Source organism: Denticeps clupeoides, chromosome 3 (assembly GCF_900700375.1).
Source record: "Denticeps clupeoides chromosome 3, fDenClu1.1, whole genome shotgun sequence".
Lineage (NCBI taxonomy): Eukaryota > Metazoa > Chordata > Actinopteri > Clupeiformes > Denticipitidae > Denticeps > Denticeps clupeoides.
The window spans coordinates 13,259,883-13,531,202 of NC_041709.1; the positions used below are offsets into that span (position 1 = coordinate 13,259,883).

General features: G+C 42.5%; 9 protein-coding genes, 1 long non-coding RNA gene and 1 other non-coding gene across 22 annotated transcripts; 6 read left to right on the plus strand and 5 right to left on the minus strand.

Annotated features, from left to right (window-relative positions):
• Positions 1-613: 613 nt before the first annotated feature.
• LOC114786882 (uncharacterized) lies at positions 614-5,435 on the plus strand. Its single transcript, XR_003749261.1, has 3 exons — positions 614-763; positions 845-1,095; positions 4,471-5,435. It is a non-coding gene; the product is annotated as an uncharacterized LOC114786882 (long non-coding RNA).
• A 24,133-nt stretch (positions 5,436-29,568) lies between these two features.
• Positions 29,569-155,312, minus strand: wdr7 (WD repeat domain 7). 5 transcript variants are annotated; one of them, XM_028972907.1, is made up of 30 exons: positions 155,158-155,312; positions 151,655-151,821; positions 151,463-151,569; positions 151,250-151,328; positions 150,926-151,100; positions 150,419-150,495; positions 150,094-150,213; positions 149,575-149,720; positions 149,275-149,377; positions 148,753-148,863; positions 146,426-146,573; positions 145,682-145,930; positions 145,145-145,365; positions 141,660-141,855; positions 136,183-136,397; positions 129,967-130,200; positions 129,223-129,725; positions 126,637-126,728; positions 123,411-123,497; positions 121,883-122,001; positions 121,664-121,787; positions 109,241-109,351; positions 76,200-76,424; positions 59,229-59,415; positions 51,996-52,113; positions 49,777-49,929; positions 49,177-49,259; positions 48,311-48,410; positions 34,216-34,320; positions 29,569-32,567 (listed from the first exon to the last, which is right to left on the minus strand). In XM_028972907.1, the coding sequence occupies exons 2-30, from the start codon at positions 151,811-151,813 to the stop codon at positions 32,364-32,366; spliced, it is 4,551 nt and encodes a 1,516-aa protein (XP_028828740.1). In that variant the 5' UTR covers positions 151,814-151,821; positions 155,158-155,312; the 3' UTR covers positions 29,569-32,363. The 5 variants fall into 5 exon arrangements, with proteins under 5 accessions (XP_028828740.1, XP_028828739.1, XP_028828742.1 ...); XM_028972906.1 differs by having other exon boundaries at positions 151,655-151,826; XM_028972909.1 differs by lacking the exon at positions 148,753-148,863 and having other exon boundaries at positions 151,655-151,826.
• A 2,011-nt stretch (positions 155,313-157,323) lies between these two features.
• Positions 157,324-173,061, minus strand: atp8b1 (ATPase phospholipid transporting 8B1). Of its 2 annotated transcripts, none has more exons than XM_028972706.1 (28): positions 172,809-173,061; positions 167,460-167,624; positions 167,237-167,334; positions 166,069-166,182; positions 165,880-165,978; positions 165,642-165,703; positions 165,265-165,337; positions 165,039-165,109; positions 164,411-164,493; positions 164,102-164,260; positions 163,832-163,920; positions 163,562-163,752; positions 163,185-163,393; positions 162,482-162,528; positions 162,243-162,399; positions 161,925-162,113; positions 161,673-161,785; positions 161,335-161,499; positions 160,984-161,095; positions 160,805-160,880; positions 160,552-160,675; positions 160,182-160,467; positions 159,627-159,850; positions 159,450-159,533; positions 159,064-159,309; positions 158,829-158,967; positions 158,567-158,697; positions 157,324-158,477 (listed from the first exon to the last, which is right to left on the minus strand). In XM_028972706.1, exons 2-28 carry the CDS (start codon positions 167,602-167,604, stop codon positions 158,253-158,255), a joined length of 3,711 nt encoding a protein of 1,236 aa, XP_028828539.1. In that variant the 5' UTR covers positions 167,605-167,624; positions 172,809-173,061; the 3' UTR covers positions 157,324-158,252. The 2 variants fall into 2 exon arrangements, with proteins under 2 accessions (XP_028828539.1, XP_028828540.1); XM_028972707.1 differs by lacking the exon at positions 172,809-173,061 and adding an exon at positions 172,629-172,773.
• A 1,059-nt stretch (positions 173,062-174,120) lies between these two features.
• taf1c (TATA-box binding protein associated factor, RNA polymerase I subunit C) lies at positions 174,121-185,586 on the plus strand. The gene is made up of 15 exons (XM_028973791.1): positions 174,121-174,517; positions 175,006-175,120; positions 175,543-175,592; positions 175,684-175,782; positions 175,889-175,953; positions 176,225-176,472; positions 176,611-176,739; positions 176,838-176,955; positions 177,563-177,634; positions 177,742-177,877; positions 177,954-178,082; positions 178,241-178,418; positions 178,493-178,630; positions 178,717-180,056; positions 184,986-185,586. Exons 1-14 carry the CDS (start codon positions 174,380-174,382, stop codon positions 180,036-180,038), a joined length of 2,937 nt encoding a protein of 978 aa, XP_028829624.1. The 5' UTR covers positions 174,121-174,379; the 3' UTR covers positions 180,039-180,056; positions 184,986-185,586.
• ccng2 (cyclin G2) lies at positions 182,518-186,759 on the minus strand. The gene is made up of 8 exons (XM_028973793.1): positions 186,577-186,759; positions 185,638-185,786; positions 185,406-185,543; positions 185,003-185,253; positions 184,677-184,755; positions 184,480-184,578; positions 183,985-184,184; positions 182,518-183,350 (listed from the first exon to the last, which is right to left on the minus strand). Exons 2-8 carry the CDS (start codon positions 185,740-185,742, stop codon positions 183,224-183,226), a joined length of 999 nt encoding a protein of 332 aa, XP_028829626.1. The 5' UTR covers positions 185,743-185,786; positions 186,577-186,759; the 3' UTR covers positions 182,518-183,223.
• Positions 186,760-187,528: 769 nt separating this feature from the next.
• On the plus strand, positions 187,529-192,751 carry ccni (cyclin I). 2 transcript variants are annotated; one of them, XM_028974702.1, is made up of 7 exons: positions 187,529-187,973; positions 188,402-188,558; positions 189,414-189,548; positions 189,894-189,968; positions 190,560-190,700; positions 190,847-191,077; positions 191,347-192,751. In XM_028974702.1, the coding sequence occupies exons 2-7, from the start codon at positions 188,445-188,447 to the stop codon at positions 191,869-191,871; spliced, it is 1,221 nt and encodes a 406-aa protein (XP_028830535.1). In that variant the 5' UTR covers positions 187,529-187,973; positions 188,402-188,444; the 3' UTR covers positions 191,872-192,751. The 2 variants fall into 2 exon arrangements, with proteins under 2 accessions (XP_028830535.1, XP_028830534.1); XM_028974701.1 differs by having other exon boundaries at positions 187,532-187,885.
• Positions 192,752-194,356: 1,605 nt separating this feature from the next.
• sowahb (sosondowah ankyrin repeat domain family member B) lies at positions 194,357-196,282 on the plus strand. The gene has a single exon (XM_028974938.1). It carries the CDS (start codon positions 194,357-194,359, stop codon positions 196,280-196,282), a length of 1,926 nt encoding a protein of 641 aa, XP_028830771.1.
• Positions 196,283-198,139: 1,857 nt separating this feature from the next.
• Positions 198,140-239,409, minus strand: shroom3 (shroom family member 3). 5 transcript variants are annotated; one of them, XM_028973759.1, is made up of 11 exons: positions 239,224-239,409; positions 235,903-236,057; positions 222,373-222,489; positions 216,492-216,623; positions 211,752-214,800; positions 210,691-210,767; positions 209,450-210,262; positions 208,908-209,261; positions 207,215-207,317; positions 205,684-205,968; positions 198,140-199,722 (listed from the first exon to the last, which is right to left on the minus strand). In XM_028973759.1, the coding sequence occupies exons 1-11, from the start codon at positions 239,365-239,367 to the stop codon at positions 199,384-199,386; spliced, it is 5,568 nt and encodes a 1,855-aa protein (XP_028829592.1). In that variant the 5' UTR covers positions 239,368-239,409; the 3' UTR covers positions 198,140-199,383. The 5 variants fall into 5 exon arrangements, with proteins under 5 accessions (XP_028829592.1, XP_028829595.1, XP_028829593.1 ...); XM_028973762.1 differs by lacking the exons at positions 235,903-236,057; positions 239,224-239,409 and adding an exon at positions 233,960-234,650 and having other exon boundaries at positions 198,141-199,722; XM_028973760.1 differs by lacking the exons at positions 235,903-236,057; positions 239,224-239,409 and adding an exon at positions 231,163-231,230 and having other exon boundaries at positions 198,141-199,722.
• A 6,212-nt stretch (positions 239,410-245,621) lies between these two features.
• Positions 245,622-248,512, minus strand: stbd1 (starch binding domain 1). Its single transcript, XM_028974003.1, has 2 exons — positions 248,200-248,512; positions 245,622-247,024 (listed from the first exon to the last, which is right to left on the minus strand). Exons 1-2 carry the CDS (start codon positions 248,444-248,446, stop codon positions 245,805-245,807), a joined length of 1,467 nt encoding a protein of 488 aa, XP_028829836.1. The 5' UTR covers positions 248,447-248,512; the 3' UTR covers positions 245,622-245,804.
• A 1,670-nt stretch (positions 248,513-250,182) lies between these two features.
• LOC114787249 (U1 spliceosomal RNA) lies at positions 250,183-250,347 on the plus strand. Its single transcript, XR_003749379.1, has one exon. It is a non-coding gene; the product is annotated as a U1 spliceosomal RNA (small nuclear RNA).
• A 1,619-nt stretch (positions 250,348-251,966) lies between these two features.
• On the plus strand, positions 251,967-267,261 carry scarb2c (scavenger receptor class B, member 2c). Of its 2 annotated transcripts, none has more exons than XM_028971551.1 (12): positions 251,967-252,098; positions 252,587-252,744; positions 252,830-252,974; positions 253,142-253,330; positions 253,946-254,037; positions 254,147-254,266; positions 254,929-255,107; positions 256,020-256,138; positions 258,028-258,101; positions 264,793-264,844; positions 265,573-265,725; positions 266,248-267,261. In XM_028971551.1, the coding sequence occupies exons 2-12, from the start codon at positions 252,653-252,655 to the stop codon at positions 266,284-266,286; spliced, it is 1,254 nt and encodes a 417-aa protein (XP_028827384.1). In that variant the 5' UTR covers positions 251,967-252,098; positions 252,587-252,652; the 3' UTR covers positions 266,287-267,261. The 2 variants fall into 2 exon arrangements, with proteins under 2 accessions (XP_028827384.1, XP_028827383.1); XM_028971550.1 differs by having other exon boundaries at positions 251,971-252,285.
• The last annotated feature ends 4,059 nt before the right edge of the window (positions 267,262-271,320 follow it).

A 271,320-nucleotide genomic window follows, 5' to 3' on the forward strand; every position in this document is an offset into this window, starting at 1 on the left:
CTGTGAAAACTGTCTTGTGTAGACAGTCTTTGCTCCTTACACACAAGCTATTAAAAACTCCTTAATGCCAAATGGCGTTTTGCATTAAAGAAATAAAATATATAATATTATATATCAGTAGTTACAGGGACAGTCCCCCTGGAGACACTCAAGGTTAAGTGTCTTGCTCAGGAACACAATGGTAGTATGAGGAGTTTGAACCTGTGACTTTGTGGCCGTCTGGTTCATAGTGTGTTACCTGCCAGACTACCACCGCAGTGATGTCAGAGTGGTTATTATAAAGAGCAGGGGTGGTGAAGTTGATTCCTTGTAAAATATCACACTTCTGATCGTTTGCGTTTTGATGGTGGTCTTTGAAAAACACACTAAATGATATCAAATATCTGATATCCCAGCCCACCGGTGCCTGTTCTTCAAAATGCATTTCTATTGGCTAAACATTTAACAGCGATTCAATTAATCAATGTCTAAAGTGAACCAACTGTTCTACCAATAATACAATAGCTGACTGCTGGAGAAACCTACAGACAGGGGGGCAACTCTGTTTTGCTTCTCTGTAGGTATCTGCTGCTTTTCACAATTCAAATCATTCATGCTTCAGGGACCCCACTACCGGTGTCACAGATGTCCCCAAAACTCCTAAAGATCTTGGAGGGATGAAAGTTCTGGAGGCATTTCATCTGGTTTCTGCCGCCATGGGGAGAGCGGAGGCAGAGGGAGTGACAGCTGTCTCCTGCTTTATGACACGGCTTAGCATTTGAAAGTGAGGAATTAAAGACTTTTTTTTTGGTGTGGGTGCCGGGTGCTTATCTTGCTGTGTAAATATTGTAACTTTTTTGTTAAGATGTCTGCTGTAATCCTCATCGCTCAAAGGCGCCGGTGTGGAGCTGGCCTCCGAAGCTCGGGGGGTCAGAGTGGGCGCTTTCCACCACCTCGCCATCTGAGCCCGGGGGGAAATGTCACACACCCGGCCCTGCCTCTGAAACCTCTGAGGCTGAGCAGATGAGCCACGTCAGCCGAGATTGCGATCGTAGAGATAAAGAAAAAATTGGCCTTTGCAGATTTTTTCTCCCTTTCATCAGTTCTGGATTTCAGGTACGATGAAAATTGTATTTTTTTAAGCAGCCTTGCACACACATCACACATTAGTGTTGGTAAAACATCTCCGGCTGTAATTTAATATTGAACTGTGCTTCTGCTGCAACCCTGCCAGATCTGAACAACCATAAATGCAATTTTTATGGACATCTGGGACTATTATGTGCTGCATATAATGTGCAGGACTTAAAAAACAACCAAGAGGTTGCATCTGCAGAGCGCTAGATCACATTACTTTAATTTACCACACACACACACACACACACACACATGTCCCCTGAAGATATGGTGAGAGTCTTCACACCCAAAACCCAAATCCCTCGCTCATTGCCTCAGTGTTTGCAGGCCCCAGAAGTGTTGGGAAGTGCACCTGTTCTGGCCACTCAGGGCCTGGAAGCTTCCAGAGATGAGATTTCATTAATAAATGATTGTGTTTGCAGCTTCTCTGAAAGGAGATTAATAAGTGGAGAGCACTAATAAGGCATGGAGGAAGAGCTTCCGCCCCACCAGGGTTGTATGTTAACGGAAATTAAAGGACTGCCTGTGTTCTCTAAGTCAGCCAAAAAATAAATAAATAAAGATCATACAAAATAATTATTAATGCTTTAAGCCGCCATGAGCGCATTAATAAATGATGCTGGACATTTTGCTGAAGGATTCCACCCCAGTGAATTTACACACAGAACACTTGTACTGATTTATCTGAACTAATGGATCAGCAGCAACTTTTTTTCAGGTTGATATTGTTGTTGTGGGTTTGATGTGAGTTTTTTAATTATTTCTGTCCAATAAATTATTTAACTCATTAACAGGGATATGACATCAGATGGAACACGTGGATGTGTAACTGGGACTGTTTCTGAATGTGGGTTTTGGAATTACATTTGTTGATTGAAAAGAAACACGGCATAATGCGGCACAGAAAAGACACCTAAATCAATTTGACAAATTCTTCTCAGATTGCATTTTCAGAAGGCTGCAGTCTTTACACGTTGTTACAGGGAACTACAGGCTCTCTGACTTTCGCGTCATAAATCTCTTCCCCTTCAAATTACAATTTAAATTTCATTTTTTTATCTGAATTTTTAAAAAGACATTTCTTTGGCGTGAGGACCTGGCCTGTGAATTGAGACACACCCTTAGATTCTCAAACAACTCACAACAACTTATATAACCACTAATTCGCTGTCCAGTTTTGGACCCTGATATTTGTAAAAACCTAGCAGAGGGCTTGTGTCACTAAATTTGTTTGTGCTGAATCCCACACTGAGACCAAGGCAACAGAGACAGAGACAAATTGCAAATGACTGCGATCACTGTAATCATCAGCATCATTATCCTCGGCACCAGTTTATACCAAGATATGAAACACTGACATTATTTTTTTTAGCTCACTGTTACTTCCATTCTCCACTTTTAGAAAAGCCAACACTGCTTTGTCTTTACCTGGGGTCCCATGAGGGTGGGGGTCTCAGAGGAGCCCTTGGCAGCAGGGGAGTGAGAGCTAGTGCTGATGGGTGATGGGGGGTTTTGGGGGGAGGCATGGATAGTTAACCCCCATGTTCAGCAGCTGTCCAGCACACGGTGCTGTTCATTAACCTCTGGCTGGGGGAACCGTCCATCTCTCCATTACCGGCAATAACAGAGGCGCATCCGGCCCGGACCCGGCCCCCTCCACCCCCTTCTCCATCTCCTTTTCAATTAAAAAAGAGGCACCTCTCTATTAACCCCATACTCCATCCGGACATTTTTCCACCCACCCTGCTGTTTGGGGTTGATGCTGGGACAGTCCCTCCACCAGGACATTTATCAATGCGAACTATCTCTAAGTTTGCTGCTGTGACAGGGACGCGGTGAAACGCCTCTGAAATATCACGCCTCATTCATGGGTGCAAATCATATTTTTTAACCACGGTCCTGGTGACTAATGCACAGGTCCACTTACAGGCAAAATGAGGTGCCAACGAAGCCCCATCCGTAAAGATGCATTTGTAGGGGTGAGTTGAGACGGTCCTGTCTGCATCTGAGGGATCTCTGCTTGGTTTTGCTCTGACTGCAATTCCTCACAGCAGCAGTAGTGCAGGAGGCACAGAGTCAAGGCTGCGGTACAGGCCTCTAACTAAGACAATGTCCTGTGGGACAACAGTGATTTGTTCACACCTCATGCTAACCTTTAAAAAAAATTGTGCACGCAGCATGGTATCACACTAGGCTTATCTACATGCTAATTAATTTTTTTTTTTTTTAAAGCAAATAGAATTATAATCACAAGCCTGACCCTGTGCAAACTGGGAAATGGCATTTAACAAAATATTGTGAAATGCATTAGGTCAGACTTTGTACCTGTCTTTGTATAACTAATACAACTAATACAAAATGCAGCAGCACGACTTATCTTCAACCTTCCCAAATTCTCCCACACCACCCCTCTGCTACGGTCCCTCCACTGGCTCCCAGTAGCTGCACGCATCAGGTTCAAAATACTGATGCTGGCCTACAAAGCCAGACATGGAGTAGCACCATCCTACCTCACAGCCCTTATTACACCTCGCACTGCACCTCGTATACTCCGAGCCTCCAGTACTGCTCGCCTGGTCCCTCAATCTGAAGGTAAAAGGAAAACATTCATCTAGACTCTTCTCCGTCTTGGACCCTCGGTGGTGGAATGAACTTCCCCTCGAGGTCAGAACAGCTCAGTCACTGAGCACCTTCAAACGACAGCTCAAGACCTTCATCTTTAAAGAATATTTAGATTAAATTGTAATTTTCTTGTTGTCGAACTTTGTGCACAGAATCTACAACAGAGTGAATTAAATAGATGTATTCATAGTTGGGGGTCCTAGTGAACCGGAATTGATCTCTTCATCGATGGTAACTTGAAAGCACGTTGTAAGTCGCTCTGGATAAGGGCGTCTGCCAAATGCCGTAAATGTAAATGTATAATGGCCTATCTTCATTTGTGGTGTGTGTGTATGTGTATGTGTGTGTGTGTGTGTGTGTGAAGAGGTCCTGATTGCTATGGCATTATGGCATGGACATGTCTTCATGATTTACAGAAAGCAGAGAAGAAACTCTCTTTGATGGTGTGCAAATCCTTACATTAGATCTTTCTTAGATTAAAATGAGAGAAGCCCACAAGAATGATTGACACCTTTCACACACCCTTCTTCCCCATTCTAGGGGCTCCTGTCAGTCACAGGAAGTCCCGCCTCCCATTCCCTGTTTTTCTTTCCTTGTAATACACCAGACAGACAGTGCTTTAATTCAAGCATTCTGACAGGTGAATATAATTTGCACGAACACTCCCAATGTGCTTCTATGAAAAATCCACCTTTTTATCATTTATTTGATCCGGGTTATTTGTTTTCTCAGGGAAATTCACTTCAGAAACTTTCATTTTGGACAGAAGAACTGCAGACACATCCCATAGTGAGTAGCCATTTCCAAATGCAGAGTAACTGTACTCAAGACAACATTGGCCATTTTTGTGAGTGGCACATAAACAAGCCTTTTGCATGAAGTACATTATCTTTTCATAAGCACGTTGGACCCTTAGACCACTCTCAATACAGACAACTCAAAAGTCTCCACCCGGCAGCCCCATGTCCCACCATTAAAAAAACAATCTCCCCAACAATCAGAGAGAGCGAATGAGGCACCCGTAATTTTCCCAAGTCCTGTTGACATTGCTGAATGGCACTCGAACACCAGAGGCCCGTGCGGATTGGTGGGATGGTCTCTATTGATCTGGAAATCAGTTTTAAGAGTAATTTCTACTTTGCCGTGAGGAAGGCGGGAGGTATCCGTCATGTGTCCCTGCTGTTGTAAGCACCATAAAAATGTCTGCTTTGATTCAGTGTGGAGCACGTTGGCAGAAAAGGCTCAAAAACAAACTGTCCCTGCGAAGGTCGACAGACACAATGGACCTTCGGTGAGGCGACCTTTACATGGGATGTGTGTGTGAGTGTCTGTGACAGTGGGCTGTTCTGGGCTAATCAATGCATTATGAATAAAGCTTGTATTTTTAGCATGGCATCATTTAACACTGAGGGTCACAGGTTGTCTTGCGAGAGTTTGTGTGTGTGTGTGGTGGTGTGCACGTGTGAAAAGGAAATGGCGAAAAGGAGCGGAAATGAGACAGGAAGACATCCGTGCTCCATGGGAAACAGTTCTGTCGTTAAATGAGATGGGATGAGTCCAGAATTGACCCCCTCCATACCACCTCACACACAAACACGCTCACATTCTCCCCTCCAGGCCCACCGCCCTCATTCACCTTCTCCTTAATGTGGCAAAAAAGTTGCGGTCGATGCGCGGCCATGCTGAGCGCTGTTGTGATGGCGGTTCTCGTGGCCGTGCTCTTAATTGCTCGGCTCTACCGGGGAGATGGATGTGTACTCGGCTGGTCGCGCGCCACGCAGGAAGGGGGGGGTACAAAGTGTGTGTGTGTGTGTGTGTGTGTGTGAGAAAGAGAAAGACAGAGAAAGTGGAGCAGCATCAGAGCCAATCAATAGGACTCCCATATCTGTTTGTGCGCTGCCCCTGATAATGACAGGGACGTGTTGCAGCACATGCACTGAAGCTGATACCCCGCAATTAGCCCCACAGAGCTGCACCATGCTACAGGCCACATTTAACCCCACACCTATTCACCGTTACAACCTCAAGTGATGTGTAAGAGGTAAGTGGGCAGTCAAAAAGGTTGATTTCAAAGAGCAGCTTGATTAGGGGGTAGCATTTAGCATACAGGCAATTAACATGTTGTGTATGGCCGAGATTGGGACATACACAAAGGTGGCACAAACCAACACAGGACTTCGGAGTCAGCATTGAGGAATTTCATGCCATGCACTTTAACATTCTTCTATTGCTCATGGCATAAAGGTGACAAAGCATCACTAAATAGCTGACTGCTGCATCATGTTGCTTAGCAACCCAACAACCAGCTGTTGTCCTCATAGAAACCAAACGTGGCTCAACACATTATCTCAGATAATAATATTTTAAAGCGATCAGATCATCCCAACCAGCAACTAGATTTCTCCATGGCCCGATAACCCTTGTCTCTGTATGCAATCAGCCACAAAATGTTCAGGTCAATGATAAAAGCTAATTTAAAATCTGAGATATTATAGGCATAAAAGTGCTGGGTGTAATATTACAATTAATTAAATTTTTATTAAAAAAAATTTTGTTGTCTTTTTATCCACACAAACATAATTCAAACTGGGGTATAATTTAAATAAAAATTGGTGCTGATAGCGAATGGCAGAGTGCAGGCCCTGTTATTGTTCACACGCTTTAAATGTCAGAGAGCAGAAAGAACAGTTCGTTTATTGTGTTGTAACTATTTATAAGAATAGTCCAATGTGATATGAGAAGTAATGCTCACACCTTATTTTAATTTCTAAGTACATGATATGGTATTTGTATGGTAAAAGAAAAAACATTTACAACTAAACTGTGTCCAGTTGTTCATGTTGCCAGAGGCGCAGTGTTAACACCTCTTCTCTCTTTTAAGGGCTGATTGCATCTCCCTTTTTCAGTCTGGATGCTGTGACACGGTGGCTTTTTGTGCAGCGGGGGGTGTGGGACGGGGGGAGGGTCTCGATCCCGATCCCAATCAGGGCATGGGAACATTCAGATCAACCCACAGCAAATGGAGCGTGGGGAGCCTCGCATGGGCTGATGGGAAGAGCTGCGGAGCGCTTCCAGGGCATGAGCTGGAGCCAGAGAGGAAAGAGGGGAGTAAACACATTCACACACACATGCTAACATACGCACACACACACACACACACACACACATATACACACAATCCTATACAGTAATGGGCTGTCTGTGTGTGAGGTGGGAATTGCCTGGTTCGCAGGAGCTCCGAGCTCATTGTGCCATGTAGAGATGGGGTGAGCTGCGGATCAATAGGTTTACTATGGCCCCTGGCCAGTGGCTCTTTTACTGGCTTGATGTTGCCTCCAAGCCCTCGCTCCGCTCATCAATACTTTCATTCCAGCTGCCTCCGGGCCCCTCGGCAGCAACAGTAATCAGATTTATTTTTAGAGGTCTAACACTCTCCCTGGCAAGGTTACAGTGCTCGCCTCGCCTCGCCTCTCCTGCCTGGACCAACCAGTCAGGGTCCTGTTATGGAAGGGTGCTTCTGTGGTCACTCTTAACAATGTGGAGGTCAGAGCTTCTCACAATCACGCGGTGCTGAACGTACCGTATTGAAATGGGGGCGCACACGGAGCGTCTACATTTCTAATTACACACATTCAGCACATTCAGAAAGTATTCGGAGCAAAAAAATTAATTTTGCAACATAACTGTAATGTCATATTTCAGGTTTCCATTACAAACCAAATATTTAAATGCCTGCTAATGTTTATGTATACATTGTTGAGGGAAAATAATTTTAATCAATTTAAAATTGGGTATAGCAGATTCAATTACTGATACAAACACTATAGAGTACTACAGCACACTATACAGTAGTGTGCAAAAAAGTTTTAATCGGTAGTCATGAACTTAATTAAAGGCTTGTTATCGTCCCAGTAATAACTTTGAAACTGTTCAGGGATCTAAAAGTGTAAAACACACAAATAATAAATGATTAAAAGTGGCAATAATTTCATTTGATATTAAGTTGGTGTTGAGAGAACAATTGGATAACTGGGTCTCTTTTCTATAAACATAATGTTATTAGTAAATCAATATTTGATCATTGATCATAGGGGGGTTTGTTACATTAACAAAACTGCTTGCTGTGAGTAAAGTGATTTGAGAGAACATTTAATTGACTTCCATTATGTATTTTTATGTACATAATACAGGAGTTTGTCAGTATATAGTTATATAGTGACAATGAGCATGCATTTTTATTTTTAAATGTTGGTTTATTTATTTTATATATTTAAATACGTCCAAGATGGCGGCGCGTGCACACGCAGCGGCTTCTCTCTCTCCCGACTTGATATTTTGAGTGGACCTGGAGGTGGGGGGTGTTGCTGTTGGCAATTGTATTAAGGAAAAAAAAGACATTTCTGTTCAAATAAGTGATGTCTATGTTTCCTGTGATATTTCTAAATAAAAACATTTATTAAAAAAATTGCAGCTTTGTTTTCACTGGTTTGTACTTTGCACAGTACTGTACATAATGGCACTTTCACCAGTATACAGACAAGGTGCATCATGACTAAAGGAAAAGTACCGAGCAAAGTGGAGTGAGTTATCAGCTGATCAACAACATCTCTGTAGAGAATAAACGCACCCCCTCCCCCAACCATGTGTACTCATAAAACCCAGGGATCCACAGACAAAATCTTTAATGCACAAAAACATGATGGTGCCAAAGGAACATCCTCAGGGGCTCTAACTAATATGGAGCTTACACAGCGCCTTTCTCACCTCAATCAATGGGAAAAACGCAGCGGCCAGGATATCAGGTGTTAACCCAGGCGTGATTAACTCGCCGCTAATAGAACAGTGCAGGACAGACAGTCATGGGAACACACCCAGGAGGCCTTTAGACCAGAAACAGGACGCCCATGTCCCCCAGCGAGAAGCGCAGACGTGGCGTGTACAAATTAAACTCTGCGTGCCCCCCCCCCACCCCCCACCCCACAACCGCTGGGGACTTACACACATGCTGTACATGGTCTTTACATGTGGATGTGTACCTACATGTTAATACACTGGCTTTAAATGAGAGCTGCAAATGTCTGAGAGAGATTGAAAAGTTATACTCTGGAGATACATGGGAGAACGGCCTGCTGCCAACATCACACTGAGGACATACCTTCCTCACTTGCATGCTCGGAGGTACGCTGGCAAAAATGAACCATGTGGCAAGTAGTGCGGGTTTTAGAGGTGAAGGTCGTTTATCACTCAGAATCAGGTTCAGTGGCCATGCATGTTAATACACAAGGGATTTGATTCAGGCCAACGGTGTCCCTCAGGCAGCAGAATGTAATACATAATGTACAATACACTACCAGCCAAGTTTAGATGTAGCTATCCTGTGTTAGTTATGGAGGATAAGATGGTGGCATTTTGACAAATCTAATGCAAGAGGCAAATTTATTTATTTATTTTTATATTTATTGTTTTTGCAGGATGAGAAGGTGAAGTATGTTTGATTAATCAGTTTCTCGCGTCTCTTTTCCATCATGACTGCTTTGTTTACTATTGTCATCATCAAAAGACGCCTCATTATCATGATCATTAACAAGAGTGAATGATAAGAAAGTGTTCATCAGAAACCTTTAGGACTGTTGGAAACCATTCTCTTTGTAGTCGAGGTAGTCGAGAGAAGCCAAGAGTGTGAAATTATGGCATCACAGCAAAAGCTCAATGCAAATGCAAATGCTCCACTTATTGCGTTGTTTGCTGTTTTTTTATCATAACCTCACATGTGTTATTTCATAGCCGTGTCTTCAGTTCAATCTTCAGTTTCATTTTATAATGAAGGAAATGCAAGAACCATACATGAGTAGGTACATAATATTATTATTGTATTATTCTAATATTATTATCGTTATTAAAACCAGTGTGCTCTGACCCATGTGAAACAACCAGCTTCAGGGAATTGTCTATTCCCACAAAGCAATTCATACCATTCTAATAACACACCACCTGACAGGGGCGGCCACGATGGCGGCACAGTGTCAGACCCAGAAACATCTACGAATCAATGCACGGCCCATATGTAACACTAGTGGAACCGCTCCGCCATTGTTTCCCATTTCATCTGTCTCCTGCTTTCATTAACCACAAAGAGGGAGCTGCTTTAAATAGTCTGGACTGTCAGCTGAGGATCAATTATGCTGGAGAAATGCACATGTTGGTACCATCAGGCGGCTCACCGTTTTAAATACCCATCCGGGCGAGTACACACCACATCTGATCTAGAGCATGCACGGTACATGTCATATTTTCTGCAGCCTTTTCCATTAGAACCATAACATATCAAAGGCATGGAGACACTATTAATACATGGTGACAAAATGTCATCGCCACTGAACTGATGACTGGAGTAGGGATCAATAGGGACAGTCTATAAAACTGGCTGTGGAGGGAAGTCACGGATATGGAGCTGCAGTCTGAGAGAAGAAGGAGATGAGACTTCTGTACGAATGTGTGTGTGTGTGTGTGTGTGTGTGTGTGTGTGTGTGTGTGTGTGTGTGTTAGTGCCCTCACACCTATGAGGATTCAGGATTTTGTGATGTTTTGATACTATGGCAAAATATGTGCTTTTGGTTACATAGTAGTAATTACACATTTATAATACATTTGACACTTATATAAACAATGGAGAAAATGTAATTGGTGTTTTGGTAATTTTTTATTTGGGTAGTTGGTAATATGTCATTTTACATTTTTTTCATTGGTAATTTTTAATTTGTAATTGTGCAAAAGACAACCTGAGTGAGTTGTCATTTTTGTAATTTGTGTCTCTTAAATCACAGTACAAAGATAAAGAAATTTACACTGTAAAATAGTAATTGGTCCTCAAGATGATGTGAAAACAAGTTGTGTGTGTTTCTGCATGTGTGTTCTCTCTTCAACCAGCTCAAATTGCCCCTTTCATTATAGATCACTTCCCTGCTCTAAATGAATATTAATCCGTTTTACAGGCCTGACGCTGCCTCATCTCTGCCCATTTACTGTACGCCCTGCATTAGACAACAGGAAAGAGAGAAGAAGAGGAGGATGGAGGAGCAAGAGGTGGAGAGGAGGCACGTGGGAGAGAGTGGCAGCAATAGAGACAAGTAGATAACATGAGATAGAGAGGACCATAGAAATAGACAGAGAGAGCGGGAGAGAAATCCCAAGAACATATTCTTCATAATTAATAAATGAAAAATGTTACTGCTGCTAATCAATAGAGTTGTTAGAAGACATTGATTGGTCTAGGAATCTATATTTTGCGGGCACAATTTTTCACCCATTCATAACAAAAGACTCTCTAGAGTACCATCTGACTGATAGACACTTAGTAGCATGACCCCCCCTCTTGCCAAAAAAGAGGGGGAGGTTAAAGAGAGCAAAGAGAGAGGGAAGGAGAATAGGAGAAGTAATTAATTATCATCAGCACTCAACTGATCTGTTCAACAGACCCCATTAGAGGCCAGTCAACATTTATGCTCCCCTCCTTCCCTCCCTCTCTCTCTCACTCTCTATCCCTCTCTCGCTCGCTCTGTAGGAACACGTTTTAATGGGCATTTCGGTGTGAATCTCTGCAGTCTGGAGCAGCCTTGACTTCAGACGTCCACATGGCCATTACACACACTGCTCTGTAACATTCACACGCAGCGCCGCCGATGCCACAGAGCAGTACATAACCATCTCTGAGAGACATATTCGGTGTGTGTGTGTGTGCGTGTGTGTGCGTGTGTGTGCGCGCGACTGTCTGTGGCTAAAGGACCAGGCACTGCCATGATATGATGTGGAATGACAGGAAGCACTTGATCCCTAGCTGCTTCTTTTTTTATGGGTGGACCATTTCCCCTTGTGGAAAGTGTGTGTGTGGGTGTGTGGGTGTGTGGGTGTGTGTGTGTGCGTGTGCCAGAGAGAGAGCGAGAGAGAGAATATTTTGGACTATGTGTGAATAAACTGCCAAGGATGTGACCCTCTCTAACTCTGAGATGCATCCTCATGCATCAGTGGGTCCCACTGATTCACTCATTCAGATTATTCTGTCACTAACACACACACACATGACACACACAAACAGAAAGAGAGAGACATACCCATATACCCTTATGGTCCAGAAAAAGGCCAAAAAATAGACCTGGTTAAACGTGGTGTGAGAGACACATTTTCTAATTTCACCATTTGCATCAATGGGCTACAAATGGCAGACATGCAAATAAATGCAAAATAGGTTTACAATATACAATAGGCATTATTAATTGGAAACATGCTATTGGAAGATAATTACAACTAAAGCACAATATGGTTTGTGATATAATTGTGAGACTGACCTCAAGACTGAACTCATCTGCTCATCTGTTAAGGGAGTGGCCCCGTAAACAAAAGGTTGCCAGTTCGAATCCTGGTCTGCCTCATTACATTTTATTTCACATAGACCATTAATAACTGCAAATCGATCTTTTTCTTTTATATATTTTTTTAAATCACTTTAGCACCTAACTACTAGGGGACATTGAATAGATTAATGATTGCAAAAGAACAGAAGAAATACATTGAATTATTTTGAATTAAATATTAATCTGCAAATATATTAAGCATATTTGTTGTTGAATAAACTGAGGTGCCACTCAGCAAAGCACCGTCCCCACACACTGCTCCCCAGGCGCCTGTCATGGCTGGCCACTGCTTACCAAGGGTGATGGTTAAAAGCAGAGGACACATTTCGTTGTGTCACCGTGTGCTGTGCTGCGGTGTTTCACAATCATTTTCACTTGCCTGTAATCATTACTACCTGTTGCTGCAGTGATGTAAATGTAGGCTAAGCAGATGAAGTATGATTTGAGTTGCAAAGTGATTGCACGGATAGGTGTCTATGGAATGATTGCATTCATCTCTTCTAAAATTTAGCTTGGAGTTAGAAGTGTCGGGTTGTACAATGCCTTGATGGCTGCTGGTACTGCCGCTTCCTACAAGTGAAAAGTTTTCTTTCAGAGAAAGAGGCTGTTATGCATTAACAAGGAGATGTTTTTCAAGTCATAAACTCCTAGTGAAAAGCTCTTCTTTATGTAAAAATCTGTCTTCACTGACTTAAAGTATTGAGGAAATTTAAAGGAAAAGGAGGTATTTGTTTAACTTCTGACCAGTTGTTTGCGGTTCTGTTATTATAGGATGAGTACAAAACTGATCTCTGTACAGACACACATACTGTGAGTATTTGAAGAGCTGGAGAAGAGCAATCGCAGCGTTAGCCAGGCCCGACAGCAATTATAAATACAACAGAGTCACAGTCAGGCAGAATGCAGGCATCTGTCTGTCAACCATAGGACCTGGCGCTTACTTCTGACAGAGCAGTTGGAAGCCTTGAGGCGATAATGAATAATATATGAGCAAACTACATCTAAAAATTTGCCACGACACGATTTCAGACCAGCTCTGTGCTTGCATAAAAAAACGAACAGCTCACACATTATCACACCCCCTATATCACACTCACACACATGTGCATGTATGCAAACAGCAATAAATGAGCCCTTCCCCCACGGCAGCATCGGAGGAAGCCACCTCCTCTGTCAGCAGTCTCTCCATTAGTAGTAATGCGGGAGCCGTCAGGTCTGTACAGCCATTAGTACTAATGGAGATCCCACTGTCTAGCCCAGGGCAGCTCAGCACCACTGTCTGTCTCACAATTAATTTGCACTCATCCCAACGTGCAAATTACCCATGCAGCAATAAAGCCAGCTCTCCAAATGGCTAGTCGGACAGGAAACGGTTGAGGGAGAAATGCTCTCTCTCTCGTGCTCACTCTCTTTTTCTGTGCTTCATCACCACTTCCAAGGTGTCCAGATGCGGAAGTTGGGAATGTCTCCTGAGATGGGAGAGCAGACAGGGAAGGTGTGGCTGGGGGAGTTCAGAGTGCTGAGGGGAACACGCTAATCTACTTCCTCTCCTTTCCCCTCCATCCCTGCTTTTATTCATTCACTGTGCCTCTCCTTTTGTTAGGGCTGGTATCTGTGAGTGCATGTAATACAGCCAAAGCATGTGTGCGCTCTGGCTGAACATGACAAGATTATATATGAGCTACAAGGCCCATTCTGTGTGTGTGTGTGTGTGTGTGCACGCACATGCTCAGTTTTAATTTATGACCAGAGGAATGGCACATTATCAAATGGTATTGTTCCTCTCGCTACATGCCTGCTCTGCCAGAATGCCATGTAGCTATTGGCAAATCAATAAACACTTCATCAACCACTTCAAATCTACACTATTTCTCTCACAAGTGATAATGTAGTTTAATATAAATCTTTATGTCAGAATACAGAAGCCATTTATTAATCCCACTTTAAATACTGTACACACTGCAAGGCAGAGCTTGGGAGCCAACCAGCTTCTCAAAAAAAAAAAAAAAAAGAATACGAACACAATACTTTATTTTCATTGCAACACAGTGTACAGTGCAATGACATGAGATTTGCAGCTCTGTAGATGCTTATCACTGTTAATTCATACAGTACATACATATGTTAAATATAACATTGTTATTATTATTATGCAGTAACTAACGGTATGGATATAAAAACAAATAAATGCAAATCTGTAAAGTTCATATAAATTGTCTTCTATGTATGGGCTCTTCAAGTAGATTATTTTGGCAGCTAAAGACCTCAAAAGATGGAGAGATTTAAATGATAATTCATAATTCAAATTCAGCATAACAAGGAGCTCAGGGTTCGAATGTAAAGGCATGTTTTTATGTGTTCCCTCCTAAAATGTAAACCAAAGCCAGAGCATGGGAGTCAACTATTTCCAAAAAAAATAGAATTCAAATAAAAAAATATTTGAAATAGAAAAGAAGAGAATATTTTATTATCATTGCAACGCAATGACATAAGATAGATGTTTATCACTGTTAAACATACATTACATGTATATGCTAAATATATAAAACAAACAATAAATAAACTAGCAGCATGGATATATATTTTATTATTATATAGGTACAATAGAAGCAAGAAGGTATTAAAAATGAGTAATTTAAGAGCAGTAAGTAATATAGAATTGTACAGGTATTTCACTGAAGGACATCCATATCAGTGTAATTGCTGAGTTAAGTTTCTTCAGCTCTGGGGATGAAGAGAGTTCTTTCAGTCTAGTTGTGTGTGTCTGGAGGGCTCTGTGATGTCTGCCTGATGGCCGTGTTTCAAAGAATGGATGGCAATGGATGGGCCTTTGCAGGTGCTAAATGCAAAACCAGTGTACAGAGAGCAGTATGTTAGAATGCTCTCTATAGAGCAACAATACAAGGTTAAGCATCTCTTGTGGCAGTCCAGCTTTTTTCGTGATGTTCTTCACCTTTGCTCCATATAAAATTTATACTCCCAGATGTGCACTCCCAAGAAAGTGAAGCTCCTCAAGTTGGTCTTTGCAAAATCCAGTATTAGGTTGTTCTCCAAGAATATGTAAAATGAAGGAACACAGTCAAATGAAGGAACACATCCTTTTGTGAGGATGGAATACAAGACGCCTTTTTTCCTAAAAAAGCTCCACAATCACACTGAGCCCACCTTCTCAATTGCTCCTGTCAATATGTATAATCAATAAATAAACTTTTCAATCATGACACACCATCTCAGCACTTCCAGCAATAAATATGCAATAATTAGCTCAATTGTTCAGTAATTTTGTAGAAATAATGTAGAAATAAATGTTTTGAATGAGGCTAATCTTCTGTGTACAGTAGAGGTCAAAGTACAGGCCAAAACTGAAGGCATCAAAACTATGAATGAACACATGTGGAGTTATGTACTTAACAAAAAAGGTGAAATAACTGAAAACATGTTTTATATTCTAGTTTCTTCAAAATAGACACCCTTTGCTCTGATTACTGCTTTGCTTTCGCTCTTGGCATCTTGAGCTTCAAGAGCTCGGTGGTAGTAGCCTAGTGGGTAACACACTCGCCTATGAACCAGAAGACCCGGGTTCAAATCCCACCTACTACCATTGTGTCCCTGAGCAAGACACTTAACCCTAAGTTTCTCCAGGGAGACTGTCCCTGTAATTACTGATTGTAAGTCGCTCTGGATAAGGGCGTCTGATAAATGCTGTAAATGTAAATGTAATGTTCAACAGGTTGTCACCTGAAATGGTTTTCCAACAGTCTTGAAGGAGTTCCCAGAGGTGTTTAGCACTTGTTGGTCCAGCTCACCCCAAACCATCTTGATTGGGTTCAGGTCCGGTGACTGTGGAGGCCAGGTCTCCACTTTTTGTTAAGTACATAACTCCACATGTGTTCATTCATAGTTTTGATGCCTTCAGTGAGAATGTACCAATGTACATGGTCATGAAAATAAAGAAAACACATTGAATGAGAAGGTGTGTCCAATCTTTTGACCTGTACTGTACAATCAGAGAGAGAAATACATTAATTTGGTTCTTTATCTACCTACATGAACAGTATGTGACACAACAATGGCACTTCAGGACATGCACTTTAAAAGCTCTAAATGTGTGTTGACTCTGGCGTGGGATGGAGAGGTGCTTGATTTGCAGCGCATGCTGTCCCACAATCCTCATCTCTCATTAACCAGCTCAATCCACCTCAGTGTCACACCCCACTCAGGCCCCGCCAAACCCACTCCGCCTCCCAACCTAAAACCCATCACAGGAGCCATCCACACAGGTCTGCCACCCCCAAGTAAAGTCCCCGGGGTGCGCTCTCTTTAGAGCTCTAATCCTCAGTGCTTACCGGGGATCCATGAGAGCGCAGCTAGACAGATGCTAACGCTAGCCGCCGCCGACTCTTCCTCCCCCTCGTCAATTGATTCAGAGCGGCGCTCCATCCTTCAGCTAAATGGCAGATGCTGTGCCCAGTCACAACCAGTGGCAGAGTGAAGGAAATCAAATCCCAGTGAAGGTGCGGGTCTTTTAATGGACTCAAAGAATGCGAGCGAGCCGCATCTATCACGGACAAACTCACACACACACACACACACACAGGCCGACACGACAGAACGGGGAGCCGTCCCTCTCCAATCCCCTCTGATATCATTAGCCCACCTTTGACATGAGGATGTGTTACGCTCAATTCATTTGGCATTGCTTTTTCAGAGCTGTCCATCGATGGCGTTCACCCGATACGAGATCTCTCCCCCAGTGCCACTCCAGTTCAAAAGGCAGAGTAATTCGCTGATATATCAGATATCAAATATTTATCAAACAACTTTGCTCTGTTTTAGCATTTGATGAATCCATTCTCACAGGAGCGCCGAGGGTGCTCTGCTGGAAATCACTCAGCAGAATGTTTTTACGAGTGCGTGTTAGAGCTGAGTATCATGAACTGGGCTTGTACCACTGGACCTGGCTTTGATACAGAGAAGACAAAAGTTCAAATAAAACATTTTAAACGTTTAAAAAAACATTTCATGCTTTTGTGTGTGTGTGTGTGTGTGTGTATATATATATATAAACTTAAGTGCATCTTATTTATATATATTTATATATATAAAACCACAAGTGGATCTTTTGTGCTGAGTTATTTATTTGCTGTTCATCGGAAGTTTTCAATTCAGTCTTTGATCTGAAACTGTGGTCCCCCTACGGGTACACCAGGAGTCTCTAGAAATATCTGAATGAAAGGTGACATATTCAATGAAGTAAATGTATAGGATTATAATCCTGTAATCACTCAAGTACAATTGTAGGTGTGGCAACTTTCAATAGTAAACAGTTCAGATGTAGTTAAATAGTCCTGTGCTACTCTATTTCAATGCTAAAAATGTCCATAATGGTGGTACTTGGAGGTGGAGAAAAAATGGGTGGCCTTACAGTTAATGCATATTATACAATAAAATCAATAGCTGTAATCACGGCTTTATAAAATCCTGAGGGTAGCTGGTTGTCTCCTCATTATGGTCAACGTCTCACACAGTGATGTCACAGCGAGAGTGACCAGTCAGAAGGGGACACTCAGCCTGCTTGGTAGCAGGTGCAAAATATCATGTACTGTATGAGTGTTTTTGAATGTATGTATATGTGTGACGTGTGTGTGTGTGAGTGTGTGTGTGTGCGGCCCTGAAACGACACACTCATGTGTGGCTGCTGTTCGGTCTCTGCCTCCCTAGGTTCCTTGTGGAGACTCAGCATGACGAGAATCTCCCATCGATCCGACAGGAGCAGCCAACCGAGGGCCCTCCATCTTTCTCTCCCTCCCTCCCGCCCTCCCCTCTCTCTCTGTTTCTTTCACCCCCTCAGTCACTCACTCTATTCCTCTTTCTTTTTCTCTCTCTGTTCGGCTGCTTGTGTTCATTTGTATCCTGTCTCCCCCTCACCTCCTGTCCTCTGCATCCCAATAACCCCCCTCCACCCTGGCCAGAGAATCACTCAATAGCACTTTGGGCACAATATTCCAGCCATTTATTGAGAAACCATTCTTTACCATGGTTTGGACAAACTGCGTTTTTATGATCTTTTATTATGCTGGACTGCTTTAGATTTTGTGCAGTCTATGTCTCTGCAATTTCTCTTTCTTTATATGTGTGTGTGTGTGTGTGTGTGTGTGCGTGTGTGCGTTGGCGGGTGATGGGGGTGATGTCTTATGCATGGGTGAGTGAGCCATTGGACCAGATCTAAAGGAGGAGGAGTAAGAACTCACCTGGAACCCATGTGCACATTTGACAATGTCCAAAACCCTTTTTTTAAATAAATCAGCGTCCAATGCAAAGCACCAGGCCTGTGACTGCTCCGTAATTTCTGACACACAGAATCTTCACACCTTGACAGTGGAGCCGTCTCCGAACTGTGGGCATGTTCCCAGCAGGTGGCCATCGGGACCAGCCTGAGGGGATCCAGATTCCGGACTCTTTTCTAACGTTCGAATTGTGAAGGGAACCAATGGGCCACAAAAAAGAACACATTTGAAAAAGTATTTGTTAATTTAATAAAATGGAATTTGGTTAGGTCTCGAGTGAATAGTAGTACGGGGAGGGGGTCTGGGCTCCATGGACACAGTAGGGGGGGTTGAGTTTCCCACGTGGCCTGTGGAAGCAGTGCGGCATGAATCGCGCACGCAGACTTTTTTCCCCTTTCTTTTTTTTAATTATAAATTCTGTTTGAGCAGAATTAAAGCTCAGCGCGGGCTTAGGCTTACTAAAAGATGTTAAGACGGGGCTTTTGGAGAATTGAATTAAGAAGGGAGTGGTGGAAAACGAGGCGAGCCCGCTGAGGAGAATTGAAACAGAGAACTTTCCTGAAAAGAAATGTAAATGTTCGAATGATTGATCTCGCGGAAATCCCCACAGCAACTGTTGTCTTTTCCCCGCTCTCACGAACCTATTTCTCGCAGTGAGAACGCGTGCAGAGTAAAAGTTCTTGGAGCTGCAGAGCGACTCCAGAGTTGCTCTTATTGATTAAATTAATAAGCAGAATGAGAATTGTGGCCTGGGAAAACATGTAATGGCATGTAAGCATGGTATTCGTAAAGAGGAGTTTTAATAATATTAAAAGCCATTTTTGTATAGCGCTGCAGAGATATTTATGGAGTTAGCATGCACCAATCCACTCTCTTTAATATTCTGTTCTTTTATTCCTATAGACGTTGACACGTGGAAATATTATATAGGTGGAAAAGCAACACCTTTGGTAAAGTCGCCAAGAATCGGCATAAACAGAGGTGTAGAGGATTAAATTTACTACATGACATTCAAAAATACAAAAATTAAGCAGCTGTATTCAATGTAGTATTTCGAAAATATACTTACATCGGTCTTAAAATGCAATTTCTTCTGCGTTTCAAAAAATGTGTGAGGGAAAGGGCTTGGGGCACATGAGCAGATGTGATGGGAGTGGCTGGAGAACCTGGGGGACCGGGGACCGAAGGTCATGGGCGCTCGGGTTGACTTGAGCAGGAAGGAGACAGGGAAGGGCTGGACCGCATGGCGGAGGTGGAATTAACAGAGCAGTCTTTACCGTGGCTTGTGAATGAGAGCAGGCCGCTGGCAAAAGAGTAATCTTCAAGCAGCAGGCAAGAAATGAATCCTCGGTCAGCGAGAGGCATAGTCAAAAAGGCAAGCACCAACAAAGCAGCATCAAGCACAATCAAAATCACAATGATTAGAGGGCAAGGACCCAAGATGGCCACCACATATTTAGAGGAGGATGACCTCTTTCTCGTCTTTTTCAGGGTGGTCGGCCTTGTGCGCGTCCCCGCATCCCCTGCCGGCGGGGAGGTTGAACGAGAACCATGACAAAATGAAATGCTAAACACAGATGTAAATGAAGAATAATATTCATGTTGATCATTAAATGGCCATCGCCAGCTATGAGGTATGAGGTATTTGACTTGTCGAGTCATTTGATGAGTTTTGTTGAGTAATGTTTTTTGAACAGTGACAGTCAGTGATAAATAATGCAAACATGATGCTGTTATGAAAAAAAAAATCCAATTTAAAAGAAGAATATAGAAATAAGGATATTGTTTTACACATGCATTCCAAAAAACATTCCTCAATACATTTATGGCAATGTATACAGTATTCATCAGTACTTTTTCAAATAGTTTTGCCCAACCCTGGGTACAGCCATATAAAGCATGACTCTTGATGATTTAATGAGTGCATTAACGCAAGATATTTCATGTTTTGTTCCTGTTCATGAGCCATGAACTAATGATGAAGTCACTGTGGCTACTTGTGGTTTTATGTGATTGCATCATACTAGGTCATCGGTAAAGAAAGTCCACTGGCAGCAGACTTCAGATGTTCTAGCCGTAGCGTTCTACACTAGCATTCGTGGATTTTTAGCCCCCCTGCTCGCACCCCCAAGGCTGTGACCTCCTGCATAGAAGCTGTGCTTGTTACGTCCACAAATTCACATTTATTGATAAGTCAGCGTGAGTATTCTCAAACACTGAAACTGACCCGCGATGGGAAACAGAAGTTTACCTACACTTGTAACTTTGTTTATTCGTGAAATTTTCCATTTTTTGTGGCTTTTATTATGTGCAGTCACATGTGCAGCTACTCATTTCATTAGGAATCAATCACAGTCAGTTTAATCCTTTTGATCACACCATTGTGGCCATTGTAGCGCTGTTACACTGAGTTATTTACAGAGAGAAATGGAAAGCATGAGCAGAAGCTGAAGTGCTGAGAACTGGCACACATGGTGAGTCACAACGGCCAGATTCTCCCACTGACGTGGACAAATGACCACGGTCCATATCCAGCCCGGCACTGCCGTGTCAGCACTACTCGTGTACCTTCCCCCATCTGTCTCCAGCAGCCGAGAGTCCTAGTGATGTTGGAAAAAAATTGGGATCATAACATTAAGTTCATTCTTAAATTCATGTGCAATGTGTAGAATTTTTATATATGTTTTATATGTTTCTTTTGTGTGTGTGTGTGGGGGGGGTCTGTGTGAAACACATTTCAAGACTCTGTGATCAGTGTATACGGTTGTATTGACAATAAACCTCTCTTGAATCTTTATTTTAAGCTCTTATAATTATGCTCATGTAGTGATTAACAGGATCCTTGGTTAATGGGTGTGAAAGAAATGTCTCAACCGGGAAGCACAATGCCACTGTTCATCATTGGTAAGATAAGCCTACAAATACGAATATACAAATGAGCAAATTAATATTTCCAGTTTCTCTGTGCATCACTTCCCTGGCTGAAAACGTGCAGCATTGCTATTTGCTATTTTGTGAGCTCTATAGCTGGAACATTCCAAGAAAATGCCAACAAACCATTTTGCACAGAAGGAACAGTATGGTTCCTCAGGTTATTAAAGTGATGCCACATGTGCTATCCTGGTGGTATAGTGTGCGTGCATACACACACACACACACACACTGTTAGAGAGGGGAAATTTTCATTAAATGCAAAGTAACGCAGATTCTGTCACTCACAAAGAAATTTCTCAATTCTACCAAGAACTCTCCCATACACTTGTGTGCACACACCCCTCCCTCCATATTCACACAACTGTCTGGGTGCTTTAAAGACGTGGCTTTAACACTGAGAAGGTTTAATTGTGCTGAGGTGTCCCTTGCCCCATCCCTTTATCCATTACCCAGTAGCCACAGAGGGAAAATAACAACACTTCTCACAGCGCGATGAGAGCCGCTGCTCTAAAATGCAGATATGGACTTTGTAGACACGTACGGGGGGCTTAACGAGTGGAGCTGGTGGATGGGAGATGGGCTCTAATTGTGATCCCAGCGGCCGTGCTCTCATTCTGTGCTCCAAAGGGTGCCAGGCCAAGCCCCAGGCCCACAGAGCACATAACACTTAGGTTCCAGCCGTCCATTAGAAAGCAGAAGACACGGCGGGAAAGGGGGGGGGGGCAATTAAGCGGCACATTGTACATCACATCCTGCCCGGATGGTCCAGTGCAGCGGACATTCGTTTGATTCCTTGATAAATAATTTAGTGCCAGAGTAACTAAACTGACAGGCTCTGAGCTGGGCGCTGCTGCCGTCCAACAGCATTTGAGCCGGCATGCCCGGGATCATCAGCAGGGTTGCGGCAGGATTATTAATGTGAGAAAATGCAAAAAAAAACAAAAACTGAACTGCTGATTGCTTTGGGTCTCTTCCCAAAAGGCTGGTTTTGCGAAAGCCACAGCATATGCGATGAGCGCTCGGCTTCTTGCTGCTGGTGGAAAGCTTATGCTTTGAAACTTTGCAGCCCGCTCCTTCTAACAGTGTCATTTCAATCCATCTACACTAGAACATGGTGCAACACAAGTCATCAGAAGTGCTCACACGATGAATACAGAATAACAGAATGAAGTGTAACAGCCTAGCAGGATAGTAGCAGGATAAAACATATATTATGAGAATTATATGAATTATTGAACTGACAATCTGTGTATGTGTGTGTTTATTACATGACAAATGTTACAGGCAGGATGATCAAAGATCTTATACAATTTGATTATAAATGTGCCATTATTTTTTAACATTTATTTTATTTTATCACAGCCTGAATGAACAAATAAACCTTTTCAAATGAGTAAAATAAGCAACTCTTTACTAAAGCTGTGTGTATAAATGTGGACATCTTGAATTATTTGTTCAGATGCAGAATTTGGATGGTGCCGGGCATAGTGCTGCTGCGTCACACCCGGGAGTCGCCCCTCTTTGGGCTGGGCTTTGCTGGAAGTGGGCTGCCCATTCCTGACTGAAGACCAGGACCAGACCAGACGGCACCACTGTCCACAGGCCCAGATACTCTGGTGCCTCCTGACCACAATGTCAAATACGCAGACAGGCCATCCTCCCACATCAAAACATCCTCCCGCTGCGGACATTAAAGATTTAAACGTTCACCAAGCTACAGATCAGGCATTTTTTGCGTTTTTGCTCTTCATTTCTGCTATGAATAATACATTTGTGATGCATAGTGCAGAGCGGCAATGATTATAAACGTGAGTAAGTAGCACCCATTTGGATGCACAGCGATTATTAATATTTTAAGAATTAATTTAATATCATTAATATATTAATATTTTCAGCATAAAGGTGATTGATAAGTTATGTGTTCAGATGCAATGGCATCTGAAACCTGGACCATTGACAGCTGCTGCAAAAATTCACACACTTGTCAGCGTGAGTGACTTACACCACATAGCTCTGTATTCTGGCCTCTCAGGAATTATGGGATTTGTAGGATAAGTTCATTTAGAGGTTAAGATGGATAGAGCAGAGGCACAGGGGACACTGAGGGAGAGAGAAAGGGACACAAAAGCAGCAAGTGGCACCTGCTCCTGGATGAAGGCTAATGTCCTTATTTCCCTACTAACGTCAATGACTCTTCAACTTTCACCTTTGCCCTCTGAAAGGTTCTTCTCTGGTTGGTAGCTTGGCGAGACATGTCTTAAATAAACATTTATATTTGCATTCATGGAAGAAAATAAGCCTAAAAAGTTTTTTTATAAAGGTGTGTGTATAAATTACAAACTACACATCTGTGCCTGTCCTTATTAGTGTGAGTATGAGGGGCTCTCCTGATTTAGGGGGTTGGTGGGGGGAGCTCCTATGCTAATTTCACACGACCCGGCACGTGGAGGTCACTTCCTCTGGAACAATACAAACACAGGGTCAGGGCATACAGAGGAGGTCATCCTTCTATGAATTCATTTCCCTCCCTGCTACTAAACAAAAATAGCAACGTACATTAAATTATTAAATGCAAAAGGATTATCAAGAAATTTATGCTATTTGTGTTTTATTTGTAATATGCACTGCACACAGATAATTTTCTAATGCAGTATAAGCAGCAAAAAAAAAAACAGTAAAAGTGAAATGATTGTTACACACTGTAGCACAGCACACGGTGACACAACAAAATGTGTCCTCTGCTTTTTACCATCACCCTTGGTGAGCAGTGGCGGCCCAGGATTTGAACCAGCAATCTTCTGATTAAGGGGCCGCTTCCTTAACCGCTAGGCCACCACTGGCCCAGAAGAAGGCTTTCCAGCATTGTGGAATAATAAAGGGGTAGAGGCGCGAGGTGGGCCAAGCTAGGCAGAGGATGGATGCTGTGGGCAGGGCAAGGGAGAATGTGTGTGGGTTTGAATGGTCAGTGATGGGTCCAGTTGGTCAGTGAAGGGAAGAGGCGAGGCGTTAATTTTAATCATCCAGAAAGCCCAGTGTTTACAAAGAGAAGGCACTAAAGCAGTGACCACTCCACCTCTGGCCACAGAAGCTGACCTTTGGGGTCAGGACCTATGACCCTTTCTCTCTACCACTGTAGTCAGTCATAAATCTTGGGAAGGGGGCGGCATTGCTGGTTAATGACCAGTCCAAAACATTCAGCGCTATTGATCAGTCGCCATTTTATTCTGCAGATTTTCCAAATTAATTTGTTTCCTTAAACATGCTGTGTCACAGAAACATGACATGGGGAACGACTGGAAAGTCGTTAGTAATTTGTCCTCAGGAGGATTCTCAGGAGCTCAGGATACATCTCAAGATGCATTAATAATAAAAAATATTTTTATTATTTTATTTTTATTGTTATTTGTATTATTATTTAAATATCAAATGGCTGTTATTTGACAGTGTTTTTCATTCTAAAATTCAAAAGAAATAAATGACAAACACCTATACAGTATATATTGTATTCCCCATTAAAATAATAATAAATCGAAATATATGTAATCTGCGACATCTACATAAAAAATCTCCATGTTTACATCTACATAAAATAAATGTGTCATTTTCATAACAGATTAAAAGTAATTGTGGTCTCAATTGCTTGATATAATAATCAGATTGGAAAAATTATTAAATGTTAAACTACACTGCCCGTGTTTGGTTCATGTGTTTCAAGTCCATGTGATCATATGAATATAATAATAATTAAAATGCATTGTGTTCTCTGTTATTACACAAATAGTCATTCTAAAGTTTATAACATGCCGGATATAAATATTGACCTGTTGCTTCAGCAAGCAACCAAGTAAACTGGAAAGACGAAGGACTAAATGGACTGATGGAAGAGTATGAACTCAGTATGTCCCTAATAAAGTGTCTGTAACAGTGATGTAAAAGCGGCAAGCTGTCGCTCCTCCGACTTTTACTGTTTTCGCGTGATGACTCCAGCTCGTTAAACATCTTTTCATTTTTTTAAAATTTTTTTGTGGGGGGGCAACATCTGTCAGGCTAAAACCTGTCCAAGGCCCCCTAAAACAGCAACTTCACCCAAAATAAAATGATGCCGTCTCAGGCCTTAAAAAAATAAATCTCTTCTACTTTCTGACAGTAAGGATGCATTATGCTTACACACATATGTATATTCTAAAATATAATTAAGCACATTTATATATAGCTCTGATGAACATATGTAGTGGTGTAGTCCTTTTATTGTCTTTTGTTGTGCCCGCAGCAAGCTCAGTGAAGCGCATGTGTGTGTGTTTTCAACGTGTGTAAACAGCGGAGCTGCATTCTGCGCTGTGCCTGTTAGGTGGCAGTAATTCATTTTAGTTTAAAGCCTCATGCAAACCATCCAGCAGCCATCTTCCCTCCTCTGTGTCAGAGCTCCACATGCAAACGTTGTTTCACACTTTTGTGTGACGTTTTGTGTGACATTGTTTCACAGACATTGGTGGGTTGCTGCAGTCTGGAGGGGGCAGGTTGGCAGAGTTTGCATCTTCTGACATCAAAGCAATTGTCCGCCATGGTGACAGGAGCATCTTCTGCCACAAAAAGACTCCTCACCTCTTCTGACACACTGTGCCATGATGAAATGTTCTCTGCAGGAACCAGCCTAAAGCAACTTTTGACCTATGACACTGCAGTTAGCCGCCATTTTTGACTCTTCATGCTGATGTTGTGGACAGATGCATGAAAGTCGGTGTTATGGGGGATGAGAAGGTGAGCGGAGAGCAAAGTGGAGGTGGAGAACGAGAGGAGAACAGTGCCATGTGTTTTCACAGCAGATTGCAAAACCTAGTCGATAAAATCAATAGCTAATGTTTGGTGACTTCGGAGCGCCTAAGGAGGCGATGCAGAGCGTGTATGATGAATGGCTGACAGGCACCAGGACTCTGCTGCGGGTCAAAGGTCATTCTCACCTTGAGATATGATCTAAAGCCATCCCCCCAGCTACCGATTACTGATTGCTGCCGTAAATAGCAGCTTATGCCGACCTTCTGGACACAGGGCGGCGCTTTGCCGGACATGGCAAGGGGTGGACTTTGTCCGGTAAAAAAAAAAGAGATCATTGATTGTGGGACGGACCCAATCACACACAGAGGACAGAGGTTTCGGGAGCCGATTCAACAGCTTCCCTCGCAGGTCTCTAATGCTCGTCTACAGCAGGCCGAGGAAAGGAGGTGGGGGCGGTGTGGGGAGGAGACCTATTGCCCTATAGATTAACAGGGATGTTGTAATTAATTTGGGGCGGATCAATACAGCTACCAATAGGTAAAGGCAAAAGTTAAATGGCCAAATTCACTTTGCACTAATTGATACTTCCACATTATATCAGCCTGGCTTTGTTTTGGGGTACGGATGTGGTGAATGTTGGTGTGGTGAGTGGCCCAGCTGTCGGTCATCCAATAAACAAAATAAACAGTGTTTCACACTGTGTTTAACGCGGCACATGTTCAGAATACAGAAATGAAGTATCTGCATTCATTTATTTTAAATATGACAGTGCCAGTTTGACCAGTGCACTTTATAGGGAAAACCCACGGTTTAAAAATTTTAATGAGGTACAGTGATTGATGGCATTCCTAGTGTATAGGCACTCATATAGTATACACACACACACACACACACACAAAACCCTTTCACCTGAGACGTAGGCACAGAGGAAATGGGTCCATTATGTTTAAAGCTTGGCCTCTACAAACCTTGCGCACAGCTGTCTCTCGCTCACTCGCTTTCTCTCTCTCTCTCTCTCTCTCTCTCCACACACACACACACACACACACACACACAAACACACAGTCCTGCGGACCTCTTCTTCACTGCTGGCCTCCATCTGTCCTCCCTCTCTGAGCAGTAATGGGTGCTGGTCCAGCAGGGCTGTGGGGTGATGGATCCTCCCAGGTCACATCTTGACTGGGACCTGTTCAGGTCATCATCTGACTGATCGAGTCCGTAATCAAAAACATGGTGCACTTTTCCAACCGGTGATGCTGGGTCCAGTGTGATGGACTCCAGGCTCCCTGTAACCCTGATCTGGCAAGTGGGTTAAGAAGACAGATGGACAGGCACCATGAGAAGCCCGTGGTTAGTAACATGGTCAGTACTGTAGTTCAGGTATTCAGAGAGGGTTCCGCACGCGCACGTCACTGTGCTCCTCTCGTCTCTTCTCTGCTATTGACCTTTCAGCATTTGTGCCTATTGAGCAGCTCTTCCATCTCCTCCCGGCCCATTATGCCGCGAGACACCTTAAAGTGGCCGTCTTTTTACGGACGCCCTGCCTCCATCCCTCTCTCTCCCGCGTTCCTTTGTTGTGCGTCTGGGCTTGGCCTTGTCGGAGCACATCCTCTAGTTAGGGCACAGGAAATATGTCCCTCCTGACTGGCCCATATTGATTTTCCCCTACAGCACCAGCGGCACTGAGCGAGAGTGAGAGAGCAAGAGGGAGGGAGGGATGAAGAAAGAGAGAAAGCGAGGGCCTGGGGGTGAGAGGTCAAAGTTCATCCCTGCCCTGTCCGGCTTCAGCTGCATATTAGTGTCAGGTCTTCCCTCTCACAGCTCCGCTCTGCTGGGGACGGGGAGAGGGAGTGAGAAACACGCCTCTCGTCTGTGGGTCAGGTATTAAATGACACCGCCTCTGGGCTCAGAACTGCAACAGCATGCAGGACTCCATCCTGTCTCGCTCCGTCTCGCTGCTCTCTGGTGAGAGGCGCCATTGTGAGGGTCTGAGCCGCGAGCACTGCTGAAGAACATGGCCGCCTAACGAACATTAGGTCCTGTGGATCAAATTAAAGCCAAAGCGCAACATTAAACTAAGTATTTTTGCCATTTCAGAATTCAGGACAGAATTCAATCAGCTTAATCTTCAATTCTCCTTGTCACCCATGGAGAGAATTCTTCCCAAAGATCTTCCCTCATGAGTCTTTATGAAAGTCTCTTTGGCCCCTCTGACCTTTCCAGTATGTCTTGTTCAAGCTTCAATCACATCTCAGGTTGACTAGGACACTGAAGGTTTATAATTTTACAAATGTTATAAATAAAATTGACTGGCACCTGATTATGTTAATGCATTACACATCCCCCACACCCCACAATACGGCTCAAAATGTTTATTTATTTTTGTCATTTCATTTGCATGGTTGGTTTTTATGTCACATCACTACTGTCCTGTGGTTGGGGCAATCACAATGAAAGGCTGTGGGCAATAAATCGACCTCAGAAATAAATCAATGTTGTTTTCTAATCTAAAATATACACAAGCTAAATCACTTGTCTGATGAGTCCGACTTCACCAACCAGTAAAATGTACACTGCTCTTTTTCAGTCTCTTATTTTCTTGTGAGGGGAATTTTGATTCTACAAAATGAAGATGGCATTATTATCATGACAGAAAGAGTTCATCGTAGCATAAACATGCACTTCGTATTGATCTGCAGAGATCCCAGATAAAAAAAAAAAAAAAAAAACATCTGTAGAAGTCAAGTCTTCCTTTTTTTTTTTCTTTTTTGCTCTTTTACAAATTGTGTCAGAGTAACACACCCCTGGAACTCACCTCACCGCTGAGCACGTGGAATCTCTTTGTACTGTTCATTGCTGAAGTTTGCATTACTACCATTCATCATTATTCATGAGCCCACTACAGAACATCACAATCCATGACAACATTAAAATTTAAAATGATTTATGAATAAAACATTCTGAATAGGCATACTAGTCATGTGTCTAATGAGTGATAACGTTAATTGGCAAACAAATCTGTAAAACATTTCCATGATATTGACTTAATTTCTCGAGTGAACAGTAATTACAGATTCGGCACTCGTTTCTTGAAGGCTGGTTAAGCAGAAACATAAAAGCTGGCCTCATTAAGTTTCATCTCTTTTGACATCTTTGATCTAATTAGGTTTTTAGAAGCAAGGAGGTTTAAACCCAATCATTTCAATGTTAGAGGGCAGCCTGACGTCTTCTCACCTTTCATCTTTGGAAAAAAAAAAAAAACACTTGTAAAATGATAGGAGTTCAAATATAAAGTTCTGAATGAAACATAATTAAAACCCATCTATAAAAACTTCAAGGACTGGTGTATGTATGAAACTTGTGTGTGAAGGTGTGTGTGTGTGTGTGTGTGTGTGTGTTCATATCTTTAATAAAACTCTGACACCGTGTCACATCTCGTTTTTTATTTGAACACAGAGCCGTCCACAACAGATTTACCTTTAAACACCAGCTATACATTACAGTACATACTGCAAATAATCAGTGTGTGGAAGCACAGACACGCAGTCACACACACACACACACACACACACACACACACACAACCACACACTCGCACACACAGGGATGTAACGCTACAGCACTGGGCACTGGTCACAGTCACAAGAATCACTGGCGACACGCTAGATAATGTTGAGCCTCATACAAATAAATTGACGACTTCTCTTATGAATCTACAGTTACAGCAGCTCCAAACACAGGGAACAGGGGATCGATGTGATACTAAGAGTGTGAAAGAAAGAGAGAGAGAGAGGATATAGAGACATTGAGTAAACTAACAAAAAAAGGGAAATAAAAAAGAAGCTATTGATGATGAAAGTTCAAATCCAGCTCAGCTGAAAAAAACACACACACACAAAAAAAAACACATTCTGATATACACCTTAAAATCCAGATTTAAAAAGAACTAAATACACACATATACAAATATACATGCATCCTCAGGCGAAATACAGTAGCAGCCAGGGCTGTGAAGTGTGTGTGCAGAAGAAATAATTTCACACAAGGATATGTGGCGAAAGCAGTGAGACTGGAAGGTATCCCATAATGCATGACGACACCTAGCTGGATATGACTCATTCATTGACAGCAGGACTGGGCAGATGCTGTAGGAACCTGCGGAACCAGGAACTGGCCTGACTCAGCAGCAGTGGAGGACATGTCTCCCCAACGTGCTGGAGATGTGCTGATTATCCCTCTCTCCACATTACCACCACACCACACCAGCACGCTGATTAAATAAAAGACAAAGCAGTAATGGGAACCTAATGACTGAAGCACAGCTGCCAAATGAGAGCAGGAGCGGGAAGAACACCTCAACTCAGCAACACACACACACACAGTCTCAAAATAAAACATATACGCTCGTACACACACACAATCCACATTCAAATTTAGAGTCATGCACACACACACACACACACACACAGACAGAAAGACGGGTATTCACGCACGCGCCGATTCACTCACACATGCACGCGGAAACACCATCTCGTTCACTGGAGCACAGACACACCCCCATACAGACTCAGACGTACACAGAGGAAAAACAAGTACACACACATCTACACGCGCACACTGTCACACACAGACACACCACCAATCAACCACTAGAAAAACACTGAGGTGAGGCGTGTTCGCACCAGTGTTGCTGTTAGCGTGAAGCCGCTTTTGGGTGAAATGACAGTCAGTCACCCCCATATACAGTAATCCCCTGCAGCAGGGGGTCATATGGAGGGAGCGTCTGTGGGAATAACCTTTAAAAGTAATAAAGGTTCAAGCATTGACTTACAGTCCTCATACATCCCTTTTTCTGGCAATCACTTGGTACCTAAGAATAAGTAGCAATTAGTATCAAACCACCACTGCCACTTTTTCATTTTTCCATATATCCATATCTTTATTTGGAAAGGTTCCCCCAAAAAATGAAATAGCAAAAAAAAATTTTTTTTGGAAGCCATTACGGCGTGCAATGGGAAAGACGGATTAAGATCCTACAGGCTCCTGCCCTGGGAAGTCAGAGGCCTTCCAAAGCTGTCAAGCTGATTGTTGGGAGAAAAGTAGTTTTTCGGGGTGGTGAGGTGAACCTGTGAAAAGCTTTGACACGCTCGACTTTGCAGGTGTGCGGTGGTGTTAGACGCTTTTACGGCGCTAATGAAAGCTGCTGTGCTGCCCGGCGCATTACAGCGTGAAGTGCAGGTCCGAGAACGGCCGCTGCCTGACCCGAAATGCTCCTTGCACGATAAATACACAACCGTCGTGATTAACCTGCCCAGGGAATGACAATTATACATATTACTAAATATACATCTCTCTAAAATAGAATATCTCCATCATTTTTGTACTTCCCTCTGGTCCAATATCTACAAAACATTGACAGCGCTGGGCTGAACAAGAGATAAGCTTACGCCCACATTTGTACAAGTACATTTTGGGGGTGGGGGTGTGTAGTGACCACATATTCTCTAATTCATCATGTATCACACAACTCTACAGAAAATGAACCCAAAAACAGACAGATAGATAGGTCGTCATACAGACAGACAGTACAAGTCGACAACTACAAGGGATTCCCGGTGATACAGCAAGATATGAGTTTCAGCACAAACACGTGATGCATGTGGCCTGTTTTTCCCCCCTGGAGAGGTGAACTCCTCTCCTCCAGCTCTTCGTGTGAGAGGGGTTTCCCCACTTCCAGTGCAGCAAAGCGCATGAAGACGTCTACTTTACGCTCACAAGAAGCCCCGTAGAGATCAACTGTGTCCCACAACACGTTTTTATTATTAAGGACTCATGCAGATTTAAATTAAAAATAAATACTTTACACACTTACGTCCACACACACACACACACACACACGCACGCCCGTAAGTCTGTTTAAGCTCATGGGACGTGGACACACTCATCATGCAACTCATACCAAACATCAGAGGCCAGTCGCCACCGGCAGGAGAAACCTGCTCCCTCTGAGAATCCAGCCTGCTGATGTCCCTTTGCATTCAACAGAAGAAAGACGTAAAATCAGCTTTGAAATAAAAACAGACAAAATGGGGGACGGGACACGACGTAAACAACTGAAAAGTCCAGTGTAAATGATACACCGCTTTCCGCTGGTTGCTGGGATACAGCCGCTGGCCTTCTTGGGTGGGGGTGGTCCTTCGTGGACGCTGGACATTGGAGTTACTCAGACCATGAAGCGGTGCTCCTTGCCGTCGTGAGCCATGAGAATCACGTTGCGGTTTGAGGTCCAGATGAGGCGGGCCAGCTTCAGGGAGTTCTGGGATCCGGGCGAGGCGGGCTGCACCGGGGGCACCTGGTAGGTCTTGATGCAGCGGAGCTGAGGGGCGGAGTTGAGCATCCCGATACTGCCCAGCAGAGACGTGTTCATCTGCAGGGAGACAGCGGTGATTTGCAGTTAGCATTAGCATCACTTTCAGGGAGATTATGGTAACACAATTAGAATAGAATACACTTTAAAAATGCACCGTGTGCGTTGCTGCAAGGCATTTAAGAAAAATTTCAATATAAATACATACACATACATACAAAATCTTGAAAGAAAATGGGTAAAACATTAAAAAATGGCAATTAAATTAATTTTTAAATCATGTATTTCTGAGGGAAATTTTCTGAAATTGTAGAAACTATATTTTTGTTCAGTTTGTGTTCTGTTTTCTTTCACTTTGATGGTACAAATTTAACAGAAATGGCTAAATTTGTACATGGAATTAAATGTTTTTGAATTTCTTAAACAATTTGAAATGACATTAATTACAATCAAACCGTGTATTGGATGATATAATAAGTATCAAAACAGTGGGGTTACAGGAGCAAGTTGATTTCTCAACATGTTTGGTAAATCTTTCAAAGAATCACCCTTACAAGGAAAAACAAGTCGATGATAAAATGCGCAGAACGGAGCAGCTGCTGCTCACAACGTAGGGATGGAAAAGGAAAAGAGGAAGTGGGTTTCTGAGCTGAAATCACTCGTCTGACACACCGGACTGTCCAGAGCTTCCAACAGCACAGACAGGAGAGATGAACATTGATCTGAACATGAGGAGGACGTTTGTGAATGTTGAAATGGACACACCGGTCCAGACAGGGGCAACCTTATCCGTGCTCCAGACAGTCTGGGAAAAACACACACACACACACACACACACACACACACACACACACACACACACACACACAAGGAGACACATGCAGATGCAAGCACAGTCTCTTTCATCCTCTTTATGTCTGTCTCTTTTTCTCTCTCACTCACACACACACACACACACACACACACACACACGCGCACGCACACCAAGTGAAGAGGGTTACGGCAGCCAGGCAGCAGGCCCCATCTCTCTCGCTCGCTCCTGGTGGGCCAGACTCGAGTCGGCAGCGCCTGGAAGCCGGCCGGACAGCTCCAGACCGTCTGAGAGCTCATTAACCGTCGGCGGTTTACACTTACAGCCAAGCCATTAGCCCCGAGGCCCAGACATGCAGACACCCACAGGGAGCACCGGAGCCAGAGCAGGACTCTCACCGAGCCCCTGATGCCCCGGCCCCGGCCCGGCTTGCCACTGATCCCGGACCTGGGAGTCTCAGCACAGAGCCCACACTGCCACCACTGCTGCTGTATCACTGCTTTTAATGCGGTTATACTGGGGCTGTCAACAACTCACAAGATTAACTGCAATTAATTACAAAATAAGTAAAAACATTAAAACACAGCAATGCTGCTAATGCAGCTGTGTTGTGTTAATTATATGCAGAATGCTGGTGGGTGGGTCTAATAGATTTAAGCAAGAATTTAATTACAGCAAGCTTTAATCTTAACAGTTGTGGTTTATTTCAATTAATTTCCAGCCAAACGTGCAATTAATTAGATAAAAAAAAAATTTACCACTTATTGACATAATATAAAAACCTACAGCACAGTGACCCTCAACTGCAGCAGGCCAAATAAAGAGAGTGAGCGAGAAGATGATGAAAGAACCAGGAGGAGGTAAGGCGGACAGAAGGCGAGATGAGAGGCTTCTTACCTGCCAGAAGGAGATGTGGCTGTCCGCGTTGGAATAGGTGGCCAGGTAGCGCCCATCTGGAGCGAAGGACACTGCAGTTATGGGCCCTTTGTGTCCATGAATGTTCTGCAGGAGGGGAAGGACAAGAGAACAATAATCACAGAGTGAACACAGGCTAAAAGAGGGTCTAAAGAGGGTCGTATGACCCCCAGAGCATCTTTATCTGCACTGTGGGCTTTACAGTGGGTCGCCTTTAATCAAAAATCATGCCTACATGTTTCTGTGCATCTCAATAATCAAAGGAACAGCGTCAATGCAAAGCTTCTAATCCACCATAAAAAAAAAAAAAATCCACTCTTGGATCAGTTTCACACTGCTTGAGATGTAAGTGTTTAAGATTATATTGGTTGAATAATTTTAAAGAAAAGCAATGAGTGGTCCTGAAGCCTTTGCAATCATGCGACCTGTATGCACAATTTAGTCTGCACCATGTGACCTCAAAATCACATAGAAACATGGGACAATATATAACAAAAGAAACACTTGTTTAGAGGTTTACATTAAAATCATAATCAGCTAGTAATAAGGAGGACAGTTTTGCTTTTCCAGTTCCACAGACGATTTGGTACTTTCTTATTTGGATATTTAGCCGGTGGTCATTTCAAATAAAATGAACACATTGGACAAAATGTCATCTAAAGGTTAATAATAATATAATGATAATGCTAAAGTGAATTTTTGTGGGGTTTGTTTAGGGTCCCTCACCTACAGGTACAGAACAACTCAACATGAACACACTTCTTAATTTTCTTTTTCAGAAACGAGAAGCTGGCTTTTAAAAAAGATGAATAGATTTTTTTTAAACTAGCAGTCACTTTCAGTTTTTTTTTTTTTATTAGATATATATACTGATGTTAATACACTCTGCAACTGTAGATGGAGTTAATGAGCAAAATGAGAAAACCCTACAAAGTGCTGAAATACAAAAATTTGGTTTTAAAAATGCTACAGTATCTCTGTTTGCACTTTACAAATGATTTCTTCAAATAAGCATTCAGTCAGTTCAACAAGGTAAAAACAAATGTCAATCGAAACACAGAGACGAGGACTCAATAGTTCGTCAATGTGGCAGGACAGGCACACCGAGAAGAAACCCATGCTGCTAGTGACCTTGAGAGAAATACATTCATCACTAAAACTGCGTGTCAATATCTGCCGCTCGTTTGTGAAGCTGTCTGCAGCTGTGACTCCCCGACCGCCGCCTCAGCCCTCGGTCCTAACAGACGTCCCCTGTCCCGCAGCCAGACGCTCCCCACCACTACGGCTGAATCCCACCCTCAGATTAGGCAGCCATTTTGTGGACACGGCCTGAAATCCGGGCAGCTGCTTTTGGACCCTTTGTTAAGAGAAGGGGAGGCAGGGGGGTCAGCAGCGTCTCCCCTCCTCTCCTTAACTGCTGGCTTCGGTCCTCTGTCCGAAATCAATTCAGTGTCTTCAGCTTCATTAGCTCCAGACTCTTAATTTAGCATTAGCCCAAAAACAAAACAGCACTACGGCAATCCAAACTGTGATGCGTGGATATGGGATGTAATGCTGCAAGAAATCAATCGGGACAGAGAGAGGGACGATGGTTGACTGGAAGAGATTTACACCCCAAATCACTGGGATTCTGGTCACAGCCAAAAAGCCATGTTTAGCATTGCAACATAATGGCCAGACCCCACAAAATTACCATCCCTCCTGCACACTGACACATTTACACCCGCTGACTTAAATAAGAGAAATTTGTAGTTGAATTGCTGATTGGAAACTTTAATCAAACGTAATCATGAAGCTTGGAGTTTCCTAAGAAAAGTTCATCTGTAAATGCCATTTTCTCAATATCAGATTGGATTATTATTGGTGGAAAATGGTGATTCCTCATGGATTCGGCACAAAAAGGCAGTAAGAACGGCCTATATTCTAAATGACACCTTCATATAAAGAAGTAGTTTCTTAAAAAATTAAATATTACACACAGAGCATAGGTACTGTAGATATTTGAAATGAGATTAAGGTACATCACTTCACAAACCACCATACAACTTGACTCATTTCATACCGTTTTTCTGTCCATTCATGCACATTTAAAGAAACGTTTCCACAAACAGATCCATACAGTCCAGTGACATTAGTGACAATGTACGTTGCACTGCTTCAAAAAAAATGTTATTACAGGAAAACATTAGAAACACTTGAACTGGTTGCTGAACCGTAATGTAACAACCTACACTGTAGGTGCAATTTAACAGAAGTGAAAGTTTGTGTGAAAGTTTCATCAAAATAACCCCACTTCATAACAGCAGCGCAGAAACACTGCATCCTTTCCAACAAGATACCTGATATGTCTTGTTCAAAATCAATAGTTTGAGCCTTTGTGGCCAAATAATGTGTTACTACAGACTATAAAGTATTAAGAGCCAGTCAGATTTGTTTTTAGAATTTAATGTTCTCAAACGAGGCGATATAGTTATTCGTTTTACTTATTTAATTTATTTAATACAAGGGTGGGCCCGACCTTCTGAGGATGAACCCTTACTGCTCCTGCAGGTATTTTCTGGAAATTATCATTTACTAGAAAATGGGGCCAATGAAATTGATCACTGGATGTGAATCACTGAATAAAAATTAGTAAGGTGGTGAATTTCCCACACACTGACAGGGGTGTGTGTCGGATCACTGGCGAGTGAGAACTGTAGCTCAGAATCACTGAACTGAAGAGAAACGCGAATTAAGAACATGCACAAGCTCACATATCACATCTCATAGATGTGACGAACCAGCCAAACACAGGAGAAGTGGGAGGAAAAAAAAAAACAACAACTGAGAATGGAAATTCAGCAGACACGCTCGTGTCCCCGCTATTGATTTTCCTCCCCTCAAAAACAGCTTTTGGGGAAATCTGCCATATCCATCTGCCTGTCTGCAGCCTCCTCAGCCTCATCTAGGTCCACTATTTTCCTGCTCAATTATTTAGTTCCTTTTTACTCTGCCTCCAAGCATATTGACTTTCTGTAAAGCGCTGTGTCATTCTCAGAATATGGGGAGCAGGTGTTCTCTGAAAGACGTGCAGATTCAGATTTGTGCAAGCCGAGCGAGCATCTTCCACTATTCTCTCTGTGTCGAAACACCGTGGTCCGTTTCCTTGGTTCAGGGAGGGGTGGGTGCAGCTGAGGTTCTGATAGGTGGGTCAGAGGGCCAGCGAGTCACCGCCGCGGCCACGAGGCCAGAGACACTGGCGAGGGCGAATGCCGGGGCTTCTGCGGATCACGGTGTCCATTACTCAGTACAAAGCTTGCTGTGGGCAAGCAAACCCTTAAATGTGGGCCCTGCCACTGAGATGACTGTTTGCACTGCGATCGATTTCAGCACAGAGAGTCGGGTTATGTGCTGACCAATCACAGACTCTCCAACGGACAGCTATTATCAGCGTAAAAAAATAAAAGTAAGCAGGTTGAGATTTGCTGGGTTCTGCTATAAGTGGGAAAGGGAATAAAGAGAAGAGAAGAGGACGGATATGGCGTTCACCGCTGCTCTCAGGTTTACTGCATCTTGGATGCTGTGACTCGCAGGACAGATTCTTTACACACCAGGAGACAAACGCTCAAGGTCGCGGGGTGGGGGAGGGGAAAAAAAAAAACATTACGTGAGGGATGTAAAGAATGTGCGGAATGTGAGGAATGAGAGGAAAGTGAAATCTCAGCATTAGTGTCGGGCCGAGCAGCTGGGCCTGCACTGCTCACCAGAGAAACACACGCCGACACAAGAATGGGATTCATGCGCAGGGGCTCCATAAATCAACACAAACACACACAGGCTCATGATTCCTGAACAACCCTTACAACACCACAACACAATAGAAGGCAGATCCTCTTCAGTCATTTATTTCCGTCATTTTAATAAACCAGAAATTCAGAGCCAGTAGCTATAAGAAATTAGATATAATACAAATATGCATGGCTCCACATGGACACAAAACACAGACCTAAAAATACAACAACTTATTCCTATATAGAGATTTTCATTCACACTTATTTAAAAGAACGTTTCTGCCAAAAGCCCATGCGCTGATTTTATAAATTTATTACAAGAAATCAAACTGGCAGGTGTTGATAATTTTGTTTATTTAGGTTATTGTCCTGCGCTCAATAAAACTGAGATCATCTTTGTAACATCTGCTGACAAAGAAGTATGAATAGAGTGTGTGTGTGTGTGTGTGTGTGTGTGTGTAATTTATTTTTACGAGAGAGTGAATTTAAATTGTGTAGATTTTTCAACGTATGAGAGATGTCAATTCCTAGGAGCTCATCTATTAACAATATAGACAGTGAACAATATAAGTAAGAACACTAAATAAGATCGCTCTGGATAAGGGATATATATATATATATACACACACACACACACACACACACACACACACACACACACACACACACACACACACACACACACACACACACATATATATATCTCCCTTATCCAGAGCGATCTTATTTAGTGTTCTTATATTGTTAATTGTTCTTACTTATATTGTTCACTGTCTATATTGTTAATTGTTATCATCTTTAAAACTGAAAAGTTACATGCAGTCAAAGACACTTTTTTTTTTGTCCAAAAAAAAAAAAAAAAAAAAAAAAGTTCCAAAGTAAGTCCTGTTGCACAAACCTAAATCTGCACTCTGCAATGCGATGCTGCTCTATGCTGACAGCAGGTAATAAAGATGTCAAATTAGCATTACTCCTCCTTCCCAGCAGCGATCATAATTGAGAGTAAATCTCGACATTTGATCAAATACTACTGCAGGTGAACCCCCCATACCTCCCACAAGCCACCTGACCCCCCCATCTCACCAGCTCAGGGGACGATGGTAACGCAATCAACTTCACTACCTGTCACCCTAAAATTTTTTCAAGTGGCTTCATAATGAGGGGATGAGATTATATGGCAGGGTGGGGGGTGGAAAATAATAAAATTCTTCTTCTTCACCACTTCTCAGGTCTCTGAGAAATCAGATTTTATCACAGGTAAGGTTGAGAGTGGAAAACCATCCAAATCAAACACGAGGAACAAGACGTGATGGAAGGAAAATACAGAAAATTGAAGCACATTGTTACTGCAGTTTTACACTTGTCATAAATAAATGTGTTGTGTTAGACACACTGACACCTTCAACTGTGTATAATTTCTCAAGCTTTAAAAAAATTATGACCAATGACAGGGAACAAAGGAAGATGGTGAACAAATTAACTGACAATAAAAAAGGCTGTAGTTTCCCAAGGCTAGGTCTCCTGAAATAAATATGACTTCTGAGCATGCAGATTATCAGCACTTACACTGATGAATTACATTTCAACAGCATGATTCATGATTTCCAAAAGATTTTACCCCAACAAAACACTTTAAATAACTAAAAAATAAAATACAGAAGGCATTAGTTAAAACTCTATTACCAACTCCTTCCACATAAACAAGGATGCGACTACAGGATTAAAGTGGATGAAATGAGCATAGATGTTATCTGTGCATATCTGAAGTGAGATCTGCACATATTCAGCCGTGCGTGTGCGTGTGTGTGTGTGTGTGTGTGTGTGTGTGTGTGTGTGTGTAGACAGATTGAGGGATCTCAGCAGTGATGGACTGCTGGCTGGTGAGGTGAGGACAGGGTGAGGACACAGAGGGCCTCACCACACCAGTAATTGGGCTGTGTGAAGTTGTGGGCTGTGTGGAGAGAGGAAGAGGGGTACAGGTGTTCAGACCTGCGAAGCAGCGCACATGCTTAATGTTCAGACTGGTTTATCTATCAGCTTCAACAGCAAACAGAGTGAGTGAGTGAACCAAACACACTTCAACTGAGGTTTAATGGCAACAATGTTATAATGCAATGCTCAATAATTATACATATAATCTATATTGCCGACTTATTGGGTACAAATATTACAAATAATGAAAATATGCTAATTAATCTTAAAATATATTGCAACTGGTCATATGAATGTCCTTATCACTGTACCAATGCTGCTTATCTAGTTCCATTGACCTGTCTATTATATTATATCCAACACAGATCCAACAGTTGCATCTCAACAACCAATCAGAACAGCTCTCATTTTAGATGGACTAAGGTGACTAAATCGCTACCATACAAATCAATAACAAATCACCACATAGAGACCCTGAGCCTGCGAGCAGGAGGAGGCTGACTGAGGCCAAGGCTCAAGGTTGACCTTTCCCACCAAGCAACACAGACAACAGGAGCTTCCTCTAAACTGCAGAGACTCTAAATAACAATTGCATTTCTAACTACCCACACACTTTATGGAACAATTATATTTATGTATTAAAAAAACTCAAACTCAAAAAATCAAACGCACAAAAGTCAAACAAGGGTGAACTGGGTGAACTGTAGTCTATGGTATGAAAAACACAAGAAACTCCCTTAAATGAGATTTGTTCTGTGCTTTAAAATTCAGGCACTTAGTAAATACATGACACCGTGAAGCAAAATCAGATTTTGTATTTGCTAAAAAGCCTATGACTTATAGTATCATCTCAACTATACTTGGCAGGACACAAAACTGCACTTACATGATCTTAGCTTTCTACTAAATTCTCAGATACTAATCGATTTAGTATAGCACTGGTATCGATACTTTCATTCCAATTCACCGAAATCACCAGCATTGCAGCGGGCAGCCCCTCCCTCCAGCTATCCAGAGAATACCATGTTTATGTGAGCAACACACACAATGAAAGCAGCTCCATTCTGCAGGCCCAAGCTTGCTAGAAAATGTAAAAAGTAAGTGGACTGTCTGGAAGTGCTTCAAAGTTGTCACTATCAAAGCGAGCAGCAGGACAGGTTTAGCAAAGTATGGTGTTCTGATTGTATTAAAAATATTTATAAAAGTTATTTAAAAAGTTCCAACGTTTATTTTCTCTCCCCCTGTAACATGGAAAATTGTATAGACTACCATCCTTAATATCGGTAAATATCCTACATCCTACAGTATCAATCCTACTTTCTACTACTTGCATTTATCAGATGCCCTTATCAGGCCGCCTTATTACAATCAGTAGTTACAGGGACAGTCCCCCCCTGGAGCAACTTAGGGTTAAGTGTCTTGCTCAGGGACACAATGGTAGTAAGTGGGATTTGAACCTGGGTCTTCTGATTCACAGGCGAGTATCTGACCCACTAGGCTACTACCACCATAATATTTCATGCTACTTGGTGCTAAAATCACTCTTAAAACATCCTTAAGCCTAAATCTCTGTTTGATCAGGCCAGTTAGGCTGGTCTGCACTAGTGCCTCCACCCCCATCATGAGATGTTGTCCTTTGGATAATATTTTGTAGATAGTAACCAATGCACACCAGCAACCCCCTACAAGACCTGCTGGTTTGGAGATGCTGTGACCCAGTTGTTCAGCATCACAATTTGGTCCTTGCCCAAGTCTCTCAGATCCTTGCTACTGCTTCAAACATATTAACTTCAAGAACGTACTTGCTGCATAGGTACTTCACAGGTACTACAATACTGTTGCAGCAGATTAGCAAAAAGTTTTGACCTGGTCTTCTGTTTGGATACTAAGAGTCCTATAAGCATCTGTGCATGTATGCATCCAGTATGGATTTTGGTACGATGTATGATATTGGTGACGGTGGTACAGCTATGGTTAAATGCCAGGTGTCGTGCATGACTGCTAACATTTTGTTAACACACAAACGTGTGAATGCACACACACAAACACACACGAACTCGGTGACTGGTTAACAGGAGGGCTGTGACGGAGCGCTTTAGTCTTTAATTAGTGAGTGCGGTTGAGTGTTAAAGACGGTGGCAGCAGAGCAGCTGACTCTGAGCTTCACAGCAGCAGATCAAAGTTACAACAGATGGCTGTGCAGCCTGGAGCAGCATCCCTGGGCCTCCTGATTGGTCGCGCTGCTGAAGAGATGACACACACACACACACACACACACACCAACACACGCATGCATCCACGCTCTCAGGGACTTGGGCGATTACTTTTCACACACACCCTCCACACACAAAGGGATCATTTGCTGACCACATTTAGTACTTCAAAAGACGGTGAGTCCATTCAGGGAGAAGATTTGGGACCACAGTGTCAGATTTACAAAAGAAGAGGGAGAGGAACAGCGAGAGAAGGAAAAAATGGCCACTTCTGGCACAATTGTGACAATATTGGAATATTGTCTGTTGTGCATGAAAAATTTTAGCAGAAATCTTCGCTGGTGTGTGAATGAGTGTGTGTGAAACGTTTGTGATATAGATGCTCTAGTCTATGCACAGTGCAGCTTCAGGAAATGAGGGGTTAAAGATTTTGCACCAATCAATGCCGGGCCGGATTGACTGGCCGACAGCAGAAGGAGTGGGCGAGTGTTTTGTGTTCAATTATCATGGTGTGGCCTTCAGTCAGGCCTGAACACACTCAGAGAACCGGGGAAATCTGTGTGATGAGTCGTTCTCTCCAGGTCCGGCCGCTACGATGGTCTTAGAAAATTAGGAGATGTGAACCCGACTGCAGGACTTTTGAATCCCCAGCTGGTGATTGGAGGCTGATTTGATCTTTAAGAACTGTAAATAACCCAAAATCAATCAGTCAGCCAATGTCTGGGCCGCTCTGGCTGTCTGTCTGCTGTCTCAACGCTCAGGCCGGCAGCAGACAGATGGACACTTTCCTGTGAACAGGAAGGACGGACACAGCTGCTCTCTGGGAGTGTAAATTAGCACAGTGTCAGCACTCTCAAACTGTATTTTCACACACACACACACACACACACACACACACACACACACACACACACACACACACACACACACACACACACATACACACATACACACACACACACACACACACACACACACACACACACCTTAGTAAGGGGGCAGTGGTGGCCTAGTGGTTAAGGAAGCAGCTCCGTAATCAGAAGGTTGCCGGTTCGAATCCCGATCCGCCAAGGTTGCCACTGAGGTGCCCACACATGCTCCCCGGGCACGTGTCATGGCTGCCCACTGCTCACTCAGGGTGATGGGTTAAATGCAGAGGGCAAATTCCACTGTGTGCATTGTGTGCTGTGCTGCTGTGTATCACATGTGAAAATCACTTCACTTTAAAAAAAAAAAAAAAAAAAAAAAAAAAAAAAAAAAAAGGACTACAGTAACCAACAAATATATTATAAGGAACACATTACAAGTCTTGGGCAAGACATTGTAAACCAAATAATACCTTCACATCTTGGAACAAAATCTTTCTCTATTCTAGTTCCTACTAAATAATTTGTGCAAACTGTGTGAAATTTTCAAACACACAAAGAAAGCTTTGTGTACTGATTTACTCACAAATCATTAGTCACTCAAAAAGTACACCAGTACAGAAACAGCAGCTATGTGGATCTACATATATGTAGATCAATGACTAAAATACTACACAAATGAAAGAGAACATCTGTTCTCGACATAGGTCAGCATGGGCACCCCGAACGGCCTGCAGTTACGCAGGTCAATACACAACACTGGGTGTTCTGACACCTTAAATTCTGAACCAGCATTGACTTACAACAACTTAAGCCAGATGAGCTCTTCTATTGGACCAGACTACATGGACATGCCTGCACTCCCCACAAGCTTCAACGAGCCTTAGCTTCGCATGAGCCCATTCTGGTTTACTTCCTGGTTTTGACCCATGCTGACCAAAACGAGAGCTTAAGGATACGGATATGAAGGACAAAATGTTCAATGTCTAATATATCCTGATCCACAAGACGATCAATGATATTCACTTCACATCATACACAGGTGAAAACACCTGAAAACTGAGCAAAACTACAGATTACACAAATCATCACAATCCCACACTAATCTAATGACTCTACACACTGCTCCTGACTTAAGATGTGAGGCACAGGTGTACTGAGCAGAGAGGAGATCGGACCCTCAGTCACTGGTCAGACGGCACACGATGCAGTTACCTGTGGAAACAGCTCAGTGGACGGGAGAGAGAGATTAGAATAAGAAAAGAGGCTCGCGGTGTGCAAGGCACACACCCCACAGCTGGCTGCATGGCAATACACAGTCAAGACTGGGAATACATGCACATTTTTTTTTACTTCTGTGTGAATAACTAAAACATATTCACTACAATTCAAATGTTCATTTTTCTGTGGAAAATATAAAAAAAAACATTAAAATGGGTTGGAAAAGACAATTACAAAAAGAATAATAAACGATCACTGACAAACTTTGAAATAGTGAATGAATCTTCTGATGCACGAGATACTATACTAGTTTTATAGCATGTTTAACCAGTCCAATCACAGTTTTCCAATAATCAATTAAGCTTTTAAAGGTCTCCTGACATGAATTTTTTTTTTTTGCTTTTATATAGGTCTTAGTGGTCCCCTAATACTGAATCTGAAGTATCTTTCCTTTGAGCAAGTCACACAATGAGAATTCCCCAGAACGCTCCATTTTGGTGTGTGTCACTTTAAATACTAACGAGGAAGCAGGACGAGGAGGAGAGCAGCCTATAAACATGAGTGTGCATTCGCGGAAATTATGTCACCAAACACAATGTTTGGCGCAAACAGGAAGTCGTGTCTGCGTTTTTCCAGAATTCTCTGAACGGTGTAGCAGAATGACCAAAGCATTCTTTAAACCTATCGCCATTTCTAGACACTGCAGGACCATAGACAGGCTAGGGCAACTTGTCTTAATGTTACATAATCTCACAAAATGTCAGGGGACCTTTAAAGTTACAGACATATTAAAGAACACAGATTCCATTAAAACTCAAAACCAATTCTTGCTGTAGTTCCTCTTTACATGTATGCTGATATTCCAATATCTGGACATTTCCAGATACATTTATAACAATGTCTGGACAGGAGTTTTGACCAGCTTTTTGACACACCAAACAACTGTTTCTAAATGACCCCAAAATTTCGAAAGGTAGGTATGTATGTATTCATTTTAGTGGGGTTTTTTTGTGAACACGCATTTTTTCCACTGTTGAAAAGCTGCATCTTATTCTCTACTCTTGAAACCTGATCTTCCTTGTAAATATAAATGCAAAATAACCAGGCAAAAAGACGGTATAAATAAGCATGTAGAAGAACAATCAAAAATTCAGTTTATAATATGACCACACATATAATATGGTCACACATTATGAAAGAATTGTTATTGTAACGGAAAATGTATATAAATGTAAATGCAAATATGCTCTTACGATCTAGTTTAAGCTTTGCTCTTAAATGGTAGAAGACTGAGCCTGTGTGCCGGCTGAAGGAATTTGGGAAAACCTCGAGCCGAGGTGATATGAATTATCAGCACAGCCCGCGAAGAGACTGGAGGCTCATGACACATATGCACACACACAAACCCTGCTGTGTAAAATAATGCTCTTTGTCATAATGTAAAGTCATGTTATGTCCTGTACTTCAGGTCACAGAGCAAGATGACCTGATGCTCAATATGATAAATGTGTTTGCGTGAGATTAGGCAGGCATGTTCGTAATTGGAAAATTTCTGATTCATTCCTGATTGTCCACACAGTTGGCTGAGATGTCCTTCCCACAACTCTCCATGCGCGCTTGCAAGACTTCTCAAATAAAACCTTTTTTTTCCCCTGTGTGCTGTGCTGCACTCACTTCTCAAGTCATTCATTCATCACTCAGTCCTCGTTCATTTCTGACAAATGCTGCGATCTATCAGATGCACAACCGAGAAGCAGCCGAGGGGGTGGGGGGTGATGAGAAGGATAAAGAAAAGAGGCAGTAGAAACAGAAAATAGAACTAGAGATGAGCACGAAAGGAATAAAAGAAGAATGCAGGAAGAGGCGCTGAAGTTGGCTCTTAGTACAGGTTCTAGTGTGATGCTCGTGGTGGCGGGGTGAGAAATGGAGAGCCACGGGCTGTAGCTGCAGCAGAGTCAATATCGCCGCTACGGACACCGTGTGGATTAACAACAACAGAGGTCCAGTGCCGCGCCTCGCAGCCAAAATCTGAAGGCCTGATCAATACTGCCACGGGAGGGACAGTGACCCTGCACCTTTTACCACAATAACACCATCCATATTACCCAAAAAGGAACAAGGGACACATCACTCTTCAGAAAGGACCCCAGTTTATTATTTTTTAAGCCTCTGCACCGCGTCTGGGTCTCTGGAGTGCAATGCTAAGCTCTGGTGTTACTGTCGTGCTTTTAATTGTGAATTTGAAACAAAAACAGGCAGAGCTTTTGTACATTACGATGAAAGGGTGTAGAGGAAAAGTTGCTGTGCCCTCTGTAGCCGAAATCCATTTGACTGTGGTTAGAGCGTACGTGTGTGTGTGTGTGTGTGTGTGTGTGTAGGTGAGGTATCTGGGGTTGGTGTTGTCAGATGTCTACAAATAACAAGCCTGTGTTTTTCTACTGTTCAATAACACTGTGCACACAAACACACACAGACGCTCCATTTTCCCAGGTAAACATTTTGTTTGTTTAAAATCAAATTTGGCCGACCCCCTCCATCAGAACAGAAAGGGCTGCTGGGGAGAATGTGAGATTTGGAGGGGGGAGAGATACTGGCTGATGAGCGAGAGAGAGAGAGAGAGAGAGAGAGAGAGAGAAGCCCATTACTGTGTGTGAAATTAATAACTGGAATGAAATCACACATGTGGGAGGGATTACAGGAGGCCAAAGGAGCCAAATTGCTTTGCGTAATTCATCAGCCATGACACATGGAGTCTATAGATCCCCCTCCCTTTCTCACACACACACACACACACACACACACACACAGCCAGCCTAAGTTGAGGTGAGCAGGCTGTGCCATTGTTATTAAAAATAAATTGCCTCCTCCATTGAGCTCTGGCCGTACCCGTCTCCAGTGTATTTGTGCGGATCAATGAAACACTAACTACTACAAAAACGCTGTTTACGTCACCTTAGTCAAATTACCCACAGTGACACAGCACGCGGCTTCACAGCTTCACAAGGCAGGGTGACCGCTGACCAGCTTTGTGGTTAAAAATGGTTTTATCTTTCCTTCCTCTTTATGGAAAAAATGTCCCTTTTTTAGATGAAGGTTAAATCAGTGACATTCAGTAAGGATCAAAACATCAACATTAGCCAATGCTGAAAACTACAATATATAATACAATTTTTACATTAGTGTATAAATGCATTGTTGAGTGGTAACATTTTATTTCTGTAATTAACATTATATTTTGTTTATATGTAATGTTTATATTATACTTTGGTCCTTCATAAATCTATACAAAAATGCCACTGCTTTGTGATATAAAACACTTGATTTAAACATTTTCAACACACATGTCTATGGGCCTGTTATACCAGTGTTACAATGTGATAAAAGTTAAATATAACAGAACAAAAAAATATATTTTTTTTTATCATGTGTACCCTAAGGTCTGGAGATAAAGGGAATGAACAGACAGAAAAAGATAAGAGGCTCCAGATTTCTAGCTGCAGCAAGGACAGAGATGACCAGAGGGGAAAGCCATTGCTAATGTGGGAATGTACAGCTTCAGGAGCCTGTGTGTGTGTGTGTGTGTGTGTGTTTGAATGGTTAGTTCATCTTCCTGTAGTGAGTGTCTTTGTGCAGGTATGATATCTAATGTATAGCATCTGAACGGGAATGAACTGCACTTCAGCACTTCATGACTATGTAGGATAGTAATCTGGGACTGCATGGTAGAGAGGCGGCACTAAATCAGGGGAAAAGTACAGTCACACATCAGAGAAGCTGTGGAAAAGCAGTTCAGTCCACACACACATACACACACACACACACACACACACCCACACTAATCCGCCATGGAGGACTGGATCCTTCCCTAATCGATTTGACCAGCCCATGCCTCTCATCCCTGATCCCCATCTCCACCTCTGGCCACTGTCCCCTGCAGACCCACTGTGCCCTCATCAGTCCCACCTCACAAACTGCTGCCCATCACTCAGTTCCACAACACATCCTCAAGTCTTACTGGTCCAGAGAGCGACTGACCAACAGAGTGTCTGAACGTAGGGGGTCTGTGGACTCTTACCTGGCACTTGCCGGTGCGAACGTCGTAAAGCGCCACAGAACCCTGGCGAGCGCCCACTGCAATACGATGACTGCGATCACAGTACCCCACCATGTAGAACCTACATACAGAAAGAGAGAGAGATGCTCATCGATTAAGAAAATGCCAATCACTGTCACCTGTGACCTGACCCTTCAAAGGTCAACATGCCACAGGCGCATTCAACCCCCCACACTCTCACACATCAACCTTATAAGTAAATGAGGGCAAAGACTCTCCAGGCTTATTAGCATCATATGAGAAAGGCATCAATAGACACCATTCCACTAGAGAGTCACTCTGCTCAAAATGGCCCCACACCCGCAGAGCTAAAATGGCCGCGTTTACTACTACAGTAAGACAGCATATTATAAGGCCTTAATAAGGCCTTAATGAAATCAGTGATAAAGGATAAAGATATTATCTGAGGAGTTAATAATAATAATTAAAATCACTTTTTTAAAATCATCTGCAACTGCATGTGGTCTTTGTTTACTACTAAAAAAACACAATACTAAAAATTACAATTCTGCTGACTACAGGTACTATAATATATAATAAAAAATGTGTGTCTGTTAATATTGATCACATGGAGTCACGGCATGTTCCCCCTTTTCGCTCACAAATTAGTACTGATATAATTGAGGGAAAACCACACAATAAAAGTGCATTAAAATATTACACCAAATCTCATTCCAACTTCAGAAGCCCACAATATCTTTTTGTTCATTGTAAAAAAAATTGTATTTATGTGTATTAATGATAAATATTTTGGAATTCTCGCATGATGTCAGAGATTGACTGATTTGTATGCAATGAGTTAATGTAGTCCTGAGGCAAACACTCACTTGCAGATAGCAGGAAAACACTCCTGCAGACCCTTCTTCTTCACCAGAGAGCCTTCGATGCAGTACATGATGATATCCATCACCTTCAGTTATGGGAGTGACAGAGAGGCATCAGTCAAGGGCTCTACACGGAAAGAGCCCTATAGCAGCCCTCAGACCTGGAGTAGCACCTAAGCTCATATTAAGGGCTCTACATATTTCTACTTATTGTTCAGGAAGGCACTTGAGTTTCCCTCTCTATTCAAAGACAATATCATCTATAGACTAAAAATGACAGAATAATAATAATAAAAAAAAAAAAACATTCACCAGTTAAAATCACTTTTAAAAGGCAGATCTTAAACCAGAGACTGTCTACTATGACAAGTTGTCTCAAGCAGTAAAATAGCTATATTAATAGTAAACTAATTGACAACCATTTAAAAATAAAATTTGTCTGAGTTGAACACTTGGGCCATGTTATCAATACTTATGCAGAATAATTTGAAAGGAGTGGCCTGACTCTTAGGAACCAATGCAAATCTAGGTTTCATTCAACAACTATAGTGTAAATTAATGTAGATATGTGTCTAGAGGATCATGTTGGGAGGGTGCGTGTACCTCCACCAGCAGATCTACCACGTCTGTAGGCATCTTCTCAATGAGGATCTCAATGACTCGCAGGATCTCCGTCTTGGCGCGGGCCAGTGTGGTGGTGTGGACGTTCTGCTGGGACTGGGAGCCCTGAGACTGCATGGCTGTGTGCCTGTGCACCTGAGGACAGTCAAAACAAAACACAGTTTTAATGGAAATACTACACATACCCTACATGCAACCTCAGGTAGTAACAGAAACCACCCTGAACATTGTGTGTGTGCGTGTGTTCGGTGGGGGTGTTGAGTTGTGCTTAGTGGTCACTAAGTGGGAGGGCACAGGTCTGCCATCCATCTCAGCATGAGGCCCCTCTGACAGGGACAAGAATGAGGCCAGAGAGGGCAGGGTACTTGTGAGTGGGTGTGCGAGTGTGATTGTAAGTGGATGGCTGTAGATGGAGGGCGGGGCACCAACAAGCCTGCTAATCTGAAAGAGAGAGTCAAATGGGTGGACACAGTGCAGATGTGTGTTTTATTAAAAGTGTGTTAGTGTGAGTTGAGTGTGTGTTGCTTATAAACTCTTTGAAAACACATCAGACCTTAATTATCAAACACAAATGTTACACATTCATACAATATGGAATGGGTCATTTTCATCATTTGATTAAAAGGATAAACCTACAGAGAGCTTAATTTGAAAGTCACTAAGAAATATAAACTAAAAGACTGATGTGGCAGGCTAGTCCAATTTGCTGAAATGTCATTGCATTATCATGCACCATGACAAACCGCACCAGTCAAGGGTCTAACAATGGCTCTAAGGATTTAATCCCAGTACTTAATGGCAGTCAGGGTGCCATTGGTCTATCCTGTAGAGCTCTGTGTGTCCCTCCATGACATGCTTCCTCAGACCAACACTGACCCACCCCCCCAAACCGATCATGCCAAATAACGCTGCAGGCAGCATAATGTTCACTGCGGACTCTCCAGACTTTTTCAAGTGACACCAGTCACTTGAGCTCAGAGTCAACCTGCTCTCATCTGTGAAAAGCACAGGGCGCCAATGCCAAACATGGCAATTCTGGTGTTCTCCGCCATATGCCAGTTGAGCTCCATGGTGCTGGGCACTGACGTTGGGCCCTTAAGGCCACCCTCATGAAGTCTGTTTCTAATGGTTTGGTCAGAACCATTCACACCACTGGCCTGCTGGAGGTCACGTTGTAAAGCTCTAGCAGAACTCATCCTGTTCCTCCTTGCACAAAGGAGCAGATGCTGGTCCTGCTGACGGGTTAAAGACCCGATGGCCCTGTCCAGCACTTCTAAAGTAACTGCCTGTTCTCTGGCAGTTACTCCTCCATGCTTTTGAGAGTGTGCTGGAAGACACAGCAAACCTTCAGGAAATGGCACATATTGATGTAGGGTCCATGTATCACTTCATGCTGATCTTAGTCAAATGCAAAACTTCCGAAAAGAAGTAGATGAGGATGAGGAGGGGAAAAGGTCTGTGTCCTCCACCATTTCTGTTTTTGGTGTTGTCTCACTGTTGCCCCTTTAGTGAACATGTTGTTGATCAATACTTGTTTCTATTCTCTGATTAAAAAGTGTTCATTTAATTTTTTGAGCAGAGTATAACTATGCATCATCAAGTGTTTGTTTTTTTATATATAAAACTATTAAGAAAGGGCAGTGAAAGTGAAAACACTTCACACTGTGCACACAACGAAATGTGTCCTCTACTTTTAACTTAGTGAGCAGTGGGCGCCTGGGGAGCAGTGTGTGGGTGGCACCTCAGTGGCACCTTGGCGTTTTGGGATTAGAACCAGCAACCTTCTGATTATGAGTCTGTTTCCTTACTTGATAGGCCACCAAGCCCTAAGTTATAATATCGTATACAATGAAGGGACAATGGTTGACTATATTATATAAAGTAGGGTGGTAGTAGCCTAGTGGATAACACACTCGCCTATGAACCAGAAGACCCGGGTTCAAATCCCACTTACTACCATTGTGTCCCTGAGCAAGACACTTAACCCTAAGTTCCTACAGTTGGGGACTGTCCCTGTAACTACTGATTGTAAGTCACTCTGGATAAGGTCATCTGATAAATGCTGTAAATGTAAAGTTGAGTTTGTGCCATGTATATAACACTGTGTGTGTGTTTATATTATGTGTATAAGGACTTACAACAATCATTATCTTAAGTGTAGTAGCAAGATAAAGTGTATGTGTTTAGTTGCTGTTTCTCACCTCTCGGGCAATAGTAGTGATGAAGGCAGGCGGCCGGGCCGTGGCGATGAGGGACAGAGCGTGTCGAGCGGAGCGGGCCGAGTCTGCGGCAGGACTCAGGGGCAGCCCCATTGTGATGCTAACCAGTCAGCAGGACAAAAGAGAGAGAGACACAGAGAGATGGAGAGAGCTTTAGAAATATAGAGTGGCCAGATTAGACACAGTTTATAATGTCAACACAAGGTCAATGGGCCCACTCATTCGGGTCGGTTGTAATGGACTCCCACAATGCCCTGTAATTAGGGCTATGGGTGTTCGCTAGGCCTCGCCCCCGAGCGTGGAAATTGGAAATAGTTTTGCGCATCTGTGTGAGAGGCACCGTGGCCTCTTGTTAACAAATCATCCGGTGTGTGTGTGTGTGTGTGTGTGTGTGTATGTATACAATGTCCATGCTGTGAGGAGAGTGGTGTCAGGCTGTACTAAATACACATAGAACTATCCAGAGCGGCAAGCGTGCTAATGTGTGCACACACACTGCAAAGTTCAAGGTTAACCTTAACCGAATGTTTACAATACACACCAACCAAATTCAAACATAAAAAAAACACCAGGAACCGTTCCATAATCCAGCTCAGTCCTCCTAAACGTTTAAGCACAGGCTGGTGTAGCACATAGGAGATAAGCTGTTAATCATTAGGTGGCCTAAAGCAAATGACAGCAACAGGAAGTAAAGACAAAGCTGGATCAATGAGTATAATATTTTGACTTAGGTCTTGAGTAATAAAATAAGCGGGCTGAATGATAACGTGCACAGACGTTTCCAGAAAAAGGGACAATGGCGGTAAACGGTCTGTTTGAATATGAAGATGAAGCACGCTGAAGACATCGACCTGGTGTGCAACAGGATTACAGTGATGTGTGGCAGTTGGGGTAAAAAGTGCTCATTTTCAAATGTAATAAACAGTACATTAACCCAGTGATGAATATAAGACACAAGTGATATTGAACATACTTCAGATTCACTTTTAAAAAAAAGGGAGACATGGAGTATGGCCAATGGTTTGTATAGCTCTGCAAGGTGTAAAGACACACAGTTGCACAGACACCCACAGCAGTGCAATTAGACAATGTTTTTTACCAGCAGACAGATGCATGCAAGTCCAGGAATCCACACACAATCAACTTTATATATGTGTAGACCAAGGGTAATAAATATCTAACCAACAAATTTTTTTTTATTCTCACAGACTCAGAACCACTAGAGGGAGGCTCAGTACCAAGCCTACAACAGTTTCAGAATGCCCCAAAAAAAGGAATAAACTGAGTGCAAATTAAACAGGAATCAGTCACATGACTGATTATATTAAAAAAAAACTGTAAATAGTGGATTTGTGCCTTCATCTGCTTAAAAGCCACTGTATCTGAGGCAACTGGCTAAACAGTTCCAATGTCCACTGACAGCACTCAGTCACAAGGTACCATAGTACAACTACACATGGTGTGTTTAAGGAATCATAATTTCGCAAAACATTGGCCAAAACTTCGGGCATCGGTGCATCCATACATGCAACCTATCCAGTATAAATTTGTAACTACTTCTGTGTAATCAAACTTGTGTGTAACAACTACCCCATAACTAAATACAGCCCAAATGTACAGCCCAATGACTACAAAAATGTCCTTTTCTCTGAAATGTCTTTTTTAATACTTTCTTTGTGAGGACCTTTAAACACACAAAAAACACACATACACTGCCTTCCTTTCTAAAATCTCTGATTTTATCAGGTCAGATTGCAAAAACCTCAAGCTAGTCGCCTTCACACACACACAGTGTATCCATAAGAAATGTCATGGACCGTCCCTCACTTACATCAGCACTAAGCCTTGATTATGTAACTAATGTGTATTAATGCTTAACGAACTATTAATAATTTCTAACCCTAAACATTAACCCAATTGTTTTATATATATATATATATATTAAAAAAAATGTTACATGCATATATGTCTGTGAGGACATTTCATGTACACACACCTCTCTATTCTCACTCACTTTCACAATTTTTTCCCCCACATCCCTCATTTCCATTCCATCCATCTTTCTCTCTTTCCCTATTTGTCTTGAATGTCACGCTGAATATATGCACTCCTCTAGTCTCTCTTTCTTTCCCTCCCTCTCTACCCCTCTGTCCATTTTCGGGGCAGTGATGGATAGTGCAGCTCCGTATCCACAGCTTTAAAATGATACGCGGCAGCGGGCTCAGGAGCAGATTCCGTGACTATTGATTTTTGGGGAAAGAACGGGAGCGGTGATGATCTCCCGAATGATCACCAGCGTGTGATTGGCTAAGCCCCTATCGACAGGCACTCAGGGCCAGGCTGCACGCCCTGCCTGTGCCAACGGGGTACTGATAGCCTCCAAACCTGGGGGCTCCTGAGAGTTTTTCGGAAGGGGGCAGGGAGGAGGGGCAGGAGAAGCTTTGTGTCCAGGCTACATGGAGGGATGGAGGGGTTTTGGCACCAGATGAGAGCAGGGAGACATATCGGTGGTGGGGCTGGCGGGGAATGAAAGGGACTGAAGTCTGGCTGCAGTGGGCAGAGGGGAAAGGGGGCAAGGGTGACTCCCCGTGGTCCACGGCTGCAGGCTGGCCGCTGAGCTGTAGCTGGGGGTTTGGGCAGTGTTGGAAGCTCGTGGGTACCAGGCTACGGGTTTGAGGTCGAGGGGTTAGAACAAGAGGGTTATACCCGAGTCAGAAGGAGACTCGCTGCATCTTGGCAAGAACCTTGAAAGAGACACACAGCTCAGAATTTTGAGAATAAACAAAAGGCAGTATTCACATCCCTGCAAAACTTCTGCAACAAGACCAACTAATGTTACAAGTTAAACTTTCTGAAAACCAATCCGAACCAGAAGTAATAAATGAAAAGAAACAATACTTTTACACAATTTAATATTAATTTGGGCTCCCTGTACTCTGTGTTTCACTATCCAACATACATTCAGAACACACAGGGCTTCACCTGACCTTCCATTCACATCCGACAAAACAATGCGATGAAGTCCATGGCTGTGTGAGTGTGAGAGACTTGTTGGAAATTAGAGGCTTAAAACTTCAATAACCTTGAAATAAACTAAAAAAAAACAAAAAAAAAAAAACACACACACACACACACACACACACACAGGAAATTTCTTTTTTTTTCCAAATTAATTTTGCATACAAAACCCAAATATTATTTTGGAAATGGAGTTAGTGATGGAATTTAATAAATGAGGGGGTGGTGTTGGAACCCTCATAGCATGCAAATGAAAAATATTGACACATATCAGCAATCATATGTTCACATATGTTCAGCAAGTTGCGGTTATCCTCTCACTTATTAAACTGACATTTCTGATTCTTATCCTCTCACTTATTCAACACAGGCACCATGCCAGGGTCCTGACTTCAGATTCCTAATGGTGTTATACTGCATATACTGCATTATATGCTGGTTTAAATTTTGGGGAAAATGTATCTTTTGTCCAGAAATGCTCAGTGAAACATGTGAGCGAGCATTGTAATAAATGAGTGTGCCCGTGTACTCCACCATCGTGAGAAAGTGCTCAGACTTGCTCTCATTGGAAAAGGATTATTTCAGATCTCCCTTCATTTGCATGAGCAGGACTTCCCGCAACCCTTTGTGTTATAACCATCCAGCGATTTGTCAATAAACTCAGTTCAAAGACTCAGACAGGCAAGTGTGCTTCAGATACCGCTCCGTTAGCCTTTTCTCATTCTGCCTTTGCGCTCATGAATAAAAGCACATGCAGAGCCCCGGGAACGCAGGGCTGAGCTGCGTTTAGCAGCGCACTTTATTCACTTTGTCCAGATAAAGCCTGCCCCTCACTCCCCATTTACTTGAAGCAAATTGACTGTGGCTGGCTGTTAGCATGAATAATGCGGAGCATGTTTTCACATGCTCACGTTTCACGTCTCATGTCAGCTGGTGAGGGCTTCATGAACTTTTCTTTTCTTTCTTTCCTTCCACCATCCCTCAGGTTCTCATGTCTCGATATGATAAGTCTTTGCAAATCTTTCCAACCCTGTTCAGTAGTTGACTTCACAGAACACAATGCTCCATGTTCTGTTTGGTTTGAACATTCGACTCCTGATCATTATAGTTAATTGACTGTTTAGTCACTGGTTTTTATGGGAAGGCAGCAGTACAAAACAACAATGTAGGTTGTAGGTATTAAATTTCCTGTTCAATTTATGATCACTGAAAGGATTTGTTCATTTGTGAATAAGGAACTTCAATACCTGTTTTCATAGATGTTTATATCTCTGAAGAAAAGCACAAGGACCACCCAACCAAATTGCAATGTGTAGGATGTATGTTTAATATGTAATTTGTATATATTTAATTACATAAACATACATTTTACTATTGTGCCCACCTGAAAGGGAGTCCAGTTGCAATAATGTGCAATTAAATAATAAAAACCTTGTTCCCAACACCTTAGCAGAGGATCCACTCCCCAATAAACTTCACCAGTCTAAAGGCTGAATGATGCTCCCTGTGTGTGTGTGTGTGTGTGTGTGTGTGTGTGTGTGTGTGTACCACAGTGCCACCTACACTTGTGGTGTGAAATAAGGAAGGAGCCAGCAGAACAAGTGACACTGCATTATTAAGAGTGAGAGACAAACAGACAGGGAGTAAAAGAAAGAAAGAGAAAGATAGATAGATAGAGAGAGAGAGAGAGAGAAAGAGAGAGACCCTAGGGTATCTGAGTGATTTGAGACAGCAGGTCCCAGGTTCCGTCTGTGATAAGGGCCATACACAAACCATTCAGAAGTAATTTTTTTATTAATTATTTATTATGAAGGTTACTAAATAAATATTAGGACCGGAAATAAAGCATGACTGTACATAGTCTGATGACACCAGCTGGACAGACACAAGGAGGGGGCTGTGTGAGTGTGTGTCTGTGTGTGATGTTTCAGTGAATAAACACCATGGGTGCAAATCCTCTGTCTGTCCGCATTAGTTACAACTCCCTGTCAATAGCTGGTCAATGCATTTGATTCAACACACAGATTATTTCACCTCAGGAGAACCTGAAACTGTCTTGACCAGATGGCCTTGTAGGTAGGCATGTGTGTGTGAACACACATGCGCGCACACACACACACACACACACACACACACACACACACACACACAAACACACACTCTGTGTGTGGTTATGCTGAGAATGGGAGGTCTGCCCTGCAGACAGCCTAAGACAGACAAAAGCGATAGAGAGATCGAGAGAGAGGCCTGTGTTTGTGTGTGAAGTGTAGCCCACACCCACCCTCTGTGTAAATTTTTTTTACATGTGTGTGTGAGAGAGAGAGAGAGAGAGAGAGAGAGAGAGAGAGAGAGAGAGAGAGGAGAGAGAGAGAGAGAGGAGAGAGAGAGAGAGAGAGAGAGAGAGAGAGGGGGGGGGGGGGGGGGCACCTCTCCATATAAATGATTCTCACCCTAAAGAGCAAAGCACAAAAACAAGCAATTCCCACCATACAGCTGCAGCTCGACCATCTTCTATAGCGAGTGTGACACTACCTTTCACCTCCCGCCGTTCCCTTTCTCCCAGTCCTTCTCTTTCCCCCTTCTTTTCCTTTTGTCCCCTCTCTCCTTGGCGCTTTAATGTGTGACAGGAATGCACAAAGCAACCTTGAGCTGTGTGTGGTAACAGCAGTGATCTTTAGCGCACTGATAAGGCACTGAGATTTGTGCGGCCCGAACTGGTTTGTCGTGGTGCAGACAAAGACGCTCTTTCAGCTGCTGGGCCTTTGCTGAAAGAGCTTCCACCTTTTCAGCACTGTTCGGGAGCAGCGAGTGCCAGCAACACAAGCAAAACACAAGCCTGGTCATTCATCCTCACTGCATTACATTTTTAATTTTTTTTTTTTAAAGAAAGGCAAGGAGAGAGAATGGATTAAAAAAAAGAAAATCAATAGATACATTTATGAAAAATACATTAGAAAACATGCAGATTGACGGCTTTGAAAGATTTCAAAATGGCATTCCGCACAAGCCGTTAAGCCAATTTGCTGTTGGGGGGTCAAGCAAGACTGACATGGTCATCGGGCCAAACGAATCGCTGGTAGCGCAAAGCTACAGATATGTCAACAAATCATTTCCCCCCCATGTCTGGAGCACTTGTCATGTTCATATTTAGAGTTGGGCTAAGTGCACGGGGTCGACTTGCATCACGGCCGCTTTTTTGCGCTAATAAAGGCTGAAAAATGACTGCCATTTTGTGCTAACCACATTAGCACGCACTACACGAAAAAAGCAGACATATTTATACTCATAATAAATTTGTTAAGATAGGGTTTCATCCTAATTGCATAATCAGATGTTGGCAGTATTTTTCATGCGGTGTCTCGGCAGGGCTGGGTAACCTCGTTTGCGGGGGTTGCCTCATGAAGGTTAGCCAGCAGACGGATGGGCCGCCCCGCCACGGAGAAAAGGTCTCCGGCTCGCAAAAACGCAGACATCATTACATCATATTAATGCCCTCCAATCACATTAGAGCCTGGCTTTAATCTGTCAGCGTGTCAGATTGAGAGCATCCCCTCACTATGGAAACCGGACCGGATGTGTAAAGAGGGATGGCACAGGTCAGAGTCCCTCTGTCCACTCAACATGGCTGAGAGGCTGGAGCTGTGGGATTCTGTGGAGCTACTTTATAGCAGCTCCTATGTTTTCAAACTTTTCCTAAACTTTTCTAAATTAATTGCATTTTTAACTTTGGAGGGAATGAACTCGCCTTCTGAACATGCATGCATATTAAAATTCTTCTGTTTCACAAGCTAGAAGGGAGAGTTTGTGGAGTTAAGGTTATGTTTTGGACATGTGAGGAGTGCATATTGATTAGGCGGAGCACATATTTACATCTATTAGTGCTATGTTCAGATTATGGGCTGGATATGGTCTTTATGCATGTGTTAAACTGAAGCTGCGGTTGAGAAGAGGTGTACCATGCATGCCAATCTCTTGTAGTTATAGCTGTAAAGCTGGCTAACCTTCATGAGGCAACCCCCGCAAACGAGGTTACCCAGCCCTGCCGAGACACCGCACGAAAAATACTGCCAAGCTGAATACAGATGTAGTGATGAAGTCAGGTTATTGTGCTGGTGTTCTGAAGACTGAAGTCGGAGTTACTAGTGGAATTTCAGACTGTAGATATCATCATGAAGGTGATGGTTGGTTGACACTTACTTGGACAGCTGCTTCTCGGCATCAGCACACAGCTCCAGAAGACCCATGAGAACGGCAGACACGTCCATGTATGGCTCCCACACAGTGAAGCCGCGGCCAATCAGATCAATGGCGGTGCGACGGATGGTACTGTGAGGGGGCAGCTTTGGGCTTGGAGGCTGCAGCAGCAGGAATGTCAGAGCCTTGCCTAAGACGACAGAAACGCTGAGCATGAGATACAAGAATCAAGGTTTTGTAAGGTAAGGTGAAGCACAGACGAGTTTGTATTAGAGAAAAAAAACACAATCATTTTAAGAATGTTTTTGTGGGGGGCAATATGGGGGCAGTGGTGGCCTAGCAGTTAAGGAAATGGACCCGTAATCAGAAATCCCGAACTGCCAAGATGCCACTGAGCAGAGCACCGTCCCCACACACTGCTCCCCGGGCGCCTGTCATGGCTGCCCACTGCTCACTAAGGGTGATGGTTAAATGCAGAGGACACATTTCCTTGTGTGCAGTGTTTCAAAATGACAATCAATTCACTTTCACTTGTGTTCACCAAGCACCATCTAGGCTTTCTTTTTGATGCCCTGCTTTTGATATGTGGGTGGGCCCAAAACGTTCAAATAAGTACAACAATTTATTCCCCATCTTTCTCTTCTGGACAGTTATCGTAACCACATGTAAACAGCAGTCTGTTGGGTAAAACAACAGCATTACACTGAACAGGTCCACTGTGCTCACTGCACCCAGTGCTACATACAGAGGTCCAGCACAGATGATTAAATACACAGTCTTACAGAAAACAAGCCTACGAACACAGATACAATACACAAAATACAGACAGAGACCTTCTAAGACACACAGAGCCACAGAAAAAAAACACACACGCCAACACATGGGCACACACGTGTGTGCACAGTGGGACCACAGCAGACACATTGATGCAGTGCTGAGGGTTCCTGGCTGTGCTTCCTGGGACCGTGAACAATGGCAGCGCTGTCTCGCCCCCAGTCCCATAATCCATTAGCGCCCAGCCTTCATCCTCATCATCTCCTCTTATTAATTACACAGGCAGGCAGACCCCCCTAATCACATCAGTCTGCTGGAACGCGGCGCATAGCGTCCCACTTCCATCATCCTCCACACGTCTCTCCTCTTTGTTCCTGCAGTCACCTCTCTCTCTTTCCTCAGCTTCTGTCTGTTGCTCTTTCACTTCCTCCAATTATCTCTTCCTCCTCATTGTCCATCCTGCAACACCTCCGCTCCCTCGGCTACTCCCCGTTCCCCGCCCTCCCTCAAATCACTGCGGTCGCATTGTCACAGCAGACAGGGTCATTCAGCGCTCAGGCCATTTCAGCTGTAGAGCAGACAGAGGAATGAAATCACACACCTAAACGTGCATACACAGCCCCTCAACACCCTCTCTCGGTCTCGCTCACACACTCACAGAGCAGCAGAAAAATAAGTGCTGAACAACAGCTCTTCTGTACAAAAATAGTAATCATGGGTCACAGAAATTACAACAGAGCCATCACTCATGCACACACACACGCACAGTTCCCTGGTAGAGACTGCTGCTTCCGCTATTGTGCTGCACACCTGCCGAGCTTTGCGGCTCGACACACTTTTCTGCAGTAAAATGCTCTCAATTATACTGGCAGGGATGCTCCCTCGGAGCTGCTACGTTCATGGCCAAATCATTATGTCTCAGTAATCAGCCTGTCAGCAGCAACCCTGTCTTATTTTCTCTCTCTCTCTCTCTCTCTATCTCTCTCTCTCTCACACACACACACACACACTCTTTTTTCAAATGTTTTAGATTACAGCAAACTCACTAAATCTTGTACCTGCTTACTTGATCTGATTGTTTACTGTGTGTATGTGTGTCCTCACTGAGAATGTTATCAGGCTGCAGGTCCTCAGAGGTGGACATGTACTAAATGTTCAGCTACCGAGAGAGGGACAGACAAGAACCATGGGCCAGGAAAATATCCTGAACACAAATAGGAACATATGAGACTGGACTTCATCTAGTTCATGCTCACGTGCAGCACTGTCACAGAACCTCACATCTGGGCCGGATTCAACCCTACTTTCAATGGAAAGTTTATTAATACCGCCTGGTGTTGCAGGACCACAGCAAAGAAGAGGATATGAAGAGAGTAACAGAAAGCTAATAATCACTTAATGCTTCACTTGTAATTCTAAATAAATCCTTCATTTAAATAAATAGATGAACAAATGAACACAAAAAATATAGAATTAACTAGCTTGTTGGGTTGAGCTTTCAGCAGACCATTAGGAACGCTGGCCATGGTGCTGACCAACCGCAGTGTCCGTGGCAACGGTGGCCATATTGGATTTAGAGGAGCCATGACCCTTTCAGAGGTCGGCAAACACATGACCATTTTAACCACACACACAGTCATACACACAAAGAAAATGACTGAAAAATGATCTCTCACACATTCAGACACAACCATTCCAACACAAATCCTCCTGCTAAAGGGCAAATAGTCATGAAGTGGCAGTCCAGACATGGCTTGGAATTTCTCAACAGGGCAAGGTTACACAGCATTAACCTGGTTACTCATCCGCCCATCTTGGACACCACTGCACACTGCAGAGGACACACACACACCATGGGGTGGGTGGGAGAGAAGTGGCTGGACATGAGGCTCATATTGAAGCACTTTTACTAATCAATCAGTCTACAGACCATCTATCAGACGGGGGTGATATAATTACAGAGAGGTAATGAAAAGGTGATGGAGGGAGAGACTTTGAAGTGTCTGGCTGGGTGTGTGTGTGTATACATGAGAGTTTATCATGTGAGAATATCATCTACCCACACAGAGGTTGACAATGTTGGCTTTTCTGTTTTTTTTTTCTTCCCCCTACAGAGTGTTAAATCTCCAGCAGCATGGCAGCGACAGCAAAAGGCGTTTGGGGGACAACAGACAGCCGGGGTCTGCAGTGGTCAGTCTGCTGAGGGGGAGGGGTCTCTGTGTGTATGTATATGTGTGTGTGTGAGATGGAGAGAGAGAGAGAGGGAGAGAGGGAGAAAGAGAGAGAGAGAGAGAGAGAGAGAGAGAGAGAGAGAGAGAGAGAGAGAGAAAGCCTCCTGAACAAAAATAAAGAGAAATACCCTCACACGTGAGTCAGCTTCAACACCGGGAATCACAAATCCTGGCACACGCTGGTTCAAAACTCAAGAGCGGAATGCTGAGACACCCATTAAATAGCAGACACAGACGGGAGGGAAAAACACACACTCCACAACACACAAGCATAACACAATACACACAGAAATGTGTATTGATGGGGCTTTTCAGGCAGGCAGGGGCTCACACAGAGATGAGAGCAGAGTGGGGAGATCTGGAAGTCCCAGAGTGAATGTAATGACAGACCCGCGCTGATCTGAACCACAGAGAGAAGCATCAATCACAGCAGACACTACAGATCACCTGCTCCTACACACTCACACACACAAAAACGCGCCGTGCTGTTACGATTTGAGTGGTCATACCACTGCTTGAAGCTGGACGTGAATGCCTGGCCTTGGATGTGAGCCGCTGAGTGTTCGCACGCGTTACTGCTGTTACCATTTCAGGTACAGGGTGTGTGTGTGTGTGTGTGTGTGTGTGTGTGTGTGTGTGTGTGTACACATGTTGTTGCGCGAGTCACCGCAGAGACGACACAGCATGTGAGTGCCTGTGCGTCAGTGAACCCCAAAATCAATTTTTATGTTGTTTTATAGATCAACTGCTAAATAATCATGGCAACAATTATCTGAGGTGAGCAAGGATTTATCAACACGGCTGTCCGGCAGCGGCCACGGCAACAGGTCTGCTGGGTAAAAAGAGTCCACCAGAGCGTTAATTACCTCACACACACACACACACACACACACACAAGGAAACATCCAGATGTACTAATGGTTTCAGACAGAAGGGAGAGTCTGCTGATATGCTTCAGCAAGGACCACGCTGGACAGCAGACATCTTCATCCCCCGCCTTCTGCTCTCTGTTTTTCTCGCCCTTGTTTCAGTGAGGATGTGACACAACTGTACCTGCAACTGACACTGCAAAGGCTTCTTCCCCCCAGGCTGTCCTGTTCTCATCAGATTCTACTACAATACCACAAGCTTGAATTAGAGTTTTTACTATTTTTTTATTTGCACCAATTTGTGTCTTGTAGTAACCTGCAATAAAGAATCAGAAAACTTTATTAAACCCAAAGGAAATAGCTTAAAATTCCATTTGAATATAATTATGTCTTAGTCATTATGTTTTTTTTTTTTTATTTAGATCTTTTAGATAACATTTTTTCTCTAGCTATTGTGTATTAGATTACTATATGCAGAGATAAATCTTAAAAAGATTTTAAGATTTATTTTATTTCCTTTATGCCTTGGTGAAGTGTTATTTCAATACACTAAATTCTACTGGTATGTGTTTGCACTGACAAAACTCAAGTCTTGAAACTCAAACCACAAACTCTGAATGATTAAATCTCAGCGAAGGTGAGAGCATTTATTTAAACCAAAAAAAAAAAAAAAACTCAAATGGTCCTCATTTAACAATTAATGACATGAACTCGAAAAATTACGTAAATCTCAACTCAAAATCTCATTAATAAAATTTAATTTACATGCACAGCCCAAAGCAAACTGTACTTAGGTTACAGTGATGGGTAGAGTTATTCTAGGAGCACTGATCTGTCGCTATGATTTGGCTTGGATTAAAAAAAAAAAAGATCACAGATCAATTTCTCATCACACCAAAACGCAGCCCTAAAGCAATTGTGTATAACTGTCTAGTTTAAAAAATGAATTATACTCTTTATTAAATAAACATGCCTCAATTTAAGTCACAATTCTGGCAGTTTAATATAAACAACATTAATTTATAAATAATATAAATAATCTATATCGAAAGGCACATTTTTATTTATTTATTTATTTATTTTTAAGACAAAATAAGTTCAAGCAGAGCTGTATTTACTGGAGGTTGTGCTCCAGTGACATTAATTGAAAGTTTCTGCACATCATAAACTCTGCAGGTTTCATCTGTAGCTCCAGACTCGCTGAAGGTCAAACAGAAATTTTCCTCCCAATAAAGTTTTATTGAGACCACCGGCTGGCCATGGCTCACATTTTGATGCATGCTTACTGTTCATTCAGTGTGTTTTTATATATATCATATATCTATATCTATATATCTAGAGAGGAGATAGAGGAGCGAGAGGCAGAGAGAGAGAGAGAGATCCTAGAGCTCTTCGAGAGGAGAGAGAGAGCTGCTCTGATCTCTAACTCGCCTCCTCCCCTGCAATGGGTCCTCAAAAAGAAATCGGTAAATTCCTGTGAATACATCAATCCGGCTGCAGCGAGACACCGTTACTGCTGAGTGTCTCCAGCTGTTACTGCTGTCCTTCAAGCCATCGACTTGCTCAAAATGTCAAACAAAGGAGAACCTTTACTTAAGTTTGCTGTGAAACAAATTACAGGAGACACAATTTGTGTGATATTAATGGGTAATTTTTTAAAGTTTTAAAGATAAATAAGGGTGGTAGTATCATACTCGCCTATGCAAAAAACAAAACCACAAATTAATTGGAACTGTCCCTGTAACTTGTTATTGTAAGTCTTACTGGCGCCTGTTAAATGCTGCAAATGTAAAAGTAAATGCAAAAATGACTACCATGTTCATAAGACAATTTTTTTCCTGATGTCAATTATACTGCAGAAATGAGGTTAAACGTCCAGATTTCACCTCATATGTTCTGTCTGTACTTTTCCTTGCAATTGGTCCTATAGAGAGCTAATTCTGGACTCTATAGTATCTACAGAGTAACTAGGGTTAAGTGTCTTGCTCAGGAACCCCATCTAATTTTTTTTCAACCAGACGATTACTATATTAAATTCTGCTAGCCATGTCAGACAGACACAAAACAAAACTCCCAAAAGGTACTACAAAAACCTGCGACTGAACCAGGAATCTCCAAATAAGCTCTTTCAGCCACCCACCTTGATTCAAATATGCCATGCAAGCAAAAATACCAAAATATGCTTTGTGTTTGAAGGATTAAGCCCAAAGGACCGTGAAATTGGAGCCATTCTGATATCAGCATGATATCTGAAAACAAACTAACTCATCTGATGACTCAACTGTTTTTTGTTTTTTTGAGGTCATTTGATCTCTGGTCATTGGGATTATTTATATTGTTCTCCAAATGTCTTTTAAATGTGCACAAAAAAAAACCAAAACGTCATGTTTTACTGCCACATGTTCCAGATTATAACCACCATGTAAATACTGTCACCTCAGCAGAATTCTAACTGTAGCTGGCAGTAAACTGTGTCCAAACACGATGGCGTGTGTGGGGTCACACCCTGGATTAACTGTGTTTCTGGACCCCCTACCCTCTGAAGTGAGGGGCTCAGAGGCAGACAACGTGATCAATGCCCTCTTGCAGGGGATTCCTGTGAACACTCGCACATATAGCCATGGTCACACCTCCACCTTCTAATAGGATCACCACCTTCTGGGAGGGTGATCAATGCCATGCTACACCAGGGCACACTGAAAAACGTGTGTTCCTACTTCAAGAAACGACATCTTAGCACACCAAGCTCAGTAAATCCTCCATGGGCCATAATGACACACTGGACACACACACACAAAACTTTATTTAATTCTCTCTCACAGTCCACGTTGGGTTGTGAACACACACCAGCCTATCCGCACACCCAAACTGCACTCTTTACTCTGTGCAACCCAGGCCAAATTTATCGGCCCCTCACAGCCAACTAAACTGTGGCCCAGTCCATCCGGCAGCCCGGACATCTTTGTTTAAGCGTTGACTTGGCTTAAATGAATGAATTAATATTGACAAAACATCAGCTAAGCTAATGAGTTGGTAGTTAAGGTAATAAACATGTCACATTAACAGTCGTGCCGGTAAAGAGCTAATTAGAGCCGGGCAAGGAGAGCCTTGCGGATGGAGGAGTACGGAGCACAACTCTTAACCTTTAAAGCCATTAGTGAGCAAAAGGAGAATGCAACAGCAGCAGTTCAGATACCCTCTCAGGCATGTGTGCACACACACAAACCACCAATGCAGGCCATGATGCCCATGTTGATAACTGATCAGATTTTCATTGGATCACCATAACATATTACCAGGGCAAAACATGCAATCATGACATTTGCAAAAAGAAACATAAAAGGTGATTCGTTTAAATCCAAGTTTTCACACTGAGCAAATCTCTGCCCATTAAAACTAGTTAGTAGCTAGTAGCATGCTGTCCTGACTCATAATACGACTAAGCACCTCATGGCATCATTACTGCTGAATTAACTGTAACAGTGGGTAACAGTGGCCTGATGGCATAATCTAATCAGCTCCCTGACTATTCTGCAAAAAAACACAGCTAGTACAGATCAGGTACTGCTGAATGCTTGAAGTTAATGATTATTTCAGTGCTTCTGGTTCTGATTGGTTAATTATTGTGAGAATCGTGCAAGGAAGGAAGGACCTGTCAGCGGCTTCAGCAGGAGTTGTGGTGTCTGTTCTCACACGGCAATTACCCACACTTCAAAGTGCAAACACTGTCTTCACTACACCAGCCCTGAACTGCCATCAGTAGACAGCAGTACTGTACTTCAACCAACCACTAAGGCCAGCTGTGCTCTTCATTCTTTCTGGGGATAAAAAAGGAGGCAGGTTTCTGAAGGGAGGAGGAGCAGGAGGAGGAAAGAAGGAAACAGAGAGAAAGGCCTTCGCTGGGTTAAGTGTGGTGGCTGGTTTGTGAGGTTCTGTGGTCGTCTCCCAGTTCCAGAGCCCCCACAGCGCTCAGGTAGGAGTGAAGGCAGAATCAATGCAGCACTAGCAGCACAGTAAAGATGTGCAGTACAGAGTCTAGCAGAAAGCTGGAGCCACACACACACACACACACACACACAGAGAATCTTGCTGGTAAGTGGGATATGCCAGCAGAGCTCCTATCATGTGCTGTGTGTCTGCATAGTGTGGTGTAGTGTAAGGAAAGGTTTCTGGCCAGCTGCCTTGTGAAACAACTCACAGCTCAGAGCATCAATACTTCTGCTGCAGACATTAATCATGGGAACCTCTCTGTACTGCTCTCTCTCTCTGCACTGCCCCCCACCAACACACACACACACACACACACACACACACTCCATTAGTCTTTCTGTTCCTTTCAGGATCTCTCCATCAAACACTCTCTGCTCGCACATCTACTCCCTCCTACTTTAGTCCTCCATGACGGGATGTTTGAGCATTTATGAAGAGTGAACACATTTAAGGTGAGCTCTTCACTGTGGGATCAATTATAGGTCTTGCTGACCTTTACTCTCCTCTCACGACCCGACAGGATTGGTGCTCAAAACACAAATCGTGGTTTATGCATTTTTGCGCGTGTGTGTGCGAGATTGAGAAAAGTACTGTGTCCTGAATTAGCCAACCCCTTTTTATTTTTCTCTCTCTAAAACATCCACAGACTAACGCACACACAGAGTGGATAAATAATAGATGATCTGAAATAATTGAAGATGTGAGGAGCCAGCCTGCACCTTGTTGTCCTTGTCCATCTTAAAGGGGCCAGGCTGGGCTGCTGAGACTGGTGGAGCCCTCGGCACAGGCTGGAAGCCTGCAGGAGGGAGGTCCCTCCCCTGACACAGCCTTTGGCTATTCACCACCGAGGGGCCGCTTCAAACGAACAGGGGCCCACGCATCTCAAACAGCCTGACAGCTCCCCCTCCAGGGCAGGCCGACCGGCCGCAGGGCTTGGAGGTGTTGGGGGCTCCCTTAAGACCACCAGCAACACACTACAAAGACACACAGGGGGTTCTGTGTGTGTGGACACATATCAATCAGACAGCCTCAGACCCCATGTGTGAAGAAAGCAGGGGAGCTGGGGTCAGACCCAGACCACTGGGTGCAGAACGTTCTGACAACAAGTGCCAACTATCGCCTCTCAGTGGTGTGCTCACAATGGAGTTTTTCTCTGACATGTTAATCTTGTTTTTCTGATACTGATGCACAATAATTTTTACTAAAACTGCAGAAACTACATAGAAACAGAGACAAATCCCTTTCAGTTCCATAGCCTGTTCATAGTCTTGAGTAGTCCTGAAGCAGGAGTTATTCTGAGTTAAATATTCAAGCTGCAACATATAATGTTTTTTAACTCTTAACTGTGAGTGATAGTTACACTGACCGTAAGTCGTCCTTTTAGCTTGTGCTAACAGGGTCTGAAGCCATGTTTAAACCCTAAACAGGGCTAGTAATGCACCACTGCTGTTCCCACAGGCGCCCTCTGTGAATGCCAGTATTAAAACCCTGTGCTCTGACTCTCATTTGTAGAATATAGTGTGCCAAAGGTGAGGAAGGGTGGTGTGGAGGTTTAAGCGCCGCTGGTCCCACAGTAATTGAAAGGACTTGGTGGGGTATTTCAGGTCCAGGGGAGAGGAAAGCACCTGACACACACTAAAAAATGTATGCAAAAAGGAGGTTTTAGGGTGCACACTGCTCTGCATAAGACCTCTCTTGATGCTGCGGGTAAAAAAGAAGAATTTAATTATGTTACATTAAATCACAACTGCAGTTCTTACAGCGTTCATTGTCTAGCCCCAGTCAGACTAAGCCAAACCAGTCCTGGCAGCAGCACATACAAACACCGCCTTGACCTCGGCTTCCTCTTTGAGGACTTTACCCAGGATGCCGATGGCCAGGGGGCAGAATATTTTGTGATCTGAGGAGGAGCTGCGTGAGTCTGCACCTTTATCCGGGGCATTTGGACTAGAGAACAGACCTTGAGCAGCATTTGTTAAGCTATAACACTAACGCCTCTGACAGCGGCTGGGGAATCCAGGAGCTGTTTGTATGCCGGAGCTGTTGGAGCACGATAAGAAGGGATGATGCTTGTATGGAGGAAGGGCTCAATTAATTCTAAAGTTTCAAAAAGCCATCAGGTCCTTTGGCTGAGCAGTCAAAAAAATCAACAACAACAAAAAAAAAATCCTGCTTACAGGACAAGACCCAAAATACATCTTCCAAGGATAATTAAGTCTGCGGCGTCAACAAGTGCTCACTGCAATTTGCTCATTCATTAGAAAAGGTGTCGAGGCCAGCAGTGCAGCTCTGGTGGCGTCCACGCCTCAGCTCGTTCACCACTTACTGCCACGATGTCCCCAAAGCCCCGCCGCTGTAACCCGGAGTAAAAGCAATCACGCTCAGATTAAAGGACTTGTGCACGTCGGCAACTAATTATAGCCCCCAAAGAAGAGCGAAATACTACCAGGTGGGTTTGCTTAAGCCACAGTTTTAGTGCGGCTTAAGGGCTTGAGGACTGGGCTCCAGAAGTGCAGACTCGATTTTCAGAAATCTCAATTTTTGTACTCGGTAAAGAAAACATGTACACCAGCAGAAAAGGGGGATTAAAAAATGCAACACATTCAATTCTCTAATTCTTTAATTTCATAAATTCATCATTAATTTGGAATGTCCTTAATAAGATGCAAGTAACCATTTCACTGTAACAAGACCAAAACTGATTAGCTACAGTACAGGCCAAAAGTTTGGACACACCTTCTCATTCAATGTGTTTTCTTTATTTTCATGACCATTTACGTTGGTAGATTCTCACTGAAACATTTGGCCTTTACTGTACATAATGTTCAATAAATATACAGTAAATATACAGTGCCCTGTAGATCTGACTTGTTTCTCTAGCACATTCCACAAAGCTCAATTAGATTGAGAGCTTGGGAATTTCAGAAATCTTGCCAAAAACATTAATGCTCTTCACCTCACCTGTCAGTGGTTTTAAATGTTGACTGGTGTATACTGATTGGTGTGAACTCCCTATGCCATGATGACCTGTGGCAGAAGGAGGAATATTTATGGGGAGAAACTGGTGGCCCTGAGCCCCTCACCATCCTTGTTAGCCTACAAAATAACTCATACCCTCAGGCACATAAGCAGCAATTAACCCTGGCAGTTTCTCATAGTAGCAGAGAAGGGGTGTGTGTGTGAGTGTGTGTGTGTGTATGCATTTCCACTCATTATGGATTACTGTCAACCCTAATCAAAACATCCTTGGAGACAACCAAAATAAGAAATCTACCAAAAACAGCAATCATTTACAGCACCACAAGTCGCTGGTAAGACAATTGCCAGTTACCTCATCATCCCAACCACCCCCCCCCCTCAAAAAAAACAAAAAACACTATCATATCATACCAATCATAAAAGCGAGCAGTCCAATTTAGGATAACATTTACATTTCATCAATGTGGACATCCTTGAGAGCGACCCTTGTAGGCAGGGGGATTACGCTTTAAAAGGCTAACTCCTCTGGCATTGGGAGGAGGCTGGAAAACTAACAAGGTGATGGCATTTAGCATGCACAAAATCATTCATTAGGCTAAGATTTCTGCACAAGGGACACACAAAACACACACAGACACACACAGACATACACAGAGTGACGGCCAGCAGACCTTTGTGGTTTAGCGCAGTCTTGTACACCTTCATAACCCAGAGAGATATTACCTTACACACTTGATAAAGGCAGGTCCCCGAGGAGCAGAAATATATAGAGGCGCTGGGATTGTTTTATTGGCTGTGAGGGCCACACATTGCGCTCAGAGAAGATCACCCTGTAAGCCCTGATGAAAACACATACGGCCAATCACATTGATTATCTATGGCCAGCAAATAACGCGCCACGCTCACGCACGCACGAGCCCAGCCAATCACATTGATTATCTATGGTAGACAGTGAGCGCGGTGGCGGGAGAGTTGATCACTGAGATGGGCATCTGAAACGAGGCATTTCTCCACGGAAGGAGTCACACAGAGCTGTGCGACCACCTACTGTTAGATAAACACACAAACACACACAAATGGTAAATGAAAAATTTGTTCAGAGAACAGCACAAAATTAGATCCCAGTGAAGTCTATAAAAGCTGTTACTGGCTTGTCATGCATTCACTTTTGACTGTGGTCAAACCCTATAGGCACTCATGCAGCGGCAGCCAGAAAAGTCTGGGTACAGCTCTGTGTATCTCATTGCAGCTCTGTGAATTTTTTTTCTTTTTTTTTTTCATTAAACCCTCATAACGGCAGCCGCAGCGCAAGGCTAACCACAAGTGGGTTAATATTTCAATGGATTTCACATCTTGCATGTAAATACAAGCTCCCGAGTGCTCTTCATTATAATGTGGTGGGGAGCTGGCATACTGATGAAAGCATTACACAAAACTCAAGTTTACGGCTTATTTTTTCTTATAAGCCTCTGTTCAAAAATTTAATTTGATGAAAACATTTTCTGTATGGTTTGATAAAGGGATTATAGCAATTCATAACCTGTACACAGACACATTTGTGTCCTTCTCTCAATTGTCACACATCTATAATTTACCCAAAAATAATAATAATAATTTGATTAGCCAAAGATAAGGTGTTTTGAACAAAGGACATTTATCACCTTTCCAATTAAAACACATATTGATTAGATTTAAAAATTAAAGTCAGACTGTAAAAGACTAATACCACAGATTTAGAAACAAATTTAAAACATCAACCATCATTCCACTCAAAATTCAAAGGATTTGAAGATATCTTGGAGCTCACAACTTGGACTAGTTTTGTCAGAAGACCAATGGGATTTGGTTTTAGGAAAAAATTCATCTTCCTCTCCTAATACAGCTGAAAGTTGCACACAGTACCCACCTGACTAATGCCAAACTCACAAGGATTTATTCGAACGTTGATCAATTGGTGTCGTGGCCAACCATAAAATTTAATACATATGTTTTGGCTGTGCCATTCTGGTTAGGTATTTTAAAAGTTTTGGGAGACATGTGTGGAACCCATCTTGATACTGATTCAGATTGTGGCATATTTGGTTTAGTGTCCAAAAAAAATGTGCTCACTTACCAAGCAGCTCATTTATAGTCATTGCATTCACTTAGGGCTACAACTATCGAATATTTTTGGAATCGAGTAATGTCGATTTTATTTCATCGAATTAATCGAGTAATCAGATAACTCATATTTTTGTGTTTTTAAACAACTCTATCAATAGTGTGTTATGCAACATGAAAATCATCTTAAAATGAGCAAGCAATTGGCTGTTATTCCTCACAAAAAATATATTCAAACTCAATACTTTTATTAGATCAAAGCTTAAAACCTTTGGGTTACTGGCTCCAGAACTAAGCCCATTTAATCAATCTTTCTGTGAAACATTCATGATGTACATGAAAAAAACTATGAAACATAGGTTAGCCTATTTGTCCTTAGTTTTATTTTAGTTAAAAAAAAAAGGAAAAAGGGGTGTACCCCCTGCTATAGCCCATCAGAGAATAAAGAGGAAAAAGTATAAAGGTACAAAATAGTAAAAAGAAAATATAATTCAACAATTCAAGTATTACTAATAATCCAACTTAAACAATACAGTTCAGTTTACAGTTGTATCCAGATGAGGTAGGTAGGTAGAATGTTTGTCTTTGTGCAATGTTATGTGCAAAATAGAGAGAGAGAATTTGTCTTAGCGCATGCGTGTGCAATGCATGTGCAAACCTGCGCTGTGATGTACAACAAATGCTATAAACTTGTCCAAAAGTAAACCTATATGCTAATGAATGTAGATTTGTCCATATGTTGAATTTATAAATTACTACCTTCTGTATGGGGAAGGCGTGTTTTGAGCTGTAACCTATCAGTGTGTGTTTGGCGCGCGGGAGGGAGAGATGGGGAGGGATGAATTACATGAGTGAGATCTCATGCCTTATCATACCTAGTCACTATCGACTCATAACACAAATAATTACAAATAATGTACGTTCTAAGAAGCGCTAATGTTAGTTAGCAATCATAAAAATACAATACCTTGAAGAAGCTCCGAGTTTGCTTGGAGATTGTTTCGGTTCAGGTGCTGTAGTTTTGACGAAGTACTTTTATGGTAAGCCAGGTCCGTTATACACTACACTATGTTGTCCGTGCAGCATAATGCCTTTTATGCACACCGGTATCTTCATTTTCTGCCAATAAATCGCAGCTCCTTAAATCTTTGAAATGCGCTTCAGTCTGTGTAGAGCAATGATTCCGGTGCTGCGCAGCTGCGCACTTCGTAGCTCCGCGGGAGCGATACGATAATAGATTGACTTTGGTGACTAATTAAACGAAGCCTCGAGGCAAAGAATTTTCCTCTAATATTTTTTGTAATCGAATCATTCGAGTTATTCGTATAATCGTTTCAGCCCTACATTAACTCTTCTTGCAATGATGCATGATTCTGTTAAAATGGAAGCAATGTAGTTCTCCATCCTTCTCTCAATGGATTAGAGATGTTATGTATTTTTTACAGTTAGAAAACTGTAAAAACTTTGAAGGCCCCTTTTCAAATTCTGACTCCTCTTGATAATCCATAATATTTATTTTCATGTTATTTTCTCTCTGTGGGTGGGATATTTACATTTACAGCATTTATCAGACGCCCTTATCCAGAGCAACTTACAATCAGTAGTTACAGGGACAGTCCCCCCCTGGAGCAACTTAGGGTTAAGTTACTACAATGGTAGTAAGTGGGATTTGAACCTGGGTCTTCTAGTTCATAGGTGAGTGTGTTACCCACTAGGCTACTACCACCCATGTATGTACTGGATACGTACTGTTTTTTTGTAAAATGCTTCAATGTTTAGATTACCTGTGTATTACAGTAACTGTGCAGATCTGCTAAAATGTACATTTTGTACATTGGGGAAAATGTTGGAAAAATATTTTAAAAATCAGTAAAACAAAATTTGATGAAAACAAAATAAACTAAATAATTAAAAAAATATTCACAATCCACCGTGATGCTATGAACCATGTGTCACTATATTGCAAATATTTTTTTGCAAATATTGTTGGGTGGTAGTAGCCTAGTGGGTAACACACTCGCCTATGAACCAGAAGACCCAGGTTCGAATCCCACTTACTACCATTGTGTCCCTGAGCAAGACACTTAACCCTAAGTTGCTCCGGGGAGACTGTCCCTGTAACTACTGATTGTAAGTCGCTCTGGATAAGGGCGTCTGATAAATGCTGTAAATGTAAATGTAAATTTTCATCTGGTCATGAGCAAACACCATGAATGAGTCATCTAAATTGGCCTTAAAACATGTTACTAATTATAAATCAAAAGTACTGCTATTTTAAATTAATGAATTAAATATTGAGACCCAAAAGCAAAAAAAAAATTAAATTAGTATTAATCAGAAACAGTCCAAAAGCACTCCCTAAAAGCAGTACTGTTCTGACTGCCATATAATGGGCTTGTCAGCTGTGCTGTAAATTCTGTAGAGGGAAGGGCATATTGCATTTCAGTGTGTAAGTGTGTATGGTATGCGTAAGCTGTGCTTTGGGCTGTGTGTGTGTTTAGCCATGTTTGGTCAGCGTTTTGTGGACAGCCGAGAGCTCAGCTTCACACCACTGGCCTATCAGTGCCTGCAGGTCATCTCCAGCTCTCCAGCTATGGCCAATCCCCTGCTCACAGATAGCCAGCCTCAGAGCACTTTACTGGGCATGAAATCAGCAGATTTTCCCCTCTTCCCTGCTGAAGCATGGAGCACTAAGCATGAAATCAGCAGACCGTGCCTGGACAGACTGGACAGAGTACAGGTTTCTACACTCACCCTCACAGGCCACAACTTCCTCTCGTACATCAGAACAGCTTTTTACTAAAAAAGATAAGATTCAGTACCTGGCTGAAGAGGTGAGAAAAAGAACCAAAACCATTCACAATATTCTACTTCACCAACAAACAAAGCACATGGATGTTACACGTGTCATTTTACTTAGTCAATAAAAAAATATCCCTGCCACACCACTGACTTTAAGTGAGTTGCTGTTTCTGGTCAAAACATGGTTATCATTTTTCTATGATGAGGCCACCCTCATCTAGCCTGTGCCCAGCCCAAAACCCAATCATACTCCCAAATCTCTAGACATTTAAGGATTTTTACTGACAGTCTGTTTAGCTACTGAGAAGAGTAAATAATTCAATACCAATGACCATTTTTACACAGTGCAAAATGGTGCAACTTACATACACATGATTCAGGTGAAAACACAGCATTGCCCAACACATGAAAGGGTTCTGCAGCCAAGCAGTTGCAGCTCCACTTGTTCCGATGTTAAAAATGGATGAGTATCACCAACAGCACTTGGCTCTTTATTGAGGAGTTTGTGTGTGTGTGTTTGTGTGTGCACACAGTCAGCCAAGCAGCCTTGAGCAGAGTTTTTACTTGACCACCCCCCCTCATGTAATGTCATATTTCAGAACCAAGAGGGCCAAGAGCTCACAGGGTGAGAGGGGAATGGCGTCCAATCCAAGGACTATTCAGCAGCTCAGCATCACTAAGGTCTGCGCTCAGGCCATCGATTGCATCAGCTGTTTCCTCTCTGGATGCCCTGTGTGTCTGAGTTACTGTGTGTGTGTGTGTGTGTGTGTGTGTGTGCGCAGTAGTAGTAGTGGTAGTAGTAGTAGAAGTAGCAGTGGAAGGCAGAGTGAAAAAGGATTGCATTTGGAATATCAGCAGTGCAGACCCCAGGCCATATGGGTGCAGCCAGCGCAGCATGGAGGCTACACCTCCGGGAGCCAAAACACAGCCTCAATTATTCATGTGGCCTTCCTGCTAAGACAGCTGCTCTGTGAGGGCGCGTGCGTGCGTGTGTGTGTGTGTGTGTGTGTGTGTGTGTGTCTGTAATATTTTGTGCTGAACAGATTTAATGTTTGGTGGCCATGTCTGTTGGATTATGTCAACTGTAATAATCTCATCCGTTATAATAAAATTTAGTGTCAAGAAGAGGATTGGGAAAACAGAAGATCCATGAGCAGAAATTATTACGTTCTGTCTGAAATTTCACGTTAAACTCTTAGCCAAAAAAAAATAACAATACTCGTACTTACAGGTATGTCGTGCAAGGGAGTAGTTGGACCCTCCAGTGGTCAATCCAAAGCCCTCAGGGGCCTGGCCAGTGGTTCGAGAGCGTGAGGGCAGCCGGGGTGGCTCTATCTCCGCCCCAAACTCGGCACCAATCACTCCCAGCAGCACAATGGCTGTGGCCTGCTTACGGCGCTCCTCGTATGAGTTGGGCATCTTCTTAGCGTTTGGGGGCAGGTTGGATAGGCAGCCTGTGAGAAGAAAAAGCAAGAGGATATTATACATTTATACAAGGCGAAAGTGGCGAGTGAGAGAAAGGTAGGTTGTAAAGTTAGTTTAAGGCCTCCCGGATGTAGTGCTGGAAGAACTCAATACGGTTTAAGAGCAGTTGGGCCCCACTGGAGGATACCATGTCCTTTTATGAGGCTGGTTTGCCTTTATGTTGTTGGAAAGGATTTCTGCCAAAGAATCCATTGAGATGTAATTGTATGTAATTTGTGTGGGTCCCTTATAGTCATCTTAAATAATCCAATAATGTAATGGTCTCCATGCTTGTTGCTTTTTTCTTACAAACAATGTCACCTGCCAAAAATTATGTATTTGACTGTATGATACTAAACACTGACATATAGAGATCATAGAGTATCTTATACATATTTTACAACATTCCCATACCATGGACAAAAGAGAAAAATTGAATAGAATAAGTGGTGCAAATCAAGCTCTGGATGACAAACAGCTGACTTAATCTGATAATCGTGTGTGTGGGAGAGAGAGAGAGAGAGAGAGAGAGAGAGAGAGAGAGAGAGAGAGAGAGAGAGAGATCCAATGACTGAGTGTGGCTGCTTGGGGGGAGGTTGTGGCAGATAAGGAGGTGGAGGAAATGCTGATTGGGAGGTGTCTGCACCCAGAGACAGCAGCGCCGAGACAACCTGTCAGATTGACGGTCAGATGTCCGCCAGCCGCAGGGAAGGAGGGAGGGAGCAAGAGTGAAAGAGGGAAAAATAGAGGTGAGGGTAATTCCCCCCATAGAATAGAAAGAATCCCCAGAATAAAGACATTAAAAAATGCATTTGGTATCATACTAAAAATACACACACACACACACACATCTGACAGACAGCAACTTAATGAGAACACTGTCAGCCCTAGCCATTACATTAAAAATGTTCAGAATTACTCCAGCATCAATTTTTTATCTTTGCTAATTCATAATTTTGTTTGGGCTGGTTTGCAGCCAAACAGAAGCCAACAGTAAAACAGCAGATACAGCAAATTAAATTATTAGACTCTTGGTATTCAGCTCAGTCCTCTGTGGGCCACCGTGTCACAGGCTTTTAGTTCAAAGCCAATCTGGCCTCTGTTAAAAATGTGACGCTACACAACTGCCCCTAATAATGGACTACATCATTTCACTACATCACAAGGTCCACACATTCTACACAGGAATTTACTGAAGGAGGACAGAAGAAAAAACTACAGATGAGGTTTCGATCATTTCATTTATAAAGATTTTTCATTAGCCAAATAATCCCTAATTAACATGGGAAGCATAGAGGCTTTTTCCTTTAAATATCACTGTGCAAATTGCGAAACTGTGCTTCTTTAAGTAATAAAAAAAATCAGAGGGTGTGTGTGGCACGTGCTGTATTGTTGTGCTGAGGCCCTGTAGTGGCTGCTGGCTGGTCAGTAGGGTGTGTACAATTGGACAACTGAAGGGACACGTGCAGGCTGCCCCGCCAACCAACAAAACCGCCTGGGCGGGGTAGAGCGCTGGGAAGGGGCCTCAGTTTGGGAAGTGAGGGGAGTGCCGGCCTATTGTCATTTTGGCGTGTGTGTAGTGTGTGTGTGTGGACCCCGGCAGTCTGTATTACAGCACAGTGGGACTCCCTCATTACTCCAGTCAGACAAAAGTACTCACAGTTTCTCTCTCTCTCCCTCTCGCACACACACAGATTGCGAGAAAGGAAATATGTAAGAATGACCACTATGTGTGTAATTTCTGATGAACGAATGTTTTCAAATACGATAAAATGCAGCTGGTATTACAAAAAAAACTCCCTCTGTCCGTTTTCCAGGAACAAAGACACAGCACCACACTGCTCAGGGGTCACCTGACCTCTTAAAACAGTAGCCACTACACCCCCCGCCTTTTCCCCCAGGGGGGGAGGCAGCAGCAAGAGAAAAATAGAGCAGAGATAGAGGGAAAATGGAGACATATAGGAAGATAGAGGGAACCGCCAGGAGACACTGAAATTCTGCTGCTCTGCAGACAAAGATGAAGGAACAGAAATGAACGGAGGAAAAAAAAAGGAACAGAATGCAGCATGACACCGGCGGCTGGTGGCAGTGTCTGCAGCAGTGGAGCCGGTGTCGGGCCGTGTGATTGGCTGCACTGGGCTGCTTGGCTGAGCACAGCCTGGCGTATGGATTTCTGTTATAATGTGGCGGGGCAGGTGCTGAGGGGAACCAATGAGGCGTCGGCAGAAGTGAGGACGTGCCGTGCGGAGGGGGCCTAATCGATACTGCCGGGCACAGCCGCGTCCCTGGGCTAGCCCTTCAGCCTCTCTCATTCGCTCAGCAACTCCAACACCGAGAGAGAGAGAGAGAGAGAGAGAGAGAGTTTCAGCTAAACACAGAAATACAAAGAACAAAATCACACCCAGTCAGATACTCAAATCGAAGTGGCGCAGGCCCAGTCAGCTATCACAGCCACACACCCACGCTATCTGCAGGCCGATCGAGCTGCTAATCCCAGATATTCAAAAACTCCAGACCACCCCGACTCCCAGCCAACCTCAAAACCTTGCCCGACGGTTAACTTTCTAGTAGTCAAATGGCTCTCCAGTCTGATGCGTGCTATGAGTCCAATCATTCTTCCCTACCTTAAGCTTCACGTGGTGCCTGACATCTTATGACATGATGCCAGGTTGCAAAATGTGAGTAAAGTAGGTCTGAAAAAAAAAAAATCTATAGACATCATGGTTCAGTCAACAGCTAAAAGTGAAACTAAAACTATTGCATGTTGGATCATTGGCATTTGATAAGAGAAAAAAATATAAAGATATATTAAAAGAGAAATAACTCTCCTTCCGAGGGATGGTCTCCGGGGATTGGCTGTTGTGCATCGGCCCCTTCATGCCTCTGCAAGGCGGATTTTATTTCTGTTTCCTCAATCAGTTTTCATTGGCGTCTTCATGACCTCTGACCCCAAGGGCCATGGACATCTTTGTGAGAAAATGGCCGACCTCTCGCTCAGAGGTTTTCTAATAGCTGTGTGGGGGGTGGGGAGTTGTGGTGACCAGGGGCATGAACGTACACCAGCACCGTGGTGCAGCAGCACAGTCTGCACATGAAGCCAACCAATCAGGAGCCAGAATTCATCTCAGTGCTAAGCTGTGACTTAATGAAACTGTAGAACAGAAAGGGGCCACTGTCTGAGCTCATGCTCCAGCTCCAATTCTATACAACTTCATTACCACATTATCATAACATGTTATGAAAGTTGTGATTATTATGAAATGTTAATCCCTAATAGTTAATTGAGAATTAGATAAATAGTAATGAAAATCATGTCAACATGATTTGTCACCAAAAACAATTACTTGTAATGTCAATAATTTTTATGAAATCACATATGCATGTACTACATGATGCTGTAGATGTATGTGCATTATGCTTTTAAAAACACAAAACTGCAGTGTACTTTAAATTAATTACACAATGTTTCTCAGCAGCTTACTCCCATAAAGCTGAGATACTCTGAGGTGTTTGTCCACCACTTTAATAGTGATGACAATCCAATAGAACTGTCAATAAGGACAAAGGCCTTCAATTTACCTCATAGAGCCCCTCTCACTCTCTGAATGCATGTGTGCGAGAGTGAGAGAGACGACGAGGAAGAAGATGTGATGCATGTGCGTACGAGCGATAAGAAAATACCAGCCAGATTTCACACTCCTGATGACATCAAAACGGGTGTGGTACTTTGTGACCTGTGCAGAGGTGTAATGAATAGATGCTGTATTGTTTTGGCTTTGTTAAGCATTGATTTCCAATGACATATTGAGAGTCTTGCCGTTATTTAATATCAGGGCCGCCCTGCCCCGTGATCGTTTTTATCACTGAGCACTTTAACACAGACTACAAGACAGGTCTGGATTATTCATAAATAAAAGTAAAACCACCCCAACCAATGGGGTATTTCCCCATTGGTGCAGGGATTCTCATAGCATGGAAAACAAACAGAAAACTGACAATCTGACAAAACTGGTACCAATACAAAATTAATGGAACTGCCTGTGCTTTGTAAAATTTAGATAGTCATCCAATCAGAATTAACCTTTAAACTGTGGAGCAATAAAGAATAAAAAAAAAGACAATTTATTTATGCTTCAACAGCAAAATTGAAAAACAGCTTTAAAAATAATAATAATAAAAAATCTCCCGCTCCCCCCACTGGTGTTTGCTAATTCGTGCAGGCTGACAGAAGGCAGGTCTCCTGAAAAACCATAGCTGATCGCCCAATCAGAGCAGCTAAATGAATAACCTCAAATAACTCCAAAAAGGATGAAGACGATGGGAGGGCAAGATGGAGGGAGGGCAGAGAGATAGAGAGAAAGAAGGAGAAGGACATGGCCCTGAAAGGGCCGTTAGGTAGCCAGAAGTGAGCTGCTTTGGGCTGAAGCTGCCACAGCGCCTGCTTACAGTTAAAGACAGAATTTGAGGGCCAGATGCAGCAGCACTGTCAGACCCGACAGTTGAGGTTAGCTGATGAATACAGTGGGTCTAGAAGGTCAAAGAGTTTTGTTTTTTTTGCAATTTGCCTTTTTTGCAGTCTGCAATAGGTACAATGAAAACCAGTGGACAAACATGTTTGTAAATCAATCGTTCTTTTCATTACTATGAATAAAGGACTAAAATGAAAGAATATAAATTGCTGGAAAGCTACACAAGCATGTATAGACATTATTAAACAACATTCCACCTCCCCACTGTTTCAATAACTCACATTATGGTTCCCCATGCTATTGAGTGTGTAGTACTGAACTTTTCTGTGGTTAGGTGTGTGTTTCTAGTCACAAAACACACAACAGTACGTTTTGAGGTCATGGATGAATAATGCAGCTAGCGCTTAACGAAACAGGCCCAACTAAATCATTCAGGGTGAGGTTGAATTGAATAAAAGGAAGAACATCTGAAATCTAGCACTGTGATTGCCTCATTCATATTAAGGAGAGCATGTGAAAGAGCCACAGAACACCAAAAACAAAAAAAATAATAGGCAGTGCACTGATTCTGACACTCTGATTCAGTTTATCTTATTTCCCATAAGTTCATGTTTAATTGGATTTTCACAAAGGAGACAGGAGGTGTTTGATTATTCGCCTGGTCCTCCATTTTTTTTTAGCCGTGACTCAGACTAATCTGGGAGTGATATAATGGTGTTCTCCAGTAAAAATGACCGGATTTGAACTCCCACTAGACCTAAACCTGATATCACAATATTATACTATTATTTTCACAATGAATAGAATGTATCTCTCCACTATATTATTAAATGAATCTGAAGGCATTGAACAGCTGGAATATAACCTGATAATTAATCTATTAGTATAACTTGATAGGTTTAATAATGGGCAAATAAAACTGTAGGAACTACAAAAAATGCAGGCATATATTTTTAGTGAATATAAAAATTCCTCTGAATTTTTGCATTTTCAAAAGGAATTTTCCAATTTACTGCTTCATGCGTCATGATTGTATCACAGACAATTGTCCTTTTATACCACTCAGTATATCTGAATAAAGTAGGAATGTGATGTCATAACAATCATATAATAATAGTATAGTGTCATGGATCATTCTGTAATTAATGTAATTTAGCCAAAGCACTTTAAATTTATAACCTACCAAAATCCAATTTAAATTATACCACATAAGAATTAATGAAATTAAAGTAGAGACATATTAAGTTATATGAAGTTTTGTGTAAAAAAAATAGGTGGAGAAAAACTTGGTGATTGAGTTGGGGTGGTTTTCATCACTGAGATGAGCTCACATGCCTGTTCCTTTCATAGTTCTAGCCTCTTTCACTTCCTTCCTGTCCTCCTCTTCCTCATTCTCACTCTTCCTCCATCTCAGAGCCAGCAGTGTGTTAAACTCTGGGCCGCCCGGATCAATACTGTGCCGTTCCATTCAAGGTGAAGCCAAATAAAGCTGTCTTGAAGCTATGAAAAATAGGCTGAGCAGTACAGAACAAGCAATAAGTACCGTTCAGTCTCAGGCTTGTCATTAAACAATCATTAAGCAGCCTTCAGCACTGCACACACGCAGCCGAGCGACTCCAACACATACACACACACCACCTGTACTGCACCAAGCACTAGAACTACAACACTGTACACACAGCAAATACAGCTTCTCGCATATTCACACATGCAGGCACCCTCACCAATCAACAAATCAATACTTGAATCAAATATATTAACAAAACAACATATGCCGGAAATGTTCAGCCATTTTGAAAATTTTGGTTTTCCTGATCCATTGACTTTCATAGGAAAAACTCACATCACACGTTGGCAGAAATCCACTTTGATTTATTTGTGATTTTTGCTCTCTCAGTTACTAGGGATATAATAATATTATAACATGTTTTAAAGAGTGCTGCACACACTACTTTTAAAAGACATAACATAATATCCACTTTTATCTGGTCCATGCTTCTGCAAAAACTGGAATGATTGAAATAAATCATCAATCAGAAATCTACTAATTATTCACCCACATACAGCCTCAGCAGTAAGACTCTTGTCTGACCTAACAAAGCCATGGAGAGGCATTAGGCAATTTTATTTGAGCCTCTTCTTCAACCTCACCTCCTGTCAAACTGCCTCCATTTTCCTGCTTCCCCTCGAACAATGAAAGGCAATTATCAGCAGCGCATCCCTCAGTCAGTCAGGGCCGCAGCTGAGCTGCCCCTCGGACGGCACATCTGCATTTTTCCTCTGCACTGGTGGCTGTGGCAGGTTAGCCCTCCCGGACTCTCTGTAATCTTTAAGCCCATTACCTGCAGGCTGCCCATCTTCGCAGCCTCAGTATTCTGAGTGCATTCACTTAAGAGAAACACACACACACACACACACACACACACACTTTCTCGGCAGCTAAACCCAATTTCACTTCATAAGCCTGTTACAGTGTGGCAGAGCCTAACAGCAAAAGAAGGTGTGTGTGTGCCCACCTTTAACTAAGATCCTGAGATGAAAAAAAAATGTTTTTTGTTCTGTACAAAAAGTTCAGAAATTTATATTTTTTCCTGCCTATGGCCAAAGGCTCAAATTATTCAAGGCACACGAGAGAGAAAAAATAGTGCAATAGTGAAAAGACCAAAAAGTTTCAAGTATTTGTTTAGAAGCCCAGCACAGAGCAACTGGTTTTTACTCCCACAAAAGTCATACATGTACCAATAGGTTTATTACGAGTCCTGATCCTAGACTGAAAACATTAATGGAATTAGAGACTCCAGGACTCAAGACAGAGAATAAAAGAATTATGTTAAATATAGAGAAACACATTTTAATATGCAGCTTTTACGTCCTGGTTGGGTTGGTGCTCAGACATTTGAAAGAATAAAAAAGCGATTTTGTTTAATCTGCACAGCGCATTTTATAGATAATAAAAATTAATGTTAAAAATGCATTTTAACCTAAGTATTTTAAATAAAATTTAGTTTAGCAATTTGTGTTTACCTATATCAATGATTCACATTTACCTATATAGATGATTAGAATATTAAAATTATACTATTTAATAAATACTTTCTAGTATTTTGTAAAAAAATATATTTATATACACACACACACAAAAGACATGATTTAATACTATTAATAATTACTCTAATAAAAAGGTATTACAATTTATATTAAAAAATATTCTCCAAATTGCTATTGTTGCTGAGGGGTTAAAAATATCTAAAATTTCATGAAAATGCCAGGACAGTGAAGGATGCTTGAGTGTATTTTCCCAGCATTGTCTCTGCAGTCCCCTCTACAGAAGTCAGCCACTGCAGAATGTATTGAACCATATTGATCTCATCCCTTTAATATGGCCGGATCCATTTTAATGACATTGTAAATAAATCCTATTTGCCATTGCGGCCTGGTTTCAAACATAACATAATAAACTAAAAAGGCTGGAAAACCCGCCTCTCTTTCTTTCCACATCTTCTCCACTTTTTTTAATCTTTCAGTGGTGGGGTGGGGGGTGGGGGGGTCTTCTTGGCAAGCCCAATTCAGGTTCAAATAAAATAAACCTTGGGCACTTCATTTCACATTTGCATGTCAACCTGTGGAGCTCCAGTACCTTGTAGCATTCAGGATAAGTGTTTGTAGTATATCCCACATCCCATAAATATTTTTTAAGAATATAAGATGCACATTAACAAAATCAGTGAGCCATACGATTGATCTGAACAGCCAAGAAACCAAGACAGATCGTCCTGGAGTCTGAATGGATATTTTGATCACTCAAAACGCTTGAATAATGGCCCATCTTAATGTGAGTGACAAAGGAGGAGGAGGAAGAAGATGAGATACTGAACGAGAGGAGAAAGGGGAAGAAAATCAGGCTGGGATCTGGGAGTCCCTGTTCAGCGTGGGGTGAGGCCAGCCTTTGGGGAAGGCGAGAGGACAGAGGACAATAAAAGGAAGCAGGAGCAGGTCTTTTGTGTTGGACCCCCCCCGATCAATACCAGTGAGCACACCCTTTCAAACGTGTCCCACGTGCAGCGGAGACAAAGGCCTCTCCAGGAGAGTCCCCCGACTGAGACATATGCAGCACATTCCACATGCACAATAACATTCCCACAACAATTAAACCACATCTGGGGACTCTGTGGCCTTGATGACAGAGGCACCGCGCATGCTCGGATTTATCCCACTGTCATTCTCCAAGGATACGGCCATTAATATTAATACACAGAGTCATTAATATCGATGGATATGACCCACTAAATCAGAACCAGAGAGGAGCCATTTCATTCAAAGAAATTAAAAGGGTTAACACAGAACAATGTTAATATATATGACAAAATTAAATTAGGTCTGAAATGTCAGGTGTTTTAAACCTTTTAGCCGAATGTGTTGAGCAAAATTATACAGCTCTGAGCGGAAAGGCTACTGGTTTTCTAATTCTGTGTCAGCCATTCCAGGTCCAGTATTTTTTATAGTTCAACACCACCAAACCTACTTCAACATGTTGAACTGCTGATTAAATGAACACCACAAAGCAGTGAACGTAACCCTACCATTTGATCCTGTTCTGACTGCTGCAACCTTCAATAGATCGAATCTTTATTATTATTGTATTAATTTATCCTAAAAATGTATCCTCGTTTTTGGTTATATGAATATATTTTGTAAGTAATGATTATACATTGTCACATTATATATTATATAATGCAGCATACATTATACTTTTACAGCAAGATATAAATGAAACTGCTAAGATAAGCATATTTACAGGTCTATCAAATTAGAAACCAGTTGCAATATGTGCATAGAGCAGATGCCAGATCTTGCTGATATCTTCACCTAAAAAGATGATCGGTCATCATTCAGGGCACAAACAGAAAATGTCAACAGCACAAACACAACATAATTGAAAACCCAATTTGGAAGGAGAAAGGTTAAACGCACCCAACCCTCCTGCCAGCCCCGGGTTTGAAGGTCATCTTCATTTTAATATTTTTGAGTGCAGTGAATGCATCCTCATATGGAATGACCAAGAGAGAGAAGGAATACACACATAGGCGCACACACACACACACACACACACACACACACACACACACACACACACACACACACACACACAGAGAGAGAGAGAACTGGAGAATCTCAGGACTTTCTCTCTCTCAAAACTCAAACTATCAGCCCATCACCCATTTCAAGGACACAAACCTTCTGCACTCAACCGGTAAAAACTCTTTAAAGTATTTTTACCGCACATGGGACCATGGGCTGAAGTGTGTATCAGATAAGCACACCACAGCATTCATTTTATAGTAAAAAAAATAATCATTCAAGAGAAAGATGTGGGCCCTATTTTATGAAAACAGTTTAAACAAAACGATTGAAGGGGACGTTTAACACTTGATAATATGCACAGACAGCTTCTGTACCTGGAGGACTACAGTTTAACCATAATCAAAGGTTTAATATTCTCACAAATACAGTCAAGAGCTCAAAATCCAATTATGCTTCTTAGCATTGGTTGTATGGCATATATAATGTCAAATCACTGTATTATTACATTGTTTTTGAGAACAATTTCTTTTAAGTGGGTTTGAAAGTTCCTCTAATGGCTAAAAGCTAGAGAACATATATAACCACACACACACACACACACGCACACACACACGCACACACACACACACACACACACACACACACATATTTCAAAAGCACAGGTTTTTACCTAATGTTACTTAATACACTACATAAAATATATGTTACAATATAGCTAAAAACCTCACACGAAACCCTAGAACAAATAGTCATCCCTATGCCAATATAATTTTAGATTTCATCTTTATTTGTTCCCAACTGGGTTTTGTAACAAGATATCAATAAAAAAATACAGCTGAGAAAATAGAACGGCCAAAAGTGCTGAATTTTAGGGCATTTCAGGACATCCGTTTTCAGATTAGTTTGTCACGTGTACAGAATATAGAAGCAACATGGGAATTTACATTCATTTAAATATCCTTCTACAGACAGCATGAAATAATCACAATTGGGAACAGTTGGAGTAGCAGGACTGTGGAATTTGCCACAATCATCCTCACCTTTATCATGAACAACTCAAGTCAGTACCTCTCCTCTTCGGAAGACAACCAGTGGTGGGAATAAATGGCTCCCTGTATCTATTACTCTTTATAAAGGAAAATCTGAGCCGGGAGAGAACGTGCAGGATCTGAAACTCATACTGTAGTGGGTGGGCGCTGACTGCAGAACCTGTCTGTGGTACAGGTCAGTGAGGTACCTTTTACTGCTGACCTCGACCGTTTCGGAGAGAGCAGCCTGATACCCTTCTACTGAGAGTGCCACACCAGCAGATTACAGAAAATGTTCAAATACAGACATTATGTAGGATCTAAAATTAATCATTAGGTTCTGTAAACCGTGGAGCAGGCACAAAGTGTATGAAAACCAGTCGACACAAAGATGTATTCCAGATGATGCTACACCTATCTGTCACACCTACCAACTGTTCCCATGATGGTAGTCCTCTGAAGGGACTTCACCTAAAATGTCCTTCATGTTATCTACCACATGAATGAAACAGATAATAATGGATTTCTTAACACCTACATATAAATAGCAGAGATTATCAGTATTAATATTGAAAATCCTGTGGAGAACCTGTGGACCAATCACCCTTACCTTGTGCCAGTTAAAATCTTAAACATTTAAAGTGCTTTGTCTACTTAAATGTGGTCCTGATTAAAGCAGCATTTATAACCTCTTTAGCAGACACATCTAATACCCACTGCATTATACTTCAAGAAAATAGTAAAAATTTCTGTTTTATTTTTATTATTATTCTTCAAAGTAGGTAAATGCTACTGTTCTGTCAACACTGCAGGCAGGACACACACAGGCAAGATTTTTTTTGTGTGAAGGTCCTATTGTATGAGGTTCACACACAAAACAATAACACACACTGAAAGAAAGAACTCCGCCACTTCCACTGACTCAAAAATGAACCAAATGTAATCATAATTAACATTTAATGCCATTGACTCCACCACTCGATGCACTTTTTCCCCCTTTTTTCCGACATCAAACGCGCAGGCCTTTTCTCCGATTCAAACAAACAGATGAATATTTCAAAAAGTGAATATTTCACAAACTTTCCTTCTTCCTCCAAGAGTCGGGCATGCTGTGGTAATCAATATACCCCCCCGACTCCCTCTCACACACACACACACACACACACACACACACACGGCAGTGAATACTGTGTCTGTGTGGCTGTTAGATAGTCAGAGGGTAGGGTATGGACGGGATGGGAGGGGAGGGACAGGGGTGCGTGGGTTATGTAGTAATTAGTCCCGTAAACTTTGACGTCTCCAGACTGCCGGAGTGTCTGCAGCTCATTAGTACTTGAGAAGATGGGAGAATAGACAAAGCCCTCGTTCCTCAGGTCTCGCACTCATCCCACCCCAGTATCGAATCCCTTCTGCATCCGCCACCCAGACGAGAGCAGCAGGCAAACCGATATTTACTGATCCTCCAAACGCTTCTTCTAATGAGGTCAAGCAGTTCTGAGGACAGATTGAGAGTGAAAGAGAGAGCGTGGCAAGTGACGTTCATAAACGGATAGGTGGACCGGTCATCTTTCACAAAAAAAAAAAAAACACATCTGTAGAAATCCTGAATCCACCCCCTTATTTTTTTAAATGCTATTTCAAAGAGCTGAGAACAAGGGGCCAGAGTTACCAATCAATGTGTTGTGTAGAGGCTGTGGAGCCGGTGCGGATTAAGAGCGCCGCTGCTGTTTTCTTACATGATTTCTATCAGACTTTGTTCTGCTGCCTGGTAATCCAAACTAATTACAGCTGGAAGCTTTCTGCAGCGTTAGCTATGCTACGCGGAGAGGCCAAAGCCAATTGGACTCGGCACCACCTTCAGCATCAAGGTGCACAAGGCACTGAATTGATTGTTTTGGGGGTTTTTTTGTAAGAAAACCTAGATGCACCAGAAACTTCATTAATAATAGACCATTGATAAGTATGAATGCATGCATTTTATTTTATACTGTTGACAAATACAATTGTGCTGACCAACCATGACCTCAAAAGTTAAATGTAAAATAAAGTGGTGACCATTTTTATATAATCAATGTACATGCAATACATGTACTTCAATACAGTGAAATTTAATTATTTAATTATTTGTGAAGTTCAATATTGTTATACTTTCAATTTGAACGAATGGATGTAGCTGAAACACTGTGAAGCTGTGTGATGTCTTGTTTTGGTAGTGTTAGTAGGAAGTAATCTGCACTGCAGTGTTCGGTAAGGCGGGCAGAAAAGACAGGCAGCTGAGTGGCAGTGTGTCCTGCTGGAGTCATGGCGAGGCGAGGCAAGTCCAGCACCACTGATGAAAGACTCCACAAAGCGTATGTGACGGCGGCAGGCTGCCACGCTGGATCCTGAATGCTAGAATAAACCCACCCCTCCCCACCACGACCGACTGCCCCTGCCCCCCTCTGCACTCTTTCAACACTGCCCATTTGCACATGGCTTTATCAATAGCCCCCATCTCTGAATACCCAACACACTCTATTTGGCTTGCAGTCAATTAAGCTTTAAGCTGTCAGCAAACAGGACTTTTAAGTTAATTTTGATCAGTGCAAAGCTGGTTGAAGGTTGTGAAAGGGCGGGATTCTGAATGGAGAGAGAGGAAAAATAAAGGAGGGGGAATAAATAAATCAATTTAATTGCTATTGGAGAACCAATAGGCATTTGAATAGGCCTAACTGAGTATTGCCTGCAGAAAATAAAATGTATTTATTTTTTTAAAAGTCCAGGCCATTAGTATCATGGTATCTAGATATGGTATTAATATATTTGTTTTATATTTTTATTAAAATACAATTCATAAACATGTGTTTGAACAATTTCTATTAACCTGTAACCTGTTGTGCATGAACTAATATATACGCAGGCTTCCCTAACAATACACACACATTTTAAAGGATTGTCAGCCTGCTATCTAGTATCACAATTTGTCTTGTCTTTTCTAATGTTTCACTGTAAGAATTAGGTAATGCCTTGCTTCCCCAGTGCATTGATTCAGGGCAGTCATACTCCAAATACTCCAAATAACTGAAAAATCCAGTTTTATGCAGCACACCTTCTGAATAAATTCCACCACTCTGTGAAAATCTTGACATGAACATTGCACAGTTCTATGAATGGCCACATATTTACACACACACACACACACACACACACACACACACACACACACACACACACACACACACACACACCTTTAACGTTATCAATAACAGCCTATGTGATCAGAACATGGCCATAGATCTAACGTCTTTCTACTGTATAGGGTGGTAGTAGCCTCGTGGGTAACACACTCGTCTATGAACCAGAAGACCCAGGTTCGAATCCCACTTACTACCATTGTGTCCCTGAGCAAGACACTTAACCCTAAGTTGCTCCAGGGAGACTGTCCCTGTAATACTGATTGTAAGTCGCTCTGGATAATGTAATGTATTTACAATGTAAATGTAAATGTAAATGTATATTGTCTTATGAGTCACAAACATCAAAACTACAATCAAGTCATAAATATGGCAGGGAATCCCACAATACGATACAATATTGGGCAACAATGTCTGTAACTGATGCAGAAAATTTCAGTTAAAAGCAGAAATTTATAATAAAATCCATTTGAACCACAGAAGGAAAAATGTACAATATAAGTATTCTGGTATATTACTGTATGATGTCCCCCATACCCCATTGTCATAAATAAATAAATGACTTATAACAGTTTGTAAAAATATCCCTGATGGATACTAGTTGCAAGGATGTTCTGTGTTCATTATACAGATGAAAGGGTGCCAATTTCAGAGGTTCCGAACTTTATTTTGAGGGCTCTGCTGGGTGAGTAGTTACACATGTCAAATTAATTCTTCCTCCCAGTTGTAGCTACACCAATATACTGCAACATGGGTAAAATCAACACTCTGGGTCAGTGCAATCATGTTATTTCTCAGCAAAAATTATATTGCTGTGTGATCCATTTCACAGAAAAAAATTCTCAAATAGAAAAATGGCTTTAACTACCAAAATGCACAAAAAAAAACAACATAATAATTAAACTAAATTCTCATGAGGTCTACATGCGAAGCAAACATCAGTCTCATCATATCAAATGAAAATACTTGTCTGGTACCACCAGGAAGGAACTGAGCCCAGGCCTGCTCCAGGGGTCTCTCTCTTGGGAGAGTTTGTGGGATTGTTTCTGGTAGAAGGACACTGGAGTGGATGTCTGGTTGTTCATCCCTCTCTCTCGAACTCCTGGAAGGTGAGCGGCATGAGGCTGTGGTCCGGATCAATATGGCGGTTTAAAGAGCTTGAAGCAAAGCAGACCAGCAGAATGCTGGGCCTTCTCCCAATGACTGGAGACAAATCCACTCGCCACAGAGGATGTGGTCAATACCAGCAAGACACCTAGTCTAGGGTTAGTCTTAAATAACAAGTGCCATCTGCACACTCAGCAACATGACCAAAATAAATAAATAAATCCATTCACCCTACAGCATACAGAGTCTTGAAATGTGCAATCAGTGCCAACATAGTTTTACTAATCTCGATAATATGAGAGAGATACTCAAATCTTTACAGAGATTATAAGATTTTAGGATGTGTCGTGGGATGATGAGAAGCAGGCTAAACGAAACCTTGAAATATAGAACCCAGTTAAATCATGAGTAATTCTGACCTGCAGCGCCAGTTTTTAACATTTATCATTTAAGAGGATTAAAATGAATCAAAAATGCAAAACAAGCATGATTACTCACGGATTTGTGTGGATTTGGGAAACTGAGCTTATGAAAACTACATGAAAAAATATTTTAAAAAGGACTATTATTAAGTACAAAATAAAGGAACAGTACAAACACTTAGAGGATTGTTCCTAAGAGGCACTGAGAAGCTTCTGATTGATTTTGCAAAAGGTTTTGGCATATTCTTTTTTTTTTTTTTTTCCATAAAAATAAAATTAATAAAGATACTTCTTTGAGGTAAACATCTTATTGTTTTGTGAAGTCCACAAGATCTTGCATGTACAGGAGCAGCCCCTGGTGGCCATTCATAGAACTGTGGAATGTTCATGTCAAGATTTTTACAGAGTGGTGGAATTTATTCAGAAGGTGTGCTGCATAAAACTGGATTTTTCAGTTATTTGGAGTATTTGGAGTATGACTGCCCTGAATCAATGCACTGGGGAAGCAAGGCATTACCTAATTCTTACAGTGAAACATTAGAAAAGACAAGACAAATTGTGATGCCAGATAGCAGGCTGACAATCCTTTAAAATGTGTGTGTATTGTCAGGGAAGCCTGTGTGTCGGGGAGAAAGACTGATAAGGTGAAGAAGCTTCTGTGAATTGCCACCAAGGTTTCATTTAATCTGTCCCTCTCCCTTCCTGTGTGGTAAGCTGTACATCCCCTCTTTAGTAAATGAGGAGAGCGCCACACATGCTCTTAAGTGCATGAACCCCCCCCAACCCCCCATTGATGCTGCTTCTCTGGCACCCGATGCGGGCAGACACAAAAGCAGCGGTAAATGAATTGTTACTGCATCCCTCACTCGTAGCTACACTCCACTTCTTTAATCAATTTTTCAATCTAATTTAAACTCTTCGTCATGCTTGTTTTTATTATTTTTTTTTTTTTTGGGAGGGGGGGCTTCCTGAAGCAATTCTGGAGCGCAGAGAATAGAAAGACATTCCGTAATTCAATACAAAGCTAATCAATAAACAACTTGTTTCTACTACTCACTTGGCTATTTCTCCCCTCCCCTGTTTACACGGGTCAAATGTCAGCCGACTGATGCAGAGAGAATTTCGCTGAGTCAGAGCAGATCAAAAAACAAGAACACCCCCCCCTTCAAAAATTGTGAACCCTAAAATCACTGTAGCAACGTCTCTTTAAAGCAATGAAAGGCCAGAGCAAATTGGTAATCATTAAATCTGAACCACTGAAAGCCACCATAGACAAAACATGACACCATTTGCAAAATCATTGTCTATATAGTAATAAAGTACAATAATTATTATATAATCTTAATATATATAATAATAGATCATTAATTTATAAATGAAAAAAAGTCATAAGCATAAATATTCATAAGCAGAACTGGTACATAAAAAATGGAAGAGAAAATATATAAAAACATTCTATGTACACATACCCTAATACACATACATGTGGACATATGTACATATGTGTACATGTATATATGAACTCGCACACACACACACACAAACTTATCCATCCATCTATACACGCGCACATGCAATGCACGTTTTCCAGCACACATACACCAAAATGATACTGAGTAATATATTTAAACAAGGGACTATATAATTATATAGAATAAATTATACAAGCCTATATCACAGGTGAAAGACTCCATCAATTAAACTGTTTAATTCCATTTCAGGGTCCTATTTTGATCCTTGAGGGACCCCATTTCAAGCTGAACACTTGAATTCAAGCACAGAGGAAACGGCTACAAACAACCTTTTAAAAGGGACAACATGCACACCCCTCTCCACAGGCAATGCTTGAGAGGTACAGGGTGGACTTTGGAGCAAGACAGATTTCCAGAGGGGTTACTGGAGAGAAAGGGCCCTTGAGTAGAGGGCAATTAAGGCCTAATTAGTTCACTGGGAGGGTGTGTTGCTATGACATGTGCCCTGAGTGGACGCCACAGTCACGCTCCTTCAGCGCACACGCTTAGCACAATGCGAGTGTGTATTGTAAGCATGCTGTGGCTCTCCAGCACAGCCAGGCCGGTGTGATGACAGAAGCAGGTGCTCCGGCCTTAAAAAGCGTGGATCTCTGGGCCTGCTGAGCGCGGCGTGATGGGCGCCCCCATTGTTCCACTGAGGGTTTTTCATCTCGGGCCCTCGGCCCCCCAACCCCCTCTATGTTTTCAGCTGGACACACTTTTGTTAACCCTCCATCCTAAACCCCAACACCCCACCCCCAACTGACCCTCCACCTACTCCCCTCGCTGCCCTCCGTAACGGCTGCTGCCTGAACCAGCACTCTGCCCTGCAGGAGCCTTCCTGCTCTGGAGGCGGCAGGTGCTCCCAGGCATCCACGCGTCCCGGCAGGCAGGCAGGCAGAGACCAAGCCTACAGGCTCCCTGGTCATAAGTCTGTATGGGCCTGGGGAGCGCACCCCAGAGGGGACCATCTGTTAACCTCATCCCACCCCCACAATTTTATCACAGGAGGGGAAGCCAAAAAAAAAAAAAATGTAAAATACAGTGGAACAGAGGGGCCCCTCCATGGCAGGAAAAGTCAACCACCCAACAAAAACCCCGCTGGGATCCGTTTAAGGGGCTTAGACAGGGCCGAGCCGGGCGAACGCACCACTGTCAGCTCGCATCCACATCGCAAGCGGCAGGCTGGACCCCCCCGATCAAAGCGCCTTTTAATTTGGCTTTAATTAGACAGCGACTGGAGCCCGGTGCATCCTCGGCCCCATTGTTACGCCGCTTGCCCCTCCTTGTTGGGCACATCAAACACCCCCCCACCCCAAATTATACTTTTTGCCCCCCAAACCTCCATACTTTTTTTTTTTTCCTCCTCGACCCTCAGAGCTGAAAAGCTGTGCACGCTCACAGCGGGTTTCTTTGTGTTAAATAATTAATTCATCTGATTTCTGATCTCAGTTCTCCTTCTCGTCTGCCAAACAATGGCCTATTATCTTCAGCTGAATTACCCCCAATTACAAAACATCACTCCAGGACACTGTGAACTAAGAAATAGGAAAGGAAGAAATAGCAATAACTAATGGAATTACAGATTAAATGTAACTGAATACTTAAATGGACAAATTAATATTTTTCTGGAAGAGAACAGGCAAAAATAAATAAATAAATAAACATTGCATGCTGGTACTGGAAGCCTCTATAATGCTAATTAAACCAACACAATACTTGTACCTCCACTGATTTCCAATCTCTTCAAAAAGTTAAGTCCATTTTATTTGGCCATCCAAAGTTCTAATTACAAGTCAAATCAATAAATCAATACCTCTGATTTGATCTGGTGCTAATTTGATCCGTATTTTCTGAAGCCTTTTGGGGAAAGGGAGGGAATGACTCTAAAGATGAAAGAGAATCACAGACACACGCCCATACACAACCCCCCCCAGAGACTGAGTCATGTTTGTAATCAACTGCTCACTACAAGCCTCTTGAGTAACGAGGGAGGAAGAAAGGAACAGACAGAGAAAAGGATGAGTTCAACTACAAGGCTTACCATACTCCTGTCCACACCTCCCTACTAGGTTTGTTGTAGTCAGCCAAATCTATGACAAAATATGAAGTGAACTAAAGTGATTGTCATTGTGAAACACTGCACAGCACACGGTGCGCACAACAATTTAACCCTCACCCTTAGTGAGCAGTAGGTAGCCATGAAAGGCGCCCGGGGAGAAGTGTGTGGGGACGGTGCTTTGTTCAGTGGCACCTCAGTGGTACCTTGGTGGTTCGGGGATTTGAACAGGCAACCTTCCAATTACAGGGAGGTTTCCTTACATGCTAGGCCACCACTGCCCCTCATATCTTCGTCATCAAACCTTTTTGACATGAAGGGACAAGAAGTAAATTCTGGTTATCATGTAATATTGAGGACGGGATGTTATTTCTCGTTTAATCTGGTTGTTATATCACTGTTTCTGTTTCCTATATATCCCATACAGTCAAACATATGACATAAAAAAAGAGCCACAAAACACAAATCACAGGATTAATTAGATTTCAGGATACTTCTAATGGGTGAGCAGATGGCTGGGAGAAAAAGACAAAGTGATCTTTGGACGCATTTTCTTTTCCGATTAATTGGGAAAAGAAACAGAATGTGTGGTTGGGGGGGAAAAAAAAAAAAAAAAAACACGGAAGATAAGAGCATATTCCATGTATGGAATGGATGTAATGTTTACTTATGTCTATGAGGTGACAATAATATGATAATAAGACTTTTAATTATGAAATGGGTTTGACTAAAAGAAAATGTGTTTGTGTCTGCTTTGACAGGTACTTCTGGTTATTGACTTGTTTACTATATTGACAGTTTACTCGCTGTCCCCAGTGTACGCAAAATCCAGGCTAAAAACCTACTTAATACAGTCTAGCCTTTAACAACACTCCCCTTACCATTAGTAACGCTGCAGTAGTTAGTGCTGCCGGAAATGTCTAGTTCTCTGTCATTTGTTGCTAACTCATCACTAACTCACTCTTCTCGTTTCTCTATACTTCACCATCCACACCACTGTGGATGGTTTTTCCTGCCTGGGGAGTGTCCTGGTTTGGAGTGATCACGTGACATGGTCGACCTCCATGGACTGTCCTACTTGGCCCTCTGCTGACCCCATCTGATAGTCTAACACACTACCTGAATGCTACATCATTACACACAAGTGGACTGCAATAACCTTCATATGCCATCATTTTTTTTATGTATTTCATTGTAATCCAATGCTGACCAGATGAGAACGGGTTCCTCTTGCTGAGTTTGGGTTCCTTTCAAGGTTTTCTTCCTGATAGAGGAAGTTTTTTTTCCTTGTCCCTGTTGCCTCTGGCTTCCTCACCTGGGGTTTTGAGCACAGTTCTATTTGCTATACGTTTTGTGACAATGTACACTGTAAAAAGCAACATATAAATAGATTGATTTGTTGATTGAAATAGAATTTCATTACTACAAAAAGAGAATAACATACAAATTTCATTGCCTAAAATTAGACTAAAATGTCATCAGTTTTCTTTGACTAACTAGTCCAAAATATTAATGGATAATTCTGACTAAAATATGAAAAAAATGTAAAAAAAAAAAGTTTAGTCAACAGAAACTTGACTAGACTAAAATTAGTATAGATGTGACGAAGACTAATAAAGACAAAAATGTCAGCTTGATGCCAAGATTATAGTAAAACTAAAATTAAGACAGACTGCCAAAAAAATAAAATATGTATACTCCCTATAGGCAAACCTGAAAAGGACCGTTCACAGGCAACACGTAAACTACACTACCACTCAAAAGTTTGGACACACCAACATTTTTTACATTATAGAACAAAACTGAAGACACAGGACTATGAAATACCATATATGAGGATATATAAAAGAAAAATGGCAGCAATTCACAAGCTTCTCTCATACACCTTAAGTAAGAAAATCGGGATGTTTCAAACACTCCTTTTATGCTGAACACTTTCTTAACATTCACTCATGTTAATGAGCATCCATTTTTAATGATTACAATAGTGAACAAAGTCATGAAAGTTAAAAAGTGGCAACTCTGGAGAAAAAAAAAAAAAAGTTTCCTCTTACAAAAAAACTAAAAATGTTTCTTGCATTAGATTATTCAAAATGCCTATACCTTAGTCTCCACCACAGAGTAGGTGAGCTCACACTTTTGATTGGTAGTGTAAAATTCTTAAATGCTAATGTTAATCACTGAGAATGTTAAAATCACTTTCTAAATGACGAAACGCCACAACTCTCCACAACACCTGAACTCTCACACTTTCTCACATCTAGTATAGTGTATGGTGATGGACTATGATTTTACCTGGACTGTCAATTTTACCTGTAACATCTGTACTATAATAACACTGCTTTTAAAATGACTATTTTACATACAATTTCTGAGACCATAAAATGACTTGGGGAAATGTGCCTGTGACTGACATTATTGTTTGCAAACAATAGACAGCTAGAATAAAATATAAGGTAGACAGTTCCTATGTCCCATGCTGATGGCTGCAGCATGTTTGCTCATATTAATGATAAATGCAAATAAAACAAAAAAATAAATTAAAACAAAAAAATGTGCCCTTAGCTACCCTTAATTTCAAGTTTCTGTTTGTTATTTTTGAGGTCATAATAATCATTGCCAAAAAATATACAAGGATGGAAGTAGGGAACATTTTAAAATGAAACAAGACGTAGCACATTGTGAAACACAGAACAGACAACCTACACTGGAACCTACACTGTTGAAAGAACAAACACTCGCTCAATCAGTCTGGTCTCTCCACTCACAAACAGCTAAGACAAGAAGTTCTTCAGAGAAAACAAGGTAACGTTTACCCTTATCAATAACGCGATCAATCTATGGCTTTTTTTGGGATTGATTCCTGATAGAGCGAGAGGTGCAGACAGCACCGCTTAAACTAATGAGCTAAATGCCTACAATGAGCACACAGAGAGCCTCTCACAGCAGTCACACACCCACTTCTGTCTCACTGGGCACATGTGAGCTGACCATGGTGCTCATTGCTACGATTCCTTTCAAGCAGCACTTTTAGGATGACTAAACAATTAAACAGACCTAAGTGATTGAGCTTTTTTATTTTGTATTTATTTATTTTATTTTTTTTGCAGATTTAGAGAAAGCAATCCATTTGTAGGAAACATACTGATGACATTACGGGGCATCAATTAATTAATGCATCTTTGCTCATCATCCAGTACTTTACCGCTTGGTCATTAGTGTATAATGCAGGTTCTTGTAAATGAACAGGTACATTTTAGGAACCACAAATTGTAATTAGTTTAAATCCATACCATCCCACAAGAAGTAGTCATTGTTTATTTCGACTGCTGTTGTTACAAGTAACTGGATTTGATCAACCTTGAAGTCTACAGTTGGCAAAGTTTTGGTGATCTTGTGGAAATGCAACAGACATCCTAAAGACACAAACTAAAGCTAAATTAACTTGGGAATGGCACAAGTTTTTTCAACAAATGCCCAAACCCCTAATTAAAGTTCCATGAAGACACATATAGAAGTTTCTGATGGTAAACCAACAAACAAATCAACTGGATTAGTGAAGATGTGCTAAAAATTTATGTAAACTTAAATTAACATAAATTAATCCCTACCACCAAGACCAATGGCAAAATAACTCTCTCCCCCACACACAGACTACACAACTACGGTAATAAAGTAACAAAGACAAAACACAATCCTCTCACAGCAACCCCTCATTTAACAGACCCAATTCTGCCTCTCTACCACTTCCAGAGATCTAGAGTTGAATCGGCTGTGGTAGAACATGGAAACAGTGATGCACACAGCCAGACAGGGAGGGCCAAACTAAGTGCTCTTCATCTGTCTGGATTAGGACACCATTTAGCTATACGGCACTCATTTCCTGCACAGTGGCACTGGCGGCAGCCGGCCTGAGCGTGTTTATTACTGCTGCTCCGCCTGCATTAGCCACCCCATCCATCTGCTGCACCGGAGATGGAGATCTTTGCATGGCACAACTCACTCTAACATGCAACGCTTGAAATTGGTGGGTTGTTCAAAAACACAACAGTTAATATTAACTTGCCGGGATAGGGTGAGGTGATCATATTGATATATGAACACACATGTTCACATTTCTCAGCACGCAACTTTTAAATGACTAGCAGCCGTCCCAGAATGAAGTTCACAAAATAAAAAACAAAAGTAAAGCGACTGTCTCCAGGCAAACAGAGTCTAGAGGAACATTTAGAAGGCTCTGCCCTGCCTGTTTTGCTCACCAGCCAGGCAGAAGGTCTCCAAAAGGTGGAGGCGCCGTGGGACTTCAAAGTGTGTTTATTCCGCTTTTATTCTTGACTTTTACTGTGCCGCTCAACAGATTTACAAGGGCCCCTGCCAAGCCCCAAGGGCAGTGCTTTGTCTTTGTGACGAGTGCTCATAAACTCACTGCCAAACACACCCGTCTTCACATCATGCGATTCTCTTGACCTTCGGCTGCCCTGCTCCAACCACACGATGTGTGGACAACCAGCCCAGCAGGTCACAGGTAGGGAAGACTGGCAGAAACTGGAGGGGAAGCTCAGCATAGGAGTGTCCTTGAGGATGTCGACCCCCAGCAACACCACTTTTACAGAAAAGGCAGATAAGTTTTAGTAGTGCTGCATGTTCTGATCAGTTTTAAAAAAAAAATCATCAGGTAATTCTGTGGCTAATCAACTACACCAGCAAACACTCTGAGACAGACCCAGTGGTATGAAGCCAAGAGCTGCCTGCCATGAAAGTCTACAGAAAGAAAAAAAAAAAAAAAAAGAACAGGAGCCCTCCAGCAGTCACCGCCTCTCAGGCTCGTATTTGACATCGGTACAGCCGGTTGGTGAGTCAGTCAGGGGTCTTTGTGTGCTTGTCACCCAATCGGCTGAGGAGGTAAGGAACCAGCAGGGCAGGGCATGTGGACGAGGCCAAAGGTCAAATCTCCTTCTGACCTCCACCGATGGGAGGAAGGAAGGGGGGGAAGAGAGGGAGAGCACAAGAGCGAGAAGGACAGCCAGCTGATAAATTGCCCTCTTCTGCCCCCATGCATCTCTTTACCCCTCTGTCATTCTCTCGCTCCCTGAAGATTACACCCTCTCTCCTCAATTCACTGCCGATCTGAGTGCAATTACAGTGACAAGAGAAAGCAAAGAGGAAAGGGGGGGACAAAAAAAAAAAAAAAAAAGGGAACAGAAACGGACCATGTGACTGACAGGGTGGAAAAAGTAAACAATAAAAAGTGGTGTGAATAATTATTCAAAGTGAGTGGCATCCATGTTTTGTGGCATGTATTTATCGAGCAGAGATAACTGCTCAAAGCCTCCGCCAAACAATATTCCTACTCGGCTAGGTTACTCAATCAATGGCGCAAGAAAACATAACCGTAAACAAATAGAGGAGGAATTCCACACACAACAGCGGCAAAATGTGAGAAAATATCAGCAGGAGATGAACAGATACATAAAGGGCAATGCTGAATAGATGACAGTGGGAGAGGTGAGGTGGAGGTGAGCCGTATCCAAGCAGAGGAGGAGAGTAGGGGGGGGGGGGGGGGGGGGGCACGAGTCGAGATAAAGAGCAGATGAGAGAGAGTGAGAGAGAAAGAGCTGGAGAGCCCTGATGGACGGAGGGTGGGAGGAGAGTGAAAGAAGAGAAGTGAAGGAAAGGTCCTTGGGGGGGAGCAAACGGACAGGACAGGACGGGTGTCGTGACCTCTGACTTGTGACATCACTGCCCTCTGCAGCAGGAGCACATCCTACAGAGACAAAGAGAGACACTAGCCTCCGTCTCTCATTCACGCATTTCTTTCACTTTAGCTCCTCTTCAAGAGGTAGCTTCAGTCATCCACGCCGCATCTCTTCACATCATTTTCTCAACAAAAATAAAACCAGATCATCTTTTAACGAACAACACACACAATTGGAGAAGAATAGGGCTAATGGGATTGACTCATCTGACACAGTCACCCTATTTCGGGAACTTCATCCATTTTAGGAAAATTACCTTAAATGACTTGGCTGTGGTTCCCTTGGCTGGCAGGATTGGATTAGTGAAAGTGGCTAGCGTTTCAGAAAACCCAATCACTTGCTCTTAACAGCATCAGAGGGGACGGCAAATTCACCTCTGATCTTTGACCCACGTAGCATGGTAGAGCACAGGACCCTGACAAGACAAGTTCTCCATCAGACTCCACCGGTGTATCCACATTCGAATCCACTGAAGACCACTGGTTCCAGACTATGGTCTGCCTAAACTCTTAATAGAGCTTCAGGTAAAGAAAGTTACTGAGTAGAAAAGCTGGCAAGATCATCAAAATGGCGGCTATTTGGGAGCAGCAGAGCAGCTCCTAGAGGACTTGCTCTGGAGTGGCAACCTCCTGGCTCTTGAAGTCAAAGGTCACTAAGTCACACTATAAAATAGCTTCCCCCTTAATCTAATGGCTCCTCCAGGTTCCACCTCCCTCAAGACAATCATAACATTTTATAGCAATTAATTTATGATGTACGGTATTATACCTGTATTACAGACGAGTGGAAAATTTAAGCATAACCCTCAATCAGTAACGAAGATCCAAATTTCCACATGCAACCCAATGGGACCACCTTCATCAAAAGGCCGAATTAGCATTCAGAACAATGGAGTCCATCAAACTGGAAATGAAGACTGGTGCAAACTTAGAATAATTAATTAAAGTTGCATTAATTAAAAGCTTTTTTCCCCACTTTTTCCTTTGCTAGCTAAAGAATGTGTCGAAATGCACCTTGTGAGGATTGCATGAGGAATTACAGGGCTTTTCTGATCAACTGTGCAAGAGCCGAGACAGACAGCTGTGGGCTCGAGCTGTTTGTAACCATCACAGAAGGGTATACCCAAGTGCAGGTGCATTTCCTCCGGCTGCATTAACTAGTCCTGTAAAAGAAAAACCCACACCTCGACAGCAAAATGATGAGATTCTCTCCTTCACGTTTATCTCCCACGGAGAGCGGCTTTGTGAGGCTCTCCATGTAGTCATGCCAGGCTGTGAGAGGCGCTTTGCGAGGGGTGGCAGGACTGTGGGAATGTGAGCTAAATAAATAAATAAGGCAGGGCTTTAAGGATTAGAGATAAAAGCGGGGCTGAGACGCGGGGAGGCACAGGCCAGCTTTAGGGGGCCGAGGCGGCCTACCGTCGCTGGGAGACAGCCAGTGACCTTTCTCTACTGGAACCCTGCCCGCAAACACACAGCCCCAACACTGGCGTTAATCCTCTGCACGGATTTAAAGCTCCTCTCTCACTTTCGCTCTTTCTCCCATCACTCGCTCTTCCTCCCAAATGTCAGATCCACAGGAGAGACAAGAACCACTCGGCTACCTGCAGGCACACAGAAGAGGCGCTGGGGGGGGCTAGGTCCCTGGCCCATTGACACCTGGCTGCCATTTCTAGGGTGCTAATTTTGAGCGGCCCTGTGGGTTGGGCTCCTCACAGTGAAACTAAACGTATGGGAGCCCTTGGGAGGGCATCATGGACTTTGAGTAAACACAGTCAGTCTTCTTAGAGAATACTTTCGAAGTGCCCAAAAAACTGAACTTCGGGTTCAATACTTCAGCAGACTCGTATTTTAAGAATCAATTATTTACTAGCACCATGGTTGATGCTGTAGTATCAATCCAACAAGATGATTGAAGATTTAGGGCTGTATTTTTCCAGCACTTGGTATAGTGTATGGGGAAGTGTTCGCTAATGTCACATTAAATATGTTTTTTTATTTCACAGAAATGAACAGATACAAAACAAGAAAGTACTGTTCGTTCCATCTTGGAGAGAAAGAACTAAGGACCAAGCCGGTCCTTTTGTTTGGATTTAATTATATCTGACATTCATCCTCCTAACAGCCCTTGGCCACAGGGTATGTCATTAGCAAACGCAACTTTAACAAACACGCCCCAAGCGCAGCATCTTATAATGCACCAGGGATATATGGTTCTTAGAGTTTGGATGTTCTCTCAGCATTCATGTCCATGAAACATAAGTAACATGAAAGCACGTTGTAAGTTGCTCTGGATAAGGGCGTCTACCAAATATATTTACATTTAAGGCAAGTAGTTAGTTCACTTTCCTCCTTTTCTTGCAATACATTGGCATGCATTTTGGGTCAAATAGGTGATGCTAAACTAGCCATAGTGTGTTTGTTTTAAAGGCCTGTACAACAGAGCAAATATTTTAAAGTATAATTTAAAATAAAGACTATTCTGGGCAAGGATGTAATATAAAAAAAAAGGTAAATTAATTAACTTGATTAGACATTATCCGCGATATGGCTACCATGAAATCCTTTTCCTCATTGTTTCCAACTACCTCCAGCGGCTGCTGTGAATTTGTTCATTTGATTTTCCCTCCCCTGCCCACAGAGCCTCCAACTCAGCCATCCAAATCTCTTCACAGTCATACTGTAATGACAGAATTAAAGGCACCACATTGATCTATGAGCTGGAGATGAAAGGCCATTCTGCAGAAGGATTAGAGTGAGGAGAGGAGATATATTACCTTAAAATCTGCTAATGATTTATTTTGTAAATGAATCCTGCTTCATTATTTAATATACATTACATGTACATGTATGTGTATACACACTGTTTAAATATTTGATATATATTAGAATTCCTTTTAGTAAAATATCAAAGTGACAATTTAGCAAACGCTAAATCACATAAACCAGGAATGATCATGATAATCCATATAAAGGCATGGAAATATTTAAAGTGTTGGAATACTGCTGCTGCACCTCTCCGTGGTTTCATATTCTGGATGGTTGTAGGACCTTGCGTCTCCTGTGAGTTTAGTGGAATGTTCAAGGTTCTCCTGACACCTGTGCTGTATATTGTGGGCCCAGTCCTCAGCCTCCTGTCCAGCTCGCTGAATTAGTCCCCCACCCTAATTTTCTCTTCAGGACTGATAGCCACTCATAAAACACCCTGTGCCACCCTGTCATAGTCTTACCACACCCTATGTGCAAGGTTAAAGTGCTGGTAGCGGTGGATGGTAAGCAAGAGAGCTCTATTTATAGGGGAGGGAGGCAGGAGGGGCGGAGAAAAAAAAAAAAAATCTTCCGCTGAGCGCCCGCGCTATTACCTCCTGTTTAGCTGCTGACGAGACAAGCAGGTAATGTTTAGCAGCCTTTTTGGTGGGAGGCAGAGCGGTCTGTTTCAGCGGGATTAAGAAAAGACACTTAACCACATTAGGTGCTGGAGACAGATTTTTCTCGATCAATGAGTGAGGGAGCAGCCCCTGGAGATGACGCCACCCTCCTCCCCCTACCCCAACCTAGTCTTTTTTTTTCTTTTCTTTCCCCTCTCTTCTCTCATTCCACGGCTCTGGACCACTAAGCTCTCATCCTTCCATCTCCATGTCAGGTTTGGTAAAAAAAAAAAAAACAATAAATTAATAAATTAATTAATTACTTAATTAATTAATTAATCATGAAAGGCTGTATATGACTAACACTTGAGGCCGAATTATACTGACTTGGGTGTAACCTAAGGGGAGTTGCTTTTTACTAAAATTGCACCTGGCCCTACATGGTTGTGGACAGACAGCAGATAACAGAGAACCACATCTTTGTATAAATAAGACGGTCTGACTACTATAGGTCAGATAACTCTTTGCGAATGCACTGCCTCAAGCTAATAAAAATCTTTGCTTTGGATCCAGCAACTCTGCGTCTCCATTGGATATTAATTCTCATGCCCAGACATGCACATTGGAAACAATTTATAGAAACTGCAGACAAAGAGGAGAAAAAAAAAAAAAAAAAAAAAAAAAAAAAAAAAAAACACTGCAGTTTACCAGCTACAGGCATTAAGATGAAATCCACAGCATTTAGCTATAAAATGTGTCTTAACGTAACGATTGCTTACAGATCTGCACAGGCGTGTAAACCGCGCAGAAAGAGTGGTGCAGAGGCTCCGAGGCAATCAGCACCTCGTCGACGTGCCTGAAAACAAAAATATTCTCTCTGGCCGGCCAGCCAGCCGCCTGCTGCAGCCAGTCAATACCACAGACGCTCTTGACTATTTATCATTTTTCAACTCTCATTTTTCACATATTGACAACGTGTTTTTCCATTTATTTCTTACGCGGTATTAAATCTGTTAGCTGAGCTAACTAAAACACAGACAGCTCGCCAGTTTCGTTGGGTCTCAGATAAGACTCCATGGGATTAGAGACACCAGATACCTTCTAGAGACTTATTCCATGCCTACAGTGGCCAAATGGAATCATATTGTAACATCACGCCATGCCACTAGACAACCCATTACTCAAACACTATAGTCTCAGACAGAGGGGAAAAAAAGGGTATTTTAAGGAAAGCCTGAAGCTCTTTTGATCAACACCAGTAGTCAGTGAGAAAAGTTTTTTTTTTTTTTTTTTTTTTCTTTCTTCTCTTCTCCTCAGTCCAGGTCTGGCAAGGATCACATTACAGTCTACTCAAGCTTGCCAGCTATCAATAAAGCGACAGTACAGTGCCTTGCCAAGACAAGCACCTAAGGAATAAAGTAATGGATCAGAAACCACAGTGGGGTCCAGGCTGAGACATGCAATACTGATTTTAATTAGACGGTTATGGCTCCGCTGGCCCCCTGGTAGGAAGTTTCTCAAATTTTAGAACCTCAGGATTACGGAAAAAGTTTAAAACACTTTTCAAAGACAAAAAAAATGGTTTGGGAAATGGGACTTAAGTATTATCTGAAGATGAACTAGCTTCTCTTGGTTCATTAGGGACCTTTGTGTGGAGTCATTCATGAGATCAAGTATGCTAATCTACTAATGAAATGACCCGTCTCGATGTCTGTGATACAGAAAAGTGCCTGGGCAGCAAGTTCAGCAATAGCAAATTCCTTACACAGACACTGATGATTATATTGTTATTAGTGGTTTTACTAGGATTAAATCTAGAATGGAAGGTGCCAAGTTGAACACATCGATCCAGGGATCCACATGGACAAATCTGCCTTGATAATAAGATGGACACAAACCCACAAATGAAGGAATTGCTATGTAATTAAAGCATTATAAAAAACAAATAAATATCACAACATTTTCTGTACCAAAACTGAACACTATGGCATACTAGTTGTTTATGATAATCTCACATAGCTAATATGTACACTACCAGTCAGATGTTTGTTTGCACCTAGTCTGTGGCTTATGGATGCCATTCTGAAGAATCTAATGCAAGAAACATTTAGTATTTTTTGAAGCAGGGTTTCAATTTGGTTCTATAATGTAAATAATGCAAGACACGTAAATGAGTATGTGCATACAAACCTTTGACTGGTACTGTAGTTATTACAGTTAAATGACTACAGTAACTTGTCATCAGATGGAAAACAAGGAGGCAGGCAGATAATCAGATGGTACGTAGATGAGCTAATTCCAAAGAGATGGTAATGTCTGATGGTGGTCTGTAAAATCTGCCGCATAACGGAATTTGCAAATTTTTGCAAATTTCCCTGACAAATGGTCATGATTATCCGGTCTCTGAAATGTGTGTATAAAGAAAGGTGTAAAGAAGAAAATCACAAAAAAAGTAAAATTTACCAAAATATTGTTAAACTAAACTTACGACAATTCTGACTTAAAATGACAGTGTTTCTAACGTGACAAGTTTAGACACGGCTGCTGGAGGTGCTGGAATAAAGAAGCAATGTGTGCAGCATCGCCCTTATCCTGAGCGACTTACAATGTGCTTTCATGTTACCATCAACTAAGTAATCTGGTTCACTAAAACTCAAAACATAAATACAATCATTTTACTCACTCTGTTGCTTAAGTCAGACTATGTCATTCGTTATACAGTTATGTATAATGAATGTATAATCATGTATCAAAGACTTTTCTATGACTTATATATGTTTATTTTGTATTCAAAAATGTTTCAAGGTTTTCTTTTAAAAAATTCCACAACTTTTCCAGGTATTTAATGACCACAGGAACCCTGTATATATTCTTTACATTTACATTTAATTTATGATATTTATCAGACTCCCTTATTCTGAGCAACTTACAATCAGTAGTTACAGGGCCAGTCCCCATTGAGCAACTTAGGGTTAAGTGTCTTGCTCAGGTACACAATGGTAAGTGAGATGACTGAAGTGAGATTTGAACCTGTGTCTTATGGTTTAAAAATAAATAAATAACTAAAAAATTTGTGGCAAAAAAAAAATTGTCATTGTGATACACTGCAGCACAGCGCACTGTACACACAATGAAATGTGTCCTCTGCTTTTAACCCATCGCCCTTGGTGAGCAGTAGGCAGCCCGGGGAGCAGTGTGTGGGGATGGTGCTTTGCTCAGTGGCACCTTGGCGGATCGGGCTTCGAACCGGCAACCTTATGATTACGGGGTCGCTTCCACTGCCCTGCACTGCCTCACTGGTTTATAGGCAAGTGCGTTACCCACTAGGCTACTACCACTCTATCACCCATTGAATCTTAACACTAAAATGGCTGATTAAGTGATGTCGAAATTATTTATAGTAATAAAGCAGTATTAAAAATGAAGGGAATTTTTCCAACACTGTTCAACTATTTGAAAACATTTCACCTGATTTTTAAAAAAAATGTCTCTACATCAGTGTCTGAACTATATGCTGAACTATAACATGGGCATAGGCAATGTTACTGAAATCTGTCAAAGTGGGTTTAGTTACATGATAGTGGATCTGTAACAATACTTTTGAACAAAACGTTTTGAGAATTATGTGGATTTAAGAATTCTAGTGACCCTCTCTCTCTTTCTCATACACACACAGCAGTAAAATGGTCTGTATTTGTCTGAGGCTGACAGAGAGAGACCCTGTAGAGGGGGGATTGGCATCAATCACAGCTCAAGGTGACACATAGTGCGGCCATGTTTCCACCAGCAAGACAGACTTCTCACCTTAACACTCCTCTTCTCACCTCCTTCTGTGTCTCTCTCTCTCTCTCTCTCTCTCTCTCTCTCTCTCACACACACACACACACACACACACACACACACACACACACACACAATAATGAGTGATGGCTGTGGGGTTGACATCAGGCAACACCACAGGCTATCACAGCAGCAGCTTGGAGGAGGGAAGTGTCATTACTTTCACAATAATAACAGAGTATTGGGCTGTCATAGACACCAGTGGAGATACTCACCACACACACTTCTCAGCTTAACATGGAGAACACAGAAACCTTAACAAATTTAGCCTTCCATCACATTCAATAAATCCCAGGTTCCTGGTTCAGACCATGTGACTCTCAATCCATTCTCAAATCAATGATTACTTTTTCCAATAACAGCTTAGATTCTGCTGTTGCTTACCTTGTTTTCGACCAGGTGAAACTTCAAAACTCACAAAAAAGCTAAACACCTTACATTCGATAGCCTCCCTGAGTGCTATTCGGCCATTCTGTATATCACTCTGTTCTTACTACAAAATGTTCTGAAAGTCTTTGCCTTATTTGCCTTTCCTCCCTGTAGATGGGGGCAAGGTGGTTTGGAGGGTGTGATAGGAGATCATTTCACCCAAATAGCCCTATGGCTTTCCCTGGGGCCTGCAAACCCACTACCCAAAACCACAATCTGCTAAAAGGCAAAGTGAGCAAAAAACAGGCTAATGGGAATTTGCTCCAAGTAATACTTTCTGGGTCATAAACAGGCCCAAGACTCTGATGAAATTGTTTAAATATGTATTTGCTTTTCAATAGACACAAGGCATAGACTGAGCCTAGATGGAGACACACACCACTGATTCACAACTCTGTAAACCACCCAAAGCCAACTGTGTGAATGAGTATGGCAGCTGTTTGTATAGTCACATTCAGTTTCAGTCCAACATCTTCTTTGCTGTTCCTTTTTTGTCCCGTTTGCTGACAGGTGACATTACCTACGCCTGTCAGCAACATAAAGGAAAGCGAAGGGCAGCTTACCAGCAGTGATGTCATCATCTGTGATGTCAATTTCCTCTTCCGGCACTTTGGTCTCGACCGGTTGGGGTTCAGGAGGGGGCGGGATGGGCTGTGGGGCTTCAGTAGCAGTGGCTATAAAAATAGAGAAGGAGCCAAAGACCAGTGTTAGCCATCTTGTTTTTCGGTTCTCATTGCATAGTCTCATCAATTTCCACTAAATCACAATAGAACTCCCCTCCACCCACGTAGCACTTTGCATATTTGGATAACATATCCTCACGTGTGTTATTTCACTTGTCCTGTATCTTCAGATTTGTTCTATAATGTAAAGAATGCAAGACCTATAAATGAGTAGGTGCATCTCAACTTTTGACTAGTAATGTAATTATTAGAGTTAAATGACTACATGTAACTTAAAATACACACATCAGGTGGCAAACAATGAGACAGGAAGATAAATCAGGTGGTACGTAGAGGATTCTAAAGAGGTTGGAATTTCTGATATGCAAAATTCATGAATGTTTGCAGAAAGGTGATCGTAAGATTTGCTGATCGTAAGTCGCTCTGGATAAGGGCGTCTGAAAAATGCTGTAAATGTAAGTTGAAAACTTTCAGTAAATTTTAGCCTTTATCCTTAAACATTCACAGTAAAACGGCTGATTGAATACTGTGAAAATTTAGTTTAAGTCTCGACCATTCCAGCTAAATTACAAAAGGACAACGACTCCCCTCTGCCCACCTAGCACTCCGCACAGTTAATGTCACCAATTTTTCCTTGTTTCCACGTGTCACACCTAAGCAGCTCATTAAGGTTTATAGGTAATTGGTAGTTTGCATTATTGGTGTTTTTTTTGTTTTTTTTTATTAGACCGTAACCAAATGCGATTGCAGCCATTTTTATTCTTCCTGGCTAATTTAGCCCTTATCCTGGAATTACCAATTAAAATAAGCTTTTCATTAGGTCAGCCAAATGAATCAATGTTCCTTAAAGGTGAGAACGAGCTAATCTGTGCTTTATGCTAATTAATGAACAGGTCTCCCACTGAGGGGAGAGTCTGTGTGCTAACAGCTAACCTACAGGAGGTTTAAAGAGAGCACACCAAGATGGAGCATATTTATCCTTTTTGTGCCTTTATTGAAGCAATTATTGAGAATTATTGTAATACTTGCAACAATTCAAAACAAACATCCACACACTAATAAGCTCCATTCCTAACTTTGAAACCTCTGTATTGTGATGCTGTATGTGTAAGTCCATTTACTCGAACGCACACAACAGCAAACACAGGAGCAACAATCACATGATGCACAAACATGACTAGGTGTTATTAATTTCAAACAAACAGAGAACCAGTATGATTGCAGTTCTCACGAATTTCCGGGTTCCCAGCACTGAAATGCCTGAGAACTGTAGTGACAAAAATAAAATAAAAAAAAAAAAAAAACAGAGGAGGCCCATAACTTACCATCCCAGCACTGAATGAATAGAGGAGGGCCTCATGCAAGGTCAAACGGCCCATGTCATCCATGACACACTACCGTGCCCCAGCCTTGTTAACCCCAGTCCCAAAGCGTGCCGCAGCGCCCCTCCTCCTCATCCTTCTCCTCCCCATCCCTCTGCCTCTCCACGCAACCCCCAGTTAAAATTCCGCCCAGTTGCAGGGAGGGAGCTACACATCTGACATCTCCTTAACAAGCTGGCCACAGGCAGCCCACACCCAGCAGAGAGCATGAGCTTAAATGGTGATGCTGAATTCAGCAGCAATAGCATCACTTATCCAAACATAAAACTTGTGAGTCTGGACATGTGATCCCTGAACAGCTTTTTCCATTATACCGCTGATAATAATGTTCTCCAAAATGTGAGATGTTAATATCAATTTCCTTTTCAAAATGAACTAAACACATGAATATGATTATTTAGCTATAAATCACAGCAACTGAATACATTCATCTTAATATATTGAAATCTCAAAATGATTGTTCTATGACTTGTATATTTAAGTAGCTGAAAATGTCTTGAGACTCAAGAGGGAATTCGGTCCCCATTAAAAACTCACACTCATAACCAAACTCAAACCTGGTGTGCTTCCTATAATGCTCATTATGAACGTAATGGACCACAACGTACTGGCAGGTCTCAGCACTTTCCAAGCCACTGAAATCTACAGTTGTACTGTTAACTTGGATACAGGGGGTCTCTTCCCAGAGAGGAGACATGTGCAAAGCGCTTCTTTTTACAATAACGTTCAGAGTGCAACCCTTACATGCCATGTTAGCAACAGTTCACAAGAGCAGTGCTTCAGTATCACATAAGTCATGAGTCCTGAGTGGGTTTGCTGTTAGTTGGCACTATCTAAGACCACTCGGTGTTAAGTGCATTCTTAAAGGAGCTCCACGAGACTTTTCTTTCTGTTGCAGTAGCAGCTCCCGTTGTTCAGGAGAGCGAAGGAGACCCATCCTCAAAGGACCATCCCCGCAGCGGATTTTAATCACCTGACCATTCAACCATCCGTCCACTCACCCATCCTCCACTCAGGGAGGCTGGCCTGACCCTCCAGCCACCTGGGATCCTGTAATCACAGTTTCAGCACCCACAGTGAGAGCAGCCACGCTTGAGGGAAAAAAGGGCGGCAGTGGGGCAGCTCCACTGTATCAGAGGAGGAATTAAAAAGTGTGTGTGGGGGGGTACATTAAGCCTGTAAAGCCTACACATCAGCAGATCTGCCGCAATATGCACTGTAAATCCCTAAAATTAGATCTATTTAACCCGCTACTTAACAGATTACAGTGGCAAGCCTTGGAACAAGGATTCAATACATATATGTTTCAATATTAATAAGAAACTAAGGCCCTGAAAGATATTGGCTCCAAGGCACAATGGTCCAGGGTCCAGTGGAGTGTGAGATAGAGACAGGGAGAATAAGTGGGGAAAAAATAAGGTGGGGGCTGCAAAGAGAGGGGTGGAGTGCTTATCGCACAGGTCTCACTCTGCTGGTGCGAAGCGCCGTTTTTGTTGTTGGCCAGCGGGGGAATGAGAGCCGACATGTTCCAATTCCCCGGCCTTTCAGCAGAGCAGTGTGGGGGTCAGCAGGCACACGGCCACTCAGGTGCGGCCGGAATGAGCCACGATGTGCAGGAGAATGGCCAATCAGCAGGGAGAAGTCTGGCCGGGGATGGGGGCAGAGCCGTGTGGAGTCACGGGGGAACATGAGGGGTGTTGGAAAGAGGGGCCAAACGCCACAGGAAGTGCGCTTCAGTCCAGATCATCTCCAGAAGCTGAGCGCTGAAGCAAGACTGCACCAGCAAGAGACCATGGTCACCATTACAGAAAAAAGAGCTTAGGATTTAAAAGGAGATGGAGACAGATGAATACCTGCTGCATTTTACTTTCCATCGTTATAGCGATCCCTCCCCTCCACTCAGGAACAGTGAATGAAGACATAGTCTTTTGTTTGAGACGGTTGCACTATTCCCCCTAGTCACTCAACAATAAGGTCATTTTTAGATGAAAAACACTGCTGTTGAACATTAAGCCAACGTGTAGCAAATAGGACTCTGGTAGATGAAGGAAAATGAAACAAAATCAAAGGACGATTGAAGAAATCGGCAGCGAGCTTAAATAAATGTGCCTCCCGACGTTTCTTCATTGTGCTCCCAATGGCATGACTGAGCACTGCATTCTGCACGCCACATATAGATTTCACTTTATTTTTCATCTGTGGACTCATTTTTCATGAATACAACAATTATTTGTTAATTTATTTTCCATTACAACTTTGCCCCTCCTCATCCAGCTACGCAGGGACGGAGGAAAGGGAGGCAGGGAGGGAGGAGGGAAAATGACGATGCCCCAGTCAGCATTTATTGGACCAGAAAGCAATGGTGGGATGGGTGGGAGAGGAGGGGGTGCGAAATGCTGTTCAGTCAAACCAACTTTGTGCTTTATCTTCAGCCGTTTGAAGGCAATAACACGGATTGCACTAGTCTCATGGGAGCAAGGGAACTCTGTAAAATAATAATTCTACCCATCACTGCCTTCACAACAGACGACCATGCAACACAGACATTTCCTTCGGCTTAAACCTTAGTCCTTGTCCAAGCAAACTGCTGCTCCGGCACTCAAATTTTAATACATGGAGGCAGTGCAACTGTTTGGCCCAGTTTTCTCCTTTCTCTCTTTAATAAACACACACACACACACACACACACTCCGCCTCCTTGGCCTGCCTCCCTCTCAGTCCCTCTCTATGATAGACAGACTGCCTGCCTCCCATTAATTCCCCTCGCGCCATGCTTATCGATCCACGGCCTGCTCCCCAATTGCATTACACACACAGGCTGTCTGCTTTTCTCACACCCCCAACAACACACACCGGCACACAATATCAAGAAAATAAAAAAGAAAGAAAGGAGAGACGGGGTGGGGGGGGATGGGTAGAATATGGAGGAAAAGACAAAAGAATTTCTTTTGAAAAATTCACGTTTATGAAAAGAAGGGGTAAATATTTGGCATGGGAGTCTTCCTCTCTCTCTCCCTCTCTCTCTCTTTAAATTCCGTACATGCTGTGTGTGTACATGCGTAAGCCAGGTCTCCAAATGTGAGGGAGAAATCCAAATCTCATTCTCTCCTGGTTTCTCAGCTAATTGACAGCTTCCTTTACTGGCCCGCTGCCGCGTTCCCCGCCGCTCTCGCTAAGACAATAATACGCCTGCAGGAAGCTGTCGAGCGCTGATGACCGGGCTAAGCGCAAAATGCTACAATTACATTAGCGGCACATTTATTACACATCCTGCTTGGTTTATTTATTTCCTTGGACAAATCTGTAAGAAGCTCGGCATTAGCGCCTGGGTCTTGGCAGGAGTCATTTCCCAGAGTATTAAAGAGCAGAGCTGTCCGCGAACGGCTTGCAACAAAACTGCGCTTCCACACAGATTAACAAACTCCAACTGAACCCAGGACGGGCACAATCAAGATGAGAAAGGGATGGATGGATGGAGCTAAAGAAATAAAGGGAAATGAAAAGCTGTCCATTGAACAAGATCAAAGATGCAGCAGCTGCAGTCATGGCGGAGACTTTATTCCTGACAGCGCAGGGGGTTAAGCAGTCGACGATGGTGAGGTGTTGTGCTCTACAGCTGGGATCACAGGTCCGAATGCCAGCTGTGCTTCTGTAGTCGGCCACCTCTGATCTGGCCAAACTCCCATCATCGGGACAGCAAGTCTTTCTAAGGGGCTTTGTGTGAAGCTGACGCGCTACATTCCCACACTGATGCACAGGACATGTAGGTTCAAAGGAATCAACTGGCTCATCACATGTATTGCAGAAGTGTTGTACTAGCTTGAGACCTAACAATACTAACAAAAGCAAAACAATGGAAGTTTGTGAGTTCATGGGGATAAACAAATGTCATAGGGACAGCAAAAACACAAATTTAACAACAATGCAGCCAACATAGCTAGGCAATATGACTACATAGCAAATGATAAAATAAATGTCTGTTTCATATTTTGCTCACGATTTGCAGAAATATAGAATGGACTAGTCACGTTTACCATGTTTTGGGATGTGAAATATGGACTTTTGAGGCAGTGCTAATTGTTTTAGGCCTTCAAATGTCAGTATATTAATTCAGAAATAACTCACACACACATATGCAATATTGATGACCATCATTATTATAAAGACTTACATCTTGGTCATTATTGTTTTCATAACACCCAGTCCTAAGAGCCACCATACAAACAACCACCATTGAAATAGTTCCAATGCAATGGTACCTTATTGGTACCATTAATGGTACCATATGTAAGATACATTAACCCAAAAGGTAAAAGTTACTGGTCAGGGTTTTCTTTTTTAACTAACTGCAATTGGTCGAAATGTCAGCTGAGATTCCATTTCAGTCCTTGAGGATAAAGGACCAATGGTTTCCTGCCAGGCCATCCTGGACACTGCACTCCCAATTTACTCAGGTGTACCTTCTTAGGGGGCAGTGGTGGCCTAGCGGTTCAGGATGTGTCCCCATAATCAGAAGGTTACCGGTTCAAATCCCGATCCGCCAAGGTGCCACTGAGCACTGCTCCCTGGGTGCCTGTTATGGCTGCCACTGCTCACTAAGGGTGATGGTTAAAAGCAGTGGACACATTTTGTTGTGTGCACCATGTGCTGTGCTGCAGTGTATCATAATGACAATCACTTCAGACATTAGGCAAATGTCTAAAAGGATGCTGCTCTCAAGGAAGGGGACAATTTAGATTGGCACTGACAATGAGGAGTTGCAGGAAGCTCTATTACACTCTGATTGCTACTCCTACATTTTCTGTACAATCACTTCTGCCTGTTCTAACTAACCTTTCCATGTTGATGGACTTCTGGAGCAAGGATTGTTTAATTGTACGAATGTTTTAATCCCATCATACTTGTATCTCTGCAGTGAAGATCCAACATGTTTGGTCAGCATCCCCAAGATGGAACTTCTCAAACTCCACACTGATCCACTCTTCAGTAGACTTGCATGGGAAGGAAATTTCCACTGTACTTTTAATGGTAGTTTTGTGGTGGTCAGACATGGTCACTTGGCTTGGAGGACAAGAGCCCTCCCACCCCTCCGTTTGCTTTGAAAAGACTTTGAGATCAGCATGGAGAAGAGCACACAGCTGAGTAATTTCAGTTAAGGAGAATAAAAGGTAAACAGACTTGGATCATTCATTCATTCTTACAGAACAGAACATTGGGATGCAGACTTATGTTTTGTGTTTATTCATGTCTGTTGGGTCTGATAGCATCATGAATAATGGTTTTGCCACCCTGGCACATATTAATGTGTCGGTTTCTGTGCTGGATGTTGTTGCACGACCTGAACATCATCTACATCAAATTCCATTGCTGTAGGCTAGCATGACAGCATTATCGCTGTGGAAGTACACTCAACTACTGAGCCAGCAGTCTCAAACAGGCCATGTTTTATTTTACTAAGTGGCATCCACAGACGCCTTCCTAACATGACGGCAAGGGACCTGTAGATCCTGCCTCTGAACATACACTCCACATAAATATAAAGCTGCTGGCTGTCTGGATGGTTTTACTACAGTTCCTCACTTTCCTGGAGGGCTGTGACAAGAGTAGTCCATGACGTAAACAGCAGAGGTGGTCCCCACCCCCTCTCCATCTTAAACCTCACACACTGTAGCCTCCTGTGTACAGTCTGTCATTCCTGAAAGTGAACCACGTTCCAGGTCACCTGAACTCAAATGCAGATCTCCTCTACAGAGAGAACACTCCAGCACACTCTTCAAAGCAGACGCTCTGGTGCACACATGGCTAAAGATTCTTGGATATGCATTTCTGGTCATGAAGAGGGTCTGTCCCTAACTTTTGGTGGCTGATTGCCACCCCTGTAAGTTGAATCTCAGCAGGGATTGCTGTCTCAGGCATGCAGGAAGAGTGCTCTGTTTGCTAGGGCAATGATACCTTCCTGCCTTCCAGTTAAAAGGTCCAATCTAGCAGCAACTGGTCTGTTCCCTCATGTTGTCACCCACTACTGAAATTGCAAAGGCCTCTTCAACAGGAAACCTTTGCACCTATGAGGGGCAAACTTTTGTTTAGCAGGTTCTTTCATTGCAACCTCACGCTCGTGCTGTACGAAGGGGTGTGTTTGATCCCATACAGACTTGTGATGGATGCTTTATGCTGCTAAGTCACGTTGCTTACCATCACATGTGTTTTCAGTGTGGTGGGGCCCACTGAAGGCCACCACTGCCCCACCACTTAATATCATTCTCTCTCAGATTCACTATCATAGTTCTTGTTAGAGTGGTATGGTCTGTGAAAGAGAGCATAATACTAAATTAAGGGTATGGTAGTATTTGTGAAAGAGTATAGTAGGGTGGTAGTAGCCTGGTGGGTAACAGAAGACCCATGTTCAAATCCCACTTACTACCATTGTGTCCCTGAGACACTTAAGTTGCTCTGTTTACAGGGACAGGGGGACTGTAAATGTAATGTGTATGCGAGTATATTGTGTGTGTGAGACAAAGTATGGATAATGTCCTATAGTGCCTGTCATACACATACAGTCTATGGCTATTTCATATAATGCATGGTTTCTCTCCCTGTCTCACAATCACACCCAAGCAATGTGACTGCGCTGATTATTAATGGCCATTAGACATATTTAAAATGAAAACTGCAGGGTTAAGTGCAATGAGGACATTCTCAAGGTTAAGCAGTCTCTGTACCCACCACCCTCCTTCGCCCCAATCACTCTTTCAGTCCCTTTCTGTTATTGAGTTAGGTCAATAATAGGCTTCCTTCAGCCACTCACATGCAGGTTTGAAGCAGCACCAAAATACAACCAAACATATCCACGTATAGTGCCACAGGAAGCTGAACTCCCTTTAAGGTACTTCTTTAACTCCATTATTTAAATAAATAAATAAATAAATAAATAAATTCACGACCAGCCAATGCTGAACTCCCGAGATCCTATTCAAAGTCGTGTTTATGCACCACACTCTGCAGACAGCAAAAGGTCAGTCATTCATCGCCTTGGACTGCAACCCGCAGCAGGGTTTTACAGTAGGGGTGGGTAAGAATGACCTTTTCCCTCTAATGTGTTATGCTGAGGAGCGCCTGGTCTGCACCTTCTGCATTCACTTAAACACATGCTCTAAAGGGCTGCAGAGACCTGTGGGCAGATATACTCTGAGCTGATGGGAGTCCAGGACTGCACCCTGATTGGGGATATCATCATGCAGCAGAAGAAGTGTGGGTGCTCCACTAAAGAAGAGCTGAAGTCAAACCATCTTGAGCAAAAGCTAACTGCAAGGGACACAGCTGGATCTGCAGAATTGTTTACTACTGTAATTTATGTTAATTAACAAATTACAAGAAAGACAAACTAAGTGTTTCTAAAAAAAAAAAAAATGTATGATCTTTGATTTTCAGAGGCCAAGGGCAACTTGTGCACTCATTTCTAATTTTAAGCTAAAATTAACAATCAGACAATTACTGTCAAAACAAGAAAACTAGGTATCGATTAGGGCCACAAATCATAAATGTGTGCTTGCCTCTGTCCAAACATGTGATTTAAGAAGAGCATTGGTCCTTTAAATCTGTTACTTAAACACAAAAGCACAACTAAATTAAAGAAATATTTTGGAGAGCAGAGGAGAAAACCCATGGATGGAGCAGGAAGATGCCTGAAAATGAGGATACACGGACTGAGAGAAAAGCCAAACAAAGAGATATGGGATTCAGTGACCCTGCACCCCTGCTGAGGTCACTACCCCCCACCCCTCTTCCCCACAAGCACCCTCCATCAGTGCTTCCACGGTAACACAACACTGACCAGTGCTGGTTTCCATGGCAGCCATTCCCAAGAGCCACCGCCTGCCTCCCGCCACCGTCGACAAGGCTCCACCGGCTGACTGAAACTGAGATAGAACGGTAGCATTTCCAGAAATAATACACTTGCACCCATACACACACACACAGACCTGATATACACCAAATACCAAAAGACGTAAGCTGCAACTAAAAGTAAGCTTTATTAATGGAACGTCCTGCTAAACACACATTTGCTCTCTCTCTCTCTCTCTCAAACTCAGACACTCCCTCACTCACACTCTTTCTTTCTTTCTCTCTCTCACACACAGAGGTTGAAAGGTTCAGCAACAGTCATGTCGGCTGTGGCGGAAGGACGCCGCTTTTGCTTCCTGTCTCTCCAGGGAGCTCGCTGCTCCTGCATGAATAATTCAGCCACACACTTGAGATAAAAGCCAGAAGTAAACTTCAGCTCTCCCTCCGCGCTCTATTTTTGGTGCTCGTCCTCTCAGGTAATGAACAGAAGGCCAGTCATGGTGAGCAGCGGCAAGCGGGAAACGGTGAGGCTCACCTCACTTCGTGTGTACTGTGGCTTCTGGGAAAGAGGCTGCAGCTTCCTCTATTCCCAACAGCCTATCTATAGGCAAGCACATAGTCAGGTCAGGGTCTCTCTCTCTGTCTGTCTCACTCACACATACACTCACACACAAAGACAGACTTGTTTTGAAGTCTTTCTGGGAATTATAGCACTAACTATGCAACATATGTAATTAAAAAAAAAAGTGAATCTACCAATCTATTTTGGCTACACCTAACCCAAACCACAAACCTCAGTACACAAAAGCACATCAGGGCTCTTTAAAGTCAATCTTATGCCCATAAGAATTTCGTAATGTCTTCAGCTTTGATGGCTATTCATAATTTCCTTATTGACTGATGAATGCATGTACAGACGGTCCATGTAAATGCGACAGAAACGGCATTGATTTGACCTGCTGCATTGTTCGACTTTGCAGAAAAGTTGTCATGCAGCTAGCAATTCTTGCAGTGTTCAGCCATCCTGGCCTGCGTCACACTGACTTGGAACCATGCCAACCAGGCTATATGGAAACTCTGAACATTTATGGTAAAAATAATAATGATTACAACAAAACATCATTAGCATGTGGCAACTAAAAGTAAATAAAGCACTAAGGCCTGTTAATTGAGTGTTCACGAAGCACACATGCACATTTCAATATGTACACGTGTGGAAGTGCGTTGGAGAGGAAAGGAGCGTGTCTGCTGGCATGACTGCTCATTATGCAGTCTTAATTAGTTTAGTCAGTAAATAAAAGTGGTTGTGCCAGCCGGCCATGCAGCTGGGATGGAGCTAATTGGTAAATGCTCTATGAGTCGTGCTGCCAAGGGGAAACACCAACTGGGCCACTGGGGAGACGAGCTGTAGATTGTGCACCTCTCCTAGGGACTGTTGTGTCCTTGTTGGGCACCAGCCACTTCTGTTTCACTAGCCTGTATCAACACCACTTCCTGACTCTTAATCTGCTGCATCAGTTTCAGCCATCAGTGTATCTGCAGGTGAAGCAGGCAGATCTGTTTTTTTTTTACCAGTTTGCAACTGGTAAAATGAAATAGATTTTTTTTTTAAATCCCCTTCAGTCCATGAGCTCCTTTTTGTAGATTTGAAGTGATGAAAGAACATTTTACATGGTCCTTTTTGAGTCATTATTGTATGCAGGTGCATTATTTATAAGATTTTGCATCACCTCACCTAGGGGTCAATTTGGCAACCACTGATAATAATTTTATTCAAGAATGGTCTTTTAAAAAGACTCGCAAAAGAAAGCTATGCCCCCATAACAGTGGAGAAATGTAGGTATGTAGGTAGGTAGGTAGGTAGGTAGATTTTTGATGAGCATCCAAAGGTTGATTTTGTTGTGATTGTATACATTCCATAAAACGATTTGTTCATTTACAGTTTTTGTTCTCTGAACACTTCCTCTGGATTTAGAAAACATAGCGCACCAGCGATGACCTCATCATGGCAGAAAGACCGCATCTACAGACCAAGGCCAAACTGCTCAGCACGGGTGTGAGAAAGTCTGCACTGTTGATGTGTATTGGTATGTTTAGCCCCAAGTCTTACTGGATCTGCCTTCTCCCACACAGCCGTTGCTCTGACAGACAGATGCATGCACCCACACACTTGTACGCAGACAGGCCGTGGCAGGCAGAGTGCCGGGGGAAAAAAGGCCTGTCACATATCCAGCAGTTGGGCTATCTGAACCACTGCACTCTGAGACGAAAGCACAGATGTCTAAAGCGTACATGGGCGACGAGGCACCGGCAGGCATGGCACTGTTTTCACAGGGTTTTGACTTCTGTCTCAGTCAATATCCTTCAGCTTCTGTGATATTACTGAGCAGATCAAATAACAGTGCAGTGGAGACATTTTCGCTTTGGAGAAGTCGGACTCCTGCGAGTGAGAATCTCCCCCAAGCTCCTGGGTGACAAGGGTTTGTGTGAGGTTGACAGGATTTGGACAGTATTGCTAAAACTATATGTTTGTGATATGGTAGAGCATGCACATTGTGTGTGTGTTTTTTTAAGCATTTTGATAAGGATAAATGTTTATAGGCTATATTCAGGGTCAACTTGCTGAAGAGTTTCTAAATACAGGTTGTAATCCAGAAAATTAAGATACGTGGTAGAAACCAGTCCCCCCCAGCATGGATGCAGCATGTAATTGTATGAGGTTTCTGGATCTCATTTTAGGATTCTACACAGTGTAAACACATAGCACTTAAAAAAAGGCAATCAAGGCTGTTCAAATATTGATCTAAACACCGATCCAAAAAACAAATCTTTGCAAATCTGTGACTTCAGTGCTGTTCAGTAGATTATCTTAAATTGCTTATTGTTATTAAGTGCATGTGTTATGATGTACAGTGGCAGTTAACATTCAACCTTTTTCGGTTGGTTTATTTTTTTTGGTCAAGTAAAATCAATTGACAGACATGCCATTAAATCAAATTTTCAGAATCCTGTACTATCAATCAGCACTCGCTGAAACTGTTGGACTTTAGCAGATACACACCGAATAGGCACAACTTACGTGAGCTGACTGTGTCCACATACTGTGGCAGGTATGGGGCCCACATGTCGATGGTGTCCTTCCTGCCAGACTGACCAATCCTGCGCAGCTCTGCCAGAAGAAGAGCCTGTGCAGCCTCCCTCACCTACAGACATAGACAAAAGCAGCACATTTTATCCAAAGGTTCTCTGTGTCTGTGGGTGTGTGTGTGTGTGTGTGTGTGTATACGGTCTGGCTCACCTCCAGACATCGGTCCTGCCAGCGGCGGGCAAGCATTTCCAGCAGGGGTGGACGAAATTTCTCCAGGCCCAGCAGGTCCGGCAGCATCACACAGTGCATGGCAGCCAGTTGACTCCAGCCTGGCAGAGCACAGAGCCACACACACACTCAGTTCAACACACAAAACACACAGAAATAGTGCCTCCATACAGTCACACACAAATGCACACAGCTCACAAAACAGATCATACGCAGCACTGTTTCCCATTGAAATCTAAATTCCAGATAAAAACAAACACACACGTTACGACAGGAGCCAAACCCAACTCTGATTATTGATAGGAAACAGAGGGCACCGGTCACAGTGGGGTTCCACATATATTGGAAATATATGGCTCAGTTACGCAATGCTTCAAATGTTACAAGGTATGGACTGAAGATGCACATGGAACTGGCTGAGTGCTGTATACGTGAACATTGAAATAACATTTAAAACGTCAAAGAAATGAAATTTCTTTGCGGGTCAAAAATTGAGAATACTTACCTTCTAACCATGTGGAAAAGATTTATTTTATATAGTTAAAAAGATGCAAAACAATTTAGAAGCTTTTGTCAATTGTTGCATGTGAGCATTTTTACAGTCAATACCTACTGAATGCATTAAATATTTATTATAAAGGATAACCATAAGCATTTCATTTTCCTGCAGTAATACCTCTCTAAATTCAATAAAAGCAAAACGCTATTTTTGATTGGATCAACTAATCTAATTTGTACTAATGATATTTTCCATTCTACACATGGCAGAAGGGACAGAAGCAGACTGCAGCTACAGGATCAAACAGAAAAGAACAGTAAACATGCTTGCTTTAAGTCAAAACTTCAACAAACAAAAGGTATTTTAGTGTCATTTAAGTACATTAATAATAATTAATGCCACTTGACATTCATAATCATGACTTTTGTCCATTCATGAAACATTATCAATTTATTGTTTAAAGAGAAAACATTCAAACTAAGAAAAAAATAACTATCTGCATAGACCAGACGTCCTAATCCAGCTGGAAAAAACAGGATGTTTAGTTCAGACAGAAGGAAAAACACACAGTATACTAGGAAAAGACTGAACTTCTCTTTGCAGAAAATGTCCACCAAAATGCTCCACAAGGGGAAAAAAAAGAGAGGTCAGCAAGTATCGAAAAGGAGGTAAGTGGCCTGTGAGTGCATTTGTGTGAAATTGAGTGTGTGTGAGTGTGTTTGTTGGTTAATACAACCTCTGAGGTGAAAACAGCAAGCATGCAAACTGTGTGAGACTCATAAGGACAGACAGACAGACAGACAGACAGACAGACAGACAGACAGGGAACAGAAGGACAACCTGAGAACACGACTCAAGAAACAAACACAACAAGATGGGACGGGTACACAGACCTCTCCGCAGGCTCACAGGACACCCAAAAGACCCCATGAGTGCGGAGCACGGTGGATGGAAGCACAGAGAAAAAGAGGAAAAACAGACAGAGAGGGAGGGGCTACTGAGGACGAGTACCTTCGTTGATAGAGGGACAGGAATTGAAAGGTGGGCCTGAGTTACTGAGCCCTTTGCCAGATGTGGGAGCCGCCACAGCAGCAGCAGCTTGCAGAGGAAAGGGAAGACAAGAATTTAAAATATATACATTAAAAGAAAAGAAAGAGGAAGAAAAGAGAGATGTGGATTCCAGTGGTTTCAGGTACAGGAAAACAGCCATTAGTAAGACAGACAGATACATGTATAGAGAATAGACACTTAAGACGCAATAAATAAATAAATGAATAAATAAATAAATAGAAGTCACCACCTCCCTAAATTCTTTTCTAAAAAAATTTTAGTTAGCTATGGCCTAAATTACAAGGAAACATTTTTAATATTCAGTCGATTAAAAATTTTCAATTGCACATCAGCTCCTAATATTGCCTTATACTCAGACTATAAAACAACCTATAAATACTATCGAGTTAAAAAATGGCCGATGCTTAAGAATATGCACTGTTGAGTACCACCCACAAATAAAAGCTGAATAAATAAATAAATAAAATATGCTACACATAACTAAATCCCTCTCAGACTTATTTGCAACTTATTTGGGGATTGTGGTGGCAGAAAAGAGCAACCTTTCCTTAAAAAAAATGTAATGTCAAAATTTTGAAAAAAAAAAAAATAAATGTCCCTTTCAAAAATGTTTTATTTGACTATTGCTTTTCAGCTGTGGCTGATTTCTGGATTTCTTTTCAGTTACCATCATACAAAAAAACATGCACCAGCAGGTCACCAGTTAATATCGTCACCAGTTGATCTGTAACATCGGCATCTTCAATCAGAAACAAGTGGGTTTGGGCAATTAAAACTGGTAATATTTGCAAGGCCGTGCAGAATTGGTCCAATTTGTGTTAATCTGGGAGGGACTGATCAACAAGTAAAAAGACATACAGCAGACATATCAGTGAGACATTAACACCAGTGGGAGAATTCGGTGGACAAGACATTATTTTCTCATGCCTAATCGTCTCTAATCATGTAAGCATCTCTGAGCATGCTTCTTGAACCAGTGTAACAGCTGTGGCTCAGACAAGCTCTGGACTCCCATAAGCACTCCCATGAGTGCAGGACTCAGTCCCAACTGAACTCCTCCCACCGGAGAAGAGAAGCCGGTGAACCTTGTGTGAGCAGGCCACAGCTCAAGCCATGCAGACGATGAACGAGAAGAGAGAAAAGGAAACAGAAAGAGAGAGGGGAGAAGATGGAAAGGGAAACCAAGTTAGATGTATGTTAGTGAAAGAGCAAGAGATCAAGAATGAGTGTTCGTGAACAGAGCTGTGATGTTGCTATGGTGATTTTCCAAACCAAATAGGTTATGGGCTGTTTGGCCATGATAATTATACACCTGCTTCCATTTCACCTCGCAGCCAATCCTCCTACATCAGCTCAAATCGCACAGTAGCTGGATGCCAGAGTGTCACACATCTGTCTGACGATGCGCTTCTCTTCTCACGCTTGTAAAAGCATGTTTTCATTGAATGGGGCAATCTTCCATTCTGACGGCCTCCTCTTCTTTAAGCCCTTTCCATTTCCCTTAATGGCTGTGTGACAGCCTGGGAATCTCCACAAGAAAGAGAAGCATTTGTTTCTCCAAATCCCCCCTGCCTTAACAAGGGTGCTACACGCTTCCACTTTAGGTTGGCACGCGATTTAAAAGAAGGACTCCATTAAAAACACTTAATAATACAACTTGAGAGCAGTTTTTCCACAAACTGATTCGGATCAATATGACAGGAAACGAGTAAAGAGAAAATGAAAGAAAATAAAAGGAAGGGGGGGGGGGACCTCCACATGCCTTGAATAACTTTCATTATCTCTTCAAACCTAAAGAAGTGGTTGGGAATCAATACGCTCTGTGCATCGCAACAGCCAAACTGCTCCACTTTCCACCCGGCCCCTGATCAAAAGACAAAGCCCAGAAGACTGCAAAATCTACTTTTTTTTCCTTCTCCCATGTGTCTTTTTTATCCCCTGTTGTTTTCTACAGCATGGGTCATTGCTGGACGAACTGTCTCAGTGAGGATGTCCGTGGACGGAACAGGAATGGCAGCAGTTAGCAATGCTAACACGCGGAAACTTTTAAAACGTCCTGCTTGATCCACATTGTTATGTTCGGGAGGGGGGAAATTAGCATGTAAAAAGGCTGGAGGCCCCTACACCGCACAATATCAGGCAAAATATAAAAGAGCAACATGCCGAGATTCAGGCGACCCTGCATGCCACCGGAGCTGAGAGGGCAAAACGGGAGGGTGGAAGTGGACAAATGAGGCACGCCGTCTTCGTCTCATTGTGGAGACACAAAGGCCACATGGGTGCCGCACAAATTAGGCCACGTGTGGAGGAAGCCCCACGCCACCAGCCATTCACAGCACATCTGCATGGTGCACGTGCCACAAATAAGACTTCTGCTCAAGCTGAAATCAAATAATTATATAGTCTTTAAATCTATGTAAAAAAGTAAGATCCTTTTCAGTTATTGTAATACATTTTTAAAAGAAACAAAAGCAAATAATCCTTCTACCATTCCCATAAATCACAATAAAATAAGTTGTACATGATTAATTGTATGATATGTTATCTAAAACAAGGTATATTGCTAGCCTCACATTATACGAATATCAAAATCAGACAAAAATATTTGTACATAATTAATAGTCTTAAAAAAAAGAAGTACAAAGTTTATTATTTGTGTTCGGATTAAATGAAACCTTTCAGGATATATTAAATGCAGGATAGTTAAATGCAGCAAACAATACAAAACACTGCTTTAAAAATGCAGATAAATTCTATTCTTTAACATTTACAGTTAATTACAAAAATGTCTGTTGATCAAATTAAATTTTTTTACTTTTGACAGAATTTTTTTTGCCAGCACCTGATATTTAGAGTTTATCATTCATGACATAAAAATTATGTTCAGACCCCACACATCTCACATGTTTAACATGCATTTCAACAGAGCCTCAGTTTAAAACACCGACTTGACACCAGTCCGGGTCAAACATACATGGACCAGGACTTTAATGGCCTTTTGAGGGCGGGCTGGCATATGTGTATACTCTCCTGGGGAGTTCAGCCCCTGGGGTGCATGTGTATGTGCATATGCGAGTGACTGTGTGTGCATCTCTGGTATTAAGACTGAGAGAAGAGAGATCGACAGTGCCCCATGTCCCCAGCGAGTGGACTGATTTGTAGTTACCTTGTTTGATCTGTCCTTGCAGAGCTGGGCTGGAGGCAGGAGGGGGCGGGCCGGTCTTTCGGGGGGTCTCTGGGGTGCCCGGTCTAGGAGGCCTGAGAACACAAAAGGGCCAAATGAAATATTTAGCACACACAAGGCTTGCTGTGCTCTGCAAATACTATTTATGAGGGCCAGTTCGAAGAAGCTGCATGCATGCGTAAGTGTGTCTGCATGTCTGTATGTGTGTGTGTCCATCCCACACTAAAGCTCAGCACTGTTTATTTAAACACAGCTGGTGTTAAAGCTTTAATACTTTTTACAAAAGAACAAACAACTTAAATGAATAAATAAAAAGTTTTACTTTAGCTGCGGTTGTGTCTGGTTTAGCCCATTAAAGGGAGGTAGAGAACATAGGGCTGCTTAACCCTCTCATTATCTCCCAACACCTGCGTGTGGAGCCTCAGTACAGAGACGAGGCATTAGCTGTATCCCCCTTCTCCACTCTCATCACATAAACCCTGCTTCAGAGTGCAGGCCCCTTAAATGGAGGCTAATGCGCGAACAACTCTCCTCCCCGGACTCCTCCACTGATCATTACTGCTGGGGCTCCGACCCTTTATAAAGCTCACAGCACCTGTTGCATCTGTGCTAATGAAGATGAGGCCTCGTTATAGACCGACACAGACCCTGATCCCCTCAACTGTAGAGAAGTAGGAAACTTTGACTGAATGAAACAGATGGAGGGACCACCACCCCCTCAAAAAAAAAAAAAAAAAAAAGTCCTTACAAAGTTGAGTTGTGATGAATACAAGAGCTTTTTCAAAATGACACACCTGGCAAATGAGCTCAGGGGTACAAATGATCAAGACAAGGCCGGAAAAATCTCTATAGTATGTTTAAAAAGTTGGCTCAAAAGTTTTTGGGGGGTGAACTTGAATTTAAAAAAAAAAAAGAGAAATAAAAACATTTTTCCCTGGTAGGTTTCTACAAGGACCGTCTGTACCTGGAGAGGAAGACGTTTAATATAAAAAGTAATAATAATAATAATAAAAAAAAGAAAGTATTTATCCCTTAAATCGTTTCTTCAGATTCTTCTTTGAGTTCTCGTTTCTGTTCTATTTTCTCCAACCCTTTTTTTTCGGGGGATGCCGTTCTGGCACAGCACAGTTGCCGCTGCCGGATCTCCATTCATCTACAGAACTCGCATTTATTCAGCGATTTAGGGGCTGGATGGGAGGCCTTTAGAGCTCTCAGCTCTTTTGTTCTGGGCTCTATAGATGAGCTGTTAGGCTGCGCTGTGGGTGAGAGGCACACAATGGCCACCCTCTGCCAATTGATTTCATCTAAGGTCCATCCAGTGTTTATCACCAGGGGCCAGAGTTGGGGAGGTTGCATCTGACATCCAGGTTTGAACTTGCAGAGGCTGCATGATGACATACTGTTACAATATGTGGCAATGAAGCTTTAAAATACAGAAGTGAAGGCCTATTTAACTAGTGTGTGTTTTTATATATATATATATATATATGGAGGTCACATTTTAATTACTAAAATGAATATTATTTATTAGTTAATGTATTCCACTGTCAGTACTGCAAGTGAATATTTTAACTGCACTGCACTGAGGGAGCCGGACTATCGCCAGTGGTGTATGTACCACAGTTTGAGAACCAAGGCCATGTAGACTTGATGGCCACATAGAGGTTGGATATCTGGTAAGGGAGGATGTCCGCAGAAAGATTTAGATGACATTTGAGAGTTGCCAAATTGTCATGAACACTTGCTTCGCTAACTTGAAAAGACCCGTTAAAGGTAAATGTGTTCCGGCCTATGGACAACGTGCACGTCCTACCTTTCATACAAGCATAGATAATGTTAATATGGTATAATGCAGTGGAAAAACTGTAGTGTGGACCGAAACATAAATTCTTAAACTAAAATAACAAAAATTGAGATCCCGTTGATGCAACTATTTGAAATTTGTGAGTAGCATGAGAAAACGAAACTTTAACTGCCTTTCAAAGTCAAACAATTGGTTCTGGACAAATGGTTCAGTACTGAGCACACAGGCCCACCCTAATGAGCAATCCTCCCTAATCTCCACCCTCTAGAACCCGGAAAACATGTCGGGAAAAAAAAAAAAAAAGTCAGGACCAACTGGTCCAAACATAACTGCCAACAGCCAGACTATGCAGACCAACACACAGGCATGGTGGGGTGTTGTATGGGTTGCATGCGGGAGGGAGACCGAGAGAGGTCAAGACTGAGCGAGAACACAGAAATTTCATCTTTAATGTCCATCTCTGAAAGCTTCCATCCCTTGCTGAATTTTAGATTGCCCTACAGTGGTGGTCCAGAGTCTTGAAGTTTGTTTGTCTTGTTTGTGGAATATGAGATGATGAGTTTGTTGTGTTAGACCAAAAACCTGACAGGCATTAAATCATGCCACCGACATAATGCCTAGCTAAATAATCTGAAAAAACAATTTAATGTTGTGGACTTTGATTGTTTTTTTTTTTTTTTATCAAAACCTGTATAAACCCCTACTTCACTCTACGCTGTCCCAGTAAAAGACAGTTAAGGGTATCAGAGAATCACATGACTTACCGAGCAGGAGCCTTTTTCATGTGTTCGCCGACGAACGTGGCATTGGTCATGCCCATCAGCGTGTTGGCCAGAGATATGACAGAGAGCAGGTGCTGAGTCGTGACTGCACGAGACACACCGTAGGTGCCCTTGCCTACAATTTCAGAGACAGACAGCTTCCGGTCACTGACATCAGAGCCGCCCTGGGCCAGCCGGCGCAGCAGCGACTCCTTGAAGGTGGGCAGCATGAGGGACATGTGGCCACCGCGGGAGATCAGGCCGAAGGAGATGGGTGTGTGGGGCTTGAGCATGCCCAGTCGCATCAGGCACACCTCGTCCAGAGCCCCGTTCAGACCCCAGGCGTGCAGACAGGACATGAAGAGCTTGGCTGTGTCCATGGTTAGATTGTACTCCAGCAGGCTCAAAGACTTGGACTTCTCCTCACGCCGCCTCATCTCCTCCTCCTCGTCCTCATCTTCATCCAGCAGGTGTTCCTTTATGTTCTCCCGAATGGTCTCTTTCACCTATCGGAGCGTTATGAAGAAAACACGCAACTGATGTATTATCCTAATTAAAGATACAGCGCTTGTTTCTCATCTGTAATATCACGCTGTTTTAATAAAGTTCAAACACAAACAGGCTCTGAGTCCTGCTGTGTTCCCCTACAGGAGCTCTAATTTTCGCCTCCTTTTGATCGCCCTGCAAATAAGCAGCTCTGTACATACTCACACAGGATGGACAGAAACAAGAGCAACACCTGCTCACCTGCTTGAAAATCTTGTTGGCCAAGAAGGAACCTCCTTTGTCGACGCCCCCTGGAGCCTTCTGTAGTGTTTCGGGAGAGACAAGGGTGGGGTTGGGTCTCTGGGCCTCTTCTGTCAGGAGCTGGATGATAACGGCCTCAACGTCGAAGAAGAGCACGTGCATGTCGGGATCGGTCACATTAGTCTTCATTGCCTGCACCACCAGTGAGTTATGGGAGTATTTGGGGAGATTACCCTAGAAAAGCATAAAGACAGTACTGTAAATGCAAAAGAATGTCGTATTCGAGGTAAAACAAGAAAGGTTGGAAAAACAAATAAATAAAAATGCACGCTTGTTTTCCCCCAACCAGCAACAGCATATGGGATTTCTTTCATCTCTTTAGTCTCCAGCAATCATAAAGAGGCAGAGCAGGCCTCTTTCCCAGCTTGAAATCGCTTCAGAACTTGCCAGCTCCATATGAAGCGCTGCGTAAAATCCTCACACAGCCCAGTTGTACTTTATGCCCATTAGCAGCAATCTCCCCCCCACACCCCTGGTTGAACATGCGGGGGGGATAAAAAAAAAAAAAGTTTGCATGCTCAACACTCAAACTTAATAACTTCAACAGAGTCTAATAAACTCATTTGTAAGTACTCCTAAAGCCCATTAGTCAAAGTTGTCTGCTGTGCATATTAATGTGCTGATTTTCAGGTTGGCGTAATAATTTGAAAGATTTCTCATCTAATGCTTTGTCCCTTAAGCATTCATTGGGCCTCATCTTGTTTTCAGCAGGAATGCTTTAAAATTGCTTGCTTGCTAATTGCGATTCAATGTTAATTAAATTATCAAGGCACCTGCATTGCTTTCCAAGTATTGGGAAGGATATTCATTTAAAAATAAATAAATAAATAAACAGACAGACAAATAAATGTTAAGATGGTTTCTGCCTTCTTGACAATTATATTAACTAAAGCAACAAAAAAAATGTAATCAACAAGAACAGTCATCCAAACCAAGACCCTCCCCCTCCCTCCTCTGCTTTCCTGCATCTGGTGTTCAATAGGAATCACAGCAACGTCTATCGCTGACAATTAGCACACGGGGGCCTGTGCATTGTTCCTGCACTCATTGGCAGTTAAGTGGCATGAATGGGTGCTGCCTGAATGATCACAGGGCCTGGGTCAGTCCAGTGAGGGGGGGCTGACAAAATGCAAACACAAAATGCTCCTTTCGCCTCCAATAACACCTCCTTCAGTACCTTTTATGGAACAATGTAATGCCACAGCCCAGGGGTGAATAAAAAAAAATAAAAAATCAACATCAAGAGTGTAATCACTGCTTTTTAAGCACCTCAGTTCCAGTTGAGCTGATTTACTTTTGCTCTGGAAGAACTGAGCAAGAACTTAAAACAATAAATATATACTGAATATACTGTAAATAGTACAGAAGTACAGTGGCAGAACTGAGCGCACTAGAGGAGGGAATCAAGCTTGCAAGACGAGCTCCACATTCAGTTGTTCAACTGATGTCTAATTCTCCCTCGATAACAGGCTTCAGATTTGTTCAGTTATCTATTTGAAGATTGTGTTAGTATGGCAAAGGAACAAAGTAAAAATGCTGCAATTAAATATTAATTGATATATAAGTGGCCATAACAGTATCAGCAGACATCCATTAAAAAAAATTAATAAATAAAATAAATCACTGAACCAAACAATAATTGACCTCATTACTTTACTACATATTTTTCTTCACCAAAGTCCTCTGAAGTAGACGGTTTTGATTGTTAATGAAACCAATAAAAAAAAACACACACACAAAATTAAAATGATTCATATTCCCAGGTGGCCCTGAAAAGCTATACTAAAACAGTCAAAACAGTCAAAAACACTCCCACATATACACAAAACCATGGACAAAAATGCAGGCTGTGTGCAATCACTGCTTGACAGAGAAAATAGAGGCCAAATTTGCCTTCTCCCAATCATACCACAGCACTACAAGCACTGGAGCAAGACTGCCCTCTAGTGGACACTCAGATCAACTGCGATAAAAATAAAACACCCAGCCCCCCATTTGACCTCTCACTTTCTGCCTTTCACTCTCTGTCATGACCTATGACCTCTTGGAAACAATGGTCAGGGGCTGGAGGAAAGCATCTTTGTGAGGATCCAGGTAATAAATTAGATTAATTAATATTATAAATGTAATAAACATAACACTATCCTATACAAAAAAAACCTAAGTCAGTTGTTTGTTTGGGCCCCATAAATACACACACACCCACACACGAAGTGCAATGGGAAATGAGTCCAAGGTCCCCCCCCCATCACATTCTTTTCCTGCTCCCAATAAGCACTGTGCAGAGCGGCGAGGTCAGCCTCACAAAGCACACGTGCATTAATCTCAGTCTGTCGCAGCGAGACAAAGGACACACACCCATACAGAGAGACATGGCTCTGTAAGCACATGCGATTCAAAGTGTCCATGAGAGTGCGTTCAGGTAGACATCAAACATCTGGGACCTGCCTGTATTTCCAAATCAAATTTCACAGGGACTGAGTACTCCTTCAAGATAGAATTAAACTTAAAAAAAATAAATTAATTAAATATGAAGCATTAGAGCAGGGTGAGAGACGGGATCTAATAAGAATCTCCAGAATGGACTCCACATAACAAACCCTCAAGCCTTAAGACACTGCAGATTTGGGTCGGTTCATGCCTGATCCCGGGGAGGAGCTCGAACTTCATGTGGTCCTGACTGGATGGACACACAATGTTCAGGTCTGTATTAGCCTAGTAAATTTTCAGCAATACACATTTTCATTACTTATTACACTGACCATTGAAAACCTTTACCGTTCATCCATTAGTGACCACCCACAAAAACCAAATCACAACGATTCAGGCACACGACACCTATTTGCAAAAGGAGGTGAACTCACACTATTTCATTGCTTTATTATAGTTATTAGATTCCTTTAGAGGTATAGAGATTTTAACAATGGTTGTATACAAAAATACTACAATGAGATGCGAGCAAAGCATCTCTAACACAATCATCATGAGTCATATGACCTTTGCCATCTTCTTGGGTAAAAACATGGAAAGACTGTAGACATTAATATTTTAACTGAGAATGGGGGAACGTCACTTTAAACATATCCAACAGTAGCACTAAGAAGCAGGCAATCTTTTTCTTGTTGTTTTTTTTTTTTTATGCAAACACATTTGATGCATTGGCAACAAAACAAAATCCACCCTATTAAACCCCAAAAATGAGCCATACACCCTCTGAACGTTTTCCAGCCCTTCAAGTGTGGATGAAGTGTGCATATGAGCAGGCTTGACCAGGTGAAGGCAAGAACTTAGTCCATGCTGAACCTGAGCGTGTAACCTTCATTAAGAGTGAAAGGGGACCATTACAAAAATCAATAGAGCTCTAGAGGTGCACCGTTACACTATGTGGTTTGTGTTGTTCTGCTGGTCCCAGTCAACGCACACGTAGACACGTGCATACATGCACTCTTAATGAATACATGCCCATTTAAACATGTATTTAAAAACACAGAGACAAACACACGCTCAGGTCGGTATTTCACAAGGGCAAATCACAAGTTAACAGAAGTCAATCAGGCAAACACACAGACACTCCAAACACAAACACAAGCAGACAAACATACTAAACAAAATAGAGAAATGCACACGCACGCACACGCACACACACACACACACACACACTACAAGGGCATGGCAGGGGTGAGGGTAATGGTAGCAGGGGAAACGAGGGCTCAGTGATTGCGAGGCATTTCAGGGCCATTATCCATCATTACCCCAGCGGGTGGCCTGCACAGGCATCAGGTCCTGTTGCAGGCCCGTCTGAAGGGAATAATGGTTCGTTTTGACAGCAGATATCACAGGGACAGCCCCGGGTGCGGAATTATGTTGTCACAGGGAATGATGGGACATTAGCGAAGGACAGGCGGCCTTGGCGCAGCCGCTTCAATTGGAGCAGTGCGTTTGACCGGCGTTGGAACACTCACAATCAGAGATCAGGAGGGTGTGCATCCAGCTGCCTGCCAAAGAGACAGTCAAGAGCGTGATGAGAAAACACAACAAAAAGCACCCAGACACCACTAATCCCCTAAAACAAGCCTGAAAACAACACTGATCAGGGGGTGATTCAAATTTCAAATCAGTGCATAAATTTCACAAACAAAATGGCCTAATAAATGCTAAAAAGGTGAGCCATCTTACCACCACAATGTAAACTTTAGGACCTTCTCAGATGACGATGATGACCTACCCATAAGCCACTACTAATTATTAAACATTAAATATGTATGATGCTGGGTCTAATATGCAGTGGGTGGAGAGAGAATAGAAGTGTTGTTACAAGTGGGATCTCTAACCGCCTCTTCCTGTTCCAGGAATTAGATTAGATTACATATGAGCGGTGCATGGGAAAGATGCTATATTGCTGCGGCATCACACAAGCCCTCCAAATACCACAATGCTTTGCCATTTAAAATGTTTAAACATGTCCACTGTATCCTAGAGAACACCAGGATTATTACCTGAAACAAAATGACGCTTTTGTGTCTTTGTGTAACTGTGTGTGTGTGTGTGTGTGTGTGTGTGTGTGTGCGCACACCAAATCAACCCAATTATAGCCATACAGCGACAGCTAGGACAAAAAAGGTCAACGGACCAGTACAGAAGTAGGAGATAGGGGGGGGAGCAGAGCAGGAGACAAAAAAGGAGAGGGAACATTAATACAATAGTGAAGGAGAAAAGGAAAGAGGAGAATGAAGGATGCAGACAGAGAAAGAGCGAAATTGAGCGAGAAAGAGACAGGCCCACATGAAGCTGATCTCTGATCCTTTATTCACTGCTTCCAGTTAAATGAGCATCAGTGAAATGACACTCACAGACAACCAAAGCAAATAATGGAAACCTTGGACACCTCACTTAAGGTATATCCTGGGAAAATTGAACCAACTTGAAAATGCATTTACAACAACATTGGTATAAGATATATTTATTAAAAAATTAATGTTAAGTGTGACCCACAATGAATGTGGGGGATAAAACACTGGCAATACCAAAAATAAAATAAAATTTTTAAAAATCTAACTATCATTTACATTTACGGCATTTATCAGACGCCCTTATCCAGAGCGACTTACAATCAGTAGTTACAGGGACAGTCCCCCTGGAGCAACTTAGGGTTAAGTGTCTTGCTCAGGGACACAATGGTAGTAAGCGGGACTTGAACCCGGGTCTTCTGGCTCATAGGCGAGTGTGTTACCCCTAGGCCACTACCATCTATCAGCATGTTTGCTTTGGTAGCAGGTGTGGTCCTGAGAAGACAATAATAGAAAATGCACAAAAGTATCCGGTGACACCCAAGTGGCAGCTGTGATGTTCCCCACTGACACCCCCTAAAAAGCCCTAGTGGAGTGCGCACTAACCCCTTCCGGCAGGACCAGTCCCCTTATCATATGTATGCCAAGGAGATAGCCTCCACAATCCAATGCAACAGTAAGGCCTCATGCTGAATTCGCGAAGCAGACAAACTACTGGTCACCTGAACGAAAAGCCAGAGTGTGGAGCCTATATGCGCACAATGCTCGTACTGGGCAGAGCAGATGAAGGCACCACTCCACATCTGAAAACACCAGCAGAAGTGCAGTATTTTTAGGAAACCACCTTAATATCCACCATTAATATGGGCACCAATAGAGCCTCACGCAAGGAATCCAGAATCACTGTTAGGTCCCAAGGAGAAAATATGGGCCTACTGATAGGTCTCAGCAATCATACTGAAAATTGACTGAAAGGAAATCCCTAGTGCAAAATAACCCATGACACCCAAGTCATGGCAGATCTCCCATACCAGACATAATCAACAGCAGTAATCATATCAACCGCCATATGGGGTGGGTGTTCGTTAATGGTCACATCAAATATGACTTCTGGATTCACAGAAATAAAAAGATCAAAACAAAAAAAGGACTGTCTGCTAGTGAGCTGTATCCTTGAGAGGAGGAACGTGACCATGCCCAGCAAGATGCACAACAATTCATCCAAAAACAATTCTGCTGAGCAACAAAATAAACTCAACTAATTCATGTTCATTCCTTGCTAACTCTTTCAGGTCTATAGGACCTGGGAACACTCAAGAAATATGTGTTCTTCACAACATGGGTAGTTGACTTGGTCTCATTCTCTGACCTTATCTGTATTGTCTGCTGCGAGTAGGTTGGTCGCAAGGGTCTGAAGTTTGTGCTGAGCCATGTTCTTAAGTGCAGCAAGGCTGCGGCGGGTCATGGCTTGCTTCAGGTTCACCGCAGGGTGGCTCAGAGCGTCCACTGTTGCTGGCGCCAGCTCGTCACAGGCATTCAGAATCTCGACCGCCGTGATGCCCATCACGCAGCGGTCCAAAGCTCCTGGTGGAGGAAAAGAAAGAGAAAGAATGGGTCAGGCATTAAAGAGAAAGGGGTTGACAATGAGACATTGAAAAACTGGGTTGAGAGCTAACCATAACATGTTTAGACTAAGATACTGTAACAGCAATAGAATAAGTAAAAGGACACTCACTACTTACTCTAGAACTTAGTTCTAACTCTATTTGTCTCCATTTCTTTAATATGACACTGGTTTGTGTGCATAACCCTTTATTTTTTTCTCCTCCTGTCCTCAATAGTGCAAAAGGAACAAACCACATAATTTGCGGTGAAGTGTGAAGATATTGGGATTGTGGTCAATACAGCCTCCTGAGAATGGAATTTTTCCAAATGGGCTGAGAATTGGCCAACTAAAGGAGGTCCTGAATCCCAGCTAACCACCCCCTCCCCTTAATACCTGATGGAGGGGAGACAGCGCAGTTCCACTATTAACCCCCAAAAGCTTCAGCACACCGAGCACTCTTCATTTCACACTCAGCTAACCTGCAATCTCTGTCTTTCTCTCTCTTTCTCCCAATCTGTACATCTCATTCAGTCTGCAGCCATCAGGTCCCTGACATTCAAATCGGTTCCAACAGTGTCACACTGTGCCAGAAAGCACCCAGCCCATCAGCAAGCTACACCCCAGCCTCCCTGCTCACTGCTCCTGGCACAGGAGCACCTGAGAAAACAGTCTACCTCCCCAAACCACTGCTCAGGTGACACCAGAGGGCCTTAGTCAGCAGTTACCAACTTCAGCCCTTCAAAAGTAACAGCCAGAGCAAATTATATATATATAAAAAAAAAATGTTTATTGTACTATTATACATGAAACGTCTGAACAAGAAAATTTCCACCACACATGATTCAACACTAAGACCTGGGTGGTAATATGGATAGAGGTTGAATCAGGAAAATGATGGGAAACCCCAAAAGGTCCAATGAACAGGTTTGGTGACCCCTGCCATACAGAGCGTTGTTTTCATATTGTTGTTCACTCTGCCCAATCACAGTGTGTTATCAGATGACCATTAACTATCTTTTAATTAGAAGAGAATACGATTTGTCAAGCGGCAACCTCTCAGCATCATTCTCCCACTGATATAATTGTACCTACATACAAGTACTGACTGTACCATAATGGGAATTTAAGACTTTTTACAAAAGCTCTAGATGTACCAGGACAAAGAAAAGGGCACCCTTTTCTTAAATGTCCACTTTTCTTAAAATATTTGAGATTATTTAACATTATTATGAGTTCCACTAGCCTGTCTATGATTCTGCAGTGGCTAGAAATGGCGATAGGTATAAAGAATGCTTTGGCCATTCTACTTGATCGTTCAGAGAACGGCAGCTCAGGCGGTCTGATCTGGAATGTCTCCCCTTATATCATCATAAGGGGAAAGGTTACCTGCTTCTCATGCTTTGTCTGCCCAGAGAATTTCCCACCCCTCCCCTAAAAAAAAGGAACTCCACTGACCAGCATGGCTAACAAATGTGCAAAGCACTGCAGTTGGTCAGTGATTGGATTTATGATGACATCATTTCCACGAATGCCAGATCACTTCTATAGGCCGCTCTCCTCCTTCAAAGCCTTACGCACCGAAACGGCGCGCCCAGTGGAAATGTCTGTGTGTAATTCTGCACCACGGCTGAATTTTGGAAAGAGTCTTCAGATACAAGGTTAGGGGACCACTAAGACCTATAAAAAATTAGTAATGGGGGACCTTTAACATTTGCTCTGTGATCCCAAGTGCTAAACTTGAGAGTGGTGGGGCCTTAATTATCTAATTTTCCAAATATCCACAGCCTCTCCTTCTCGCAGTTCTGGTCCTCGTGTTTTGGTTTTGGAGGCAGGACCAGAGAAAGCAGCAAAAAACACCCAGATAATGTGTCTCTAAACAGAGAGCTTGAGAGCTGCTGCCTCCCTGCCGTCAGCTCACCAGTGGATTGGGCAAAGCCTCCGGGATACTTACAAACCACACTCACACACTCTCTCTATCACTGTTACAGGTCCTGAGAGAGGAGTGTGTGTGTGTTTGTGTGTGTGTGTGTGATGCATCCCATCCTACGCAGAGCAGCACTCATAACCAGCTTTAAGAGGCTGTGTAAACATTCTAATAGGCCTAATGCTGATACAGACATGGACCCCAGCTTTTTGGAGAAGAGGAGTTGAAGGGGTTTGGTAAGTGCTTCCCCGCCCGTTAAGACAAGCTCAGTGGGGTGGGGTGGGGTGGGGATGAGCTTTTAAGAGTGCTGCTCCCTGCTAAACATGCAAGTCTGAACGGCAAACGTGCTGCATCTATTATTCATCTGGCAGGAGATGAGGGATCTTGCTGAAATGACAGCATCGTAAAAGGAAAGGATTAAAAAATTGAGGGGGGGTTGTGGCAGTTTTAGTAGGAACTGGGAGCAGAAGAGGGGGGAGAAGAAAGAAGGATCAATGCCTAATGGCAGGATTGCTTCCTCTTTGGGTTTTACAGACAGGATCGAGGTGCTTCAGCCCCTGTTATGGCTGCAGTTTACTGGCCCACTCAGAAAAAAAAACCCTGTAAATTAACCGTACGATCAAAAAAAAAAAACATCAGGATGTTGGAGGGTTTACAATCACACAAGCTGGTAGCGTGTCAGAGGAGGGCCTGCATGGCTCTCGAAATCTGAGCGAGGTTGAGAGACCAATTGGAGCATGGCTTCATCAGCCACTGGGTTCAATAATCAGACACGGCCCTTCCGCACAACTCGATTAATGGAGCGCCAACGGGCCAGGGCTCTGCTGGAATCCATACTGATATTTAATTACGCACGCTCGCAAGTTAATTAATAAGAAGACGCACTAGCAGAAAGAGTTCAGTTCAGTTTCCCTTTTTAGATTACTAAATTGTGGGGAGAAAAGGTCTGGCTGGAGGAACATAATAATAATATTCGTTAATGTTATTATAAATGTTAGTTCAAGGTAGCAGTCATTAGACCCCTGATTAAAAAGCCGGATCTTGATCGCAGTCAGCTTTCAAATTATAGACCAATATCCAACCTTCCGTTCATATCAAAAATCTTAGAACAAGTCGTAGCCCAGCAGCTGAGCGCATACCTAGACTGTAACAATATCCATGAAGTATATCAATCAGGATTTAGACCTCATCATAGCACTGAGACAGCGCTGGTTAAAGTGGTTAATGACCTGCTGTTGGCCTCTGATCAGGGATGCATCTCGCTGCTTGTCCTGCTTGATCTGAGTACAGCGTTTGACACTATCGATCATGCTGTTCTCCTTGCCAGGTTAGAGAATGTTATTGGGATCAAGGGAACAGCCCTTGAATGGTTCAGATCATATTTGACCAACCGATATCAGTTTGTGGACATCAATGGTGTTTCGTCTTCACATAGTAAAGTAGAGTTTGGTGTTCCACAAGGTTCTGTCCTAGGTCCGTTACTTTTTTCTCTATACATGTTACCTTTAGCTGACGTCATCCGCAAACACGGTATTAGCTTTCATTGCTACGCTGACGACACACAGCTGTATCTATCAGCAATGCCAGATCAGAGGCAGCAGCTGAACAAAACAGAGAATTGTCTGAAGGACATTAGACAGTGGATGCTCACCAACTTTCTCCTGTTAAACCCTGACAAGCCAGAAGCGCTTGTACTTGGGCCTCAAGCAGCCAGGCATAAACTGGCTGACTACACAATAACCCTGGATAGCCTTTCTATCTCACCGAGAATTGAAGTGAAGGATCTAGGTGTCATCATTGATGCAGGTCTCTCATTCAGTTCGCACGTAGATAATGTCACTAGGATAGCATTCTTTCACCTTAGAAATATTGCGAAAATAAGAAATATCATTTCAATGCATGATGCAGAAAAGTTGGTCCATGCATTTATTATTAAGGTTAGATTACTGCAATGCATTACTGTCTGGATGCTCTAGTAGGTGCATGAGTAAACTCCAGCTAGTACAGAATGCTGCAGCCAGAGTTCTAACTAGAACCAGGAAATTTGACCACATCACCCCAGTCTTACAATCACTGCACTGGTTACCCATCAAATGTAGGATTGATTACAAAATCCTACTGGTACAAAAGGTGCAGAAGGTCACAGCTGGGAGCAGATCCTTCTCCTATAGAGCTCCGCAGTTGTGGAACAGCTTGCCTGTCAGTGTCCGGGACTCAGACACAGTCTCGGTGTTTAAATCCAATCTCAAAACCTATCTGTTTTCTCTGGCTTTTTGCTAAAGTCCTAGACCCTCATTTCACTTCTTTTTGACGCAGTGTCAATTATAAAGTCCAGTTTATCACAGATAACAGAGTCCCCCTGTTAGACACAGACAAAGTTAAATTCACCCTAGTTAGGCTGTCCTAGTTAGGGTACCGGGCCACTGTAGCACCAATATACCATTATAACCACAGATTTCAGTATCGGTCGTACAGTGCAACCGTCTGCCTCTGCTTCTGTTTGTTTTTCTCCGAGATACGGAATCAAGCACCCAGACTACTGGCAGACCCCAGTGAAGAGACCAGCAAATAAATCCTGGTTCCTGACAACTGCTAAACAAGGACATACCATGAAACAAACCAGAGGGTCACCACAGCCACCACCACCGTTACAACTACAGCTATAGGGATCTTCAAATGGACCAGTAACATCATTATGGACACGTAATCTAGACCATGACACTGTCTACATCCTGGACTTCTCCAACCCTACAACTGTAGGACTTATTATTATATCATCCCCAACCCTGCACTGACACCATTTGCAGGCGCACTCTACCCTGGAAGGGGGTCCCTCTCTGTATCACTCCTTCCCAACGTTTCTTCCTTTCTTTTTTTTCTCTCTCCTAGAGTTTTTTTTGTGTGGAGTTTTTCCTTGTGCGCAGAAGGGTCAAGTGTGGGAGGTGTCAACTGTAATGCCTGTCGAAGCCCATTGAGACATACTGTATGTGATTTTGGGCTATATAAGAAATAAATGTTGTTGTTGTTGTTGTAATAAATCTTACAGCTTTCATTCAAATAACTGAACTAATATCACACATTTTGCAACAAAAACAGTTAATTCTTAAGACTAAAGCCTGCTATAATGCGTATATACTATGACCAAAAAAAGTGTCTTGGTAATTTTTTTACTGCTGCAGATTCTGACTAAATAAAAAGGAAATTAAATAAAAGGGTAAAATAGTAATTTTTTTTGTGTTATAACAACTTAAATCACACATTAAAATTAAAACACACACTTCTCAAGTAAAAGTAAACAAAAATAAATCTGCCTCACCTGTGTCCATCTGCCATACATAGACCGAGCCATCGGAGCAGCCCACCACCAGGTAATCGTCACATGGGCGCCACTTGATGACCTGGATGGGGAAAAGGTGACGTGATGCCAACATGATGCACTTCCTCTCCCTCAGGCTAAGAAGCCCCACAGAGTGATCACTGGCCACAGAGCAAATGCAATGCTGCACTCGAGTCTGAAAAGAGAGCAAAATGATCCAATTTAGAGAAAGATGTCTTGGAAGGACACACATTCAACACATAGTAATGCATGAACCCACACAGAGTTACACAAAGGGAACTGCAAAAAAGAGTAAATAGTAAAAATACTGATCTTCAGGATCCATATGCAAGTATAAGTCTAAATCTGAGCAGAGACCCTCTCCTCTTGCTCATTAACACAAGTAACTATACAAATCATATATAAATGTATTGTATTTGTATTTTTGTACAGTGGATGTTACTCAAGACCGGAAATGCTCTCAATTAAACATTTCAAAACCCTTAATATATACACTTAAATAAACCTGAACAAAACTAGCTCCACTCCAAATTCAATAGGACACAGATATTGTTTTATAGGGTAATGGGGTTTTACAGAGTTATTCTTTATAAATATACAAGAAGAAAATATATCCAATGTGACAATATGACAGAATAAAAGAGTACTCTACAAAGAAGCATGCCGTGCTGGGGTAGACAGAAAAAGGGAAAGAGAACAAAATGGAATTCATCCTCCATGCAGCACTTAAGACCTTGGCAGCTAATGGACCTGCAGTTTAATGATCCCCAACAAACAGGTTCCAAGCACAGAGGCAGGACAATGCCCTCGAATGGAGTTTAAGACCAGCCAGCCTGACAGACACAATGGCATGGCATTGAGCTCGAACCACAATTAAGCCCTTTAATATATGTTTGGTATCACTTAAAATAAGGTCAGAAGAGCTGGCATTATGAGCAGAAGAAGGTCACGGCTGCTAGTCTGGCATTGAGTTAATGACACTAAAATGCCTGCTAGGTGGCCAATCTCCCAGGTGACCATTTTTTTTTTCCTTAGGATCAATTCTTAAGATGTGCATTCCTCCCCACACACTTTTCCCATAGATAAGCCTATAATGAGGTAAGTTTGAAGGTAGTTAACAGTGGAGGTGAAGTGTAGGAGCAGTAGGAGGCTGATGAGCGTCCTGGTGGGCCAGGTGCCTGATGGGAGTAAATCACCCACCGCTGTCATGGCCCACTTCAGACACGGCCTCAACTGCATCCTTGGAAAGCCTCAGAAAATGGGCAGTATGAAATACAGCAGCCAGCGCAGTAAAACACTGAAACCTGTGAGTGACAAACAACTTTTGGCCTGACAGGCGGGGTCAACCAAATGCAGTCAAGGTTCTTCAATATAAAATAGAACAGGGTGACTTTCCAACAAGCAGCCAAAGACAAATGTGTGTGTGTTGGAATATGAGTGTATTAATGCATACACTGTGCGACATGCACAGACTTACATATAAGACTTATAGACATGCATATGTGTAAATAATACAAATAATACATGCTGACTGGGCAAGTGTTTGTGGAAAGAATAATCTGTGACTGTGTAAGCACTCGAGCAGGTGTGTCCCTCTGCAGTTGTGAGGGGGAGGAGTGATTTTCTTCAGAAACTCAGCAGACTAAATTGAAGTTGCGAGCGGCAGTGGCAGGCAATGTTCTCAGGCAGTGATGTACTGCTACAGGAAACCTTGGCCATGAGAGAGCTCTGGACGGCAGAGAAGGCAGTCAGGGCTGAAACAATGCATCTCTCTTCATCACAGTCACATAGATGTGCCTCTACGGCAACAGGGCAATCAAGCCTCTCATTGGCTCAAGCTCAACCTGCGAGAGGCTCAGCAGCGGCGTGGCCAAGTTCAGTTCACGCGGAACAGCAGAGCAGGAGAGAATGTGCTCAGTAAATCAGGTAAATGAACTGAGCCATACAACACAATGAAGCTCAACCACCATTCAGTGGGCAACGACAACCAGTGGAGGGGGGAAGACAAAATGGTCTTAAGCCTGATTTATGGTAGGTGCAGTGAACTTGGTATTAACGGTCTGGAGCGTCTGAGTGAGGTGAAAAACAAAGGTGCGCAAAGGCCATTTAAAGGATCCCAGATGCCACTAGACAATCCCTATTGCTCTGTATTTTCCCAGCAACTAGACCGGGTTACTTATATACAGTCAGATCAATATGCTGGTTCTACTGCCGTGATGGGCCCACTAGTAACACAACCAAAGAACCATTGGCATTTTTTTGCCAAGTCTGTTGATTAAAATAATGCTTCTGAAATATTCTTCAGAAATGTCTTTAGAGACTGGTTTTCAATTTGTTTAGTAAATTCCTACATTTCTTTTGGGATAAATAAAGTATCTATTTATCTATCTATCTATCTATCCATGATCAATAAAAAATAAGCAGAAACACAACTCAATAAAAAGTGATTACTTATGCATTTTTATAATTACCTTCTACTGATAGTAATATGGTTTAAGGATAACAATGCTGTTTACCCCATTTAAAACAAGGAGTTTTTTTATTAAGGTATTCAAATTAAGGTATTCTCTTATTGCTAACATTGTGAGATCTCAGTGTTGTTCAGAACGGAATCAAATCAGTTTCGTGCCCTGTGTGGATGTCCTGTTTACCTGTGGAGTATGATGTAACCTGGTGCCACTGTGCTCCAGTGGCACAAAAAGGCCTGAGATGCCAGGAGACAGCATCTGGCTCATGGATAGAACGGATTCAGGCTAGCTCGGAAGTATCAATTAAAAGCTCTGCGGCTTAAGTACAACTATCGACAGGCTATAAAGCTGCCGCATAACTAAGCTTGATCATTAAGCCCCTGGGTGGTCCTTAGCTGTGTTTATTTACAGTTAGGACCACTCCAACATAATGGATGTGTGTAGGATGGTCCATCATCTTCTGACATTGAACGCAGTCAGGAAATGAGAGATGAGGGGAAAGGAGCAAAGAGGGACAGATGGAGGATAGAAGCCAAAATTAGCAGCCATTATAAACTGTTTTATCACAGGAAATGGGCTGACAGTGGGAAGAGAAGAATTATGATCTACATCCACCCATTATTAACTCCAAACCACAGCATGACAATTTTCAATTATGGCTTGGCGATTCATATTTTCAGAATACATGTCCACTCGTTTTACAATTAAGGAAGTCGAATATTTCTCTCAGTTCCTTGCATACATTAATCACAGGGCAAAATGCTTACATTATGCCCACTTAAAAAAAAAAAAAAATTGACATTGAATTATTCTAATCATGCTTGTGCTCAAAGAGTGCAGGGAAAGGCAGACAATTTCTGTACATAATGTGTATATTATCATGCATTAAAAGAGTGAAAAGGACAAATCAAGTGACACTGAACGATCAGTGATCACACTAAGCCAAACTAAAGATGAATGCAACACACTGGTTCTACAGCAGGACACCACACTCACACTGCAGTTCTCAGGGGGCACCAGCAACTGGGTGATCTCTCCACCATGGACACAGAAGATGTGCTTCATCTCGCCGGTGAAGATGTCCCACACTATCACTGAGAAGTCCACACCTCCAGACACAAGTGAACGTTGGTCGTAACGTGGGGACACCTGGTGCGGATAAAGCAGGCAGGTCACCTTGTTCCGGTGCCCTCTCAGAGTCCGGTGAGGGGGCCAGCCTGAGGTACGCATGAAGAAGATACTATAAAACACTGATTTTTTTTTAAAATGTATTTATATTATGTTCTTGTATAGTTTTGTTCACAGAAATGAAATGAAAACATCAATGGTAATTTAAAACTAGTCATTTTGAATTCTTTCCAATCATATAATCTGTCAAATACCTCAAAACGCTGGTAAAAGTAACTTTCTGTGTGTGTATACAGTAGTCCTTTAACATACGTTGAATTAAATTGTGTGGAAAAATGAAAAAAGTAAATCACCAGACCAGTCCTGGTGCCTCAGCAACAGAACTCTAATGCAGCACAACCTCACCTCTGCGCAGCATGTGTTCCCCCTGCAGCAGCTGCACGATGGCGGTCTGGGTGGCGGGCACCAGCACGATGCTGCCGTCCTCGCGCCCGCACACCAGTCTGCCCTGAGAGGGGATGTACACACTGGCCGTCACCTTTATGGGCTCCTCTGAGCCAGGCATGACACTCAGCTGATCAATGATGCCTGCAGCCAGTGGCTTCAGTTTGTCAAATGACTCCTGCAGACTCATGGTGGAAGAAACCTGCAGCTCTGGAGAAAGTATAAACAATTATAATAATAACTGTAAAATCTTTTTTGTTAAAAATAATGGCAGTATGTCTATTTTGGTTGCAGGAGTTGGAAAGATGAAAAGTAAGAAGAAAAACAATCACCACAAGGGGTCATCAAAGTACAGGATGGGAGGTGGGCCGCAAATAAAGCAGAATTTATCAACAGAATACTCTTACATCCCATGTTGGGATGGAAAAAAACTGGATATTTAAACTAGTTAATTAAAACTATGGCTAGACTATAAAATTGTTATTAGATTGAAAGTTGAAAGATCATGCAATCTTGCACACATACATGCAAGCAGACATAAGCAAACCAGATGTGTGTGTGTGTGTGTGTGTGTGTGTGTGTGTGTGTGTGTATATATATATAAAAACCTACATCCATGAATTACTTCTGAGATACAATACAAAATGATGATTAATCCACCAAACTGCATTAATTTCATGAGGAACCTAAGACATGAATTAGTACCTGCAGCGGAGGACAGTGGCTGCAGGGGGGACGTTTCTGGCATGCTCCACAGGGACAGACGCCCTGCCGAGTCACCCTGCACCAGCAGCTTGTGGAAAGGCTCGCGACGACCGTAGAAGAACCGCGTCACCGGAGGACAGATGAGCAGCTGCACAAACACACAAGAACACACACCAGAGGTGAGACTCAGGCCCTGCAGCAAAGCTGGGGTTCAAGTCATCTCCGCTCCAACCAGCCCAGATCTGGACATCGACCAGGAGCGGAGAAAGCACTCTCCAGTACCAAGTAGCTCATGTTACACTAGCTGGAAATGATGCAGGCCCCCAGCCCTGGAGTAAGTGGCTACCCATTGCACTAAACATGATCTACACCACACAGCAACACCGCAGAACTTGGCATGACTGTCAGGTGACTGTCATTCCCGTAATGCTATTAACCAGAGAATGGAAACGCAGTACAGCATAGCATATACTGGTTGTGTTCCGTAGCTACATGACACTACAGGTTGATTTACACTGAAGCGAGTAGTTTCTGGGAAGTGTGAACAGAGGACAGGGAGCCTGACTCAGGGCAGCCACGGAAAAGAAGAATCATTGCGAGCTGAGAAGGAAGAGGAGGAGGGTGATAACCATGGCCCACAACTCATGCAGTTTCATACATGGCCTTTCTGTATATTAGTAAAGAGCTCAGGTGACTAGAGGAAACCATACAGACAAAGGAGAAGTCTGTTGAAGGCACAGGCTAAAGTTTCTCCTCACAATCTCTCTGCAAATACAGGCAAATCTAATGGAGATGGGGACTGACTCAAAAAGATATTTCAGCAGGACATTGAGGGAAAGGCTGCTGTGCGCTAGACTAACTATTACACTATATTTTAAAAGCAAACAATATTTATAGAGGCATTTGTAGACATTTTGTGTGCAAGTTGCCCTATGGAAATTTTGTGCTGGTGTACATGTCCAATAAGCACAAGACCTTCAGACTAACAAATCAAGGCAAATATGATGCGAGAAAAAATTACCCTTACATAGACACGGAACCACTATATCAAACGTACAGCATTTATCCAGGGTTAAAAAAAAACATTGCTAAAATACAAGGGAATGTCATTCCATGTATGACTGTGGTTGTTATGAAAATGGTTGAATATTATTTGTCCAGCGAGGTTGGGTAATGCTGTTGGCCAGTACTGAAAACAGATGGTTGAGGTCATAAGAACCTGAGAGCATTCAGGATGACAACAGTCAGTGCAAAGTGCCACCAAAGAGCTTTTCCCCCTTCCTAAGTCAGAATTTAGAAGTGAAGAAGTGAAAGTGAAGTGAAGTGAAAGTGATTGTCATTGTGATACACTGCAGCACAGCCCACGGTGCACACAACAAAATGTGTCCACTGCTTTTAACAATCACCATAAGTGAGCAGTGGGCAGCCATGACAGGCGCCCAGGGAACAGGGTGTGGGGATGGTGCCTTGTTCAGTGGCACCTTGGCGGATTGGGATTCGAATCAGCAACCTTCTGATTACAGGAATGCTTCCTTAACCGCTAGGCCACCACTGCCCCTTTAAAGATGGACACACTTGAAAAAGCAACAGTTCACACAGTAAAAAGGCACTGCACTCAAACCCAGGAAAAGTTACATTAAAAGCAAACAGTTGTCTTGAGACAAACACTCCAAACAAACAGTTGGAAAGCACATATACACATAAGCAGTTTCCACACTGCACCTACTCTGGGCCCAGCCTATGTTTATAGACCAAATATGCAAGACGGCTATGGATTGATGTGTAGATGACAAATTATGTCAGGATCAGAACTATGCAAACTGTTTAAAATTATTTAAGAGGCAGTAAGAATAATTTTTATTATGCCCGATTTCTATGATGAACTACTTGAAAGCAGCTTGGGGACTTTGCATGCATCTTCACTAGGTGAAGACCGATGAGGGAAGTTCGATGGTTCAACTTTTTAGTGAGGGCAGCATGAGACCAGCAAACTGAGTGAGTGAAGGGAAACTGGCTGTCAGACAGCGACGCAGAGACTGGCACAGAGACACAGGCTGCTCTCCAGCATCCAGTTACATTCACAGCTATCCGCCTGTGTTAATCGTACATATTTAATGAATATAAGGTTGGACAAGTTAAAAGTAATAATTCCATGAAAATGTGAAACTGCAAGCTGCATGAGAGGTTTAACACACAGCAAACATCGACCATCTAAAGGCTGCACTTTTCTACTGCATGTGAATGGGCCGCTGGATGCTGTCGGGACTCTGTGCCTCAAACGCTCCCCCTGCTGGCTGCGCCTCAGTCCTGCCGCAGGCTGGGCTTACTGGTGCCTCTAGAGGATGGTGGAAGTATAGCAGTTGTGGGGTGTACAGCTCCGGGTTGCTGACGCCATCAGGGAGACACGCCACAAACTCCCCCTCATATCCCTCCATTAGCTGAGGACGCAGGTGTCCGTAAAGATGAGGGGATAAGTGGGGCAACAATAGACAGAGTATAAAAACAGGACAAAATGTGTCAAAACATAAGGAAAACATACAACAGCAAATTAACACATGGTACACAAGGGTCACATCCTAAAATAATACAAAAGAGCAACAGAAAATACTGGCACTGATCACACACACAACATGTAACAATTAGGGAGGCTAAATAGGACCAAACCAAACACCAGATTTGAACACCACCTGATTCAAATATTAGTAAGAATTATGCGAATGAGAATGAGCCAATTTCAAAGATTCTATTAATTAAGTGAGATACAAATGCAGTACTGCAGTCTCAGAATACTAGAGCAGTTGTCAGATCACAGAAGAGGACAGGAATGAGCAAAGGAGATGAAGATTGACCTGTTTGTCTGCCCGGTCTGCAATGCTGTATACAAGCGGAGGAATGGAGCCTTCTGTGGTCTTTCCTACATCAGTGCGGAAATGTTCACTGGCAGGCAGACAGCTGGAGAACATGAAAAACACATTCACATCAATATTATACAATAAGGATCTGTCACAAAAACATCGCAACATAAGCGTCCACAGAGACTGGGCAATAATACAATAGTAAGAACAGTGGACAACCCAAAGCACAAAGAGCATGAACGTTTTAAAGGTGAGACAAAGTTGGGCCAAACCCACCGTCCCCTCTGTTCTCACCTGGCAGGCAGTTTATAGATGTAGCTGCAGCCATCCTCAGTCCAGATGATAACCTTATCAGCAGCAATGAAGTCCCCGCCCGTCCAGGCCTGGTCATTCTCACTGGGCACGGAGCAGAGCAGGGAGTAGTCACCTGCATCAAACACCTACACGAACACACACAAAACAGAGATGCAGGAGGAGTAATACTAAACTGCAACTTCATAATTTGAGGGAAACTGATGCAAAATAGTAATAACAATGTAATAAAAAAAGACAAAAAAAGATGTAAGTGATTATAATATGTGATATGCGCCACACAATGAAGTGTGGGCAGCCATGAACCCAGGGAGCTGTGTGTGGATGATACCATGGTCAAGGGTACCTCAGTGGAACAGTGGTTGGTGGAATCAAACCCACTACCTTACGGTCACAGGTCCACTTCCTTAGACCATTTATTTTATTATTTATTGGACCACTGCCCATTTTTTACAAGCATATCAATCAGGAAAGACAAATGCCACAGACCACTCTGCTCACCCTCCAGTACTTGGAGCAGACCACCAGAAGGGACAGTTGGGTAAAGGTGCAGAAGGAAATGCTCTGGCAGCTCTGGCAGTAGATCGGTTTGGACTCTTCTTCAAACACAGGGTCCAGGTCCTCAAATAAAACAAAATACAACACACAGCTCATTAACACAAGACATGACTGACACAGTTTTATACAGCATTGGTTTTCTGATGAATCCAAAGAGAATACACAACTGTGTTTTTTAAATGTGCAGGTTGGTCTTTACCCTACTGAGGAAAAATAACTTTCTTTGGCACGTGCAAGTTATATTAAATATTATATATATATACACTACCTGCATTCTGCTCACATCAGCAGTTATGATCCACACCTTTAGAATGCCGGTCACTGATACTGCCACTACTGTGTCCTCTGGAAACAAGACACAGACTGCATGAATGTATGCTACAGAAATGAAATGGTGACCAGGAAAGTCCCTTTGGAACAGAGCACATAGAGATGATATACAGAGCTACACCCAGGTAGTTCAGCATGTCTCTATTGCACTAAAAAACAAAGCCCATTGAAAGTAGGACTTAATAGTTCATGTAATTCTATCAGTATGCAATGGCATTGTGTGGATAATTGCGTCAGCAAAGTGTGAATGTATTATAGTCAGAACCCCTGGACCAAGACAGAGGGAAAAGGTTGTTGCAGGATTTGTGAGTTTCTGAATTCAGGGTCAGCTGATTCTCACAAATAAAAACTAAACCTCCACTGCTGTACATAATGGCAGAATACAATACAGCTTTCACAATGTGGCATTTGTCTCAGCCCCCATCTGGTCAGCACAAAATCTGACCTTGGGTGCGATGTGAACGGATGATGCTCATGGAGCTAATCCAGTCAGGTGAGATCTTGGACACCAGTGAGTAAAGAACCTCTAAGCTGGTGGCATCCACCACCAGGATTTCTGGGTAATGGCCATTGCAGAGCAGACGTCCTTCTCGCTGAGTGCCTATAGTGAATTGGTAAAACTGGGAGGCAAAAGCAGATGGATTTTTTTTAGCCAAATTCCCAGCAGGTGTAAGTGACTGTATCCAATATGGTTTTAAAACAATCCCTAGAAACCCTTATCCAACACTTTCCAGTTTACAGAATGTACTTGGTTTGTTCTCAGCCATACCTGGATGCCAGTGTGGGTACAGGCCAGCTTTGTAAACTCAATGCAGCGTCCATCACAGACATCCCACAAGCACATCTCACTGCACAGAAAGACATTGACTAGTAGTATTGAAAAAATTTTGAGACATTTTATTTGTTCTTTAGACTCCCCTCCACTCGTTGGGGCACTAATGTCACAGTAAAAGTGCAATCATTAACCTGAACACTGACTCACCCGCTCTCGGACGCACTGACAATATACTGCTTGTCACTGACAGCACTGGCCTTGGACAGGCAGGTGATGGAGGAGGTGTGTCCAAATAACATGGCACGGGGACTGATCTGAGAGCCGTAAAGTAGAGATCATTTTGTACTGTAGTATATAGATCGACACATGATGTGTGCTCAATGAAAGTCCTGCCCTTACCTCAAGGTCAGGGGTCATGTCCCAGAGGCAGATTTGTCCATCATGGCAGCCAGTGATGATAGTTGCCAGGTCATCCATCACCAACAAGCTTGAAATGCAGTGGGTGGGAGCATTTCGACCCCACAGCACTATGGGTAAAACCAGGCTGTTTCCTGACATGTTCTCTTCTGAACTTGGGAGGAGAGTAAAGTGGAAAAGGGGGTAAGTTGAAAATAGTTTTAAGCTCAATATCTTCAATTCCAGTCATTTTCAACACTTAGTGCCTAACCCAGTCACAATGGATGTTTTAAACCACACATTTTCCTGTTAAATATGTCTCTGTCTCAATTTTTTGCAATTGTTTTATTTATCCACACATCGTGGCATTACATATTATTCTGGTTTGATTTAGTGCTGCACGATTAATCTAATCGCAATCGTAATCGCGATGTCAGTCTGTGTGATTACATGAATGCAAAAAGCTGCAATTTAAATGATTAGTACATGGATTGGATCGGCAACATATCCGATCCATTCTCTCAAAGTTTGCGAGCTGACTGAAGTCTCATTTCAGTCGGATGTGGTGTGTTTGGTCACATGACTTTTGATTTGGTTCAATGGAGACCTCAGATTCGTGACTGGGTAGACGTCTGCATGACGAGCTGCATCGTACGTCAACGTCGCCGCCATATTGCAATAGGCTCTGCTGTGGCGTGAAGCATATACATGTCTATGGAGAGAAGGGCATAAAAATGCCTCACTCTTGTGCTGCTTGGGGCTGTTCAAACCACTGTACGCTCCAAACCAGATCCCGGGGATTACATTTCATAGGTAAGGCTGGACAATTGTTTTGAATATATTTGGCCATTATAAAATCCCGTTTTATAAGTCTTAACCTTAGCTAAGCTAGGCTAAGCTAACAAAGCTATGCATTCCTGTGTTCAAGTCAGCCTTTTGGCTAAACGTAGGCATTAACTATTTAGACTGTTCTTAGCTGTTTAGTTAACTTTTCTCAAACTTTGAAGGTTTCCTAAAAAAAATTCACCTTTGTATACAAATCTTAACCTTAGATAAGCTAGCAAAGCTATGCACCCCTGTGTTCAAGTCAGCCTCCAAACAACGTTTTGGTTAAACGTAAGAACTATAATATGGGATTTTATAATGGCCAAATATAATCAAAACAGTTGTTTAACCTTACCAGGGTTTGTCGTTCGACAGTAATGTAAAATAGTTTTTTGTGATTTATTTAATTTTGTAGAATATTGTATTTTGAAAGCACTGGGCATTTCAGGTTGTTATAAGTAGTTTGTATGTTTCACTTTGAAATTAAACATTTTACTATTAGTATGCAACTTTTCATTGATATACAAGCAAGTGTCCTTTATCATATCACAATCGCATATCGCAATATTGATCTCAATAATTGCAATATGTCTTTTTCCCAAAATTGTGCAGCCCTAGTTTGATTTGAGTTTAACATGTAGTATGAACACAGATACACCATCTAACCTAGAAAGCACACAATGATTGATGCAGTTAATTAGGTGGAGAGTGAATGACAAAAGTGACTTTCAACACTGGTCATTCTGGTTCATTAGAAGGTAGCTACAGATACACATTAGTCCATTATTTGACAGGCTATGGTGCCTGTTTTACTAGTCAAACCATTCTTAAACATTCAAACACTCAAATAGACAAATAAAATAAAGTCCCATTCAGAGTATGCATGGATTGTGTAATATATTGATTACAATGGAGTAGTAGTACTGGTACATTAGTATTGAGCTGTATCCAGACATAACATTCCAATAAAACAAATGGTCCCCATGGTACAACCGGCTTCACAGTGCACAAACACACACAAGTAAAATGAGAACAAAGGGTACTTTGCACAGTGATAAATGGCCATCAAGACAGCAGCCTTTTCTTGCCATGATAGAAACTAAAGGCTAAACAAAAGCCTGGCTAGATCACAGATGCATACGACAGAAATTATTAATATGAACACCTATTTCATTTGAACAATTTGCAAAAATTGATTTGCTACTTAAGAATACTACGTCAATAAAGTTTCACAGGCATTAACTAACTGCAATGATGACCAAACACACAAAACATCGAGGGTACCTTATGAGTTCATGCTTTTTCAGGAAAACCCTTAGCTTCCGGAACACAGTTTTCATCTTGACAACGTGTACCAGCTTCATTCTGTCACTAGCAGTTTTCCCAAAAACTAAATCCACAGAAACAGGCTATTCCCTGCAGCTCCAGAGCAACCCAAACGGCCTCCAACAAGAACCAAAGGGGGAAAAAAATCTACTAACTAAAGTCACAGGCCAGTTTATTGACCACGCCTCCAGAGTGATCAATTAAAACCGTGGAAAAGCTGGGGGGGGGAAGCTCAACTTCCTCAAACTGAAACGATTCACTCCATTTCAATTGTAGATCGGCTTGCATTCAGCATTATTTTTTTAATAACAAAGGTGGAAGTGAAAGTAATAACTTCTTTAAAGATCGTTAAAATCTTTACAATAAAAGGTAATACATTTTAGATCTATGGATCTCAGTGGATTCAAGCCATGAACTTACTAACTAACTTAGGGCAGAAATCACTCCCAGTTTCAGCCAGGACATGTGTATACTGGTAAAGTTTAATAAACTATCCCAAAATCAATATATCGAGCACAGCAATGGCGCAGAATGAGGAGCAGACGTCCCGCGATGCAAAGGAACATTTGCTTCAAGTCATTTTGACAACTGACATTACGGTGGCGCGCTCCACAAAAATCGCCCGCCCATGGAAAGTCGATACCGGTGTGACCGAGGCTGCTTCGTCGTCACCAGAACACATGAACACACGTTCGCCAGTGCTAATCTCTGCTGCTGACGCTGATCTCATCACCGGCTCCTTTCGATCAGACGATCGGGCTTCTGTGGCTGCCCGACTGCTGAACGCAAGGACATTTACGTTTACAGCGTTTATCAGACGCCCTTATCCAATCAGTAGTTACAGTGACAGTCCCTCTGGAGACACTCAGGGTTAAGCGTCTTCCTCAGGGACACAATGGTAGTAAGTGGGGTTTGAACCTGGGTCTTTTGGTCATAGGCGAGTGTGTTACCCGCTAGGTTAATACCACTCATAGGACCGGAGAAGAGAACCCCTCCTGCGGCATATTAGCAGCAGAAATGAACGATAGTCGCAGATGGGTTTTTTTTTTTTGTTTTTGTAAACGCATATTGCAGCACCTGCCATCCGTCCAGTCAGGAATGTCGAATCAGCCCTTGGCTACTGTACAGCTCATCCTCAACATAAACGAAGACAGTCGCCTAAAACGAAAGGACCAGTCGGGCCCGATTCACCCCGCGGCCAGTTTCGGAAGGAAAGGAAGGAATTAGCAGCGGTTTTGTGGCAGTAGCCAGCCGGCTAGCTCGCTAGCGGTAGCCTGAAGTGTCGTGGCCATCAACACAGCGTCAAGTCGCAGCTTCCGGGTTAATCCGCTACTCCGCGGAGGCCAGTAACTCACCCTTTCCGCACTCTACTGGTGCATGTCCTTTACTGGGGACGCTTCTGACACAAAAACTGCCCGCCGCTGCGCGGGAGAACGGCGTTTCTTTTATTTCCCAGAGGTTAATTGCCCTCTGCAGCCTCGACGGTCAGCTGATCGGATGACGGCTTTACGAAAACACGCTGCAGTCGGAGGAAAGTGACGTAGGCGTTTGTTGGGCATGTTCGCGCCGGCGTTAATTTGAGGTGTGCGGCGAAGCGACTAGAATAATATATAGTCGTGGACTGAGGAAAAAACATCATATAAAAAATAAATCCCAAATGTGGTTGAACAAAACAAATTATTTTTTACCAATTAAAATAGTACAATACCACAATGTAAAAGTGATACGGTACAATACAAACTCTCACAGAGAGTTCAACAAAGTTTATTTAAAACATATACAGTAATTAAAAAGGGTGATCAACTTGACAGTATAAAAGTGCAAGGCAACAAATTGGCAGCACAGGCCTAAAGACATAGGAGGTAATAAATGAGTTATGCCATCATAAATCCCTCTTACCTATTTGCAGAATTCAGTGAAAGGTTTTTTTTTATTGTTAACGATCCATGTAAAGTGAATGACAATGTTGACCATATCCAAGTCAGACGGATTGTATGTTATCAATGTAGAAATTGATAGGAGATTTATCAAACTGTGGGATATTGTAAACCTTGAGTGATGGGCATTGCTATCTAAAGTCCTGTTTCACAATCTGAATCAATTTAAAAAAAAACACAGCTCCACCTCAACTTTAAATCTTCTATTTAGAAAGTCTGCCACTGATATATTATTAATTATTTCAAAATGTGTTTAATATTTGGAGAAACCTGCCACTTGGCATATTTTCCGTAATCGACTGATTCCCATAAAAATAGCTGGAAATGTTTTCCTAAATTAAACTCATGGAAAAGAATGGATTTAAAATATCGACTAGGGAAAGTGAAGTGATTGAAACACTGCAGCACAGCACACGGTGACACAATGAAATGTGACATTTGGGAAGTCATGACAGGCGCCCGGCAAGCAGTGTGGGGATGGTGCTTTGTTCAGTGGCACCTCAGTGGAACCTTGGTGATTTGGGATTCGAACCATCCTTCCAACTACGGTTCCGTTATCTTACCTGCTAAGCCAATGCTGCCCTGTGGTTGGGACAACCACCAGTAACCAACCAACCAATAAGTAACCTTATTACTACGTTTATTATCATGTAGATTACAACTTTGAATTGTTAAATTCACTGTTTGACTTTGAACAAAAATAACGTGAGAATGTATGACACGCTGAGCAGTGGGACCTGATCGGTTCGCTGCTATGTACTGAAGGGATTGTAATTTAAGATGTAACACAGTTGTTATTACATCAACAGCATAATTAATAACGTTTCTCTCCATTATTACAATCCTTCAAATATTGTCAGTCTTTGACATTAAATGGTCAAACACAAGTAGACAAGGATAAGCTAATTTGGTAACGTGCTTGGAAGTCAACGTCAACTTTATGAAGCTTCTGGAATTTATTGTAAAAACAGATCCCTGTTTATTAAAGCCATTTGTTGAATTCACAAAATCTTGCTTACTTGCACTTTATGTTAGTATATAATTGGTTCTGGAGAAACATTGTTTCATTTCACTATGTACCGTCTAACACACATGTAGCTGAAATGACAATAAAACTCACTTGAACTTCATTCTGGGAAAATGTTGCAAGATTTGCCAAATGTTTGAGATTTCAAGTGAATTTCAAGCGATTAGTTTATCACCCAATGAACACAGCGGCTCCATATGTAGCTTAGAAGTTCAACATACCCAAATGAGTTCTATAGAAACATAATGAGCTAATTCAAAGATGCAATTTGAAAAGATGTCATTTTGACTGTGCTATGCTGTTAGACTTTCACTTTAAAAATAAAGCAAAATTGCTTCTTCAGAGAATGACTGACTATATGAATTGCATAATATGCAATCAACAAATACTGTAGTTTGTCTAACCAATAAGGCTTGTGTTTCTGTTCCAGTGATAAGAATTGAGGCTAATAGAGTTGAAGCCTAATTCACATTCAGCTTCTATATTGTAAAGTGAAATGGTGTTTCTAAAGAATATGCTCATCTTAAGAAAATACATAAGGTTGTGCACTCTCAAGCTGGACAAAGAAGTAATCACATTCTTTATTATAACATTTACTGTACCTTAAAACAGACAATACACAAAGAGACAACATTTCTTGAGGCACAGAAGTATGCATTGCTCAGCTGAGGGGAAAAATAAGAAAATGCACAAATGTAATCTTTACAAATCATTGTAATCTTAATGGATTAGAAAGACATTAACAATGACATAATATAATTTATGTAACAGTTTTCATATTGCTTACTGTTGTCTTCAAGTGACATATTGTGAGCTACTGTATCCCACCACCATGTCTATAATAGAAATTTAAGAATAAATTGGAAATTATGTAGAAGGATGGACTTCAGTTTAACCTTCGTCCATGCAATTGTTTAGTCTGAATACTTGCATGAATTTTTAATCGTTTTATTTTCTTGGTGCAAAATGCATAGTCATGATTCATAAGATCACGATTTTGGCTCTGGGAGAAACAAAAAAACACACATTTAAAAACACACTGGCATTTTTGTAGAATTATGCAAAACATTCTGTAAACATCTGGTTTCCAGTAAAAAATAGAAAATTCTCCCAGCATAATTTCAGAATTCCTATAGGAAAGGACTGTCATCCATGATGATTACACATATTAATGTAAAAATATACAATTTTTAAATAAGACACTTCACCTTACCAGTCCAAAGGATTAATAATGACTGAAACACTGGCAAAGAAATTTATATATATTTATATATATATATATGCAACCTGTAAGTCTAAAGGCAAAATGCAAGTCTTTTCAACATGCATACACCAGTGAAGAGTGTTTCCAGCCATTTAAGACATCTAAAAATCCTGAGATATCAAACAATTTGTTATACACAAACGTACAACTATAAAACCAGTGTTGGTCTTCGGTGAGCCATTGTAGTGCAAGAGTTTTAGTGCAGGCAGGGATAAGGAACCCTTAAATATTTTCAGCCTGAGGGGCCTCTTTGATGCTTTCTGGTGCGTCCCGCCGCGCCCTGGGCTTCTGCCGAATGCTACGTCCCGTGGAAATGAGGTCAGCATAGCCTCTTGAGTGGGAAAATGCGTAAGCGGAGCGCCGGGAACGAGCACCTCGCTGGAACGTGGGCTTCTCTTTCGGTGGCTCCTCTGCCTGCCTCTCAAACTTCCTCCTATTTCTCTGAAGCTGACAAATAACAATCCATTTAATGCTAATACTCAGACTCACTTAGAAACATTAACATCACTGCGAGCGAGCGTGGATCTTTGCCGTACCTCGTCTCCAACAGATGGCCATATGGTTTTACAGAGAAACTGGATGCAGATGACTGGCAGCAAACTGATTCCCACTGTCAAAATGATTGTGAGCCACAGGTAGGGCTGTCTGAGTGCATTGGAGGCCACACCTAGAAGAGAAACAGTGTTTTTATTTTACTGCTAATATGTAAATAACTTTATAAATCCCCCACATATATTATGTTAATAATAATAATAATATTAGCCTCATATTAACAAATGATAAAAGAATAAAAGTCACCAGTAAATTTGAAGGCAGAAGGAAAGATGACATGAATCCCAGCACTATGGATGTCAAACATGATGCCAAAATATATTGCCATACTGCCTAAAACAGCAAAGCAGTTGACAAACGTCCAGTACGATGTGTCCAGGGATATCTGTAATAGAAGAAATTGTGACAATGTATATATTTCCAAATGGAATGTGATGTAAATGTTTCCAATAAAATCATTTACATGTATTAGAGCATCTACCTGCAGATTGACAGTGATTATGAGAGATGATGCAGTAACCACGGCGAAAGACTGATAGTCAGAAGGGGCTTCACCATCCTGACCCATGGTCTGGAGGAAAGCTCCATATGGGATGAAAAAAATTATGAGCGAAGTGAAGATGCCATGGAACAGACTGATGAAGAAGTTCTTGTAATTGAATAATGTCCCTTGCTGGCCTGGTAGGTACAATTTGGGGAACATTAAACTCAGCTTGTCGTTGACATCCTAGAGCAAAACAGAAAATTGTGTTAATTTGTGATAAAGTGAAGTGATTGTCACTTGTGATACACAGCAGCACAGCACAGTGAAACACACATTCAGCAGGTCTGACACAAATATCAGCAGCAACATGCAATGTCCTGTACCTGATCAAGCAGTCCCACCAACAGAACTGGCAAGCTACTGTAGCACACGTTGTAAAGTGTAATGAACCAGTCTTCATATGCAACCTGCACCAGTGAATCAGGCAATTTTAAAACGGTTTAAAAATACTTAATGAATTGTAGTCAGTATAACTTTATTAAAAGAAATGTTCTGCTGACCTGAGAGGAGTATCCACTGAAGAAGGAGTACCAGAAATGAACCAGCGTGAACGAAAAGTTCTTGTAGAAGAAATATCGCAGAAATTTGCACATCCGAATGTAGGACCAACGGCCGTGAACCAGTAGGAGGCGCTGTAGGTACCGGAACTGAGCAAAGGCGTAGTCACTGGACATCACTGCCTGCATGCCCTCCTGTCCGCTGATACCCACTCCAATGTCCGCAGCTGCAAAGAATAAAAGCAATGATGTGATGTTCAGTCCTGCAGAAAATATCATTAATCAGAGTACAGTAATCAATGTAGACAATTAACCTCTGCACAAGTCTTTTAAATGTCATACTGATATACTGATTGTTGCATAGTCAGTCATATTTGATAGGAAAAGTACAATGGTTTGCAATATACTAATGATATTTTCCAAATCAATTCTACATGCCAGGTCTGAAAATTTTATAAATGTTAGGTGCTACATTTTAATCCAAGTCACTGTGTACTTAGAAAAACACTGAAGCTATTTTATTTCTTGAAATCAAGCTGCCAAGTTTCTCCTACTTACTCTTGATCATGTTGACATCATTGGCTCCATCCCCTATGGACAGTGTGATGGCCTTCTTGTACTTTTTCACCAGGTTGACCACATTTGCTTTTTGCTTGGGTGTGACTCGGCAGCAAATGACTGCACCACACTCACACGCCATGTCCACAAAGTCCTGCTGCCGCAACTCTTTCTCATGGTCGTTCATTGGCTGGCTGTCCTGTGGGCTGGTGGGAGATGGTTTCTTTCCAAGGCGGCGCAGACGCAGTCTACGCCTCTTCTTCTTTTTCTCATAGAGAATCTCGTTCTGTGTTGACAGAGACATTCTGATATGCCTGAAGCACATTGTTTCCACCACAGAATAAGACTACTTCAGTCACTGAGAGCTTACCAGCCATCCACCAGTGATGATCAGAGCATTTTTGCCACCCTCGGGAAAGAAACGTTCTTTTATTTTCTTAGGTTTGCCCAAGGGTTCATTCCTCCTACTGTTCTGTCGCATGCTCAGTTTTTCACTGACAAAGAGATAGAAATACAGGTTGTGGGAAAGTTCAAACGAGGAAACCTATGATATTTATGGAAATGCACTCTGTGAACTGTGTATTGTTAGGCCTGAACAAAACAGTGTTCAGGCCTAAACCTACTTCACATCCTCTCCATAGTAGATCTGCATGTCGTCTGTCAGCAGCTGACAGGAAAAACCAATGTTTTCAGCAGTTTCTGTAGAATGATACAAATTTATTATTTTTTATTTTTAAATCATGCAACACGACAGACAATTAAATAAGAAACAGCGAAGAGTTCAAGAGCACCCCATTTGTACCTTTCTTATCTCCTGTCAGTACCCAAATTTTGATATCAGCTTTAGCAAGTTTGGCAATGGTCTCGGGAACCCCATCCTGGAGTTTATCCTCTATGGCAGTGGCACCAATCAGCTGCAAAATGAAAGGTATGCAAGGGTCACTGAACAGTGAAAAGAAAACTTAAGAAATTATGATAATTCACTACCTATCTGAAATCCAGAAAATAATTTGTGATGTCTGATTATCTACCTATGATGGTTATGTTTTTGTAACGTTTTATTGAAGAGTGAATGTTTCAATGTATTGCAAATGAGTAACTGCCCCATTAACCTGCCACACAAACTCTTCAAATAACTAATGTATTTCCTCACCAGAAGGTCTTTCTCTATCTGCTCATACACCTCGTCCAAAGCCTCCTCTCGGTTTCTCATAGCAATGCTGGCCTCCTTGTACTTCCTGCTCCAGGCATCAAAGTCTGCACGGCTGATATCTTTGTAACATAGGCAGAGTGTCCGCAGAGTCTCATTGGCGAAGACCTACAAGAGGGTCACAGTGCAGTCACATTAATCAGCTTAATAGAAACATGACAAAAGTGAGGTCACCAAAGCTCTTATTGACTTATGCCCCTGAAATTTGTCCAGCAGTAGGAAAACGTTTTTTTCAAAATGTCAAAACCAACACATGATCTATTGAAAGAAGTTTGACTTACATCCAGGGCTTCCTGTGTGACATCCTTGTATTTGCTGTTTGGGCTCAGGCGTTCATAGATAACAGTATCTGCCCCCTTGCAGTACAGGCGGATTTTGCCATCTGGGAACCTTACTACCAACAGACGTTAGGAGATGGTTCAAGACACTTAATTTCAAGTCCTCCCTCTTTGTCATATACTGTAATGATTCCTTTATCTCAAATGTTGAATGACTCAGTTATAAAATGGTATGAAAGCAGAATGTGCACTCACAGATGATGGACATGCGTTTTCGGTCACTGTTGAAGTCCAGCAGCGCCAACATCTCGTAAGTTGTTTCTGTGCCCATCTCACTGATTGTTATGGTGTCCTGAGTGCGAGATAGGAATACAAAGCCAAAGTTCCTGGCTGCTGTAACAAGTGCACCCTCATCAGGCGAGGCAGCCTGATACACCAGGTCATCTGGGCAAGGGAGAAAGTCAAAGTTATTGAAATGAACAAAAACAATACCAAATAACTCCTCAACAGTTCAATTCTTAAAACAAATTATTGATTTCTAGAAGTGTGGAAGTGTACGAGGCAACCACATACCTTCCCTCTGCTCCACCATAACTGTGTGACAGAGGGACAGGAGCTTGAAGAACTCCAAAACATCTTTATCCTTCTTTGACTGGATGCAGGAAATTAGATGATGGTCATAGAACTGGAACTTCTTTTCAGCGAATATGTTACTGCTGAAGTCTACTGGCTGCAGAGAAAAATATGGCATTCAGTCACCTTAGCTTCGTTTACTAAATAAAGTCACAAAAATCAACACAACAATGGATTACCCTCTTGTCATGTCCCATTGGTGATCCATCAGGATTGTTAGGGTCACCTGACAGGTTGAAAAGATGGTTAAGACTCATATAGGACAAATCACAATTGAACAATTTCTAGGACACTTCTAAAAATACATGCTGGTTGCAACTCAGTGCAGACAGCAAGTCAATTAATTTATTTCCATCAAAGCGGAAAAACGTTTCACCCTTTCTTTAAAATTCACAAAATAAAGGGATGGTAAATTAAAAAATGTAACTGAAACTCAAGATTAGTTACATCTCCCAAGTAGCGTGAAGCATATGATCAGTTTAATCAGTCCCTGTGTGCTACTCTCATTTTATGAAACATTGCACTGTTTACATGCCTGTTTACAAATGTATTAATGGCAATACTCAATATATAACATTCCACGAATTGAAAATACAGTTATTATTTCAGTGATTAAAGATGTATAGATGTAAGGGGGGTGGTAGTAGCCTAGTGGGTAGCACTCATCTATGAACCAGAAAACCCAGGTTCAAACCCCACTTACTACCATTGTGTCCCTGAGCAAGACACCGAACCCTGAGTGTCTCCGGGGGGGCTGTCCCTGTAACTACTGATTGTAGGTCGCTCTGAATAAGGCAATCTGATAAATGCTGTAAATGTAAGGTATTTCTATTCATGATGCTTCTACTCTTCAACCTAGAGATTAAAAGGTAAATGTCTCACCATACACACGTCCAGCGATGCTACACTTTTTGAAGGCCATAATGTTCTGCGTGAGGGTACCAGTCTTGTCAGAGAAAATGTACTCAATCTGGCCGAGCTGCTCATTGAGGGTAGTGGTACGCGCCTTGGCTGGGGTGTCTTTCTCAGAGTAGTACATCTGCAGGTCCCAATTGATGAACTTGCTCTGACCCAGACGAATGACTTCCACACTAAGCAGCAAGAAGTCAAATAACATCAATGCCACACATATAAGCCACCCTGCATATGTGTAATGAATGAATACAGACAACTGCAAATGAGCATCAACTAAACTAAATGATGTAAAGTGAAAAGACAGAAAGACAGGAGAAGAATGTTTGAAGATGATAGAACTGTACCTGACATAGAGGGATATGGGCACCATGGTGTTAAGGACAATGATGTAGCCCCAGAAACTGAGAAAACCCCTGTAAGAGGCAGTCTGGTTGAGTCCATCATACAGGTACCAGGCCCGGCTTCCAACATCCTGATACCAGTATGTGTGACCGATAGCAAGGCCAGCACACACCAGAATCAGCAAGACAAAAATCTAAAGAGGAGAGAAAGGATGAGGTACCAAACAAATAATGTTTTTTGATTCAAGGTTTCCATGTAACATGCTAACTTACAGTGTAAACCATGTAGTTCATCAGATAATCAATTTTAGTCCTCTTGAAACGAGTCTTGCCACCATTCCTCATGATTTTAGTGTCAGATCCTATTCAGGAAAATCAAACAAGTGCAATTTAAAACATATACATATAATGCATATTGCTGATATTATTGTATTAACAGAATATTTATTAAAAACATATCCCTATACAAAATAATAAATGAATGAATGTCCCAAATCATTTTTCCTCCAATTGAACACTGAACATAAAAGTGCACCTTCTGACCTGCATAGATAACCAGACCATGGCACTCATCAGTGTTACGGACTTTACAGCCTCTCAGGAGCATGTTGTCCAGGTCAAGAGGAAAACGTTCTCGTCCCCACAGCATGTTGCCAGTAAACTTGTCAAGTCGATTATTGGGTTCCTCGCACTCAATCAGGGCTGAGCAGAAACATAAAGACTCATTTTAGGAATGAAAGACAAAGATACTTTGATCACTTACAGGATGAATGAAAGTGAAACTCATCATCATGCCTTTTACACAGTAAAGAACATTTAACTATGTCTGACAGGACAGAAGAACATGATTACCATCAAAACTTTGCAGCTGACTCTCCTCCTGCAACCGCTCATGTGTCACTTTTAGACCCATTTTAAACTTTAGATTTGTCTCCCTAAAAAAAAAAAAAAAAAACACACACACACAAAAATATAAGCAAAACCACGTGTACACACAGTGTATATTTTCAGCCTCAATGAATTATCACTTAAGGAACTGAACTGATTATTTAACACACCAGGTTATCTAGACATACAAACTTTTTTTGAGTATTATTAGACACCCCTTCTTTTACATTTTATTTCTTAACTATTCAAAAGCAAAATGGGTTAAAGCGTGCTGCCGAGAACTCTCAGGTGCCATAGAGATATCTTAACATAATCTGCATTACTATAACAGAAGCAGTTGTTTAATTAACGGGTGTTTCTCATTCTTATCAGAAACCCGAGGACAACAAACAATGAGCCTAGTCCCATTACATCCATTTACCCTGGCTCACATCTCCCTCTCCCAACCATTCACTAGACTGTATCCAGATAAAGTTTCCTTTATCACAACCCCCATATTATTGTAATATTGACATAATGATTATGCTATTATTTCAGTCCAAGTCCAACAAAGTACCAACAGCATTTTCTCTCAGACAAATGGACATCTTACCCATCAAGTTCAGCTGTCTCTACATAACAAAGGCTGTTGGGATTTGAGCTGGACAACAACAAAATGTCGGCCTAAATTAAATCAAATGGGAAAACAAAAAGGTTTGAAATGAAAAATCAGACAATGAAAAATTGCTGGTGAAAACACAAACAAATAATTGCTGGAATGAATAAATGAATGAAGTAATGAAAGAAACAAACACTATAGGATATGTTCTTAAACTTACTGGAATAAAATCATTTTTCTTTAATCTTACAACATCGCCAACTTGTATCTGCATCCACCTACACTCTTGGAACCTTTAAAAAAATATATTATAATAATTAGACATCATGAGAGGGATATTTAGATTTAGACATTACACAACAACATGTCTCACTATTTTCCAATTGAAGACAACACTATGGCAAAGACAACAGCAAAGAGCAAATCAGCTAAACCGGCAAAGAATGACCAAAAAGGCCAGCATTTGAAGACCACATATCCCATTTCTTCTTCCCTAATGCTTTAAACAATGATTCATGGGTGTGTGGAAACCTCTAGGAGTGACTAAATTCATACAGGTAATTACAGGCTTCAGAAAAAAGCTCAAAATAACCATACCTGCCATTGAGCAACACCTCACATTTCCTGTTGTTGATCTCCTTGTCCATCCTGTGTCGTGCCTGGAAGAACAGTTAATGGTAAGCGGACTGATGGTTGATTCAGTTTCATTTACAAGACTGAGACTTCACATTTGTTTCTTTTTAATGAACAATGCAGTTAGTGCCCCAAAATATATTTCATTTTACAAAGTAAAATATATTTCAAAGTTACAAAGTAACAAACAAGTAACACTCACCAAGTCATCCACCAGGTCTTTGATGGCAGTGATGCCCAGCACCAGGACCAAAGGCACCAAAGTAGTGTACCAAGGTAGTGTGGTGATTTCAGGAATGATCTATTCAAATAGATCACCAATACTTTGTTAAAACACATTGGAAAATGTACACAGGTGCTATTTGACTTGCAACTGTATGGACAAACATACCTGTAAAATGAGCAAGGCAAGGAAGTAGAGGTTTGCTGCGCGTTTGAACTGCTCGTACAGGTTTAGGGGTAAGAATGTTATGACATTGTACTTGTAGGTCCTGATTGCATTTCCCTGGGAGAGAAAGAAAGAATATTAAGGAAAACAGACATGCAGTTATGAACACCAAATATCCCTCTAGTCCATTATCTAGTTCCTATCATTACCTCTCCTCATTTTCATGTCTCTATTTTTGGTTTGGTAAGCAAATGTAAATGTGCATTTAAAAGATTGTTAAGGGTGAAAATTTTGAATTAAATTAATACTATTTTTTCCCCATGAACCCCATAAGAAGGTGATAAGACAGACACATTCTAAACTGATGCATAGGAACAATTTTCATGCATGCAAAACAACAAAGGTGGCTGCCAAGAGACCAACTTGACCAATGAGCAGGATAAACACCGGAATAAGACAAGTCAAATAAAGCATTTGAATGTGCCTTGCATGAAAGGCACAGAAGTCACATGCCTTGTAAGCAAGTGCTCCAATGTTCCAGGCTTAGTGGTAAAAAAAAAAAATTATTCCGCAAAATTGTGTCGTGGAGGCAGAAAAATATTAACTTCAGGCCACAATGTGACAGGCCTTTGATTCAGGTGATGCCACACATCCCTGGAACCACCAGTGAGGTCATCCACACCACAGAGTGCAAATGAAATCTAATTTCTTAAAGGCTAAGAAGTCATGTCAGTGAGGTCAGTACACAGCAGACAAACTACCTACAGCCAAGTTTCAAATTCCCTCATCTGCAGTGTCAAGCATACCAAGACACCTGCTTGCCAATAATGCCACAGATCAAAGAACATTGAAATCAGGTGATTATATATGTGTATGTGTGTATGAATGATTGACAGCAGTCAGTCACACACTTCAAGACCTCATTCTGGAAAAATTATCAAATTTGAGCTGATTTGCGAACATTCTAAACACTACAGCCCCACCAAGACTCTTTGACATGAAAAAATATAGATATATTAAAATTAAAAAATCATTGGTATCTGCTTCCCTAAACAAAATACAAGTGGTTATTTATCATTAACTTAAGAGAAAACATCACAACCCTCAGCTGATCAGTTTTTGTCTATATAGAAACTCCAATCAGCATAAAGCAGAAATGTGAAACACTTACAGCATATTTGCACCTCTTGAAACACAAAAAGAATTTTTTCTGAAATTGAGGTTGCTTGCAGAAACTCCGGTCATTAGCTTTGACCTGCCAGTTGAGATCTAGAAGACAACACAGGGGAATTGATTCACAAAGAAAACTAACTTAATATAGACAAATGGACAACTTTTCTGTTAAAAATAGTATTTTGCAATTCCTCAAGGTCCATGACACCAATTAACTTTACCACTGAGTTGTGAAACAGATGGAAGCCCTTCTGGTTGCTCGTCAATGCTTGGTTCCAACTCATCATCGGTCTCATCGTCGCTGTATGGCACCACTTCATCATCTGGCCCCAGTGAACCGTGGGAGTCTGCTCGTCTGCGACTCATCCTGGAGCATCAGGGGGTTCCTGGAAAGGTTAAACTATTATGTGACTGTAGAAAGCAATAACAATTGTTATTTTAATGTATAAAAGGTGAAAACAATACAGTTTAAAAAGGGTGGTCCCTAGCGTGTTCTTCTCCACTATGGCACCTTAGGGCTGTGCAATATGGAATATCGCAATATAAATTGAACCATAGACGATAGATTGTATATAATCGTGGTATATAATTTAATCTGTAAATAATCTGTAAACTGTTTTTGAAAGCAAAGGCTCAGCAGCAGGAAGTTGTATAATAAACCTTTTACTGATACATCAACATATAACCATATACCAGATAAAACCATATCTGGGCAAATCTACTGAAAGTGGACTGTCACACCCATAATGGCAGAGAAATACCAGGTATTTGTATGACGCGAGTGATTATATAAAATTTTATTGAAAATATTTAAATGAAACGATGCTTGTCCATAGTATATCATGCAGTCCTTACAGGATGGAGATGTGGGTGGAGATTTTTTTTTGGCCTTGCACCAAACAGGCTAGGACCACCCCTGGTCACTTCCATGCACATACTACACTTAGTAAACCCAGAAGTGCCCATCGTGCAGAGAACGGCAGATTACTGACTGATTGAAAGCTTGTTTCGTTTGATTCATTGGGTTTGGAGTATTTGAACTCTGGATTTAAGGATTTAGTCATTATATTTAGGGTCCATTTTCTAAAATCACATACATTTATACCGAACTATGGCACTGGTCGGATTCATTATCGGCAGCCAGTTGCAACTACCTTATATTGATCAGTCATGACTGCTGGAGCCAGACTTGGGACATTATCCCACCTCAGGGAGCACACCCCCTTACGAATAGTCGTGAGAACTCTAGAAACTCACACCAACATGGGGAAAGGAGGAAAACTGTACATGTATAAGCTGCTTTTAACACTTGTTTGTTCATAAAACATATTTAAATGCTCAAACAAACTGGCTTAAGCAGATCCGTGTTTACCGCTAGCCATGCTGGTGTCTGTGCACCATCCGTACCATCTGCTCAGAAATCAGCACATGCACATAATCCAAACCCATTCTGACTCAGTGGCTCATATGTTTCACATATTTTGAGTGCGTAACCATATGAATGGAAGGGAGATATCATTTGGTCATAAAATGCCATCTTAAATAAAATAAAAAAAATGTAATTCATGTCACACTAATGAACTTGACATTCTATCTGTGGCCAATAGCTCAAACACACATCACTAGACTGTCAAAACACAAGTTCCACCCTCATACTTTCAACATATCCTTTAAACTATATGAAATACTCCAATTCATGAAAGAATCCAAGCCTAGAATATACAAATATGTATATTTCTGGATAATTTTTCACACTGTATGTACAGACAAAACAAACATTCTCCAACCAAACCAAACACTTACCACGATATTACAGCAAACAGACGGATCCTAAAGCAAATATTCTGCAATTTCTTGTATTGCACAAAATCCTAGTCATATCTGCTCAACATTTTTGAAGAGAAAAAAAAAAAAAAAAAAAAACACTTATTTGCTGTAAAGATTCATTTTTTTCTGTAAATATCAGATAACCCTGTAAAGTGTTTGGAAAGTATCAAACTGCAATTCTTGACATGTCTATACTGAACTCATACAGACAAGCCAACATTACAGGTCTGCACAAGTCTAATTGGATGCCCTCTCTGTATAAGTGAACTTACCCTGAAAGGAAGCCTTCTATCACATGCAAAAACTGAAACGAACAGCCATTTTAACTCTTTGCGCACTACATGCTCTCACTGTGACTATTCAAGAATAGTGATGAAAGAAAAGGAACATTTTTGTCAATTCATTCTTCCTCAAACCAGTTTGTCTGGGAGTCAAGAGAGCGAAGCAGAAAAACATGTTACATTGTTTAGGCTTCATCGACTGATGCAGATCTTGACGCCATAAGACAACAAATATCCTCAGTTCAGTTCACTCACGCTGAGGTATTATAAGAGGGGGAAAAGGCTGTTCGAACACATTCGTGTAAGCGAACATGTCCAAGCATGATGTTACTGAGAACGCCCACTCCATTAAGGTCAGCTGCTCTGAGGGTTGCCCTCTTTCCTGGAGAAAACATGTGAGGAATGCAGACTCCACCTACTTAGTTCAATTGATGCCATCCGTGTCAGGTGTCAAATGTCACTTCCTCAATCATAGAAATTATAAATGGATTGCGTGCGTATAGTCTGTTTTACATCCAGTTTATATCAACATAAGCACACGTTAGTCAGTAATCACACCTTGCCACTGCCATCTTGACTTCTATGTTTGTCTAAGAGTTTCATTTAAATAACCAGCAAACCCACATACGACTATTGGGTCAACTTCATTTTCCTTAGAATCCTGGGTACATTATTCTCAGCTTTTTACAGACATCGCATCACAATACAAATATATTACTGTTATAATAACAGTCAGACAGGCAATGGAGTTGTCTATACGCCCATTCTAAAGCAGTACTATCATGCATCTTTAGAATACATATTTTTGCCACATTATTATATAATATTAAATACACTCATGTTTTCCATTTTGTTCCAGACATGGAAAGGTAAAAGAGTAGCATCCAGATGCATTTTAAATAAAAAAAAAAAAACATCTGAATAAACACTTTAATCTACTAACAGAAACCATGTAGGATCAGTGTTAGATTTACTCTAGATAGGTACACTGTAGATTAAACAGCTTTAAAAACACAAAAATGCCGTCCATCAACTAGGCTATTTATTTCTCAGATCATAGAATGGAATGTGCTTCAACCTGTGCAGGTTAATAGTAACATGTTACTCAACCTGTCGTTTACCACAATGCTTACTGCCGTTTTGCGTAAATCAGCAGTTGTCATCAGTAGCATCAGAGGCCGTGGAGGGACAGGAGGGATGGGGAGGTCACACACAGCATGCTTACCTGCTGGCCGGAAACCTGAGCCCTGGACCTCACGGCGCACACCCTTTCCACCCCCACCCCCGCTTCATCATTTAACACGCCTCTCTTGTCTGGTGCGCTCCTGAGGAGGGTGTGTAAGATAAAACACACACCTCGCCACTCAGGCTGGCAGGAAACCTTACCTAAAACTGGCTCCTGCGCGGTTCCTCACAGCGCAGATCCCCGCAGTTTACACATGGCATAAGCCAACACAGTGAAAGCAACAGAAAGTTATAAATATGTGATCAGCAGCAAGTGGTATTAAGTGATATGGAGAACACTGCCCTCCGTGTAATATATAAAATGCCAGGCATGGCTAGAACTATGATTATTCTTCATTTCAATAAAAGTAAAACATGTAAAAATGACAGGACCCTATATTCTTTGGTAAATACTATGTGGTTCACCAGCAACCTTTGCTAATTTGTCCATTGAAAGGGAAATATTTACTCATATGCATCACTTTGAAAGACAAATTTTAGTCCCGAGCAGAAGGGTGCCTCCCCAGATTAGCAACAAAAGCGCCATGAGGAGACTCCCGTGGCCATTGCAGTTGAAAAACAAATAAAGTGATTGTTACATCTAGATATGAAGATCTCCCCGCACATACCAAACGATTACAGAAAAACTGACTCTTTACAGTATACATTTACTGAAGGAGTATCATCAAAGCAGCAATAATTTCAGGGTGCGTGTAGTAGTTGTAAAATGGAAAAAAAAATCTTCATGCACGCTTTGTATGAATAACTGCATATGTAAAGTGATCTCATTCATCTAGCCAGCATGGAAACAAAGCAGGGCTGCCAGTGGAAAACTGCCAGGCTTATGCAGAGATGGCAAAAGTGACCTCAACATGCACCTGGGTATCAATATCAGATATTATGAAAAGGTTCTAACAGTTGGAATTTTTTTTTTTTTTAACTCAGTGAGATCCTGAATCCAAAACTATTTAGAAGTAGATACTGGCACATTAAGGTCATGCTGGGAAATAGAGGAGTGTGGTTAACGTTACATTTTATACTTTTAACAGAAAAGTCTGTTCACTCTATATGGTTCAGTCTCACTAACAGGGACGCCTGGACAACCAAATCAATTCAACAACTGGTGGTCTGCCTGAAAACCATTGAAACCTGTTACACCCACAGGTTCAACAAGTCTGAGAAGAGTTTTTGGCTCCAGTCATGAATATCAAGTGGGCTTTCAAGTGTCGCACATTTGCTTAAGAGTTCAACAGTGTGTCTAAAAAGCTCTCGATTTGGCTCCAGGACAACATTACTAATCAAATCATCAGAGTTGAGTCAAATCCATGGTAGACTACAACGGCTGTTGTTCAAACGCTGCTAAACTATGGAAGATTCCCAGCAGGGAAAGGTCAACACACACAAATTCAAATGACTAAACTCACAACACTGCAGCAGAACAAGTGACAACAACAAATATCTCCTGCTTTTGCATATGAACTGGTTTCCTGAACTGACACTGAAACCCTGTCAGATCTAAGTTCGGCCTCCGCTGCTGCATGTGGGAGCCTCATTGGGTCACCATCATGGTCAATAACCAATATCTGAAACTAGCAGGTAAAGCCAACGGCAATCATTAGATTTGCAACGGCGGGTTCCATGTTTTCAAAGTAGGTGAGCTTAACCAGCGTGGCGGGGCGAGGATCTCAACCCTACATCCTGGTTCGCACAGACGACAAAGCTCGAACACGTCCGGATACGAAAAGCAGAGAATGGTGTAAACGTGGGTATTAACCGGTCATTACGGTGGGTTTTCTAAGTCTGTATAAACAGTTCAAAAACAAAACGAAACTCAATGTTTAAGGTTGACACAACCCACTCGGGCTTGTAGGTTATCCCCACTTCACACATGGATATTAAAAACACACATGGAGAAACATCTGAATTGCACAAAACAAACGCGAATTTAAGTTCGATCAGCTCACAAAAACTTTTTTTGTTTTATGGAAAACACAACTTGGCGTAACGTGAACCATTACGAAGTTACGAAGTTTGGAGTCAGCGTGAAGTAATACTTACTGAACAAGTCACGCAGGTGATGCTGCAGGCGCCGTCTCAGATGTAAAAGTTGCTTTTAGCTACAAGAGAAGGTCCGAACACTGACCCGTGCCTGCGGCATCCAGGTAAACGCGACCCGGCGCGGTTACGAAGGCGTATTTCTGGGCGAGAGAGAAATAAAAAAAAAAAAGGAAGACGTACCGAATTTCCTCCGAACTCCGGCGACTGCGCGTTCTCGCCAACTTTCCGCTCCAGCTTCTGGTTTATTGCTCCATGCTTTCCTCGGTCTGGGTCCCGGTACGTGTGAAATGGCTCCCTGCGACGAAACTGGCAGAACTGGTCGGGCGAGGTGAGTCTGCGGGCAGGCGGCAGACCCGACAAAGGACTTACGCCCGGAGAACGGAGCGCATCGTCATCGTTACCTGGCGCCACCTGTAAACGTGGGGGGAAAAGAAGAAAAAGAAAGAGGAGGAGGAGGAGGGGGAGGGGGAGGAGGAGGAGAGGGGGGAGAAACACGCAGCTGATTACATGCAGACACGTGACGCGCCCGCCTTACGCAAAGGTGTGGCGGGTACGTCTGACAGGTGCGGCTCCTCCGATTAAAACGCAGCAGAGCCTGCTTTCCCCCCCCCGCTTCCCTGCGCGCCTGCCGCCCTCTAGTGGCCGCAGGAAGGACGTCATCACTCCGGCACGTCGCCTGCGTGTCTAATGACCGTGCGGCGCCAACCTGCAATAAACCTACATTTCATACAAGTAATAAAAGAGCCGCGATACATTGGTGACTATTAGTAAATGCATTCGATCAATGTAAAGGGCGTCGTTGTGGCGTTTATTTAATTTACATTTACAGCATTTATCAGACGCCCTTATCCAGAGCGACTTACAATCAGTAGTTTCAGGGACAGTCCCCCCTGGAGCAATTTAGGGTCAAGTGTCTTGCTCAGGGACACAATGGTACTAAGTGGGATTTGAACCTGGGTCTTCTTGTAGGCGAGTGTGTTACCCATTAGGCTTCTACCACCCAAATAAATATAGCATTAGAATAGAATCAAATACATATATTAGACTTAAAATAAAAAAGTTTTAATTTAAATTTTGCCATCTGCAATTATGTTAAACTAATGCATATATGGTGAGATTTAGGATTATATTTGCAGTGTCCGTCGTTTCCACCTCCTTCATAAAATTGCGTTCTCGGCACTGCTGACATCCCGAGCGCACAGTGCACAGATTCGGCTGTTCGGAGTACTGCATTGTGGGACATGTAGTTTGTGTGCTATCGGCGCTTCGTGTCGCCGGGCCATAATAACAGCGCCACATAAAGCGATCTCGCGGGATGTGGCCCCTGTTGTAAGGGCTCCCCGCAAGGTATGTCAGATTTGAACGTTTACCGGGGAACGACCGACCAGTTGGCACACGGCGTCGACACTTTTCACCCAATCGCGGCGCGGCACCGGCCCACGGACCGGAAGCTCACGGGCGAGGCCCCGCCCACTCCCGGTTGCGGAAGCCGCACGCGGTTCCTGGCGAGGTGGAACGTTTCGGTCCCACGTGTGCGCGATGTTTTTTTTAAACTAATGTATTTATCTGTTGTGTTCGTGGGATCGATTACTTAGTCGATGTTTGTATGTTAAGTACCTTCCGTTTTGAAAAAGCGTTTTTTTTTTATATCGTGAAGACGAGACGTATTTACGCTTAACAACAACATGCCCGGGCTTGTTTAGTGCGGTCGGTAGGCCGGCCCGCTTCTGGTCGCTCGTCCAGCTTTTGATATGGACAACAAATTCCCAAACCCGCTCTTCCCGAGTATTTATTCCAGCGGCCCCGCCGAGGCGAAAAACGCGCACGGCGACGTCGGAGGCTGGGAATCTTATAAGCAAGTGCTGGCATCCAGGGATCCTCGGATTGGGGTGAGTTCTTTTGCGTATCTCTACCAAATGTTAAAACATGAGTCAGGTTTGGAATTTGACGGCGGTCGATAGAGATGTGTGTGCGGTTTCAAACCACGTTGACATCTCTCCGTGAATTCCATTAATCCTGTTCACTATCTGCGGGCGTGACACTACCCGATGGTGTTTAAAGTTTTCCTCCGCAGGGCTCATTCAAAACGAGTTCATATTTTATAGGACGTGTACGTTTTTTCATCGTGAACAGCTTCCATTCCAAAGTTGTCCTCGGATACTGGAGCAGCAGCAGTTCTAAAATAGTCTGGGTGTTGCAGTTCAGTAGCCTGAAGTAGCCTTTGTGGCATGCCCAGTGCAAGTTATAGCTGCAGTGACAAAATGCTGAAAAATATCATCTTGCGGGATACTGGTCTGTGACTGGACCAAATTGTTACCCAGCTCGCGACTGGTGCTTGCAGGGTTAATCATGTAGTATTTACACGTTTGCCTTGCAGCAAGGCCAATCTGAGACCCTGGATCAGTGGCAGTTTGAAACGCAGTTCCAAGTTAGTGCTGACAAGTGGGCTCCTGTTCATCCGATAGTAACACCTTTTCGCTCGCCAAGGAAAGGTATGTGCGCACAAAGCTATATATGTTGACTTGATAAGTTGATCAGAAAAAAGTAATTACTGCCCTTATATTTACATTTACAGCTTTTATCAGATGCTCTTATCCAGAGCACTTACAATCAGTAGTGACAGGGACATAGGTGAGTGTATTACCCAATAGGCTACAACCACTCGTGCATGTGGGTGTATTAGGGTATTACAAATTTTTTTCTGATCAATTTTTCAGTCAACAATTAGACATGACTTCTTCACATTCTTATCTTCTGTTGTCCTTTGTGTATTTATAATTTTTTGTATATATTTATCAATTTGTTTATTTATTCTTTTCTTTGTGTAAAACTGGGTTTGTTTGTTTGTTTTTTATCCCTGTAGTATCGAAAATAGCATAATATTTACTAATGAAATCTCTTCATTTTCCTTTAGCTGGCATATTGTCATGTCCCTCCACAGATCCAGCAGACTTTCAGAAACATGTAATGTACTTTTTTTTTTTTTTGCATGTGTGTATTATAATGTTGAAATATCTCATTATTTTTAATGTTATATATGTATATATTTTTGCAGATGCACAATTTTTACCAATTTTATTCAGCGGATGCTTTTGGGACAGCGAGCCATATTTTTAATAAACATTTTTGTTTTAGAAGAAAGGGAATCAAAACGGTGAGAGATCTGCTTTCTGATGTTCTGTCTTTTGCATGAATCCTTTCCTCTGAATGTATACATATATTTATGCATCTCTTTATATAAGCTTATTTTTTTTCTTTAGAATGAGCGACAAGTAAACGTTGGACTAAAGATGGGGACGTTTTTGCACCAAATGAAATATAAGACGTAAGGATATATATAAATATAAGACTACACTTATGAATCAGTAGATGAATACATTTTAAAATGAAGATTTACATCAATGTACAGTGTGTTTTTAGTAAGCAATATTAAGTTCATTACACATGTTCCTAAACGAATGGTGTGTCTCCCTGGTTAAGGATTTTTATTTGGAATAAGAAGCACATATGTCATGGATATATGCTGAAAGTTGAAAATGCTCTTAATGAGTCCACTCTTAAATACATTATGATAGGATGATATTCTCTACTTCCAGGTGCCCAGTTACTTATTATAGTAGACGCGCACGGTGCTATGACAACCTTTTCAAAGACGTCATGCATGACATTCCCCCATCCCTGTTGGGTGAACTGCTACATGAGGAGCTGTCTCTCCAGAGGGACATAGCGCAGTTCAGAGAGGCAGCTACAGGAGGCGCTATGAGCTACATTCCCTACTCAGAATTTCACAGATCCCCTAAAGGCTGTCTAGTGTCTGCTGCTGATGCTAATCTACATTCACTTTGTATCCTGTAGCATTTTTTCTTTTTTACCTTTGCTGTATCACTGCCTGTATTACTGAAAATAAGTGACAAAGATATGGCTGGAAAACAGTTTGATCAATAATTATTTCAGCTCATGTTTCCTTAATAATGGACACAAGCTTTCCAACAAGTTACACTGAAGAACAATAAAGAGGATGGTCCTAGGCTCAAACGAAATGGCGAACCCATCTCATTCACTCTCAATGGACCAGTGAGGCAAATTTTTGCTGGCACCATGCAGCAAACAGGTGAGCCTCTGACTGACACAATATACAGCTGAAGGATTAATCATAGTCTTCACAGTATGCTTATTAATGTAAACATTTGTCATATTTTGCTTTCACAGCCTGTGTAGGGGTGCGCTCTGACTACTTTTGTGGTGCGTGGGTTGTTGCCAGGGATGTGAAGCCTCGAGCTCTTGAGGTCATTCAGACAGACCAGCCATCCACATGCCTTGTTGTCAGGTTGGTTGGAGTGTGTGCTGAGAGAAGAGACCGGAGCAGTCCAGTACACATCACCAGGCAGCCTGTCTAATAAGTCAATGAACGATTTAGACAAACATTGAAGTGGTGGTGGTGGAGTGGGTAGTGCTTCCGGAGGGGAGAGGGTGCTGAATTTTGTATGCTTTCCATATGTTGGTGCAACTTCTCTGGTTTCCTCAGAGTCTAAAGGATTCTAATATATTTACTAATTTGTTTCTACATGACATTTTCTTTTTAGTTCAGACTATGGGAAACATTTTCCAACTGCCAATGCTTGATCACTTGTTTGCACATGTAACTTGTTGATGGGCCCAGGTTTTGGTCATGCAGAATGAGGAGGTGCAATGAGTGAAGTCTGTCAGTAATCAGATTCCTTCCGTTTTACACTGTGTATTAATTTAAAATATTTAATGCAGCCAAAAAATTAACATTAACACAGCTGAGTTGCTGTATGCCCACAATTACACGTCACCATGTAACTAATCATTGTGACCTTACCTTACACTAGCATGTAGCTTGGCACAGTGCTGTGTTTAATTTACAATTTAATTTTTGAAGGCATTCTCTGACAAAATATTTTCTTATGTAGTCCTCACATCTCAAATGAGTTGCTGGTGGCTAGTGAGAGTGGATCTGTCTATCTGTGGACAGTGGGAAAGGGGTAAGATTTGTCTCTGTCTTCTGTACTTTTGAGGGCAAGACTTTGTTCAGTCACAATAGAAGTGTTGTGTGGATTTTTTTTTAACATTGTCTTAATCTACTTATCAGTTTACAGAAAGTCCGTGAGGAGCATTCAAACCTTTATTTCAATGCAAAGTCTCTGTGGCATTGGTGTGAATTTTCCGCCCACCCCAGAGTCATTGTCTATGCTGACAGGACAGGAGCAGAGCTTAGTGACTTCAGGGTGAGCTGATTTGTGACATAAAAATTGCAATGGAACCTTTTTTTTTTTACATAAACTTTTTTTTTTACATCTTCAGGCAAGTCAGAACAATGGCCAAACTTTATTCCGCATTGGAAAAGAATTTGACTGCCAAAGCGGGGAGAGAGTTATTTTGCTACAGTATTTAAGTGAAGTTCATGCTCATCACCACCTAATAACAACACAGGTACAAAAAAGACATTATTATCAAATTCACACGACACAGCAAAGCTGATATGCAAAAGCAGCATTTAATTATTCATTTAACTAATTATATTTAATGTAACATTCACTGTACTACTCTCATGTTGATATGGCTTCATAAGATTTTTTTTTTTCTGATAGTACTCTACATATATCATGGATGAGCGGATGCCCTATGTGCCCATGCTGAAGAAGGATCACTGTATGAAGCACCCACCCATGTTTGCCCATGTGTTGGCTTCCTCGACACCTACACGGAGCAACGTTGTGATTCTGGGCTCCCAGCGGTCCCAGGAACTCATGCTTCTGCAGTACTCTGGTGAGACAGCTTTTCATAGACCTTCATGTTGGTCAGATTGGCATGAGTTTGTTGTTAAACCGTGCGTGTTTTAGGTGGCAGGGAGAACGCCTGCATTGCCAAAGGACCTTGTCAAAAGCTACACAGCCCCAGTGAATGTCTGGCCCACCTGCCTGTGCATTTTCCTCATAGGCAGCACAGAGCTCAGGAGAGGCTGGCAGTGCCAGCTGCTGGTAAGAGTCCAGAGCAGTAGTTTCTGAAGCTGAGCTGGTTTATCTCATCAGCAGCTAACAAAATGTCTACCCTTGTCTCCCTGCAGGTCTAGCGGCTATTCACAGCAGACAGCCTGAGTACCTTTGTGTGTGTCAGCTGTCAGAGGCTGGGGACATTTTCTATCAGACTTTGAAGCTGCACACTGATGCTGAAGGCAGCAATGAGGCCTCTGCAATCACTCAGGTTTCAGATCATGAAAAGGAACAGAGTGCAACAGACAAGACCCCACAATCACTACCTGCCAGTTTTAACAATAGTTCAGGAGAAGATTGTGATGACAGCCAGGGTCACAGGATAATTCCTAGTGGTTTAGAAGTGGTACTCAATGACGACACAGACATTCCCCATCATTTTGGTGTAGAGTTGGACATTAACCAAAGACCCCCAACATCACAGTCATCTAAGACTTTGTCACATACAGTTAGATCAGAAAATACATTAAAGGTTGGAAAGAGAGTCATTTTGAGGTGGACTAAATGGCTCACAAAGTTTTTCCAGTTGCCAGCCAAACAGTCCCTTCCCCACTTTTACAGGAACGTGGATTTTCTACCCCACGACCTGCCCCAAAAAGACCCAGTTGTGGATGATAGCATTCAGAATACAAGGAAAGTAATGAAGGACTCTATGAGCAGGAGGGACGTTTTGGTCCATAGTCTCACCTATCTGCCTCCACTGCCTGTTTTGCCAATTCCTGACCCTGTCTCTGCCTCTGAGTGGCATGATGACCTGAGCCAGAGGATGAACCATGCCTGGCAGGGTAACTGGAAGCAATGGTGGGACGACAAGCTGGGGCTAAACCAGGAGGGAAAAGTTAGGGCCCTGCAGAGGAGGCGTCAGTTGAAGAAGGCCAAGGCACGTAAACGCTTTTCGTTGTCTGGAAGCTTCAGTTCTTTAGCCAGCTACCAGTCTGACATGGAGAACTCCGGGTGGTCTTCAGCCAGTCAAGACCTGGGCTCTGATTGGGATGACGGGGCCCTTGTTGTCTCACCTCAGAGTGAACAGCTGTCATCAACCAAGAATGGAGATCGAAAACTGACTTCCACTGAGTATGACGCATGCTATCCTTCCACAACAGCAAATGAGAGCTCTGAAAAAGAAAAGGGAGCATCTCAGCTTCCTTCGCTTCCTGATCCAGACACAGGCCGGTCAGAAGTAAAGAAAAAAGCCAGGCTGGAGAGCCAGGATTACCTCAACTCGCTGTTTGGGGCACAAGAGCCCATGCACCAAAGCATCTACTCTATGCAGTCTCCATTGGTCTCATCTTCTCAGCAGTCAAGTCTGTCATATTCTCAGCAGCTTCTTCCATTCAGAGCCTCCCAGGGTACCATGTCTTCCCAACCTAAGAAGAAATCTCGAATGGGCTTCTGAGTGCATGGGTCTGGCAGGGTAAGTGTTTTGACTTTGTTATTTGTTGCTTTGGAATTGTGTTATTGTGCTTTATTGCTCTATATTCTGGGGTAGGGACTGGGCAATATGATCTAAGACTAAAATCGCAAACTTTCTTCCCACCAACCGTTTGCTTCCAACAAAAAAAATATATATTTTAGCAATGTAGCACATTCATCTGCAGGCTTTCCATTTTTATTCCATGTGTACTCCTCTCTACATGGGGTAGGATTCATTCTGTTTCATCGTGATTGCTCAAATATGGAGTTGATTGGTTTGTTTTAGAATCTGGATTAAGTATTTTTGGCTGTATTTTTTTTTGGCCATTATATCACAGCATCTGTAGTTTGGTTTCTGCTTCATTCCTTTATATTATATAACAACGTGAAAACTTGATATCGCTATTAGTCCCACTCTGCTTTGTGCCACTTTCAGCTATGCAGAATTAAGCTGCTGCTTTTCCGTAGTTGTGAACTTGAAATGTTATCCTCATGGACTGCGGTCTGTTCAGTGTTGGACGAGGCATAACTAAACCACCTCCAACGACACTGGAGACTGTCAGTTGTCAAGGCAAGCTCGTCATTAGCTTACACTTGTTCACTTGTTGACTCGCTGGCTGCTGGTTTCCAAAGGGTGTGGTGCCTTGACAGAGGAACATTGTGGGTCCTGTAGTAATTATCTAATGAAGAATTGTGATTTTCATTTATCACTCAGCTTTAGTTTTGGTCAGGGCTGCACGATTTGGGGAAAAAGACATATTGCGATTATTGAGATCAATATTGCGATATGCGATTGCGATATGATAAAGGACACTTGCTTGTATATCAATGAAAAGTCGCATACTAATAGTGAAATGTTTAATTTCAAAGTGAAACATCCAAACTACTTATAACAACCTGAAATGCCCAGTGCTTTCAAAATACAATATTCTACTAAATTAAATAAATCACAAAAAACTCTTTTACATTACCGTCGAACAACTGTTTTGATTATATTTGGCCATTATAAAATCTTACATTTAACCAAAACGTTGTTTGGAGGCTGACTTGAACACAGGGATGCATAGCTTTGCTAGCTTAGCTAAGGTTAAGATTTGTAAACTGAGGTGAATTTCTTTAGGAAACCTTCAAAGTTTGAGAAAAGTTAACTAAACAGCTAAGAACAGTCTAAATAGTTAATGCCTACGTTTAGCCAAAACGTTGTTTGGAGGCTGACTTGAACACAGGAATGCATAGCTTCGTTAGCTTAGTCTAGCTTAGCGGGATTTTATAATGGCCAAATATATTCAAAACAATTGTCCAGCCTTACCTATGAAATGTAATTCCCTGGGATCTGGTTTGGAACGTACAGTGGCACAAGAGTGAGGCATTTTTATGCACATCTCTCCATAGACATGTATATGCTTCACGGCACAGCAGAGCATATCGCAATATGGCGGCGACATTGACGTACGATGCAGCTCGTCATGCGCCGTCTAACCATATGTCTCCGAATCAAAAGTCATGTGACCAAACACGTCACATCCGACTGAAGTGAGACTTTAGTCAGCTCGCAAACTTTGAGAGAACGAGAGAATGGATCGGATATGTTGCCGATCCAATCCATGTACTAATCATTTAAATCGCAGCTTTTTGCGTTCATGTAATCGCACAGACTGACATCGCGACTACGATTGCGATTAGATTAATCGTGCAGCACTAGTTTTGGTACTTTGATGGAGGGTATATGAACACTTGCTTGCTTTTTGGTTCAGTGCTGCGCAAGCTCTGTACCTTGTAACTCCGAGTAGAACAGATTTGTACGTTGTTGAATATCTGTCATTCCGTGCTGAAAAAAATTCATTTTATTACCCAACATACCGACAGCTGGTCTAACAGATAGTCAACTGTTTTCTGTCATCACATGCTGGTCTGTTGTCTTGCAGCCTAAGTAGTCTCATGACCTGACTTCTCTTAAGGGTCTCATCTGACCTGTGGCAGAGGTCATTTAAGCTCCTGTCTTCTGTCTATGTTACAGTGTAATGTCAACTGCCAAGTGACCTACTTCGCTTGATCAGTTTTTAGTTATTAGCAACGCCAGTTATTAAGGAAACCCCACTTCTTGAACGGCTTAGTGCTATGTACCGTCTGAATTGGAACGAGAAGTGCTCTTGGGTTTTGTGAGTAAGTAGAACAGGCTGTGTTTCATGCACAGTGCAATAGTGATCGGTTGTCTGAACATACAGCACATAAATGTTTGATGTGCATTTCAAAGGTGGAGTTGTCTCAAATGAATAAACCTGATAAGATCATAGTGTCAGCTACTCCGATAACAATTTATCTCCGGTGTCCTAGTGGAATCACAAAACATTTAAAACTTGAGATTTTACTAATTTGCTTCCTTCGTGTAGAACATGTTGCTGTGGTTAATGTGCATTTTGTTCATAGTTGGGCATTTTGGCAAGTGGTCAGACACCAAACAGTTTGATTTTCAAAATAGTATTTTTTAATGTCTTCATAGAATGTGGCAAAAAAATAATAATAAATAAATTAATATCTACACTGTACTATACACATTTTACATAATTTACACTTATAGACTTTTTTTTTTTTTTACATTTTATGTTTTCTAAACATTCTCTACACATTTTCCCATTCGATCTACAGATTATGACTAAACTGAGACTAAATTGGCAAAATTGAAGACCCTCACACACACACACACACACCTTATAAACAAACGCTATCTGAACACCATGCACACATTCTGAAATCTAAATTTCAACTGCATAACCTTGGGGAGATGAACTGTTCCAGGCGTGTAGCTCGCTTGATAACATGTTATGCAAAACTGTGCAAAGTAGACACACACTAGAGAATTACACTTCAACAGTCCTTTCTCTATAACAGTCTAACATCTTGATGTGTTAAGTTGCCTGGAATGTGACACATCCAAACATGCACCAGATACTAATAACACATGGCTACATAAAAGTTTAAAAGATTTTAAACATCTTTGAAGTTAATTCAGCTGCCAGCATTGTGCAATTTTTTTTCTTTTTTACGTTTAAAAAATTGTGACAGTATATGGATTGGTCATAAGAAGTAGAATTCCTTGAGAAGAGCTGGGAAGATGAACATGAAGGGTGAGTAGTCATAAGTGGAGTCTTAGGCACATTATAGGCAGTTTTAGGAGGTGTGTGCCTTCCGGCCTTTGCTACAATAGTGTGTAGGGAAGTAGAGCCCCTCTGCGTCACTGCCCAGGGAGCTGCTCAGGCACTCCTCCCCAGAGCTGGCGTCATCAGACAGGTCCTCGCTTCAGAATGGGGAAGAATGAAAACAGTATCAGTCAACTGCGTCACACTCTGACACACCTATCTACAGGTAGACACCACTGCCTAATCGAGGCGTCTCTGAGTCAGCTTCGTAATCAGGATGTGACTACATTTACATTTACAGCACAACATTTATCAGACGCCCTTATCCAGAGCAACTTACAATCAGTATTACAGGTATTAGGGTTAAGTGTCTTTCTCAGGGACACAATGGTAGTAAGTGGGATTCGAACCCGGGTCTTCTGGTTCATAGGCGAGTGTGTTACCCACTAGGCTACTACCACCCTACATAAATGCTGTAAAAAAAATGCTGTGACTATTTCCTTGCAGTCAGTGTTTGGAGGAAATTATGGCAATAGAATGGGACGGGCTAAAGTATACTGTGCAATATTGGAAGTGTGTGATCTCTCTGTACTCTTGGTGTCTACCTAAACAAAAAGGCAGCGTGGTGTCCCGATGTTTCATTTTCACGTTGAACAGAATACTCCCCAAGAAGTAGTGCTGAACATATCAGTCATTCTGTTTCACTCTCTCTGGGTAATGCTACACAAATATTATTGTGCTTCTTCTTCCCCCTCAAAGATAACTGCAGATTTTTATTCACGCCATTTTTACCTTTCACTCTCATCCCAAGCCCCCTCTGGGATCGTGGGCAGCTCCGGTCCGTAATAACTGCCTTGCAAATGCTGAGCAGTTCGTCTAGAGACAATCCAGACCAGTTTTTTGTTGTCTGGTTTACTACATTCAGGTGAAGCATAGTCAGCCAAACATTTAGCCACCAACTCCCTCCAGTACAACAAGTCGCTGTCAGCTATCTGGAAAAGGAAAGGGAAAAAATGGTCGTTACACAATATTCCTGTTTTGGACTGTTTTGACCTGTCTGTCTCAAGTGTTAAAATAGCTCAAGTGGACCGGCATTCTTTTCCTTTGCAACACCAAAGACAACTTAAAGTGAGGACGTTTCTTATTCATGTGCCTTTTGGTCTGAATAACGTGTTGCTTGTCATCACTGCGATGCACTGACTTATCTTTGGGCTACATTCAGCATACATGACATGTAAGATTCAACAGACTACGTAGAATCTCCCTGTCCTGACTGCGTCAGCTTACCTTTAAATGTGCCTGGATACGCTCGGCTATCTCCTGCATGTCAACAGATTGTAATGACTCGATCTCCTGGGTGAGGAGTGAGAGAGCGAGCACCGATGGCTGGAAGAAGGGAGGAAAATATTAATAAAACGCTGTCTCTCTCTCTCTCATATCAGCGTTTTTGCATGCAATTATAAATCTTGAAAGTTGGAGCTTACTTTAGCTTTGGAAAAAACTATCCGACAAAGGCAGGCTTTTAGCTGGGCCTCTAGCTTGTCCAGATTTAGAGTTTCTTTTCTGTACAACATAAAAAAAAAAAAAAAAAAACAGAATTAGGCACGTGTTGGTATAACATGTTGGAAAAGTTATTCAGAAGCCAGAATCTTGAACTTTGTTACACTTCCCTAGGTATATATTTTATGTAGTTACACAGTGACCTATATACACACATACAGTGGTTCAAAGTTTGGAGGCTGTTATTGAAAATGTCTGGTCTGCACTGTGCTTATGTACTTGTCATTTTGCAGGTGGAATGTCGTCGTACCTTTCTGAGGTATGTGAGAGTGCAATGGCGTGGTACAAGTGCAAAAAGGTTAAGGCTGTGACTGGTCGGAACTGCAAATTGAGCTTCTCTGAAATGATCTTCTCCATTCGACTGAGGTCTGAGACTGTGAATTTGCACTGGCTGATGCGTATAAGTTCATGGGTGGTAGAAACATTGCACTCTTCTTCGAGCACTTTGGCGGCGATGTGGAGACAGCCAATGCTGATGCAGGCCAAGTGCTTGGGCTGGACCTTGGATGAAAACAGATTACATAAGATTATTTTCCCCCCTAGACTGCCACGTGATTTAAGTCGCACAGCTCACATTTTTAGCTAATAACCTTTCCCCCTGATGCCTGATGTTACTATTGTGTAATTTGCTGTGCTGGCAATAAAGGACGAACCTTCATCATGGCCAAAAATCTGTCCAGCAGGTTCACTGCAAGAACGAAGGTCTGGGTACCGTAACCAAAGAAACTGGTCAGGCTCCAGAGATCCTCCACTTTGGCATCTCGACACTTTGCTGAAATTCCATTTCCATTCTGTAAACATGTCAACGTAAAAAAAGACTGAATAAATAACATTTTATATGCATGCGTTGAGCATTGTGTATGTGTGTGTGTGTGTTAAATGTACCTGCTGCGTCGACTCGATCAGGCTGAGCCCAGCTTCCTTCGGCAGGTAGTTGGCCTCCTGCTCGAAATTCGCCTTCAGCTCCTTCATAAGTCTGAAGGCCTCCATGGCTCAACCTTGATGTTTAGTTCTCCTCTACGGCGGTATAAAACCTGTTGGGACAGTCGGGGAGTTAAAAAAAAAAAAAAAAAAAAGAAAACGTGGTAAATATTTCTCCGGACTCGACATAGCGTCGGGTCGAGCTGCGCCCAGCCCCCTTTGGTCAGCTGGGATCCGGTGTCACATTTCGTCGGTTGACGCCTCTTCTGTAAAAATGCCATCCGCAACCAAATCGGCCCGAAATCGACGAAGCAAAAGTAAAAGCGACCGAATGCGGGTACCGGTCGGAGACGGCGACAAGCCGGATAAATAAAGTCGCAGCCGCGGAAAGGAGGAAGGAACGACGGCTCCAGCGGCCGTCGACCTCGGGGGAGGGGTCTGGCGAACCCTGCTCCGAGGAAAATACCTAGTTTTTCTGGTGCCTTGTCACGGTGAAAAACAAACCAAAAAAAAAAAAAAAACACTCGGCGTTTTGTTTCGCGTTTAAACGTCTTAAACTGTGCATCAGTCTTACGGACAAATGAATCTAACGCGGGGCATCCCAGACATGCACAATAAACCAGCGCCAGTGGCTCGTCGAAATAATTCATCGGGGTGACTTGAAATCCAGACTACATCGCAAGTAAATGCCGCGCGGCACGTTTATTTTCGACAAAGCGAGACAGGTCAGCGAGAAAAGTGCCTTTGTAATCACCGGGAGAAACCCAACACAGAAGCACATAAGACTGTTTTTTTTTTTTTAAACTGGGTCAAGCATTCGGAGACGCGAACACGGCTGTCTAGCACCGCGGGGACATTTGTGGCTGAGCTATGATGCCCTATGAAGTAAATAAAAAAAAATACCTGAAATTCTATGAGGACATTTTCTACGCTCGACCTCCTCCTGTTGTCTTGTTTCCTTCTCCGATTCTCTCCCGTTTTTGTTGTTGCTTTTTTTTTTCTCCACGCCCACCGTGACGTCACACTGGCAGAAAACGGGCACGTACGCCACGTAAATAAACAAACTAGCAATTAGGTCGTTGGCGTGACGCGTTCGACCCCGTTCGATTCATTACGCGCTATAACGTCGTTATTTAATCGCACACGGATGCGATTGTTGTGGAATTGTGCACAAATGGCGATACTTGGTTGGACAAGGAAGGGTTTTGACTGACAGACGTATGGACCAATGGTTGACCGCGCAATTGCAGCGTTCAAAAAGTCCGCCCAAAATCCTTGCTTATCATTGGCTATCTGCTTTAAATGTCTTACGTTTTTATTGGTTTAAACATATTTCCCTTTGTTTTTTATTTTATAGTGAGTTATTTAGTTAGCATGACGTTTTAGTATAGTGGCGTCATTCCCTATTTAACAAGTTTTGATATTATTGTAGTATGCATGATTTACCTGCGAAAATAAAGGAAGAGATTAGCTTTAAAGTGAGATTTCTGAAAGAAAATACGTTTCATGACATGCTGAAACGCACACAACGAGCATTGGTTAATTAAAAATAGACTCGAAAGGAGCGGCGCTGACACGGAGCTGGGTTCAAAAACCCTTTGTGGTTGCGGCGCACAGAATCAAACACGCGAAACGCTTTCTGCATTTATCGTACAAAAAAAGCAATGTTGTTAAAAAGCTTGGACGTTGGTCTCTGGCTCTTTTAAGTGCAGCGCGCCGCTTGTCTGTGCGAGACTGGAGCGGAGCAAAACGCATTATGTAACGATATTTAAAGGTCTCCTGCGCCACACAAAGTAGTTCCAAGCGCAAAGTCGAGCCCCTTCACATTTCTCGCACATTTGTGCGCCCAATGTGGTGATGTACATAGAAACGTTTGGTCTACGGGTGAAAGGTTTTTGGTTTAGGCGCTTTAATGTGGTAAATGCCCGTTGTTGGGTTGCGCAGTGTTCGAGGCAGCGCGGCGGTGGGCGGAGCGGTTTCTTTCCCCTTTCAGTCCCTCCTCGGAAGTAGACGCGGTCGTCTATTCCGTTTTTACTTTCCACACCTATTTGGAAGGATTCCTTCTTTTTTATCCCTCCAAATAAGACGCAACATGGAGAGCAACATGGACGAGTAAACCAGGCCCCCGGAGCCGACCAATCCTTTTATTTTCATTTTAATGGATCGGATGGTTTCCGAGTCGGACTGTGGCTCTCACAGCTTTAAAGGGGAGGTCAGTGCTAAACCCGAAACAGAAAACATTCGCGTATTCCGCTCCCGCCGGGAGAATGCGAATGGTTTTTTGGTGGCACTATGTCACAGTAAGCCCTGCACTTTTATCATTTCTTTGTTTCTATTCGCCATCGCTAGGCTGCTGAAGTAGTATCGTGCTAGCTGTGTGTGACTGACGTAAACGCAGGCCAGTTCCTTGCTAATAGTTGTGGGCGCCTTACCCTTTATTTTCGGTTTTAGATAATAATTTGCTTTTAGTAATAACATTTAGTAGCAAATAATGCCTATAAGCTGCTTTTAATTTATAGTTTGAAATATATGTGTAACTATTTGTCTTTAATGAAAGTGCTTCTGTTGTTGAACTGGCTTTCCACTTTGAAATAAGTGTAATGTAGGTAAAGTGTGTTTATATACAATTTAAACGCATATTGTGTTAAAAACCGTCACGGCTCGGTGTGGACGTACTGATTTGAATGGGTTTCAAGCTTTATTTTTGTGGTCTGGTTTCTTCTCACAGGTAGCTGTATCCAGTGTGGAGGTAGGCTTGTCCAAGGGTCGTGATGAAGATTTCCGAACCCTTGGACAGCCAGAGGCTGTCTTTTCTTCTGGAAAAGGCAGCTTCTAGGGAAGCCAAGATGTGGAAGGTCTATGTGCCAAAAAGACCCTCCAATCAGGTGAGGGGTTTAGTTATTAGATGTAGTTTGAACGAGTTGTGGACAGTAGCTTTGCTTGAATGAATCGCATGTGATACAACATGATATTTGGTTCCTGGTGCTTCTCACAGCTATGTAGTCTCAGCAAATATGACTCAAATGATTGAACCCTGAGACGATCTTTTGTGTTTTAAGTATGATAATTGTGTTTATGGCATTTGGCAGACTCCCTTGTCCAGAGCAACTTACATAAGTGGCTTAACTTTCTATCAATCAAACTTATGCTGTTGGTTTACTAGGACCAAGGCTGTGAATAGGATTTGTCTAAAATCCTTTTTAAAAGTATTTTTTATTTATTTATTTATTTATTTATTTTTTACTTGATAGCACTAATCTTGACAATGTCATGCTTTCCCCACTGTAGTGATAGTTTACCCTGTCTGTGTTCTGTCTTCCATCAATCGTTTAATCCCTCGGTGGGACGACAGCATGAATGGCTCCTCCACATTTCCCCAGCTCTCTGCGTCTCACACTGACTGCTGGTTCTTTAACACGGCAGCAGAATTCATCTTTGTCTCATAAAGGCCATGCATCACATGACCTCCTATTACAACTTTTCTATAGCTTTAGAGGATGAGATGACTGAATTCTTTGGTTGTACAAAAACACAGTAATGCAGGACATGTCAACAATGTAATTTATTTCTAAAGCAATGCTTTCAGCTGACCCTCAACAACCATAGTTCTGGTTGAACAGGAGTAGATGTAAATGATAGTTCCAGTTTTGGGCAGGGTGACCCATTACATAACAGATTAAGGCTGGAATGCATAGTGATTCTGTGATATGACCATAGCTATCATTTCATTCTGCCCCAAGGATACAGATATCTCCCCTGCTCAGCGGGATGAGGCAGTTCGCTGGCTGACTGATCTGCACAGCAAACTCAAGCTCTATCCAGAGACCCTCTGCCTGGCCATCAGCATCCTGGACCGCTTTTTGGCCTCAATAAAGGTACTGAAACACAATTTTCTTTCACAAAGTCCTTGATAAACAGCTTTTTATGTCTGTGTAGACAAGCCCAAAACATTTATTGTCTTTAGAGGGTTAAATCTTTAAGTGTATAATTGTAATGTATCGTATAGCATGGTTGTGATGCTAGCTGGAAAACACATAGAATGCCTCAAGGGAAGTAATCAAATGCAAGTATTGCAAAGATTTGGGTGACCAGGTATTGCATCAGTCCTTTACAGCTTAGTCATTCCAGGAACTGAACAGGAAGTGTGCGTGAATCCACAGAATTGTCACAAGCCACTTTTCCATTTGTTCTCATTCCTTTGTTGTCCTTCTGCTTTTCAGGCCCGTCCAAAGTATCTTCGCTGCATTGCTATTGCGTGTTTTTTCCTGGCAGCTAAAACCAGTGAAGAGGACGAGGTGAGGCCATACCATACAAGAATAGATTGTTCTGCTGTGGTTAAATATTAACTCTGAGTTGAAGTATTCGCTCTGTGTCTAAAATGCATGTAGATCATAGATACACAGAAGGTTCTGTGCTGTAGAAAGGATTAAGTTCTGTTGTGCCATAATGCGTGCAGTGGAACACAGAGGTCTGGCCTAATTCCCTTACCTAACCCTGTAAATTGCAAAATCATCGCACATAGTTGTCTTGTTGACCAAACAGTAAAATGTGTGTTACGTATGGAAACCTTAACTTAAAAAAATGCTGATTCCAACTGTCTCCCATGATTCCTTGGCCTATTTTTAATTAGTATAAATGAATAAGAATTAGGCATTTGTATATGAACTCAGCAGCATTGTTAGGGAGGTAGACTTTGTCTGTGAAATGACCTGGAAGTGAAGCTCCTGCAGCAAGTTCCTGCAGCCAGCTGGCCACTGTCCTTCCTGTCTGGAACAAGAGGATGTGGCCTTAACAATGTCTTGTCTGGATCTACTTGGAGATGTTTCTCTGTGTGTGTCTGTCAGTCACCCATCCTTCACACTGATTTCTGTCCTGTCTGTTTGCAGCGGATTCCATCTCTGAGGGACCTGGCAACATCCAGCAGCTGTGGCTGCTCTCCCTCGGAGATCCTTCGGATGGAGAGGATCATTCTGGATAAGCTCAACTGGGACTTGCACACAGCAACACCACTGGATTTTATTCATATTGTGAGTACTGATATGCAAACAAAAATCCTATTTTGCTTGCTTACCTTTTCAGCAAGCACTTTACGGGTTTGTAGACTGTGTATCTGAAAAGCCCTTTATTTTACTTTGTTCCCTTCGCTTGTTTTTCCCTCCATCCCATGCCTCAGTTCCACGTGATGCTTTTGTCCTGCAAGTCTCCGTTCCTAGTGGGTTTGTTGGGCTTGAGCCCGTCCCAGCACTTGGCTCTGCTGACCCAGCAGCTGCTGCACTGCATGGCAGACCACTCGCTATTGCAGACTCGTGGCTCCCTGCTGGCGCTGGCCCTCCTCACCCTCGAGCTGGAGAGGTGCTGTCCTGACTGGCTAGCTCTCAGTGCCGACCTCCTGCGCAGAGCACAGGTATCCTCTCCTCCAAGCGACAGAGTAATATTCTAATTATATTAATACCTGAAATTACGATCAATACACTGCAACGTGTACATGGAAACATATAGAAACGCACATTTCCCTCCTTGTTTGGACAAGATATGCAAACTGTTGCTGTGTCTCCAGTATCCGTAGCCTGAACATTACTTGACATGTCAGAGAAAAAAATAGTAATACGACAACAGAGTAAAGTGTGCATTGAAATGGGGGGTGAATAATTTTCATTTTGCTTTTTCTGACAGATTGACAGCACTCAACTAATCCACTGCAGAGAGCTAGTGGCACGTTGCCTATCCACACACCAGGTTTCCCTGCCTCCCAACACTGTGTACATCTACCAGCCCCTGCACCAGACCGTGGCATCCTGTGCCAGGGGAGTCTTGCCCAGCTGGCACCACTCCCCTGTCCAGGAACCATCAGCACAGGACAGCCACGCCTGGGAATCGGATCCATCTCCTACCTACATCCCCAAACCCGGCCTCCCCCAACCTCCTTCCCAAAACCCCACAGTTGTCCTCCTGTCCCCTCCTAAACCTCCCCCTTTGCCACCAGTGCGTCTGCGCTGCAAGCCCTCTGCAAAGCGCAAGGTGGAGGATATGGAGGTGGATGAGTTCTTCGATGGGATCAAGCGCCTGTACAACGAGGAGGCGGCTCAGGATGCGGCGTCAGTCATGGAGGGTCCAGCTTTGGGCTGCAGCAGCTTGCTGTCACAGCAGGGGGGCAGCCACTCGCCCTGTCCCCCACTGCAGCCTGTCCGTGTCCCCTGAAGAAGCAGCAGCGCAACAGCCACATCCTGATTTCACCTCAAAATAAGAAACCTCCAAAAAGAGTACCGCAGCCGCTGGCACCATCTGTTCCCCAGGACATGAGCCAAAAAAAAACATTAAAAAAACAAAATTGTTTTTTGCTGATATCTCATTACCAGTTGTTGAGCACAAACACAAAAGTAAAAAAAAAAAACCTATGAAAAAATACACATAAAGGAAAAAAATGACCTGTAAAAAAAGGTAGTTCAGTTCCCCACACTTGTTTTTAAATTTGTAGTCCCTGATGTTTAGCAGCACATTTAGCTCCTGACGTCTATCTGCCCACCTCTTATTTTAAGTTTTAAGGATTTGATGTGTGTCTTGTTTTTTTTCTCACAGTTTTAGTCTCTAACCATCTGCATGTTTTGTAACACTGCTTAATCAGGCTAGAAATGTAAATGAATATAAATTTAATTGCCCAGTTGGAAAGTTAAGTTTAATTTTTTTTGGTTTTAAGGTTTTATATGAACACACTAATATAAATATATATATACACACTCCTTATCCCAGTCACCTTGTTTCATGAGCAGCCTGATTTATAAGCTTGGTAGGACTGTATACTCTGGCCTTGTTTGCGTCTTTTTGAGTACAAGGGTGGAAGGTCCTGCAAAAAAAAAAAAAAGAAAGCATTAAACAGTCTTCTGCCTATGACCAAACCAGCAAGTTCATAATTGGGAAAGTTTATGTAAAAGAAAGGGATAATAACTTAATTCTTCATTATTCCCTTTTGCTAAACAAACCTCTATGCTCTCTGTACCTGTAAAAAGCTCTGTTGTCCTGGGGTCCAGATTTTTGCCGTTGCTGCTGTCACCGAAACGTCAAATAAACAACAGTTCACTGATTTGCTTGTTTGTGAGTTTGTCTGTTTTTTTGGATGCGGCTCAAGTCTTTGCTGTGTAGACCATAGCGACTATGAATTCTGAAGTTTTCCGTCTGTAAATTCATGGCACTTTGTTAATGCACACAGCACAGCACACATTAACTCAGTAAAGTGAAGTGATTGTCACACGTGATACACAGCACACAGTGCACACAGTGAAATTTGTCCTCTGCATTTAACCCATCACCCTGAGTGAGCAGTGGGCAGCCATGACAGGCACCCAGGGAGCAGTGTGTGGGGACGGTGCTTTGCTCAGTGGCACCTCAGTGGTACCTTGGCAGATTGGGATTCGAACCAGCAACCTTCCTGTTACGAGTCTGCTTAGTTCCCCGCTAGGCCACCACTGCCCTGTTACATCCTGGTAACGATAAATTTTTTTTTACGAAACAATCACTTTAAAGGCATCCATTAATGCTCAATGATCAATCCGTGTCAAAACACAATGTTAAATGATATTACCATACATTAAAATGAAGTACGTGTGTATAATTCTGAACAATCTACCCTATTTTTGGATGTCTGCATGGATTTTTATTGCAATTTCGTTTAATGGCCACATAAGTGACCACGTGAGGCGATTGTCATTGTGAAACACTGCAGCACAGCACACGGCGACACAACGAAACGTGTCCTCTGCTTTTAACCATCACCCTTGGTGAGCAGTGGGCAGCCACGACAGGCGCCCGGGGGACGGTGTATGGGGACCGGGATTTGAACCGGCAACCTTCTGATTACGGGGGCCGCTTCCTTAACCGCTAGGCAACCAATAAAGCAACCCCAAATATTTAACCATTCATGATTATTTTACATTATGCTGCGCCTGCATGTAAGCCAGCAGACATTATTACTGTACACAAATAGCCCAACAGACAGCTGCGCGGATTTTACGCGTCTGCTTCGATTCGCAGACGTCCAACCTATTACTTCCGGCCACACTGCGCGTCTATGAGTTGTATATCAGCGCGCATGCGCACTACATCCCAGCTCAGCCAGGTTGCTCCACAAGCGCTCACTCTAGCTCGTTAAAGACTTTTAGGATACCAAAAATAAATTAGGACTTTTAAAAACATGCAAATCACGGCTGAGTTGTTCCACGTCTTGCGTCCCGTTTATCAGGGTGATCAGAGCAGATTTGCTGTTTGCCAGTTACTTTGCTTCACCTGTCAGGGCTTTGAACACACGCTGGTTCGAAGCCATCGGTTCGGCATAGTTGAAAAAGAAAATGTGAAACGCTAAACAATAATTCAGGCTTTTAAAAATAATAACGATGCGTTTCTGTGAGGAAAGGACTTTCGCTTTATACGATTGTATTGTCTTATACTTTCTGTTGACAAGAATCGGCTTGACGTTTTGAATTGGAACTACGTTACAAATACGTTGCATTTACGTTGCCCGTTGACGCTCGTCAGTAACAGCCCGAGCCGACAGCTCTGCGCTGACATGCGCAGTCGGCTCGCAGGTACGCTGGCGCAGGTGGAGTTAAATGGTCATGGTGGCGCAGGAACGCCTCCGTGCTGAACTCTGGATCCGAAAGTCGTCGGAAAGGCGCGGAGGGCCCGCGGAGCAATGGCCGCCGGCTTCTCGCAGGACTCCGTGCTGGGCTTCCTGCTGCGCAGCGGCGGCGCGGTGCGCAACTCCGAGCTGCTGGCGCACTTCAGGCCGTACCTGCGGGAGCACGAGAACCGCGAGCACAACCGGGAGCTCTTCAAGAAGTTCGTGAACGCCGTGGCCGTGGTGAAGCACCAGGAGGGCACGCCCTACATCTTGCTGAAGAAGAGGTACAGTGCGGACGCCGGCAGGCCGCCCGTCAGGCATGAAGAGGGGCACAAGCCCAGGGAGGCTCCGAACCCGGACCCGAAGGCGTCTTCTCATGCGCCTAGAGAAAGAGGTCCCGTTTTACCCGCTGCGGGACTCGTCAACCGCAACAACAACAACGTGGAGGCGATTCGTGTCCCCAAGCCTGTCAAAGCGGCTCCTGCGGGGAGGACCGACAGGACCGACAGGAATGGCGGCACCTGCGTGGCCAGACAACCGGCTGTAGACTCCACTGAAACGAAACGCCAGAGCTTTGAAGAAGCCGGGAACAAAAGGCCCGGGCTTCCTTCAGATCTGGAACACAATGGCGTGGAAGCTGGCAGGACGGGAGCCGCTCGGCGTCCCGATCACGCGGCCCGCGAGGTCCGGAGTTCGGAGGCGGCGGCGGCGCCGCCTCAAGCTGGTCCCCGCTGCAGAGGTTCGGGGGAAGGGGCAACTACATGGGTGCCGCACCACCTGCAGGGACAAGCTCCGGGGGTCCCCCACAACACACCGACGCCGCCGGCCAGAGGTGACCTCCCAGAGAGAACCGTCCCAGCCGCCCACTTCCTGCCGGAGTCTGAAGAAGACGGACCCGCTGGCCCACAGCGCCGCGGCCGCCCTCTGGAAGCGTCGTCCAGCCAAGAGTCCTTGACCAGTTCGGAGTCCGACTGGACCCAGGCCAAAGCCGCGTGGCACAGCGCCGAGGGCCTGGACCAGCGGGGGGACCATGGTGTGGACGAGAGAGTTCGCCAAATGCTGCAGCGTCCGCAGGAGGTCGGGGTGCTGCCGGCGCTGCGCCGTCCAGCGAGACAAACCAACCCCCTGCACCACTCCACGGGCCACCTGGACGAGGAGGCGGCGTCGGCCCCGGGCACCCCGAGGCCCCCGGCCCACCGCATGCACAGCAGAATTAGCCGCAGCCTGGGCTCAGACCTGGACAAGCCGTTTCTGGAGGACAGCGAGTCCGCGCGCTACAGCCGCCTCCAGCGCATCTCGTCCTCCCTCAGCGCCACCTATCGCGTCTCCACCCCCCCCAGGCTCCACGGCTCCAGGGACGGCGTCTCCCTCTCCGAGGCCTCCAGCACCCAGAGTCTCTCGGAGCAGCGGAGCCCCGCGGTGCCGCTGCCGCCCAGGGAGCACGAGTGGCTGGTGAAGGCCGCCTCGGCCGACTGGCCGGACGTCTACTCCCTTTTCCGAGAGGACAACAGCCTCTTGAACAAGAAGGACTTCATCTCGGGCTACACAATAGTGCACTGGATCGCGAAGCACGGGGACCACCGGGTCCTCAACACCCTCTCCTACGGAGTCGCCAAAGCCGGGATGAAGCTGGACGTGGACGCCAGGAGCGTGGGCGGGTACACCCCACTCCACCTGGCCGCCATACACGGCCACAAAAAGGTCATCAGCCTCCTGGTGCACAAGTTTCAGGCGGACGTGGCGCTGCGGGACGCCAGCGGCCGCAAGGCGTGGCAGTACCTGAGCAAGGACGCGTCCGGCGACGTCGTCCAGCTCCTCAGGGCTCCGCAGAGCAAGGCCGCCGCCGCCGGCCCGGTGCCCCCGAGCTACGACGTCACCCTGCTGGTCCCCCGACCCGCCACCGGGCCGGCGGCGGTGAAAAGACACTCGTCCCTCGCGGCTCTGTTCAAGCACAAGTCCCTGGCGCGAGTCACCGCGCACTCGGAGTTCGCTGTGTGAGCCGGACCTCGCAAAGAAGGCCACCGCAAGCCCGTGTCCACGCCACTCGCTTGTCACTTCTTGCCATTTTAGAGCTTTGAAGGGACTTTGCCTGAAATGCCTTGACTTGCCCTCTGCTGTGTGTGTCTGTAGTGTCACGTCGAGCTGCCGCGGCCCGGTCCTTGCCGCTGGCTCGCCTCCCAGTTTTGTGACATTTGATCTCTTGGCAGCGCGGAATGTCTTCTGTGCACCGCTTCCTTTTAACTGTGTTTTGGAGATTACAATAAAAAAAATATTATATTTTCAATGTAATTCCCCGGAGTAAAATATAATATGTTGTTAACCTCACGGTGGGGACGACTTATTTGGTTTAATTGCCATTTGAATCGTCGGCGTTTTCGGTGTGGCCCCCGTGGAACGACCGGAACGGTGTATTTAGGTGAAGCGTGGCCGCTGCTGGTGGACTGCGGTCCCCCGCCCCGCCCCGCCCGTGGTGTCCCCGCTCTCTCGGCCAGTGAAAGCCCCGTTGTTTGAGCTCCGCTGCGTCTCAGTATAGAACCTGATGAGGCTTGTCCGGCGGGTGGGTGTGCCTGTTTGTCACTGCACTTCTGTTTCTGCTTTTTTTGAGGGTGAGCAGAGAAGTGTAGTTTCTTCTTTTGCGCCTTTTACCGTACTTTGCTGCTGTGCTGTACGGTGCATGGGCGTTTGATGACAAGGCATTCCAGCGCAGGTTCTTACTTGCCACCGGGTGCTAGAGTACGTGTTTTGAATCCTGTGTTTACACTGCACTGTCACGCCATGTTGTGTATTTCCTCAGTCAATATTGGACTGTTATTTGATAAATCCCAAAGTACATTTATACCACTGTTCGCAGCATGTTGTTTTTATTGCACTTATTAAAACTAAGTTAAACGTATCAACAATGTATTTTCATTCTTCATAGTGAGAATCGTGTGGGTTAAAGGGAAGGTTGGGTAAAACAGAATATTTTTTTGTCTCTTCATGACAATGTGTTAATGGCAGTGGGAGATTAATCTAGTGGAGTTTCTATACCCTGAAGTATACTAATGATTCATTATATTAAAGGTTTAACATTTTGCAAGTATTTTCTGTGTCGTCTTTTGCATTAAACTCCATTGTTTACAACTTTGAAAGGCCTTGGGTGGTGAGGACAGAAAGAGCTTCTCCGGTGTCTGAGGACCGTTCAGTACGTTTTGTACTGAAACCGCTGGATCATCTTGTTTTATCTCACTAATCGCTGGGCAGGACTCTGCTGGATTACAGAGAACAGTTTCTACCCGATGCCACCAACCATCTATTGATGAAACTGTATTCACGTGAAAACGATGGACTGTGCGAGTCCAGAGGGTGTCATACTAACTATATATATATAACTATATATATATATAACTATTTATTTGTAGATTTCTTTTTAATTAAAGATAAAATTATTATCTTTAATTATGTATGTCTCACAAGACCATATTTATATTATTAACGTTTGTATATTTTGTTCCAAGACTAAGCAGGAAATAAAATTCCTTGAATGTCTGGACGTATTTGCCAATTTTCTAGTCCGTCTCACGACTCCACAACCAGTATTTGTTTTTCTGTACATCCACATATTCCAATTGCTCAATCATGATGTACAGTGCGGTATCTCCTTTCTGAGCCGACAGTGGGCATCTGGTCCAACAGGTGGGACGAGGTGCAGAGAGACTGGCCTGTGTGGTTGTGATGTCAAAAAGTAAAAATGTCAACACTCACTTTCGGCACAGTCCCTACATGGCATAATTACCAGTTGAGCTTGGTAAAGTGTAATATTGTGACTTAAAACTGGAAAATAAACTTGATTAACCAGACCAGACACCTTTTTTCTTTTTAAATAGTTTTATCTTGTAAAACGAGGACGTCTTCCATTTTTTTTTCTCCAACAGTGTAAAGCAAGGTTCAGCTGCGCTTATCTGATCACAAGTCAAATGTGAAATCTTGAGTTGGCCAAAGCAAGAAAGTGACGTATGGGAGGCACCGTCACATGTTCATACTGATTCATTCGGAAGTGGATTACGGTCTGTACTTGATACAAGAGGACATTATAAAACCATTAGGGGAAAAAACTTGCCAATTATACTGTAACATGACAGCGGACTGAAGCCGTGGTAGTGCTACACTTGCAGTGTTACAAGGAGACACAATATTACATTTATGTCTTGTTATTTATGCCAGGCTGCATTAAAAAAGAGTTAACGTAAGACATGGCAGTAAATCTCTCGTACTCTGTGATGCTTTCAAGGCCACAGTACACCGTAAACTCGAGTCTTAGCAGAGGAAAATACATGTTTGACATCTCCTTTTTCCATCCTTTTTTCTTAATAAAATATAAAATGTGTTCTCCTAAACATTAAAAATTGCCAACTGTTGCCACACGCAATATTTACACTCACGTACATAACACAAACAAAAGTTTATATATAAATAATGATTGTGGTTGATGTCATGGCAGCCTTTTTGTGCTTACTTTAGAGCAGGTTTTGAGAAGATCTTGTCTTTGCAGGTTAATAAAATAGATTTCTGAACTATGTGACTGCTAGCGTGTGAACTAGAAAGACTAAGAAGAAAATGTTTGTATTGCTCCAGCTTTTTCATATATATGTGTCAGGGTGTTCAGTAGTTAGAATTAAAAAGTGCTCTGCTGTATCGTCAGTGACAAACAAAAAAAAAAAATCTGTGCTTGATCATTTACACTGAAATAATTATAGACTGAATGTCCGCTAGTGACTGCTTTACACTGTGAAGTATCTGAATCTGGTCAATCTGTGACATGTTCTGCATGTCCGCAGTGCATGCACGTGGTGCTGATATCGCGTGACATCAATGGACAAGGCAGTGGTTCTCACGTGAGAAGAGCTGCACCATCAAAGCTGTTTGAACGGGCAGCCATGTGCATAAATCAGCCGAGGCACCAGTGTAAGCCGCCACTTAGAGCCTGTAGCGGTCCTCCGGCCATGAGAGTGCTTGTGTGTGCAGGGTGTGGACCCTCCTATTGTCCTGTAGTGTGTGGTGATGCTTCATATAAGGCACTTTCCCATGCACAATGTCCTTCATCAATCCGATGGGCGGAGTCAGAGCGAGGTCACGGTAGTCGGGCGGGGCACAGACTTAGAACCCAGAGGATTCCAAAGGGAAGGGGAAAGCTGTGGCGTGGTCTCGTCACTCAGCGTCTCCCCCAGCCTCAGCAGCTGCTCCTCCCCCTGACGGATGAGGTCGTCGAGGTGGCGCTGCCTGATGAGCAGGGCCGGGCGCACGCGTACGTAGTGCTGGTAGTCCCGTAGCTGCATGGAGCTCAGGTAGCCTCCCAGGATGTCCAGCACCACCCGCTCTCTGCGGTCCAGGTTCTCCTTTAGCTCCCGTGCATCTTCCTGCTGGCTGCACAGCTGCTTGCGCTTCTGCTGAAGAGATTTCTGATGGGCGGAAAAACACAGAAACAGAAATATGGGTGTTAGCAGCCTAGTGGGTAACACACTCAGATGTGAACCAGAAGACCCAGGTTCAAACCCCACTTAGTACCATTGTTCCCCTGAGAAAGACCCCAGGGGGACTGTCCCTGTAACTACGTATTGTCGGTCACTCTGGATATGGGTCGCTGCTAAATGCTGTAAATGTTAATATGTTAAATGGAGCAACTGGGCTAATGGGCTCAAATTTACAAGTACCAGAAACTAAGGGAGCAGCAGCGTTTTGGACCGGCTGCAGCTGAGAGAGTAAAAATGTATTAATATGGTACAGTGAGTTACAGTAGTTGAGTCGTGAAAGGATAAAAGCTTCAAATCAGTGTGGCCAAGGAATGGCTTAACTCTAACAAGCACTCTTAGTTGGTAACAACGGAGGATCAACTGAGTATGTCTGTTCATCGTGGAATAACGTGAGACATAATATTGCATTTATTTCTTGTTATTTATGCCAGGCTGCATTGAAAAAGAAATTTCAACATAACACATGGCCATGAATCTCTTGTAATCTGTGATGCTTTCAAGGCAATCATGTGTCCCATTGGAGGCTAATGGTCCAATAATAATAATTTATTATTTTTTAGACTTGACTGTCTTACTCTGAATGAGATTTAGAATATTTTTGGCCAGTGTTTCACCTTGTGTTTCACTTTGTTGAAGCATTTGTGTAGGGAGGTCAGACTCAATGCCATTATGACTTCTTATATTGTTTACAGACATGTATGATGACAAGCTGCTGCTTGCATGGTGTTGCCACCTTCTCCTGAGGTTGAGGTTCTTGCTTTTTTATTTTTTGCTTCATATTTGTCTGTTTATGTTCACGTTTTTCAGCATTTTCAGATCTGTACTTCAGTGTTATTCACAACACTCACGCCTGCATCCACCACTGGCCACTATGCTGCTGAATCGACGACGATTAAGCAGCACACGGGCAGCACTGGGCAGCTCTCTTATCATCTGTTATGTCTGGTAATCAGAACCTTCGGTTCGTGCTGCAGCAGCTTTCTAAAGCACAATGCATGAAACTCTACACATACAGCTTTCATTACAAATGGTGCAGGCCGGTAGTCAAGGCACAAAAACCCAGAGTGATATCACACTGCAAAAAGAGGAGGATTCCTGTGCCATTAAAGATGTCACTTATCTGTAAGTACAGCCATCCTGTCTGCACATTGCTTACTTGGGCCTTAAGTTAGCGCACTACCCTGCCCTGCAACTTTGGTGCTCAATTCGTGGCTGCCAAATACCTTTTTCCCCACTGTAAGAGTAAAATACACCTTCAAAATACACTCAACTACCAGCAAACTGGTAGTTGAAATTCTTCCTCCCCAACGGGTCGCTCTCCATTCCGTGAAGTTAACTTTATGAACAGCTCTTGGTGACCTCAAAAAAAGGGCCATGTGTTGAAAATGGGTTTATTTCACCTTTTATGGCAACCATAAGCATAGTGGATACTTACCTCTCGTTTATTGGACAGCAAGAAGTTATTGTATAATGGAAAACAAGCGGCAATTTGAGGGAGTATGTTGAAGTCTAGCAAATTTGTTCAACTGCCATTTTGTGAAGGTCTCAACCCTCAGACATCAGATTTCACATCACAGTGCACCCTTGTCCTGAAAGGAATTGCTGTTTTACTCTGGAACAAATCCAGAAAATTCTACAAGATTGCCTTCTATAAGTAATTGCAATCTATATTTCTTGAAAATGAAATGCAATGAAAATCTACTCACATACTGCAAACAAGGAAATCTTTCACAATGATCTTGCTACCATGCATCACCTGTGTTCATTTATTTGAGATTTTGGGGTGGGAACTGTGTTAGACATTATTCAACCACAAATAAACAAATCAAACACTCAACAGCTCAAGAAGCGATATATTAAATGCTTTTACTGAATGCAACGAAACACCCTTCTTGTGGAATTCTGCCGTCTCATATTCAGCTCCTCCCAAACTGCATAGAGCTGGCCAAACTTGTATTTATGTTTGTGTTTGGTTAAAAGCTGTAAGCTATATATAAAACTATCGGTTTCAGTTTGGCAATGGTATGTTGAATACCTTGAGGTGCTGAGCTTTCTCACAGATGGGATGATGTTTTCTCCAAAGTTCCCATGACATTTAAGTGAATGCGCTTTGCCCTCCATACTCTGCTGGTTTCCGCTGTCTACAGTCCCAGAAAATCACAGAGCCATAACCATCATGTATCACTGTAAACATGGTCTTCTTTCCAGTGTCTGATTCATACTGATTCAAACGTAAGCCTAAACAGTTCCAGTTCTCTTACAGTGTTCCGCAGAGCACAATCTCCAGCCATCTTCATTCCATAGCATTCTTGTACAAAGTCACAGAGTATACTAGCCTCTGGGGGGACAAGTACCTAAAATTGAGTTTATGGACATTTTTGAAGCACTTATGTATGTTGCTCTGGATTAGAGCATCTGCCAAATGCATTTAAGGTAAATGCATGTGATGAATGGAGCAAGTTACTGTTTCACTGATGCTCTGGGGGAGGTTCACTTCCTTTGATTCTGAAATATTTGCAGTGTGTGCAATATGGATGTTCTAATACAGATGTTCACCATTAGTGCACATGAAGCATTTTGGTCAATGTTCCTAGTTATTTCTGTCAACCGAATTGTAGAGTACCAATTGTAACTCTGCAGCACAGAGTTACTAATTATGTTCATTGTGCTGTATGTTTGATAGTGCCTATGCTAAATTAAGAAAAATGTTAAATGTCATTTACACCCAATGGCTACATCAAGACTCACAAAAATATGAAAACCTATTTCAACTATTTCTACTCAGTACCCTATAAGATATCCTCAGTAAGCTCCATCATGTTCTCCAGATGTGTTGTCAGCCTTTGAAAGTAATGGATACTCATCGCCATCTAGTGTCTAGCCATGGCATTGCTGGGGTTCCCATCACAGTTAAACACTCAAATGGAACTCCTAAGGGGCGCTGGGTGACAGGCCTGAATGACATAATCCCAGTATTAAATATAGTTTTACCAACAGCTTCTGGCATTGCACAGGAACATACAGAAACTGAGAGGGCGTATGAAAAAGAACTGCGTGTGGCTTGACTACTGATAAGATAACGGGTATTTAGATGACTGCATCAGACAAAGAGCACAGGCTGACATATCAAGTGCACGCTGTAACAAGATTCTCGTCACAGCTGATTAGAGGGAGGCTGAGTAAGTGCGTACGTCTCAAACCGCTTTTAAAAACATCCTATTCTCTCCATATCTCGAACGTCTATCTGTCAAAATTCTACAAATTAACACCAGTACTGGACTGAAATATTTGACATGTTGTCAGAATTTGTGGGGAAAAGAATAGAGCCCAACCCACTTGGGGCATTGTTTGGGGTTTTCTCCTCACCTTCTTCATTATCTGTTCATCAAAGGGACATGCTGGCCTTCTCTACCTTACTGGCAAGAAGACTAATTACAACAAACTGGAAATCCTCGAAACCTCCCAGCCAAATTCACTGGATGCGAGATATTCTTTATTTTGTAAAACTGGAAAGGATAAGACTTTCACTTAGGGGTTCCCTTAAGACATTTAAAAAGATATGGGGTCCTTTCCTTGATCTGGACAAGAATAAGAATTTCCCTTCTGGTCCCTGGTGATACAGTCTGCGTCTCGGTGGAGCTCTGCAGAGGTGGTTTTAAATTTATTTACATATTGATTTATTTTTGTATAGGTTGATGGTGGGGGTGGATTGTAGGCTGCTTTTTTGTTTATTTTGGTTTGTTTTGTGTTTTTTTTTTTTGGGGGGAGTAATATCTGAATGTGAATGTGTTTTTATGTATGTATGTATGTATCAATATATATATATATATATATACACACACACACACACATACACACACACACACACACACACACACACACACACACACACACACACACACATATATATATATATATATATATATATTTTTTTTTTCTGTTTGATTGTTTTTTTTATTGGGGTCTGGGTTTGAGAGTTTGAGCTGTTTTCTTTTGTAACCTTTTGAGAATATTGTTATTGCCTATGCTCTAATTCTAATAAACAAAGTTAAAAAAAAAAAAAAATTCTACAAATTATACACACACACACAGAATACTCGGTTTTATTGTTACCAGAATTAACTACAGCAGTATGGAATCAGATTTGTGCCAAAGTTTTGAAACAAAACGTTCCTAATATTAAACAAAATGCGTTAAAAAGTATTTCAATACATTTCAATATGCTGAAATGTAAAATAATAGGTTGGAATTTTGACAACATATGTTTTTGCTTACATCTTGCTCTCTTTCATTTTCGCTTGTAAGACTTTCAGTTACGCTGCTCGTTTTTAGTTTCCCTGCTGGCTTTTTGGTCTCATGGATCACCTCACAATCAGTGTGTTAATCATGCAGTTATTAGTGTTCACATATGCAAATGGATGTTACTGCTATAGGCGCACATATCGCAGTGTTGGGGTTCAGAGTTGTGATGGGAAGTTCAACTCTTTTCAGAGTGGCACATATTTTAGCCTTACTTGGCAAATAAGATTTATCGACACACAAAGCATTCATATTTGACAAGTAAGGCTAAAATGTAAGCCTACAGATGCCACAAGAGCCTGAAAAGAGCCGAACTTCCCATCACCAGTTCCAGGAAAGGGAGCTGTCACTCAAATACCTGCTGGCCATTGAGGCGAAGCCCCGCCCACATGAGAGAATTTTGCCAGAATCCAACCGAATCCTCAGGGAGCGTAAACGAGCGACTGAAAAGCCAGCAGTGAAACTGCAAAAACGAGCAGCGTAACTGAAAGTCTCACAAGCTAAACTTAAAAAGAGCGAGATGTAAGCAGGTTCTTATTTTACATGTCAACGTTATATATTTGTTTGATATTAGTAAAGTTTTGTTTCAAAATTTCGGCACAAATCTGATTCCATATAGCAGCTCTTCCATCGGATTGGACAACACATGTTAGCTGCTGTTCCTCAAGTGCATTGGTGACCCTTGTCTGAACATGAACCTGAAACAGCCTCCAGTTTTCCTTACACTTGATCAGTTTTTCTGCTTCTGATGTTCTTCAACTTGAAGAACATACGCTTCACCTGCTGCCTAAATCCCACTGCCATGGTATAAAGATAATCGGTGTTATTCACATAACCTCTGCGGTGCTAACATCATGGCTGAACAAAGTATATTTGGCCAAACTATTTACCCTGTTGACCAGTAGATCAGGGCTTGCACATGCATTAATTTATAACTGGCAACCCAACACAATGTTAAAAAAAAAAAAAAAAAAAAAAAAAATATATATATATATATATATATATATATATATATATATATATGTGTGTGTGTGTGTGTGTGTGTGTGTGTGTGTGTGCTTTTTTTAATAGATTTTAACTTTATTTTACTTCAATGTACAGTTGTGTTCAGCACACTGTGCACTCAAGCAGAGTGAGTCGATTTCTCCTGTCTGTGTGTTCTGATGGAAACCATTTCCTCCCCTTGCTTGTTGTTAATCTCGTGCACAACAAGTACCTTTTTTCAAGCAAGATGCGCGTACGATATGTGCATACATATGCCATTCTTCAATCCACTTTCTGCATGTCTTTGTACATTTAGGTACTTCATATATCTAATTCTAGCTTGTTGCTGACTGCACTTCTCTGATGATGAACGAGTTATCAACAGAGCAGCTCCATCCCCCTCCGTCATCCCTTGTCTCGTAGACTCATCGCCTAAATTTATACTCGCACTTGGACGTTCATAAAACATTTATGTCTCCCACTGAGGCTTGTAGATTAATCCTCTAAATGTAATGTTGTGTTTATTAATAATTGTGCAATGTTCTTTGCTTATTCTGTGATGTTTTTAGATATTATTATTTAGGTGTGTGCATAAACATCACCTACCTTCTCTTCCACACTGTCCTCTGTCTCCGGCTCACTCTCCAGTGTCGAGAGGGCGTTCTCCACACGGGCCAGTCGGCCGCTGAGTGACAGGTGCAGGTTGATGATCTTGTCCAAGTCCCCAATGAACATGCGGTACTTGTCCCGTTCGTTGGGTTTGCAGCGCTCCTGTACCAGAGCCTCCATGGCCTCTCCCACAACACTGAGCCGCTTGTGCTCCTCACCCAACTGCTCCCTCTCTCCTCGCAGGCCGTCCATACAGCCAGCAAGCGCCTGAAGCAGCTCCCCCTGCAGGGCCGGAGAACACGACGTATTCATAACATCCATATTCATTTCAATCTAGAACAAATTTTATTGTAACACATGAAGAGATGTTACTAAGCAACCCAGATGTGCTGTTGCACATGAACAGGAAAACAAGGTTTTATTGAGAGCGCACCAAATATTCTCTTCAAAAATAAAGAAAAGTAAAAAAAAAGTCAATATTTTTTTATATTTTTTTTGTATTTTTCACTTTTTTCACCCAAAAGTGATAGAAAAACGTGCAAATATGTACAGGAAAAAAAGGAGTGTGCTACTCTACCTTACTCACTATGTGTAAACAACAATGTGATTCTTCTGTTTCTACTCACTTATTGACTCTTAACTCTTACATAATGCTGCTTGAGCCATCACTGCATACTTATTTTTATTTTTATTTATACTCATAAATGTATGTCTATCTCTCTGTGCACTTGTTTTATGTCTTTTACATTGTATGTCTTTTCCCAATTTCCTAAACAAAAGTTTTCTGATTCTGATTACAAAAATGAATCAAACACGAAAAGAACGAAAATCACAGAAAAGGCATGAAACACTAATTAGGGCAGGTTAAACCAAATGGTCCTGCACCACTTCTAAAGTTCTTTCTCTCTCTCTCTCCCTCCATTTACATTCACATTTACAGTATTTATCAGACGCCCTTATCCAGAGCGACTTACAATTAGTAGTTACAGGGACAGTCCCCCCCTGGAGCAACTTAGGGTTAAGGGTCTTGCTCAGGGACACAATGGTAGTAAGTGGGATTTGAACCTGGGTCTTCTGGTTCATAGGCGAGTGTGTTACCCACTAGGCTACTACCACCCCATCCAGTCTCAGCTTCTTTGGCTCAATGATCCATTGGGCCTAATGCAAGGTTACCTCACCTGTAGCCCCTCCTCCTGGATCAAAGAAACACTCAAAACAATATACAAATGAGACCTTCAACATTCTTAAACAAAGAAAGCACAAAAATACACCCCAAAAATACTTACAAGCATATGGTACAAAAAAAGCAAAAAAAAAAACCCAAAACACCTACACCAAAACCTTCAAACACCCCAAGTGATGGTATCCCCCATATTCCCAATCAACTCCAAACCAAAATGACTGGATGTGACCCCCAAACAGTAAAAATCAGCCAAGATTTAATCATGCCGGCAGAAAGACCACTTGCACGTATCACAATCACAAAAACAATCACTTTCACTTAAGGAACGAAGGAGGGCTGAATTACCAGTTTCTGCCTGAGGTCAGTGTCCACTTCATCCACATCTGTTTCCATGTGTCTGACGTCAGCTGGATGAGCCTCCTGAAAGCTGTAAAGTCCATCTGCTTTCCTGCATGGGACATTTTTATGAGATGCATGCATTTGTTAGCTTGTTAAAGCAGTATTGCCTCGTGTGCCTACAGCTGAATCAAACAGTCATTATGTACAAATAAGCAGTGGTGGCATAGCAGTTAAGGAAGTGGCCCCGTAAGGTTGCCGGTTCGAATGCTGGTCTGCCAAGGTGCCACACACTGCTCCCCGGGCGCCTGTCATGGCTGCCCACTGCTCACCAAGGGTGATGGTTAGATGCAGAGAAGCCATTTCCTTCAGGATTAATAAAGTATAACAAGGAAAAAATGACCACATACTTATCCTTATCATACAAGAGACGGTATATCTTAGTTACCATATTTTATTTTCTCATGTATGTATGTATGTGATCGATATATCTAATATTCTGGTGTATATTTATAAAAAGATTGTAGTTATGTGTATTTATTTACAAAACAAATATATGACCTATTTTGAAATTATTTTTATGATTCTGTATTATTGCCTAGTCCACATTCTACTATGAGTCATAGATTAATCAATCCCATTGATTTTATCTGTTTAAATATACAACACTTGGCAACCATCTATAAGACAGACATTCACTAGCCTTTCATTTATTTAATACTATTTAATTTTTTTTAAATTATACTTGGCCTGAATTGCAACAATTTTTGGGGTTGACAACCCCTCTACCCATTCTCTATTCAGGGATGATAAATGTAGGGTTAATAAAAGCTTTCTGTTTATCTTTTCCTGTCTGTTCATACACACACACACACACACACACACACACACCCAAACACACACCCTATCCTCTTTCTATAAGGAATGCAAACTGACTGGTTTCTGCTGTTTTAGTTGAACACAAGGAATTTAACATTAATTAATAATAATAAAATAATAATAATAAAGATTTAATCACAATGTAGTTTAAATTAAGAAAAACGTTCCAAATTCTCTAAGGAATTTACAACCATTCTTCTGCAACATAACATTTTTTTTAACAGTGGAACAAACAAAACAGTTTTTTTGTCGAGTCTTTAAATAATGCATTAGCATGCCAAGGAAGAATTTAATATTGTGGAAAGTTTTTTAATGTTCCATTACTAACCACAAGAGGGTAGTGTTTCTCACATTTCCTTACTAAGACTTACATTCATCACCTGGTAAAAAAATCCTCTTATCATGCAGCACATGGAGAAATGGAATTAAACACTGTCTTCCCTTTATCTTAAAATAACAAGGACAGAGTCAAAAATGACTCCGATTACACGAGGGGCAGGAATGCTCAATGCACATTTGCCCTCACTAAAATACCTGAGCAAATCTACAAACTGATATCAAGGGTATTTATTGTACTTGATAGGGTGGTTGTTTGAAGTGTGGGCAAAATCCCATGATAATGGTCATTCCACAAAGTCCTTAGTCCACAGACCCATTAAACAAATAAAGAAAGAGTGCACTGTTACGATAATACCGAAGCAATGCAATATAACCGAGGCAATAAATATTCCTACAACAGACAATTGTCTGCACTCGGAAACCTGGATCATTCAGTTATGTAACACTCACAAAGACGCACAGTGTGCCATCTGTTCATCCCCACCTGTCTTCCTGTTGGAGACTGCTCCTCCTCTGCCTCCTTGATGACAGCCCACCCGCAGGAAATATCTCCTCCATCAGGTCCATGGCATTCTTCCCAACCCATGAGTCCAGGAGGAGAGTCAGGGATTTGTCTCTGGACACCAGATCCCTGGCCAGGGCCGCTACTTTCTGCTCCGCAGCAGACCTCTCTCTCTTAGACAGCAGGTGGTTGTCCAGATCCAGCTCCTTCGGTTCCTTGTCTGTGCTGATACTGCCGAGCCTCTGGTACTGGAGATGGGCATCTGGGCTGGGGAAGAGTGGGGTTGACCGGGCTTCTGGAGACACAGTTCCCCTGTGAACTGCTGTGTAGTCCAAGCTGTCGATTTTGCAAAGAACAAAACAAAAACATGTCATTCTAGAACTAAACCGTGTATGCCTGCAGTCAAGGTCATGCAATGCAGCGGTCTGATATGAAATACAATGAACTGGAGGCAAAACTGGTTCTTCATCTTTTGCACATTCAAATGGAACCAAGGTTCAAGTACAGTATTATCTGTGAGTTACCTGTTCGCCTGCAGTGTTCTAGAAGGTGGCTGGGCCTCTGTCCCTTGATAGTTAGCTCCTTCACCAGGAAGTAGTACTGTCACCGGTGAGGGCGGTAGGGGGAAGTCCTCAGTGATGTCAGTCTCACGGATGGGCAGGGTTGGTGAGAGAGGAGCAGGAGGTGGTGCTAGCTCCCGGAGAAAAACTTCATCATCATCCTGGGAGATGCTGGGCAGAGGGGTGATCTGGAGGTTGGACTCTGAGATCCGTAGTGAGGGTAGGTTGTGGGACAAGTGCAGGGGGGAGGGCGGGGCTTTCTTTTGGGACTTGCGATACAATTTCGGAGGGAGTTCAGGGGGGGAGGGAGAAACGGTCTCACTGGATGACCTGTCCTGCGGGGGGGCAACAGGTGTCTTTGGTGCCTTCTGCTGACAGACCCCCTCGATGGGGAAGTCCTTCAGTGTGTCCTCTGAAGTGCTGGTATCCGTGGAGCTCTGTCTGACAGTCCCAGCCCTGCCCTTACTCACCTCTAACTGCTGTGTGCCAGTCTGGGGTGTGGTTGGGAAGGTGATGGCATCCAGGTTAGCCTGGCACAGCCTGTCGCTGGACTGCCAGTCCTGGCTGGTAACCGTGCCAGGTTGAAAAGGACAGGGGAGGCCCACAGAGGCGGCCAAGCCGGAGGCACTGTGTGAACGTGGACGGTCGCCATGCCGCGATTTCTCCCTGCGTGTTACAGGTGTGTTGAGCTGAGAGGGACCCTGGTTCAACTGGTAGTGCTCCACTCTCACAGCCGAAGCCGAAGCTGGCCGTTCAGGCTTCACATTGTCCACTGACCTGAACATACGAAATGATCATTCATTACCATTACTCACTGTCCTCTTGATTCTAAAATGCATGCATTAGTGATCGCTAAAAAAGCCGCATTGGACAGAGGACAGTTCCTAAAGAGATTCTCACAAAATTAGATATTTGTAGCTTCCACAATATCTGGAATGGAATTCATACAGCATCTAGTCATTCCAGATATTTTTCCACCCATGCTCTAAAATTGGATACAAGTCTCCAGTAGGTAAATTTTACCAATTAAGGAAGGATTTAGTGAAAAATTGCCATAAAAGTCAATGTGCTGAAAACAATTCCAATTTTCCACTGGAAAGTGGAAATCTAGACAGGTCATCTAATAATTTGGCTTGCAGGAATATGGAGGGTTCCATGTTTCCTTGTCATTCTTGATGTAGACAAATTACCATATGTGCACACACCTGTTTGTAGGTAACCTAGAAGGTAGAGAATCTCTTGACCCCACTTCCAATGGACAAACTTCTCTTGCCAGGAAGTCCTAAAACACAAATGCAATTTTTAATATTGAGGCTCTGATTACAGCAGAGTGGCATTCTGGGTTACTGGAAACAACATAGCTCTGTATGAGGAGAAACCAAGGTGGTAAACTTTATTTCACTAAGTTTAGCTCAGGACGCTAATCACAGATTAACACAATTTTTCTAGTTGAAAAGGTGGCCACTGGCAATGGATGACAAAAAATGCATATTAGGAACAGTTTGTATACAAGTAAAATGAAGCCATATGTGATCAGACAAATGAGTCACATTTCCTGTAAGATAGTCGTGTTGTCTTTTCATGAAAAACAATTTCAAGATTATCTCAATTAATGACACTCAATTAATGACATATTAAGATTTAAACTAATCTGAAAATGGCATGGTGGCCTAATTAATAATTGAACAAACTAATTTATTTGAATTAATCATGATGTTGCTTTCACTGACAGTGCCATTGGATTGGTGCTCCCTCTCACATAAGAAATGCAACAAGCTTAATTGCGCTGAGATAAATGCCACCCCAAACATTTCCTGCCCAAAACACAACCCAAAACTTCAACAGATGAATCTTATCTTACTCAACTCCTCCCAACAAAAACGGACACAGCAAGTTATCTGTCTCTCATCTGTCATCACAAATTCAAAGCAGGCTCAGTGGCACCACACAGGAAGTGGGGAGTACAATGCATTTCCTTTTAAATGATTGGGTGAGGGCACTGCAAAGAACCTAAAAAGTATCTCAATAAAGAGCCACTACCACAACAGCCCCCATTAAGGCCATACACTATAATATAATTTACTAAACAACATCAGGCAAAATCAGTTGGCTGCACTCCTGGTAGTCATTCATTTAACCCTTAAATAATGAAACCAATATCTTAATTCCTTAATGCCTCTGTAATTTCAGTGTGTGATCTGCCTGGCCTGAACATGCAAACCCCAAATACCTTCAACATATTAAAAAGAAAAGAGATTTGCGGTACCTCGTGAAATGTCTCTACTGCAGGTGAGGATCTGGCTCTGAAGTGCTGTGGCACTGCCTTGTCCTCTCTTCTATCCAAAAGGTCCTCTGCAGAAGCCGACTTCCCTGAACTCCTGGCCGAAGCAGCTCTCTCTAAAGGCCCTTCTTTCTGCTGGATAAGCGCCTGCCCATGATAGGGCTCCAGATTGCCGGTCTGGCTTAGACTTGGGGCTCGGGTTGGTCTCTGAGGTTCTCGGGTCTTGCTAGGCTGTCTGTAGAGGGAATGGTGGTACTCCATATGGGGCCTTTCAGAGTTTCTGTTGTAGTAGAAATAGCTATGCAGGTTTGAAGGTAGGGTAGAAGACTGACGGTTCATCATAGATGAATTATCAGGCACAGTCTCCTGTAATGAGGTCACACTGGAGGTTGAAGACAGACTGTGTGAATCAGTGGAGGAGGAAGAGGCAAGTTGCAAATAGGCACTATGAGGCCGATGCATGCGGCCATCTATTCTCAAGCCCGTTTTACGCTCCATGTAGTCAGCCAGGGCATCTTGCTGCATTTGCTTCAGCTCGGGACGGGAAGAGGATGGTTTAGGGCAGGCATTCCGAATTGCCACCATCTCAAACATCCGCCGCCGGTCTGCCACACTGGTCTCAGGCATGAGGAGCTGTTGTGGATGTTTCCTCTGGCCTAAGGTTGTGGTTTCTGGGTCAGAAACCCCAACTTCATGCATGTTCTCGGGCTCAGAGTATGACCGCTTTTTTTGCTCCACAGTTAGGCGCTTACGTGCCCCAATACGCACGACTGGAGGTCCCACTGGTGGAACACTAGGGAGTTCTGGTGGAAGGATCCTCTCGTTCATGTCTGGAGTAACAACATGCCGTTCTTTTGGAGTGTGAGGTGACATGTTAGTGGGCTTTGGACTTGTCTTAGGCCCCTTCCTCTCAAGGGACATGTGTTTGACTGAGACAGGAGGAGGGCTGACACTCAGGTCCTTTCTACGAAAAGATGTGGACCTGAGCACCTTAGGCTGTGCATCTTTGATGCTGTCCCTGTATGCACGGTTAAAAGACGTGTCCTGGTGAAGGCCTGCGCTTTCGTGTAGCTCATCCCTCCAAAGGAAATCATTTCTGTTCTCCTCGCTCAGATGGTATGAACTTTTGCTACGATGAAGGGCCAGTGCTGGATCATGCAGGATGCTACGCTGGATATAAGTCTGGTCACTACTACCTCTTCTCTGCTGCAGTTCAATAGTGCTTTCTTGACATGCCATATTCTGGCCTTGGCTGCTGGAGCAGGAGCTTGGAGCCCTCACACGAGAGTTGGTACTTCGGTCCAGCATACTGCAAAGGTCTTCAATGCCTGAAAAAGAGCTCTTGGCACTGGCAGGGTCATGGTTTGGACGATAGGATGCACCGTGGCCAAGACTGTGGCTGCGGACTTTAGTGGACTCTCGCCTCTCAAAGTGACTGACTTTTTCCAAAACCGACATGCTACGTTCACTCTGAAAGCTGCCCTGACTTATGGTACTTTCTGGACTAGCACACCTTTGCACCTCCGCCAGAGCATTCTCTAGACGGGTCAGTGGATGTTCTGCATCATGGGGTGGGCTGGAATCACTGTGCTGCCTCATTCCTTGAACAAGAGTTTGAGATGGAGCTGAGTTGATTCTGTTTGCATGTACAAACTGTCCCTGTGGCACTTGATCATGGGATTGTTGCAAGTTAGGCTCTGTCAATCTGACTGGCTCTTCCTGCCTGGAGTGCTGCGAGTTGTCTGGGAGCTCAGTGTTATGCTGTGAGTACCGATGCCTGTCTCCTCTAGGCTGGGTGGGTGTGTATGGGTCTCTCCTCTCCTGTCTTATTGTTTGGACCAGGGGCCTGCCCTGTAGATGAGTCCTGTAGATGCTGCATTTGGTTTGGGGCTCCTCAACCTCCTTCTCAGCATGCTGGGAACCTGGTGATTTGTACTGGGTGGAGCCTTGAGGAGGGCTGGAAGCATGACATAGGACATTGCTTTGGTATCCATTTTCCACTGATACACCATCCCCACTGCCCAAGCCCCTTTCTACAAACTGGTCCCTCTGAGATGGGTACGTGTTCTCTTTTGTCAATGCTGGGTAGACACTACTGGAGATCGGGCAACTGGTGGGGATCTGAGCAAAATGCGGCTCTGGCTGAGGAACTGGATAGATACCTGTGGGTAGCATTAGACGCCCTGGCTGAGATGACTGAGGGAAGCCCTGTTTGGGCTTTGTGGTTGGGCTGCTTTCTGGGCTCTTCTCAATGACTGTGTGCAACTGCCCTTCAAGTCCAAATGAGGACTTGCCTGAAGCCACAGGTCCACTGGAGTGGTGCCATGATCCCTTATGCAGAGAGCGCAGTGACCGAGGCTGCTCAAGGCTAGACCAAGAGTTGGGCCGCTCATGGTTCCGGATAGCTGCAAAGCTATCACTACGCAAGGGAGGTGCTGGTGCCCCTTTCAAACATTCATACGAATTACGGTGCGGCGTATGACTCCATACTGGTCCCACACTGTGTTGATGAGAGGCGGATGTTCCCCCACTACTACCACTACTGCAACTGCTACCACTACTGCTGTTGCCATGATGATAAGCACTACCTGAACTGCTCTCGCCTGATCTGGATACCATCCGCCCTTCACTATTCCTCAGTAGAGAACCAGACATTACTTCATGTTCCTCTGAAACACCCTGTTGTGGGTCATAGACCGTACGAACGTAGCGTATGTCAGCCTGTTGCATGCTCTCTGCTCCCTTCTGCTGGGGCACATGCTCCATGGAGTATGAACGCTCTTTGGGGAATGTTGGGACAGCTGCAAGGTACTCTGGGATGCTGGAACTGGTAGAAAAGGAACTGTATGCAGAGTCACGCTTGCTGTGCAAGTGATCAATGCTGTTAGAGGACTTGGATGCTGAGAGCTGATGGCAGGAGCTATAGGTCAAATGAGCAGGGTCTAGACTCTCCATGCTGCCCCGTGAGCTATACTGGTCTGGACTTTTTCTCAGATAGTTGACTTCATAGGTTGAGAGGTCAGTGGTAGAGACACTGTGCAAGAAAAGACATGGGAGTAGGTAAACTGTTCACAAACCATGTAAACTGTGTTTCTAAATGCTATTTAATCATTTACATGCATAAGAACAGCAGTTGCTATATACAAATAATAACAGAAGACAAGATGTTTTGGTGGAATAGTTTTGACTGTGTACATTGTTATGGCTTCATTAACATTTTCTGAAGCAGACAAGATTTATATTACCCTGCTTAAAAAAATAACCACGGCTCCAATGCTAATAAAGGAAAAGACTACCAAGGCACTTCAGTGGCTTTGATAATAAACACTTTGTTCTGAGGGAGGTCTTCATTACTATATATTATAAGCATGAGAGACTATTTCACAGCTCTTTGAAGACATTATCTCACAACACTCATTTTAAATGAAGCACAGATGTGCTCAAAATGATCTGTAGTAGTGCGTTTGTAAAAACAGCAACCACAATACAAGCCAGACAGATTTAATGTTTTCGTGGTTGATGTTATATTAATTCATTTGGAGACTCCAAAGTCATACAAATGACTTTGGGTTTTTTGTGACTTTAGATTAACAAGCCCGGGAAAAAAAAGATGCAATATTAATACATGCAAGCAACTAAATTCCCACAGGGCCCCCAGTGACTGCTGACCATGTATGGATAAGTGGGTGCTGGGGGAGGGAGTCAGCAGCTTGCTGGCATTTTAGAAGACATAATGAACGTGACGTCATCACCTCTTCAGCAGTACAATTGCTCCTGTGGTTCCATTCTTTCAATACACACACTCACACCATTTTGGATAGACCATCCATTTTAAGCAGAAAGCTAACCAGCTAGCAATGGCAAATGCAATCCTGGCATGGAGCAATTGGATTGTGCTGGCTGGATAGCGTGTTGCTATGGAGATCATCAGGGTTAAGCGGAATGCCACTGGAAGGAATGTGGCTTCATAGAAGTTCTACTGCGTCAATGCTCACAATCCCAACCTATTGCCCTCAGAAGTTTCTCAGAATTGGCAATTGCAGATAGGCCCTGAATGTCATCTAAATACAGCAGTTAACCATAAATCACATCATAAATCAGTGACTTGTCTCACATTCCAGCCTGAACAAGAAGGAGGCTTCTTAAACAAACAAAATGAACCTTAACTGTGATTTAGTCTCCATGTGGAGAGTTTTTTTACACAGCACTTTACTTTTTGCATTACATTGCATAGTAGGGGCATGTTTTAAAATGTATTCTTAAATAATTGCCGTATCAACAGAATAGCTCAGTAAGCAAAACAGCTCTTAAACAAATCAAAATGTATAGCCTGCCACACCCCTTCACTTCCCTTTTGATTCCATGCCATTACATACCATACATGCATAATCTTATATACATGTTAACCTTTAGCTATGATGTCATACAGGAACAACATCACGTGAAGACAACTAAGTCATTAAAACTGTATCAGTACTGTGAGAAACAATTTAACTGACAAGGTACTGACAGGTTTATCACAGAGAGATAAGTTCATATATTTTGCTAGTTCTAGTTAAAAAGATTTTCGGGTGATGTAAACTACAAGTAACATTGAAAACCTCACGTTACTACAAGGGAACATTAATTTGTGAAAAGCATAATGCATGTAGTGAGACCCACGCACTGAGAAACAGCAAGAGAATCTTCCATTGTTCCTCCCTGAGTGGCCCAGATTCCACTAACCTGGAATGGCAGTTCTGATGCCAGGGAGCTCCCATGCTGCCCTGGGATATTTGCATCATGCTGGGATCCTGTTGGCCGTCACCAAGCTTGGTGGAGTGCCACGAGTGAGGACGAGATGCAGGCTCACTACGTCTGGGAGACAGAGAGAAGGGAACAGAATGTCAAGAGACAGTGTGACCTGAACTCTGAGAAGACGGTCTCATCAAAGAGATCCTGACACAGGCAGGGTACAAACACACCGAGCGTCACACACAGCACAGTCCAGTTCATCCAGTTCACACAACAGATATACAATCAAACCCACAAACACTAAATAAACAGTGATCTAAAATTCAAGGCATTATTATTGAAGAATGGCACCATGGATGTTTACATACATGAAAACATTCGCGCAAATCTGAGGACTTGAGAAACGTGATATAGGTCTCGGGAGTCCTCTGCCGTGGTTCGAGCAGTCAGAGAGGAATGCTGTACTGTTATCCCATTCTCATCGAGCAAACAACATCAAACAAACACTTCATCCATCTGAAATATAATCGCCTCTGATAATACAGGACACCGATGATACATGGTCCAATTCTGTCGCTGGAGACCATTTACAAATATTTGGTATGACAATTAGAGAGCTAAACGTTGGAAGAGTTGAGTTACAAAGAGAGCGCAGCGGATCTGAGTGAAACATAATCCTTTCCGCCTTTAAACAGATCAAGGTATTGCTGTCTGCATGGCTGGGATGATCTCTTGGGCCACTATAAGCATCCAAAGTGCTGCATATGCAAAGGAGTGCACAAAAACTCTTTTGTAAATGGGGCATGTCTCCATGGGACACTATACCTGACCTCCTTACAGTTCCAGCTTCAATGCTAGTGTACTTCATTTGAAGCGCATTTCTCCCTCTCATTAAATCAGATTAACTTTAAATCTCAATTTGTATAAATGTATACTAAATGTATACTGTATCAGACAAAGTACTTATGAGTCCATAAACATATTGTTCCCATTCTGGTTACGTCATTCCAAGGCAAACAAACAGGATTAATGAGCAGGGTTTACTAATTTCCACTGACCATAACAGTACAGAAATCTCACACACTTTAAACAGGCCCAGTAAAAAGGTCCAAGGCAAAAAATCTTGGACTTCATCAATCAGGTTTTTGACATAAAGTATTTATGATGCACTGCATTACTGCAGCGTAAAAAGGTTTGAAAGCAAACTTTGAAGGATTTTTAGAAATGCTTAGAAATGCTTTACATAAATATGAAAAAAAAGCTGCAGCAGCTTACAAACTGTGGACATCAGTCTCCAAATGGAACCTATCATATCAGGCTCCCCTTTCTTGTTACACCTTCCCTTTTCAGTAAGCACATTAGAGGTTTGGATAAAGGGTTATCATCACTGGAGGAAGGGGTGCTGATAGTCCTCCTTGGTGTCCTGTAAACAAAGCCTGAGCTACAAAAACCCACGAAAACCACAAGGGTGTTAGGGTGGGGTGCTGAGCGGCTATGCATGGAAAAACAAAGGTCATCCATCACTGTCTATCTGAAGCACTTAATGCTTCAGTGTCACCAAAAAACATGAAAGCTGCCACTCCTGTTACGACACTCCCTGATATTAAGGAACGACTTCTGGTATGTCAGTATAACAAAAGAGTTTATGTACCAACGCAGCCTGCTGATTTTAGAAATGAGAACTGTGAAGATGAAAGATTAAAAACACAGCATCAGCATTCCTGACCACGGAAAAACCCCAGCAGGCATCAATCACAGTATAACCATTTCATGTTGGTTACCTGGCAGTGAATCTCAGCACCTTCGAGATGAGCCCAGTGGCCAGACTGTTCACACTGGTTTCAGAAGGTGACTTGCACAGTGCTCCGTCAGACCTTCCCAGGTTCAACTTCTTCTGCTTCCTTCGCAGCTTCCTACGATAGAAGGCACCGAGCAGCTCCATGGCAGCATGCACGTCGCTGCCTGCTCGTAACGTATACTAAAATGCCACAACTAGGGTCTGGGCTGGTGAGTTAGGGCTTGGGACCCCAGGGACATAAAAGCGTCCAATTAAGCGTCATTACATCTCATACGATAAATACTGAGTAAACATCCTGCCCTCTGCTGTGGCGGTAGAGATAGAGCGAAAAAAAAAGTCCACATGTAGGAGAGGCCAGATAGAAAAAGAGAGGGCAGAAGGGAAATTAGGTTGGGAAGATGACTGCAGAGAAACGTCAACCTCCACACTGACGCAATATTCCAACGTGCGAGAAGCGCTGTTCGCTCGAAGGGGAAACATAAACACATGATTCCATGTGATCGCGCCGCTAAACAATAGCATCTCTGTGCATCCGCTCCCTCTTCTTCTCTCGCCCAATCGCTCAACACGTGACCTCAGCAGAAATCACCGAGCACATCCACTCCCCCAGGCTGTTATACGGGCCTCGATAAGAGCCAGGACGGCCGTGGAGCTCCCACCGTCCAGACGTGACCCTCGGCCATTCGTTCTTTTAAAGCCGTGACAGGCATCTCCGGGCCCAAGGCGTAATGGGGGGAGATGTCCTCACCTGGGTGGACCAGGGAGTACAGAGGGCCTGATGACACCCGCTCACACACAAATACGCCGGTATAGACAGTCGGTACAAAGGGGCGTAGAGAGGTGGCCTCCAGAACAAAGGCAGCGCCAAGCACTGACACCTCATTCTGTCTCCCAACAAAAGTGGTGGATTTCCATGGTGTCTGATCTGCCAGCTCCCAGGGGAAGAAGTAGAGTCCCACTGACACTCCCATGAAACCTAACCTCAGAGAATCCTCTGGCAAATCACTGAGAAACAGAGGACAACCACCAGGGGGGACACACAAAAATACTCCCCCTTCCCCAACATCGCACTGAGGAGCCATTTTGTGTGTGTGTGTGTGTGTGTGTGTGCATGCGACGCTAGACGAAGCAGGGTGTGTCCAGGAAAGAAACCTTATCTGTGTCCTGGGAATGCAGTCTGCAATCATAATCTCTGTGATCTGTGAGGAGACTGAAATTGGAGACGGGATTAGATGGAGCGAGCTTGAGAGGCCACTGGCCCGTCCAAAGAAGTGGCTCACATCGTGGTTTGACCGTTGATGACCAATCCTTTGGGCAATAGGAGATGTTTATCGGGACCAACTGCAAATGGGTATGATGCACAGACTGAAGTAACACCAAGCATCCTAACTTTCTTACAGCAGCAAAACCCTGATCCCAAAACTCACGATTCACCTTTTAATATGTAGAGAAATTATTCAATTCAGTCACATTAGAAACATTAACTGGGACCCATCACAGGAATCTCAGATCATTCTGATCTGAGTCAACTTCATGGCTTTATTTTTATCCCCTTCACACTCTATCAACTCAAAAATATGTCAGTGTCAAGCACAATACTCAATTTTTGAACTTCCATCCATTCCATTCCATCCACTGGGCTCTTGCATTACATGGAAACATGTTGTCAGTGCAGTATTTATTCACCACAATTACTGCTTATTACCTATAATTACACAACTTCACTTACTGCCTGGTTAAATTCACACTTGTTCCTTGTTTGCATATTTCAACTTATTACAAGTTGTCACAGTGCTGTGGGGGTAAGGTTAGAGCAGTAGAGTGTTTACTGTCAGCTCAAAAGAATTTCTTTATTTTAATGGACAAAGAAATACTCCCTTTTGACTCATCAAGACAAACAAATACAACAAAAAGAGCACAAAAATACAAAATAACATACAGTCTGGACAGCTACACTTATTTCAATGAATCATGCCAGTTAGGGGGAGCAACAGAGAGCCTCTTGGTTTAGGTTTGGTTGCTATTTTCAAGGCTGATTTGACAAAGTGATCTGAACCCCTGGCACCCTCTGAGAACGCTGTGTGTAACGGATCATTCATAGAGTCATGCATTCATACAAATATGCAGTATGCAGCAGCGGTTGAGGTGGACACGCTGTCCTGACACCCAGTCTCCTGAGGAATGAGAACTTCCTGTCCACCCTGCCCCAGGCATCATAACACATACCGCGCCGGACCTCTCATCCAACAGATAATCATTTACAGATAGATGGAACGACAGAAAAACAGACCATTCCTTCAGCCTAAAACAAGCTTCATCCTGCTCTCCATCAGAAATTCCATATTTACTAACACTTTCAGCTTGGCCGCCCAGGACTGGCCATCGTTTAAGGACATTGGGGTGTTAGTGTGCCATCTAATGGACAGGAGGGCTGTGCATTCAAAGGCATCAAGCACAAATAATACTGGATTCTATCTTTAATATGAACAGCAGGTTAAGACAACTTTACCATAACTTTAAAAAAATCATTTGATAATACATACGTGGTGGTTCCTCCCATCGTCCAAAGGCATGTGTACTAGGTGAGTTGGGACTATTCTCACTATGCACTATGCAATAGATCTGAAAATTAGTCTGAGGAGGGGGAAAAGTCTGACATTTTTAAATAACTTTCAAATAACATGAAATGTATATATAACTTGTTCGTAATGCAAATGTGTGCGCACATATGAATAATGTGGTGAGCTTTCGCCGAACTGGGAGGAAGAAATGCTTGGCACTTATTCTGGCAGGAATCTGTATGTGTACAACCTGATAGGCGGAGTAAGCAGTACAAAAACGCCCTCTTTTGGCTTACTGACCAACCAGAATGCGCCTCGATTACGCAGATTGCGAATAGTGATTATATAATATATGTCAACAATGCAAGCGTGGAGAACCTGAGTAAATGGAGTTTGGAAAGCACACCTCAGTTCACTTGGTTGATGAACTCTTCATAATAAAACTGGGAAAAGACTAATTACTCCAGACTCCATTACCAGAAGGATAAATGAATGCAAGTATATTTCTATACACATTTACATTTACATTTACGCCATTTGGCAGACGCCCTTATCCAGAGCGACTTACGACGTACACTAGGGTGTGGATTCATGAAGGGATTCATCATCCCGTCAATCTCAGTCCCTCCTCTTCCAATGTCCCCCAAACTGGTCTCTATGACAAAAAAGCCCATGGCATTCAATAACAACCAACCTTATTTATTGGACCGGACTGTGTGGAAGACACTGATGCTGAAGAACTCTTGTTAACTTTAAACATTCCACCAAACCCAAACTGGCGCCTTTGAGACATCATGTGACATTTCCCCCCACAGCCTTATTAGGCAGGGAGAGTTTTTGCACCAGGCCTGAGGCTATATTTATAGACTGTGTACACAAGAGCACTGGTTTTGTTTATGTACCGAATAGTTCAAACGTTTATGATGAGTACCAACAAAAGAGTGAAAGTGTCCACTGGTGGATCGGGAATGCCCCCTAAAGCCAGCAGAGGGCGAGGGTTCGAATTGCACAAAAAACAAAAAAAAGAATGCAGCAGTTCTGCCCCCCTGCCGCGGACTGGCTGCAGAGTGTAAAGATGCCTCTTTACTAGAACCACTTCCTGTCAAAGTGCCATTCGATTCCTGTTTCCCACAGTGCATCATGGATAAGGAAAGGGCCGCTAGGTTTTCTGACAGCAGTTCCCAGCCATGGGATCCTCTCCCCGAACAGTTCCAGAGAAAAAGCTGAAATAACCACGTGTTAAAAATACCTAAGAGCTGAACCCTATACCTGTTCCTTTCAAAAACAGCAGAACAATGACGCAGCCAAACACACACACACAGACACACACGCACGCAAGCACACCAGTGTGACTCAAAACAACACTCCCATTAAGCTGATGACATCATCCCAACCTTACCCCCACAGCACTGTGACAACTTGTAATAAAACACTTAATAGTGTACGGTTTTCTTGCTCTTTTTTTTTTCTCTGACTTAAATTCACATGCCCATCTTGTCGAGTGGCCCCTGACCTGTTTCTGATGCGTAGCTTAACTCCTCCTGAGCATCCCCTGTCCCGTGATGGGTTGTGGTTCGCAGGGTCGTTCTGGGGGCTGGACTCAGCGCAGCAGGGACCTGGACAGCACTCCCTACAGAACCACACACAACACAGGGACAATTTTAAAATGAAAACAGCGGGACAACATGTAGCAGAAATTACAAAAGAATATTCATCACTGCTGAAGAAATGTTTGTCCAGAACAAAGATCTGCAAAGGAGGAACGATCTTACACTTGTGAACTGTAACATGGCTAAATAAGCTGTGGGTCAGAGACAAAGAGACAATCCAAACCGTTTTTACATTATGTTATAAATAAATGTTACACTGGAAAACTGAGTTTTGAGCACACACTGATCATTATAATTGCTCTTAAAGCTCATGTGTCGGAAGCGCAAAAAAAATGACCAAGCATGAGGATCTGAGTGGCTGACTTGTGATGACTGGGCCCTAACGTCTCTAAAACTGCAGTTTTTTGAGGAATGTTCCAGTTCGGCAGTGGTCAGGACCTAAAGAAGGTGGACCAAGAAGAGAAAAAATGGTGAGCTGCCAGCAGGATCATGGATGCCTCTGTTTCAGCTAGCAAGTCTGCCAAATAGTGAAATATACTTTTTAAAAAATATTTGTAACAATAACAACAGTAACTTCTGTTTAGGTGCATTCACCAAGATGCACCAAGTCTGTGTCAGCAGAAGAGTGACTTTTAAAGAATACTCCTGTACTTGTGTAAACATACACACACACACACACACACACACACACACACTTCCATACCTATTCTTTTTTTTTTTTTTTTATTAATCCCAAAGGAAATTGCTTCTCTGCTTTTAACCATTACCCTTGGTGAGCAGTGGGCAGCCATGACAGGCGCCCGGGGAGCAGTGTGTGGGGATTCTGATTACAGGGTCCCCCAATGAAAAAATCATTAATATCTCTGACACAAAAACAATACAGATATCACTAATTGGATTTGAGAGCATAATTCTTAAGGCTACGCTGATATACAGGCTGTACACATGCAGCACAATAATGTTTTTATTTAAGTCATTGCATGTCATTGCATGTCATTGCATGAATATTTATTTATCTGAACACCCCTGCTTTAAATGGCAAGCAATTTAAATGTTTAGGATATTTGGATGTGTATATATTATGCTACATATATAAGTCTTTCCTATTTATTCTTCTATGTAATGGATATGCCATGTAATGTATTAAAAGGCTTGATGTGAGCCAGAGAGCTTTCAGCATTCTGAAGAGGCTCTGAGGAGTCCGGCTAATCCTACATTAGTGTGAATGAAGCCAAAGTCCTGCTGGGGCATCAGACCTGCCTACGGTTTCATGAAAGATTGAGCCAAACACATGCACTTTGAGCCCTTCATATAAACACCAGATGTCTAGGCCAAATGCACACACAATATCATTTTGTTGCAAGGTGTGATAGGGGCTTTACCTGACCCATGCTCATGTGTGTGAAAGTGCCTGGCGTAAAATGGCGTAAATGGTGGCTGATTAAACAGAGGCCGTCTGGTTCTCATCACTGACAAGAGCGTGGCAGGCCGCAGGCCATGTGGAGCTGACACCCTTAGAATATGCGGGTCTAGAACAGCTAAAGCAAACACTCCTCCCTGGCCAAATATTCACCCGACAAACCAGACCTGCACATCCATGCCCGGTGAGTGGAGAGAGGGTGGTAGTTTTGGGGACAGTTCAGATGCTAAACAATTCCAGCGACCAACATACATTCCATGAAAGTACATGTGCTGAGCTCTTTTGCACTTTGCCATGCAGATAAAATGAAATATGTGATTTGAAGAAGAAGAAGGTTATTAATATACAAATGGGAGTACCCATTAAATGGCCTTAGGCGGTATATATAGTTTAACCGCAATATAAATAGAAACAATATATGAAGCCTTTGTTCATGTAATCCTGGTGAAGAGACTTCCCTGGATTGGTCAAACCTGGTTTAAACCCAAATGTGGGTTCTTCTGCCAGTGTTAATTCTTTTTATTTGACAAAAACTATACTAAAGCATAAAACAGTATTATAATAATATGCCACGCCTTGCTTCCTCAATTCAGTATACACATCACTATTACCTTTCACTAGTAAAGCTTTCATTTTCTGCATGGAAAATGTGTTTTCAAATCATGCATCATGGAGTTTATCTTAAATGCAAATTACAAATAGTCAACATTTCAATGGTGCAATACAGAAACAAATGAAGCACGCTAAAAAAGTAAAAACAGTGGCAGTGGGCAGTGACAGGCTCGTCCACTCAGTGTGAGTGTGCAGCATGAGTGGAACGCAGCAGGCTATGCATTGAGACCAAACAACGTCCTTTATTTTCTGTCAAAGCAGCCCACGAAGCATAGAAATGCAGCTCTGAGGTAAACAGCTCCTGAACAGACCGAAGGGGGTCTAATGCACCCAGAAAGAGAGAGACAGCTCGCCTCTGATCGTCACCAGATGAGGGTCAGGTCTCGATATTGACAAACCACTCTTGGCATTAAAACAGCGCCATTCGCTTTCTTCCCACCTCTCTCCACTCTTCTCTCACCCGTTCTGCTCTTCCTCACTCCCCTTCTTTCTCTCGCACACAAACAAACAAGGGGAGCAAATAAAAGAAACCATGCCAAAGCAAATTCCTTTCACTTCCACTGAAAAGCGGCGGCTCCTAGGGAGTGGCCTCCCCCTCTCCCTCACATCCATCACACGTACGATGGAGGCTGCTGTAGCAGTAGGCCCGTGTGACTGGGACTGGGAAAGAACTCTTTCCCAACCGCGTTTACATTTATACATCCATCTGACACGCTTATCTGGGGCGACTTCCATTCAGCAAGATCAGGTTCCGTCCCCCTGGACCAACACAGGGTTAAGTGAGTTGCTCAGGCACACAATGGTTGCAGCAACAGAGCATTCTAGAGCTTTCCAACTTTGCACGTTAGCTGGTTGACATCATTCAGGCTTCTGCGGATGTTGAGTAAAAATTAAGTTGTGTATGTAACTAAATAACTTTTTGGTTACAATGCAATAATGTAGTATTACCATATAATAGTATAACACTGTTACAACACATTTTTCTTGGAAATGTAAAAAAAAAAAGGTGTTAACATTAAACATATACATTATAGAATAAATTAATAATTCTATTTGGGGACCACATGCTTGCATAAAAAAAACTTTCAGGATCTCCTGATGCACCATTACCACTGTTCCAGTCATGAATTAATCCTCCACTCTAAACAAAGCAAAATACAGCTATTTCACATATATATAAAAAGATAATTATAATTTTAAATAGCATAGGGCTGTTTTATTTTCCTGGTAAGGATTATAAATAATTATATATATTGAGTAACTGGTAAGTAATCAGTATTTGGGGCAGTGGAGCAGTGGTGGGTTCGATTCCCGAGCCGCCAAGGTGCCACTGAGCAAAGTACCGTCCCCACACACTGCTCCCCGGGCGCCTGTCATGGCTGCCCACTGCTCACTAAGGGTGATGGTTAAAAGCAGAGGACACATTTCATTGTGTCACCATGTGCTGTGCTGCAGTGTTTCACAATGATGATCACTTCACTTCATCTTTTCACTATTGGCAGCGCGATACAATTAAAAAAATATACAGCGGTCACAGTCCAGTACAGTTGTTGTACCCACAACAGAGTTTGAGTTCTTCAGAGACTCAATATTTTGAAATCTTGTGTGAAACAATTATAATATGGTGGAGAAGGGCATCAACTTTACAATAATAATTATGTCCATGGAAATCATAGAGGCATTATAAGCAATGGGCATTAATGGCATAAAACAGCGGTCACAACACAGTACTTACATCACAATGAGCCTGATAGATTGAACACAGCCATGGCTTCGGCTGCTGCCATCCCAGCAACTAAAGCACAGGTCAAGGTAAACACAGACGGAGTATGGTTCTGACACATAACACCCGTCATCGGCTTTCACCCTGTTCCCAAGTAGGGGTGTAAAGGTAACTTGGGATAAGGACAGGAATCTGAAACCCCCTCACCAAAAACGCGCCCAGTTAAATGGGCACCATTTCGAGTAGCCTGGCCAAATTACCGCAAAACTTTAACAGCCTTACATGCCAGGCTGGTCGGTGCGGTGATTCACTTTGATGTCTGTCTGGCCGAGGAGAAACCTGGGGCTGTTTTTCCGCCCTCGTAATGAGCATCTGAGCAGCCGAGGCTTTCTTCTGTCTGTGACCCCCTTCAGCCCCTCTCCGCCCGGCTCTACATATTTGTGGAGTGTAATTAAAAAGTGAGTTGTGAGAGCGCAGTGAGAGGAAGGACGGTGGGAGGGTTGTGATCTCTGAAGTCCCGCGTCTCGAGCACGCCCTCAACATTCCTGACATGCCATCACCCGCAAGACCCCCTGCTGCTTCTCGAGGGCAAACTAGGTGGTAACCACAGCGACGGGTTGACCACGCAGACTCGCCACTGCCGCTGCACGCCGCAGCTGAGCTGCGCAGACGGGCAACAGGGGTGACGTCTGGGCTCCTGTGGGCAGGAGCTGAGCAGGACGCTACCGGCCCCTTGAGCATTGAGAGGCACTCAGGCACAATGTCATTGCTATGGTCACGCTCCAGATGAGGTAAATAACTACCAGAGCAAATCTTCACACTCGGGAAGTATAGCATAAATTAGAACAACATTCGAAAGAGAGGAGCGTGTATGTGTGTGTTCACACTCGACAGGATAAAGAGACAAAATGGGCATTTTTTTTTTCTTCGTTTGAGGATTTGACTGAGCGGGTTTGAGTCGACAAACAGTGGCGGAACAAAACGTTCCACAGAAGCCATAAAAACCACCCAAGGAATGTGTGGACCTAGCTGAAGCAATTTCCAAGGAGCCCACAGAGTAGAAGTCCAAATAAGTCACATAACATGCACGTGACAAATACATCAAAAGGTAAAAACAACTAAACCAGTTTTACTTATCACTCGCACACCAGAGCCAGATCAGTCAACCATTTACCCAAAGCTCTGTAATAAAGGCGAAGGATTATGTCAGTAAACGGATTTTTTTTTTTGTCAAGGTCACAAAACTTCCTCGTTACCCCTCTGCATGTTTGTGGAGCCGAGGGAGAATGTCAGGAGCTGGTCCTGGGGGACTCTGGAAACAGTCACCAAGGAGGCCACATTGCAATGAGCCAGTGCTGAATGTAGAGTCACTTTTTTTAACAGGAGTGGCTTCTGTCCCCGTGTAAGTGGTGCTCTATAATGATGGCCCTAATCAGAGGATATTCAGGATAATTAAAGGACCCGAAGAAGCAAATTTTCAAAGAGGCCTCCGGGCCTATGCTCGGTTAGAGTTGTAATTTTCCAACATTCTTGCCTGGGTCACTGACACAGAGATTGTAATTACTGACAGACAGAGATGAAAGACGGAGATCCAGGATGATAAAACGAATGGAGGACACATGGGAGGAGCGCCTGACGAAGATGGAGAAATGCAAGTTCAACACCCAACCCATGAAAGCTCTTCCCCTTCTGACAATTTCAGAAATCTCTCTTCAAAATACCTCAGGTCCTATAAGCTGGTCATTTGTCAAACAACCAGTGCCTTGACATCCCAACACTGTCAAGAAGACTCAAGGCAAATAGTGCTTAACTGCATTCTAAACCCATGAATCAGTGAGCATCCTTTCTCCTCCTCCCATTCTGCACTCTCATACCTTCTCATAAGCTTCCATCACTTCACTCAGGAACAACAACTGATAACATGTTGGGGTTCACAGAATGTACGCTGGTTTGTTGTGCTTATATAATAACTTTGTATATATGTATATACACTGAAAAAACACTGGCTAAACTTTAAAAAATTGAAGTCACACCTAATACTTTAGCATTGACGTAAGGTAAATAAACAGGTTACCTCAGGTTTGATTGGTTTATTTACATCACAGCAATGCTAAAATATTAGGTGTGACAGATTACTTACATTTTTTAAAGTTTAGCCAGCTTTTTACAGTGTATGTTTTAATTTGCTCTATAATATGCTGTATAATTTATGATTTTGAGTTTACTTTATTATAATGATACTGACAGCAGGTTTCACATAAAATATTAGTTGTGACAGATACATACATGTTTTTAGGTTTAGCCAGTGTTCACTTTTTTCAGTGTATGCTTTCCATTCTGATTTTCATTAATATCTGGTGTTTAAAAAGTTTAATAACTATTAACCGATGGACGCATCTGACCCGATGGAGGACTCGTGGCTTTTCCCCAGCTCCGGAGGACGCGTCAGCATTCCAACACAGGCCTGGCCGTGGCCCTTGATTTTAAAGTTTCGGGTCGGGATCACATTCATTCCCCAGGGTGGCTGGAGGGTACGGCTGCCTGGAGGTTCCTGGCAGGCTCCCGATGGTCATGTCCTGTTCCCTGGTGAGGCCGAGGGGGGCTGCATTTCCCGGATGACATTTACTGAGAAGCGGAGGTTTTGGTCTGTCCAGCAGGGTCCCGTACATGGGGAGTAGGTACTGTCATGACCGAACAAGGTTTCCCTGGTGTCCTGTGTCATTCATGTGCCTAATTTCCTAACTTCTCAACTGTAGTATGTTATAAATGTTCCTGTGTGTTTCTAGTCCATGTTTTAATGCCATGTATCGTGACGCGATCGCGTCCTACCTGCCCTGTGCAATAAACTCTTTACTTTACAAAAAAAATCTATAATTGTTCACAAACACCACAACATATAATGAATGAATCCACATTACGTGTCTATTACATACTGTAATCAGAGAAATTATTCTTCAGATTAAAATTTGGACTGAAGGCCAACTAACAGACAAACCCTTCAGCATTCATTCAGCACAGCTTCTAACACAGACTTAACCCACTCTTGCATAAACAGGTTGAAAACACAGCTGGGACTGTGAGCATGCTGTGCCCCAGTCCTCTTAGACTGTAAGAGCCCAGAGGGAGTGAGGAACATCTATTGATTTTGGGACAGATATTGGGGTGAGGCTGAGACATGATGGGTGACTGTAAAGCATCGCAGCAGTGTCCATGCTGGAAAGCCTGGTTTAGGATGAATCCGACGGCTATGCAGGCATACTAGCCTGTGTCATACGGACAAGAGGGCACAGCTACAGGTAGATTTTAGCAGACAATCATATAAAAAGCGAATAACCATCAGTAGTTACAGGGATGCTCCCCCAGGAGCCTTAAGTGTCTTGCACAGACACAATTGTAGTAAATGGGGTTTTAACCTGTGTCTTTGTGGTCCTATGGTACATAGGCGATTGTTTTACTCACTAGGCTACTACTACATAGTGCAATAAAAATTAGCATGTGGGGAGTGCTGCACCTTGCTGGGGAATTTATAACATATAACATATAACATAAAAATTCTGATTTCCAAATCTGAACTACACATGTACAGGATACAGATGCGGTATAGTGGTTTATGTGACTGAATCCTACAATGAGCAATACTACATAATATTTTATCATATACGTGGCAGGTACACTTGAGTTGACAGGGGACAGGTATGATACCTGATACAGACTGAGTTGATTAAATTTGCACAAAAGTCCGACTCTATCATAGTAATACAGATAATCAGTTTGATAACAATGTGGATGTTCATAACAATCCATAAAGCCCAGCCCTAATCTAGACAATACTTTTCAGATAATTTTCTCAATTTCTTTTGTGTTATATATATATTTTGTATATAGATGCATTATAATAATATATTATAATAACACTTAATCATGTCCCCCTCATGCCATCAAGATGCACGCTCCTGTACAGACTCACATACAGTCACATCTCCCCCGATTGGCCTGTCCCCAGGTGTATAAAAGGCCCCCTTTTGTCCATAGGTTTTGTTCTAAGGTTTCACTTGTCCCCCATTAACCTGCCATTCACCAGATGACACACTTATATTTGCTCCATAAATCCTATAATTGTCTTTATTGTTAAGGCACCAAACTATATCGGTAAGAAAACTATATTTGTACACATGCACACACATACACAGTATAGTATACAGTGCTGTGCAAAGTTTTTAAAGGTTTTTCATCTTTCCAACAGTAATAGATATTGATCTAAATCTAAAGGGTCTAAAATTGTTACATAACCAAATTATTTAAAAAACCTAATTATTGAAAAAACATTTAATTTGATATCAGAAAACTAATGAATGACTCTGTACAAGCAAAACCGACTATATTGTATAGCTGCTCAGAGAACAATAGGATAATGTATAGCGTCTCTTACACTTTATACATAATGTCATAGTTTAATAGAAATAAGGAAATTCTGCAAAAAAACATTTTATGTAAAACAATATTTGATCAGTGTTTGACATAGGTTTTCTTTGTTACATTAAGAACAATTCTCATGGCTTAGGTAAAAGGTGCTTTTGCACAGTACTCTGTGTGTGAGTATATATCTCATTATAGTCAACGTAACATGCTAATATATTATATGACAAAGTAGCTACTTTCCAGCACAAGAACATTCTCAGGTTTAAGTGGTTGGGTGAAAAACTGTAACAGATGCTCTCAACCCTCCATCAAAGAGACTGCAAATGTTCAGTCTAAATCAACGCAAACTCAACTGTACTAAGCTGAGAAGACCTGCAGAGACTTGCTGCTCTGAGAGTAATAGCAAAGTCATTTCATCCAAATTATAGCCTCAACAACGTGCAAAAAATCCTCTGCAGTGGAGAACAGCTCTCACTGGAATCATGGTATAGGTTTACAAGCTCCAGTAGGGTATCTTACCTCTTCCACAAGGACAGAGCTCTGCAAGACCAATGCTTCCACAACACAAACATCCCACATCAGAGACGGCGCACAACCATTCCTTCTTTTACTCTTCAACTTCAAAGCCAAACCATGGAGAGAGGTTGTTACTCTATGGAAAAAATGTAGGCTCCAGTACCTCTAACAAGCCAAAAGCACATGATTTCATAACATCTTCTGTCATCCTATCCTTCGCCCGTTCTCTTTCAAGCTATAGCTCTCTGTAACCAGCCATACACACAGCAGGCAGCAAAAAGAGTTCAAATTACTGCTTTCCTCTCAACCAATCAGATCATCTGTGGACCTGAATGGCTCCCGGAGCGCTGATGTCACTGAGCAGGTTCTACTTGTCCTCCCCTTACAGCCAACCAGGCAGATACCATGCTCATACCATGCTCTTCCTCTGCAAAGTGAATGAGCGACAGAGAGAATAATAATAATAATAACAAAGATTGTCAGGCTCTTTGTCCACACTTCTTAGCAAAGCAGCATCTTTGCAGGGAACAATGGCCGTCACACTATTTGTATGCTTCCCAGTCCAGTTTGAAAAGATCAGCATGCAGTCCTTCCCTCTCTCATAACTGTGTCCAGAGGGTCCTTTAATACGCCCATGAGACCAGCTGCAAAGTCTCAGTCAAGGCCAAAAAGGAACATTTATTCAACCACACACAGACTACACAAACCACTGTGTGGAAACACGCGAGTGACAAAGTGTCTATAAAATAATGTCACAACCACAATACATCATTCAGGGACGGCACGTTGCAAGGTATAGTAAAGAGTGTGTGCATCTTGGTGTGTGTGTGTGTGTGTGTGTGAGACAGGTGTCCAAGCTCCCTCTCACATGTCAGACCCCACCATTGTTTGCACGGTGAATTTAAGGAGCTTGCTCTATACCGCACCTGGCTTTAACAGTCACCGCTACTCCTCAGCTACTGGAACGCAGGAGGAAGCAACTGGCGTCTGTGCAAGCATCCTGTTGAGTCAGTCTTCTGAATATGGGAATTGCGTTGTTGTCAATTTTCTAGTATAAATGAGATAACATTAATATCACTATCCTGTCGGTTTTGCAATACTCTATATACCGTAGGGCCGTTGTCTGTGATTGAAGAATAAAAGGAAGAACCAACTCGCTACATTTACATGTTGTGTCCATTGCAGTCTTGCTGATTACATATAGTGATTATAATCATATATACCATGCATATATTATCATTATTTTATAACACCTGCAACATTTAGTGCTTTCTGTTCTTGCACTGTTATTACTTTTCCTCTCTATTATCGTGATAGCCTGATATAGCTACATAGTTTGAAAATGCTGTCTGGTGAAAACTCCTTTAAATTACTATAAAAACGTTCTTGTTTGTTCCACTTTAACTGAATACAAATCAATAATGTATCACCAAAGGAAGGAATATTGCAATGTATTGCTGTATCAATGTTCTATTGCTGCCTCATCAGAAAGATCTTGACAATTATAGATTTGCTGCAGGTTAATTTTGAGATGAGAAATGACTGTGATCACCTCAAAAAACAGTTGCATTAATGGCACATATTGGCACATTTTGATCAGCATGTAATAACCATGGTAACCAAGGCAACGGAAAACAAATCCTGGCAACATCGTAGCGTTTATCAGACTCTAGGCTCAGAGTCCGACAAACTAGAATGACAGGGGGCAAGAGCCAGATCCCCCGAGACAGCTGTGGCATCCCAGAGAGCATACGGGCCAGCAGTCCACCATCGGAACAGTACACAAACAAACAGCCGTCCCCTTACAGTATGTCCCTTTCTGCTCAATTAAGAGTGGCACAGCCAGGCCCACCTCTCCTCTGGTCCACTCACTGACTGAGGCCACTGTCCAAGCTTCCTCACTGGTGCATAAGTAACCTCCCTCAATAGCCAGTCTTTGTTTGTTTTATAGGGATGGCCTCTCATGCGGCGACCGGGCATTTCCGACTCACGGGGTCTATTGCTCAGAGAACCAAAACATTGGGTAGCCCGCGTAGTGCCCCAGGAGCGAAAGACAGGATGTCCAGATGAAATCATAAACAATACCCTGACGTGTCAAAAAGCCTTGCATTTTATCATTGTTAGGTTTTTGTGCCAAGGCCGCCAGAACACTGCGTACAGACCAATGAACAGTTTTTTTCCTTTTCCAACACTGCTATGTTTAAAAAAGGCAATGTGAACGTCAGCTATGGGGAGTGACCAGGTGAGTGCTACTGAACCAGCATCTCATTAAAATGTAACCAGGCAGTGTTTCATTTTTAAACACACTTGGCCATGCCAGGTCATTATGGGCAATGTGATCAAACCCATTAGGAGCTCGGCACGCAGTCCTTCCAAATCTCACCTGAAATCTCCCGTCTGAGAGATAACACGTTAACCACACAACATGGTGAATTTCTGCATGGCACTAAACCCTGACTTTGCATAATCAGGTTATTCATTAACGCCTGCTGCTAAGTGGGCAACACACACTGGCTGATGTTTTCACCAAACCTTGATGTGTGAGGTGGAGATGTTTTCAGACAGAAAGATCAAAAAAAATTAAGAGATAGGTGCACTCACTGTTGTTAAATATTAACCGCATTCCTGACTGTCACGTCGTGGCTGAATCTTTTCTCTCCTTCACATATCAGTCTCTGAGACTCATTGTAACTGCATGCCACGTGTAAATGTCCTCCATTTTTAAAAAACACATAAAGGTTGATGCAACTGTGTTGGCCAAAGCTCCAGGTCAAGCTTAGAAACAGGTGAGGCCACATACCTCTCGCCCTCCAGTTGTTCTTCATTCTCTTCCATTGCAAATTTCTGCCGCCGTGCAGAATTGCTCCCCAAGCACTTTCTCTCCCCTTCAGATATGACTTACGTCAATCATGTCTGTAGCACCGCAGCAGAAGTGGAGCTGGGCGTATCACGTCAAAAACGGAAAAAGATTCTGTGGCGTCAAAGAGTTTCTTGCTGCCTTGTCACAGTCAGCAAAATTCTTTCTGCGAATTCCTTTAGCAGAGCGAACATGAATTTAGAGGCACGGAGTGCAATATTCTTGAAAGGCCTCAATGAGAACAGTCTTCCATCCACTGTAGATCCACCAATCCCCTCCACTTTCACCAGTCCTCTCTTGTGCAACTCCTCCAGTCTACTCTTTCCTTAAACGCCAGGCGCGGCGATGATGTCACACCCTCCACATGGTTAATGGCCTTTACCTACTGTTTACTTGGGCTGCGGTTATCGCCCTGCTCTGCATTTTAATGGCTCTGGTGAAGGGACTCATCCAGGGAGTGAGTCTGATTTGCAGTCCTCCCCTCGCTCTCTTATCCCGGCATCGCCACACATGTGCAACGGGCACCAGATATCCACAGTGTGGCACATTAACATGCTCCTTTACTTCCTGCAACCTCTCTCGGTCAAGTGGACTCTGGAACGGGGATGCAAATGAGCGTTCTGCTCATTCCTCCTTCAGCAAAACAGCATGCCCCTCCCCTAATCGCTCGCATGTAGTGACCCTCTGAGACAAAGCACGGTCAAACGCAAGAATAAGATACCCCTCCCCAAGTTATATTAACCCCTGCCCTTCCTATTCCCCTCATGACCGGCCATAATCAGGAACAGGACACCACTGATCCCCCAGGCAGTGAAATCTGCCCTCCCCTTCCCCAACCCATTACTACCACAAAGATCGGCCATACCTGAGAACCGCAGAGTCCCGGCCCTCTCCCCCATCTCCCCTTTCCCCTTCCTAAACCTCAAATCCAACTAGAGCTATCCGGGATGAATCTGACACCAGGCCCGGGCTTGAACAAAGCCAGGTGCAGGACAATGACCGCCATTATGGCTTTTTTCATGGAGAATAAGAAAGGACCTGGCTGTGTGCACACAGGCTGCCTCTCTAAGCCCCAGGCCTTTGTCTGATGCCCAGGCTGGGCCACACTCGGTGCTGAGGCATCCCAGTCTACCCCATTCAACCAGAGGGTAAAGGCAGGTCAGCAAATGCATGCACAAATCATGTGGCTCGTTTTGAATTCTCTAGAATGTCGCTGTGTTTCAGATTAGATTTTTCCACGGTGTGATTGCACTCAAACTGTACTGTGCCCTCTAGAGGACACACCCAACAACAGCTGTCAGTTTTTTTTTTTTTCGTCCCAAGTATCTACGTTTTTGTTGGTAGTCTGTTATAAATGTTGTTTTTAATTCCACAGCTGTACACATCTGTACATCAACATGAATTTTTAATGGGGACCATTAACAAGACAAAGAACATAATCGAGAAGATCACAACGTGAAACCCTGGTCGGGGTCACGGCGTGTGTATTTACAATATGTGGGTGTTTGCACATCTGAGCACACTCAGCCCTACTGCTCTATGCCGGGTGCTGAGCACGTACACACAGCAGCCCTTGTGTCGATAACAATGGCATTTGTTTGGCTTGGCGAGGTTCCATTTTGATGAAGATGGTTAAATGGCGGTGAGACAAAGTTGCTAAATACATATTCCATCTACTATTTTTTTCATCTATATCTATTTTAAACAATTGAACTTACCAGATTAAAGAGCACTGATTCCAAACATATTCTTAAAGTAAAGACATTCCAAATGGCAAAAAAATAATAATATACACTAGAAACTAGGCTGGGAGAGGATCCAATCGGAGTTTGTGGACTCCCCTAGACCCCCCGAGAGTTAGAGGGGTGTTGACGGGTATAGCTTACCTGCGAACAGTCAGCTGAAGTGTCTTATAGGATCCTTTCACCAGAGATATGGCTTCCTGTCTGAAGCCACTCAGTTCCACCTCATTAATAATGACAACCTGATCACCCGGCAGCAGAGGATGCTCCAACTGGTCCACCTTACCACCTTCCTCAACCTAGAAAAAAGCACACACACATACACAATCCTTTCAACAACAAAAGTCCATCAAAATTAAGCACCGTGAGTGACCGTTTCCATCGGTGGAGAACATCTGGATGTTTCCCAGATGTCACATCACACTGAGAGACAGTGTACATGTCCAAAATGTGTCGCCCCCTGATAATAATCCTTCATTTGGAGACTATCCAGCCCTATCTTAAGAGTCTGGTGACAGGGGGCACATGGGAGCGTGGGTGGGCCTTAGCCTTCATCACAGCTCTAAACGAAGCGTTCACACACCTCTGCACAGGGAAGAAACTGAGTTCCAGTCACCACAACAGCCAGAAATGTTTCTGGGACGTACAGAAAAAAACGAAACAAAGTGAGTGCCTTGATGTTCTAGATACGTCTACCAGTTAAAGGGGCTTGTCTGACATTTCCTTGTACACAGTTTGCTATTGAAGTTTCCTTGTTCGAATGAGGCCATTAAGTTTGTGAAATATTTAGAATAATGAGAAAAGCAGGCATGGCATTTTACACTTTTCAAAGTGACAAACTGTTGCACCCCGGAGAAAAGACTGAGGGGGCTTTGCTTCACTTGGTGGCCAAGGGGCCTGAAAAGGAATCTTAAAGTACAGATGCGTTGCCAAGACCCTGACAATGAACCTATTAATATGGCCTCGGACAAAGAGACTAATTCTCTTAACCTTTCTTTAACCCACTGCGTCTGTAAGTCACAGGTCAATACACCAGCATCTCCGATCACTAGCGCCCTGTTAACATGGGTAACAGAATGAGAAGGCATTAAAAATCCCTTTAACAGAAAAATAATGAAATATTTGGGTCCTTTCTTGCTTATTTAAGAGACAAGTTGAGTTCCTGTAAATTCCATTTGTTGCATTCCTCTTTTGTGTCTCTCCTTCTCTCCATCTATCTCGTTCCCTCTCGCTCTCTAGCTTCTCGGACCACCGCCAGAATCTTGGACCACATTCCGAAAAGCATTTCCCTGCATTGGAAGGGAGTTTGAGGGGGAGGACAGTTTAAGGGCCTAAGAGAGGACAGTGCTGGGTATGGGGAGTGGGAGGAATGTGTGAGGGGTGTGTGTGTGTGTGTGTGTGTGTGTGTGAGTGCTGGAATGGAGGGGGAAGGGAATCATTTGAAAAATAGAGGACCAGCGCAGTCTTGGCCATGTGCCTTTTGCTTGATCATGTTTGGATTAGAGGCTTTGGCCGTGCGAAGATTCTGTACCACCAGCACAGCATCCAGAAGAGCTGTTGCCGCAGTTCCACCTTTTTTTTTTTTTTTTTTACAATGTCCTTTAAAAATGCTGCAGTTCAATCTTCCTAAATCTGTACCTCCTCACCATCTTCTGCCCAACATTTACGCTGCCACAAAACAACTTCTATTTCAGCAAATATGAAAATATGAAATACAACTGGATGCAATTATAGTAGAAAATCTCAAATTACACACAACAGACACTGGGTTATGTCAAAGTTACTTTGTAATATATAAAAAAATATATTATTCTAGCAAATGTTGAATTTGTTCCACTGTAATTGTCCTGTCATTCACTTTATATTTGAATAAACATCAACCGGTAGAAGGCATCTAAATTCATGTGTGTTTTTTTTTAGATGGTGATTGTAAATCTTTCGCTTGACGTCATGGTTATTATTTTCGTACACGATTTCCCAATCTAAACAAAAAACACAACTGTTCATATTTCCTGTCCTTTCAAAGCCATACGCATTACTGTAAACTCGTGTCCTACGGCATGCTCTGTTAGCCACATACTGTCAGAAGGGTTGTATGCCCTGTCATATTTTCCTAGTTTTATTCTGTCTGGAACTGTCAGCTAAGAGCTGGATTGGCCCGAGCCAGAGACATTTCTCAAGGAATGAAATCCAAATCCCCAAATAAGGCTGGTGGAGCAGCTCTGAGCACATGAGCTCTCGTTTGGACCTGCATTTTATCTAAGAGGAACAATCTAGCAGGATATTTGCTTTAAAACCCCTAACACAATGCCTCTCAAATGAACAAGATTAAAACACGGTTACAAAATGAATTGGAACACGCCGGCAACATTTTCATGTAAATGTCAGTGATATGAAATCGGAATTTTCCTCCAACAAAAACAAGGCAGACCTGTCGCCGTCTTCCCATGGGATCGCATAATGTTACAGCACATGACGTGAGACGATTCCCCCCAAAAATCTCAGAGCTCCTAAAACCTGTCATTACCGTGTAACAACATGGTACTGCAGATGAAAGGAGAAGCCATGATGTGCAGCCTCCTCTCTGTTGTAAAACAGAAAAGAAAACTTTACCTTTCTGGATGCTGGTTTCCCACAAAAAGGACAATGAAGTCACCCACTAATGCAGAAAGTACTGGGCATGTCCCAACACTGATGTTCGCATCAGACTGGGACAACTGCTGTCACTACAGATATAATTCACAACAAATTCACCACCAGATCAGCCCACCATAGCTTTAAAATTGCCATCAAAATGCAACCCCCGCCGCCCCGGTCTCCATGGACGCAGGATCCCAAGTGGGAATGGCTGGATCTGTTTGCTCAGCTCTTCCTTCATCCGTCACCGGCCTGTGCCCCTCCGTGTAAGCAGGGCCGACAGCACACACGCAATGCACGCCCCAAACCGCGCTTCACCGCGAGACCGTGAATTAGCAGATACACCTTTGTCAGAGCAAGAACAGAAGTTTGGCACATGGGGGGTGGTGGTGATGGCGGTGAAAGGCTGCATTCATGGTAATGAGCACTTGTGGCACGCTGGGGACTTCCTGGAACTCTCACACTGGAACTCTTAATGGGGACTGCAAACCAGGAAATTATTTAAACCAATGAAGGTCTGAGCCAAGCACACAACCAACCATAACTGAGTACATTTACCCTTGCGGCATTTATCAGACGCCCTTATCCAGAGCGACTTACAACCAGTATTTACAGGGACAGTCCCCCCCCCCCCCCCCCCCCCCCCCCGAGACACTCAGGGTTAAGTGTCTTGCTTGTGGGGTTTGAACCTGGGTCTTCTGGTGTGTTACCCACCAGGCTACTGCCACCCTGGCTAAAGAATCACTGGAATAAAAAAAAAAAACTCAGAAATGAGTCTTTAAATGACCTTTGTAACGTTTCTTAAACGCTCGACAAGGGGCACCTCACCTTGGACACGATCAGCGGCTCTCCGTGTTCCAGGCCGCCCTTCAGGGTGAAGCCCCAGGGCGCGCCGCCCAGGAGTCGCGCCTCCACGTACAGCGACGTTCCCCGCCGGACCGCCGCGCTGCCGGCGGAGAAGCCGCTGTCCATAGTCGCGGAGCGGGCCGGGCGCGGAGGGGGAGGAGCGGCGGGACCTCAGGTCGTCCTGCGCGCCGGTGCGTCCCCCCCTTCCCGCTCCCCTTTATTCCTGTAACGCGAAATATCAGCGCGGCGGACCATGTCCGTCGATCGGCATGACGAAACGTCCCACGGGACTTAACAGCAAGTTAAAACAGACAAACCAAAGAAAAAAAAAAAAAAAAAAAAAACACCTTATAGCGCGCGCACTAAAATTCGATTAAAGCCCCCCAAAATGCGGACGCAAACGACAGCGAGTTCTTCCTAAACGAACTTCGGCGGCCACCACTGCGCAGGCAGCTTCACTTTTTCTTTTTCTTTTTTTTTATCGCCCGTCAGCCCGTTTCCCTCTTCCGAGTTCATTTTACCATCACAATAGAATTTGCTACGATCCAGTGAGCCGGGAGAAAGGAGGGCGCCGCGGATCCGGTCAGCGAGTCCGATCCCCGAAACAGGCTCGTCCGGAGAAGAAGCGTTCATAACGGGACCCGGCGAGCCGGCGCTACGTCGGCGTTGCTCGCTGCGTCGCCGGCGGGAGGCTCTCGGGATGCGCGCAAACTTTCGGGACCCATGGATGCGCCGCGCCGGCCCCCTCCGGACCTCCCCGTTACTCACGCGGGCGCCACTGCGCATGCGCGCGCCGAGGTTCCGGGCGCTTTCGGGCTTTTATTCGACCGACGTCGAGCGAATCGCCTCGTCCGCAGTTGTGCGCGGTCGCTGAAAAGTCCTTTACATAGATATACAGGACCGGCCAAAAGTTTGGACACCTTATTTTCATGACCATTTACATTGGTGGATTCTCGCTGAAGGCACCAAAACTATGAATGAACACATGTGGAGTTATGTACTTAACAAAAAAAGGTGAACTAACTGAAAACATGTTTTATATTCTAGTTTCTTCAAAATAGTCACCCTTTGCTCTGATTACTGCTTTGCTTTTGCTCCATGAGCTTCAAGAGGTCCTCACCTGAAATGGTTTTCCAACAGTCTTACAGGAGTTCCCAGAGGTTACATTACATTTACATTTACGGCATTTATCAGACGCCTTTATCCAGAGCGACACTTAAGTGTCTTAAGTGTCTTGCTCAGGGGCATAATGGTAGTAAGCAGGATTTGAACCTGGGTCTTCTGGTTCACAGGCAAGTGTGTTACCCACTAGGCTACTACCACCCCAGGTGTTTTGCACTTGCTGGCCCCTTTTCCTTCACTCTGTGGTCCAGCTCACCCCAAACCATCTCGATTGGGTTCAGGTCCGGTGACTGTGGAGGCCAGGTCTCCACTTTTTGTTAAGTATATAACTCCACATGTGTTCATTCATAGTTTTGATGGCTTCAGTGAGAATCTACCAACGTAAATGGTCATGAAAATAAAGAAAACACATTGAATGAGAAGGTGTGTCCAAACTTTTGGCCTGTACTGTATAACTTACAGACCAGTATCGAGTACAGACCTAGTGCCACCCACGACAATATTATGAGAAGTATAAGGTGTTCGACATAAACATCAAGTGAAGAACCAAGAGTATTTTCCTGTATGGCATGGTCTGAATCCCATGCTGCAGGGAGCCAAGCATGCTGAGCTAGCCGGCTGCCCCAGAGCACTGAGAGCCTAATTGAACTGTCTGTTATTAATAACCTTCTCTTCTCACTGTAAATGAAAACCCCTGTTCTGGAACATTCTACCAGATGGTGCCAGTCCATTTGCAACCCTCATGCTTGTGGTTTAATAGACTTGCGGATGTCTGCAAAGTATTTTCTCGCTGATGTACTGATGATCTCTACTGCGGGATATGGCCTGTGGGAGTCCCAGACACCTTCCATGCTTGTCATTCAGTGAAGGATAAATGTACATTTATTAAGTCAAATAAATGTCTGATTAAGTACAAGGAGGAGTGCTCTGCAGTGCAGATTCCTGAGAATCAGAAGGTGCCATGTAAATATTTTGCCACCCAGAGTCTGTGAACATGGGGCAGTATCTCGCCAGAAATCAGCCAATCTCTATTGCAAAAATCTCCCTGTCTGTAGACTTTTCATAACATATTCATTTGTGGAATTTATTAGACACCCTTATCCAGAGTGACATACAGTAAGTAGTTAGAGGGACAGTCCCCCTGGAGACACTCAGAGTTAAGTGTCATGCTCAGGGACACAATGGTAGTAAGTGGGGTTTGAACCTGTGACTGTTTCTGCAACACAATGCATAGGTGTGAGACAGAATGATTTAAACCGAAAATGTTACACATTGAAGAGGTTAATTTTTGTCATAAATTGTATAGAAGAATTTATGTTGTTAAACATGAGCAATCAGTTACAATAAATACGTAGATTCAGGCAGGGCCAGATATCCGGTCCCTGTACAATCATTATTTCTGTGTACACCTTTGTATCTCATTCCTTAAACAAGTTACCTGCATAGTTGTTGTTGACTGGCTTTATTGTAGCATTCAGTGTTACAATATCGTGGCAAATTTGAAATGGCTGCTACGTCTGCAAATCGATTCACATTTAAAAAAATTATTGTACATTTAACATGCATTTCCTCTGCTTAAGGCAAGCAACACAAAAAAAAGGAAAAACAATCTGTTTTACTCCTCTCCTACTATTCTATATCCATGAAACACTGAAGGCTGATTTTTGGATATTTTTATACACACAGCATTCTGTGCACTTGACAAATTGTGTCCTCCGGTATGTTGTATTGTACAGGAAGGTGACAGACAGGACATTGAAAAGGTCAGCAGGGCAAAGGTCCAGGTACATCTGGAAATGTACAGGAAAGAGGATGTCACACAGAAAACAGGAAGCTGTACTGGAAATGCTTGTGATGCAGATGTCAAACATATTCCAGAGGAAATGCTGGGGATGGAAAGAAGTTCACAGGAATATGCATTCAGCACGACAGACAAACTGTGAGCATGTGTTTTCAATGAAATACTGTAGCTTTGATCTGTGAATGTTACAATTATACCCATAGGATAGTAAAACTTAACACAATTAAGTAAAACTTATTTCTTACATTCAAAATAACTGACATTAAAAATGTCAGTGATTCAGGGTAGTGAAGACAAAATCTAATTTAAATGTTTTTTTTGCCATATATTTTTTTCATTAAAAAATGTAAATCTTTTGCTTGTCATTGATGAGAATACTATTAACATAATATATTTTGAAGAGAGTTCTGAAAATGGTTGGAAATTTAATAAAACATAGAAAAACAATATTCTATTCTCTCACTGGGTGGTGGACTTTTTTTTAATTGGGTAGCCAGGGGAATAAACAAATTTCACACAGCATAGCATTTACAATTTTACAGTGAAAATTTACCATTGGCTTCTTTTCAATGTATGGAGCATTTTTCTCATAGATAATAATTATTATGTTTTTTTTCCTATGTTCATTTAGCTATATACTGCAAAGTTTTAATGGAATATAATTTCATTTATTTTCTAATTAATACTAATAGTGTTAAAAGAATAGACTCATCTTAATTTCAGCTCTAAAATACTAACTCTGCCACCCTTATACAGAGGGTGGAGCTGTTGGTAAAGAAACACAACCCAGACTTTAGATGATTTTCTGACCAGCCTTCATTTTATACACATACATACAAATACATGAAAAGTCGTGGATCCTATCCATTTTTACTGAGATTATTGAGTTGTGGCACAAGATGGAGCACTTTCCTACGCTGTCGTGGCAGGGCACAGTCTGACAGAATTCCAAATAAAAGAGAAGCTCTCACCGGCTCCCGCATTCTCCAAAACACTTGCCATATCTGAGCAATATCTTAATATCTTTTTTTTTAAGTAGAAGAATCCAGTTTTGTAGAAGAATAATTGGCCATAAATATTTAACATACACAACAAATAAAGGTCATACCTGATGCAGAGTTGATTGAATGAATTGTGTACCGTTCATCCAAAAAATCCGAGATACCGAAAAGTCATTACACCAAATGGGCAAAGTGGCTTCTAGGGATTCTATTTCTGTGCCTTGTTCCCCTTTCTCCTTATATAGGCTGCCCTCCTGGACACTAAGAGTGTTTGTTTTATTAATAGTCTGAAGTATGGACTGATCTATGAAGGTTAGCTGCAGCGCAGAGCTCTGCAATGTGAGTTTGTGCAAATAGAAAGGCATCATATGCACCAGCAAAAAACATGCATTACTGCTGCACAAAGGCCAGACCTGCAACTCATATCGCTGCTTCGCAATGAGCAAAAACCACAAGGAATGCTCTCAAGGATTGAGGCCATCTCAATGTCAAACACATTTGGAGAAGCCTAACCTGCCTCCAGGGACAAGGTGTGAAGTTAATGGCATGAAGTCAATGACGTTTTGGGCATTAGGACATCTGCTCCTGAGGTGCTGAGTCATGGAGCTTTGTGCAGATTGCACCAGTTATGATTGGTGACCACATGGGGCATGCAGTGCACATTCAGAGCGTGCACATGTTCCTCTCTCTGAGAAACGGTCATCAGACCACGGGCCTCGCGTCTTTATCTGAAGATATAATTACCTCTTGCTTCATCTGTATGTTGAAGTGGTTTAGCAGAGCTTTGATCTTATATCCTAGACAAATCTGTGAACAAAACCCAGCGTGGTTTCATTCTGAAAACATAATCTTTCTTTAAAGCCCTGATGCAAGGTCAGTGAAGCAGGACAGAAACATACGGGAAGCAAAGGCCCAAGGGGGAGGAAGATGCCTTCATCACTCTGTGCATCGATTTAGTCAGTCTTTGATTGGACTGTGCAGCACAAAAAAAGTCTCCTAAAGAAGCAAACACGAGGGCAGTGCACCCGCATTTCAGTCAACAGTAAGAAGTTCACCAGTGTTTTCTTTTTCTCTGCACACTCAAAACTGGGTTATGCAAACATGAACCGTTTTTAAACTTTGTGTGCCGACAGAAATTCGAACATTCAGATAAGTTGTCCAATGTAGATTAGTGTGCGATTCACCACAGAAGTCAAATCAAATAAAAATGGCTTTAAACGTCAATTTCTGCATATGTGCATAAGCCCCGAACCGTACCAAGCAGCCTTAAAGTGGAAATAAGCAATCTTTTTATCATTTGTGGATTATGTCATGAAAATTTAAAAGGACCATTCCTAATGCACAATATAGATTTGTTTTTTAGCAATAACCAGAAAAATGTCCGTTGGTGGACTTCACCCTGAGGTAAACAAACAGAAATAGTCCAAGTGAAAGCCAGTTAGAATTACTGCAGAGGGATCGCCATCTCTACACGTGTTGGCACAGTTCTTCAGCTTTCTCGCTATTAGTCCCCCGACCTTAGAACGCACTCGCTGCCGCTGAGATGAATCATTTAGTGGGCTGGCAGCACAGGCCACATCCCTCTCCCTCCAACCCTTCAGTGACAAGATGGAGAGCCTCTCAAACACCAAAGTCACCTTCCGTCTGAGTGGAGCAGCAGATACAGAAGCAGCACATTTCTGCATCGTTAATTAATCAAAGCCTCCTGATGCCAGAGGATAAAAAGAGAACCTGGCAACTTGCAGAGCAAAAACCCGAAAGCGTAGTCAACCCCTGTGGACGTATTATAAAATTGAAATACATAAAATTGAAATACATAAAATTGAAATACATAATCTGGAAAATAATGTTATGTGCCTTTTACTTTCACAATATGTCACAATGACTATTTTCATATAAAACTAGTTAGAGCTTTAGTGAAGACGTCCTTTGTCATTACACTATGAAGTGAATAATTCTTCATGGAATGTTAAAGGTATTAATTAAAGGTATTTTAAAAGCAGGAACTCAAGATATATAATACAAATGGTTCAAGCAGTGAGGGGAAAATATCTTTATTTTGGTTTTTTAATATTTCAGTAACAGATCAGATTTTGTTTTTGTAAAAGTCAATATTTCTATAAAATCATATGTGCTACCTTGGTTAGATGTTCCTTATGTGCTGAAAGTCATGTTGAATTTTAGGCGGATAAAGCAGCAAATTCATCAAGATATTCAATGACCAGCCACATTGGCATCAATTTCACATGACTGTGAATTCTCTGTAGTACATTCAGGGCCTATTATGTAATGAGTAACTAGAAGTATGGCATTACTAAATATTACATATTAAACACAATGAAATAATGTACAGACAATACATTTTATTTTTATTTAATAAAACCACAATTGATTATTTTCATAATATATATGAATACATATATCATTTGTTATCATTATTAATATATTATTTTTAAATCAGAAACACTATTCCGTGCACACTGAACTCTGAGATCAGATTTTACAGGATTTCATGCTTCACAAGGTAATTTCTGGACAACCACACATTAAATACTATATCAGTTATTGCAATGGTAATATTATTAGAAGATTTATTGCTATAAAGGGTTTCAGGAGTCATGTTTTGAATTTTGTTCTGATTACTGACACCCCCACCATTTCTGCAAATGGACAATTTCATCAGTCCCACTGAGTGTGAGGCTACGGTTATCACATTCCTCCCAGCGACAAATCCTGCTGTCTTCCACCAGGACAAACTTCCACTCTATCTGGCTTTCCACTGGGAGGGTGACTGTGTTGCTCCAGATCCAGTGCTTTGATTTCTTGAGGGGGACAAAGCTCGTCCACCCACCGAGCTGCTGATGACTCCCAGTTACTGCTATGAACTGATTCAGGGAGCCAGTGATGTAATGAACACAGAAGTTCACTTGTACAGTCTGCGACATAGGGGAAACGGTCGCTACTTGCTTTATTCCCTGCTCATCTTCAGGGGCCTCCCTTGGAGCATCTAATATTCCACTCTCTGATTCTTCCTGATTGTTCTTCCTTCTGTGTGACTCTTCTGCCACCGCAGAGCCTCCACATACATTGCTGACAGGCATAGACAGAAGATTTTTGTTGCTGTCTGTGATGTTCAGCCATTCATTGTCGTCCATGGTGGCTTCCATTATGTTTATCTCCGTCTTGTCACAGCTCTCCTCTGGCTGTGCATTTCTGCTACCGTCAGCAGCATTTTCAGGAGCCACGTCAGCACTTTTGAAGAGTGAAGACTCAAAACACTCAATGGCATGGTTATGAGGAAATCTCAGGTGCTCATGGACCATCCCAAAACGTTCTTGCCATTCACACTGGGGCTGATAGCCAGTTATAAACTGCTCTGGGCTTTTAATGGTTGCTTCCATTGTTTTAAGCTCCCAGGTCAGATCATGTAAATGTGCCATTTGATCTAGTTTTTTCTTTGAATCGTTCCTTCTCTCAGTGACACTTTGCAAATAATACTGAAAGTCACCACCACTCACACGAAAGCTGCTGGTGTCCTGAAGATCATCCCTTGTTTTGTGATCTTCATGTCCCAACTGCTCGGTAAAACTCTGAGTATGGCCATGTTTCTTATGGCTGCCTTTCTTTTTCTGCTTTTTGGACAAATTTTCACATGAAACACTGGCTATGACTTGATGGCAACCAGCAGTAAAAACTTTGGGTGTGCCAGTACCCACTGGTCCATCTAGGTCTTCGTCTGTTTCCATCCATCTTGCTCTCTGATCACTTACATTGTCATTCAAATGTTCAGGACTGGCAGCAGCATTATTCTGCTCCTCTGGGATTTTCCCCGGTTTTTGTTCACTGTGACAGAGTTTCCCTAGAAGGCAAATAAATCTCATTACATTCAAATCTTTTCCGATCATTTGTGCATTCATAACCAATGATGCCATATACAGGTTTTACAGAACTTGTGCTTTATCAAATTAATAAAGCTTTGATTTGAAGCAATGTGAAAACCACTAGTTCTTTATCAAAACAAAGACCACATGCAACTTATTTGAATGGTTTTGCAATGTTCAGCTAACGTTAAACCTTATGAACCTGCAAGTGATCCGAAATATTACCTACAGGCCACAGAGCTGCCAAAACTTTAACCCAATAGCAAGAAATGTTTTTGTCACTGTATCACGCGCCTGAATTTCTAGGACAGTGTCTACCTCCAACCGCGTGTATCCAGCTCTTCCACAGAAAAAGCACACACTCTCTCACCTGGCCATGAGCATGAACCATCAGACGTCATTCAGCAATTCTCACTCACTCCATGTCGAGATGATGTTCAGTGTGCCTTTACTTCTGGAGAAGTGTCAAACGCTTATGTGGCACAAAATGAAATATATACTGACAAAATCACCTTACATGCTTTTGCAAGAAAGAATCTATGTCCCTATCACATTTTGTCCACAAATGCAAGAGGTCTTCCCTTTCACAGGAATCCAAAGCAATAATTCCTTTAGCACAACCAACTGAAATCAGCACCCACTATTTTGTGGACAGAAGGACAGAAATTGTTCATTTGACCTTTCTCCTACAGAATGCATTTAGTCATCGACAAAGATGTCATTTTGATGATAAAATGCTTTAGTGTCATTGACAGAATTTTAACAGAAGATACACCCCGACGTCGGTCCAGAAAATAGCAGATGCTGATGTCAAATGAATAACAACCGATTCTTGTTTTTTTTTTTGTTTTTTTTGGACAAAATGTGACCGGGGTTTATTTTTCTGTTGAGCAAGTTAATTGCGTCATTATAAAATTAATTTCACGGCAGACAATGTGCTATTTTGTGCACGCAAATTTGCAGTAGACGTTTACTCTGCCCCTGTTGTCGTCGCTCACGTGTCCATAAAGACATAAGACCAACAGCCTCCCCGTTTATTAAAGGCGTTTTTTTTTAAAGCGCTTTCCACGGACGCGCACGTCGCACGCATCTGACGCGCTGACGTCACGCCGAGCGCCCCGGCGCTTCCAGCCTGCGCAGGACGCGTGTTTACCTGTTGACGCGCCCCCGGCGCCTTCCGCCCTCGCCTCCCCGCGGTCCGGGGCCGCCGTGGAGCAGCCTCCCTCCGCTCTCCGTCCGGACGTTCCCCCGCGCTGGCGCCTGGCGCTCCGGTAAATGAGGAGCGCGGCGCACAGCGACAGGACGGCGACGGTCCCCACGGCCAACGCGGGGCCGTAACCTCTGGTCAGGGAGAGCAGGTCGTGGTGACCCGCCGCGGCGGCGCTTTTGCTCTTTTTCATGTCGATCCGCCTTCACGCACGTTTCCACCGCGAATGACCTCTTGCTGCGGCACAGATGATATTAAAAAAAAGAAGAGCCGCCACTCCCCCAATCAGGTGCGCTCACTCCCGATTGGATCTCCGAATGACGGTTCCCACCGTAACGCCGCCTCCCCTCGGCGGACCCACCGGTCTGCCTGTCCGCATAATTCATCTGGCAAAGCCTTGATCCAAAGTGGATTAAAAGCACGTTCTCTTCACAATTCTACACACAACACTCCATAATGACGACGTGAAAAATACGTTCACTTTTCACAGAAGTATTCACGGCCTTTGCTCAATACTTTGTCGTTTCACCTTTGGCAGAATTTACAATATGATGCCACAAGCTTGGCCCATTCCTCTTTGCAGAACCTCTCAAGCTCCATCAGGTTGGATGGGAAGCGTCGGTGCACAGCCATTTTAAGATCTTTCCAGAGATGTTCAGCCAGATTCGAGTCTGGACTCTGGCTGGGCCACTCAAGGACATTCACAGAGTTATCCTATCCTTATCTTGTCTGTGTGCTTAGGGCCGTCATCCTGCTAAAAGTCTGGAGCCGGTTCTCATCCAGGATGTCTCTGTAAATTGCTGCAGTCATCTTTCCCTCTATCCTGACTCGTCTCCCAGTTCCTGCAGCTGAAAAACATGATGCTGCCACCACCACGCTTCACTGTAGGGATGGTGTTTCCTCCAAACGTGACGCCTGGAGTTCAATCGTTGTCTCATCAGACCAAAGAATTTGTTTCTCATGGCCTGAGAGTCCTTCGGGTGCCTTTTGATAACATGCATGTGGGCTGCCATATGCCTTTTACCAAAGGAGTGGCTTCCATACAGGCCTGATTGGTGGATTGCTGCAGAGATGATTGTCCTTCTAGAAGGTTCTCCTCTGTCCACAGAGGACCCCTGGAGCTCTGACTGAGAGACCATCAGGTTGGTCACCTCCTTCTCCCTTCGATTGCTCAGTTTATGTGGCCAGCCAGCTGTAAGAGTCCTGGTGGTTTTGAACTTCTTCTACTTCTTCTTCTACTGGATGATGGAGGCCACTGTGCTCATTGGGACCTTCAAAGCAACAGAACATTTTCTGTAACCTTCTCCAGATTTGTGCCTCGAGACAATCCTACAGACAATTCCTTTGACTTCCTGCTTAGTTTGCAATCTAACATGTACTGTGAACTATGGGACCGTATGCAGGCCTGTGCCTTTCCAAATCTCGTCCAATCAACTGTTATTCCACAGATGGACTCCAATCAAGATGCAGAAACATCTCAAGAATGATCAGGGGAAACAGGAGGCACCCGAGCTCAGTTTTGAGCTTCATGGCAAAGGCTGTGAATACTTATGTACATGTGATTTCACTGCTTTTTTATTTTTTAATGAATTTGCCATTTGTTGTCATTGTTGTCATTGTGGGGTGTTGTGTGTAGAATCCATTTTGGAACAAGCCTGTAACATAACAAAATGTGGAAAACTTTCCGGATGCACTGCAAACCAGAATCGTCTGATAAATGTCAATTGATTTATTTTCAAGAATTTTAATCAGAATCCAAGGCCCCACTGTCATGTTGGCTGGATTGTTTTATTACACATTTATTAACCATATCCTTTTATCATTTCAAGCCACTACTTACCAAACCATTATAATTTACTTCCCATCATTACATTATTTTAATCTGACCTCTGTTGTAACCCATAATCTAAACATAATCTGATTAAAATTAGATTTACCTGGCAGGGGAGATACCATGATCAAGAGGGTGGTTCACCCAGGGCGAGGCTCAGCCATTGCACTTTGGCTGTGCTAAACACCTGCGAATTCCCCAAACGTGGGAATCTCGACTGCATCATTTCTGGTAGTGGGGGACTGGGTTCGCACTCTCCCCTGATTTTAGGGGCAGTGGTGGCCTATCGGGGGGCAGTGGTGGCCTAGCGGATAAGGAAGCGGCCCCATAATCAGAAGGTTGCCGGTTCGAATCCCGATTCGCCAAGGTGCCACTGAGCAAAGCACCATCCCCACACACTGCTCCCCGGGCACCTGTCATGGCTGCCCACTGCTCACCAAGGGTGATGGGTTAAATGCAGAGGACAAATTTCACTGTGCTAGTGTGTATCACGAGTGACAATCACTTCACTTTTATTTATTTATTTAACACGCACACGAAGTACCATACTCAACTTTATACTGTAGTGCCATCTACTGGCTGGATAAAATAACATCAATTTGTCTTGGGAAGGAATAAAAAATAGTACTGAGTCATAAAACCTTATCTTTCACACGGATTTCAGTGTCTTTGAATTCAGAAGGAGGGAGGGAGTCTTTTTTTTTGCAATATTGAACGTTCTTTTACTCAATCTGGGTCACATTGCTAAAAAAGTACTGAAACCACCGTGGCAGACCAAAATGAATGTTGAATAGTTTGTTCTACTGTCCTTTTAATAATTAAAAAAGTATTATCGTTACTATAGCTACTAATATAATGTTTTTCTTCAGATTAGGTCCTCGGCCATGTCTTTATTAAATTTAGATTTAAATAGATTTAGGATGCATTGCTTCTGACAAGGCAGGTCAATTTGATAGACTTGTTGATTCACTGCAATCTTAATAATTGCAGCATGACTCTTCGGGTCACTTTCCCATTTGTAGGTTAAGCCTAGTCCTAAACTTTCAAGAGAACTTCAATTAATATCTTAGTCCACAAATAGGAAAGTGACCCTAAAAGTAATAGAGGAGCTGGAGAATGTCAACAGGATAAAGTTTTACTCTCCTCCTAGCTATGGGATGACTCCGACTTTTTGTGTCTGTATAGTCATATTCTCATACCAACCTTTCAATGTGCTATAAATATAATAAAGTTATTATTAATATGCTATATATATAATAACGTCATTAATAAAGTTCTAATAATCCTTAATAATACAAATTTATTACAAAAAATATTATATATATAAGTTATTAAGGATCACATAATTCTGTATGACAAATCCCTGTCTGGGGTCTCCAGGAACATGACTGCAAGCACTGGTCTGTTTGTCAATCTAATTTGCATGATTTTTTATACATGATTAATATTGTACATTGATGCATAGATAAACAGACAGATAGACAGACTGTGAATATAGGGTAAATAAAATAAATAAAAGCTTTCAGAATATTTTAATATTGAATTTCGATATGCCATATAGCCATATAGAACAACAGAATTAGCCGATCTGGATGATTTTGAAGTAAACTCTCGTGTATATCACATTGTCTTGTACTGGAAACTCATGTTGTTTTGCCTAAATAAGGTTTTGAACGGTTTTGTTTTCCTTGCCTCAAATCGAGCTGACGCCATGGTCATATGATTCACGACAAAGACATTTTATCACGAGACACCCACTCCTGATAAAGTTATTTTTTTCTCGACATACACTATATATATATATATTTTTTTTTTTTTTTTTGCTGACAGCTGTTAAACGATGAAAGTGTTTCCGTCAATGAAAAGATTGTTTTTAGATCGTGGGTGTTGTTAGAGCTGAGAACCAAAGGCTGTAACCCCCACGCTGATGCCGCGGTCTCGGTAAAAAGAGTGGACAAGCTTGCAACGGCGGCGTCTTTGCTCGGATCGCGCCGCGACGCATATGTGACAGGAGGCGAGTTGGACTACAGCGAATCTCGGCGCGAACAGTTTCACCGCGGCCTCTCCTTGTCCGCGCCATGTGTAAAAAACCTTACTGCGTGTACGGCACGGGCGTGCTGTGCATACTTGTTTTAGTGGCGGGCATAGTGATGATTCTGCTGCAGGTCTTTCCTAACATCTTGTACAGTCAGGTGAAAGAGGTGAGTGTGGACTGCTGGCTGGATAACAGGGCTGTCCGCCCACTTCTCACGTCTTTAGACAGGTCCAGTCGGCTCGGCCAGGCGTATTGTGGTCAAATATTACGCATTAAAATCCAACCTCAGCATTTGCTGAAGCCAATAAAGTCAGTTAGCTACGATGCTATCGCGCTCGTAGCATTCAGCGTCTTAAAACAGAAACCGTGTTTGGTCTTTTTTTTTAACGTTGACCATCTTACTCTTCCTTCACTCCGAGCTTTCTTCCCAGTTTGCTAATCGCATTCGTGGTTTCTCTGTTCTGTAGGTCACAGTGTTAAAGAATGGCTCGCAGACGTTTGACATTTGGCAGAACCCGCCTGCACCCGTCTACATGCAGTATTACTTTTTCAATCTGACCAACCCTGCCGAGGTTCTAGACGGAGATAAGCCTGCTGTTGTCGAGATCGGGCCTTACACGTACAGGTAAACGGTGCAAGGCTGGCACCTGGCAAGCTGAATAAACCTGAAACAAGGCCATGGTGAACTGAGAATGTACAATGTCATTTAGGGAATATCGGCCTATGACGGACGTGGAATTTCTAGAGAATGGCACTAAAGTGGCAGCCCTCAATCCAAAGACGTATGTGTTTGAGCGCAACATGTCCATAGGGTCTGAAGACGACTTGATCAGAACTGTCAACATTCCTGCTGCGGTGAGATTCCAGAAATGTCCTCATTCATATGTTCATCTTGACTATATTTTTCTTCCTAGGACCTAGGATCTTATTTTGGCAATGAACAGCAACTTTATTTTTACTGCATACATTTCATAGTCAATTTGAAGGAATTGTTTACATGTCAACACACTATCCTGTTGCAGACGGTGATGCAAAAGTATAAGGACTCCATCTTTGGATCGGTCATTTCCACTATAATGACAGGGGAGAAGACTGGTCTTTTCGAGGTTCACAGAGTGGGAGATCTCCTCTGGGGATATGAGGATCGACTGCTTAAGGCCTTAAAGGCTTTTGAACCATCGCTGGATGATCATTTCGGCCTTTTCTACATGGTAAATAATATGACTTTTGGCAGCTTGTTAGTGGCTGTGACCAGGATAGGCCTCTCTGGGTTATTTCTGTTCTGTCCTTCAGTTTAGAAAAGTGAAAGTGATGTGCTTGTCATTGTGAAACACTGCAGCACAGCACACGGTGCCACACAACGAAATGTTGTCTCGGCAGAAGGCAACTGTCTTATTACAGGTCTGCTTCCATCCCCGCCAGGCCGCCACAACCCCAACCCCCCCCAGTTCTTCTGTTCTTCATCTGCATTTGAGATTTATCTCCTTTTTAATAGGTATTCAGGAAGAGTGCCTTCCTGATACATTTAGACATGTGAACTGCCATGACTGTGATTTGAGTGGGACAGTGTTGTTTTCCACTGTTTCTGCACCACCAGGAGGTTCCAAAGTTCACAAAGGGCTTGATTTCCCTGTGTGTATCCTGTATTGATTGTTTCCCTCTATGTACGCCTGAGATCCTTGCTATTTTTTGTGCTCAGTCTGCGGTGTCCACATATCCCTTCAATTTAATGATGAATTAATAGCAATTCTGTGGCTGCTGAAGCTGAATGCTATTTACCTAAAACTGTGCTGCATTATTGTAATAAACCTGTCTATGAATTTCAGATGAATGCAACTGATGATGGCGCTTACACTTTTTACTCTGGGAGCGAGAATTACCAAGACTTTACCAGAGTGGCAGAGTGGAAGGGGCAGAGGTAAAATGGACGGTTGAATCTCGGAGGAAAATCAGACCATTGTACTGGTGGTTTTTGTCCCTGCAAAGTTGTCTCTGTGTGAGGATGTGTATGAATGCCCCCCTTTTAGATCACTAAACTGGTGGAGCACAGATGAATGCAACATGATCAATGGGACAATTGGAGCATCCTTCCATGCAGTCATCACAAAGCAAGAGACCCTCTACTTGTTCTCCTCCGATCTGTGCAGGTACTCCGTGCAGCTGCTCACCATCTTGTTGTCTGTGTGCCTTTTGTTGGACTTCTGGCACCCATGGTACTACACTACACTATATATGCCACGTAGTGCCTGAAAAACATTATTCTGGTGACTGTAATTGCTAATTAAACCTCTGATATTGTGTTTGTTCAGGTTTAGTGAGATTAAATTAGCATTTGGTAGAGCATGTTTGGATTTATGTATAACAAGCAGATGGAAGAAACTCTAATCAGGTTAAATAATGTGATATTCTGGGATGGTGTCCTATGTAGGTTTTAATGGGACTTGCAACAGAATCTACCTAACATATAATAACTTATGAGGCTAGAGAAGTCAGACTCGTATCTCACAGCCTTTGCCATGCTTATTGAGCAACAATAAATATACTTGCTACAATTTTTCATTTCCTTGTGAAACTGTACAGAAAGAGAAGTTGTATTGTGTTCATGTGACTAAGAACACGCAGCAGGGACAGAGTTCATCTCTGTTGTTGAACCTTTAAGGAAAACGGCACTCCAAATTGATTAGATTTCAGGCTGCTGTGTAGCTGTGTGTATCAGCTATTGAGAGCTAAATGTCTTACTGCGGTCACCGATCTTGAATGTGTTTGGGTCGTTTACCTGCAGTCTACTTACACCTCTCTTCTGGCCCAGGTCTCTGTATGCCCGTTTTGAGAAGGAGGTGTGGGTGAAGAATGTGCCTGGCTACCGTTTTGTGCCACCCAGTGAGGTCTTTGCCAATGTTACAGTAAACCCAGCGAACGCAGGCTTTTGTGTGCCTGCTGGAAACTGCCTGAGCTCAGGCCTTCTCAATGTCAGCGTCTGCAAGCAGGGTGAGTGGAGCAGAGTTGGTCATAACAAATGGAGAAGTGCTCAGGCCCCTCGACTGGGAAAATAGATTTGTTTCCGCAACGACCTTCCGTCCCTAGTTACTTTGCCTGCTCAATAAACGGCATTTATTTAATTACATTGCACTTGAATTTCAATGTATTTTTGAACAGTTAAGCTAATTAAATGGGTTTTTTTTGGTTCTGATAAAAAAAAAAAACTAACCTTTCATCCAGACTATTTTGTGCATTTTAGAGGTAAAGCTCAATACATGCGTCATATACATTAAGTGAAAGTGAAGTGATTGTCATTGTGATACACCGCACAGCACACGGTGACACAACGAAATGTGTCTTCTGCTTTAAATCCATCACCCTTGGTGAGCAGTGGGCAGCTATGACATGACGGGGCATTACTCAGTGGCACCTTAGCGGATGGGGATTCGAACCTTCTGATTACGGGGCCGCTTCTTTAACCGCTAGGCCACCACTGCCCTGTTAAATGTCCTTCTCAGAGATAAAAAAAATGTGGACTATTTCATACTGCTTTTTGTGTGCCCTTGAAAGAGCATGAGTGTGACTTTATGACTAGATAAAAATTGCAATCAAAGTGACATTAGCAAGCTCCAAAATGTTTCATTTTCCGTTGAAACATTCCTTACATTCATGACTCTTCTTTTACCACTTTTACATTGTGTAATTTAGCCCCTTTCTTTAAAGCCAACTAGCTCCACCCAGTCAAGTTAGATTGAAATAGAGACTTTCAATTGTATTGAGTCTGGACTTAACTCTGGCTGGGCCTTTCTAGAGGTCAAACTTCAATGCTGTACCAAACATTAGAGTTTGGATATTCTGGAGAGCTGGGGAGAGAAACAAGTGTTTTGTCCGACGGTAACCATCTTCCCTTTCACCCATTAGATGCACCAATTATATTGTCTCCACCACATTTTTATCAGACGGATGAAAAATTTGTTCAAGACATTTTTGGAATGAGGCCAAACAAGGAAAACCACGAGACAAGAATCGACATTAACCCGGTAAAGTGATTCAGCATTTCTTTTTCTCATTATAAGCACCAGTTTTGTTGTATAGAATGTTGGGTTATAAAGAATATGGGCGTGTCCTATGTGTGCTAAATCTCCTAAAACAAAGAAAACGTGTAAATGGAAATGAAGTGTGCAGGGTGCAGCTGGGTCTCTTCTAATAAATAGTTTGCTGTACATTTGTGGTGCAATACAATTCGGCACCTCTTTTATTGACTGCTGTGTGGCATTGTAATAAAAGTACAAAATATTAGATCAAATATAGTGTTTTTGAGGTCTCAGTGAGACCATGTTTTCACACCAGATTTTATTAACACCTCTGCTCCCCAAAGAAGTATCACACAGCATCCACAGTCCACTGGAAAGGTCAGAAGGTTGAGTTAAGCTGGTGTCACACAAGCGGTAAAGGACCTGACACTGACAAGTGCTGATTTGGATCACTAGATGGTGCAGCTCGCCTGTGTTCAGAATCACGGCCCTCAAAACTCTCACCTCATGCCTCAATTGTCTCCTCAGATGTGTTTGGTAGAGACAGCAGTTTTTTTTTTGTTGTTTTGCTCTTCAACAATTAGGCAAATATTTGGAATTTATGAACTAAAAATTTTAGTTCTGTGATGTCTTGCAGAGACAATGACTGGTCTGCTTGTCCAGGGACTGGGTCAGGAGTTTGAATTTAGGAATGTTTTTTGCTGCAATTGCTCAGATGCCGTTGTTTAAATTCACACATTGAAGGGGAAAAACTGTGATCTTGTTAGAGCAAAACTCCTCATTGCTAATATAAAAAAAAACAGTCATGTAAATCAAGATAATAGTTTTAAAGTTATTTCCAGATACTCTACGAAACAATTTTTGACAAGGCTCTGAAAATGAAACACGAACTGACATTATTGAAACAAGCGGAATCAGCCTATTGGTTTATTTATAGTGATAAACCCGTAGTAAAGCTGGTATAATGTGTGTTTGCAGAAGAGCCTTGTGTGAAGGAGCTCAAAGTCCCGTTGCTGCACAGATAAGCGCTGGTTTATTGTTGTGTTTGTGCGTTGATAGTACTGGCTAGGTGCTGAGACAGATGAGATAGGTAATCTCCGCCCTCAACAGAGCCCTAACCCGACTTCATGTGGAGGCGCAGATTATCACAGATTTATAAAACAAAGGCTTACTGCAGGGCACTGTTGAGGGACTATACAGCTTGTGAGGCACTTTTGCAGATTTATGGCTAATTTCTCAGAAGGTGGGACAACACAGCAACTTGCCGCATTTATATGTGACTCTTGATTGGTGCCTGATCACATAATCAAAATTAAATTAAAAGCTGCAAACAAATGGCATATCCCAAATGAGAATTTAAATATGCAGTAAGGTTTACCGCCAGTGTGTGACCTTTTGTCAGGCCACACCCTAATTGCCACTTACTGCTTGGATTTCCCGTTTAAATGTGCATCTGAAATTAAACCTGCACAGTGCATTGCTGCTTCAGCTTCAGGCAACAGACAGGCCTGGACCCGATGTTGATAATAACTTTATTCATAGAGCACTTCAAACCAGCCACATATTCACAAAGTTCTGAACACAATATTACAATTAGGCAAAACAAAAATATCGATGAGATACCGTACACCAAAATGAAATAATCTACAATAAAAAAAAATTAAATAAAGTGGAAGCTTCCAGTAATGGTCAAGGTCCAGCAGCTTCTGTAACTACTCTTATCTTTAGAACACCTGCTGGGGATTTGAATAGAAGTCCCTTGTGGTTTTTCATAATGTTTGGAATGCAAGATAAACTGCACTTTTCGGGTTGACTGTGCACTCACTACATGTCTCATTGTGGTTGATATGGTGGCCTCAAAAGCACTTATTGACTGTAAACCTGCTTTTTTGCAGCTCACAGGCTACGTGATTCAGGCCGCAAAGCGAATGCAAGTGAATGTCTTTTTGGAGAAAATCTCCAAATTCAGGTAGGCTAAGCTCTTCTAACTAAAGCAAATTTAACTGCACAGTGCTATACACCCAACAAACGCTGATCAGCTTGCAGGTCTTCCCAAGCATCCGAAACATGCATGTCCAACAGGAACAAGCAGCTCTAGTTTTGATGGTGGAGGGTGTTGTGACACATGTTCAACAGGTGTGTGGGCTGCATGAACCCAAAATGGCTTGGACATTGTTGAGTCTTCTTTCCGAAACACTCTGGTTGACGTATTCAGATCACGTGAGGGGAAATATATATTTTTTTAATTTTCCCGCTCAGCGCAGACATTGAAATAAAATGGAAAACTAGGTGTCAAGTAAAAATGAATGATATTTCACCTCCTCCATTGAGTGACCTTGCACACCAGTGCTAGAAAGTTAAAGCCATTGACCTTTGAGCTATATAGGTTGCAGGTTAAGGCCAGCAGACCTGTGGCTGGCACTGCCTCTTTATCATGCCTTCTACGCGGTCCTGGGCAGAGCTGAGCTCAGTCTCGACTTCTCTAAAGGAGTGTGGGTTGTGCATGGACATCGCAATAGTGATTCATGGTCACCTTGCTTGCCAGCTGCTGTGATGTCATGGTTGCTGTGTGCTTGCCATGTGTTAATCCAGCGTGGAGAAGCCTTTGCCCTTTTGTCAGTGCCATTGTCTCTTGGCTAGGCGTTCGTGGCAAAGTTAACACGTGGATGGACCGTGCTTATCAGGTGACAAAATTATAAATTTTTGTGACAGATGATTTGGTAGTTGCTCTGTTCTCCGACATACAGGATACAGAGGGCTGCTTCAGTCAGAACTTTTTCCATGTGAATATTTACTGTTGCAGATTGTTGTCTGTGCTTAAGACATCTTCCTCTCTAAGCCAATCTGAGTGTCTCAGTCTGAGTTATGGCATGGTTAATTTACTAGCATATAGCTAGTAAAAACCGTGATTGGTTTAGAGCAACCCCAGATCATAACACTGCCTCCAGAGGTTTTTACAGCAGGCACTGTGCACGCTGGGTCCAAATTGCCGTTTACCGTGACCTCTCTCATGGAATGGGTTCCCAGACCGCATTACTTGACCCCCATTGCACCAGAGTTCAATCTTCTATTACACTAGCAAACTGGCCTAAAAGTCATTGTGTAGGGAGTGGGAAGTGGAAGAGGAAATCCATGAAGCAGCTGGGTGCTCGTGGATGGAAAATTACAGTAATGCCATACTGTGTTCTGGAGGAAGAGCATAACTGGAGTATGTTGTGTAAATTCAACCTACATGCCATGACTAATTGTCCCAAATCTACTTTCATGCACTTTCAGCCAATGGAATCAGCGTGAGTTTCCTCCTCAAGTGCAGAGGATGACAGAATTGTTACGCCTATGAAATAATGCGCATAGTGCATGTGAAGCGCTTGCAGATGCTCACACTGAGTAAAACAATAAATATAACCATAAATATTATAGAACAAACAACTTATTGAGGTTTCCCAAAGATCTTTTTTTTTACTCTTGTCTTTTTGGGATTGAAGTTCTTTGGATGTCCTTCTGGGACTTTTAGTGACCTTTACGGTCACTGCACACATGGAGAACTTAGTTTGGCCAACTTCTGAGAAGTTTCAAGTGTCCTCTGTTTGGAAATAATTAGTCTCTTGGTAATTTCAAGTAGTCAGATGTGTAACACTTTTCAGACTAATATGTTCCTTTTTCCCCCCTCGTATAGTCTCTAATTAGCATTGATTGTGACAGTGTTAATATTGAGACTTGTTTTCTGATCCTTTTCATATCAAAACTGTCTGTTAAACATTTATTGAACATTTATATTTACATTTTACTGCATCGTCCAGTTCCAGAAAGCAGTGGTCATAAACTCAATGTTTTTTTCAATGAATTTGGAAACAGGTTGTGGATAACTCCGATAATTCTCATAGAACAAAAAAAGCCATAAAATAGTAAATTACTCATGTTTTTGCTGTCTGAATTCATTCAGCTTTGACCCATGATCTCTTAGCCACTTTGTAATTTTGCTAGACTGCAAATTCATACAGTTGGGAAAGTAGGCTTTTAAATTATTTAATATGCTACAGACAATTATGTGGCTTGTTCGAATCGGTGTATATACATTTTGATATGAACATATAACCTAGAACAGTAATTCGAGGTAGGGGGTATGTGGTGTAAAGATTTGTGAGGATCCGTCTGTTTTAAAAATTTGTAATTTTATATAGGTCTTAGTGGAGTTACTTGTATGTGGAGGGGTGGGAAATTCTCTGGGTGGACAAAGCATGAGGAAGTGGAGGTAACCTTTCCCCTTATGACGACGTAAGAGGAGACATTCCACATCAGATCGTCTCAGCTGCGCTTTCTGAACAGTGAAGCAGAATGGCCAAAGCATTCTTTCTACATATTGCCATTTCTAGCCACTGCAGGACCATAGTGTAGTGTAGGGGAACTAGTATTAATGTTAAATAATCTCACAAAGTGAAAATTTTATAACGGGGGGCCTTTAACAGTGCCTAAACTATGTATAACCAGATGAATGTCCAAAGTTCTGTAGCACAAAATGATCCAAATACTGATAAAGATTATTGGACGGTCCAAGTCAGGACAGGGGCAGTTGCATAAGCCAAAGCCAATTCTCACTAAACCATTATAGACTTTTTGGAATTTGGAAAAGTGACTTGACTTCATGCTGTGGGCTTTACGGAGGAGGAAAACATATATTATATTGTTCAATGCACTGAACAATTATTTTATATTTGATTTGACATGATAATCAGTTTTATGTGACTTGTTTGTTAAAACAGCACATAAGCAGGAGTGGGTGGTATGTTTAAACTGCTGTAGTATAGCAAGTCTGACATGATTAAAAAGAATTTATTAGTAATTTGGAGAAGTTGTTGTATTGAAAAGAAAGTGAAATGAGAGTTAGGATGTCACAGTGAAAAGCAGAAATGTCTGGGGGAATAAGAAAGTTCCAGTTAATTTTGCACACTAAAATCTAGAGAGTGTGTGTGGGTGCAGTTTTGAGAAAGGTGTGTTCTCCTGTCTACCACGCCTGACCTCAACACATCGAGCACTTTCACGAGTTTTGCAGGGATAGCATTGTCTCCTGTTGCTGTCCCTCTCATGAGTTGCTTTATCGCTGCCCCATCTCAGAGATTACTTGGTCCAAGGTTGTCTATTTCTGCTTCTTCCTCTGGCTCTTTCCCAAACAACCATGGAACAGAAAATTCTGCTACGTGCCTGATCCTTCCTCTTTTTTTTTTTCCCCTCCAGATTGTGCTGTCACAAATACTGATCTCACCTTGTTCCTCCTAGTTTTTAAGCCTGGACCCTTCTCATACAATGCCTGAACATTTACTGTTTAATGGCATTCAAATACAATAAATCAATTGGTGCAATTGGTCAGGGTTTTATTTCAGAAATTCTTCATTACTGTTTTTAAGGAGCCAGTTTTCAGTACAGTCCAATTTTTAAATGACAGTTTTGTTAGATTTTCAGGAGAACTTGAATAGCAACTCCTCCCCCCTGAACTAGTGTACTGTATCATCTCCTACACTGTTGCAATATTATATATATTTTTTGGCCAATTTATGGACTGATTACAAATGAAACCTCATTGCTTTTAAAATAACGTAGGACCTCCCTGAGCCCTCTGAGTTATAGATATTTTTGAATCTATGTACGTAACACTAGCAGTAGGAAATGTGGCTAAGTGAATAGACAGCAGTAATCTTTATCCTAGCTTGTGGCTCACACAGTGCATAGCAGTGCACATGTGACAGGCTGTGTGTGTGTGATAATGTGAATCTGGAAAGCGGTTTGCATCTTTCGGACACACAATGAAGCACCTGCAGTGGTGTATGTTCTGAGTAGTGTGTGCCAACTGTGTGATGGAGCTATAAATATCGCTGTGTGGATTACAGTGTGACACTCGGATTTGTTACCTCATGCAGTGCACCTTTGCAGGGTTCGTGTCAGGCAGTGAGAGTTGGCTAATTCAGAGATTTACCCTGGTGCACTACAGTATCTGATGTATCCAATGGCAAATTTACATATATTTTTTAAGATGCTCTTTTTTTTTTGGTTGTTGAAAAGTCCATGCGTGTCTGCAGGCTACTTATGATGAAAAAAAAAATATATATATATATATATATATATATGTGCGCGCGTGTGTGTGTGTGTGTGCTCTAGTTTAAATTGGTAATTATTTTAGAGTAGTCTCCAAGTCCATAAAAATGTGTGTTAAAACTATTTGGTTTATTACAGTTGACAATTTTGCACAAATATTATTTGATATTTGAAAAATATATTATCATTTCATATCAGTTGCAGGCCATTGAATTAATTTAAATTTAATGACATTTAATGGCAGATATTGAGGTATCAAATTACTGGCTGGGAGAATTCATAATCAGTTCATTGAACTGATTATGACCATGTTCTCTCAGGTCCGGATGGTGGCACGGCGGTTAGCGACGTGGCCTCACACCTCCAAGGATGTATGTTCGAAACAGACCTTGTGTGCGTGGATTTGGCATGCCCTGCCCATGTCGATGGTGGGTTTCCTCCCACCATCCAAAGGCATGCAGTCTAGGTGAATTGTCAGTAGGTGTGACCTGTGTGAGTGAATGGTGTGTGTGTGTAAGTGTGTGTGTGCGCGCGTACTGTGGAGGACTGGCTCTCTGTCCTGGGTATGTACAGTGAGTGAGTGTATTCAAATTCATTATAACTTTATAAGTGATTTTCGGGGGAACACTGTGTGGATCCATATTACCAACTGCCACATGCTTGGACTGGTACATGAAGGATTGTGCGGTGAAGGAATTATCTTATGATGCAACTTTATGGTGATTACTATTGTATAACTACACTGTCTGGGTAGAAATGTATTTACAAATGGAACTTTAAAAACTTGGACATCCTGTCCATGAAAGTACGGTGTTTGTTCCTAAAATTTATATTGGATTGGCTATAGATGTTACAGTTTGACTGTAAATACATACACCCCACCCCCAAGACAATATTCTTATTATACTTTGCATATTAAATGTAATGTTGTCTGTTGTGCCAGTAAGCCCTAGTAAGTTGTGAAAATGGATGAGCATACAGTGCATTTTTCCACGTACAAGAAAGCCCATGTAACGTGTAATTTTTGTGTAAAACCATGTGTTAAAATGCAGGCGAATTGTGGCCCATATGGCCTTGTATCGTTCCTCTACTTCCCACCTCCTTTTTTTTTTTTTTTTTTTTTTTTGCTCCACCCTGTCTATGAGATGATGAACTCTGCAGAGACTCAGTGTGTTCGCACGACACAACAAATCAGCTATGGAATCCGTTTTTTAATAATCTATTTAATCGATTCGTTGTTGCAGCCCTTGTTACAGCCTTATTCCAGAATGAATTAAATGCATTTTTCCTCAGAATTCTACACACAACACCCCATAATTTGGGGCAGTGGTGGCCTAGCAGTTAAGGAAGCGGCCCCATAATCTGGTTTGAATCCCGTGCCACTGAGGTGCCACTGAGGTGCCACTGAGGTGCCACTGAGCAAAGCACCGTCCCCACACACTGCTCCCCTGGCACCTGTCATTGCTGCCTACTGCTCACCAAGGGATAAAAGCAGAGGACACATTTTGTTGTTTGTACCATGCGCTGTCCTGTCTAACACAATAACAATCACTTTACTTCACTAATGACAAAATAAAAAAAATTGTAAAAGTAAAAAAGTTTATTAAAAATAAAATAACTAAGAAATCACATGTACATACGTATTCACATCCTTTGCTCAATACTTTGTTGTTCCTCCTTTGGCAGCAATTACAGCCTCAAGTCATTTTGAATATGATGCCACAAGCTTGGTTTCACCTATCCTTGGCCAATTTGATCCATTCCTCTCAAGCTTCATCGGGTTGGCTGGGAAGCGTCAGTGTACAAGATCTTTCCACAGATGTTCAATTGGATTCAAGTCTGGACTCACAGAGTTGTCCTGAAGCCACTCTTTTGATATCTTGGCTGTGTGCTTATGGTCGTTGTCCTGCTGAAAGATGAACCATTATTCATCAAGTTTAACAGCGCTCTGGAGCAGGTTTTCATCCAGAATGTGTCTGTAGATTACAGCATTCATCTTTCCCTCTATTCTGACTGCAGCTGAAAAACATCCACACAGCACGATGCTGCCACCACCATGCTTAAATGTAGGGATGGTATTGGCCTGGTGCCTGGTTTGGTTTCCACAAAATGTGATGCTCGGCATTCACACCAAAGAGTTCATCAGGCCAGAGAATTTTGTTTCTCATGGTCTGAGAGTCGTTCAGGTGCCTTTTGTGACTTTTACTGAGCAGTGGCTTCCGTCTGGACACTCTACCATACAGGCTCGATTGGTGGATTGCTGCGGAGATGGTTGTCCTTCTAGAAGGTTCTCCTCTGTCCACAAGGGACCTCTGGAGCTCTGAAAGAGTTACCATTAGGTTTTTGGTCACTTCCCTTGGTCAACCACATTTCTTTTATCCATTTTCTTTTCTTATAATTTCTGGCTACTTATCTGATATTTCTCAATTATAGGTTATACGTTCTACAGAGGAAATCACATGTGACTGTACCACATTGATTTTAAGGGAAGATTAAGCTCCCTGTAAATGAATGAACGAGCTCTACAGAAAGTAAATGTCATTAACTGTCTTTTTTTCCCTGTGCTCCCTCAGGCAGACTGGTGACATTCGGACCTTGGTATTCCCAGTCATGTACCTCAATGAAGTAAGTTTCTCAAGTTTATGTGACCATAGGGAACCCTCATTGTTTTTTAGTGGTTGATTTTTAGAGAAGGTTCTTTTATTGTTCAACAGTGTGGTTTGGCCCATCCTAACATGGCCAGAAGCCAAGGTCTTGATTAATCTCCTTCTCTTCCCTGCAGAGTGATGTTAATTCCAGGTGTTTTCCCACAATAGATTGGTAGAAAGAGTTAAAGATTTGAACGCATCATGTAAATCAATAAGGTACAGGATAATAGTAGAATAGGAGGAACTTGTACAATTTTTGGCCAGATGGTTTAAAGGCTACTCTGTACAAATGTCATGTCGCTTTTCTGTTCTGCTTCTGTTCTGCTGTGACTTTAGACATGTGGAATGTTCATCACTTTCCTGCCCTGGGAAAGCATTTTTTTCTCTTCCCTTATCAGGGTGAAAGAGACAGACATTCATGTTACTAAGAGTTGAATAAACTAAATAATTGATTGCCTGTGGTTGACCAAATTCTAATTAACCATTGGGAAGCCTGTCTTATATGAACCATGGCCAGAGCTAAACTCAAGACACTATTGGCAATAGACAATGTTCTTTAGGCCTGTTAATGATCCATAGAATTTGAAGATTGTTGTATTCGGGTATTTGCAAGGACATGCTATTGGGAAGAGGACGTCCATGTAATCACCTCTCCCAGGGGAAATGGTCTACTGACTCTGCTCATTCTCTGTGTGCCTTCTGCAGAGCGTGGTTATTGACGACGATTCTGCCGAGAAGCTTCAGGCTGCGGTTACTCAGGGGAATATTGTGATCAACATTCCCTTCATCATAATTGGCCTCGGCATCCTCTTGGGTGTGGTCTTTATGGTTCTCATCTCCAGAAAACGAATCCCAGAGGTAGGCCACATGTGACTATCACCAGTCTGTCCTAAATACATTAAAATACATGAAAACTAAATACACATACAGTACTGTACAGTGGAACTAATAAAAGAGATATGCTAAAAGAGATACAAAAACCGTGGGTTTGGGCTCCAAACAAAAATGAATGATCTCTTACAAGCAAAATATGGATTTTATATGGAACCTCAGAAAACAATAGGATAGCAGAGCAGTGGAGACTTTTTTTTCTCCCTCCTCCTACATTGATGTCATTCTTTTGTAAAAATAGGGAAATTCTGCAGTAAATGGTTTCGGTAAACCGATGTTTGACTTATGTTTTTGTAACAATAACAAAATTGCTTGCATCTTAGATTGTTTTCATCGTTTTGCATTTTTGCACAGAACTTACACATATTTGGGACCAGTGACTTCATACTATAAAGTATCAAACTAGAACTACATCCATTTGAGTTTCTAGTTGTAACATTGGCTATGATATTTTTGGTCTGAATGTTGTTTTTCTCGAATTTTGTGCAGAGTACCCCAGATGAACGAAAGCCCCTGCTGACATCTTAATCTAAGAGGAAGCAGGAGTCTCAGGGAAATTGCTGCTCCCTGAGTACACACACACCTCCCTGATACAAGCGGTACATCCATTTCCTACATGAAGCCTGTACCAAATGCTCAGTGATGGATGAGTGAAACTGGTTCATCTAAACTGGTTTGTTTGACCTAATGTCCACTCAATAGCAAACATGTGTTGACCATAACACGTATAAGGTTAAAAACGCTCTTTAAATCACACTTTAATTTTTAAGTGTTGTAGGGAAGGATGTTTTTATTATTGTAACCTTGGCTCCTGGGTCAAGGGTGGTAGTGGTCATTTCCATTTAGCTTAAGTGCAACCTGAACTTAACAAAGACTATTTCTTTTTATTGATGGCCATATTTTCTAATTCATTTGGACCTCAAATTAGCCATGTCATAAAGTTTACATAATGCCATCAGTAATTTTTGTGAGAGGAGATTAATGTAAAACTTTTCATTTGCATATGTTGATATGTTGCTTTTGTACTTGTGCAGCTCGCAATTTGAAACCAGTACATGGTTTTCTAGGCACAACTTCTCACGGTCCGCTAACTGTGTTCTGTGTGTGTGTGTGTGTGTGTGTGTGTGTGTGTGTTTCCCTGATATGTAAAGAGCCATGGTTCTGTAGAGTGGAAACAAAATACCACAACAGAAGTGTCACTGATGACTCTTCACCTTGCCTAATGTAGCCGAGGACCTAGTTTCAAGGGTCATTAAATTCAGTATATTGAGTTCAGTATATTATCATGTGCCAGATATGCTACTGGCCCCCTTCCCCCCTTTCCCATCCCCCTGTCCTGTGCATGAGCATAAACACTCGTTGTTGCTGATTGGCTGGGAAAGTCTTGTGTTGTTTGGTCAGAAACATTTTGTTTGTTTCCCATTTACATAGCTTGGCATGTGTGAGGACATCACAGAACAGACCACTAACAGAACATGAGATTTTCGATGAATTATACAAAAAGAAAAAAAAAATCTTTGATATAGAATCTCTTTTAGCACCTTCACTACTTGCACTACCACTGAAAGCACTATTGGCCAGTTTTGAAGATCATTAGAAATTAAAATGTAACTACTTATAATGTGATGCGTTTGCATGTACTGGCAGTAGAATTAACTGAACCCTCACATTAGTGTTTGCCTCTGCTATTCATTTCTGTTATGAGTGTGGTACAGTTCCATACGTTTTTCCTTCATTCTTACACAGTATTAAAATTAGAATTCATACTGCAATTGTTGCCATTTGCCTGCTTTTTGTTAATGTGCAATAACCAAATTTGGGGGGGGGTATCCATAGAGACCTTGCGTAAGTGCATTCATTCATTACTTGTAGGTTGTGAGCAGTCTTGCCAAAATAATGCAGCCACACCATCTCTCTATGGACCAGGTTCTCCACCCGTGGACTAAAGGGTTCTGACTTGAGTTTTAATTTAACACTCTGTATTAACAATGCTAAACGTGCACATGTGGCTCAATTCATTTCAGGGTTTTTGGGCTACACTCAACACTATTAGGGAAATTTTCATTTGGATAAGATAACAGTTGTAATATAAGCAGAATAATGTTAAATATAAACCTTTTTTAATCTTTGTTTTTGTAGTTTTGTTTAATTACCATTTTTTTTAATGGAATAACAATTTTATTGCATGTAAAATGTGTTTATAAAAAATGTTTGTAATAAATGTTCTTTTTCCATCAAGGTAAAAATAATGAATTATAAATAAGAAGAACAGCAGAAAAATGTAAAAAAATTGTGTAAATTGTTACCAAATGTCTCATATTTACAAATAAATAAATGCAACATTAACAATATTCACAAATAAACTCTTACCAATAAATTGCATGTGCTTTGTATTTTTTGTAATTCAATATATTCCTGTACAAATGGCAAATGGTATGATGCAGTGCAAAATGCACCACACATCTTTATATAAATCCTGTGTGACAGCTACCCTGTCATGAAGTGCAAATTCCACTCCATATCATTGTTGGTTTTGCTGCCATCTTGGAGTGCATTATTTTGCTAATGTGGAAAAGCATGTGGAATCTCACAGATTATGGGAATTTCATTAAATATCCAGTTAAGACAGTAAATCCAGTATAATCCATCTCAAGAGGAGAAGCTTCGAAAAGCACAGACATTCCTTCTGCAAAGATAAGGAAAATAAAAACAACACATGAGTGTCACATACATAACTGCTTTAGAAATAGTATCATGCAACATGGAAGTCTTAGAAATGGAAGATGATTAGCATGAAAAAAAAAAAAAAACAATGTCAACAATATGAATGGTGTTACGCAACAACAGGACTTAAATGTGCAACTCTTGATTTGATTATTCTTAATATAAGTTGACTTCATATGTATTGGAAGGAGATGAATTTTGTTTGTTATCAATGTTATGCTTTTCCCTCCCTCTGTCATCTTATCAAATGTGTTTAATTTAATGAAAAACGAGCAGTTTCTCAATGCCCCCATAAAAGAAATATGCCTGTAATTGGGTCTTTCGTTTTATCAGAAGGTTGGCAAAGACTGCCTGTGTTTCATGAGAACATCTCAGGAGAGGCCATCCCTGGCTCTTACCTGCAGTAATTTGTGCCACACTCAGTGTGGTCTCTGCAACTGGCACCCAGGGGCTTCTGGGTGTTCCAGCGCCACAGCAGGGAGCGCTTGGCTCGGTGGATGAGTCCGGTGGCCCAGCTTTCTGGAATGGCAGCCGAGTTGACCTGCTGGGGGAGGGAAAACCAAGTAGACAGATATCAATGAACATGGCTTCAGTGAAATAAATCTCACATCTTGGAGCCTGAAGCATAATTTTAAACCATTCGGAACATAAAAACACACCGTCTTTTACCTTAGTTCATATGGTATATCTTCCATACTATATTACATGTTCTTAATCTAATAGCTGAGGAGAAACATCTCTGCCTCTGATCTCAGGACTACTGCACAAAATCATTTACATATTATCTATTGTGATTTGAAAAGTTTCTGCATTGTTTCCATTACTACAATACTGAAGCCATCTTACCTGGACTGCGCAGAGCAGAGCCAGGGCCACAGTGAGGATGATCACCTTCTCAGCAGCTCTGCACATGCTGGCAGGGGTAATGGAGTCGGGAAATGCTTTGTGACAGAGGGCAAGTGGCTGAGAGCCTTTATATTTGAGCCAACAGTCTTGTGATAAGGACCCTCCAATTGGCATAGGTGAGCAAAGGTCAGCAATAGATGACATCCACGTCTGCTTAGGCGTGGAGAACTCTTTACCACAATATCTACCTTCTATGAAGTAGGAGAGGGGAGAGGAAAATTCACCTGGGAGCCAGGCGGGACAAATGTATCTCCTGGTAGTTTACAGCTATAGGCGCGTTCAAGCAAAGTTTTCAGAATTAGCAGCACAGTGGCATACAAAAGGGAATTCGAGAAAATCGGCCTGAGTCACATGCAAAAGAAACAAATCCAAAGGGACACCACAGACATTTAAACAATGGACGTTTGATCTCATTTCCCGTTTTGTCCTGAGCATTGCCCTTTGTAAGGCAATGTGAGCCTAATCTGAGAACACCTTTTCATCCTAATCTGTAAACTCCAACCGCTAGTGCAATTAATCCTTGTTTCAGCCATGCCACCAACAGGAAAGGCAACCCCACTGGTGATGGCCTAATGGAATGTTGGGGGGTTCACCAGACGATTGTTGGGTTAGGGCTCTAGCTAGGCTCTATGGACAATGAATAGAAGTACATCAATTTAAACAGCAGAAAGAAGACTTCCAAGCAAATAATCGTGGAAGGGTCTTGATGTTTATCTTGATTCATAGACCAGCCTGATGCTCGTGTTGGTGTGAATATGTGTTTGTGTTTCAAATGGTTAGTTAAACCAATAAAGTTTAAAGTCTGATTGTTTCTTATCGTTCAACACCTAATGACTTTCATGTTGACACTAAATTACTTTGTACTTATCAGAGTTGTGTTGGCCTGGTGCAGTGGCTCTCACACTTTGTCTTTTTTTTTAAATAGCTGGCTCTTCATGTAGCTATGACTGCCATAAAAAGTCTATTTTATAAATATGATCTATTCACTGTCAATTCACTGCAAATGCACAGCAACCAAATACATATTAACTAAAATAGGCATAATAACTAATGACATAATAACAGCAATTAAACACACAGAAGGCGTGAACACAATGTGGGCTCAATGCTACACATAACAAATGTAAAACAGACCAGATTTATTTTTAAATCACAATAAAAACAAATAAAGTAAGCATAAAAATATAAAAATATCAGAGCTTGTGTAGGGTGGGGCAAAACCATGTAGAGATTTGTAAACTATTAACAGGACCCATGTAAGGAGGCAGAAATACTCCCTAAATACTGATATACTCCCGTTTTTTTAGTACCAGATAGCAGTCTCGCTGCTGCATTCTGGAGCATTTGAAAGCATGATATTTGGGATTTTGGGATCGAAAAATTAATTGGATTTACACTATAAATAACTTATCTCCTTGTTGTTCCAGTCATGATAACTAGGCAAGACCATGTTAAAAATGTTTGCTTGTGTCTGTCACAACATAAGACTATCAACTGTTTCACCATCTCAGCATCCTGGTTTCAAGAGCATCTTACTTGATGGTGCTCCACAGTAGATGGAAACATGTGCCCTCCACAGTAGGTCACAAGCACGCGAATCATACGGAAGGGTACTATATACTGGGAGTTTTTGTTTGTTGACTGATAATTTACCGTGCTTCCTCGACTGGAACTGAGCTGAGTCCGACTAAAATGTTAAAAATCGAGCCTGGCTTGGATCAAGAATTACAGCTCTAGTAGGGGCACTGGTTTGGGAGGGGCCAAATATAATAATCTTAGATTTATCATTATTTTGTTAGAGAAACATATTTAAGGGGGCGGTATAACAAAGACATCCTCAAAGACAGATTATGAGGTGAACTGACCAATGAATACTGAGAAAGTACTGTGGATGAGTTATGAACCACTGCAAAGCTGTGCCTGTAATTTGCC

Bases quoted from the DNA above. Each gene is read 5' to 3' on its own strand.
- wdr7 (XM_028972907.1), bottom strand. From the start codon at position 151,813: ATGTCAGGAAACAGCCTGGTTTTACCCATAGTGCTGTGGGGTCGAAAT. The intron at 146,574-148,752 runs GTAAGCCCAGCC...GTGTTTGTGCAG, and splicing joins ACCATCCTCTAGAGGCACCA to CTGCTCATCTGTCCTCCGGT. The intron at 136,398-141,659 runs GTGAGGCAGATT...TTCCTCCACCAG, and splicing joins TGTATGGCAGATGGACACAG to GAGCTTTGGACCGCTGCGTG.
- atp8b1 (XM_028972706.1), bottom strand. From the start codon at position 167,604: ATGAGTCGCAGACGAGCAGACTCCCACGGTTCACTGGGGCCAGATGAT. The intron at 165,704-165,879 runs GTGAGTGTTACT...CTGTTCTTCCAG, and splicing joins AAGACCTGGTGGATGACTTG to GCACGACACAGGATGGACAA. The intron at 163,394-163,561 runs GTACAGTTCTAT...CTTGCTGCTTAG, and splicing joins CCCATATCCCTCTATGTCAG to TGTGGAAGTCATTCGTCTGG.
- taf1c (XM_028973791.1), top strand. From the start codon at position 174,380: ATGGACAACAAATTCCCAAACCCGCTCTTCCCGAGTATTTATTCCAGC. The intron at 175,121-175,542 runs GTATGTGCGCAC...ATTTTCCTTTAG, and splicing joins TTTTCGCTCGCCAAGGAAAG to CTGGCATATTGTCATGTCCC. The intron at 177,878-177,953 runs GTGAGCTGATTT...TTACATCTTCAG, and splicing joins CAGAGCTTAGTGACTTCAGG to GCAAGTCAGAACAATGGCCA.
- ccng2 (XM_028973793.1), bottom strand. From the start codon at position 185,742: ATGGAGGCCTTCAGACTTATGAAGGAGCTGAAGGCGAATTTCGAGCAG. The intron at 184,756-185,002 runs GTACGACGACAT...TATGTTGTACAG, and splicing joins CTCTCACATACCTCAGAAAG to AAAAGAAACTCTAAATCTGG. The intron at 183,351-183,984 runs GTAAAAATGGCG...CCCATTCTGAAG, and splicing joins GCTTGGGATGAGAGTGAAAG to CGAGGACCTGTCTGATGACG.
- ccni (XM_028974702.1), top strand. From the start codon at position 188,445: ATGAAGATTTCCGAACCCTTGGACAGCCAGAGGCTGTCTTTTCTTCTG. The intron at 189,969-190,559 runs GTGAGGCCATAC...GTCTGTTTGCAG, and splicing joins AAACCAGTGAAGAGGACGAG to CGGATTCCATCTCTGAGGGA. The intron at 190,701-190,846 runs GTGAGTACTGAT...CCCATGCCTCAG, and splicing joins CACTGGATTTTATTCATATT to TTCCACGTGATGCTTTTGTC.
- sowahb (XM_028974938.1), top strand. From the start codon at position 194,357: ATGGCCGCCGGCTTCTCGCAGGACTCCGTGCTGGGCTTCCTGCTGCGC.
- shroom3 (XM_028973759.1), bottom strand. From the start codon at position 239,367: ATGGACAGCGGCTTCTCCGCCGGCAGCGCGGCGGTCCGGCGGGGAACG. The intron at 236,058-239,223 runs GTGAGGTGCCCC...GCTTTTTTCTAG, and splicing joins AGCCGCTGATCGTGTCCAAG to GTTGAGGAAGGTGGTAAGGT. The intron at 222,490-235,902 runs GTAAGCTATACC...GTGGTTCTGTAG, and splicing joins CTTCAGCTGACTGTTCGCAG to GGAGTGCTGTCCAGGTCCCT.
- stbd1 (XM_028974003.1), bottom strand. From the start codon at position 248,446: ATGAAAAAGAGCAAAAGCGCCGCCGCGGCGGGTCACCACGACCTGCTC. The intron at 247,025-248,199 runs GTAAACACGCGT...TTTGCCTTCTAG, and splicing joins CGCCGGGGGCGCGTCAACAG to GGAAACTCTGTCACAGTGAA.
- scarb2c (XM_028971550.1), top strand. From the start codon at position 252,163: ATGTGTAAAAAACCTTACTGCGTGTACGGCACGGGCGTGCTGTGCATA. The intron at 254,267-254,928 runs GTACTCCGTGCA...CTTCTGGCCCAG, and splicing joins TTCTCCTCCGATCTGTGCAG to GTCTCTGTATGCCCGTTTTG. The intron at 256,139-258,027 runs GTAAAGTGATTC...GCTTTTTTGCAG, and splicing joins CAAGAATCGACATTAACCCG to CTCACAGGCTACGTGATTCA.